The sequence below is a fragment of the Lampetra planeri genome, chromosome 22, assembly GCF_965212315.1.
Source record: "Lampetra planeri chromosome 22, kcLamPlan1.2.h2, whole genome shotgun sequence".
NCBI lineage: Eukaryota > Metazoa > Chordata > Hyperoartia > Petromyzontiformes > Petromyzontidae > Lampetra > Lampetra planeri.
Window position 1 is genome coordinate 12,806,836 of NC_136128.1, and position 283,014 is coordinate 13,089,849.

At 54.0% G+C, this 283,014-nt stretch overlaps 9 protein-coding genes and 2 long non-coding RNA genes across 17 annotated transcripts; 6 read left to right on the forward strand and 5 right to left on the reverse strand.

Annotated features, from left to right (window-relative positions):
• Window positions 1-3,674: 3,674 nt before the first annotated feature.
• On the reverse strand, window positions 3,675-12,759 carry C22H6orf58 (chromosome 22 C6orf58 homolog). Its single transcript, XM_078604521.1, has 6 exons — window positions 12,450-12,759; window positions 10,058-10,147; window positions 7,748-7,935; window positions 6,482-6,594; window positions 5,476-5,714; window positions 3,675-4,413 (listed from the first exon to the last, which is right to left on the reverse strand). Exons 1-6 carry the CDS (start codon window positions 12,757-12,759, stop codon window positions 4,211-4,213), a joined length of 1,143 nt encoding a protein of 380 aa, XP_078460647.1. The 3' UTR covers window positions 3,675-4,210.
• An 11,887-nt stretch (window positions 12,760-24,646) lies between these two features.
• Window positions 24,647-28,421, forward strand: KIAA0408 (KIAA0408 ortholog). The gene is made up of 5 exons (XM_078604601.1): window positions 24,647-24,664; window positions 24,757-25,059; window positions 25,555-25,896; window positions 26,301-26,380; window positions 26,839-28,421. Exons 1-5 carry the CDS (start codon window positions 24,647-24,649, stop codon window positions 28,349-28,351), a joined length of 2,256 nt encoding a protein of 751 aa, XP_078460727.1. The 3' UTR covers window positions 28,352-28,421.
• A 3,851-nt stretch (window positions 28,422-32,272) lies between these two features.
• Window positions 32,273-51,136, reverse strand: LOC144725067 (acetyl-coenzyme A synthetase, cytoplasmic-like). 2 transcript variants are annotated; one of them, XM_078604523.1, is made up of 18 exons: window positions 50,927-51,136; window positions 50,154-50,380; window positions 48,465-48,556; window positions 44,003-44,106; window positions 43,439-43,511; window positions 40,413-40,488; window positions 39,667-39,748; window positions 38,981-39,118; window positions 38,441-38,611; window positions 37,690-37,823; window positions 37,055-37,187; window positions 36,178-36,234; window positions 35,907-35,987; window positions 35,691-35,799; window positions 35,333-35,401; window positions 34,543-34,719; window positions 33,573-33,647; window positions 32,273-33,378 (listed from the first exon to the last, which is right to left on the reverse strand). In XM_078604523.1, exons 1-18 carry the CDS (start codon window positions 51,134-51,136, stop codon window positions 33,251-33,253), a joined length of 2,136 nt encoding a protein of 711 aa, XP_078460649.1. In that variant the 3' UTR covers window positions 32,273-33,250. The 2 variants fall into 2 exon arrangements, with proteins under 2 accessions (XP_078460649.1, XP_078460648.1); XM_078604522.1 differs by having other exon boundaries at window positions 50,154-50,352; window positions 50,927-51,059.
• A 3,491-nt stretch (window positions 51,137-54,627) lies between these two features.
• Window positions 54,628-93,788, reverse strand: CD109 (CD109 molecule). Of its 2 annotated transcripts, XM_078604524.1 has the most exons (35): window positions 93,421-93,788; window positions 93,065-93,180; window positions 89,917-89,984; window positions 88,416-88,582; window positions 81,636-81,664; window positions 77,209-77,442; window positions 76,299-76,424; window positions 75,104-75,143; window positions 74,731-74,818; window positions 74,448-74,559; window positions 73,426-73,540; window positions 72,851-72,960; window positions 71,677-71,871; window positions 70,756-70,857; window positions 69,562-69,624; window positions 68,625-68,801; window positions 68,287-68,439; window positions 67,551-67,676; window positions 66,918-66,987; window positions 66,301-66,445; window positions 65,726-65,840; window positions 65,329-65,442; window positions 64,567-64,785; window positions 63,790-63,931; window positions 63,082-63,258; window positions 62,635-62,716; window positions 61,874-62,105; window positions 60,982-61,156; window positions 59,981-60,174; window positions 59,614-59,769; window positions 58,676-58,741; window positions 58,236-58,369; window positions 57,617-57,761; window positions 56,775-56,877; window positions 54,628-56,308 (listed from the first exon to the last, which is right to left on the reverse strand). In XM_078604524.1, exons 1-35 carry the CDS (start codon window positions 93,488-93,490, stop codon window positions 56,127-56,129), a joined length of 4,542 nt encoding a protein of 1,513 aa, XP_078460650.1. In that variant the 5' UTR covers window positions 93,491-93,788; the 3' UTR covers window positions 54,628-56,126. The 2 variants fall into 2 exon arrangements, with proteins under 2 accessions (XP_078460650.1, XP_078460652.1); XM_078604526.1 differs by lacking the exon at window positions 93,421-93,788 and having other exon boundaries at window positions 93,058-93,164.
• Window positions 93,789-97,379: 3,591 nt separating this feature from the next.
• LOC144725069 (CD109 antigen-like) lies at window positions 97,380-127,062 on the reverse strand. The gene is made up of 34 exons (XM_078604527.1): window positions 126,949-127,062; window positions 124,617-124,672; window positions 123,825-123,979; window positions 123,281-123,309; window positions 122,401-122,634; window positions 121,967-122,092; window positions 121,505-121,544; window positions 119,654-119,741; window positions 119,220-119,304; window positions 118,409-118,541; window positions 116,700-116,806; window positions 115,857-116,084; window positions 115,122-115,223; window positions 114,683-114,745; window positions 113,925-114,101; window positions 112,982-113,131; window positions 111,202-111,255; window positions 110,607-110,652; window positions 109,890-109,986; window positions 108,802-108,919; window positions 108,194-108,310; window positions 107,490-107,705; window positions 106,570-106,705; window positions 105,914-106,090; window positions 104,442-104,523; window positions 103,707-103,929; window positions 102,939-103,110; window positions 102,414-102,607; window positions 102,029-102,181; window positions 101,198-101,263; window positions 100,678-100,829; window positions 99,530-99,677; window positions 98,735-98,837; window positions 97,380-98,141 (listed from the first exon to the last, which is right to left on the reverse strand). The coding sequence occupies exons 2-34, from the start codon at window positions 124,661-124,663 to the stop codon at window positions 97,945-97,947; spliced, it is 4,215 nt and encodes a 1,404-aa protein (XP_078460653.1). The 5' UTR covers window positions 124,664-124,672; window positions 126,949-127,062; the 3' UTR covers window positions 97,380-97,944.
• Window positions 127,063-134,078: 7,016 nt separating this feature from the next.
• On the forward strand, window positions 134,079-141,820 carry LOC144725070 (uncharacterized). The gene is made up of 3 exons (XR_013586611.1): window positions 134,079-137,389; window positions 138,630-138,704; window positions 140,606-141,820. It is a non-coding gene; the product is annotated as an uncharacterized LOC144725070 (long non-coding RNA).
• Window positions 141,821-150,398: 8,578 nt separating this feature from the next.
• On the forward strand, window positions 150,399-158,667 carry LOC144725071 (protein L-Myc-like). Its single transcript, XM_078604528.1, has 3 exons — window positions 150,399-150,824; window positions 152,535-153,216; window positions 156,888-158,667. Exons 2-3 carry the CDS (start codon window positions 152,544-152,546, stop codon window positions 157,529-157,531), a joined length of 1,317 nt encoding a protein of 438 aa, XP_078460654.1. The 5' UTR covers window positions 150,399-150,824; window positions 152,535-152,543; the 3' UTR covers window positions 157,532-158,667.
• Window positions 158,668-162,140: 3,473 nt separating this feature from the next.
• On the forward strand, window positions 162,141-217,964 carry TRIT1 (tRNA isopentenyltransferase 1). 4 transcript variants are annotated; one of them, XM_078604530.1, is made up of 12 exons: window positions 162,210-162,342; window positions 189,829-190,001; window positions 199,094-199,233; window positions 200,508-200,607; window positions 201,178-201,341; window positions 203,949-204,091; window positions 205,762-205,873; window positions 209,451-209,563; window positions 212,800-212,877; window positions 215,676-215,785; window positions 216,165-216,282; window positions 217,101-217,964. In XM_078604530.1, exons 2-12 carry the CDS (start codon window positions 189,987-189,989, stop codon window positions 217,232-217,234), a joined length of 1,227 nt encoding a protein of 408 aa, XP_078460656.1. In that variant the 5' UTR covers window positions 162,210-162,342; window positions 189,829-189,986; the 3' UTR covers window positions 217,235-217,964. The 4 variants fall into 4 exon arrangements, with proteins under 4 accessions (XP_078460655.1, XP_078460658.1, XP_078460656.1 ...); XM_078604529.1 differs by lacking the exon at window positions 189,829-190,001 and having other exon boundaries at window positions 162,141-162,342; XM_078604531.1 differs by lacking the exons at window positions 162,210-162,342; window positions 189,829-190,001 and adding an exon at window positions 193,329-194,061.
• Window positions 217,965-227,376: 9,412 nt separating this feature from the next.
• Window positions 227,377-232,820, reverse strand: LOC144725073 (uncharacterized). Its single transcript, XR_013586612.1, has 3 exons — window positions 231,919-232,820; window positions 230,057-230,143; window positions 227,377-229,861 (listed from the first exon to the last, which is right to left on the reverse strand). It is a non-coding gene; the product is annotated as an uncharacterized LOC144725073 (long non-coding RNA).
• A 700-nt stretch (window positions 232,821-233,520) lies between these two features.
• NBAS (NBAS subunit of NRZ tethering complex) lies at window positions 233,521-272,085 on the forward strand. 2 transcript variants are annotated; one of them, XM_078604534.1, is made up of 52 exons: window positions 233,521-233,643; window positions 240,132-240,201; window positions 240,293-240,329; window positions 240,431-240,511; window positions 240,989-241,036; window positions 242,134-242,177; window positions 243,108-243,241; window positions 243,865-243,998; window positions 244,123-244,221; window positions 244,400-244,538; window positions 244,673-244,744; window positions 245,282-245,410; window positions 245,689-245,752; window positions 246,348-246,541; window positions 246,894-247,166; window positions 247,972-248,097; window positions 248,214-248,362; window positions 249,086-249,220; window positions 250,212-250,290; window positions 250,621-250,725; window positions 251,104-251,240; window positions 251,834-251,920; window positions 252,140-252,293; window positions 252,584-252,769; window positions 253,345-253,521; window positions 254,282-254,415; window positions 254,923-254,985; window positions 255,373-255,495; window positions 255,614-255,716; window positions 256,325-256,560; window positions 256,854-256,966; window positions 257,601-257,714; window positions 258,309-258,422; window positions 258,729-258,886; window positions 258,973-259,041; window positions 259,292-259,447; window positions 259,958-260,068; window positions 260,510-260,630; window positions 260,998-261,074; window positions 261,551-261,685; window positions 262,086-262,330; window positions 262,802-262,912; window positions 263,240-263,490; window positions 263,873-264,186; window positions 264,722-264,982; window positions 265,331-265,533; window positions 266,294-266,389; window positions 266,769-266,964; window positions 267,377-267,516; window positions 267,939-268,086; window positions 270,452-270,583; window positions 271,369-272,085. In XM_078604534.1, the coding sequence occupies exons 1-52, from the start codon at window positions 233,521-233,523 to the stop codon at window positions 271,648-271,650; spliced, it is 7,182 nt and encodes a 2,393-aa protein (XP_078460660.1). In that variant the 3' UTR covers window positions 271,651-272,085. The 2 variants fall into 2 exon arrangements, with proteins under 2 accessions (XP_078460660.1, XP_078460661.1); XM_078604535.1 differs by lacking the exon at window positions 259,292-259,447 and having other exon boundaries at window positions 233,532-233,643.
• Window positions 272,086-274,736: 2,651 nt separating this feature from the next.
• Window positions 274,737-277,155, forward strand: LOC144725076 (protein LRATD2-like). The gene has a single exon (XM_078604539.1). It carries the CDS (start codon window positions 275,062-275,064, stop codon window positions 276,043-276,045), a length of 984 nt encoding a protein of 327 aa, XP_078460665.1. The 5' UTR covers window positions 274,737-275,061; the 3' UTR covers window positions 276,046-277,155.
• Window positions 277,156-283,014: the final 5,859 nt, after the last annotated feature.

The window sequence follows — 283,014 nt, forward strand, 5'->3', positions numbered from 1 at the left end:
AGGGGGGGGGGGGGGGAGTGACGCCGTGGCGCTGCGCCCTGCGGCTGTCCCATCCATTGTGCTCGAGCGGCCCGAGTCAGCAGCGAGATGAGGAAGCGCTCGACCCGACCTCTCGCGCGCGACTGCCCGACTCGGCCCAGTAAAGCGCGCTCGTCCCAGCGGTCGCACCAAGGACACAATCTCTCGCCTCGACCAGCAGGCGGTCACTTCACGTCGGGATTTTGCAAGTACAGAGGCGCCACTTGGGAGGAGTGATTGGACATTGGGCTGTAGCGGTCAGTCAGTCGCAAGTTCGGGTGACCGGGTGTTTCAGACGTGAAATGATCAACAGGACCCGGAGCTGACAGAGAGGGAGGGCCCCTGCCTATACACACATTGTGGCAGTACCCCAGCATCGGTTGAATCCATCTAGACTGCTGATGAGAATTAATGTCGATTCCAGTCCTTGTTTATTAACTTCTAGAAGTTCACTAGCATCGGACCAAACCGATCCAGAGTTTCCTTGCGTTAAATCCATGCTGCTGAAATGATCTACTCACAAAAGGCCATGTGGTTGATGGGATGTGTAAAAAAAACCTGTATAGTTTACGTAAAGGGCCAGATATGCGAATAAGCCGTCTTGTCTGCTTATTCGATTTAAACAGAAGATGTAAGGATGAAAAACGCATCCATATCCATTGCTTCTGTAACGTGTTCCGACGCGCGCGTGTGCTCTGTTTTTATTGTATCATCACGCACGTTACCTGCTGTCTGCTATGACATGATTCGGAAACATGGACATTACCACAGACAATGGAAAGTGCACAAATAATAGGGAGTGTGCAACAACTGCAAAGCATGTAAGACAGCCAGTGAGCGGCGAGAGCCGAGGATGACAGTGAGAGACAGAAAGAGGAACCCAGATGAGAGAGGATACGCACGGTGCTCGGTCGACTATTACATCGGCGGATTGTGAGTGATGGCTACGGCTTGCCGAGGCCTTCATCCAGCAGCGGATCGAACATTACTGATTATGATCATTTTATGATGTCCGCCGTTTGGGTGCAGTGCGTAAACATTGGGCCGCAGTGGTTCGTCAGGTGTGGGTGTCTGCTGCTGAACGACAGGGCAAACGTGTGTCTGCTTTCGTCTACTGTAAACTCCTACAGCCCTTTGACAATCCACTATCGGTCATGGGGGCTGTTTGACCACACTTCATCAGTACGCTGGTCAGTGTTGGGTTGGTGAAGGCAGGGCGCATAGAAGTACGGTACAGCTATGGGGTTTCCTGCACTGCCCCCTGCTGTGCACGATGGAGCCGGGAGGTCACCGATCCACTCGGCACTGCTGAGCGAGGTCTCGCGATCGCCTCCTGCGGCATTCCGGCTACTTTGGCCTATCCTAAAATAAATATTTGGTGTTAATATCAGCGCATTAAAATGTCAATTTAACTCACCTCGGCAGATATGCAATACAAAATAATTTAAAAATGCATCGATGAAATTATTGTTAAAAATAACATCATAATATATACATACATATTTGTTTTCTGAAAAGCAAAAAATAAATCAATAATACTGATCGGCTCATCGCTCACGATAATAAATAAGGGCCGAAGGAGCTTGCCACGGACGCAGAAATGGCACGCGCAGTAACGAGGCCGTTATAATTATTAGACTTCACCTGGGCTAACAGGCGAGTCTCGTCCCCCACAGGGGAGGAGCGTGCGTGCGGCAGGTTGTGCTCGCAGGTTCCCCGAGCTAATGGTGCGTGACCGGCGCATAAATAGCCAATCTGAAGTCATTAATGAGCCCCGTGCAAAGCAAACAGAGCAGCGAAATTGGCCGACTAATTAGCCGTCCTCCCTATTACCACCCCCTAATTGCTTGTTGGGAAAGTTTTTAGAGATGTCGTTTTGTTAAAGGTAATCTTGGTGGCGCCCTTTGAGCGCTCGTTTCAAGGTCTCTCGTTGCCGACCGAAGACGGAGATCGTTTGAAGTTGTGGACGTTCGTCTCGGGAGCGGTTTCGCTCATTCACCTTCACGAGCCGCTCACGACACGCACAGCGCCCGCTTTGCCCATCCGCTGCTGGATGAGGGCCTCCCGCACGCATCAATGGCCGTGAGGAATATGTTGGCCAAACTTCACCACCGCTAGGCTGGTGAAGTTAACTCTGGGATGGGAGTAGTTGGATGTTGCTGCTCTGCTCTCTACTGCCCACAATGCCCACTACACCCGACTTGTGGGCACCCATCCGAGCACAATCCAGGCTCAACGCCGCTTAACTTCCGAGATCTGATTCCCTGCCCGCATCGTCCAAAAAATGTGCGAGTCCATCATCGCCGTGTCGAGATAAAGGCGCAGCCCTGAAATTGGCCGCTCACGCCACTGCTGGCAGAAGGGCCTCCACTAAATGGAACCCTGGAGAGACCCTCTATAGAGGGTAGTTTTGGCCTACTCTTCCACGCCGGCCAGACTTATTGGAGGAGTCGGCAGTACCCACACTTCACCCCGCCGCTCGCGGGTCGCGCGCGGTGGGGTGGGGGTTTTAGGAAAACGTGGCGAGCGGTGTGTCCGCCCTCGAGGTGCTTGAAGGTTGACACAACAATAAAGCACACGGAGCGGGTGACCTTCACTCGCCCTCGGCCAGTGGGCCAACCAAACCAAAACAGGAGAGCCGTGTGCGTAGGCACGGATGCTGTAACGCTTCACAGCACGCGTCTGTCCCCAGAGTATTTAACGAGCGATCGTAACGACGGGAGCGGTCGGCTCACAGGAGGCGAGACTGCCGCCCAGAGGCCGCGGCGAGACGACGGCGCCCGGGAAGTCTCTGCCGGGGTACCGCAGCGATCAATTTGGCCGTTCTCCTCCTGGGTCAGTCGCTAACATCAACATAACTTGACTCGAAAGTTCCGTTCATATTGAATCATCGGAACCAGAGTTATATTGTAACCGCCACCGTCCCCCGTAAAACACACGCACAGACGGACGGAGCCGATGCATAAAAGCTTTCTACTTTTAGCCATCACGTGACCCATTATACGACCACCCTATGACCCGTGGAGTCACCGTGGTGCGTCCCACCGAGCGTGACCTCCTCCGCCATGGGGGTCACGGGGGGCTTTGTCGCTTGCCACCGCAGCGATGGTTGGGCCCATTACCGGAGCGCTCTTAAATTACGATGCCGTTAAGAGGTTAACACATCTGCGACGTTACAGCTCTTTGCTTAAGAGTTGTCGCTAAGCATCAATGTCAATGAATGCAGCAGGTTTACTCGCAAGGAGCCGTGACGAATGGCTTAATAGAGCGTTGGTGAACAGTTCACGGCAGCAGGAGGACTGCCCCCTCTAGTGGACTTCAAGGCCGGCCACGCTCACAACCTCGCAATGCCGAAGACGCCAGTGTCGCACTGCAGGTGATGCTACGCAGCTCTCCGATTTGTTTCCGGGTTGTACCGCGTGTTGCACGCAACGATGTTCGACGTTTCACACCACGTCCTGGGATCTTCATGAGATATTCAGTTCCTGCAGAAGTTCATCCGCAATGCGCAGCGGAACGTCGGACTTGGTTCACGCGGTACAACCCGATAACTGATCGGACGGAAGGCTGCTTCCCAGTCCTGTGTATCGTCTCATCGGCATCCCTCGTGCACGCAACACAAGCACGGCAAGCAACGCGACAGTATATCTGTCCACGTGACCATGTGTATGATCGTTTATTACTCATTCATTCTTCGTGAATCAATATGTATGAGAGACAATCGTAAAGGTAAAGGTGCAGCCCTGAAATGTACTGCCCACGCCACTCCTGTGGGAAGGCCCTCCAATATAGGAAGCTCTAGAGAGCAGTTCGGCCTACTCTTCCACGCTGGCCGTGCATCTAAGAATAGCTGGAAGTACCAACACCTTACCCCTCTACACGCGACCTGCCGATCAACTATGGTGTACTCAGACTGCTGAGTGGACAGAGTTCAGGTTACTAAATGTGTATAATCCTTTATCACGAATCATTTCTTAAAGGGACGTGAATGGACACGTGGTGGGTGAGAGATTGTAATTGTGCGTTCTGATTTAATACAATTTGCCACTCAAGGACAAGATCAGCCTAGCGGTGTTTTTAATTCGCTTCGATTAATGTCCGCACTATAGAGAGCGGGCACGTGCTTTAACATTTTTGAATTTCCTCCTCTCGTCCAAATATATTCATTCCCTTCGCAGTAAATCGTCCGACTCTATGGGCGAGGTCGCGCGGGGGAGCAAGGCGCGCGGTGGCCGCGCAGAGCAGAAAACACGACGCTGCTTGCCACGCTCAGCACCAGATCCGGCAGTGCGTGGACTTCGTCGTCAGCCAGGAGTTTCTCCACAGCATCGAGGACCACTTGGCGGTCCTCCTTCCTGCACACGACGTCACGAAACACCTTGTCCAAGAGGCCACCTGCGAAGCGCCAAGGCAGGGATTAGCCTCGGTTTTCGTGCACGCCACTCACACGGCAGCAACTCAACACACGAGTGAGTGGAGTTGGCCAACGATTTTGAGCAATTGTTGGCACCCGGTCTGGCTGCTTTCCCACGTGACTGTGGTTTCCCATGCCTCCGTGAAGAATACCTGCACATTATAAACTCTATAGAGTGTTGAGATGCAATTGGCACTAATATCGGGGGGGGGGGTTATTTTCATTGGGAGGAAACCAGAAAACCCAGAGTAAACCCATGCAGAACAGGGGGAGACCATACAAACTCCACACAGAGAGAGAGACGCGTGAGTCTACACCGTAGAATTATCCCCCATTGCCAGGAAGGATTACGGTAATTTAATGCAATTGAACACAGTATAATTCTGTCTCACGCATGGCTATGAAGAATTACTACCCGGTCATTCGATGCTGATGCGATCTAAAACGCCACCAACTGGTTGTGGCGTTGGTTCGCATGAGGTATCAGTGTGGCGTCCCACCTAAAATAACTTAAACATGTTTATATTCTGGTAAATAAAAATGTTAAAAGAGCCACCCTTTTCGTTTGTACACCTTTAAACACCAGCCAGCAGCCAGTATAATAATAATTTACTCATCCAGGAAAGCCACACTGAGTTGTATGACTCTCTTTCAAGAGGGTCGTGCTTCATTGGGTTTTTTTGTTTAAGACGTTTTCAGCAAATTCATGATGAGTGTTATTATAAATGTGGGAGGAAATCGGAGCACCCGGAGAAAACCCACGCGCACGAGGGGAGCAAATCACTATCCCCGTACGGATGGACACAGATGGCGATTAGTCAACTTGTTGCACCGTCTTCTACTGGCGCGCCAGCATATGGCCCCTCCACGACCTCCACGTGAAGGGAGTTTCACGAGGTCTGTGAGATCCCCCAGGCACCCGCTTCCACAGCACCGGACGACGGGTCACGTGCAGCACAGCCACGACCAGCACCCAGCACGCATACCGCAGCGGGGCCTGGCCGTGTCACCGACCGGGCTACGCCGTCGGCAGTGCGACGTACCGACGAGGTCGTTGGCCCACCGCAGTCGACTGAAGGCCTGCAGGGCCCGGTTGGCCTGCGGGCTGAGGTCGGCCACGTCGGGGGGAGAGTCGCCGACTCGGAGGACCCGGGGGGGCAACAGCGTCTGGAAGCGGCGAGTCGCCTCCTGGTTTGTGGGAAATTGCAGTGCTGCCACGAACGCCACCATGGCGGCCCAGTCCTGGCCAAACGTGGCCTCCGGTCCTGGCAGGAAGGCCAGCCTGAAAGGAGATTTGTTCACAGATATTCTAGAGCTACCCATGCCAGTAACCTTCATCACCTGCACGGTGTGGTTAGGCCCTGATCCAGCAGTGGATTTACAAAAGGCCGTGTATGTCAAATGTCATATTTCAGACCCCAGTTGCCACTGCTGTTAGCCATGGCCAGGAATCGAACAACAACAAGCTGCCAGGTCCATAGTGCAGTGCGCCACCTCACCCCACACACATGCACACACCACACCCCACACACATGCACACAACACACCCCACACACCCCACACACATGCACACACCACACCACACACATGCACACAACACACCCCACACACATGCACACATTACACCCCACACACACCACACCCCACACACATGCACACACCACACCTGTACGGCGGGAAGCGGCCCTGCGTGGTGCAGTGGGTAGCACATCGTGCTATTAACCCAGCGACCTGAGTTCGATTTTAGGTCATGGCTAAGACCAGTGTCACGTGATATTTTAACCGGGTCTCCCACCCTTCACCAGCCTGACCAGCGGGGTGAGGTATGGTCCAACAACCTCAATGAACGATACGGTGCTGGGAAGTCGTTATCCAGCAGTGGAGTGGCATGGGTTGTGAATAACCCACTCCCCAAAACAAGTTAATTGCAATGGCACTTTAACCTGGAGAAAATGGATGAAACTATTTAAACATCCACTCTGACGACCAATGCGAGAGCCACAATTCGTCAATGCTTTAAAACGGGTAAATTGAACCTGTCACAAGCACCTGGAGGAGAACCGGGGGAGAGCTGCCTCCAGCGACGCCTGGTGGGCGCTCCAGAGGTAGCGCAGAATCTCCTCCGCGTTGGTCCGCTCGGGCTTGTCGGAGCTGTTCACGTACTGGGGCGGGAGGTTCACACGCCGCCCGTGAACAACGCCGCCGCTGCTGCTGCTGCTGCTCGGTGCAGGCCGCCCAGCCGCGGTGAGGCCGCGGTGGGGGGGGGGCTGGCGGCTCGTCAGGACCAACGCCCAGCCCAGGATTAGGGCCTCCCCGTAGTCATCGCGCAGTGCGCGAGACGTTCGTGACTTTTGAAAGTATGGGTTTTTTTATTCAAAACGCGCGGGTTTTTTTCACCTTTAGGGAGAGCGACAGAGAGTGATTCAAAGGCGTGGGAACCCACAGACAAGTAACCGGCACCAACAATTTCCCGAGCTCTGCGGTCCAATATTGCGATGTTTGGTCAACTCCATGTGGGAGGGAACCGGAGTACACGGAGAAAGATCCACGGGGAGAACATGGGAAGTCCAAATATCGAGGCGTCAGTCAAGGTTGGAGTCGAACCTACAAGCAAATGCGTTCCAGGCAAGGGAGATAAGATATTCGTCACTGCGGCACTCCACTCAATCCCGATGAAGATTGAACGCAGATGCAAATGAATCCACTTGCTGTACTGCCATCATACTCTGGCAAACCAGGAAATGACAAACCAATGTACTTGATTACACATCTTGATGTGAAGCTTTCGTGACTGCAGGAATCCATAATCTTTGGTTCTTTCGGTAAAGTCACGTAGGTAGAAAAATAATATTTCACGATGTTTCGATCGCCACACAAGCGGTCGTCCTCAGGCGGAAACAATAATCCAGCAGTGGAACTGCTGAATCAGGAAGACCACAGCGAGATAGCTGTTACAACAAGAGGTTGTATATGTTGGCGAAGGGCAAGCAGGCGGGGTCTGAGCTGAAAAGGAATTCCATCCCCGCACGCAAGCACGTCAGTTGTGTTAATGGGGGAGATGAGGGAGATTAGGAAGCTCATTTCAGGGTGATGATGACGGTGTCAGGGTGATCATGACGAGGCCAGGGTGATGATGACGAGGCCAGGGTGATGATGACGAGGTCAGGGTGATGATGACGGTGTCAGGGTGATGATGACGAGGTCAGGGTGATGATGATGAGGTCAGGGTGATGATGACGAGGTCAGGGTGATGATCACGAGGTCAGGGTGATGATAACGAGGCCACGATGCCGCAGAGACAGCGGCGGTGGTCACCTCAAAGAAGTCCTTCCAGGCGGCCATGGCAGCCGGGGCGGCCAGGGAGCAGGAGGCCGCGCTGGTGCAGTATTCCTCGGGCCACTCGCCCGCTTGGGCCACTCTGGGCCGCGCCGCTCGCCCCTCCCCAAACAGGCCCGCGTCCGCCGCAGCCAGGTAGGGAAGCACCGACAGGTAATAGTTCATACCTAGCGTCGTCACGAGCCATGGTCAGTCCACTGCTGGATGAAGGCCTCCTCAAGCCACCGACACCTCTCACGACCCTGCGATGTACTAATTATACCCCGTGCACAACAGTGGTAATTTAGTTGACAAAACCAGCGACGGGAACATCTGTCAGTGAAGTTCAGGTTTGTTTTAGCCAAAGATGAATGGACGCGCAGTGCGCCCTCCGCTGCGCCACCGCTCCCCACATGCATTCACGCACACACCTGGCGTTTCAAAGCGCACGCATGTACTTTTAATTTCCGAGAGAAGGTACACAAACGACGCATGTGTGCGTTTGAAATCCTCCAGTCAATAAGTAACTCAAAATAAGCGGTTTCATCACCCGCACAGTGCATTCATTGGCAAGGACCACATAACTGAGAATTCGATGATCTCATTAGACGTCGGAAGCTCAGCAGGCTGGAGCCTGGCCGGTGCTTGAATGCCAGTGACCTTTGTCAATGGGGCTCGCAGGGTTCGGCTGTGGGCAAGAGGTCAGAGCGGTGGAATCTGCACGGACTGCGCCTGCTCCCCACACCAACCTGCACTGACCCGCGGCGGTGAAGTATCGTCAAATAACCCCCCAGCATGAGGGGGGGCAATCCAGCAGTGGGCTGTACCTGTGCGCAAAGTCAAAGATGCCCCGTATAGCCTTAACAGGCTGTTGGGGCAAGTGCTGTTAGCGAGCACCTATAAGGGCCGGCACGGCACACGAGGAGGTGGGTGGCCAACACCACGCCCGGTCGCCTTTGTCTCCCTAGTGGCGATGTTTACACATCGCACCAGGTACTCATTTGAGGCTGAGTCGACGTAGGAGAGGCCCAGGACGGGTTCAGATAATCGTCACTGGTCATAATACTGGTAGGAACAACGTTTAACCTACTCGCGCCGGCTTGTGCCCGCCCTCACAGTCGGGCATATTTGCGGAATACACCACGCCGCCGTTGACCCTGACCATTGACCGAGCAACCCAACGTTCCTACCAGCTCCCTCCGCAGGAATGTGTTAAGACTAGTTAGAGAATCAATAGAAATTGAGAAGAATTCAAATAATCTCAACCTCTGTGATAGCTACAGACTCAGCGCAACCTGGAAGCGTATTATTAAGTAATACACAACACACATTGCAATTCCTTACAGATGAGTCACATGCTCAGTGGCTGATTAGTGATCTATTACATAATTGCATTCACCCCCACCCCCGCCTCTGCCTCTGATCTCAAATTGTGATGGGGTTCAACAACGATGACGTCATCCTGCACTATTTAAGACCGGAAACAGGTGGATGGCTTCGCTATTCTCGCAAATCGCCTGAAGATGCTGGATGTGATTTCCAGCGAAACATCTTGTAAATGTTGTGGATTCACTCTTCAACACACCGGTGGGCTAAAGTAGTGAACTATTTGTCTTTTATACTCTTTGGTTCTTTCGGTAAAGTCAACAGTTCCACTGCTGGATTATGTTTCCGTCTGAGGACGGCCACTTTACTGATTGGCCGTGTCGGGTGGTGGAGGGTTGCGACATAAATAACGCGATCTAACCCACAAACCTTTATTATGAATAATACTGCTCGCGAAAGCCTGCTACGTGTTAAACTGAATTGTCACTGGTGTTGGTGGCCGTGAGTGAGAATCAAATCCGGGTCGCCAGGTTCGTAGCGCAGCGCGCTAACCGCTACGCAATCGCTCACCACACACAGGCTCGCACACACTCGCTCACACACTCACACGGACACTCACACAGACACACACAGACGCCCTCACACACTCGCACACAGACACATTCGCACACACGCACTCACACAGACACACTCGCACAGACACACAAACACACACGCACTCGCGCACACACACAGACACCAGAGGTGTGGACTCGAGTCATGTGACTTGGACTCGAGTCAGACTCGAGTCATGAATTTGATGACTTGCGACTCGACTTGGACTTGCATAACAATGACTTTGTCCCACCTCTGACAGACACACACTCGCACACACACGCACTCGCACAGACACACTCGCCCAGACACACAAACACACGCACGCGGCCTGGGGTCGACGTCGCATCCCTGTGCCTCTCGAGTCGCACGTCCACGCGTCGTCCTTACTTCCCCACCAGCTGCGCGGGGAGATGCAGGGTCCTGGGGCCCCCGTGCGGCTGCAGGAGACGGTGGCGTTCAGGGGGTCCTCCAGGCGGCCTGCCGATCGACCACGAGCGAGTTAGCGAGTTAGCGAGCGAGTTAGCGAGCGGGCGCACCGGGACGGGGTCATTGTAATCCCACAAAGTTCGCGAGCAGTCGCACCGGACTCAAGTTTCCAGAGTGCTGCTCAGTCGGGTAGCCGAGTGCTGCTCAGTCGGGTAGCTGAGTGCTACCAATATAGGTAGCTGAGTGAATGCAGATTCAGTTTTCTGCTGTGCAGGTTTTTTGGCTTTTCGGGTCGTACCGCGCATGCTGGTTCGGCACGATGTCCGACGTTTTATTGCACTTTCTGAGAGCCTGTAAAGGAACCCCGAGGAACCCCGGTGCTCTCGTTACAATCGTGATGGCGGTGATGCCGTTCCGGCACGGTGGGTGGTGGTGGTTGGTGGGTGGTGGTGGTGCCCACACCCGTGCCTACTGCACCGGCAGCAGCAGCAGCAGCTACTGCTGCTGCTACTGCTGCTGCTGGCCGCGTCTCGCGTCACGGCGAGACGCGCCGAGCTCGGCGAGCGCCGCAGCGGCCGGGCGAGGCACGAGGCGCCACCGCCGTCGTCTCACTCGCAGCTGTCCACGTGAACGCGGCGCGAGTCGCCACGACAGACGAGGACGTTCTCTCTGCTTCTCTCTCGCTCTGTGTGCTTCTACGAGCTTACACGCGGCCACGGCCCCTCTTGTCAGTCCACTGCTGCATGAGGAGCCTAGCGACGCCGTGTGGCTAGAGGGGGGTGATCCGACCATACTTCACGCTGGTCACCGGTTGAGAGGACGGGGCTGTGGTGGTCCTTGGCAACTCAAGGCTCCAGTTATGGTCGGATGACAACTTCCGTCTTGGGGATTCCCTGCGAAAGCGAATGGTCTGGCAGTGGCTTTAACATCGGTGCCTGTGCACATAGAATCCCATAGACTGACATAGAGACCCATATACAGTCCTCACAAAGACCCATAGGCTCGCATGGAGACCTCCCAACTCGCACACTCGCACAGGGAGTGCGCCGAGCAACTGGAATGCGCTGGCGTGGCTCGATCAGCACTTCCCGCAGCCCACGCAGCGTCCCCGGGGGCCTCGTCGAGGTGGAGCTCGTCAGCGCCGAGGCGTCGTTTGGTGCACGCGGTCCTTGTTCCAGTGGCAAGTCCACGTGCTGCGTCACTTGAGTCTAGAACACCGGGAGGCAGGGGTCGAAGTCGAACCCCTGAACCCAGGGGTCGAAGTCGAACCCCTCAACCCAGGGGTCGAAGTCGAACCCCTCAACCCAGAGGTCAAAGTCGAACCCCTGAACCCAGGGGTCGAAGTCGAAACCCTGAACCCAGGGGTCGAAGTCGAACCCCTGAACCCAGGGGTCAAAGTCGAACCCCTGAACCCAGGGGTCGAAGTCGAACCCCTGAACCCAGGGGTCGAAGTCGAACCCCTCAACCCAGGGGTCGAAGTCGAACCCCTGAACCCAGGGGTCGAAGTCGAACCCCTCAACCCAGGGGTCGGCGACCTGCGGCTCCGGAGCCGCTCGCGGCTCTATAAGGAACTGCCTCGTGACGTCATTCACATTGCATTGCGGCTCGAGACATATTGAGGTTATTACCGAATTGGAAAAAAATGCCAGACTGTTATTTTGGTTGGCAACCCCTGCCCCAACAGGGGCCACGAGCTGCCAATTGGCACCGCCCTGCCCCCTCTCACCCGGCCCATGGACTCTCGAGATGGAGCCAGCAGCGCCACGTCCATGGGGGGGGGGGGGGGGGTGCCGCTCTGCGTGGATGCGAGCAAAGTTCCCGCGAGGGTGAATTTGACCCCGCGCAGCGTCGCCGTCACAGCGCCTCGCCTCCGGCAGCAGCGACCGCACGAGCCGCGTGTCCACATCCTGCACGCGCCCTCGCGTCTCACGAGGTCCCCGCCGCTCACAGAGGGCGCTCGAGTGGTTCATTGTCGCGCGCAGACCGTGGCCACGCTGCTGTCCCCACAGTGGTCGGGCAGCAGGGCTTGTCCACATTCATGATAATGATAATCGTCGGGGCTTTTTCATTTGTCGGCATGCCGGCAAACCTCATCTCGCAACGCCGCACGCGGAGGTGAGCCCCGGAGGCACAAGGCGGCAGTAGAGGCAATGATGGCCGAGCTGTGCTGACGATTCCTAACGGGAACAAACCCGGTGTGCAGAGGTCTCCTTGTCCTGCTGCTGCTGCTGTCCAAATTAACACGGCCACAATTGTGGCTCTTTTATATTGGTGGTGGTCTGAAACACGGCTGTGTGCGTTCACCACTCGGTGCGCGATGCCACCACCACTGCCTGCTCCTCCTGCTCCTCACCTGATGCCATCTGCCAGCCGTGCTGCATGGCGAGGCCCCACAGCGGGTTCCCCGTGTTGTTGGGCCCCAGCGCCTCCGTGTGGGGCGCCGTGCGAGCGAGCAGAGCCTTGTACATGGCCATGCGGTGCAGGTAGCTCCAGGGGTCCAGCTCGACCTGCGGCGTCGACGCCGGCCCCTCGCGCCACAGCTCCGGCACGAGAGGCCACAGCGGCGGCAGCCCCGCGACTGCCGAGCCGGGGCCCTCTTCGGCCACCACCGCCGCCGCCCACGGCAACATCGCTGCGAGCAGAAGCCGCGTGGCCGCCCTCATGGTCGGCCGGTGCGCTGGTTGGGTCTGCGAGCGGCGCGGCAGGAAGGTGGTGGTGGTGGTGGTGGTGGAGAGGCGTTGTTCTTGGCTCCGAGCGCCGTTTGGCAGCGCTAGGTGGGGGGTCTCGCGTTGCTCGCTCTGGGGACCGGCTGCGACTCCTCCTCTCCGCCGCACAATCGCTCCACTGTAGTCGCCCGGCTCGCCAGGGCTCCACACGCGGCCCCTGGACTCGGCCGCAGTTTCGCGTCGTCCTATGTTGGGCAAAACGGCGACACACAAAGTGTCGCATGCACGGCGGGATCACGCATGGGCCCCCAACAGCCGCGCGCAACTGCTCACCGTCACGCAGCCAGACACGTTAACCTCGCGTGTTAACCCCGTGTGTTAACCTCACACGTGTTAACCCCGCGTGTTAACCTCACGCGTGTTAACCCCGCGTGTTAACCCCACGCGTGACGAGTACTCATCGGGTATCATTGCAGCGTCGTGTCGCCATCGTTGGGGCTCGCGCAGTGCCAACAACCCAAGTTGGGATCGCGTCTCCCTGCGCCTGGTCGCTTGCGCAGCGGCCGCACGGACAGTGGAGCACTTCTGGGCTCCATTCCACAGCGGCCGTGCCACTGTTCTTCTACGCCGGAGCGTCCAGAGGGCTGCGTCCCCCCACTGATCAAGACGATGTGCCCCCCCCTTATAGATCTTAATATTGACTGGGTTACAAACATGCTTTGCAATGACTGCTCACACACACACGCGCGTACTGCTGGAATAACCTTTTGATGTTTTTGTGCAAAATGGATCAATTAGTCCAATTAGACACACAGATCGTTCTGTTGAGCGTTTAACATTCGTATAAAGTTTAACAAAGACGAAGATCCCCCGTATAGCCTTAACAGACTGTAGGGGCAAGTGCTGTTAGCGAGCACCTATGAAGGCCGGAACGGTACACGAGGAGGTGGGTGGCCAGCACCACGCCCGACCGCCTTTGTCTCCCCAGTGGCGATGTTTACACACCGCACCAGGTACTCATTTGAGGCTGAGTCTACCTAGGGGAGGCCCATGCCCGGTTCAGATAATCGTCACCGGTGTTGGCCGTGAGCGGGAATCGAACCCAGGTTGCCGGGTTCATAGTGCAGCGCGCTAACCGCTGCCCCACCGCTCCCCAGCAGCACTCGGCAGCGACAACCTCCCCAACACGTGGGCCCCACGCGTCGCTCGTCCTTCAGACTTGTTTGGGTGGAATCAGAATGCTGAATGACGGAGATGATGGATCGATAATAACGGAGATCCAACAGCTGCACACCCCGTTGGTGCGAGCGAGATGAGGTGCCTGGCTGACGCACGATCTCGTCGCATCTCAGAAGCTAAGCAGGTTCGAGACCGGATAGTGCTTGGGTAGGTGGCCGCCATGCACAGCACAGCTGTTATCGGCTTCTGCAGAGATGTGGTATGGGCCGCAGAAAAAGTGGCGCAAAATGTATTGTTTTGTACTTTATACTCCAACACACACTGATCAGCATGGTGAAGTATCGTCAATCACCTCCACGGCCAACGCGGCAATGGGGAGGACTTCATCCAGCTGTGGATTGACCATGGCTGCTGATGATGAAATGGAGAGGCACAAGAACGGACACACACACACGAGCTGTCTGCTAAGTAATTGGTGGCTGGCAGGAGTGTAGATGACATCAGCTCGGGGTGCAGCTATTCCTGGGGGCTGTTGACCGGGAAGGGGATAGGAGAGGAGGCGTGGGAGGGGGCCGAGGTATTGGCAACACGACTCGGACGGACCGTGGCTGGGGATTAGATTGGCGCAAGCGATCTGACACCGCGAAGGCCGTCGTCTTTAGGCGTCGGAACCCGGCCAAAAGTGGCTGCCCCATTGCAAGGAACCCGAGCCAGCTGGGAGAAGAGAACGGATGTCAAGGGAAGCGTAATGAGGTAACGGGACACAATGCAGGCTGCTGCTGAGTGTTGTGCATACACACAAACATGCCTCAAACATGCCACAAATATGCACACACATTCGTGCTAACGGTATGTGCAGGTACTGTCACTTCGAGTTGTATTAATTAGCTCTACTCTGTGTAGAGAACGTGATGTCACTCTTCCACGATGGCTAGATGAGGTTGGAAGACCCACATTGTACCCCACCACACGGGACCTGCGTTATGTATGCATTGTCAAAAGGCAACTTTTGTCGCTATTCAGTATTTCCATGCTGGTGTGGGTTTGCTTCAGAATGCTGTTCCTCCGTTGAAGGAGCGCAGACTGCGGTGGTTCTACTTCATGGTTCACAGATTGGGATGCATGTCCACAATTGCGCTCCTGTGGCTGGTGTCTTTAACTACCCATTCATGGAGGAGATGTGCCAACTCGGCCTGTTGATGTTCTGATGCGGTTCATGCTTGCACCTTCAGTGTATTCAAGGAAGAATGCCAAAGCCAGGAGATGCGATGATGTTTGGGTCTCGAATGTTGCGTTTATTCTGGACGGCCGCATTGTTGCACTGTGTTTGCCCGCGGCGTTCTTGAATAAGGATGTGTTCACAGAAATGCTGTGGCCTCTAAAAGTGGCGCTGCCGTTCTAAAAATGGGCGAGACATCGCATAGCCAGGGACATCGGATCGGAGCTGAACGCTGCTCCCACTCATCGCCGGTGTTCACTCCATCTCCGTGTTTTCCTGCACAGCGAATGGGGCATTTTTCTAAACAAATGAAAATAGTGTCCCTAAAATTAAACGCAATTAGTAAATAAAACAACACACTAGAGGATGTGGCAAACCCCCAGCGCGTCCTTGGTTCAAGGTGGTGGTGGTGGAGACACAGTGGATGTTAGACGAATGTTAATCGCCGAGCACAATGAGTGATGAGACGGGGTCCGCGCGTATCGTGCATTCTCCTCTGGCTTCCCACCCCCTGCGGGCATGAGACGAGGGATGGCTGCCAATGGCGTGAAATATTCCACCAACATTTTCGACTGGCCTGTAAATTTAGAACGCGCATAAAACAGGTGTTATCAGCTGCTGCGTGGCTTCGTCGTCAACAGATACGATACACGGTTGTACTGCACTGCTATGCTTCCACGTCCTATGATCCCCCTCCACCGTCTTCACCAAACCCTACTGGCCAACGTGGTGAAGTATGGTCAAACAGCCCCCATGGGGAGGAGCGGGTGGGTAAGAGGGTTGTGCCGGTGCATTTACATAAACACAACAAAGACCACCCCGTGTAGCCTTCACTGACTGTTGGGGCAAGTGCTGTTAGCGAGCACCTATGAAGGCCGGCACGGCACATCGCAGTGTTCGCATTCCTCGCCGTCCTCCTGGAGAGCCTACGCAGCAGAAGGTCTCTGGCTTCGAGCTCATGCCCTGAAGCTTCTGGGCCACAACCCCTGAGCCTCATCCACCGCACAAAACATGTGGAGACTCGACGATGATGCACAGATGGAAAGTGAATAAATAATAAACTCTCCGGTCAAAGTGTGCGGCGACTGCAGTCACCACCCAGAACAGAGCCACGGGACGCACAGCGACTCCGTGTCCGACTCGATAGTGCGTAGCAGGAGGAAGCGTCACCACGGCGATTCACCACTCCACTACTCCCGATGCAATCGTCTGGCTCCAGCAGCTCAATGTAAAATGGTAGCCCTTCCTCTGCATCAACATAAGCCATACGAAGAAGACGGAGATCTATAGATTAACGCTGCGACCGATAGACCAACATGGACACCCATAGATTCACACGTAGACATATTTATTCAAATACAGAACCACACTCGCAAAGAGACTCATAAACTCACATAGATCTGTACAAAGGTGGCACCACCGGAGCGATGCGCCACTCCCGCAACTCCCGATGCAATCGTCTGGCTCCAGCAGCTCACTCCAGCAGCTCACTCCAGCAGCTCACTCCAGCAGCTCACTCACTCCAGCAGCTCACTCATTCCAGCAGCTCACTCCAGCAGCTCACTTCAGCAGCTCACTCCAGCGGCTCACTCCAGCAGCTCACTCCACTCCAGCAGCTCACTCCAGCAGCTCACTTCAGCAGCTCACTCCAGCGGCTCACTCCAGCAGCTCACTCCACTCCAGCAGCTCACTCCAGCGGCTCACTCCAGCAGCTCACTCCAGCAGCTCACTCCAGCGGCTCACTCCAGCAGCTCACTCCAGCAGCTCACTCACTCCAGCGGCTCACTCCAGCAGCTCACTTCAGCAGCTCACTCCAGCAGCTCACTCACTCCAGCGGCTCACTCCAGCAGCTCACTCCAGCAGCTCACTCCAGCAGCTCACTCCATCAGCTCACTCCATCAGCTAACTCCACTCCAGCAGCTCACTCCAGCAGCTCACTCCACTCCAGCAGCTCACTCCAGCAGCTCACTCCAGCAGCTCACTCCAGCAGCTCACTCCACTCCAGCAGCTCACTCCAGCGGCTCACTCCAGCAGCTCACTCCAGCAGCTCACTCCAGCAGCTCACTCCCGCAGCTCACTCCACTCCAGCAGCTCACTCCATCAGCTCACTCCAGCAGCTCACTCCATCAGCTCACTCCAGCGGCTCACTCCAGCGGCTCACTCCAGCAGCTCACTCCATCAGCTCACTCCAGCAGCTCACTCCATCAGCTCACTCCAGCAGCTCACTCCAGCGGCTCACTCCAGCAGCTCACTCCAGCGGCTCACTCCAGCGGCTCACTCCAGCAGCTCACTCCAGCAGCTCACTGCAGCGGCTCACTCCACTCCAGCAGCTCACTCCAGCAGCTCACTCCAGCAGCTCACTCCACTCCAGCAGCTCACTCCAGCAGCTCACTCCAGCAGCTCACTCCAGCGGCTCACTCCAGCGGCTCACTCCAGCGGCTCACTCCACTCCATCAGCTCACTCCAGCAGCTCACTCCAGCAGCTCACTCCAGCAGCTCACTCCAGCAGCTCACTCACTCCAGCAGCTCACTCCAGCAGCTCTCTCCAGCGGCTCACTCCAGCGGCTCACTCCAGCAGCTCACTCCAGCAGCTCACTCCAGCAGCTCACTCCAATCCAGCAGCTCACTCCAGCAGCTCACTCCAGCGGCTCACTCCAGCAGCTCACTCCAGCAGCTCACTCCAGCAGCTCACTCCAATCCAGCAGCTCACTCCATCAGCTCACTCCAGCAGCTCACTCCAGCAGCTCACTCCAGCAGCTCACTCCAGCGGCTCACTCCAGCAGCTCTCCATCAGCTCACTCCATCAGCTCACTGCAGCAGCTCACTCCAGCAGCTCACTCCATCAGCTCACTCCAGCAGCTCACTCCAGCAGCTCACTCCAGCAGCTCACTCCAGCAGCTCTCTCCAGCAGCTCACTCCAGCGGCTCACTCCAGCAGCTCACTCCATCAGCTCTCTCCATCAGCTCACTCCACTCCAGCAGCTCACTCCAGCAGCTCACTCCATCAGCTCTCTCCATCAGCTCACTCCACTCCAGCAGCTCACTCCAGCAGCTCACTCCAGCAGCTCACTCCAGCAGCTCACTCCAGCAGCTCACTCCAGCAGCTCACTCCAGCAGCTCACTCCAGCAGCTCACTCCACTCCAGCGGCTCACTCCAGCAGCTCACTCCAGCAGCTCACTCCAGCGGCTCACTCCAGCGGCTCACTCCAGCGGCTCACTCCAGCAGCTCACTCCAGCAGCTCACTCACTCCAGCGGCTCACTCCAGCAGCTCACTCACTCCAGCAGCTCACTCCAGCAGCTCACTCCAGCAGCTCACTCCAGCAGCTCACTCCAGCAGCTCACTCACTCCAGCAGCTCACTCCAGCAGCTCACTCCAGCAGCTCACTCCAGCAGCTCACTCACTCCAGCAGCTCACTCCAGCAGCTCACTCACTCCAGCGGCTCACTGTCAAGTGATCGCTGCTGCTCCACATCAGCTATGAAAGAAGAAGAAGCAGCGTTCTCAAGTAATGCTTTTCGGCGTTTAGCCTCCTCCGTCGGTGGTAAATGCGCCTCTATATTTACACACTCGCATCTCCTGCAGGCCGCGTGCACGTGGACACATTAAGGCGACGTTAGTGCGGCTCACGTTCCACGCGGCCACTCGGAGGGCCCAACGCCTTCACCACCCCACGATGACCAGCGTGGTGAAGTATGGTCAAACGACTCGCCCCCCACGTCCGACACGGCGTGGGACGACTTCATCCAGCAGTGGATTGACGAAAAGCTGTAAGACTCGTCATCATTGTCATTCGAGATGGGATGATTGGACAATGCAGTCGATTGATTTAACAATAATTACAATCGACTGCTTCAAATCACCAAGCCACGCCCATCACGCCCCGTCCAGCGGCACACCTAGGAAGAGAGGCGAGGATGTTTGTTCCCCACCTACGTCCATGCTATCAGATGAGTCGAGAACTGATCGAACCGATAATCGGTAGAGTAACCACCAAGGACGGGTGTATGGCAGTAAATCTGAAACTTGCAAGCAAAACGCAGACCGCGACGTGATATTCATTGCATCAATTCGTGTGCAATTTGTAAAGGCGCGGTGACACAGACGTATTACACGTAAAGTTTATAATCCCTTGTTGATCACGACGTTCTTTTTACTTCGATGTCTCAACAGCGTCACGGAGATCACGTGACGTAAGGGTTCTGCCTTTGTCGTGAGGGTTGTGAGTTGACGCCGAGGGGGGGGGAGGAGGCGCCTCGCCCCCCCATGTAGAATGACGTCACCTTATGATTATTAATGAGGGGGGCTGTTCGATGGAATGACGTCACCTGCTCATGATTATTAATGAGGGGGGGGCGGTGCTCCATGTGGAGTGACGTCACCTGCTCATGAATATTAATGAGGGGGCTGGTCGATGTGGAGTGACGCCACGAGCGTTCAGGACATTCCTGGGTGATGATAGTATGATCGCAAATCCTCAAATGGAGACTTTATTTTTCCTCAACGATTGGACGAGAAATTTGAACCCATAATCGGTAGGTAATATTCGATTACTTAAATCATTGGATATCCCGGCTCTATTTTCTATGCACAGGTCATGGAAACAGCGGCAAAGTCGTCTCTCTCTACCCCCTACAACTGGGCCAGACCACTACCCAGTTGGGTTCTCGCTATCTTTAGTCTCGCTAATTCGCTCCCACGTGGCATCCTACCCGTGCCACACACACTCACACTACCCCCCATGCACACACACACACACACTACCCCCCATGCATGCATGCACACACACACACACTACCAATCATGCACACACTCACCACCACCCCCATGCGCACACACACACAATACCCCCATGCACACACACACACTACCCCCATGCAAACATACACACACACTACCCACATGCACACACACACTACCCCTCATGCACACACACACACTACCCCCCATGCACACACACACACACTACCCCCATGCACACACACCTCCCCCATGCGCGCACTCACACTCGCCGTCCCCGCGCGCCTGGTGACATTACGGCTCCAGCACCACCGCGCGTTGCCTCCTCCTCCTCCCCGTCCCGGGGGAGAACGTTGTTATAGACGCACGGCCTCGTCGCGACTTTCCGTCAACTTCACGTCGAGTATCGGTGCTCTCAGACCGTCGCAGAGCTTTTCCGCTCGACCTTCACTCGTCCCGTGCGAGATTTAAAAACAAAGAGACGGCGCTCTTCTTTAAACGTCTATTTTGGTAGCCAGGTTCACGGGCCCAGGTCACGGGCAGCCGTCATCTGGATGCCACATCGCGACGACGCGCGGTAGCCGCCTCTCCTGGGACTTCTGCTGGACTCGGCACACGCGGCGAGATCTCGAAGCCCAAGACGAGATCCAGCCGGAGATGCGCAGGTTCTCTTGCCGAAGACCTCGAGAAGCATGCGCGAGACGTCCAAACCGCGGCGTGGGTCGGCAGTTTGCGCGAGGAGCGCGTGACCCAGATGATGTTATCGTCATGGAGCAGTCCGGCTGGAAGCGAGGTGGAGGAGATGGCTCAGCGTTGTGGGGCCGTGCGCCCGAGGGCTTTTGACGTGAAGGAGCGATGCGGAGCCAGGCCGCTGCTGGGGCTGAGGGAGCGCAGTCGGAGCCCCCTGAATGTCACGGCGGAGAGCCACCACGCCGCAGGGAGGCCAGACTGGACGCAGGGCCATGCGACTTCATCGAAGTGCGGAGCTCACAAGCCCGGCGGGAGCGTCCAGGAGATCTGCCACCACCACCTGTGCTTGCGCAAGAGGTTTGAGGAGCTGAAGCAGCGCTACGAGCAAGAGAAGCTGCTGTGGGTGAAGGAGAAGGAGGTCCTCTTGCGGGAGGTGGCCGAGATACACGTGAGCACATGGAGCCACGTGGCCGCGCACGACGCCGCGTCTTGCGATGTCCGAGTTGGGTTCTGGTGCGTGGCGCGTCCCGCCCTCGCAGTCGTGGCCACGCTTGAAGGAGCCGTCGGTGGTGGTGATGGGCCCCGCCTCTCCGGCCACAAATTCTCATCCCCCTCGCTCTCAGTACTCGCCTCCTTCTCGAATTCGGATGTAATGTTCTACTTGTGGCACGGAAATGATCAACACCGTTAAAATGGAAAGCTCTCCGTCTCTCACAAACAACGATTCAAATTTGGCTCATTCGAAAATTGCGCCACAAACTTCTCTATCGGGATTCTACTGCACGCATGGAGACGATTATCGCCCCCTACTGGCAGACGAATGCCCCAGGTCTGTCTTGCAAATTAGACTATCGCGGTCACTTGAAGGAGATTGCAATGGAAAATAAATTGGCTTTCAGAAAAATCAGTGTAGCAGTCAGCACACTGGATTAGCAGTGCAGAGGTCGCCGAATCGATTCGATCTCCCTGCGCGGCAGCTGGAACGATGGTGGCACGTTCCTTAAAGCCTCCCCAAATGCCTCTGTCCACCCAGCCGTGTGCCTGGGCTCACCACAGCCAATGGATCTGCAGGTCGCGTGTGGTGGGGTAAAGTGTGGGTACTTTCACCCCTTACAAGACGTCGGGTCAACGCGGTGTTTTGCAGAAGCCGCGTGCTTTTTAATGCTCTCATGTTCACATAGCAACGTTACAACTTGGGTGATGCTTTAGCGTAAGCAGAGAGGGAGTGTTTTAATGTTCTCTCCGTAGATCACTACTGACGAAGTTCACTTCACAACCGCATAACCATGAATCCTGATTTACCGGAAATGTTTTTTTTTACATTAAAACAACGTTCCCGCTCTGACCAAATCGGCCGCAATGCGCATATCTTCCTATCTCGGAAGCTAAGCAAAGTTGCGCATGGATAGTGCTTGGATGGGGGCGTCACCACCATGCATAACATGTGCTATAGGACTGTGGGGCTACGTGAAGAGCAGCAGAGGGCAGTGGCAGCAAAGTGCATTGCACTGTACTTCTATGCGTCCATGTCTATGCTCGCCATCTTTCAATCCGCACCGAAACGCATGGGCTTGGAAAGTTACTCGTCTAAGCAGTGGAATGAATGAGGGATGTACCTATTGTTTTATTTCGCCTGTTTACCCAGGAATGCCTCGCCGAGTCTCAGTATTATTTGTCAATGAGCTGGGGAGGCATGTTGTTGCTGCTGCTGCTGTGTGTGTGATCCCAATTGAGTAATTTGCAGGTGATTTTTCAGCACTGGGATGTTTGTCTCCCACCAGTCACACCGTGTGTGTGTGTGTATTCACGTGAGTGTGTGTGAAGTCACGTGTGTGTGTGAATTCACGTGTGTGTGTGAATTCACGTGTGTGTGTGTGAAGTCACGTGTGTGTGTGAATTCACGTGTGTGTGTGAATTCACGTGTGTGTGTGTGTGTGAATTCACGTGTGTGTGTGTGAAGGCACGTGTGTGTGTGTGTGTGTGAATTCACGTGTGTGTGTGTAAAGGCACGTGTGTGTGTGTGAATTCACGTGTGTGTGTGTGAAGGCACGTGTGTGTGTGTGTGTGTGAATTCACGTGTGTGTGTGTGAAGGCACGTGTGTGTGTGTGTGTGAATTCACGTGTGTGTGTGTGAAGGCACGTGTGTGTGTGTGTGTGAATTCACGTGTGTGTGTGTGAAGACACGTGTGTGTGTGTGTGTGTGTGAATTCACGTGTGTGTGTGTGAAGGCACGTGTGTGTGTGTGTGTGTGTGAATTCACGTGTGTGTGTGTGAAGGCACGTGTGTGTGTGTGTGTGAATTCACGTGTGTGTGTGTGAAGGCACGTGTGTGTGTGTGTGTGAATTCACGTGTGTGTGTTGTGACCACCCAGCACGCACACGTGCCGCCACGGTCCAGCGTTGCCATTGATTCATGCACTTCGTCCTCCAGATTCAACAAAGGTGTTAAGTTGGTGAAAAACGAACACACGCCGTCAAGGGAATGACCAGTCGCATCACGATCCATTTAAAGATCCGTCTCGGGACACCGCTGCAACATTAACTTCAAGCTGAACAGGAACAATCACCTTTGTCACGCTTTCCCCATCGTCATCTCACACTGCCTCGCGATGTAAACCCCCTGCACGTTTCGTCGTCGATTTCATCGCTCCATCTCCGTGGTGCGCGGCTCCTATCGGGCACGCCCCTGCCGCTGGCTGCCGCGAATCTCAGCCACCGCTCCATCGCCCCTCCTGTTGGTGTCCTGCCCACAGTCACTGGGTCCAATCTTGACTCCTGCTCCACGTGTCTCCACGAGGAAGCATCTCTCATTGCTGTGACACCTTCGTGTTCAGTGTCAGTGTTTATGTTCCATGCTCCACAGCAGGCAATCTGCACTCGTGGCTACACGTGTGCTTGCTTTTCAACATTCCAATTTTGCTGAAAAACGAAGTCAATGGGCACACAGTATTTGGCCACGTGATGCCTTCATATGATTGGCTCTGTCGAGTAGCTGAACATTGGCGTGATACCAACACGACGCAACCGAAATGTAACTATGACTCACAACATCGGTCGTGATAGCCTACGTACACAATTAACATGCACACCTACATTGTGTAACAGTCAACGTGAGATCATATAATTCGGGCAGGATCGTGACGGGAGGTTGTTAGCGACATGCCCGGCCATCAACCAGCCGCTGGCGCACGGCGACACGGCCGGGGCAGTCGAGCGGCGCAGCCGGGGGACCTCGTCGCCCCGCGTCGCCGTCGTTTCACCGACCCGGCCGGCTGCCTGTGCCGTCCGCGGTGGCGCAGGCCGTGGAGAACCGGCGGCTGCTGCTGGAGCTGAGGCAGCAGCTGGAGGAGCTGCGGCTGGACCTCAGGGGCGCGGAGCAGCGCAGGGGGGAGCTGAGCGGACGCTACCACTCCGACAAGACCGCCTGGGACGCGGAGCGCGCCGAGCTGAGGGGCCGCCTCACGCAGGCGAGTGACCGCCACCGTGAGCCACGAGGGACGCGAGACAAAGATCCCCTGCGTAGCCTCGACAGACTGTCGGGGCAAGTGCCGTTAGCGAGCACCTACGGAGGTCGGCACGGCACAAGAGGGAATGGCTGGCCAGCAACACGCCCTCGTGGTGATGTTTACAAACCACACCAAGTTCTGTACTCATTTTAACCTGAGTCGACCTAGGGGAGGCCCGGGACCGGTACAGATAACCGGTGCAGATTATTTTCACTGGTGTTGGCCGTGAGCGGGAATCGAACTAGAGCTGCCGGGTTCGTAGAGCAAATTGTATTTATCCAGGGGCAGGGAGTCGGCAGTGCGGATTGCTGGGGGAAGCGAGTTCCACACCATGTGGGCAGCAGTGGAGAATGAGCGACCTTCCACTGAGCAAAGGTTGACCAGAGACTTTGACAGAAAGCCTTGGTGTCTAGAGCGGAGAGTTTGTGTGGACGGAGAAGAGTAAGGTGAGATGTAGGCAGGAGCCAGTCCATGCAGCATCTTGAAGATGGTGAGTGCAATCTTGAAATAGATTCTGGACTGGGAGTGAGTGGAGGGATGCGAGTATTGGGCTGATGTGGCCTCATTCGGGGGTGTGGGCGATGAGCGTGGCAGTCACGATGTCCTCCCCTTCCTATCCCCCACTCCACCTCCATCCCTCCGTCTCCTCCGAACGGGCGCGCAGCTGGAGGCGCGCACCGACTCCCCGCTGGCGGACGGGGCCTGCGGCGCCAAGGAGAGGGACGGCCCCGAGCGGCCGCCCTCCCAGCTCGAGCGCGACGAGCAGCGGCGCCTGTTGGCCGACACGCACGGCGCCGCCCTCGACCTGCGGCGCCAGCTGCAGGGCAGCGAGAGGCGCTGGGAGCGCGAGCGGCGCGACCTGGCGGAGCGTCTGGAGCGCGAGCGGCGCGACTGGCAGCTGCAGCTGCGCCGCATGCAGCGCCGCGTCGAGCAGGCACGACGACCCGCGCCCACTGGCGTCGACAGGGTTTGGCATTTCTTGGGTCATTGTTGTTATCGATCAGTAACTCCCCACCGCCGGGTAAAGGCATCCCCCATTCTCTCCCATTGCTTCCTTTCCCTAGCCTCTCCTGTCCAATCGTGACCTCAGACTTCTGTGATGCCATCTCGCCGCTTTATTATTGTTCAATATTTTACACTTTGTTTGTCCAGGACGCGCTACTTGGCAGGAGGCTTCTGCCAGATTTCTGCAGTAGGGAGCGATGTTGCTATGTCCAATCCCAGTTTAATATGTTGCAGGTCAGCAATGGGACGTTTGGCCAATGCCAGTTACGCTGCACATTTAACTTTTTGTAACATGGCCACCTCTGCCTGGCCATCAACAAGCTGCAAGGTCCCGCCAGGCGTCCAGTAAAGCTCTCCCCTGCTCGGGCTGCACCTTCCTCTGCAAGAGGACGACCATTGCATCCCCTGGGCACGGGTGGCGAACTTCTCTCTTCCCACACCCTCCGTGCCTCCGCAGCTGCAGAGAGACATCCGTCTCCGAGACAGCGGCTTCGGAGACAGCTTCTCACCGAGCCGGCCAGACCCCCCGGCCAAGTCCCCGCTGGAGGACGTCCCAGAAGCGGAGGCGGGCGACGAGTCCACGTCGGGCCGCCCCCCGCGAGGGCGCGAGGTCGCCGCGGGCGCCTCGGGCACGGCGCCGGGGACGCCGGGCGCCAGGGAGCGAGAGGCCGAGGCGCTGCTCGATGCGCTGGTGTCCGACGTGCTCAGGGACCTGGAGGCGACGGCGCCTGCGGAAGAAGACGACGCCGCGAGGGGGGGCGACGAGGGAGAGGGGGCGAGGAGCTCGTGCCTGAACGAGGTGACGACGCGCGCACGCTCGGTGGTGAACTCTCAACGGACGTTAACACGATGTAATCATTTGGCTGATTACATTGTGTATTTACAAAATGGTTGTACTTGTACACGACAGGAAAAAGTAATCGCAGGCTACGTGTGTACAAATACAAGTACACACGTAGCAGGTTATAATTTTGGACCGTGTAGGTTTTTAGAGTATTTAGTGGGGCAGGCGTGGTGGCCACTCCTCAGACACTGTGAACTGAGCGCGTAGGCCTGTGGACGTCGAGTGCGGCGGCTCGTGGGGGGCTCGAGCGTGGGCGTCACTGCCAACGCAATCCCGCCGTTGGGTCATTTAGATCCTGGCGTCGTTTTCAAAGCCGAGAACCAACACGAGACGCGGGCGGTGTCGTGTCGGCCATGCAGGCGCTGTGCGAGATCACGAGGGTGAGCCAGGAGCTGTGCGGCTACCAGGACGAGGTGCGCAGGAAGGCCCGACCACCACGGTACTTCCCTCAGCTCACCACGCGGCTCGCCCACTCGGGTCAGGCCACATTAACTCATGATCCACGCAGCATCACTGCTCAGAAACTACCGTCTTTGCGGTTATTAACTCAATTGGCCGTGGTCTTTACTCTCCTGGATGAAGACCCCTGGATGTGGGCTCTCCAATGCGTTTTCGGGTTGTCCCATGTACTGTTCAGCACGATATCCGATGTTTCACCCCATGGGCCGGTAGTGTTGCTAAGCCACACACGGTACGACCCGTGAACACATTGGAGATCAAACTTCTCAACCTTGTTCAATTTGTGAAACGTGTTATACTCACATCGATTAACAACTTTGACCATGCTGTTTGTTGCTGACAGCATGACAATTTGGACCTTTAGACTCTCTGTCAGAAATTGTCTTTAAAATAATAAGAATATACATAATTCCCATCACCCTTTTCTTCTTTCCCCAGACCCAAATCTGCGACTGCGACCTTGGAGCAGGGATCCTGCGAGGGCTCCTGGCAGCCGGCCAGGGCCCAATCCACCGCGTCGCTGCTCCACTTGCCCAGCGCCAGCAGCAAGCGGCGCCCCAGCGAGACCAACAAACGACGCAACAACTGGTGCAACTCGCTCGACCTCGACAGCATCGCCGAGTCGCCCCCCATGCCGGGAACGGGGGAGCCGCGCCACCTCCGGGTTGGAGCGCCCCCCGTGCCGCCCAGGACGACCTCATGGCCCCCGTCGCCCAGCGACAACTCCTCCTCCTCGGGTGACCTGGCGACGACGTTTGGCGGCGCCGAGCCAGACGGTCTATCGGGAAAGTGTGGCCCGGTCCGAGCAAGCGCACCAGCCATTTCCCAGAATGCCACGGTGCCGCCGGTGAATGAGCTCAACGGTCCGCGCGTTCGGTGGTCGTGCGACCTGAGCAAGATCCAACAGGCCGAGCTGGAGGCGAGCTTCGGCACGGAGGCCCGAGCGGCCTCGCGGCCGCCGGCCATTTCCGCCGGCGCAGAAGGGCGGCGAACGGTAAGCGAGACGCGGGTCTCGGACACGCGCAGCGCCGCTCTGACGGAGTTTGGCGGCGACGCGGCATTCCGGAGGATGGTCGCGGAGCACAAGTCGGCTATCGTCAATGCGCGGCGCGCCGCGGCGAACCCGACACGTGGCGCATTCGCCGGCGCGGCCTCGCGTGAGGAGAGCGATGACGCCGCTGGTCCCACTGCCAAAGAGCGTGGCGACATCACGACGGCGGTGGCGTGGAGCACGCGCAGAGGCGAGGGCGAGGGCACATCGTCAGGAGCGGCATGGCACGGTGGCGTCGGCGGGAGTAGAAACACGTACGTAAAGATCATAGACTTCTCCAAGTTCTACCGAAGCGGCGACGGGAAGAAGAGTGCCGGAGCGACGGCTTCTCCCAAGGGCAACCGGGGGCAGAGCTTGCCGGAACTCTTCAGCGCCTCCTGCAAGCAGCGGCTCTTGAGCCTCCAGCAGAAGAACAAGGCCAGGAGCGAGACGAACGCGGATTGGCACGCGCACCCCCGGAACAGCTTACGCCACGTGGCCGGGGACGTCGCGCTGTTCCAGCGCGGGACCCCGACGAGCGGAGGCGCCGTGTCGTTGCCTGGGCAACTGGAGGGCGGCGTGCGACTCGCGGGTCGCGCGACCTCGCCGGGCGACGGCGGAAGGGCCGGGCGGGCCACGGCACGGCCGCGGGCGGCGGAGTCCCGTTCCAACTTCGGCGTCATTCGGAGGATCCTGGGCAGCGCGCCGGATGGCGTGGCCTGGGTGTGCGGGGCGGAGGGAGAACCAGGCGGCGAGCGGGAGCCAGCGAAGCCGATCGCGGTGGGGAAGCAGCCGGGCCCCGCAAACCGGGCGCCCGTCCCTGATAGCCACGGCGAGCAGCGGTGGCAGCGGTGGCAGCTGGCGGCGCCCGGCACAGCTCAGCCCCTGGCAAGGACCCACCCACAGCTCACCGTGATATGAATCACACGCGTCCTGTAGCACCACGAAAAAAAATGTCAAAAGAGAGTTTCCTGCTGCTCAAATCAGCATTCGGGCATCGGTTCTCATTTTCCATTTATAGCCCTGAGCCAATGGTGGAAATTCCACATTCTAATGGTGGGGGCGAGGCAATCCATAAGAGAGCCACTGTTGACTTCCACATGAAGTGCTACTCATGTGAGCTTCTGCCAGCCATCTTGTTGGGAGTCGTGAGAGTCAGGTGGCTCAAAATAACCTCTAGCCATTTGCAATCCCCCAACGGATGAAGGTCTGCCCACGCCACTTGACCAGACTTCATCACCCTGGTCGGCGAGATTTAGTGAAGGTGAGGAGCATGGAGTACAACTGCTCTCGGCTGCCCAAAATGCAGCATGGTGATCGCCCATTCAGGTGCTATCCAGGTGATCCAGTAGAAGAAATCTTAATACATTTCTCGTTGCTTAAACCATGACACGAATAAATCTTGACTTAAAGCTTTCGTGACTGCAGGAATTCATATTCTTTGGGTTTTTCGGTAAAGTCACTTAGATAGAAAAAATAATAAAAATATCACGACGTTTCGATCGCAACACAAGCAATCGTCATCAGAAGAAAAAAGAGGGGGAAAGCTGCTGAGACAGCCTGCTTCTAAAGGTTTTAAATGGGTGTCGCCCAAGGGTCATAAACGAAGTGGGCGGGGCTATTGATGTTAAAGTGAGAAATTTGCATGTGAATGTAAGATCGGAGAGCTACCTCCACGACGAGGGCATGGAGGTGGCCATTGTACTAAGAGATGAGCAAGTCAATGTAAGATCGCAGCGCCACCGCCACCTCGAGGACACGAGCAACGGCGCCTGTGTAGTGTGAGACATTTAACCTGTTAATGTAAAATCAGAGATTAACATGTCAATGTATCTTGACACGACTGTTACTTCAGTTGGCATGTCCCCGAGGCGATACGACGACGCGATTACGACGATGCTAACGCCGTCTCTCCCTTCCCCGTGCCGGCTCCCCCCGCAGACATCCGTGGCGGTCACGTACCCGGCGCCGTCGCTCGAGTCGAACTTCCCCCGGCCGGCGCGCCCGTGCCGCCAGCGGCCCCCATCTCGCTGGGCTCCGCGCCCCGTGTCGGCGCCGCCCGGTCCGGACGCGGCGCAGCCCGGCGATCCACAGGCCCCGGCGGTCCCGGCGGCCCCGGGGCCACCGCACCGGATAGACGACCCTCTGCTCGTCCTGGAGATCCTCCTGGAGGACAGCAGCCAGGTGTGGCGCTCGCACCGGTGACGAAGCGTTTACGTCCACCGACGGTGAACGAGTGGTGAACGAGTGGTGAACGAGTGGTGAACGAGTGGCCACGTGGGTGGAATCGCTCGCTCGCTCGCTCGCTCGCGCTGTGAGGTGCCCGACGGCGCCGCGTCGGCGTCCTCGCGTTCGGCGCAAGATTTCCCCAACGCCGCCACGGTCACTCCACGCCGGCAGCGGTGCACAAACGACAAACAACTCAACGTTGTCGTTGGTACAGGACGAATATAATGGGTGACGTTGCGGGAAATGGCCCTTTGTGATGGCACATAGCAGACCACACACTTTTCCTGTGAAGGCCAACAGTGTTATTGACCAACGTGTTGTGATTGTTTGTGAACCACAAAGTTGCCACCATGTGCAGAACACCAATCCGCAGATGGATAATGCTCTTTTGTATGAACACTGATTTGTTACCGAAATCACTTGCACACAAATCTCTCGTATGTTTTAAGATTAAAAAATAAAACGTCACTTTCTCCAAGGCTGAAGAGCACTCGTCCTTTTTTTTTAAGCTTCACAAATCCATGCTGAGATGTTTAACAGCGTCATTTAAACGGCTCTTAAAAAGTTCGGATTTAGTCTCTAAATTAACTGTGTAATTGGTGTTAATGGTAAATAGCAATTAGCGGTCTTGGCGCTGCAACGAGTGAACAATTAGCGGGGTTTTTTTCCCGTTCGGCCCAGCGCTGTCCCGTCCCCACCCCCAACCGACATCGCCGAGACGCGAGAACGAACGTGGCGGAAGAGTCACGCGAGCGGTCCGCGCCGGTTGGCAGCAGCCCCGGTGCAAGGGGTGGCACGGCCCCCAACCCCTGGGGCCCTCCTCGCCGCGTCTGGGAAGTCGCGAGCGGTTCACGCGGGACGGCCACCGCGGCCACCGGCACGGCTTTGCGGACCCCTTGTCCCCGAGCGTCCGCCACCGCCCCCGGGCACAACGCCCACGTCGCCCGCGCCGCCTCGGCGAACCCCACGGGCGCCCAGCAGCAGCGACGGCAGCTGCTGGGTGCAGCCTCTCGAGACGGGAATGTGAAGCAGCGACGCCGCCTCGACGCCTCTCCTCTCACGCAGCCACCGCAGTGCGAGCACCAAAACCAGCCCACAGCCACCTCGGCCCACGCTGCGGTGCGTGGGCCGAGGTGGCTTTGTTGGCACGCGCCAACAAAGCCCACAAAGCGCTCTCTTTGTTCATCACGGCCGCCCAGCACAGGGCCCAAAGGCACCAAATGCCAAGGGGCCAGCAGTTGTGGTAGACGAGTTCACACGACTATTGCATTCAGAAAAGTTGCGTAAGATTTTGGAAAATAGACGATGAGATGGAATTCCAAAGTGGTGCGAGGGATGGAGCAGGAGCGGTGTGACGTGCAGTGTGGCGAGTGCGTCAGTTGTTGTGGTCTACCGTGTGGTGAGTGAGTGGTGTGTGGTTGTGGCCTGCAGGGTTGGTGGTTGTACACGTTGAGATGAATTCAACAACAGCCCGATAGTCCTCGACATGAGAGGAGGGATCGGTGAAGTTCACCTGGACCAGTCATCGTGGTAATTGTGAGAGAAGAGCGAGTGAGCGAGTGACCGGGTAAAGTGGCGAGTGCCCGGCACTGGGATCGTGCGGCACGCGCGCGGAGTGACGCGCGGACACCGTTTCCACATCGGCGTCGATTCCACTCTCGCGCCGCGGCGCTTTTGTCGCGAGCTCCCAGCGACGCATAAAGCCGGGGTCACATTCTCCCCCCCACCCCGCGGTGGAAACGATCCCCTCGGGGGGGGGGGGTGGTGGTGGTGGCCGTGGCCAAAGTAGAAGCGACAGAGTTAGCCCAGTGCTGCCGGCTAAATTGAGGGCGACATCGCGGCCACTAAAATAGGGGCCCCCCGTCTGTTCCCTCCGGCATCGAGACTAAACTGGGTGGTGGAGGCGTGATGTCTCGCGTGCACCGGTTCCACGCCACCTCCCCATCCAAATCTGCCACTCTTCCAAACACTTAAATGGGAGTACTGTTTACGGTTGGCGATCGTCGCCCCCTCCTGCGTGACCTTGGCAGGACCCTCCTGGCAAGAGTCGTGAGCCTCGGTGGGGCTTTCCTGGGTCGAGTGCGATGAGAATCACGACGTTTGTTCGATCCTCCCACCTTGTCCGACGATTAACATCGACTGTGTCGTGCGCCCCTCTGACCCCCTGACCCCCTGACCCTGGCCCACCGGAGGTCAGCCGCCGCAGGGCGCGAGCCGCAGCGCCGGCCGTGCCTCTCGCCGTGCCTCTCCCCGTGCCTCTCCCCTCTCTGTCTCTCTGTCTCTCTCTCTGTCTCTCTCTCTGTCTCTCTCTCTGTCTCTCTCTCTGTCTCTCTCTGTCTCTATCGCAGAGCCGCCACCCAGGAACAAGAGTAGCACATGCAGTGCAACCATCCCGAGCAACATTCGGTGTCAAATATAAACTCCGGACCAGCGCTCCGATGGGTTCTCTGGTTATACGGCTCCGTCTCGTTCGGCACGACGTTCCGTCGTCTCGCTCCGAATAAAAAGCTCCCAGTGCGGCGATCGAAACGTCGGACTTGACGTCGAGCACCGCGCGGCACGACCCGAAACACCGTCGCAGCGCTCCGCAGCAGCACAACCGCAAAAAAACCGTCAGGTTCTCATCGAGATCGTTTATTCAATTGTTTTCACGCCGGGTCATGCTGCGGATGCCCTTTGGGTGGCTTCAGTTTCAGTGACGCCGCCGGCATGGACGTGGTGAAGTCGCGCGCTGAGCTCCACCACTGTGGCACGAGGACTCCACCCCGCTCGTCCAGGAAGCGCTACTGCTGCTGCTGCCGCTGCTGCCGCCGCTGCCGCTTGCTCCAACTTCCTTTCCCACCCCGTACTCCGGCTTTCCGCGTTCGCCGGACTCTCACACTCCACGTCCCAGACTATCTCTGTGATCTGTGTGTCTCTGTGTATCTCTGTGTGTCTCTGTGTGTCTCTGTGTTCTCTGTGTGTCTCTGTGCTCTGTGTGTCTCTGTGTGTCTCTGTGTGTCTCCGTGCGTCTCTGTGTGTCTCTCTGTGTGTCTCTGTGTGTCTCTGTGTGTCGCTGTGTTCTCTGTGTGTCTCTGTGCTCTGTGTGTCTCTGTGTGTCTCTGTGTGTCTCCGTGCGTCTCTGTGTGTCTCTCTGTGTGTCTCTGTGTGTCTCTGTGTGTCGCTGTGTTCTCTGTGTGTCTCTGTGCTCTGTGTGTCTCTGTGTGTCTCTGTGTGTCTCCGTGCGTCTCTGTGTGTCTCTCTGTGTGTCTCTGTGTGTCTCTGTGTGTCGCTGTGCTCTGTGTGTCTCTCTGTGTGTCTCTGTGTGTCTCTGGGCGGTGTCTCTGTGTGTCTCTGTGTGTCTCTGTGTGTTTCTGTGTGTTTCTGTGCTCTGTGTCGCTCTGTGTGTCTCTGTGCTCTGTGTGTCTCTGTGTCTCTCTGTGTGTCTCTGTGCTGTGTCTCTCCGTGTGTCTCTGTGTGTCTCTGTGTGTGTCTCTGTGTGTATCTGTGTGTCTCTGTGAGTCTCTGTGCTCTGTGTGTCTCTGTGTCTCTGTGTGTCTGTGTCTCTCTGTGTGTCTCTGTGTGTCTCTGTGTGGTGTCTCCACGCTGGCTCTAGTGGCCGTTGACGCAGCGCGAGCTGTAGAGCAGCTGCACCACCGCTGGGTCCGCCAACGTCGACAAATCCCCAAAGTCCGAGTCGTCCTGCGCGATCTTGCGCAGCAAACGTCTCATGATCTTCCCTGTGGGGAAGATTTATTCAACGGGGGAGGGAGGGGGAGGTGGGGAGGGGTCAACGCTCAAACTCGTCTCGAGCCGAAATAATCCAGCGGTGCCTTTTGTTGCAGCTTGTCGACGAGAGCCGAGAACGAGGGGGGAGACGCGAGGTGCACGCGCACTCGAGTCAGCGGGAGAGACGTTTCCCGCCGCGCGTTACCTGAGCGCGTTTTCGGCAGCGACGGCGCGCTCTGGATGAAGTCGGGCGTGGCGATCGGACCGATTCTTTCTCTCACTGCAACACAAACGCGGCGGTCAGACGCTCGCTCGGGCGACACTGCCATGTGGACGTGACGACGTTCCCAAGCGGGCCCAGCGTGACGACGCCTCCAGCAACAGCGGAGACCATCGATCTCGCTGCCATCTCGCTCAACTCTCCATCCCTCTCCGTCTCCCTCCGTCTCTCTCATCTCTCTCCCTCTGGTCTCCATCTCTATTTATATCGTCTCGCTTTCTCTCTCTCTTCCGATTTGTATCCCAACGCCACCTTGTGGCGGCCGGGTTTCAGCCGTGATCCCAGATTTGAGATGAGACGGGAACCCAGGCCATCAGCGCTGCCGCGACCACGTCACACCATTTGCGTTTTGACGCAGCCAAACGTAAACAAGGCTGACTGCCGATGAGACCCAGATTGCCGAAACCCATCCAGAGTATGCGAGCTTAAACACATTCCGTTTGATAATACAGGACTGGAAAGCGAATTGGTCAAGGGATTTCAAAAATTGGTATTTACACGTGGAGACGCAGAGTGGAGCTGCGTCTGTATCGGCTTTATTTCGACTGTTTTCAGCGATGGGAGGAAACCAGAGAGCCCATGCGGAGCGTGGAAAACAAACAAACTCCACACGGAAAGGCACCCGAGTTGGGAATGGAACCCAGGCGCTTCTTGTCACTGCGTTCCTCTCGAGCTCCCTGTGAGTGGCTCTTAGCGGAGTCAGCGTCTCTCTCGGGGAGGGGAGGGTTTGTCGTGCTCCCCCGACGACGACGACGACACCGTGCACGCGTGCCGGAGCGGGTGACCAGGGCGAACAAGTGACTGTCGGTCGTGCGACGTCACCCACGTGTTGACATCTAATTACGAACCAACCGGACTCAGGGTCGGCGGGTGGGGGGGTCGGTGGGTGGGGCACCTCGCTTCTTGAGCTCGGCGGCGAGGCTCGGGTTGAGCTCCAGGCCGCGGTTGAGCGTCACGAAGCAGTAGAGGCTCTCGCCCTTGAGCGCGTGCGGACGCCCCACCACGGCCGCCTCGGCCACGGCGCCGTGGGACAGCAGCGCCGACTCCACCTCCGCCGTGCTCAGCAGGTGGCCTGGGAGGGCACGGGGCACGCTCAACGGGGGGGGGGGCGGGGGGCCGACGTGCGATCCCGAGGGGTCGTCCGGGGCACGAGATGAAGCTTCCAGTCGGAGCGATCGCCCGGCCGTGGCGATCGCTCCGCAGCTGCGATCAAGCGGCTACTGGGTGGAGGTCTCCCCAGACAATTGCCATCGATCGACGGCCCGCAGAAGTGGACACCGTAGAGTTGCCTCTGAGATCGCTTCCAAGTGGCCACCGGTCCACGCAGTAAAGGGCGGCACGTTCGCGCCTGCCCCGCGATAGAGGCTCATGCCGGCAAAAGCCACATCTTAATTTTGGAATTCAGCTCTGGCCTCTGAGCCACGGGACCACCTCCTCTGGGAAGTGTTTTCTTTGTTTAGGAAGCTCGAGAGCAGCCCGGCTCGTATCTGAGAGGCGACTCGCCGAGCGTTTTTAACTTTCGTCAAAACAACCGCTCACGCCGAAACTCCTCGCGGCTAACGTAGTGAGCGGCCGTGCGATGTCCGAGCCGCAGGGAGAACGCTGAGGAGGCGCCCGCCGGAGCGAGGAGCTCAGCCGATCGTTTGCAGCGGAAGGTAACGGCGACCACGACTCGGCACGCTCACCGGACACGTTCAACATGTCGTCTGTGCGGCCAGTGATCCAGTAATATCCGTCTTTATCCCTCCTGCAGCCTGCAATCCACACACAAAGACAAAGATCCCACGCAAAACCTTAACAAACCCGTTGGGGCAAGTGCGAGCACCTACGAAGTCCTGCACGGCACATCGAGGGGGTGGGTGGCCAGCACCGCGTCTCTTCAGCGCCGATGTTCACGCACAGCGAGAGGGACTCATTGGAAGGCCGAGGGGATGCGCAGGACCGATTCCGATGTTTGCCACTCGTATCGGCCGCGGTGCGGAACCCAAATCGGAGCGGCGGGTTTTTGTATCGCGGCGCGCCGTCGACGGCCGCGTCACGCACCGTCCCCCGTCGCGTAGTAGCCGGGGAACTTCCCGAAGTACGTCGCCTCCAGCCGCTCGTGGTCGCCGAACAGCGTGCGCAGGATCCCGGGCCACGGCCGCTTGAACACCTGCGGGGAGACGCACGCGCGCGCTGTGTGTCCGCCGCCACCGCCGGACGAACGCCCGCCCGCCCCGCGCGGCCGGCGCCTCGTCGCGCCGACGGGGGTCGCCTCACCAGGAAGCCCTCGGCCTCGCCCGCCAGCTCCTCCCCGCGCTCGTCCAGGATCGCCGGCTCCACGCCGAAGAACGGCAGCGTCTGGACGGGACGCGGACGCCGCCGGGACACGGCGGCGTCGTCGCAGGGTAGCGGAGGGCACGGGAAGGGGGTGGGGAGCGGAGGGGACAGAGGCGGGGGGCGGAGATGAAGCGCGAGCGTCGTGACGCGACGTCGCGACCGCGGTGATGCGGGTGCCGTGTCCGCGCGTCGCCGTCCCCGCGATGCTCACCGCGGAGCCCGGCTTGAGTGGCGTGGCGCCCGGGAGCGGCGTCAGCACGTGCCCTCCCTGCAGACGCACGCAGGGGACGTCCGGTCAGGAGAGGGATTCCAAGGGATTCGATTTTACAGAGATGCAGCGTTGACATCGGCCTCGTGCGCAGGATCGTGGCATCGCGAGGCCGCGAGAGACGGCAGTGGATTTGGGAGGCCTTCATCCAGCGGCGGATCGATCGCAGCTGCTGTCAAGGGTGATGACGGCGGTGGCGGGTCACGCGCCGCAGTGCCACGGGGCCGTGGCGGAGGCGTCTCGACCGGCCGTGCGACGGTGTAACCGGCACCGTCGCCACCGACAGCAACTTTGAGACGGAGTTTTAAATCCCTATTGCTGAGCAGAGGCTCAAAACGCCACGCGGTCAGCACCAAACAGCACTGTTAGAGTTGTAATTGGTAACAGTTCACCCGGGTTTTTCAATTGAGCAATGTTACTGTAAAGGGCTGGGAGAGAGGCGACGAAGGGAGGACGGAATTCCACAGTGCAGCAGTGCAAGGGAAGAAGCAGCAAGAGCAGTGTGGTGACCTGCAGTGTGGTGAGTGGGTGGTGAGTGGGTGGGTGGTGAGTGAGTGAGTGGTGAGTGAGTGAGTAAGTGGTGAGTGGGTGGGTGATGAGTGGGTGGTGAGTGGGTGGTGAGTGGGTGGTGAGTGAGTGGTGAGTGGGTGGGGGAGTGAGTAAGTAGTTGTGACCTGCAGTGTGGTGAGTGAATGGCTGAATGGTGAGTGGGTGGTGAGTGAGTGGTGAGTGGGTGGTGAGTGAATGGCTGAGTGGTGAGTGGGTGGTGAGTGAGTGGTGAATGGGTGGTGGCTGAGTGAGTGCGGCGGCGCGAGCGTACGGTCTCCGTCTGCCAGAACGTGTCGACGATGGGGCAGCGGCCGCCTCCGACGACGCCGTGGAGCCAGCGCCAGGCCTCGGGGTTGATGGGCTCCCCGACGGTGCCCAGCACTCGCAGGGAGCTGCGGCTGTGTCTGTCTCGCGAGAGAGGCGGGGTGGGGGTGGGGGGCCGCTCCGAAAACCACCTCGCGCAGTGACACGGCGCTGAGGAGAGGGCGGAGAGTGCTCGGTGATGTGCCCAAGGAACGCCGCCGCCGCGGAGACGGAGTGACGAAATCAGGCCGTGTGCAGGTGCCGGTAGATTGGAACGTCGCAAGAGCGCTAGTGAGGACTTCGCACAAGATTAGGGTTATGGTGAGCGGAGAGGGTTATGAGGTGAGGTTAGGAGATAGCGTTAGAAGGATTCGGTGAATCCTTGAGAATTCTGGATATTTTTGGGGAATTGCTTGAAAGTGCTGCAAGGAAAATCGTAAAATCAACAACTTTCCGCACAAGGTTGAAAGTGGCGCTGCTAACAAGATCATGGTTGTGGCGATGGTGATGACGATGATGGATGATGATGATTATAACGAAGATGATGATGCAGGAAATGGATGCTGCTGCTGCTGCCAATGGCGGCGACGGAGCGCGACCCACTTGAGCACAAAGGCGTCTCCGTGCTTCATGAGGAGCCGGATGGCGGTGGGCGCCGTGTAGAATTTGCTCACCGCGTACTTCTCTACCGTCTGCCAGAACCGCCCCGCGTCCGGGAACGTCGGGATGCCTTCGAACTGCAGGGCAACACGGCGGCGGCGCTCGCGTTAATCTCCGCCGCATCCCCGACACACCGACCCGGGCCCAACCCGCTGAGCGTCGATGCATGATGAACTTCTTTCGCACCGTATGTAGCCAACCATGGCTCATCAGGGGTGCGAACTGAGGCTTCGTGAGATCAGCTGTGCGTTCTGGCCGATCTTGTCACAAGCACGGCACGTGCACACGAGGTCCCCCTCTGGCCGTGCGGACAGCCGGGGCAGTTTCCGTTAGCGAGCACCTCTTAAAGGTTGTGGAGCGGCGCACGAGGGGCTGGTGTGACCAGCACCACGCCCGGCCGCCTTTGTCTCCCTAAATGCTGCTATTATAACACCACGGTTATTACTTAGTCGACCTTGGGGAGGTTCAGGACCGGTTCTGATTTGTGCGCTAACTGCCGTGCCACCGACGTAGCGGCGCCAGCGTAACTTCCTCCGCAACTAAAAGCACCGCCTGGCATCTCGCAAGGCGGTGCTTTTAGTCTCGTTCAGGGGACCCCCGGTGGCAGCTGTCCCTGTGCGACGCTAGGCGAATGCAGCGCCGTCTCGAGCAAAGGACCAATGAAGCGGGAGGGCAGGGAGGTGGGGAGTCGAACCAGCACGCTCGTGACGCCGTTGGCCAGGGGTCCGTAGACGATGTAGGAGTGGCCGGTGATCCAGCCGATGTCGGCCGTGCACCAGTACACGTCCTGCGGCCGAATGTCGAACACGAGCTTGTGCGTGGTGGCCACGAAGAGCAGGTAGCCCGCGGTGGTGTGGAGCACCCCCTGCGGAAGACGTCGCGACGACGTCACCGGGATCCTTACGGTTCGAGGACACGCTTCCAACCGGCGCAAGCAATATTTAACCAGCGTAGCAGCGCAGGAAGACGCACCAATTCGACCCGCAGAAACGGATATCGCTGAGCTACCCCTGAGACCCCTTCAAGTGACCTCTGTTCCACACAGCAGGAGCAGCACTTGCCAACAGGGCTCAACAATGCCCAGCGGCCAGCAACAAAAGCACGATTGAAGGTTTAATCGATAAGAGTTCACCGGTTTCTTGAATTAAGCAAGCAAATAAGACATTGAGGAAGCTGCGTGACCGCGACGTGTGGGCCCGAGTTTCACCGCGAAACCCGGCGCGTGGGGCACCACCTTGGGCTTGCCGGTGGAGCCGCTGGTGTAGAGGACGAAGAGCGGGTCTTCGGCGTCGCACCACGCGGGCTCGCACGCGGCGCTCACCCCGCGCATCAGCTCGTGCCACCAGCTGTCCCGTCCGCTCGTCCACGGCACCTGGGTGAGGCAGCACGGAACCCCGCGCCCCGTCACGATCGCCCGTCGTCTTCCTCGCCCCGTTAGTTCGTCGGTGAAGGAGGCGGCGGCTGTTGAACTGCCGCGCTGGCCCCTCATTGTCTACGCGCTCAAACCCCGGTCGATTTCAATTGACGCGCGTCCGATTTACGCATCCGCAAGATCACCTTCCCCCTCCTGCTTTAGGCGCAGCCAGAGTGAATTCGCTGTAACCATGACGACTCTACGCTCACTGGTCACGGCATTCATTTTCCAGCACATTGCCGGAGCGCGAGGCTATCACGTAGGGTGTGACGTCCGCAGTCGTTGCGCAGAAGGAGGCGACGTTGCCATGTGGCTTTACCCAAATTCGGCCATTTACGAGTACAGGTGGTATTCTGTTGAACTTGGACGATGATGCCAACACGAGATCGGGGTTGATGCACCCGCAACATCAACCGGGGTGGTAGCGACGCGAAGTCTGCCGCCGCGTGTGTGGAGCGTGGCGTGAGCGTGAGCACGTCGGCGGCCCAGCGGGGCGGCGAGCTCACCACGGGGGCCTCGCTCGCCACTCCGCTCTGCTGCTCGCCGAGCCTCCTCACCACGATGCAGTGCTCCACCTTCACGTCGTCCCTGCGAGCCCACAGAGAGACGCCGACTCCGCTTAAAGCCACTAACATGGAGCCCACAGAGGGACCCAGTGACAAGAAGATCCTGGGTTCGATTCCCAACTCGGGAGCCTTGCGGTGTGGAATCTGCACGCTCTCCTCCTGCTCTGCATGGGTTCTCTGGCTTCCTCCCACAGCTCACATACAGTGTGACATCCCAATGTGTGACATCCCAATGTTAACAATTATCCTGCAAATTTCTGAAAACTTGGCAGGAGCCAGTCGAAAGAGAGCCTTGAGACGCAGTAAGGTTTTTCCGGGTAAAGAAACACACATTAATTAATAAATAAGCACACGGGAGCCCTCGGTTCTGGTGATGCCGCGGCGGCGGAGCCAACCGTGACCCAGCGAGGTTCACCGGCGGTGGCGGCACGGAGCGCCGAGAGCCCCAAGTAGGTGCCGGATCCACGGATGACGTATCGGGCGCGTCGGATAACATCTCAAATTCACATATGAACAAATATAGCGAGCTAATTCACATAAAAAAGCTCATTCATATCTCGCCTCCACATTGCCTGCATCTCTCTCATCCAGTTCCGTCCGCCACTCGTCTACGCTGGGCTCATCTCACGCCACCTCTCCTCTGCCTGTCATGGGAGCAGCGTCAGAGCGCCGCACGCGCCACTCACTCCTCCGCGTTCTTCTTCAAGGCCTCGTCTACGATCTCTTTCAGGTTGATCGACTTGTCCCCGCGCTGGAATCCATCTGGATGCACGCACACACACACACATGCAAAGATCCCTCGTATAGCCGCGAACAGACGCTTTGGGCAAGTGCTGTTAGCGAGCACCTATGAAGGCCGGCACGGTACACGAGGAGGTGGGTGGCCAGCACCACGCTCGGCTGCTTTTGTCTCCCCGGTGCTGATGTTTTGCACTGCGTCAGGTACTGTACTCCCTTAAAGGCTGAGTCAACCTAGAGGAGGCCCAAGACAGGTTTAGGTATTTGTCATAAGCGGGAGTCGCGGGTCACCTTGGTTCTCATCGCGGCATGCTAATCACTGCGCCACCACTCCCCACACACACACACACAACAACCGCCATTCGCCACTAAGTGGCGGTGTCGTCACCACGACGCTTGTGCCAGGCTACGTGTACTTTAAGGCCACGTGAAGTATCCAACGCCCGCTGGCAGGAGGTCACGGGCAGAGGCGTAGCTAGGGGGGGGCAGGGGGGTACATCTGTCCCCGGGCGCCAAGGTAAAGGGGCGCCAAAATGAGGCTTACAATGTTACATTATAACTTATTGCGGCGGGCGCGGCAGCCCGAAACTGCTGCACAAATCTACACCTCAACCTAAAAGTTTATATATCCCGCCACACACAGCCTACATGTCATGTAATTACATTTTGGTACGCGCGCCTATTAAGAACTTACATGGAAGAACGTCCCAAACAACAGACAGGCGCAGTCTTTCAGCCTTAGTCACTGGCCTGTTTTTTGGTGGCAGAAACTACGACGGCCTGAAACACGCTGGAGTGCACGATCAGAAGCTGTTAAAGCTATCTATGAAGGACTGGATGAACTAGTAGGGCTGTTAGACAAATTATCGGAGGACGTAACTATGATGCCTCAAACCAGAAGTGATGCAGAACAGTTACAGGCATGCGTATTAAATTTTAACTTAATAGTTTTATTACATTTCTGGAATGTCATTCTTGGAAAAATTGATCGTGTTCAGAAGCGGTTACAGGATCCTACTATGAATTTCAAGGAAGCAGCAACTGATCTTTAATCTTTGGAGCATGCATTTGTCAAGCTTCGTGATGATTTGAGCCAAGTTGCTGTAGAAAACGCCAAAACAAGATGCACAGCCTGGGGGATCGATGTGGACAGAAGAAGATGCCAGGAGAACTGGCAAGAGATGCAGGACTTTCAGCAGAAGAAGAAATTGTGCGCGTTATGAAGAGCGTATTTTATCGACTTCAACTGGAGATGTCAACACGGTTTTTACGACTAAAAGACCTGAACACAAAATTTGGATTTCTGCTGGACGTCAAAACTCTTCTATCCGACACAGATGTCGATGCAATTCGTCGAAATTGCACAGATTTTGGAAATGTCTATTACATCGACATCAATGGCCACGAACTTTTCACAGAAATTGGAGATTGCAAAATGCTGCTCAGTAACCGGAATGAAGTTCTACCAGAAACCCCTTTGGATCTTCTTGTTTTTATTGTGTTTTATGGAGACGACATATTTCCGAATTTGCGAATTTCACTGCAAATGTTATTAACATTAGTAGTTTCAATTGCAAGCTGTGAGCGGTCGTTCAGCTTCAATGGGATAAGATCGTGTCAGCGATCTTGCTCTTCTTAGCGTTGAAAGAGAAACATTGGAAAAAACAGATTTTGATTACGTGATTGACCAGTTTGCGACAGTGAAATCAAGAAAAAATGTTCTTTTGTAGAATGTCAACCAGTCTACGACAGTGACTGAGTGAGCCATGTAATATAATTTCTATAAATTTGCTTCTTTAAATACAATGTTTCATTAAAATTTAAATTGTTATTCCTTATTCGATGTAATAGGAAAATGTGATTAAACGGGAGGGGCGCCAATTTTATAGTTTGTCCCCGGGCGCAAAATATCCTAGCTACGCCTCTGGTCACGGGACAGACCCAGGTGCCATGGGTTGACTTGAGCTAACTGGCCGATGCACCATACACCACACATGCACACACACACGTACACACGCACACATCCGACGATGCACATTCGCCAATGATGGCCTTGGAGCTCATCACTCGCGACGCCACGGGGGAGTCTCCTTGCTCGTTTCGTGATCTCAGCAGGCCCAGCAGCAGCAGCAGCAGCGGCGGTGGCAGCAGCAGCAGCGGCAGCGCCGCCGCTGCCGCCTGGCCCACCGCATCGTAGTTCTTGGCTCCCCGCGGCAAACGCTGCTGGAGCCGTTCTGCGTGCGCTCATCAAAACCTCTCCGTTTCCGTTCCTCGTTTTAATTCTCGCAGCAGTCTCTGGGCAACCGCTCACCACCCTGGGCGCGTGCTAATTACCGGAAAACTCGCGAAGGCGAGAAGCCAGAGTGGATGAATTGCATTTCCACCGCCCGAAGGTCGGGTCGGAGTTACGAGGGCGCGCGAGCGCGAGTATAAATACCCCCGCGGGAATCCACGAGACGTCGGCCAGAGCGAGCGGATCACTCGGGCACCTGTCGCCCTGATCGTGTTGACGCAGAGCGGCCGCCTCCTGTCATCTTACAAACAGGGCCCCGGGGTGGGGGGGGGGAGCGCAGGGCCTCTGCTCCGTGACCCCCCCGGTCGCAGCCTCGGCCCTCCCGCCGGGCGCGTGCCGGCGACGCCGGGCGAGGCGACGTCCGGCACGCGGTGGCCGGGCGGCAGAGCGAGCGGCTCGAGGTCGCGAGGTCGCGAGGTCACGAGGTCGCGAGCGGCTCGAGGTCGCAAGGTCGCGAGGTCACATCCTGGTTGGGGGGTAGACTCAGCCCGTCATCATCTCTCCAGGGACAATGATATGAATACCACGTTGTGAGGAAATCAGCACTGGTCGTCCTACGGACAGACCAGCCCCTGCCATAGGCACGAGGAATTTCCACCACCGGCTCAGGACATCCCTTTGAGCGGCATCTCTACGCCGTGCGTGCGACGTGCGAGTGGAGCCGTGGGCCCGGGGACTCACCGGCCGTGATCAGGAGGCGGCACTGCGAGTCCGCGATGCGGTCGTGGAGAGCGTCCGCGGAGAACCCCGCGAACTTCGCACAGACGACACGGAAACCCAAAACAGAGACATCGTCGTCTGTCGCTCGCTAGAGCGCACGTCCACCGCATGGCCCTCTCACACACGGTGTCACCACTGCACCCGCCGTGGCCCAGCGAGTGGTGTGTGAGTGGTGTGTGAGTGTGGTGAGTGTGGTGAGTGAGTGTGGTGAGTGAGTGTGGTGAGTGAGTGTGGTGAGTGAGTGTGGTGAGTGTGGTGAGTGAGTGTGGTGAGTGAGTGCGGTGAGTGTGGTGAGTGAGTGTGGTGAGTGTGGTGAGTGTGGTGAGGGAGTGAGTGAGTGTGGTGAGTGTGGTGAGTGAATGTGGTGAGTGTGGTGAGTGAGTGAGTGTGGTGAGTGAGTGTGTTGAGTGTGGTGAGTGTGGTGAGTGAGTGTGGAGAGTGTGGTAAGTGAGTGTGGTGAGTGTGGTGAGTGAGTGTGGTGAGTGAGTGTGGTGAGTGGCCGTGGCGATGGGTGGGATAACAAACCACGACGGAGTGCACGGCGCCCAGCCTGGCGCAGGCGAGCATGGCCACCACCAACTCCAGCACCATGGGGAGGTACACGGCCACTCGGTCGCCCTTCCGCACGCCTGGAGCAGCGCACAGCAGTGGAACAGCGCACAGCAGTGGAACAGCGCACAACAGTGGAACAGCGCACAACAGTGGAACAGCGCACAACAGTGGAACAGCGCACAGCAGTGGAACAGCGCACAACAGTGGAACAGCGCACAGCAGTGGAACAGCGCACAACAGTGGAACAGCGCACAGCAGTGGAACAGCGCACAGCAGTGGAGCAGCGCACAACAGTGGAACAGCGCACAGCAGTGGAACAGCGCACATCAGTGGAACAGCGCACAGCAGTGGAGCAGCGCACAGCAGTGGAACAGCGCACATCAGTGGAACAGCGCACAGCAGTGGAACAGCGCACATCAGTGGAACAGCACACATCAGTGGAACAGCGCACATCAGTGGAACAGCGCACAGCAGTGGAACAGCACACATCAGTGGAACAGCACACATCAGTGGAACAGCGCACAGCAGTGGAGCAGCGCACATCAGTGGAACAGCGCACAGCAGTGGAACAGCGCACAGCAGTGGAACAGCGCACAGCAGTGGAACAGCGCACAGCAGTGGAACAGCGCACATCAGTGGAACAGCACACATCAGTGGAACAGCGCACAGCAGTGGAGCAGCGCACATCAGTGGAACAGCGCACAGCAGTGGAACAGCGCACATCAGTGGAACAGCACACATCAGTGGAGCAGCGCACATCAGTGGAACAGCGCACAGCAGTGGAGCAGCGCACATCAGTGGAACAGCGCACAGCAGTGGAACAGCGCACATCAGTGGAACAGCGCACAGCAGTGGAGCAGCGCACATCAGTGGAACAGCGCACAGCAGTGGAGCAGCGCACATCAGTGGAACAGCACACATCAGTGGAACAGCACACATCAGTGGAACAGCGCACAGCAGTGGAGCAGCGCACATCAGTGGAGCAGCGCACAGCAGTGGAGCAGCGCACAGCAGTGGAGCAGCGCACAGCAGTGGAGCAGCGCACAGCAGTGGAACAGCGCACAGCAGTGGAGCAGCGCACAGCAGTGGAACAGCGCACAGCAGTGGAGCAGCGCACAGCAGTGGAGCAGCGCACATCAGTGGAGCAGCGAACATCAGTGGAGCAGCGCACAGCAGTGGAACAGCGCACAGCAGTGAAGCAGCGCACAGCAGTGGAGCAGCGCACATCAGTGGAGCAGCGCACAGCAGTGGAGCAGCGCACAGCAGTGGAGCAGCGCACAGCAGTGGAGCAGCGCACATCAGTGGAGCAGCGCACAGCAGTGGAGCAGCGCACAGCAGTGGAGCAGCGCACAGCAGTGGAGCAGCGCACAGCAGTGGAACAGCGCACAGCAGTGGAAAAGCGCACAGCAGTGGAACAGCGCACAGCAGTGGAACAGCGCACAGCAGTGGAACAGCGCACAGCAGTGGAACAGCGCACAGCAGTGGAGCAGCGCACATCAGTGGAGCAGCGCACATCAGTGGAGCAGCGCACAGCAGTGGAGCAGCGCACAGCAGTGGAGCAGCGCACATCAGTGGAGCAGCGCACATCAGTGGAGCAGCGCACAGCAGTGGAACAGCGCACAGCAGTGGAGCAGCGCACATCAGTGGAGCAGCGCACAGCAGTGGAACAGCGCACATCAGTGGAGCAGCGCACATCAGTGGAGCAGCGCACATCAGTGGAGCAGCGCACATCAGTGGAGCAGCACACATCAGTGGAGCAGCGCACATCAGTGGAACAGCACACATCAGTGGAGCAGCGCACATCAGTGGAACAGCGCACAGCAGTGGAGCAGCGCACATCAGTGGAACAGCGCACAGCAGTGGAACAGCGCACATCAGTGGAACAGCGCACAGCAGTGGAGCAGCGCACATCAGTGGAACAGCGCACAGCAGTGGAGCAGCGCACATCAGTGGAACAGCGCACATCAGTGGAACAGCGCACAGCAATGGAACAGCGCACATCAGTGGAACAGCACACATCAGTGGAACAGCGCACATCAGTGGAACAGCGCACAGCAGTGGAACAGCACACATCAGTGGAACAGCACACATCAGTGGAACAGCGCACAGCAGTGGAGCAGCGCACATCAGTGGAACAGCGCACAGCAGTGGAACAGCGCACAGCAGTGGAACAGCGCACAGCAGTGGAACAGCGCACAGCAGTGGAACAGCGCACATCAGTGGAACAGCACACATCAGTGGAACAGCGCACAGCAGTGGAGCAGCGCACATCAGTGGAACAGCGCACAGCAGTGGAACAGCGCACATCAGTGGAACAGCACACATCAGTGGAGCAGCGCACATCAGTGGAACAGCGCACAGCAGTGGAGCAGCGCACATCAGTGGAACAGCGCACAGCAGTGGAACAGCGCACATCAGTGGAACAGCGCACAGCAGTGGAGCAGCGCACATCAGTGGAACAGCGCACAGCAGTGGAGCAGCGCACATCAGTGGAACAGCACACATCAGTGGAACAGCACACATCAGTGGAACAGCGCACAGCAGTGGAGCAGCGCACATCAGTGGAGCAGCGCACAGCAGTGGAGCAGCGCACAGCAGTGGAGCAGCGCACAGCAGTGGAGCAGCGCACAGCAGTGGAACAGCGCACAGCAGTGGAGCAGCGCACAGCAGTGGAACAGCGCACAGCAGTGGAGCAGCGCACAGCAGTGGAGCAGCGCACATCAGTGGAGCAGCGCACATCAGTGGAGCAGCGCACAGCAGTGGAACAGCGCACAGCAGTGAAGCAGCGCACAGCAGTGGAGCAGCGCACATCAGTGGAGCAGCGCACAGCAGTGGAGCAGCGCACAGCAGTGGAGCAGCGCACAGCAGTGGAGCAGCGCACATCAGTGGAGCAGCGCACAGCAGTGGAACAGCGCACAGCAGTGGAGCAGCGCACAGCAGTGGAGCAGCGCACAGCAGTGGAACAGCGCACAGCAGTGGAACAGCGCACAGCAGTGGAACAGCGCACAGCAGTGGAACAGCGCACAGCAGTGGAACAGCGCACAGCAGTGGAACAGCGCACAGCAGTGGAGCAGCGCACATCAGTGGAGCAGCGCACATCAGTGGAGCAGCTCACAGCAGTGGAGCAGCGCACAGCAGTGGAGCAGCGCACATCAGTGGAGCAGCGCACATCAGTGGAGCAGCGCACAGCAGTGGAACAGCGCACAGCAGTGGAGCAGCGCACATCAGTGGAGCAGCGCACAGCAGTGGAACAGCGCACATCAGTGGAGCAGCGCACATCAGTGGAGCAGCGCACATCAGTGGAGCAGCGCACATCAGTGGAGCAGCACACATCAGTGGAGCAGCGCACATCAGTGGAGCAGCGCACATCAGTGGAGCAGCACACATCAGTGGAACAGCGCACAGCAGTGGAGCAGCGCACATCAGTGGAGCAGCGCACAGCAGTGGAACAGCGCACATCAGTGGAGCAGCGCACATCAGTGGAGCAGCGCACAGCAGTGGAGCAGCGCACATCAGTGGAGCAGCGCACATCAGTGGAGCAGCGCACATCAGTGGAGCAGCACACATCAGTGGAGCAGCGCACATCAGTGGAGCAGCGCACATCAGTGGAGCAGCGCACATCAGTGGAGCAGCGCACATCAGTGGAGCAGCGCACATCAGTGGAGCAGCGCACATCAGTGGAGCAGCACACATCAGTGGAGCAGCGCACATCAGTGGAGCAGCGCACATCAGTGGAGCAGCGCACATCAGTGGAGCAGCGCACATCAGTGGAGCAGCGCACAGCAGTGGAACAGCGCACAGCAGTGGAGCAGCGCACATCAGTGGAGCAGCGCACAGCAGTGGAACAGCGCACATCAGTGGAACAGCGCACATCAGTGGAGCAGCGCACATCAGTGGAGCAGCGCACATCAGTGGAGCAGCGCACAGCAGTGGAACAGCGCACATCAGTGGAGCAGCGCACATCAGTGGAGCAGCGCACAGCAGTGGAACAGCGCACATCAGTGGAGCAGCGCACAGCAGTGGAGCAGCGCACATCAGTGGAGCAGCGCACATCAGTGGAGCAGCGCACATCAGTGGAACAGCGCACAGCAGTGGAGCAGCGCACATCAGTGGAGCAGCGCACATCAGTGGAACAGCGCACAGCAGTGGAGCAGCGCACATCAGTGGAGCAGCGCACATCAGTGGAGCAGCGCACAGCAGTGGAACAGCGCACATCAGTGGAGCAGCGCACAGCAGTGGAGCACTGGCACGCGATACCGCTCACCGCAGCGGCACGCTCCGTATAAACACCGTCTCGTAGCAGCGCACCCTTCACCAGAGCACCGAGAGTTGCTCTCCATTGACCCAAACGAAGTCATCGATCAATGCCGCAGTGCGGTGCGAGAGCTGCGATGCCGAAATGAACAAATCGAGGAGCGCCGCTCCGACAGGTTACCTTTGGCAAGTAGGACGTTGGAAAACTTGCAGACCTCGGCGAGGAGTTCGGCGTAGGTGATCTGTGAACTCTCATCAGGGCGATTGCCTTCCCTGAAAGACACGCGCGGAGCTTCGAGTGGGCCTCGAGTCGGCCCCGTGCTCAGTCAGCGAGGCCACGAGCAGTGCCGGATTATTATCCCAGTAGCACGTGTAGCAGCTGTGTAACTACGTGTAGCAGCTGCTACACGTGTAGCAGCTGCTACACGTAGTTACACATATAGTAGCTACACGTGTAGTAGCTACATATGTAGTAGCTACGGGCCCCGCACTTTCAAGGGCCCCGCGCTAAATGCTTTCAAGCTATCAATTCCGGTTCAGTGATTCTGCACTTGCTCTATTACCATAGTACTATACTGCCTTCAACTTTTATGAACGGCTGGGCGTTTAAGGTTATCGATTTGTCGTATTATCTGGCTGTATAGCAAATGCAAAAATACAATTACTTTACTGTGCAAGTAAAACAATTGTGTTTTAATATTCATGGTATTTATTTATTTAGGGCCCCTTTATAACAACAAATGCTCCAGGCCCCGCACTCGCGTCATCCGGCACTGGCCGCGAGATCGGCGCTGCCAAGCCCGACGCGGCCCTAAAACGCCGCCATTCCACGCAGCGCGGCATGACGTGCCGGCCGGCTCCTCACTCCACGTGCCGCTGGGAACTTCTCTCCCAAACTGAATTCGTACGAATACTCAAGAAGCGCCCCGGCACATGGAGCGAAGCGTCGGACGCTGTGCCGAACATCACGCGGCACGACCTGGAAACGCATCGTAGAGCTGGGCACCGCAACTACTTACTGGACGGTTTGCACCTCAGGCGACACATGCTACTCGTGTCCACCACGAGCAGTGTCCACCCCAGGCAGACTCTAACCGTAGGCAGTGTCCACCGCGGGGAGAACTCTTGGTGTCGCTATTAGACAAACTACTGATGTATTGTCATGCTCGGTGAAAGCTCCACATCACGTTGGGGCCTTTGCCTCTTCCTACCAACCAATATTCGAGGTTAAACGCCCCACGGGGTGCCCCAGTTTGAAAAGCTGCCGCGGCGACCTCGCTGTCGCCTTCGTATCGAGATCCCATCGAGACCTGGAGCCGACGGCGCCGTGTCTGGGAGGGACATCAATTGTAGCGACAGCAGCTGGCAAGGCTGGGGTACAAAGAGGATCCGTTTGGCTGGCAACGCTGCTGAAGGTTAAAATGAACAACAATAAACAGGTAAACAGGAGGTCGCGACTGCGGGCCCACGTGGGCAGTGCGGGACCAACCACCGCACCACGACGCGCCGTGAGCTTCACTCGCAGTGGACATTAACCCCCCCCCCCCACCCCTGATGTCACTCGCAAGAGTTGGCCATCGTGTACCGGTGTCAGGGGCCCGCTGAAATTTGCCTTATTCTAAAACCGCGCCGCAAATCGCTCAATTATACTCACGGCAGCAGCAGCAGTATCAATCATGGCCCTCTACTGCCAGCACACTCATGCCCCAGGGCTCACCCCTTGCAACTGAGACTCTAGCCCCGGCCTCTTGACTTCTCTCTCACCTCGTTCAACAGAACGGCACCGACGGAACAACACAAACATCGACATCGCCCTGCGCCGTGCCGAGAACGCGACGTCCGGGCGACCTCGGGCGGTGCGTCCGCGTACCAGTAGAAGGCCACGCGGTCCCCGAGTCCCTTCTGCAGCACGTTCCTGTCCAGGAGGTTGTAGCAGACGTTCGTCAGCCCCCCGGCGAACCACTCGACGAACACGCGGCCGCGCCGCACGTCGAAGTTGTAGCTGAGGACGTCCTCCTGCGGCGGCCATCGCTCCCAGTGGAACTCCCTCGCGATCTCCTTCCAAAACTCTGGCGCAGACGGTGAGCAAATCACCACCTTCAGCAGGCGGTGGGGAGTCATCGTCCGCGATACAGCATCAAGCGCATAATAATAGGTGTTACCCTTTCTGGCAATAAAACAATTGCGTTAAGATGTCAAAACACCAAACTGAAACCTTGTGCAAGAAATCTTGTCTGCATTAACCACATAGACTTGTGGTGAACATGCAAACAAAACTAAAAATACGCTCTGGTAGTATATGATGCATTGTCTTTGAAACTGATTGGTCCACACCAGAGGCAGCTTGAGGGTGAGTGGGTGAGCGAGGGTGAGTGGGTCGGTGAGCGAGGGTGAGTGGGTGGGTGAGCGAGGGTGAGTGGGTGGGTGAGCGAGGGTGAGTGGGTGGGTGAGCGAGCGAGGGTGAGTGGGTGGGTGAGCGAGGGTGGGTGGGTGAGCGAGGGTGAGTGGGTGGGTGAGTGGGTGGGTGAGCGAGGGTGAGTGGGTGGGTGAGCGAGGGTGGGTGGGTGTGTGAGGGTGAGTGGGTGGGTGAGCGAGGGTGAGTGGGTGGGTGGGTGAGCGGCTCGCCGTCGTCCAGTCCGTTACCTCCCGCACTCGGCTGTTGGATGGACCTCGCGTACATCTCGGCGTAGTGCCCCAGGCTGCGCACGTGGGCGCCTCGAGACAGCTCGGTGGGGGGGGGGCACCACCTCGTCCGGGTCCATGGTCTGTGTGTGATGGGGGGGGGGCACCACCTCGTCCGGGTCCATGGTCTGTGTGTGATGGGGGGGGGGGCACCACCTCGTCCGGGTCCATGGTCTGTGTGTGATGGGGGGGGGGCACCACCTCGTCCGGGTCCATGGTCTGTGTGTGATGGGGGGGGCACCACCACCGGGGAGAGCAGCACGAGGAGGATCACCGCGAGACGCGCCACGCGGTCGCTAATAACCGGCAGCACCTCCTCGGTCCCCCCACCCCGCTACGGGGGCACGGGGGGTGGGGGGGTATGTGGGGTTATGGCGAGTGGCCACTGGGGTAGCCCTCCACGGCGTCACGCGGTTGGTATCGCGCGCGTGGCGCCACCAGTCAACGATCAAGCCCCCCCCCAACTCGGTAATCATTAGCGCGCCCTGCCAATAACGAGCAGGAGGGCAGCTGCGATCGGACGAGATGTGCAACCAACCCGCCCACCGCGCCCTGCCCGCAGATTTTCGCACACGCACACACACACACACGCGCACATACATGCACACACACACGCGCACATACATGCGCACACATGCGCACACACGCACACACACATACACGCGCGCACACATACATGCGCACATGCGCACGCGCGCATGCGCACACACAAACGCACATATATGCGCACACACACACACGCGCACACGCACGCAGTGTAAATATCGCAGGTCGAGCAGCGCTGGGCTCTTTGCAGTGGTTGTGAACTTACTGGTGGAGGGGGGGGGGGTCCCTCAGAGGTCAGAGTGCTGAGCTGGCCCCGCTGAGGTCCTGGCTTCGCATCTGGAGTTCAGCCACTGCCTGCTCTCTGTGACGACACTGCTGCCTTCTCAGCGCGGTCACCACCAGTGACTCAGTTTCACGTCGAGCTTCCTCGACTCTCACAGATGCGCAGCCTCACGTCGAGACCCACTGGCTGGGACTGCAACTCTTGCTTAGACTTCGAGACTCATGCCTACCGGAACATAGACCTGCATTCATGACAAACATCCCTCGTGTAGCCTTTAACAGACCGCTGGGGCAAGTGCTGTTCGCGATCGCCTATGAAGGCCGTCACACGACGGAAGGGAACGTGGCTAACACCACATTCAGCTGCCCTTGTGTCCCGAGCGCTGATGTCTACACGACCCAGGTACTCATTGCAAGCCGAGTCGACCTAGGAAAGTCCCAGGACCGGAGCAGATATTCGCCAATGATATTGGTCGTGAGGGTGAAATGAGACTCGGCTCACGAAGCCACCGCTCCCCACTGAGACTTCTACGGGCTACCGGAGACTCAGAGGTGGAGTTGTGATTAACTCGGGTTCAAGGCTTGTGGTGGGTCAACCAGGACTGCAAAAAACAAACATCACGTTAAAATGTGTTCTGCACTTAATTCCAGCGGTGAAAGTGTAAGAGATCCGTGTGACCGTCATTCGATGAACAATACTCTCATTGCAGAGCGCGTGGCAAAGTGCTCCGCCCTTACCCTGTGGACCAGAGGCCATTTTAAAGGGGTCTCAGAAGTAGATATATGGTATCCGCTTCTGTGGACCACTCTCCAATACGAGATCCAAATAGGAATCGTTCTTTGACACAACACAGACAGTACAATTGGGAATACACGGATACATTTTTGACAAACATTGGGAAGTATAAAAATGTATTAATGTAAGAAATAACGATTTTGCAGTGGTTGCACTGTGAGCTAAATGAGTAAGTGACAAGTGTTGTTTGTGCGCAAGATGTGGGCCGACATTGAAAGCAGATGTTCAAACAAGCGCACACGTTGCGACATCACATCGCTACGTAACGCGATCTCCGCACGGACACAGCGAGTCGCAGCAGCGAGCCTCTCTGCGCGTAGACATTCACACGTGGGTAGAGTTGTCACAACACCGGCTCGTTGTTCCATCGTCAGCCTGTTGCACACACACAAACACACGTGCCCAGGCGTCTTCAGCCGTGGCAGGTGGCTCCAGCTTGAGGAGGTTGCAAAGTCTGCCTCGCGGTTTTCACAGCCTCGGGTGTCGCGAGCAGATGAATTAACTCATCGAGAGAATAGTGGCACTGGCAATCGGGTTCGTCATCACTCACGAAGAGACCAATAGGACTCGCACATGCACCAATACGACTCGGCACTCTCGTACAGAGGTCCCCAGACTTGCGCAGAGCCCCACCGAGAACGTGAAATGTGGCTTCATCGTGAGCGCTTCCTCCAGGAGACGGGCACACGCTGCTTGCCAGGAGAAACGTTCTGGTGGAGGGCAGCACTGGCACGGAATCATCGCCACCATCACAACGCGGCCCATATTCCTCGAGACTCATGGACTCAGAGACCCCAGCCATGGTGTGTCTACACCACCACAAGTTACCTCGCTTAGAATTATCCACGAGTTCTACCTGCGTGTTACACCCCCCGCCCCCCGCCCTCGCCGAGACTGGGAACCCCTGAGGTGGAGCTTTACGCTGGAGCTCTGGGTTGGGGGATCGAGTCAGTTTCCACGAAGATGTCGACACGGGTTCGGTGTGGGCCATGGCGCAGACTCCGCTTGGATCCTCGCTGTGCGCGAGGCAGGCCACGCGCTTTGGCCCAGCCCTGGGGAGCCACGCGGCACAGCGAGCGCGGCGTTCTGGAGATGCCCTCCGGACAGCAGCAGCAGCAAGACGTTTCAAAGTGCAGCGACCCACTTTAGACGGGAACACAGCAGCTCCTTGTCTTATCTTATCGCGATGTATATACAGTAGGCCCGTTACCATCCACCAGTGTAAATACACTGGTGGATGGTAAAGGCGCTCTCCATGTCTTTCACCATACTTCGCTACGCTGGTCAGGGCCGTGTTGAAGCGTTTGCCACCGAGGTGAACCATGGCCGGGAGTTGAACTCGGGTCACCGTGCACCAACCACTGCGCCCCCTCTCTTCCTCGTGGGATTTAATTCACAAAAACAAACTTTTGGCCCAATTGCACCATCGGTGGGAACAGAGTACAGTGCAAGAATGCGATTTGCTGTACTGTACCGACCTCTGCTGCCCAGCAGAGCCCCATCGCGTCAGCATGGTCAGGTGCAGCTGCGCAATGGCTCGCTAATAGCACTGCTGGTGGAAGGGCCGCCACTAGCAGGAGCTCTACAGAGCCGTTGTAGGGCGCATCAGGTCGACTTTGTTATGCTGGCCAGACGTGTTGGAAGGAGGTGAGAGTGCCCAAAGTCAACCCCACCACACGTGACCCGCTGCTCGGATGATCGGCTGGACGGAGGGACAGAGAGGAGGGGTTTAAGAAACCTTCCCCCACCGTTCCGACTGCCGCGATGGGAGATCGACCGGAGCCGACGGCGCGGTGGGTCGCGGCTCGAGCGAGCAGATCCCGCGGCGCGCTGGGTCGCGGCGGTGACTGCGACGCGTGGCGACGCGACCCATTCTAGCAGCAACGCCGACCCCAGTCGATGCATTTTTCTCTGGCAAATATGAAATACAGTACTCGTGTTTTGGGTCTTTAGGAGTGGCGTCGAGAGGGGGGGGGCGATCACCCAGGGGGGGTAGTTTGTGTGCAGCACCCACACAGACAGAGAATGTGAATCACGGTCGTTTCAAATAAATTTATTGACGTCCAGTGCACAGTCCCAGCTCTCCGTGTAAAAACGACAATAAAAGTGGAGAGAATAACGCGAGGAATTTGTCAAAAAACGTACAACTCCAAAGGTGCTTGGAGACGAGAAGTCGCCACAAACAACCCTTGCTCACTAACCCACGCGTGCTCAGAGCTAGAATTCTCCGTGTTTGTTACTAAGAGGCTGAGAATACCCAGTATCTGACAATCGTAACAATTCTGTGAAGATTAAAAACGCAACGGACTCTGCAGCCCAAAGCGAGGGTACATTCAGGAATCGTTTGCGGCGATGAGCGGAGAGGGGACGACACCCAGAGAGGGAACATTCACCGCGGTGCTGCCCGCACACAAACTCATCACGTGCTACCGTGCAGCAGCATTGCTCTGGCAAGAAAAAATGCAGAGGTCTAAAACATTATTTTATTTATGAAATCGAGACTCAGAAGGGCTACCCAACACCGCCACAGAAGTGTCTATACAACATGCATTTATCATGTACAGGGATCCACTGTTTAGATAGCGGGCTCTTGCCAATAACTTCTGGCACCCCAGCGGCATTTGTTTGACAAGTGCGGCCTGCTGATGAGACCCAGGTGGTCAAACGGTCTGGAGTGTGCTCGCCAAAATAAATTGCTGCTGGATAATATTGAATGAACGTTTCACGGTTTCACGTGAATGGGTTGGCCAACACGCACCTTACGGAGGGCCGTGGCGGCACTCAGCGGAAGCAAAAGCCAAGCAAAGCTTCGGGCCCCCAAGGAGGTCAAGAGCCTTGGAGTCACGCAAATAGAGATGCACTAAGCTTGACACATACAGATGACAACTAAATGACTCATCATCATTATCTCGAACTTGTATGGAGCCTGGTAATTAACACATTTCTATGTTCTCACTGAATCCGTGTCTTTCGTCACACCAGGAGTGTTGAAGTTGGAAGTGGGGGAGGGGGAGGGGTCACCTACCCCCTCCAATATAATTTCTGCCAGTACCACCACAGACGTGCTGGGGCCAACAGCTCGTCCAGTAAAGCCGGACAGGCAGCACAAAGGCGGCAGCGCCAGTCACAGGACACTCAACACCGGCATCACGAAATCAGAACGCCAAAACCCACAGCAACAAAAAAACACAGCGGACATCGTCAACACGCACACAGTCGCCACGCAGATGTGGGGGAGGGGGAACCGACCGATCACTCGACAATGTAAAACTTCTGAGAGACAGCCGCATGGCTTGCTCCCCGGGCCCAGGTGCCAAGCACCTCTTACGCTCACCACTCGCTCGCAAACCGCCCGGAAAGTCTCGTACAAAATTGTGGGGAAACGAGGACCCCACGCGCGGACCGGCACGGCGAGCACGCGGCAAAGCACAGCGGCGTTCGGCTCCCCACGGACCGAGCGGAGCAGGCCACGCGGTCCCCCCCCTCCGTCGCCGTCAGCTGGCGGGCAGCGCCAGCGCGAGGGGGAGGAGGAGGGCGCTAGTCCAGGAGGAAGACGGAGAACAGGACGGCGAGGAGGGAGGCGGCGGAGAGGGCGGCAGTGCGGGCGCCGCCGCCGCCCGCCAGCTTCTCGTTGCAGCGCTTGCAGTTGGCGCCGCACAGCTCGCACACGGAGACGGACGCCAGGTAGCCGGAGGAGTAGGAGCGCTCGGTCCTCCGCCCTGCACGGCGCACAGAGAACCCCCCCGTGTAGGCGGAGGAGGAGGAGGCGCTCCCACCGTAGTGTGGGTGCTGTTCTAAAGAAGGGGCTACTCAGACCGGCACGGCGCACAAGGAGTGGTGTGGCCGGCACCACCCCCGGCTGGCAAACCGCCAGTTGCCACGGCTGGGTTTGTAGGAGGGTACAAAAAGCTGTGCCGCCGAATGCAGCGAGGACACCGCGACCGTGGGTGGCCACGTTCGAGTACACGGAGGAGGAACAAAGGGAGACCATGGGTGAGGGGGACCGATGTCGTTCAGAGTGACGTTGAACAAGTGCGAGTATCTGAAGCAACAGCTGGGAGAGAAGAGAAAGATGGAGGGACTTCTTCTTGGTGCCGTCGCCGTTCTCTAACTGCTGGGGAGGTTCGTGGGGACCGAGTGGGTACCGCTGGAATATGTCGATGCGCGAGCTCGATGGAAACTCACGTGGCTCGTAGTAGTCGGTGATGGACACCTGCGCCTCCTGCGCACTGCCGACCGTCTGCACGCGAGTGCTCCGGATGGTGACGCACACGGACGTCCCGTTCAGCTGCAGTGGGAACGCAAAAACAGGAGCATCGGGTCAGACGCGCACGGACGCACAGCAGACAAGCAGCTCAGAAAATCACACACCAGACAAAGCCGGCCATTGGCACGAGGCGCAGTACACATACGAGATGACTCACGTCTACAACTGACAGCACAGAGGTGTAGAATGTCACAACACAAGACAGTTCAGTTCGTGACAAAGATCCCCCGTATAGCCTTAACAGACTGCTGGGGCAAGTGCCGTCAGCGAGCACCTACGGTGCCGGAGGGGGTGAGTGGCCAGCACCACGCCCGGCCGTCTTGGACCCCACCCAGTGCTGATGTTCAAACTGCACCAGCTACATAATTCATATGAAGGCCGAGTTAACCCATGGGAGACCCAGGACCGGCTTGGATATGCGTTGCCGATATTAGCCGTGAATGGGCATCTAACGGGGTCCATAGCAGCGTGCCATGCACACGGCAGTGCCGATTTCTTAAACAGCGGTGTACATACTTGCCAGTAACGTGCACCTCTTAAATCGTGACAAATGCCACCAAGTCTCTGGACGCCTCTCCAAGATGAACCTGAACTGGGATATTTCTACAATTTTGCGTCAGATTTAAAAACACCTCTCGACTCTCGTGATTACAACTTTGAGAGAGCCGTGTGTTGCTGGCCACCTCACACTTGGGGGCTTCTGGGCCGTGCACAGCGAGAGGGTTTACACAACAGCGGAAGCGGGCGGCGTCCCCCTCACCGAGTCCAGGTAGAGGGTCACTTTGCCTCCATCCACCTCCACACGCTTCACCGCCTGGGGCTTGGGGAAGTCGGAGTCGGCCACGAACCCGCTCAGCATGTTCACCTGCAGCAGAGCCATGCCGCTGCTGCCTGCTCCAGTCCAGCTGCGGAGTTGGGGGGGGGGGGGGGGAGTCACGGCGAGGCGGTTGTCAGGAAGCTGGGACAGCTTCACGCAGGACGAGGTCGTGGGGTGTTTGCCCTATAACAGTTACGAGTGCATGGGTTTTGTTTTAGCCATGGGAGCAAACCAGAGAGCCTGGTGGAAACCCATGCAGCACAGGGGGAGAACTTACAAGCTTACAAACTCCGCACAGCAAGGCGCCCGAGTTGGGAATGGAACCCGGGCGCTTCTTGCTGCAGAACACAAACGTTCCCACTGCGCTGCCACCCTGCTGCTGTCAGGCCACCCAGGCACCCCAGGGGGAGAGTGCGAGTCGCTGTTGGGACGAAGGAGCTCGCTTGCGGAGCGACCGCTCTGCATTGCCCATCAGCCCGTGGGTCGGCGCTGCAAGCCAGGCGCGCAAACCCCGGCCCAGGGGGGATGCCCCCGCCACCTCGGCCTAACCGCCAGGCCTTACCGGACACACACGGTGACATCCACGTTGTTCAGGTCCAGGATGTGGGGGTCGATGGTCAGCTCGAAGGCGTCAGTCTGGTCGACCGAGCGTTTAGCACGACCGCCGGACATCTTGAGATTGTAAAACACGTTCAGCTGCGACACGACAGAGCAACGATGGTCAGAACTTCCCCCGCGCAGGGTTCTCGCACTCGCGCTGTGCGACTCTCCACACGCGTCATCCGGTTGTACCGGGGCTGAGGTTTTTTACGCGCCGTGCACGGACCACGTTTAATTAACTTCGTGAAGAAACTCCCGGCAAACAAAAAAAAAACTTGCAAGTATTTTCTGAAAACAGAGGTCAAAAGTATTCCCGTACGACAAATAGAAAAATAAGTTGTGGAGTGAAGACCATCATCGCAATAGTCAAGCGAGAGAAACGTCACGCGTTCACCACCGTACCTGCGCAACAGCAAAGCCGGCGCCCGTTGCAGAGAGGGCTACGTTGATCTCTGGCGAAACCGGGATCTGAAATAAAAAGCAGGATTTTAAAACCAAAGCAACGCGCGGAAAGATTCTGCATCCTACGAGAGTGCACAGAGATTCGCAGTTCCATACTGGCAAGCAGGCCGCCCTGGTCACTACTGCGTGTGCATTAACCGTCAAATACGCGCTGTGGGATTCCCAGTGAACGTCCAAAGAGTCGGCCATATTGTGCCGTGTCATCGTCCAAATAAAAAATAACAAAAATTAGGCCTCGCGTAAAGTGTGGAAGGCTAGCATGGCAGATTGCTGGTCAGACCCAGGTGCTATGAGTTAATGGACAAGGGATGTCAGATTCACCAGATGGGCTCCTCACTGTGGCACATGAAGCACATGTGTTGTGACTGAGTCACTAAGAGTAGGAGGCACTCTGTTTATAAACACGGCCTGACAGTAACACTTAGTAACTAAAGTTCCCAGTCAAGAGAGCTGGTAGACTGCCTGACTGGCGTGAGCTGCAGATCCCCTTCCCTGCCAGCAGCCAGCGCTATGCTGCTACGTGACCGATTCTATGTCACTACACATTCAAAGAAAATGACAGAGACCTCCCTGCACAGCCTTAACAGACTGTTGGGGCAAGTGCTGTTCACTAGTAGTACCTATGCTAGGCCGGCATGAGGGGCTGAGTGGGCCAGCACCACGTCCGGCCGCCTTTGTCTCCCTAGGGGCAATGTCTATTAAAATCGCACCAGATACTCATTTGAGACCAAATCGACCTCGGGGAGACCCATGACCGGATCAGTTAATCGTGACCGGTGCATTGGCCGCTAGTGAGAATTGAACTCGGGGGTAGCCGAGTTGGTAGTGTGGAGCGCCGACCGCTGCGGCACCGCTCCCCAGCCTCCGCACGCCTTCACCTCTGCTCGCTGCAGGACCAGGGCGTTGGCCGAGTTGACGGTGAACGACAGCGGCCCTGTGAGCAGTTTGGAGGTGGCCCGGACCTGCAGGTCGGAGCGACTCCCGGTCGTGCGGGCGGCAAACTCGGAGAGGGCTTGCAGGCCTACCACCGTGTCCTGGCGAGAACAAAACCAAAATCCACATCAACATTATTAACGTGAAAATGCCGTTCAAGAACAGCCCGGCACGCATCCGATATTAAGTCGCCCGTGGAAACGCAGCGTAGATGTCACGTAAATGTGTCGCATCGTATAGAGGTGTGCCTCTTTATTATCTGTGGGAGGAATGTACAATGAATAGTGGCATACACAGGTGTGCATCTCTTACCTGTGTGGAGGAGTATCCTCCCAGGTGGTTCCGCTGCTGACTCAGCCACTTCATGATGGGAATCCCTTCGGTGACATTGCCCTGGTGCAAGTAAGCGAGCAGCGCGTACGACGTCATCTCGATGTCGGCCGAGCGAGGCTGCCACATCTCCTCGAACTCGCTGGACATGGGAGCCGTCCAGAACTTGACCTCACCTGGGGTCACGCACGCGGCAAAGAACGGACATTGCCACAAGTCCGCGAGCCACAGTTTCACTCGCGCAAACGTAGAATGCACTCAGCACGTCCTGGCAATATCACAACCGCCCCGTCCCATGCTGGAAGTGACCACAACGTATGGGGTGGATGCATCTACGATGCCCAGGTGAATCTCGCTGACCCTCCGACTTTCTCCTTAACAGCCGATTGAATGTTGGGTAGCAATGGTTCCGTATTGTGTACAGCAGCGGTGTTCGGAGATGGATTTAGTGTCGTGTTGAGAATTAGTCAATAACTATTGACCATGTAAGATTAGTAAACCAATCACATTTACTGCATACATAATCAACGCTCGTCAACTCTATATATGAAAGTCTAAAAAGAGAAATCTGAAATTGGGAATAAAAATGTCCAAAACTCATCTCTATGCATTTACAAACGTGTTCCCATCTATGGTGGTAAAGTCACATTCATCAATAACACTGCCCAAAAAGAAAATGTATACAAGAGTGCGTTTTTATAAAATGTTTTGGGCAATGGGCTTTCTTCAAAGGACATAGACAGAGAAGTCGCGTTTCAAGTTGACTTGGGATCCCAGGCTGCCAGTAGGGGGCGATCATTGCAAAGTGGGAGTAAATTGACAGGGAAATGCAAGTAACAGTCGGAGACCCACGTGGCAGGAGCGACACGGCTACAGCGGCAAAACAAATCTGCGCGCTTCGTCAGCGCCGGCTCAAAGCGGTGAGCGCCGTCACAACTCGCGAGACAACGGTCCCCCGGGGTCGCGCCGGCGAGCGGCCGTGCCTGTGGTGGCGGCGCGGCTGTTGAGGGCCTGCAGCGCGGCGGGGGCGGCCATGCTGTTGGCGAGCGAGAGCGCGTAGGCGGTGAGCGCCAGCGTGTGGTTTGCCGCGATGCCGGCCCTCAGGCTCGTCTCCAGGAAGCGCACGCTGGCCGACACGTCGCTCTGCGGCTGCGAGGCCTGCGCTCGGCGGAAAGGGGACGGGCGAGAGGAGCGACGGCTTCGTTCTAAAGACGTCGAGGCGGAGTGCCCCCCCAGAGGGTCGCTCGACGACATCACGCGCTCACCACTGCGTGAAGGAGTGCGGGGAGTCATGTGTGTTTTTTTTTATTAAATCCCATCTCGCACACAATTAGTCGGTTGCGAGTGATGGGGTCAAGTGTGGATACACCACCAACACCTTCTAACAGAGCCACCCAGTGCGCAGGAGTCGGTGGCAATGCCCTCTCTAGAGGGGCGCGAGAGCTCCCTCTCGTAGCGGAGGCACTTCTGCCAACAGTTGTCCAGGCAAGGAATGGCAGAGTGGCATATATTTTGGTTTAACACGTCGGCTTTCGCGACCAATATCATCCACAAAACAGGTTTTTTGGATTAGACCGCATGAATAGCACACAAGTGTTGTCACCACATCTACCCCTCTATTTAAGGAACAAAACAGGAGGATTTCTCCACAAACCTGGCTGTAGCCTGATGAAGCTAGTTGTAATTACTGGTGAAACGTCGTACTCAGATTGTAAATGTTGTGGCTTTGCGGTACTAGTAACGAAATGGCACGTACTGTTTAGTTGAAAAAACCCGCCACTCTGCGCCGACTACAAGTGGCAACAACAACAACAACAACTCGGAGACACGGCGGCGCACAAAGCGGGGGACGCTGCGCTCTCCCGGCGCGCGTACCATGTGGGAGGGCTGCTCCAGCAGGGCCACGAGGGCGTAGGCCGTGAGGCTGAGCGGGCCCGACGAGCCGCCCTGCATGTCGACGTGGATGACGCGGCCCGGCTCGGCAAACACCCCCGTGCTGCTGTCGAGCTGGGACATCAGCCAGTCGTGCGTCTGGGCCACCACAACGGGGTCGATGAAGACGTGCGGCAGCGCCTGCAGGAAGCAGCGCAGCACGAACGCGGACAGCCTGCGCGCACCACACCGCACGCCGCCCAAACGTCAACACGACCGACGTGGCAGCTCGGCAAGAAAGAAGACGACGACGTTGCGGGTAAAGTCCTTGAACCGGAGGATGGAGCGGTGCCGGTGGGTCAAAGCAAAGCCAAAGCGTAGGAGCCCAAGGCAGCTCAAGGGGCTCCGAATTCATCAACAAACAAACAAAAAAGAGCACGAAACTAAAATCAGCTCAATTCAATTCCTCATGAACCTAAAATGCAAGTTAACTAAAAGGCAATCGACATCTTTAATGTTCATTCTAATCTCTAGCTCTAATCTCACATCTCTATTTTGTGGACATCTCACTGGGAGTGTATAAATACAAAAACAAGTTTTGCTGAAGTGCCACGGTTTTAAACGAGGGAAAAAAAAGAAGGAAAAAAATCCCCAATTCTTCCGGACCCTGGGTCCACAGTCTGAAAGCAGTGGCGGGAGCGGCCAAGTCAAACCGGGCCTCCTCACCGAGGGTCGGGGGACAAGGTGCGTCCGGAGGAACTCACCACGTGCTGCCGGAAGCGTCTTCGTTCCCAAAGGCACTGAAGGAGCCGTCCGACCTCTGGTAGGTCAGCTCCCGCTGGTAACCTGCAGGGAGAGACGCCCGTGTCACGCGGGCCGAGTTGGCGTGTCCAACACCGCGCACGGGAACACAAAGAAGAGTGGAGCCCAACGTCGCGACCGTGGCCACCGGTCTCAAACCGCGGGCACCGTGGCAGCAACGCCGCCGCCCGTTTCGATCATTCGACCCCGGCGTTTCAGACATTCTCGCACGAGGCCGCTCCTGAAGCCGTCTGCCAGCTCAAACCCCCCTCGACGTGAACAGACAAACGTCGCCGATTGACTCCCCCGCCACAAAGTGGTCGAGGACGTCGGCCCGCAACCACACCCACGCAAGGCCCGTCACGGCTCCATTCGGCAATCGAATGTCCGCGCGCGCGGCGATCGCGCACCGGTGTTCATGAAGGAGAGCGCCCTCTGCTTGATCTCCCCTCCGCCCTGGCCCGTGGCCGTCAGGTACTTGATGACGTAGATGTTGGGAGCGAAGTTGATCATGTTCTGTTCCCCGCAGCCGTACGGCATCTGCACCAGGCGCTCCAACCCCGAGATGGACGGACCCATGATGTCGCCTGCAATCGTGCGGCAACGAGAACGGTCACGGCCCGGTCGTGGCGTCTCTGGAGCGCTTAACAAGCGAAAAGACACTTGCGTCTCATCAAGCATTTAAAAAGAGCACCCCCAGGGGCAGCTGTCCTTGTGGGCACAATGCGAGTGGCCTGCAAACGGTAATAGCGTGCCAGCAGCGAGCGATAATTACCCCGTGTAATCCCAATTTGAACAATTTATCTTAATGCTGCGACAGCATTAGACACGATCTCTTTACTGGTGGATAAGAAGGCCTCCCACATCGCAAGTCGTCGCCATCCCACGATCTTGAGATGGACCTGGATTAGGCAAATCACGGCAGAAATTAATGCTGCCAACACAAATGAGAGCCACATTAGGTTACAGTTTTTTTTTTTATCACACTGCGATTATTGATCAGCGCGTATTTGGGTGGCATCAACGGCGAAGGCAGGGACGGTGTGCAGTGGCGGAGGCAGGGGCAGTGGAGGCAGGGGCGGTGAGCGATGGAGGCAGGGGCGGTGAGCGTGGCGCACCGATGACGGTGAGCGTAGCCCTCTGGCTGCCCTCGACCACGCCGCTCGGGAAAGTGAACGCCAGCGAGCCCTGGGTGACGGCGTCGCCGCCCGAGCGCTGCAGCAGCAGCGTCTTCGAGAACGAGCGCTCCACCCCTTCCGCCTGTGGCGCAGACGCACAAAGACAAAGCCCCCGTACAGCCTTAACAGACGTTTGGGGCAAGTGATGTTAAGCGAACAAATTTAAAAGTCCGGTACGGCACATGGGGACGTGGGTAACCGGCACCAAAACAGGCCACCTTTGTCTCCCCAGTGGCCATGTTTACACGCCAGGTACTCATTGGAGGCCAAATCGACCAAGGGGAGGCCCAGCATCGATACAGATAAAGCGACACTTTTGTTGGCGATGAGCGGGAATCAAACTCGGGTCGCACAATGCGCTAACCGCTGTGCCACGGCTCCCTGCCCACAAAGACAAAGACACCCCCCGTGTAGCCTAAACAGACTGTTGGGGCAAGTGCAGTTAGCAAGCACCTATGAAGGCCGGCACGGCACACGAGGGCGTGAGTGGCCAGCACCACGCCCGGCCGCTTTTGTCTCCCCAGTGGCGATGTTTACACACCGCACCAGGTACTCATAAGGCTGAGTCGACCTAGGGGAAGGCCCAGCACCGGTATTCGTCACCGTGGTGTTGGCCCTGAACGGGAATCGAACCCGGGTTCGTAGCGCGGCGCGCTAACCGCTACACCACCGCTCCCTGCCCACACACACTGAACACACCACCCCACCCCCGCGCACCTTGACGAGGAGCTGCTGCGTCACGGCATCGGCGGCGGTGGCGGCGCGAGCGTGCACGGTGATGGGCACGAGGCCGAGCAGCGCCGGCGACACGGGGAAGGAGACCGTGGCGGCGTCCTGGCTGCGCACGGTCACCAGCTGCTCGTTGGGGATGGCGCCCACCTCGTTGGTGTCCACGAGGACCACGTACGCATCGCTCGGGTCAAGGGTCACACGCACCTGGGGTCGGCGTGACACGCATTGTCAAAGTCAAAGTTGAAAAGTACATAATAATAGGGTTTCCCCCTTTTTTCTGGCAAAAAAACTGAAACCTTTTTACGAGGATTCATGTCTGCATTAACCACAATACTTGCAGTCAAAATGCAAACAAAAAACACACTGTGATAATATATGCATTGTCTTTGAAACTGATTGGTCCACACCAGGGACGGCTTCCTTTTGAGCCTCGACCCAATTGGTGCTCGGCCAAAAGGCGTCCTCTAGAAAAAAGGGGAAAACCCTATTATTATATTTTGGTACTGGCAAAGGAGGTCTAATGATGTTAACACGAACAAATATTATTTTAATTTAGCCCACAGCAGATACAAGTAGCGACGTCATGGTTTCTGTCTACCAGATTACCCACAGAATTCATTACAGTGGCACATTTAAACCATAATTATTAATTAACTTTATTATATAATTGTTATGAAGCAGCATCTACGTGGAATGGGGGTGAACACATGGGGAGGGAGGGAGGGAGGGAGGGTTGAAAGGCGGCACCTGCAGGTCCGTGTCCAGGTAGTTGAACACCAGGGCCTGCACGACGAATTGCTCCCCACGCACCACCGAGTACGGCAGGTTCAGCGACACGAAGAACGGCTGGAACGCGCGCAGCTGCAACGGGAACGCACGCAGAGAGTCACGCGCGGCGCCAACGGCACCACGGTCGCACCCCCCGAACGACTCGGGAGCGCGCCGGGCGCATCGGCGCGGGGACGCTCGCCAAGGCGGCGGGACGCTCGCGCGCACACGCCACGAGCACGCCGGAATCACGAGTCGCGCGAGACGCGCGAGACGCACGAGACGCACGAGACGCACGAGACGCACGAGACGCACGAGACGCACGAGACGCACGAGACGCACGAGACGCACGAGACGCACGAGACGCGCGCCTCACCTGGGCAGTGTCGGCCACACCGAGCCCCAAGCTGCTCGAGACCGAGAAGGCCGAGGCGACCCAAGAGGTGATGGAGTCGGGCACCGTGGCTGTGAACGTCTTTGACCGATTGTTGCTGTCAAAAGAGAGCGAGAGTCACACACGTTGCACACGCGTTGCACACGCGTTGCACACGCGTTGCACACGCACGTCGCCTGGATTGGAAGTCAAAGTGCCGAGCTGGCACCGATGAGATCCTCCGTTCAACCCCAGGCCTCAAGTCGCCAGCGATTAAATACAAGTTTTCCAAAACCAGGTCGGTTTTTGGTCTCAGCCCGATCTCAAAATTACTAAACAAAAACCCATCTCTTGATTTTCATTCTGCGCTCAATTCCATCTCTGAAAATTCAAGAGCGGTTTGATCGTGACGTGACGAATTTCACACTCGTATCCGAAGCACTTTCCCACCCGCCCTGCATATGGGGACCAGAGGTCACTAAAATAGAATCTGGGTTGTTCGGTGATAACCACTTCCACGGGCTGTTCTCACACGAATGGGGATTCACTGCCGAGGAGAAATCCAGGACTGGGCTCACCCCGTCTCGCCGTCGGCCCAGATCCACGTCTCAGGGAAGAGCGTCCGGACTCTCTCCGCCGCGGCGGCACCAGCGCCTGCGGCGGCACCAGCGGCCGCGGCGACAGGCACCATGTTCATTATGTCGCCACCCAGTGGGTGGAATTCTGCGAGGAGGGAGAGCAGAGGCAGCAGGCAGAGGCGCGGCGCTCGCGACAAAACACGTGGTGGGCACCGCCGGTCGTGTCAGACCGAGCAGAAGCGCAGTCGCCGTGGAGGTCCGCACGCCCCCGGGTGTAGGGTGCCCACTCCGCTTCGCAACGCCCGTCAGCAGGCATGCACGCTCAATGTACACGTACACACCACGCACACCGCACCCAGTCGGCACGCAAACACACGGTCAACACCACCGGCGCATACGTATACGTTAACAGTCGGCAACCGCTTGCACAAACGCGTATGCGACGCATGACGCATGCTACCCCGGCCACGAGGCTTGCATTTACTCCCCAGGGATGTCAGAGCAGAACGATCGGCAGCCCGTCGCCTGCGTCGGGCACGGCGGTAAGCGCGACGCCGAGGGGACGGCCGCGCGGCGTCAATCCGCCGTGGTTCGCGAGGCCCGAGCGCCACTCTCACCTTCTTTGTAATAGATGAAGATGTCGGAGTGGTGCACGTAGGCATCGGTCAGAACCACGAGGCCGGCTTCCTGTAAACAGCGAACACGCGGTCAGGGCCCCACGCACGTCGTGCAGCTGCAGCTTCAAACAGCCGCGAGGCCCAGCGGCAGAGCGAGCGACTCGCAATCGCAACGTTGCCAGGTCACGGCCTAGAAATGGACCACTCTCCCCTGCCATTGCAACGTTGAATTTCTACCACTGGCTCAAGGCTGTAAAATGGGAGATGAAAACCAATTAGTAAATTCTCATTTGATCAAGAAACCACCTTGACTCACTCCACAGGGGAGTACAATCAACCAGTAGGGGGAAATATTGCCGCACTGTTTACCTAAGTAATAAATTTGCGAATAATTTTACATATTTGGCACATTGGACCGCGGCGCTGGCACGCAATGGCCAACTCTTTTGCATCATCTCCCTCAGCGCGTAATTCGTGGCTACCGTCCCAGCAGTCTAAACCAGGGTGGCCGCCGGTAGCCCAACGGCAAGCCGCCCTTAGCGAGCGCCCGGCCGCACCGCACCCCTGCTGGCGCGGGATCCACGACCGAGGGCGGGAGGAGGAAGAGGAGCCGCGGGCGGGCGCTGGGCTTACGGTGAATGTGGACAGCGAGTCGGAGGGGTTGGGCAGCCAGAAGAGCGGCATGAAGCGGCCCCAGGGGGCGGCATCGAGCGGCCCCCCACGGCTGCTGCTTGCCATGGCCGACACGGCAGATGTCACCTGCACAGCGGCGAGAGATCAGACAGGCCGTGACGGCGGCAGCATTGCGGCAGCATTGCCAAGTCAGACCCTTGAGTTACTTGTCGGGGATGTTCGGTCAACTCCTATTGTCCGGGGTAAAACGGGGTTGGGGGTGTCGCTCAGATAAAACAAAAACACGAATAATCCACGAGTACCGCTAGATGAGGAGGTAGTGATATTTACAGCTTGCCAGGTTTTAGAATTTGGAAGATATAGAACGTGTTGTTATCTGGTTTAATTGATTCTTAAAGGAATCAGATTACTTGTCGACGCGTGTGTGGTCACATGGGAGCCGTACGCCAAGAGTGTATTTATTTCTCATCACAAACGCAGTTAACGAGCATTAGCATCAACCGGGAGAACCAAAAAACCGCAACTCAATCACAGCATCCACAAATAAAGCGTACAGGGTGAGCAAAGCATTTGGAAAACACACCGGAGCCAAACGCGTTCACAACCAGCTTTACCAGTGAATGATTCATGCATCAGTCCCCAGGCAAATGAGCGTCCTGCCACAATAGGGGCCGACTGTGACGGCGCATAGACAGAGCCACCGACAAAGCCACCGACGGAGCGCGCAGCGGCTCACCGAGTCAGCCGTGATGTCGTTCCCGGTCTTGAGGAGCAGAACGCTCTTGTCCACCACCAACACGCCGACGAAGGCCTGGGCATCGGACGTCGACACCTTCAGAGACACCGAGCTGGCTGGGGTCGATGTCTCCGCGGTCCAGTTGAGCACCACCTGACAGAAACGACGATCATCGTCATCGCTCAAATTGTTTTGGGTTAGACCGCACGTAGCAATCTGGCCAAATCGGTGCAGACCAGAGGTTCCCTGCCCCTATTGACGAGCGATTCATGGGCTGCACTGCAGGGCCACACAAATCCACACCTCAAGCTCCATCACCCTCCCCCCGCCCCGATCACCTTGTTCTCAAAAATCCCGTTGACGTTGAACGTGACGGAGGCGGGCACGACCTCGCCGTCGTCGCGTACGTAGTGCACCACCACGTGCGCGCTGGGCGCCCACGCGCTCGTCGGCACCAGCTGGAAGGTGTTAGAGTTCACCTTGCCCGTCGCCACTACATTCCCGCGGGAAACCACCTGGCGATAAAAAAACACAACCACACCGACCAAACATCAAACTCTCCGAGGAATTTCCAGGGCCGTGCCACGTGGCGTCGTTCGGCACGACATCCGACGTTTCGCTCAATGTGCCGGGACCTTCTTCAGAAACAGAATCTCAATTCTTGAACATTATTCAAACTCCCAACAACACAGAGACACAGCTGTAGAAATATGGCCATATATTTGAGTCTGAAATTGTGGTCTCAAGCATGGCTGCGTACTTGGAGGGATTAATGATTATCCAAACTCACCTCTGACCCCTGTTCAACCGGAAAACAAAAGCTTCAAACGTTACGATTGACTTTTGGCCCCTGTGGAGGCACCAGTAAATAAGCCTCAATGTCCTCGAAATTTCCTAGGTGCTGTTTTCTCGTGACATGTGATCCATTGGGGGCGGGCGTGAGATGCGATTTTCAAAAGGGCCGCCCCTCCCTACTGTGTGCACGTTATTACACGGAAGAGGTGCAGTTTCAATGCCATGCTCCCCGCCACCAAGACACTTGCTTGCGGGTTACAGAAGCCACGCTCGCGAGCACTCACAATATGCAGCAGGAGCCTGAATCACAGAGCCGAAATATAATTCTGCACCCGGCACAACCAAATCCAGAATACCTCTCGCAATGGCTGCTACGTGCCACCCACAAGCCGGACAACATTCCGGTTGAGTGAAGAAAGAGAATAAAATATTTGGACAAATGCATGACGCATCGCTGAAAGCGACGTCGGGGCTCCGTACCTGGTAAAAAAACTCCTCCACGTGCTCTGTGCTGGTCACAGAAAACTGCAGGGGCTCTCCAGCCTGGAACGAGATGCGCACACGCCCACGTTTACACCACGTGCGACCCCACGCATTCGGCAAGTTAGGAGAACACTTGCGCACATGCGCGGATCGCGCCACGCTCCGAGCAAGTATTTCAGCGGCAGTGTGGAAGCCGGCGAGGTAGCCGTTAGAGCAACACGCGTTTGCTCCAGGCGCTCCCCACTTTTACGACAAAGCGCATTCCTGTAAACCCCGTCATAAAATCGGACCCCATTTTCACATAGACTGTAGAAACGGCGTAAACAATTGCCAATGTGTTTCTCCTTTTAATCAGCCATATTGAGCGGGGCTTAATAGGTGAAAAGCCACAAAAACACTTGAGAATAACAAAAGCTCCATGCCAAGTCACACATCGGAAACCCAGACCGACTCTGTTCAAATGTGTTCGGAGTCGTGTCAGAAGATGCGTCGTAAATCAATCCACGCTGGCATTAAATAAACATCCGTAAAATTGCACCATCGTAAACCAGAGACCCGGTATATTTGCAGAGTCTGCTTTGGGGTTGTCGCCCCAAGTCTGAGCAAGGCTTTGGTCAACGTGGCTGACGTTCAACAAGACAACTCCCTCATAGCAGCACAACCTCACACCGAACCTTCTTCCGTCTTGGACCATCGTTACGAGTGGCTGTTATGGACCGATAAACAGACAGACAACACAATGCATTCAACGCTTGCTTGTAAAGCATTAAAAACACAACCTGCCATTGGTCGACCGATGCTTTTGGGTAGAGCAGCGGTCAGCAGGTTGCGATCCCAGCAACCCAATTCCTCGCCACGGCTAACATCAGTAGCGAGCGATATCCAAACCATTCCGAGCCTCCACTTGACCAGCATGGTCAAATATGGTCGAACCACCCCCATGAATAAGTGTTGAGATGCCTTGATGCTGCAGTGGATTTAACTTCATTCATATTATTTTATTTGTTTAGCCATGCAAGCTTTACAAAGCCTCATGACTGTTTCAAGAGGGCCCTGCCAAGTTTTTGCAGGAGTGTGCAATGATTGCTATCCGTCTATAGTTGCGTGCATACGGGGACATCAACCTCCGTCTGGCCTGGAAAACACAAAAACGTGGCCCAGATCGACGAGAACGAGCACCCGGATTTGCACCTGCGCTTTGGAGTTTGCCGACGAGAGCTGAATGGACTCCCCCGACCTGGTGCTGCTCTCCTTGTTCAGGTACAGATCGTTTCCCTGCTGCTTGTAGACGACCTGGCGAGAGAAGCCGTCGTGAGCGCGAGCACCGGCAGCCGCGTCGCCCACACGGCGCCGAGCGAAACCGACGCCCCTACGACGTCTGAAAATCCTCCAGCAATTTAGCAGCTCCAGCTCTTCTGATGAGACCGCGAAGACTGAAACTGGTCTGAAGTTTTGAAGGTTGTAAAAAATGCAGATGCGAAGGCGCAGCCCTACAATTGTCTGCTGGTGGAAGCGCCTCCCCTAGAGGGAGCGCTGGGCATCGGCGACAAAGCCAGATCTACAGACGACAGTTGGAGGGCGCACAAGAAAGTTGCTATTCAAGTTGCCAGATTGGTCGAGTAATCCAATGAGCACTCCATTAACTTAACACTTTTAAGGAGCAAAAGTCATTCCCAGAAGGTCACGCTAATAATGGGTTTGTAAAAAACAAATGCACGTGTTCATGTGGGGGGACAGATACGGGCCAAATGAGAAGGGTCTGCTTATTCACTTTGTTTCTTACATTCCCATACCGACGCTTACAATTATTTGTGTTACTTAAAATCAGAAGGCGCAGCTTTAGATGCCACCAAACTGCTCAAGCCACAAGCAGAATGATCCACACCAACTCCAGGGGTTGGCAAAACATTCCAATTATATAACCGAAAAGCGTAGTCAATTGGTAGGCACCAGCTCCGGCGGCCTTCCCGACTGTCTGTGGTTTCCCACGCCTCGGAATCATTCTAGAGGAATTGAAAAGCTCAGGGAGCTCAGACCTCAACCAAGGGTCACGCCCGCCGGCCCTTCTCCCAGGCCGGAGAACCCGGCCGCTAGCTAGCGGGCAGCGCTCACGTTCACGTGGACGGAACCAGCGTCGGGCAACACCGAGAAGTGCACGGCCACGACGCCGCTGGCGGTGACGTTGTAGTTCTGCTTCCAGCTCGACAGCAGCGCCGACGACTGGTTGGTCTGCGACACCTGCACCAGCAGCGGTGACTCCAGGTCCTTGGGCAGCAGCGGAGAGTCGTCTGGCAGGGACAGGTGAACCTGGATCCAAGCGCAGGCGCACGCAGACGACAATCTCCCATGCCGGTCGAACGATGGTCCGGCACCGAATTATTAAGTCCGCTCATCGTCACCACTTAATATTTACACCGCACCTCCCATGCTGTTCAGAGGCGCCCTGGGGTAGGGGGGACCCCCAGTGGCAGCTATCCGTATGAGGCACAAGGGAAACATGGAAAAATGGCCCAGCAGGTTGACATTAGGGCTGCCCATAGGGGGTGATGTTGCTTTGTGGTTTTACCATTTACATCATTTGCAAGTAAAATTCACCAAATTGGCCTAAGCTTTTTAAAACAATGTCATAGGATCATCAACGTTCACTGGAGGAGATGGCGTGGCAGTCACCTCGTCATTTATTTATTTTTGAATCGCACATTAATTGTCCGAAATCTTAACAAAATAAAAACCCAATGAATGTAGGACCTTCCTGAAAAAAATAAACCTCCAACTCATTGTGGCTCTGCTAGATAAATAAGTAAATTATGATTATTTGGGTCTTTCAGTAAAGTCACGTAAATAGGTTCAAATTAATAAAAAATAAAATAAACCAAGACGTTTTGATCACAACACAAGCGATCGGCATCAGGAGGACGATCGCTTGTGTTGTGATCAAAACATCGTAGTTTTTTTTACTATTTTATTTTTATTAATTTTAACCTATCTACGAGACTTTACCGAAAGACCCAAAGAATATGAATTCGTGCAGTCACGAAAGCTTTAAGTCAAGATTGAAGTACATTATTATTAAATTCCTATTCGTATTATTACTACAGGAATCAAACTCCTCTCGCTGGGTTCGTTGCACAGTGCGCCAACGCGCTAACCACTGCACCACAACGCCCCGCACACGCGCACGTCAATGCAGGTTCACCACCAGGTACACCGCCGGACCCAGAGGGTGCCGAGCGCGCTTCAGGGAGAGCCGTGTGCGACCGGGGGGCGGGGGGGCTGCGCTCCTCACGTAGGCCGTGTAGTTGAGGCCGGCCTTGAAGGAGACCGGCGAGTTGACGAACTTCACGTCGACGCGGAACTCGGGCGTTTTCACCGTGCCCCCTCCGCTCTGCGTGATGCCTGCACACCCACGGTGGCCGGGGGGGGAAGCATTGAAGGGCGTCGCGGTCCCGGCGATGCCACGGCACAAGGTGCACGGGGAACCGTTTCGTTCGTTTTTGCAAAAAGCAGCGATCACTATCAGGTCGGTATCCGCGGGCCTGATGGTGATTCCCAAGTCAACTACTGCTCCACTTCCGACTTCCCTGTCACCGTTGTCTCATTTCCCGTTCTCTATTACAACACCATCAATAGTGCCCTTTGCAGCTGGCCATTTTCCATGGTTGGCCTTGTGGCCAGAAAAAGAAAAAAAGTAAAAATGCTCTCAAATTCGGGGTCGTCACCGACCGCGCCAGCGAGTCCGTCCGACAGCAACGTGCGGCCCAGCCTGGCATCACCATCATCACTATCCGTGATCGACCCACGGTGGGATCAAAGTCTCCCAAAAATGAAAACGGGGAAGAAGAGGAGGAGGAAGACACCCACCGGTCAGCAGCTCCGTGACGTGGGCCTCGATGGTGTAGGTGTCGGGCACAAGGCTTTCGGCGACGAGTGCCTTCACCTCGTCCGAGGAGAACGCGAAGCTGGCGTTCCCATCCAGCTGGGATCACAACAAAAAGGAGGAAAAACCACACACGTGCGCGGAATCCGTGAGCAAACATCCCAACGTGCTCGAGTGTCAAACCGATAACGCGAGGGGCGGCCGCGATTGGACAGCGCCTCTGCCGAGGAGGAGGGAGCGGGTTGGGGGGGCGGCAGTGCTTTGATAAACGTGGCCAGTGCTCGAGGCCAAGTCCATGAGAGCAATGCAACTTCATCCTACACTTTCAGTCCTCTCGGTTCATCTTTGCGAAAAACGTGGCGACCCCCATTTACAGACAGACTCCACTAAGGCAAAAACGCTTGGAACCTTCATTGAAAAGCATTAAAAAAAACTGACACCTTTGCGGTCGCATCACTAATATGCAGACAAAGATGGAAAAACCTCCATGAAGCCTTACAGTCCATACAGGCAAGGTGCTGTTAGCGAGCACCTATCAAGGCCAGGATGACACACAAGAGGGTGGTGTTGCCGGCACCACATGCGGCTGCCCTGGTCTTCCCAGTGCTGATGTTTACACTGCATCAGGTGCTCATTCAAGGCCGAGTCAACGTAGGGGGTGGATACCCAGGACTGACTCCGATATTGCTCGCCACTGTTATCCGTCCGTGGACAGAAATCAAACTCTTGTCGCCAGGGCCGTGGCGCGGTGCAGTGACTGCACCGCAGACCGGGGCAGAAGCACCACACCAGCCGCCATTCGCCACTAAGAGGCGGCTACGTCAGCGCTGCTACCAAGCTAGAGGGCCGCTTGGGAGGCAGCGTGAAATGCCAAGAGGCTCGCACTGGCAGGTGACGACGAGACACACCCAAGTGTTAAAGGTTGACTGGGCGAGTTGACCGGTAGATGCATCCCTCGTGCACACATTACGCGTCCGCACCCACACCAGAGTTCATGTTTTGTCACCTTCAAGTTCCTAATGGTGAGGTTCAAGCTCGGCTGCCACCCCCAGGGCGACGAATTCCCAACAATGAGGGTGACGGTTGCATTTCCTCGCACCATCTTGCCGTACGTGTACCTTCGGGGAACATGAACGCGCACACACACACACACGCGTGTCCACATGTGCCCTCTGCACACCAGCTTAACTCTTGTGAATCGAGACTTTTTGCCCGGCCTAACATAGCCAACATCGCCAGGACACTGCGCGATTGCAGAGGAAGGACCGGGTGCGTGCGTGCCCTCTCACTTGGCCACGACAGTCCCAGAAACCCCTTGGCCGTCCTCCCTGGCCACGAACGACGGCAGCTCGAGAAGCACCTCGAACTTGGGCAGCACTGCAGTCGCACCCAGACGGGACGAGGTGGAGGAGAACATGGGGCAAGGTGGGGTTGGGGAGGGGTGGTGGAGAGGCTCAAATCAGAAAAATCACTCCTTTGCTGCTCCATCCCGGACACCGGCTCTCCGGGCACAGCACGCAACGTTACGCCAACGCACGCGACTGGCAGTTACCGCGATGAAGCCAGAGCCCCACCACAGCAGCACACCACCACCACCATCACCGCAGCAGTGCCACACCACCAACAACAACTCCCAGCACCACCACCATGTCCCTCACTCACCGTACTCCGCCACGGTGAAGGGCTGCTCTTTGTCCACCCCCTGCAGCAGAAGAGACACCGTTACTACCGCGCAGCACTTGGCAATGTAAAGGTTTGGCATCAGTTCCAGCCACAGTGATCTCATTAGCATAGTGTTATAAACTTAATTCAGAAACACGCCACGCAAAAACACAACCCAATTCACTTCAGGTCACATGCTCACCATGGTCAGTCGCCTCCTCGTTGCTACTGGCATGGTTACTGTTCAACCACCACACTGCAGGTCACAACAACACACCCCACCCGCCACACTTCTCTCTCTGCATCTTACTTCTCACTGCTCTTCACTTTGGAAAGGCTTCCCATCACCTCCTCTCCCAAAGCACTTCAAGCTTGCGCAATTTCAACAAAAAAGTTAACTGTTATTTATTACAACTTTGGAAGTGCTGCTTGTTGCTGGCTGTTTTAAGATTCAGGCCTGTGCTCAGCAACTAATTTATTAAATTTTATTCAAGTAATCGATTTTGTTTGTATAATCTCCCATCATTTACCCCGAGGTGCCAACCTACGGCCTCCACGAATTCACTTCACGGGGCCCGCAGGCGCACGAGGCCTACCACTTTCAAAACTTCCACAAACAACAACGAACCGTCACTGCGAGCATCTCAGCTGCACTGCTCACGTACCGGGGAGGGAATGTTTGCCACCTGGAGACAGCACCGATATAGCCAGGGTGTCAGCAGTACAGTACATAGAGCAGCAGCCCAGGAAGTGCAGTACAGAGAGCAGCTCGCGAATCATGAGATTTCAAATTCTGGTTGGGGGACGACTCAGCCCATCATCCCTCCAGGGTCTATAAGACAAATACTACTGTAGGGAAATCAACGGTGCCATATGAATCTGAAGTTGATCAGTGGCTCATGGCTGAAAATAGATGGGCACCAATGCCTCAATGATCATCCAAACCAAAAATCACTGATATTGACAATGACACCATTTATAACTCGCATTGACTTGTATTGACAGTCACTTCTGTCAATACAATAGGCCCTTGCAGTGACAGTGTGGGCCTGGCAAAAGAGTGATTGAAGTCCCACTGCCCCCCCCCCCCCCTTCCTCCCACATGGATTTGTCCAGATCCCTCGCATCGGCATGTGAATCACGGCCATCCCACCGCCAAGCGGGGGTGGGCAAGGGCACGGTGCTTGTCCCTCACCTCGCCGTGCACAATGATCTTCCACTGCCCCAGCAGGGGCTGGTCGGACACCGGGAAGTCCGCGCTCACCACACCGCTGGCAGAAGTCAGGCCACGCCACTGCTGCACCCGGTTGCTCACTGGGTCCTGCGTGGGAGGTGAGCACAGGGTGGCGGCACGGGCAGGGTGGCGGCACTCAGAGAGCGGCACGGCAGAGGGACGCCCGAGAGAAGTAGAGCACCACACGGGTGGTGGCACCGGGCACTCCACATCAGGTTCAGGACCGGAGTAATTTACCCTCCAAATGTTGACACCGTGAGAGCGAAGTGGTTTTCCAGCGGATAAAAAAGCACCACAGTAGTTTTGGAAACACCACACAATCTTTAATGCTGACTTATAGGGCGAAAATTAAGATTGACTTATAGGGCGTGCACGATTTACTGTTTGCGCTTGTTTTTTCCTTAGTTTGACCGGGGCAAGGGCAAGGCAAACATTCTATCAGGGACGATGCTCGCTGCGTTTCTCAAATAGAGCCGTTCTCAACGAGGCCGACACATTGGCCTATTTTTTACTCTCTGGTTCTTTTGGTAAAGTTACGTAAATAGAAAAAATAATAAAAGAAAACACGACGTTTCGATCGCAACACAAGCGTCTATCTTGAGGATTCCTGCAGTCACGAAAGCTTTAAATCAAGACTGGCCGACTTTTCTTCTGCGAATAGCATCACAGACCTTTAACGTCCACCGCGAGGCCGACTGTGCGTAGTATTTTTTAGGGGCAATTAACCGCGCTGCGGCGTTAACCAGGAGGGTCCACCAAGATTCGAACTGCATATCCCTGCAATAAGCTCCCGTCGTGCGGCAGGGCTACATGTCGAGCGAGCGAGCAGTAGCAGGGCTGCACCTTCAACTTCCCCCGGTCCCCACCACACCTGAATCTCGATGTCGTAGGCACCGCCGAGGTGAGGCCGCAGACTAGAGTCCACGGAGAACGCGCGGAAGTGCACCGTCTGCCCCGGCTTGTAGACGGCCTTGTCCGTCTGCACGAAGAGCAGCAGCGCTCGGCTGTCGAAGATCAGCGTGGAACTGTTGACGAAGAGGAGCCCCGAGGAGTCGACTCCGTGGACCTGCAGCTCGTAGGACCCCGGGCTGGCCGTGAGAGGCAGCTACGGCGAGAGAACGAGCGAGCGAGCGGCCACGGCGGAGAGCGTCACACACGGGAACTCCCCCCCCCCCCCCTCCAATGTTGACCCCTGCACCAGGGCCCATGCCAACCCCTCTACACCGCTCGCTACTGGTGCCCAACGAACAGTGCGGGATGCCGGGATGAAGCCATGAAATGCACACGGCGAGACCTGCGGCCAACGGTTGAGAAAGCGATGCGCAGAAACGCTGCGCAAGTCGAGATTCTGGAAAGGAATCCAGACGAGTCGAGGTAAGTCCCCACACCGTGCCACATTCAGGGTACAACTATTCACCCCCTACCACAGCAATGCTAGCAAGTCTCACGGTTCAATTCATTTGAACAATGTGGTGAATTTTAACACCTCTACTGGGTGCAGGGGAGAAGTAAAACGTATCACAAGCGTGGGATAATAAAGCCGTCAAAATCCTACTATTCAATGCAAGCATCGTGATCTGAACAGCTATTTATTTTTAATCATGATGAATACAAGCATCATTCAGGTTTCTACACGAAATAAACATTATTTTGAGCTTCATGCAAACATTCAGCTCAGGTGTTTTATCCCAGGACCTCGTCCTGCGCTCTAGAATTCGTGTCAAAGAGGTTGGGATTTTTTTATGTAAACCAGCTGTCAATCACAGCCAGCAGACATTGCAATAATACAACGGCAAAAACACACTTCTTGCCTGCAGGTTTATTCACATGTTCCATCTCAACTCGACAGAATCGTGGGAGTGTCCGGGCTCGCGCCCTGCCCAGCGGCGTTCGCAATGTGCCGGCAGCCCATCCCGGGCGCGCGGCATTAGGCGTGGTCGCGCGGTCAACGCCGATGAATTTAGAGCTCACGCATCACCACCAGCACCATCATCACCACCACCAACACCACCATCACCAAGCGCCACCATCACCGCAGGGCTCCCTCGGCACCGAGAGCTCCGCACGGTGACCTGCCCGAGCGCCGGCCCGCAGCGTCAAATGGCCAGCGACAAGCAGCGTCGTTAAAGAGGTAGCGTATACGCTTAGAGAATTGAGACAAAGTTATTCTAAAAACTTTGGGGAACGGAGAGACGACGGGAGGAGGGAATTCCCAAGCGGAGCAGTGCGAGGGAGGCGATTGAAAGAGAAGTGCGGTGAGCCTGCGGCGTGTTGCCCGAATGCCATCTGGATGAGATGAGTGTCCGCAACAGACCGAGTCCTCCACATGGGTGGAAGAGGGGATGCAATGATTTAACTCCAGGGGATCGGCAGCCATCGTAGTCGCGATGGAAGGGCGATACGGAGGTGACGACTGACCGCCGGGCGAGCAAGCGATTCTATCGATCCACTGCTGGATGAGGGCCTCCCCAAGCCGCGCGGGTCGTGGGAGGCATTACAGACCGCACGCGAATTAAAACAAACAACAGAGGCCGCCTGGGCTAATTACAGGAGGCCGCCGTTTCTGGTCACACGCACGGCGGCAGGAGCAGCTGCCCCTCGGTGAACTCCCAAGACGCACGCAGCACCCCCCACCCAGGCAAGAACCGACTCTCACACGAGGCCGTGCGTATGTGGATAGCTATGTTTAAACACGCAGGCTGTGGGTGGATAGCTACGCGTGTGGGTGGGGGAGAAACGGCGCTTGGGACCCCAGCATTAGAAACCCTCTCGTGGCTAACAGTGGCAAATAACTGAACTGGTTCTGGCGCTCCCCTAGGTCCACTAGGCCATATGTACGATGTGTGAAGATGAGCACTGGAGAGAAATAACATGGCCGGGCGTAGCAACGTCCACACACTCATAGGGTGGGGCAGCTTCTTGCGTTGGTTGAGGGGAAAACATTTTTGGACCGTGAGCAATCGAGTTGTTAGCAGCTCGCCGCGAGACAGAGAGAGAACGCCTACAACAACAACAACAACGATGGCTGTAGCGCCGTGGCCAAGGGAGGCTTTGGCGGGCATCAGGCAGGAGGCTGCCAGACACCAACCGATGACGACTCGGGGCATTTCTATTCGATGACTCCACGCTTTTAGTCGCAGCCAGGAATGGGCGGGTGAGCGAGCGGGGACGGCGAGCAGGAGGAGAAGAGAGGGGTCAACGGCACGAGCGTCGATGGTGGCAGCTGCCACAGCCTGGCAATGCGATGCCGACAGAGCGCCCCCCGCTGTGCTGCGGTGCCCGGCAGAGGGAGGTTTACTCCGGGGGAAGCGTCGAGTGAAAAACACGACCCACAGCGGGTTGTCGTTCCTTTTGCAAGCGTCTCACGAACCCAACTGCGACGGATTAACGCACAACGGGCTGAGGTTCAAAAACAACATAGTCCTACCTGCGATGACACGTATCAGAAACATGGACACTGAACAATAAAATGTAACATGCGTGTGAGAAATAAAGTGGGAGGGAGATGCCGGCTTTAGAGTTGCGGCTACACGAAGCGACGCGTGGATCGGGGAGCAGAACGTGGCGAGCGGGATAGCTCGAGCGGCCGTGGCCGTGGGCAGCACACGACACAGCTCGAAGCGGGGACGGCCGACGGGCAAAGAGAGAACGGAACAAACGGAGAGCACTTCCAAAACTGGATATGGGAAGCAATTAAAATCAGCGTTAGTCACGCGGCAACATCGTAGAGAGAGGATGGCTAATTGAGGGCACCCTCGTGCAAGCAGTGGATGGACCACGGCCATCGACAATGCGACGTCTTGGGTTTTGAAGGCGGCTCTGTACGGGTGCGGTGATGTGGACCGCGGAGACGCGCTCCCCCACCCCACAGCACAGGACACGTACAGGACACGTACAGACGAGGCCCCTTGCACGGGGGCCCCTAATAGCGGGGGTGGGGCGGGAGGTTTCCGTACAAAGGGGCCCTGCCCCTGCCAAGGCGTTTGGGCAGAATCACCGAGGGGTTGCGCTCATTACCAGCGCAAGGCAACAGATATTTATAACCCCAAAGGCTCTTTCGTCTTCCCACCCTCCTGGTGCTGTGCGCCCCCCCCCCCGCCCCCCTGATGTACCCATCCTCGCAAGCCAAGGCAGCAGCACCCACTCCATTAAGAACATACAACAACAATCTCCAGACGCCGGTCGGAGAGTACTTCCCGTCTACACCGAAGTCCGGCCGCCAAGAGAGAGGAAGCCCCGTGGCAGACTCCTGCAGCTCACATCTGTCAATTCGAGTGGTGGCCGTAAAAGAAAGAATATCGGGAACGTTTCGGGCAATGGCCCTTCATCGTGCATTGCCAGATGCGTTTGAGTTGTCTCTAAGCTGCCACTGTCATTTGTCTCCACTGCCGGCCGCCACCACTTCTACCGACGCTCCTGGCCCAAGCCGCCCGCTTCTCCTTCAGGGTCAGCGCGACGTGCGACCTTGCGAAGGTTCGAATCCACGCAGCCCGCTCCTCCGTGCCATCCTTGGGACTGATTGTGAACGCCATTGTACCCATCCATGCGTCAGGTGGTCGTGTACAAACATTTATAACTTTTGGCAGTTCAGGTTCCCAAAACCACTCATACCGGCTCTATCGTTTTTAATTCGCAAGGCCACTTTGCGGATCCTGCTTTGTGGTCAAGCAGCCCTCCACGCCCCGTCTGCCTGCCCAGGCCTGTGTTTTGTCACAAGGGGCACCGGGGAAACTCCTTCCCTAGCACAGATCAACACTACAAGCCAGCGGTGATGAACGTGGCAATTTATAATGGGTGGGGGCGCATCGCACGCCTGCGGCAGGCAGCGTCAGCCGTGCTGCGAAACACCCGAGTGGGAGGAGGCCGGGTGGCTCGGAGCGCAGAGCTCACGCCACCAAGATTCTGGCTTCAATTCCACTGCCTGCGATTGAACCAGGCTCGAGTGCAAGGGAGTTCGGTCTCAGCCCGGTCATGAATGGGTCACACAAAACCAACCACATTTAAATAATTCGGGTTTGGAACTTAATTTAGTAAAAATTCCAGCACCGAGAATTAAATATTGGTTTGACGGTGAGGCAACAAACATTCCTCTCTTATCGGCAGAGCATTTGGGGGAGTGCTGCCCTCTACCAAGTGGATCAAAGGTCACTTGAAGGGATCTCAGAAAAAGCAAATTTCTGCGATATCCACGTTTGGCGGCCACTCCATCACGGAGGGTTGCTCCGCTTTACGGATTTTTAAGGTTATATTCCACACAGTCACGGGGCATGGAGAGTAGCAGCAGTAGACAATACGCACCGCAGGAAGGACGAGGGCAGTCGTGGTGCCTGAAAAAAAACAAGCACAAAAACCCAATTAAAACTAAAATATGCACAATTATGTTGCATTAAACAGGGTATCTGCCCCCCCCCCTCTTGCAATGACATCCGGCACCACAGCAGCATTTGCTTACCCACCGCCCCTGGCCTGTTGTTTCAAACTTCTTGGTCTCACCAGCAGTCGGGTTTGTTAAAAAAACACACCGTTTGACACGTCCGAAAAGCAAACAGGCCGAGAACTAAAAATTACTTTTTGGTTTGGTGCACACACACACACGCACCACAGGAGCGCACACATTTCAAACGCCAAATGCAGGTAGGTACCCGTGCTCCAAAACAAAAACCACTGCCGCAAGGCGCTCCCACGGCATCGCGACGCATGCACGGTCACCGCATCGCGGGTGGCATCGGCGCAGGGGTCTCCGCTAACGCTCGTCACCCACGTGCGTACCCGTCGTCACCCACGTGCGTACCCGTCGTCACCCACGTGCGTAGCAGTCGTCACCCACGTGCGTACCCGTCGTCACCCACGTGCGCACCCGTCGTCACCCACGTGCGCACCCGTCGTCACCCACGTGCGTACCCGTCGTCACCCACGTGCGCACCCGTCGTCACCCACGTGCGCACCAGTCGTCACCCACGTGCGCAGCAGTCGTCACCCACGTGCGTACCCGTCGTCACCCACGTGCGTAGCAGTCGTCACCCACGTGCGTACCCGTCGTCACCCACGTGCGTAGCAGTCGTCACCCACGTGCGCACCAGTCGTCACCCACGTGCGTACCAGTCGTCACCCACGTGCGTAGCCGTCGTCACCCACGTGCGTAGCCGTCGTCACCCACGTGCGTACCCGTCGTCACCCACGTGCGTACCAGTCGTCACCCACGTGCGTACCAGTCGTCACCCACGTGCGTACCAGTCGTCACCCACGTGCGTACCAGTCGTCACCCACGTGCGTACCCGTCGTCACCCACGTGCGTAGCCGTCGTCACCCACGTGCGTACCAGTCGTCACCCACGTGCGCACCAGTCGTCACCCACGTGCGCACCAGTCGTCACCCACGTGCTTAGCCGTCGTCACCCACGTGCGTACCCGTCGTCACCCACGTGCGTACCAGTCGTCACCCACGTGCGTACCAGTCGTCACCCACGTGCGTACCAGTCGTCACCCACGTGCGTACCCGTCGTCACCCACGTGCGTACCAGTCGTCACCCACGTGCGTAGCCGTCGTCACCCACGTGCGTACCAGTCGTCACCCACGTGCGCACCAGTCGTCACCCACGTGCGTACCAGTCGTCACCCACGTGCGTAGCCGTCGTCACCCACGTGCGCACCAGTCGTCACCCACGTGCGTACCCGTCGTCACCCACGTGCGCACCAGTCGTCACCCACGTGCGTACCAGTCGTCACCCACGTGCGCACCCGTCGTCACCCACGTGCGTACCCGTCGTCACCCACGTGCGTACCAGTCGTCACCCACGTGCGTAGCCGTCGTCACCCACGTGCGCAACAGTCGTCACCCACGTGCGTACCCGTCGTCACCCACGTGCGCAACAGTCGTCACCCACGTGCGTAGCCGTCGTCACCCACGTGCGTACCAGTCGTCACCCACGTGCGTAGAAGTCGTCACCCACGTGCGCACCAGTCGTCACCCACGTGCGTAGCCGTCGTCACCCACGTGCGTACCAGTCGTCACCCACGTGCGTAGCCGTCGGTGGGCGTCATTGCTCGTGGGCGTGTCAAGAGCCGCGTGTGTTTTGGCGAGTGTGGCGAGAGGTGGACACGGGCGTGTCGCGTACGCAACTCCATAAAAATCGACAAGCCGCGATATAAACGGACACGCGTAGTCATAGTCCTATTAAGAGGCCTGTGCACAGAATAAAAATATCAGCCATGGTGATGAGCCTAACATTCTTAAACAAGCACGAACCAATTTCATTGATTCACATTGCAACAATGTAACATTGTCAATTATGAGCAACAGCACCAGTGATGCACAAGGCCGCCGCTCCCATGCCGGTCGCCTGTCACCACAAGCCTCAATTGGCCACAGCGGTGTGAATCCGCGTGGCCAGCGTAGAATTTCTCACGATGCTACGATAAGAAAAAGGTGCAGCCCCACAAATCATCCGCTCAACGCCACTTGCGTCTTCACGACAGACTTGTGCCGTGAGAATGGCATGAACGCCAAAATGTAGCAATCGCTTTCGGCCTCTGGGCGCCCAAGGGGGTAATTGCCGCCCGCTTGTGGTTTGGGACGTGCGGAGGGGGCAGCCTTGGGTGGAGCCACGTACACGGGCTTCGCCCTGAGGTGGCAAGCCGAATATTAATATCACGGCAGCCTGCGTCACTGAGAGCCCTTTGACGAAAATATTTGATAAATCACACAGTTCATTAGGCGGGGGGCGAGTTTATACACAGGGCAAAAACAAACTTGAGATGACGCCACCAGCACCACCCGTGCAAGCGTCACCACCTCTATTAGAATCTGACAGCATCACCTCTGTACTTGTTGCACCCCTGCAACGATCCATTATGGCCAGAACAACGACTCCGGGATTGAACACCAACGTGCAAATAAGCAGGACTCATTCCACTTTCTTACACAAAGTTATCCAAATCATGCCATCAGGGTCTCACGTCACGAGACAAAGAATCCATTCAGATCTCTCGCAGAACAGTGCACCCTTGGTGTTAGCAAACGGCCCATGGAAGTGGATATTACAGAACTACCTCCGTGACCCCTTCAAAGTGACCTGTTATCCACAAGAGGGGTATTGTACCCTCCCACGTGGCCTGCTATAGGAGATGTTTCTGCATGGTAGCCAATCCAATTCTCAGCTGCGAATTTAGCCACAGTGACAATTCAACTTCAATATGGAGGTTATTATTGTATAGTCATTGGTGAACTGGCCCGAGACCCATCAACCTCGTACACTTGAGAACCCAGTTTCAGCACGGACAGCTGAAGCCTGGACTCGAACCCAGGTGGCCAGCGGTGCCGGCTCCGCGCCACCCTCACAAGCCGGGCGCTCACCAAGCATGAGAATTTCAAAATGGCGCTCGTGCCAGGACTCAGTCCTCCCAGGGGATGGGGAGGGGGTGGAGGCCACAAACAAACTCTGGCATCGGTGCAACCCTACAGCTCAACTCGCAAATATGAAAAAAAATAATTGAGCAATTACAAAATCTGGGATAATAGAAACAATTGTGCAACGTGAAAAAGATTTTGAAGAAAGTTAATTGTTTAAAAGAAAAGTAATGCCAAATTATTACGGTATAGAGACACGACACCGGGACGCCTCAATCCAGCAGTGGATTGATGAAGTAGCCGTTTGTCATCAGGTAGGTAGGAGGCATTCCAAAACACAAGTTGTGTACAGCTGTTCACGAGCAGAGGCTCGTGTCCTGCGCGATGACACAGCCCTGTTCCGAGTGCAGTTCGGCACCACAGGCAGTGCCAACAATGCGCACAAAGGGGATTAAAAACAAAAACACAGGACAACTAGGTCGGTCGGATGCACTGCATGTATGTAAGAATTTGCCGATGGCCTGTACTGGAGTAAACATGAGAGAGGTTCCATTATTTCCACGTTGACCAGATATGTTGGAATAGGTGGTGGAGGAAATTTAAGAAACACGCCGTGTTGTTCAACTGCAACGCCAAGGAGATGCAATCGAACCGGCCACCCCCTGGATTCAAAGTCCAGCGCACAGACTGTTACACCACGCCAGAGTTCTACTCGCATAACACACGTTGCTTACTGTGCGTAGGGTACAAGCTAGGAAGGCACAGTGTGGAGTGAGCGCTGCCTGTCCCGGATCGCCCTGAAAACGAAAACCTGCCAGACGAAGGAGCAAGCACCCTAAGGGTAGAGATCGTCAATTGGGATGGGAGGGATCAAACATTCCCATGCCAATCTCCATCCTGGGCGGACTGCATTTGTACGGGCGACCACACACGAGCGGGCACACCGCTCCGGGCGCATGAGTAACTGGACACTCATCTTGCAGCGGCAGCGCCGACGGGTTTTGAGTTTCCCCGGCGTGGCACAAAGGAGCAGAGCCGCAACACTCGCAATTATGATCTTGCGAACCGGCGACCCCATCCTTCCACCGTAGCAGAGGCAGCCAACCGTGTGTCTCGCGAGCTGCCGAACAGAGGGCGAGCTCCAGCCATCGACGCCAGAAATTACACACAGACTTGTAGTGCATCTTCACAAGACGGGCGTTTGCGTCGTTGACAGTCGTCATCAGCCATGGTAGAACCAATGCTGGACGATTGCCTCCCCAAGCCACCACCACAACCCTGTCATGTTATTGTCCTTTCAGCTACTGCACCCTTGCAAATTTCATCGCTCTAGCACCCCAAGAAGGACAGTCACATATTCACTTTAAGATGTTTTTTGTTCGTGTTTTTATTTTTTGTTTGTTGCGGTTGCACCCGATTCAAAAGCCGAATGGCTCACAGGGCTATACCTAACAAATGAACTTGAACTTGAATCTTGGGCACGTTCCATTCTTAGTGGCTATTCTGCAATTCCTGGCCAAATCTGCGATTATACCCTTCTAGCAACAAATGGTGCCCGAGCTCACTCCGAGCGAGCTCACTCCGAGCGAGCTCACTCCGACTTGAGCTCAGAGTGAGCTCGCTCGTTCTTCCTCGCTCTGAACAGGACAGCGAGTGAACAGCGCAGTGGCACGTTACAAGTTGAAATTATTATTGGGAGTCGTACAGTGAAACGCAAGATTGTGAAAGTCTAAGAACAGCGGAGAGCGTTGTGCGAGTGTTTACGCGCAGCGCTCGGTGCCCGTAACGGCAGCCTTGACACACGCGCCGCATTTCTCCTTTAGACCCCCCACCACCACCACCCCACCACCCCACCACCACCCCTCAAACCAAAACCACAGCTCTCGCCGCGTCACGGGAAGATGAAGAACCAACAATCCTGACGGTCGACATTACACAGATGCTTTCAAAATATTTTTGCCTGCAGAAAACTAAGAAATGTGGACAGGTGGACAAACTGGCACACCAGAGCGGTGGGTCCCAGCCTGTGGCCAGCAGAGTCCCTCCAATGGGCTCGTGCAGCCTCCCAAGGTCCGGATCTGCGAGGCTTCCCCAGGTAACATGCACGAGGATGATGTCTCCTCACGCCGCGTCAGTCGTGGGGATCATTTCGAGCATATTTCACCACGCTGGTCAGCGCGAGTTGGTCGTACAGAGCATTGTTCGGAACGACGGCCGACGCGTCGCTCCCCGTGCTGGGAGCTTCTTCAGGAGCGAGTTTCCAAATTAGATTTGTTTTAACATCGCGGCCAATGGGAGCACCTCTCGTGATCACACGAACCCATTACATCACATGACACGTGAGCATATTATACGTTGTAGTGTCATTGAAGCGACTCGCTGCATCAAGTTTCCTCTCACAGCAACCTCTGTTAAGTAAACAAGGTTGTTTGCGGCTTGCGGTGAAGAGCCAAATCAAGTCGTGCATCTGCTCGCGGCTGCCTCTTTTGTTATCTCGCCACACCTAACAAATACCCATTATGTCGCCCATAAACAGCCGCGGGCCATTTCTGGTTAAACCGTGCCAACATTCATAGTCCCTTCAAAGCGCCTCGCCCACACGCCCCGGGTTTTAAAAACTCAACCGGCAATGCCCCAACGCGGACGCACCAGCATAGTCATCGAGTGTGCAGGCGGTGCAACTGCACCAGGGCACACGGGACGGAGGGGCCCAGAAGGTGCCGAGCTAGGAACAGAGGGGACAAATGTTCCAGTGGGCATCGTTCATCCTTCGCAGCGGGGCCCGTGGCGAGCGCGCCACTCCACCAGTGCCACCCGAGGCGAGGCAGGCGGCGCCACGAACATGCCATGGGACTCGCGGCTCCACGGGCACCCACGAGCCGGGGGCCAGCGGCATGCGCTTGCCCTCCAGCGCTTTGAGGGGGCAAGGGTTGGGGGGGTGGGTCACGGAGAGACTTGGTAGCCACCAAGCTTGCGAGGCGACCAGGACGTGGCAGTACAGGAAGTGGGTTTGTGCGGACCCATTTGGGTGGCGTCATCTCGTGCGTCGGTTCTTGAGGGGCACCGGTTTCAGCTCCTACGCCGAAAAATCATCTGGCCAAACTTTCCATGCAGGTCTCGCCTTAAAAAAACAGCATCTTTGAAATAAAGATTCTGATTCACAGCAAAGCTTAGCAATTACCATGTATGGTCTTCCTCCATGCACTGCGGTCTCTAATAAAGCGAGCAGATTATCTCCGTCTGCCTACTCAGACGCGCTAACGTCGTGCCGTCATCGCCGCGCGTCGGCCTTGTGGTGGGTGGCAGCCATAGCAACAAACATGGTTGGGAAGTATTTTTCACGAACGAAATTTGGCCAACAAGACGACCCCTGCTTGGGCGGATTCATGGTGAAGGCTGACGAAGCGTCGCAGGCTGCCGCGGTGAGAGAGGACATTCCCCGCTCGCCGAAGCCAAACACCGACGGCACGCAGCTTGCTGCGCCAACCCCTACCCCCAATTCAGCAAAAATAATATCTGGTTCTCAACGGCATCTGACCTGGTTTTAATTAAACAGTTTCATTAACGACGAACCCGTAAGGGAATAACGAGCCCTCTGGGCGGTACGATAGGTCACGAGGAGCCTCGCACAGCGCTTAGAATCTTGACACTGAGCAGCAACGAACCACAAGACGACGGCATAGAGCCCCCAGACAGGACGGCAACGAGCCTTGGAGGGCCACAGCTGCTAACCTCTGGGGAGCACGGCCTGCTTCCTTAGGACCTCTTTGCCGTCGGCGGTGACGTTGGCCACTACAGTGACGTCCCCTTTGCCGCCGCCGCCGTTCAGGAGGGAGATGCTCAAGGCGAGGCCCTGCCCGGGCCGGATGGTCGAGGGCGCCGTGATAAAGAACGTGGCACTGCGGGGAGGGAGGGAGGTCACATTTACACGTGGGCTCGATGATGCACGGTCGCTCGCATAGCCTGCACATTTTATTTTGGAAGAGTCGAACGTTGTCCACTTCTTACCTATAAAAGTATTTTTTGTCTGTGTCTGTCTGTGTGTGGACGCCTATCCTTGTAACGCTTTTGACTGTCAAACTGTTGGGTCTACGTTTTAACAAAGTACACAGATACAACAAACCAAGCCCCCGGATGAAAACTCGCTATTTGTTTTTGCCCTTGGTCCAATTATATGTAAGCTAAGAAAAGTCACACTTTGTCACAATGTACGCTGATCAAGCACGCATCTGCGCATGCGCGGAAACACCGAATCGCAGTTGCCCCTAGCAAAGCAAACGAGCTCGCTGATGGGAGGGAGGTTCTAATTCGTGTAAAAAATGCCAAAAATATAAACATCAACGACAGTTACTGCTGCACAACCACATGCTGTGGTAAATCCTGAACAGTGTGATGTCCGCCCCACCCCAATGTGTGCAGTTACTACTATGGAGGCAGTAGATACTACGATAGTCAGTAGATACTATTACAGTCAGTAGATACTACTATAGTCAGTAGATACTATTACAGTCAGTAGATACGACTGCAGAGCCAATAGAGACTACTTTAGAGCCAGTAGATACTACTGACTATTGTATGTAGGGTGTGTCGGTACATATGCCTACAAAATAAAAAATTGGTGGGGGGAGGGGGTAAAACAATTTTTTGAGGGGGGAGGGGTTGACAATTAATGGAAACCTTTTAGATCAACTATTTGCCCCCCACTTTCTATAACTTCTTACTTCTGAAAGGCTAAATTTCGATTTAAAGCTTTCGTGACTGCAGGGATTCATCTTCTTGGTTCTTTCGGTAAAGTCACGTAGAAGGGAAGTAATAAAATATTCCCTTCTACGTGACTTTACCGAAAGAACCAAGAATTCTGAAAGGCTCTTATAATTTTGTTGACGGACAAATGGGCAGACAAACAGAACGCCCGGCATTCACGATATCTTAGTATTTGTGGATATGTTATGTTTTTTAAGAGAAGAAAAGTTTTCCATCATAGAGGTTTTGGGGTAGATCACGTAAACCCAAAACCTCTATTATGGATGATATTGGTGGCGAAAGCCGACGTGTTCATAATACAAGTTTTGAAATATATTTTCCCCCAGGTAAAGCCGGGTACTTCCTGCTAGTGGTCTATAAATGTGGCACGAGTGGCACAAACTTTCGGAAGGAAAATAGTTTGTAAATAAGTGCGTGGAGGGGCAGGGGGTTAGTTTAGGGGTCACATCAAGGGTCAAGGGTTACGTACTTTGACGCGTGGCTGGGCTCCAGGAGGGCCAGCAAGACGACGACGACGAGAGCGACCTTCATGGTTTTCTGCGGGCAGAGCACACGGCAGCGAGTTTACGAGCACCGTTTGGTATTTACGACGACGTGACCACAGCCGTCATCGGCAACTTCCCCGGTCTCTTCCTCGTCGTCGTCATCGTCAAAAGGCGTCTTCTGTTCCACAACAAACCACAGCAGGGTTGCTGCGCGCAGATGCTGGCACAGGCCAGAATGTCCAGGCCCGCCTTGAAGGAATCCACATCACTTGCAAGCTCACAGTTAAGAATAAAATCAACAATGAGAATTCCACTGCATACTGTTTAGGGTGGGAGAGTTGTATAAACAAGGGTAAAGGTGCAGACCTGCAATTGCTACTGCTGGCAGAAGGAGCTCCACTAGCGAGAGGTCAATAGAGCCGCTCTGGAGGGAAATCGGTCCCCGCTGCCACACAGGCCATGCGCGTCTTGGGGAAGGGGTGGGGAAGATTGAATACACCTTGCCGAGCGTTTCAATTGCTGCGTCGGGAGATAGAATAAAACCGGCGAACTGCCGATTGCAAGGATATTTCCGTCACCAATTGCGTTCAAAAACCACGACTCGGAAACCAGGATTGGCACGGAAAATGAACGCCGATTCACAGACTCCAAGAACAGACGGGGCAAGAGAATAGACAATCGCCACCGATGATTACCTCCACTCAGAATAGGACAGTGTGCATCAAGAATGCAGACAGGTCACTCGAACGAAGTGCAGCACAGCTCAGTTTAAAGCCTACATCTGCGCAGCCCTACAATGTCCAGCTCACGCCACTGCTGGCAGAAGAGCCTCCACTGTTCGCCTCGCGATGAGGGTATCCTGGCCAGGCGTCTTGGAAGAGGTGAGAGTTCCCACACTTTACCCCACCACACACCGCCTGCCAATTGACACCGTTGTTCAGATGTATACTGCTCGCGAAGCAGAGGGAGGGGTTGGGGCGTTTAAGGACACACGCTCCATTGTCTCAACTGCCGCCCCGGGAGATCGAGTCGACTTCTGGATTGCAAGTCCAGTGCGCTTGCCGCTGGGCACCAAACGTCCAGCAACGTCTCCTGGTCAAGCCTCGATGATTGCGACGATCGCTGGGGAATTGTCCCCCGATAAAACACGACCGTGATGTGCGGTCGATGCGCTGCTAGACGCGAGCCGTTTCGCGTGCTATTGCAGGGACCCTCTGTCTCGTGAGAACACCACCACCACCAACCACCACCACCAACCACCACCACCAACCACCACCACCAACCACCAACCACCAGTAGCTTGCTATTGCAGGGACACTCTCTGTCTCGTGAGAACACCACCACCACCACAGCCACCAGGAGTCTATCCAGTGGCAGCGTTGTTGTTGGGAAGAGTTTGGCCAGACGCGTCATGCGAAAGCGGCGTGTGGAGAGAAGCGAGCCTGCTGCGTGCACTCACTACTCACCAGCCAGTCAGCTACTCACCACTCACCAGCCACTCACCACTCACCAGCCAGTCAGCTACTCACCACTCACCAGCCAGTCAGCTACTCACCACTCACCAGCCAGTCAGCTACTCACCACTCACCAGCCAGTCAGCTACTCACCACTCACCAGCCAGTCAGCTACTCACCACTCACCAGCCAGTCAGCCACTCACCACTCACCAGCCAGTCAGCTACTCACCACTCACCAGCCACTCACCACTCACCAGCCAGTCAGCTACTCACCACTCACCAGCCAGTCAGCTACTCACCACTCACCAGCCAGTCAGCTACTCACCACTCACCAGCCAGTCAGCTACTCACCACTCACCAGCCAGTCAGCTACTCACCACTCACCAGCCAGTCAGCTACTCAACACTCACCAGCCAGTCAGCTACTCACCACTCACCAGCCAGTCAGCTACTCACCACTCACCAGCCAGTCAGCTACTCACCACTCACCAGCCAGTCAGCTACTCACCACTCACCAGCCAGTCAGCTACTCACCACTCACCAGCCAGTCAGCTACTCACCACTCACCAGCCAGTCAGCTACTCACCACTCACCAGCCAGTCAGCTACTCACCACTCACCAGCCAGTCAGCTACTCACCACTCACCAGCCAGTCAGCCACTCACCACTCACCAGCCAGTCAGCTACTCACCACTCACCAGCCAGTCAGCTACTCACCACTCACCAGCCAGTCAGCTACTCACCACTCACCAGCCAGTCAGCTACTCACCACTCACCAGCCAGTCAGCTACTCACCACTCACCAGCCAGTCAGCCACTCACCACTCACCAGCCAGTCAGCTACTCACCACTCACCAGCCAGTCAGCTACTCACCACTCACCAGCCAGTCAGCTACTCACCACTCACCAGCCAGTCAGCTACTCACCACTCACCAGCCAGTCAGCTACTCACCACTCACCAGCCAGTCAGCCACTCACCACTCACCAGCCAGTCAGCTACTCACCACTCACCAGCCAGTCAGCTACTCACCACTCACCAGCCAGTCAGCTACTCACCACTCACCAGCCAGTCAGCCACTCACCACTCACCAGCCAGTCAGCTACTCACCACTCACCAGCCAGTCAGCTACTCACCACTCACCAGCCAGTCAGCTACTCACCACTCACCAGCCAGTCAGCTACTCACCACTCACCAGCCAGTCAGCTACTCACCACTCACCAGCCAGTCAGCTACTCACCACTCACCAGCCAGTCAGCTACTCACCACTCACCAGCCAGTCAGCTACTCACCACTCACCAGCCACTCACCAGCCAGTCAGCTACTCACCACTCACCAGCCAGTCAGCTACTCACCACTCACCAGCCAGTCAGCTACTCACCACTCACCAGCCAGTCAGCTACTCACCACTCACCAGCCAGTCAGCTACTCACCACTCACCAGCCAGTCAGCTACTCACCACTCACCAGCCAGTCAGCTACTCACCACTCACCAGCCAGTCAGCTACTCACCACTCACCAGCCAGTCAGCTACTCACCACTCACCAGCCAGTCAGCTACTCACCACTCACCAGCCACTCACCAGCCAGTCAGCTACTCACCACTCACCAGCCACTCACCAGCCAGTCAGCTACTCACCACTCACCAGCCACTCACCAGCCAGTCAGCTACTCACCACTCACCCCTGTTGCGAGGAGGCGACGCTGCTGCTGCTGCAAGTCCCTGACTAAGTGGCCGCCGCTGCTGCTGCTGCTCTTCACTGCGAGCTTGTGAGGAGGGTGGCGCCAACGCGACTCGCCTATGAAGGAGGAGGAAGGGGAGGCTGAGACGCCCACTCAGCCGGAGCGGAACTCCCCCCCCCCCCGGGCGTGTGTGGGGGGGGTTGTGTGGGGGGGGGGGGGTTGTGTGGGGGGGGGGGGTTGTGTGGGGGGGGGGGTTGTGTGGGGGGGGGGGGTTGTGTGGGGGGGGGGGTTGTGTGGGGGGGGGGTGTGTGGGGGGGGAGTGTGTGCGGGGGAATGTGCAGCGCCACACCGATTACCATCATTAGGGGAAAGAACGGTGATCCAATCTCCAACCCCCAGGAGCAGGTTTGCAGATTTGCTGAGCATTTCTGTGAGGGCCTGGGGGAGGGTAAAACCCTCAGCCAGGAAAACATCGTGGCACAAAGTGGGGATGACCCTGCTGAGGCTGCGGTGCCTCAAATATTGGAGGAGGAAGTCACCCCCTGTGAGTGGCTGGCTGAGGTGCCATCTGTTGAGGAAGTACTGAAGGCGATCCGGAGTCTAAGACTAGGAAAGGCACCCGGCAGAGATGATCTCCCAAGCGAAATGCGGAGGGAGGGTGGCGTTTGTGCACAGACTGCCCTATATGACATCATAACAACAGTCTGGACCACTGGACGGGTTCCGCAGGATTGGAAGGATGCCCTGGTGGTCCCTCTCTTTAAGAAGGCACAGGTGGTGCATCAGCCAGTCGTCTCAGTCAGTCGACCTCTGGCATCTGATTATGTCCCGTGACCTCCTGCCAGCGGGCGTTCGACACTTCACGTGGCCTCAAGGTGCACATGGCCTGGCACAAGCGTCGTGGTGACGTCACCGCCACTTAGTGGCAAATGGCGGTTGTTGGGGTGTGTGTGGAGGGTGTGTGGGGGAGAGTGGGAGAGTGTGGGGGGGAGTGGGAGAGTGTGCGGGGTGTGTGGAGGGGTGTGTGGGGGGGGGGTGTGGGGGAGGAGTGGGAGAGTGTGCGGGGTGTGTGGAGGGGTGTGTGGAGGGGTGTGTGGGGGGGGGTGTGGGGGGGAGTGGGAGAGTGTGCGGGGTGTGTGGGGGGGAGTGGGAGAGTGTGCGGGGTGTGTGGAGGGGTGTGTGGAGGGGTGTGTGGGGGGGGGGGGGTGTGGGGGGGGGAGTGGGAGAGTGTGCGGGGTGTGTGGGGGGGAGTGGGAGAGTGTGCGGGGTGTGTGGAGGGGTGTGTGGAGGGGTGTGTGGGGGGGTGTGTGGGGGGGGAGTGGGAGAGTGTGCGGGGTGTGTGGAGGGGTGTGTGGAGGGGTGTGTGGGGGGGGAGTGGGAGAGTGTGCGGGGTGTGTGGAGGGGTGTGTGGAGGGGTGTGTTGGGGGGGGGGGTGTGGGGGAGGAGTGGGAGAGTGTGCGGGGTGTGTGGGGGGGAGTGGGAGAGTGTGCGGGGTGTGTGGAGGGGTGTGTGGAGGGGTGTGTGGGGGGGGGTGTGGGGGGGGAGTGGGAGAGTGTGCGGGGTGTGTGGGGCGGAGTGGGAGAGTGTGGGGGGGGGGGGAGTGTGGGGGGGGAGTGGGAGAGTGTGCGGGGTGTGTGCGCGTCAGTCAGCACCACCACCTCTGCCTGCGTCGCGTCACGTGCACGTCAATCAACATCCCAATCACCAATTATCGTCATCACCACGCCCGTCGCCATGGGGAACGTGGTCATCATCAGAATCATCACTGGGGTTCGGAGAGGTTGTTGAAGGGTGAGGACTCAATTTATTCTGCGAGTTATTAAGCTCCGACTGCAATGGAATGCGCAGACCCATCACTTCACTCGATATTTGCCGGCTAAAGCCCACGGGAGCTGTGCGCTCTTTTGTCAGAGGTGAACCTGCCTCCTTCCTACCAGGTGCGAGCGATAATATCCCCTCGGCATCGCGGCGCGTATAACTCATGAACGACCAATCATCACCACCACCAGCGGCTGCAACGACAGCTGCTGGCAGGGAGCGAGTGGCCAGGTTTCCTGTTGGGCGGGTATTTCATTAAAAGACGTCGCCAACCCACACTGCCCAGCGTGGTGAAGCATGGCCCAGCGACATCCCATGGCCGGCACTGCCAGGGTCCTGCTACGACTGTGGGGTGTCTGGTCAAATCCACAGATTAGAGATTTTCGGTTCCTGTGGTAGGGGGGGGGGGATACGGTAACAATCCACCAAGCATAGGAGGGGTGACGCTGAAAGCTCCGCACAGACAGATTTAACAATTCTCTCTGGTTCTTTCGGTGAAGTCACGTAGATAGAAAAAATAATAAAAGAAAACACGACGTTTCGGTCGCAACACAAGCGTCCGTCTTCAGGTGAGAAAATGATTTGCTGTGGTGGCTTTATATAGGCACGTGAGGGGTGGGAAAGGGGGGGGGAAGGAGTGTTGTCGAGTCGTGGCTGTCGGAGTTCACGGGGGAGAGAGGGGGTTGTGGCGTGTAGGGACGGGTGGGCTGGAGAAATTAGCAGGTAAAGGAGCTCGAATTAGTAATCTGACGACGACAACCGGGTGGGCGAGTGAAAATCACAGCAGTTAAAACTTGGCGCGGTTTATCTCGTCATTCCAATGATTGCTCAATCTGAATCCATCTTCTCGATTAAAGTTTTGTCTGTGTTTGTATATCTGGATGGCTTCATGGACCAATCTCTGATGGTGGCCCGAGGGTTTGCAGAGCACCTTGGTCTCGGAGAACACGATGTCACCGCGTGTGCCCACAGCGTTGAAAGAATAATCCGCCACCGCCGAGGTGTTGGATCTGCCGTGTTTCAAATCCGCTTTGTGTTCGCGAACCCGGTCTGAGACACGTCGCTTCGTGTCACCAATGTGATTGCTGCCGCAGACACAACTCAGCTGATAGACACCAGGACATTGCATGTCTGGAATCGCATCCTTCACCGATGGGATCAAATCACGGATTGTGTGTACTATATTGAACCGAACTTGGATCTTGTGTTTGTTAAAGATTTTGGCAATCCTTTTGGTAACCCCTGCTATGTATGGTAAGGTGATGGTTTTGATTGAGTCCTCAGATGGTTCTCTACCGATGGTTGGGGATGCAGCTTTGCGGATTGTGCGGTCACAATATCCATTCCTCCTGAGAGCCTGGCATACGTGTTCAAGCTCACTGGCTCGGTGGTGCTGGTCGGAGATGCAACGGGCCCTATGGTGTAGTGTTTTGATGAGGGAATTCTTTTGTCTGGATGGTGGTGGGAGTCAAGCTTTAGATAGGAATCCGTGTGGGTGGCTTTCCTATAGACAGCGTCCCAACTTGCCATTAGTAGTTTACGAGGCACGAACACACAAACACGCATCGTGGGAGCATTCCTGCTGCTGAAACGCAGTTGCATTTAAACGGCTCTGAAGAAGCTTACAGCGCGTGCAGCAAAACGTCAGACACCGTGCCGAACCGCACGCGGTGGCACAACCCGAAAACTCGCGCAGCGATGGAAGCGGCTCGTGCGCAGGGCTGAGACCTCACGACTTTCATAAAACCTCCACCCAGCAGCAGATCGCTCATGGTCGACGGTGAATTAAAACGAGATATTGTTTTCCAGAAGCACAGCACACCTGCCCAAACCATGCCACACTCCGAATGGGGGTGGTGTGCACCAGTGGGAAGCAGTGACGTGCGGTGAGGTCAATGGCTGGGGAGGCACTGGCTCGTGTCTGAGCCAGATTCACACACCGAGGGGGGCGTGTCCTCACTGAGGGGCGTGTCCTCACGGAGGGGGCGTGTTAGACGCGTCCCCCTCAGTGAGGCAGATGTGATAGCTGCCTCCCCTGGTGCTTTTTAATTGCAGTTTCATGACGAGACCAGCGAGCCTCAATATCTTTATACACATACGTGAAATAAGTTACCTGGAGTATGGAAGGCGAGGACATGAAATGAAGGGGTCTACAAACATTACATTGGTGACATACTGAGATAGTAACAGGCACACGCTTAATTCAGTTATTGAGGGGTTGCACAATCAGAGGGGAGGCTGAGCTCGTCGCTGCCTCACCTCTAGTCTCTTCCTGTATTTGACTATAAAAATGATTGGAATCATACAAAAATGACATTTATAACACAGATCAGTGGAAAAATCTTAATATTTCTTTTATTTGATTTTTTTTTACTTTTCGTAACAGCTGTTTTCATTGGAGTATGCCGGGTGAGGCTCTGCCTCCCTGACGGCACGTCCCTGGTGTGCACGCTCCCCACCCAACACGGATCCAGCAGAACAACAGAGCGGCATCGCATCAAATCAAAATCCTTTATTTACACAAAGCAACAGGGCCACGGTTCATCACAACCACACAGCAGACGTTTGTAAGAATAACTTTCGCGTGGTACACAGCCAACCACAGATGTGGGATTTGGTCCTTAATTAATGTACAGCAATGTGGGATGCCTGTTGGTATGAATGACGCTAGATGAAATGGGGCCCCTTTGACCTTCGCAGCCGATTTGTACTTCTCCCTCCCTCTCTCTCTCACCAGCACTTGTGATAAGAGGTAAAGGCACAGCCCTGCACGCCCAGAAGCTGGAGGGAGCCTTGCTGGAGGTGTTTGTCCAGCTATTCCAAGCTGGGCAGAAGCTTCAGTCAATGTGGGGGTACCCACACTTTACCACCCCACCACACACAACCTGCCAATTGCCTAACTAGTAACTTGCTGTACAACTTAAGATGGCAAAGAAAATAGCAAAACAATAAGATTAGAGAACGTTAAAATATCACGATCAAGTTATGATGACTTTTATTAAAAACGCAGTCACCGAGCAACGGTCGCCCCAAGGGCCAAACGGTGGAGCGGCCGTCGACGTTCAGAGGCCGAGCCAGGCCTGGCCGAGGGCCGCGAGCGCGACCACCCACACCACGGCGGCGGGGGGCAGTGGCACGGCCGCAGAAACCCCGCCGCCTTTCACGTTGCTCTTGCACCTGGCGCAGTCGGGGCCGCACAGCGAGCACGTCCCGAGCATGGAGAGCGGCGCCGACGAGTACACCTGCTCCACCCGGCGCCCTGGGGGGGGGGGGGGCGACACGGGGAGCGGCGCGGCGTGAGCGGGGACGGCGCCGGCGGGGGTGGGGAGGCACGGATTCCCGTGCCAGTCGGCGACGCCGTGGAAGGGAGAGCAAATGGGATTGTGCCGGGACGCGTCGCTCCGAGGAACGACGGCACGGCGGTCGAGAATTCACTATGGAGTGGCGGTCGAAGGTGAGAATGTGTCCCTGAGAGGGCGTTCACCACGGAGACGGAGCGATTACATCGGATCGTGTGCAAGTGCCGGGTGGCTTTGGGAGGCCATCATAATCCAGCAGTGGATGGATCGTGGCCAATGACGACGTTCAATTGTCATTGCGTTTCAAGTCTCGAGACTTTTTTGGAGGGTGCTGCTGAACGTTAAATCATAAGAGAGTAATCTGCAGGTTCATTTTCAGCATTGGGATGTTTGTCCAAGTCGGAGAACCCAGAGGATACCCATGCAGGACTGGGGAGAACATTTCCACCTTGCGCAGAAAAGGCACCCGAGTCAGGAATGAAACCCAGTCCACGCTTGCGGTGAGGCATGAGTGCGTTAGCCTTGTGCTACCCGCCAGGGTGTATGCACTCACTTGGTTCGTAGTAATCGCTGATGGCAACAGATCCCTCCTTGGCTTTGGCTACGAAGGCCACTCGGTAATGTGGGATGAACACGCACGTCTGGCTGGCCGTCAGCTGAAAACGCAACCAGAAACACCCTGCATAAACATCCAATGTAAAGAAAATCACTGTTTTTTTCTTTGCTCAAACTCTAAAGAGTACAATATATTAATTGCCTCAAGCTTGTGCACTGCGTTCTAATGTCGCAACCACATCGCGGCAGCTGTGCTGGACAAATGCAAGCAAGAGAGGGTTCGCGATTGAACACGTGCATTGCGATTGGCCGGGTGGCCCAGCGGTAGAGCGAGCGGCTCGCAATCGAAACTCTGCGAGTTCAATTGCAGGGAAGTCGATAACCACGTTGTACTATGGATAGACTCGCCCTCTCCATAGGAATTGGGAATTTCCACCGCTGGCTCGTGGATGTAAACAGGAGATGATTGGTGGGACACGTGTAGAAGCTTTAAAAACAGGATGTTGTTATCTATATAATTTATCCCGATCGTTTCGGTGGGGAGGGGGGGAAGAGAATCTATGAATGCATCACGCCGAAACATCTGCATGTACGGCTCTCCGACGGGCTTCCCTTGGTTCCTGAAGAAGCTCCCTGCGCGCGTAGCAAAACGTCGGACATCGCGCCGAGCAAAGACATGCGTCATGGCCGGAAAAACAGCGGAGAGCTGCACAGCAGCACGACCGTGACCTCCTGCCGCTCCTCGCGCAACCAGGGTCACACACGCCACGCGTTCCGCGTGCTCGTAACGTACTTTCTCCAAGTAGAGGTAGAGCTTCCCCGGAGATTCCTCCACCAGCTTGAGGTTACTGATCATCACTATCAGGTCCTTGGCCGCCACGAAGCCACTGAGCAGGTTCACCTCCATGAGCACCATGCCGGACTCGCCCTCGCCCTTCCAGCTGGTGTGGGGACACGGGGTCATGGCGGTGAGGGGACACGCACGGTAAACCCAGCACCGCGAGGTGGCGCAGCTCAAGAACGACTGCCGACCCGGACGAGCACCGCACGCGCCATCACAGCCGCGTTGCAAACCTCGCTCGCTTCTGGAAGGCTCGTAATTTTAAATCAAAAGTTGGAAATGCATCTCAATCCCATAGACACGTGCATGCGATCAGATTTGTTGTGTGGAGCTGTGGTATAGCAGTTGGCGAGCAGAGCTGTATTACTGCTCGCAGCAAACATCGATGACGATTATCTAAACAGGTCCCGGTCCTGGGCCTCCCCTAGGTTGGCTCGGCCTCACGAATACCTGGTGCGGTGTAAACTTCGCCACTCGGGAGACAAAGGTGGCTGTGCATGGTGCTGGCCACCCATCTCGTGTTCTGTGCAGGCCTTTATAAAGAGCTTCGCTAACAGCACTCGCCCCAGCAGTTCGTTAAGGTTACATGGGGGATGTTTATAGCGCAGATTTGTATAGATTTATGGACACTGGGTACAAGATCGAGGTGCATATTTACAGAGCATCTCATAATTCATAGGATATGGTAGCACTTGCCCACCTGGCACGTCCAAGCCAAGCCAGCGTGTGGCTCTCATGGTACGGGGTGGGTTTACCACGGATCATTTTCCAAGCCGGTCCAGAACCAAACCTCAGACACCTAAAATGTGGCCTGAGGCAAAGCAGAGCAACGACTTTCCGTCGCACGTTGAACGTACATATGTACGGAGAGCATATTTCCCACCGTACGTAGGCAACCATGCTAAAATCGGAGGTGAACGCGTGACACGGACGTCACACGTTCATTGCGTCCGACGTCAGCGGCACGGCTAGACTCCCACTGGGTGCCTCCCTCGGCCATTCCAGCTCCACGTGGCATCGTTCGGCTGTGCAGCGGAAAAAAGATGAAAGCTGCCCTCCTCCCCCCCATCTGCCCGCCCGCGCGCACGTGGAGCCCATACCTCGTGCACACCTTCAGCTGCATCATCTCCCCGATGGAGCCGTTGGCATGCCTGTCGTTGAGCTCCACCATCAGCTCGAAGCTTGGGACGGGAGCCGCGGCGCGGGCGCTGCGCCGAGCCACCGCAGGGTACACGTTGTAGAATACGTTCAGCTGCGGAGAGAGCACGGTCGCGCCGGGTGGACTATGAGCGATGCGCACGCGCGTAAGCTCGCGGTTGTTGGCCCGAGGGGGGGCCACCGAAGACGAATCGTTTTTGGCGCCAGTTTGACTGTGCCCCCCCATCCCCTAAACTGTGACAAGCCCTTAGTTTCCCCCCCAGCCGCCCGTGCTGTCAACTCCTTGCCCCTGTTCAAGTCCAGGCTCAAGGCCTCGCCTCTATTTCTTGACCATCTCCCTCTAAAACATTTACACGTCCCCTCGATCTTCATCCAGGAAACACGCGTCCACCGATTCCGTACGGCGTCTTGAGCTACCGTTCGTTTAGGCGCGAGCTTAACCCATGTCATGCCGTCTCGTACCTGCGCGATGATACTGGCAGAACCATTCGTGGACAGCGTCACGTTCATGTTGGGTCTTGGGGGAATCTAGTGAAAAATATAACAAAGGAATTAGAGACGTTTGTAACCTAAACCGGCTTTGTGAAGGAAGAAGAATTAGAGAATTCCAGACTGACACCGCTGCTCAGTGTGTAGCTGTTTTTGCAACACAAATAAAAAATATAATTATTCATCATTTCATCTTTTTCCACCAACGTCATCCCAATTGTGCAATTAGCGACGTATCACGAGAAAAAGAATCCTCTCGGATCTCTCGCAGAGCAGTGCGGCCCTTCGTGTTGGATCACGACCCGTGGAAGCGCACATCGAAGAGCTACTGATATTCCCTCGAGTGCCGTCTGGTCCACACACAGTAGGGGGCAGCATTCACACGCCTGCCACGCCCATGGCATGAACGGCGGATGGATATTTATAACTTTCAGAGCTGGAATTTAGCCAAATTAAGTGCAGAACCACAGAATAGACTCCCACAGACTCACACATTTATCCTGTGATACGGTGGGGAGTTGATCAACAGCTTTGATATATCCATGTCGAGGTTAGTGAATGGACCAGTCGATGGCTTCAGGGGCAGCCCAGTGAATATCCGAGATGCTGCCCGTGAATGATCAGAGCAGGCAATGGCGTTGCTGCTACATGGTCCACGGTTTAATACAGAGACTTAGACCACCGCAGACTCGCAGAGACCCACAGACTTAAAAGACCCAGGCGGGGCAGTGGCGGTTGTGCCATCGCACAGGGGGAAATCTCCGCCGCGTCTGCAGAGCGAGGGCACTGCGGCACCGCGCACACCTCAATGCTGTGTCTCTCCGTGACGCTCGTGCCAGTGAGGTTAAAGGTGTGCGGGACGCCCAGGCCCGGCGCCGACACCGTCACCACGCCGGACGCCTGCCTCGACGATGCCACCGTGAACTCCGACAGGGCCTGCAGCGCCACGACCGTGTCCTGGAAGAGACGCGACGATCAACGTGAGCAGAGCCTATAATCGATCCTTGCGCAATATTTTCCAGAAGTGGCGATACGAGCACCGTGGGCACCGTGCGATGGAAGACACCGCCAACTTTGTTCTGGCACGACAAACATCACGGTGGATTTGTGTTTGCGCGATCCTCCCTTCTAAAAAGCAAAGTCGATTCTGCCGATGGTGGAGCCTGTAAGCACAGAGTACGGCCCTCACCTGCGTGGAGGAGTATCCTCCCAGGTGGTTCCGCTGCTGACTCAGCCACTTCATGATGGGAATTCCTTCGGTGACCTTGCCCTGGTGCAGGTGAGCGAGCAGCGCGTACGCCGTGGCCTCAATGGTGACGGCCGACGGCTGCCACGAGTACTGCAGCTGACCCGAAGTCGTGTCCTCCCAAAACTTGAGGCCATCTGCCAGAACATACGGGCCGAGTCGGCACAACTCCATCGCGACGCTCTCCAACAAACAAAAGTCGGTCACGACTTCCGTCGAGTATCAGGCAACCTAGCGCACCGAGGTTGGAAACTGTTGGAAATATTCCCCTCTCGCACCCAATTGAGTGACACACAAATTGAATGTGTGGGCCCGTTCCGAGTGCTAGGCCTCACGTGGCCACGGGCCATTTGCAGCCAAGTCACAGGGCCGCGTGAAATGAAGTCGCGGGCCGCAGCTTCCCCACCCCTGGTTTTAAACGTCGCGTGTCCCGCGGGAGCCGGCAAGGGAACCGCCCCAGGGCCTCACCTCTTTCGGTAGCGCGCGCGTTGAGCAGCGCCAGCGCCGCGCCGGCATTGCTGCTTTTGGCAAGCGCCAGGGCGTACGCGGTGAGCGCCAGGGGAAGGTTCGCCGCTGCGCCGCCCCCGGTGACATTCGCCTCCAGGAATTGAACGGCGCTCGCGTACGTGGCCGGGTTGGCCTGCCACGTGGACACGCGCAGGAAGAAAAAAACGACAATGTCAGCAGCGACGCCCGATCAATGTCAAATCCAAAACAGACGAGCGCTTTGTACGAGCGCTCGAACTGCCACCGCCGCCATGGTCAAGGCGAATTTCCAAATCGTGATTGTAAATTGTAGAGGGAAGTCTGTCAAGCACAACTTAACTTCACAGTCGATTGATTGTTTGGTTAGGTTGCATTGGTAATGATCCGGCCAAATTTCTGTTGCATTACCCTCCACCACCCGACACAGTCAAGCAAATAAAAATTGTTACGCGGCATACAAGCGTCTAACAATTCGCCAGTTACTAAAATCAACTCCACCACCGCCGAGTTTAGCAGCGCCCAGACGCATGACGTTTCGCTTGAAACTGCCTCAAAACAGCTCGGGGAAAGGTTTTCTGAAAGAACTTTAAAAACTCAATTAAGGATCACTCACATTTGGCTGCGAAATCTACCTGCGTGTGCAGTTCACAAATTCACTTAACGAGCAAGCGAGAGCCCGACCAGGACACATCTATTTTATGAGTGAGCGACGCGTGCGGGCCCCGCTCCCCGGGTCAGTGCGCCATGTACCGTGGGGTCCTCCAGGAAGGCGAGCAGCGTGTAGGCCGTGAGACTGAGGGGCCCGGCGGAGCCGCCCTGCAGCTCTTTGTGGATGACGTTGCCACGCTCCACGAACTCCCCAGATGGCTGCAAGGCGCCCAGCAGGAAGGCGCGGGCCCGAGAGACCACCTGCTCGTCCACCGAGATGTAGCGCCGGGCCTGCATGAAACTCCGCAGGACGAACGCCGTGAGCCTGCGCAGGCGGGATGAGGCGGAGGGGGAGAGGTGGCGCAGAGACGGAGCGAGCGCCGGTTTAAACAGCGACGACGTTCTGGGATGGCGGCGAGGTGCGTGGCCACCGGGGGAGTAGCGATTCGACGCCCCGGTGGCACCTCAATGAACCGAAGCGCAAGGCCATGGATGCAATAATAAAAAAATATTTTTACATTCTGGTGAATATAGCGGCCTCTAGTGGCTGCGTGGGGTCATTTGAACCAATACAAATGTACAGCGCCTTGGGTCAATCCATCGCTGGGTGAAGGCACCTCACGCCGTGTGGAGCGCGGAGGTATCTGTGGCCGGAAATGGGGTTTGTTTGCCCAGTGGGCCAACCACTGCCCCATCACTCCGCGTACGGATCGAGAGGGGCGGTTCTGAGTCGCACAATTCGCCGCGCGTTTCGCCAGCTTGGAGAATTGACGCGAGCGCCGCTCCACCCCTAGGGTCCCGTGGTGCGGTCGGGCGCCTGCGCACGCCACCACTTGCCATGTGCTGCCCACGCGGTCCCTGTTTCCAAAGGCGCTGAAGGACCCATCGGTCCTCGCGTAGGTGAGCTCACGCTGGTAGCCTACAAGAACAAAGACAAAGAACCCCACCATTTAGCAGCAGCAGCCTTTGAGGAAATACTGTTAAGGCCTATGAAGGCCCGCATGGCACACGAGGGGGTGGGTGGCCAGTACCACGTGCGGCTGCCTTTATCTCCCCAGTGCCGATACTCACACACCGCACCAGCTACTCATTTGAGACCGGGTCAGCCTAGGATAGGCATAGGAGCTGTTGCCTGAGGAGGTTACTCAGGTTACCGGGTTCGTAGGGCAGCACCCTAACCGCTGCACCACCGCTCTCCACACTAACATATACCGGTCAGTTAGCCAGCACATGACCACCGACGTTTCTCTATATGTGGCCCTTATGAATCAAAATATCGGTTGCGAAAACATCCATGTTAGCATCATGGAACTTGACAAACTAGATTCATGTCTGCATCACACCTTCAGTGAAAGGATCCCCCAAGGGATGGCACACTCTGCAACGTAATTATGATTGGCGATCCTGCACTCACTGACTTCACTCGTCACTTGCTCGCCAGCGGTCAGTCACCTCCTTGTCACTCTTCTATTGCTACTGCTACCATGGTTACTGCTCCCGTGAGCTTCACTGCACCCATGTTGAGGACTCTCTCCCAGATTTACAGGCTGGTTTCATCCGCACTGTTCAACCACCACGCTGCAGGTCAGAACACTCTCGTCCATTGCAACTCTGACAGTGCTGTTTGTGGGTCGCTACTTGGCGTTTTGGGCCTTCTGTCCTTTGCTCAGGATACTTCTGTCCTTTGCTCAGGATACAGTGATGTTAATAAATGATAAGAAGAAGAACGGTGTACTTGGCGTTTTGGGCCTTCTGTCCTTTGCTCAGGATACTTCTGTCCTTTGCTCAGGATACAGTGATGTTAATAAATGATAAGAAGAAGAACGGTGTACTCTGTTCACTGGCTAAATCACGTAGCACAGGCGATGCGCTCGCAACGTCGACGGACGCTCTTCTCGCGACGGATCTGGCGTAAAACTCCTGGCAGAGGAGCCAGGCCACGGGGCCACACACGGCAGAGGGGGTTGGCGCACATTGCGCAGGGAGCCTGTGCCTCCATGCGGGGAGCATTCCTGCCTCGACGCCATCGGTGAGCGGTCGGTCGTCGCGGATTGCGTCAAATACGACGACTCGGCGACGGTCGGAGGGCACCGCTCGCCAGCTGGCTCCTGGCGAGCCGCATTGGGTTTCACAGCTGATGGTGATTGCTTGTGTTGCAGTCGAAACGTCGTGAAAAATTTTATTGTTTTATATTTTTATTATTATTATTTTTCTTCTACGTGACTTTACTGAAAAAAACAAGAATATGACCCCCACCCCCCACCCCCCCCCCGTCTTGTCTCACGATCCCCACGCCGCCCGCCTGTCACCTGACGTCATGTAGTCCTGCGACTTCTCCCGGACGGAGATCGTGATCTGCATCGTGAGCTCCAGGTAGATGCGGATGTAGATCCCGGGAGCTAAGTAGATCATGGTCTGCTCGCCGCAGCCGCACGGCATTTGCAGCAGGTTCTCGAGTCCGATTATCGACGGCCCCATGATGCTGGCTGGGGAGGAAGAAGGCGAGTCAGAATGGGAGACGATGCCGTACCCGCACACGTGCGACTACGGGCCGCCATCATCGAGGCGGCCGGGAGTCGTGTGGAAGGGTTAAGGAGAGGGGTGCGGAACCTTTTCCCGACCGAGCGCCTCACAGAACTTCTCGGATAAGTTTGGTGGCCCACCACATTTACACGCCGTGCATTTGGATTACGCGCGTTCTTGTTCGCCACCGGGCATTGGTCCATTGTGGACAGAATCGATAAATGCAAAGTAACACAACTTCCATTTGTATAGCAGCATCTAAAACGCAACCGCGTCTCCACATGCTTCACCAGAGAAAAAACATTTGGTGCCATGGACATGAACAAAGACAACGGGAGCAGAAGTCGAGAAGGAGTGAATTACCCCCAAGGAACAAAGAAAAGCAGAATCTTTTGCGCTTCAGAAGACATGCACACGCCCCCCCACGCCCGCCCGCCCTCACTGTAGATGTAGATGATGGCGGTGCCGCTGCCGCTCACGAAGTTGGACGGGAAGACGAAGAGGAAGTTGAAGGTGGCATTGGTGGGCGACAGAATGATCATCACGCTCTGCGAGTGAGTCTGTGGGAATCCGGCGAACTGCGGAGACCAACGAGACCCAACCCCCCCCCACCATCGCGAGTCATGAATGGAATCGTGGCTCCCCATATCGCGACGATCCAATCGATCGGGATCGGGGGAGCGTCAATGCAACTCGTAACGTGCCACCACTTATCCGCTCGCGTAGAGAGAGAGGACAACTCTGAGGCGCGAGGATGAACCACAGACGAGCCGGAAGGCAGCAGCTACGCGGTGAACCGGCACTAACAACATTGCCCAAGCTCTGCAGTCCCCGATATGTTAAATTGTTTTCCGCCAATTAAAGAGCATTCACATATGGGAGGAAACCGGAGCACCCAGAGAAAACCCACCGGTGCACGGGGGCAACCCTCCATCCCATACAGATGGAACGAATGAGGTCCACATTTTTCCTCGACTGCATTTTCCTTGAGAGCAAAGGTAGGGTGCCTCCATAACACCTATGGGAAGGGAGCTTCCACCAACCCTCGCCTCCTCCGCAGTGCTGGTTACAGGCCACGTGCATAGCCACCACCACCCGACTCTCATCATCAGCAACACCACTCAAAACGTTAATCGATACTATGAGCCACTAGGCACCAGCTGCTCAGCGGGTGAGAGGAAGGGTGGTGCGAAAACGTGCGATGATGCGAGATGGCGCACTTTGGGATGGCATGTCATGGCAATTTTTTTTCCGTTGACACGTGGTGCCTTTCTGGCACAAATCTGCCACCCAAACTGATGATGCGTGCCGGCAAGCGGCTCACGGCTCGCGATGATGACGGCGGTGTCCACGCCAGCTCACCTTCACGACGACGTGCGCCGTCACGGTGTAGTTGATGCCCTGGTAGGAGACGACCACGGTGAAGGAGACCTCGCCCACGGCGAGCAGCGACACGGCGAACGACGCGGTCCTGAACTCGCCAGCGGGCACCACGAGGCCGCGCTGGTTGGCGACGGTGCCGGCCGACGGGAAGAGCACGGTGAAGTTGGCCTCGCTCTCCTGCAGCGTCGCCACGACCTGCGGAGGAGGTGATCGACCGAGCTCCAGGTTAGGGAGAGTGAGCGCACGATCTGCACCGGGCCTCTGGTGTCAATCTACTGCTGGATGAGGGCCTCCCCCCACCACGCTGTTCAGTGCCGATCGGTGAAGGCGGGGAGCACAAGGGTGGCAGCGTAGTAGTGCACCACAACTGAAGCATTTGTTGCACTGGTCCCACCACGTAGCATGTTGCCATGCAAGGTCATCACTCACCCAAACAAAATCCGCTTAGCTTTCAAGATCTGGCGAGACTGGACACGGGTGCTTTGGTTGAGTCATTTGAACTTTAAATTTTACACTATTTTATCGTTAGAGGTTCTGGGGTGGCATAGGCCCTGCTGCATGAAGTTTAAACAAGGCCCTCGCTGGCAACACCACCCACGACTGCAAGGAGGATGCATTCCCCTCCCCCCAACACTACCCCCTTGCACACCCCCCCCCCCCCCCACTTCGTCACGTTACGTTACCGTGGCCGCCCCCGTCTCTTGGTTGTTGAAGACGGTGGCCACCACGATGAACTCCTCTCCCAGAATGGCGACTTTCGGAACGTTCATGGAGATGTGCAACGGCGAAAACACCTTCAGCTACAACAACAACATCATCATCATCGTCAACAATGTATCGCACGCCCTCTTCCACAAACGCGTCGGTCGTTGCACGACGCCAAGTTGCAGAGACGATGCTTCAAGCCTCGCCTAGTACGTGCAACGTGGGGGTCACATGACACGCGCGCAAGGCATGATGGGAGTTGTCCACGTGAGCGGCGAACTCCGCCTTGCGCCGCACCCTCCACGGCGGGTGCTCTCCCGCCTTCTACGCAAACGGAGCGAGAGGAGCGACCCCAACACGACTGCGGCACACGGCGACGAGTGGCAGATCGCTTCGTACGCCCCCGCAGTCTCTCCGCGCGAGTCTCTGGGTCTCGAGGCGTGGGTGGTTCACGCGCGCCATCCCACGGAGGCAGCGGCAAGACGTCTCGATTTGTAGCGGAGGTACTCAATCCATACCCGTACGGAAGAAGCGGCAGCAGCTGTGTGCGAGCACAGCTTTGTGGGTAGGCGAGAGGTTGCTGTACCTGGGTGCCGGTCTTTGCCAGGCCGAGGCCACTGGTATTGGACATGGACAGGGCGTAGCCCTGCCACACTCTGCTGATTCCCGGGACGGTATCTGTGAACGTGCTCCTCCTGTTAGGTCTGGACACAAGAGGGGCGGGGGCGGGGGGGTGCAGTCTCAAGTCAGCACCAAGGGCGTCCATCCACGGACGAGTCTTTCTGCGACGTTTTCACTCGGGACATCGATGATCCCCTCCCTCTACGATTCCACTGCTAAAATGAGTGGCCATAATATGGGTTATGAATCTATCATCACAGATGATGATGATGATGCCCGGGCGGTGGTGGACTACGCAAACTTTGTGAAACTCTTTATACGTGGGCTTCGAGGAGGGGCCATACCCTGGCTTTCCAGGAGAAAGCGGGAGAGCAAATGTGGACTCCACCCATTCCATGGGATAGAGTGTTGCCCCCTCGCACGCATGGCTTTTCCATTTCTCACCAACATGTAATTGCTAATTAATTGTCTGATAACACCTCTATAATCGGGGACCACAAAGCTTTGGAGGGAATTTTGTGCTGGCTCATCCTGGATGCTACCTTCCCACTCATTTGTGCTTCCTCCTCACGCTTGCGAGTCCTTTTCAGTCCACAAGAGTGAGCAGATACCGTGCGGTGCATTACAAGGCAAAATAATAACTCTTATCCTCATCAGCCAGGATCCATCCACTGTTGGATGAAGTCCTCCCCTGCCTTAGTGCACCGGAGTCTCTAATCGTGTTGATAAACTTTCTCTGTCTGCATCTCGAGACTTTTTTCTTAGCCGCTCATCACCATCGCGGCTAAAATAAGAAAGCACTCCAATGGTGAACAGGAAGCTTTGTTGATGAATATTCCATCCAAGATAACTGTAATGACAGGATAACGTTGCAGTAGCAACTTACCCCTGTTGAAACCCAGGAAAAACACGATAGAACCGTTAATGCCCGAATCTTGGGCATAAAAAAAAACAATCGGTGAGAGTGAAAGAGCCTCTTCAGCCAAGGCGGTGACATCACCGCCCCCTCCCTCATTGTCTCCCACCCTCCACGATGCTCTGTTAAGGACTTACCCCAGAATGCCCGTCTGCCACAACCAAAACTCCGAGTTGTAGACCTGAACGTCCGGTGGAGGTGCCACCACCATGTCTGCTGCACGACTTTCAACGCCTGCAGGGGGGGAAGACGACGAGGTCACGAGACAAGGTCGTTGTTCGCCCACCCAACTCCACGTGTCTCGGTGGGCTGTCTCCCGTCTCACGAAGGCCATCTGTCCATCTACGCCTCTGTATGCAAGGTCTCTACGTAAGTCTATGCTTTCCTATGGAAGTTTCTGGGTCTCTGTAAGCCTACGAATCTCTGTATAGGCCTATGGGTATGGGCTCAGAGCCTGGGATAGAAGAGAGCCCAGCCAGCACCACAGGAGCCAGACTACAGCCACCTGTGATTAAAACCGGGCTCTTTAGGGCAGCGAGTTGATGGTCTCAGGCTGTTCACAAATGACTGCACACAAAAAAACAGGTCTGAGAATTATACAACTCAGTTTGACCATCGTGCGATAAACGTTACTCTTATTTTGTAGAGCAAACAAAAGCAAAGCAATCTTGTGAAGATTACGACAGCAAGCAGAGCTCTCACCACAACTCTCCACTCATTTCTCAGAACCGGGTTGCATTTGTTCAAGACGAGTCCATTTTTCGTCCAATTTTCTCTTAAACGGACATTTAACAGAAGCCGGTGGCGCAGAGAAGAAACGGTTGAGGCAGCCGCCCCACGGCCACGTCACTCACCCCAGTCCCGCAGGTCCCCGTCCGAGAGGTATTCCAGGCCGGCCGCCTGTGGGGAGACGGCGGCAACACAAACGGTCAACGGTCATCGTCCCCATCCCATCGCTCGTCGATCAGTGCCGAGGTGAAGCGTCTGTCGCCCTGTGCATGCAATCCAGAGGTCGCCGCTTCGATTCCATCTCTCTGCACGGTAGCTGAAACGACGGGGCGAGGTCTTTGAATCCCCCACTGTCGACCCACACGAGGGAGCTCCCGAGAGCTCGATCTGGAGGGCGCTTGGCCTACTCTTCCATGCTGGCCGGACGTCTCTCGGAAAGACGCGGGAGCACCCACACTTAACCCCACCACATTCCCACGTACACCGATGGGTGGAGAGAGGCGGCGGGGGTGTGCGAATTACGGAGCCTGGCACCTCGGCGTTTCCACCGCGGGGTGTGCGGTGCTGGGCAATGAAACCTCAAGCGGTTGATCGGTGTCCCCTATAATGATGCGCCCCCTCCGAATTGTGATTGCAGCATTGCCCAGCCGGAGGGGCGGGGCGGCGAGAGGCCGGGAGAGGCAACCCGCGAGCAGAGGCGGTCTTGTGGAGCGGCCTTACCTTGAACTTGACCTGCAGCCAGCCTTGAAAGTCAGAGTCCAGCTGATTGATAACCTGATGGCAGGAGCAGAAGACAACACAAAAGTAGATGTTTCGTCACCAAATTATGCATTTGTAAACACAACCATTTGGCAACACGTTTTCTTTTCCAGGCAGTATTATTGACTAAGCGTGTAGAATGTGTGTATTATTAAAGAAATCAAACAAAGCGCACTCATGGACATCGTGCGCGCTCATCCTCGGTGGGGGTGTACGATTCGTGACACGGCGCTGGCTTCTGAGCGGCGCGACGGGACAGCGCAAGACGTAGCGGCGCCAGCTCATCTAGCACCGTCCCGTAGCACCGTCTCGTAGCGACACCAACTCGCTATGGGACGGCGTGAGACATAGCGACGCCAACTTGCTATGGGACAGCGTGAGACGTAGCGACGCCAGCTCGCTACGGGATGGCGTGAGACGTAGCGACGCCAGCTCACTATGGGACGGCGTGAGACGTAGCGACGCCAGCTCGCTATGGGACGGCGTGAGACGTAGCGACGCCAGCTCGCTATGGGACGGCGTGAGACGTAGCGACGCCAGCTCGCTATGGGACGGCGTGAGACGTAGCGACGCCAGCTCACTATGGGACGGCGTGAGACGTAGCGACGCCAGCTCGCTATGGGATGGCGTGAGACGTAGCGACGCCAGCTCGCTATGGGACGGCGTGAGACGTAGCGACGCCAGCTCGCTATGGGATGGCGTGAGACGTAGCGACGCCAGCTCGCTACGGGACGGCGTGAGACGTAGCGACACCAGCTCGCTATGGGACGGCGTGAGACGTAGCGACGCCAGCTCGTGACGGCGTCACCGGGAGAGGCGGCCAGGCACGTGCATGGTGTGTGACATCACCTTCGCCGAAAAAGGGGTTATCCATTATCTCAGATTTAACATATCGTACAAGCAAATGCACTCCGATTCATTTGCCCGGTCTTTTGAGCGATAGAATGTTGCGCTAATAATGTAAGTATTAGTAGAACAACTTGAGAGTATATATATGCGGACGGAGGGAGTGAACGCATTCGCACTTTCATCCTTTTCTTTGGAAGGTTTTCAAATGTGAAACTCAGGTGTGCACACAGCCCCTGGGAGCCTCTGCTCCCATGGCTCTATCACACCACAACAGACCGCAGTCTCAACCACAAGCAGCAACAAAACAATGCCTAACGACATGCCGTTCAAATTATCTTCGCTCGTTGAATTTTGTCTGGCGCAACTTTTTCAGCTAAAGGTCAGAAAGGATGGCGGGAGCTTGACCCAAGGGCATGCCACAAATTACTCAACTGGGACTCAACGTAGTAATTATTGCCTCCTACTGGCAGACTAATGCCCCAGGAACCTCTTGTAAATGAGACTCATCCTGGTCTCTTGAGTTCTTAGCTGTTTCAAGTTAACTTGAAGTACTACTTGCCATTTGGCAGAGGACTAAACAAGAAGAGCCACCTCTTAAATAAATGTGACCGAAGATCAAAGTATGTAAGAAGCAGAGAGAGGTGCATGCTTGATATTACGTGGAGAGATATGAATTTGTGAAAACGTCCGGCCAAAAGCGTTGCTCGAAATGACAATGGCCGATGACCAAGACTAACGACCGAGCAGCAGTCGGAGGAGGGAACGCCCAAGAGGACATCCACCGTAGGAACGGAGCGATGAAAGAGTCTCGTGCGCAAGCGCTAGATGGATTACTTATGGCAATGGCTTGGGAAGGCCTTCAGCCAACAGTGGATGGATGACGATTGCTCACCGTATTCTCCATGTCCAAGTTACTTGCCCTTCCGTCAGCGGAGTACGGGGACACGGCAACGCTCACAAACGACCCGGGGTCAGAGGCCCTCGCCTCCAGGCTCACATTATCTCCAGGCATAGCCGTGGCCCTGCTCCAGGTCACGTTCACCTGTCAGAAGAGCACAAACACGTTCACGGCGCCACACATCCACCAGCACCGCCACCACCGCCGACACCCCTGGCTCTTCACCAAAGTCAAAAAGATAAAGCTGTCAAATATCAACCAAGACAGCCGAGCATCTGTCAGCCTCTGCCTTCGTCAGCACCGCCTACTTATGTATAGCCACGCCTACTCGGCCACAAGCTCCACGCACACAGGGAGCGGCCTTCTCAATCCTTCGAGTTTGTTCCACCTACTGCCCAGAGGCCCTGCCCACCCATCAGCTCCACCCACGGATAGCGCCCTTTTCCTGCATCACCAGTTGAGCAGGAGGCCAGGAAATGTTAAAACAGGGACAAAACAATCAAACAACTCAAAAATATCAGGATGAAAAATAAAACAGACTTTTCGAAACTACCGGGACTGTCCTAGGTGAACCGGGACTTTTTGTAGCTTTAGCCACACGCTCAAGACACCACAACTGCTGTACAGGAAGACGGTCACTCAATAAACACACGTGATGCCACTCTCGGTCACTTCCATTTGGCCGATATAAATGCGATAGCTTTGGTCATAAACGGTTCATCGAACCGACGTGCGTCACCACTTCCAACGCGCGCAAACCTCGCACTCGAAATTCCGAACCAGTAAACGAGGACAATGCGTCATAAAACATCCCTCCCCTCTATCGTTCCCGCCACGCCTCTCCTTGTAGCGAGAATCGTCAAAAACCGTGAGAGCCGCACGGCCCGACCGCAACGTGAGGGGGAGGGACGCCTGTCATCGCCACGCTCGCACTCACCTCGTTGAGGAGGTAACCCAGCACTGGCAGCGAGACCATGTTGTTGACGATGAGGTTGCTGCTCTCTGCGTAGTACGCGATAACGTGGGCCATGGGGCCCCAGGCCCGTGTCGGCGTCAGCAAGAACCGCGGCATGGCCGCCGTGCCAGCCTCCACCAGTTGGCCCCTCGACACCACCTGGCACGCGGGGACGTCCGCCACTCGGCAAATGAGCGCTACGTTCACAACGCGCGCTCCCGGAGACGTAAGCCAGGTGCCGCTGCTCTACGCCAAAGTCCTCTCTTCCGTGCAAGGCAAAAGCAAGGCGTGCGCACGCAGCAGCGTCCAAGCGCAAGTACTACGTCTCAAGGCACCGTCCAGAACCCATGAGCCTCGTTCTTTATACAGCGAGAGAATAGGGGGGGGGGGGGGCGATCAGAAATAGGCAGAGGAGGTCTGGAGCCTGGACTGGAACGGGGGCAGGGAGTCAACAGCACAGACGGCTGGGGGAAGGGAGTTGCTGAGAATTGGCAGGAGAGGAGAACCAGTGACCTCCCACTGTGCGAAGGTTGTTCCGAGGTCTTCAACAAGTGCGTGAAGGGGAGTAGACTGAGATGAGAGAGGCAATAGAGTATGGAGGGGAGCAGAGGGAGACATATAGGATGCACACAGAGATCCATGCACAGGCCTGTAGACTTGCACAGCGACACATCGGACTCCCTGCCCCTGCTCTAGCTGGTGCCTTCTGTGGTAATGGCCGTGTTGGGCGCAAGCGTTACCTGGTAGGACACCTCTGTGATGATATCCAGAGTTTCCACCGTGAAGGCAACCGGCATCCCAACCTGGAGACACGGCACACACCCACCCTGCAGTTACAGGGGACGCCACCCAAGCCAGAGCAGCACCTGGCTCCCGGCATCGCACCGGTTCAACCCAGCGGCAGGAGCACCACAGAGCCCGCGTCGGTTTTGATGGCCCAGCCAGGACACTGCTGAAATGACAGCCCCCTCCCTCAGGCACAACCCCCACCCCCCCCACCTATTTTACATATCCACACCCACTCGGGCACTAGCCCCACCAATACAGGGAGTGGCCCGACGCTGGCTCTGCCCACTACTTGGGTTGCCCCACCTTTCACCTGTATTGCGAGTCGGGCATGAGGCTGCACTGCGTGGAACATAGGGCACCGTGTGGTACCGCGTGGCAGGAGGTTCTCACCCTGGCGACGGACTGATTGGCGGTGATATCCAAGCTGTGGCCGAGATGGGAATTCCTGTCCATATGCACCCAATGACAAAATTTGACCTCTCCAAATCGAGCCTAGTCACGCACAGACACGGAGACATATGAACACACAGACATCGCGCCGTTAGTAGCAGCAGCAGCAGCAGCGGCGTCCGGGCTGGGTTTGCCCCCTGAGATACAAAAAGAGCGGGACATTGCGAGAAGATCTCACAGCACTGCGTGTAAGCGGGTTGAGCCTGAATTGGGCCCGTTGGCCAGCATGTGTACCAAGACCGGCGCGCAGTGAAATCCGTTGCTGTTCTGCACTCCCCGCACCTTCATCCTCATCCACACTCCAATGCACCACCACACTGCAACAACTCACTCACGCAACCACCACACTGCAGGTCGCCACAACTCACTCACGCAACCACCACACTGCAGGTCGCCTCACTCCTCTCCCTCGGCTTCTTCCCCCTCGCACCGCTCCACTTTGGAATTCCCACCCATCGTCAAGCCTCCAAAATAATCTCGCTCAATCAGAAAATAGCGTTACACTATTTATCTAAGATTACGTTTATTCAAGTGCTCTTTGTTGCCGTCCACTTAGCATGTGGGGCCTTTGGCTCCGCGCTCGGTGACGAGCCGGGTCCCGCACCTGCAGGGAGAATGCTTGGCAGGGCGACGTTCGAGTGAAACGTGGGAGAAGACGGAACCCATGGGTTTTACCTGCACGAGGAGCATGATGGAGTCGCGAGACGTCGGTACGTCCACAGAAACGACGCCGCTGGCAGGGACCGTGTAATTTCTTTGAGTTTTTTGGTCGTTCAAAGATTGGTTGAGAAACTGGCACCCATCAATAGGCTCAAATGTGGAGGCCTGAATTACCGTCACCATGAGCTTTGTGCCTAGATCCTGGGCCGTGAGTGGCTGGCCATCTGCAAGAGATACACCGATCTGGAAAACACCGGACATTTGTCATGCACTGTGACTGTGGTCCTAAAGCAATCAGCGCCTCTTTTTTCCATATATACACGCCATGTACGCTTGTCAACAACAACAACAAATGTATGGGACCGAGTTACACAGTCAAGGGGTGAGCCCCCTGTGTGGGAATCCCAAGTCTGGGAAGCCAAATGGAGAAGCTAACGAGGGGGTGTCACAAGACAGAGGGAGAATGACAGGAGGGGAGATCACGTGATACGGAGAAGGGCGTGGGGTATATCCGGTTAGATTCACTAAATGGGGAAAAGGATGGGATTGAGAGCCAATCAACAAAGGGGAACCAAGTCTCTAAATCTCTGACCTGGACCCAGCTTGGTAAAAAATTGGAGGTCGAACGCTGCCCTCCAAACCCAGAACTAACACCAATGGATGTCACACATTGGGGACCAGGCTAAGAAGGTCAACTCACTACTTGTGAGAAGCTGGTTTAACAACACAGGTAACAGAACTCTCTAATTGAGCCCAGCTTCACGGGGGAGTTAGCTTTATGGATCTGGTCTAGTATCAGCCCTCTGATCGACCGACCACCTAAAAAAAATAAGTAAAAATATTTTGTCATGCACTTACTTCACTGTGGTAATGAAGACCCGGCTTGAAAAGCGAGCCGTCCAAATTGGTGAGATGCACTCTATGTTGTACAAGGCGGATTCCGTCTGTGCGGACGACTGTCCTGGCTTAGGAGCCACAAACAAAGTGAACAGGAAGAGGAGTCAATCACAACGACAAAATAAATTAATACATTACATTTATAAAACACCTTTCTACAAAGTGCTCAGATGCTGTAAATCACAAAAATATAATCGGCCAAGGAGAGGAAAAGACTAAAAAACAGCGAGAGAAGCTGGTTTAGCGCAGCGAAGGTGAAAGCAAGCAATGATGTCGAGGCTGGACTTCAACACAGCCCCCGCCAGAGAAACGCAAGCAGCGCACGGCTGCCTGGGCGCCGCACAGCCCCAAGCAGCACCCCAGGCAGTGGGTAGCGTCACAGACATGCAGCACAACAGAAGAAGGTACGGACACCCATCATGCAGAATCGTCGTCAAAGAACAAAGCCTTTGGGAAGGCCACGCACATGGGGGGTCAATGACTCGGTGTGATAAACTCGGTCCACTTTTTAGAAGCTCATCAGGTCAGAGTGAGAAACTTAATCTCGACAGGAACGAGTCACCCGTGAACAACAGCTTCATAGATAAATCAGATTCCCGCAGGCTAAACAAAGATTCTGCAGGAGGCACCTGGGCCGCACCCATTCGATTGCACGGCTCCAGACAGCCCCTCGGGATCAGGAGTTATGCCCTTACTCTCTCATGGTAGTCAGATGTTTTAGAAGATCTACACTTTACCACACCACACGTGGCATGTGGCCTGCCCCCTAACTGCGGTGTACCTATTTATACTCATGAATGGAAGTAGGTGGAGGGTTTTTTTTTTTTAGCAACATGCCAAATGTTTTACTGCCGTGCCGGGAGATCAAACGGAACCGGTGAGAGGTGACGTGTGCCACCAGGGCACCAGAAGTTGTATGTTGTACGCCGTGTGTTTGGTGTTAGTCGTGCGAGTGTTGTATGTTGTGCGCCGTGTGTTTCGTGTTAGTCGTGCGAGTGTTGTATGTTGTACGCCGTGTGCTTGGTGTTAGTCGTGTGAGTGTTGTATGTTGTGTACCGTGTGTTTGGTGTTAGTCGTGTGAGTGTTGTATGTTGTACGCCGTGTGTTTGGTGTTAGTCGTGCGAGTGTTGTATGTTGTACGCCGGGTGTTTGGTGTTAGTCGTGTGAGTGTTGTATGTTGTACGCCGTGTGTTTGGTGTTAGTCGTGTGAGTGTTGTATGTTGTACGCCGTGTGTTTGGTGTTAGTCGTGTGAGTGTTGTATGTTGTACGCCGTGTGTTTGGTGTTCGTCTTGCAAGTGTTGTATGTTGTGTACCGTGTGTTTGGTGTTAGTAAGGAGTGTGCGTCATGTTGCGTTCAAGTTATTGTGTTCGTGTAAAAGAGGTCCACACGTCCTTCCTTGGGAGTGCTTTGTGCCAGCAAAGTATACGACGGCACACTAGGCGTGCGCTCTTTGCGAGACGACGTTCCGGCCCACGTCTACTCTTCAGTCGTTCCCACAAGAGCATTACACCCAAGTAAATTAGCACGGTTGGCTATGTACAGTGCGAGAGTACAACATACATATCTTTCCAGATGAGGGTCCCAAAAGATGAGGGGAAACGCATGGGTCAGGGGTCAGAGGTCAGGGGTCAGGTTTGAATCGCGTTGAACAACAGGCCCCGGCCCTACCTGTCTGGTCATCCTTGACCTCAACGGTGACATCCAATTCTCTACGACCCTCCTGATTCCACGGATAATTGTTGAGCAGGGTCAGGATGTCATTACGTCTGATGGTGAAGTTTGTCGTTCCAGAAATCTGCAACTAAAAACGTCGTGTTATCGGGAATCCTAAAACATCATGTGGTTCCCCTCACCCCCCTGTCCCCCGCCTGTAAACTCGATAGCCACGCCACTGAATACCACAGTGATTTAGGGGAAGGGTTGGGGGATCATGATCGGGTTGCAACCTATCCAGGTTTGATGCAGACAGTTCAGGCAGCAGGAATTAGTTTGTACCAAGATCCGGTACTCTTGTTGTATTGAAATTTATCACAGTCAAGCGTTGATTGAGATGTCTCTCCAGGTTTGGTCAGTGGGATGGGTGGCAATCCTTGATCAAGCACATTTGTGAACTTTACAACCTCACTGGGCTAACTCCACACGTGTGTTTCAACTTCATTTCAAAATATTTGACTGTGCCAGCGTTCCCGATGACTCCGAGTAGAGTTCCCGAGGCAGGGAGCCGCACAACTCAGTTTTACTTCAAATTATAGGAAACACCAAGAGTTCACTCACGGATCTCAAAGTGCGGAGCACAAATATGTCAATGGTTTCTGTAAATATAAAGGTGCAATACAGAGTCGAGCCTTGAAATTACTTCAAAAAAAATTTAAATATTGAACTTAACAGGAAGCCAGTGCAGCGATTCAACATATGGACAAGCACATACCACAGACAGAGCGCGCAGATGTACACGGTGCAAACGTGACGTGTCACATACCGTTACGTTCATCCTGATGGGTGCTTCTATGAAAACCGTGCCGACGGTGACTTGTGCGATGCCTTGCCAAGGCCGACCTCGGCTCCTGCACGCGACAGCTACTTTTAGAATGAACGCAGTGGTGCGACCTTACAGAACATATGGGGCTACGACACAGCCAGCGTGTCGCAAAATCCGCACAAATGTTACAAGTTAAAGAGGATGCCTAGCGACGCGTACTGCTCACGTCTGGCCGTGCGCCCAGCTCTGGCTCCCATTGCAGTGTGTGTACGGGGAACAACCGCGACGCTCATCACCTCGTGGTTACAATTGCTGCATCGTGTCCAGCCCCCTCTGACCCCCCACCCTCCAACCCCAGTCCTAGACCTCCTCTAGGATGACTCGGCCTCAAATGAGAACCTGGTGCGGGGTGTAAAATCAGCACTCGCCCTCACCTTGCAGTTATCGTCACAGAAGCATCATCGCTGCCATCGAGGGAGAAGTAGCTGGGGAGCTCGACGATCAACTCGTTGGTGCTGTGAGCTGCTCGGTGGACAAAGGTGGGGGGGGGGGGATGACACCGCGGCTGAGAGCTCCATGATCGCTCCCAAATGCGGGCGGCAGCTGGCAAGTTCGACTCTGGTCCGCCTGGAGTGGTCAACTGGGTCGGTTGCCACCGCGACAGACACACGCTTCGCAAGCGGTTCACAATCACGATTCGGAATTACATCGCGCGTGCACATGCGAACGTGGTGGTGGTCGTGGTACGAATGCCGCAGGTTTGTCACGAAAGGGGCGACGGTGATCGAGCGTTGCTGTTGCTCTCGAACAGTGGTGGCCATTACGTGTATCGCAAAAGATGTTGTCGTGGATCTCAGGACCAATCATAGCAAACAATGACATCCATCAAAAGCACACAGCAATGGTTCACGGCAAATAAAAATCAGAGACCTCAGAACGGATTCATTAAAAACAGAACTATCTCTACCAATCGATGGCGCTAGTACTTGTTACATGACACGGGTATAATCCTCGGCTTTGGAACCTAAATCGTTTGACTCTTAACATAGGTTTGCAGTTCAAGTCCAGCCGGTAGCACTGGTTAATACTGTGGATGTATTCACCTTAGAAAGCTACGTGCAGTCTGCTTCACAATGGACATTGAGGACCACTGATATGCAAAGAAGAATAGATGATTGTGCGCCCGCATCATGGTCCACATTTGTCAAATTTATCCGCAAAATTGGGATTACACATTGTGAAACACAGCAGTGTGATGATCGCCTTGCACTATACAGTCCCTCCAGAAAAACGCGGAGTTTTTTGGTGATTGTTGCGGGCAAAAATCGTTGATTATGCGGCACGTTTTCTTAAAAAATGCGATGGAATATGCGGGATATTTATGCAATTTTATGCGATTAAATTGCGGGAACTTGCAAAAATTGCGGGAACTTGCAAAAACTGCGGTTTGATGAAAAAGAGAAAAAAAAGTGATTCCCCCAACACCCTATTCACTAGGCTACTACTTTAATGTAAAGAGTCATTTCTTATTACTTCCTATGATAAGCAAGCATACTACATCACAGAAAGTGCTGGGAATATTTAAGTTCTCATCTTGTTTTATTTCAGACCTTAACAAACAGATGGCTCAAACTTACAAAACATTGAGTCGAACAAGTTCTGTAGCTTTACAAAATGAATATGCTACAACTTCTGTAAAAATGACTAAATAAAATATTAAAAAATAAAATGTGTGCTTCCTGTTTTACAGAGGTAGCTATGCAAAATAATTTGCCTCCACTGTCATGTAACACACTGGGGAACTGCTTAGCGCGGTCTTTTGCGCTTATGTTTGTTGGCAAATGAGAAAGATTTGCGGGCTTCATCATGGTTTCATTGGCATCGCGGGGTTTGCAGCTTTTCAATGATGTCGCGTAATGAGTGACGTCACTTCATAACGTTCCCATGGCAACAGGGGAAATGACTGCGCTTGTGTGAAGTAAACGCAACATTTTTCAACTTTCTGCTAAGATATATGTGACTTTTTGCAACGAAAATGCGTGGATTATGAAATCATGCAAGCCCGCATATTTTGCGCGCGGAAATCTGCAATTTATGCGGCGAAAGTGCGGCGTATTTGAAAAAACGCGCCCCCCGCATAAATATGCGGACTTTGGCTGATTTTGCGTGAAATCTTGCGATCGCATAATCGCGTTTTTCTGGAGGGACTGACTATAAGAATGGAGCAAACACCAAAACGCACTCCCGATTTGATTTGAGTTGAGTGAACTGCGATCAGCACTTACCGTTGTTGTTAACTGTGAACTGGACATCAGTCTGGAACCTCTACACACAGACAAAAACAACAAAAACGGCGTCACACAACATCGTCTTTAAATCTATTCAAGCAAACCACGCTGCACCCTCGTGAACTTTCTGAAGTGCGATCCGCTCATCGCACTATCAACCCAGGAGGCGAGAACGCTGCCATCGGATGGATCACCACCGTTACAAAGACAAAGCGTCATCTGCGCAAGTCTCCACTCGTTCACCGCACGCGACGACAGCGGCCCGGCTCCACCTCTGCAGTGGAGAAATAACCCAAAGGCTCCTGAGCAGTGCTAGACTGGCTCAGCACGACTCGATTGTGCAATGGAAAAATAAGTTATTAGCATTGGGACAACCTCGTCATTAGCAGCGCACATATGTGCTGCCCCCTCCCCCACTGCTATTCCACTGACCGTGCCACCCCCACCCCTGACACTCGCCTCGGCCTGCACGTGTATTCTCCATTGGTCTTCTTTCGCCTGCACGGACAGAGGGAAGCGCAGGGAGATGGCGCCGTTCTTTGCTTGCACGTCCTTCCACGACTGCACCAGCAACATCACTGGGTTCTGCAAAGAAAAAGATCCCCCGTATAGCCTTAACAGACTTTTAGGGCTGTTAACGAGCACCTACGAAGGCCGGCACGGCACACGAGGGGTCTGTGTGGCTAGCTCCACACCTTGCCTCCTTTCTCTCCCCAGTGGTCAGGCTCATACCCAGCGCCAGGTATTCATTTAAGGTCGAGTTGACTTAGGGGAGGCCCTTGGCCGGTTAGGACATTCGTCACCAATGTGAGTGTTGAACAACAATCAAACTCCGCTCCCTGGGTTCGTAGCGCGGCGCGCACACATGCAGACGCACACTCAGGTGCACGTACCCACACGGAGACGTTGAAAGAACCGTGGTAGGGCAAGAGGTTCCAGTGGAAGCCGATCACTTGGAAGTGCACCACGTCGCCCGGCGCGTAGACCAGGCGCTCCAACTGCACCAAGATGCCTACGTCCCGTGGGGCCACATGGCCGCGCAGCCGCGTGAAGAAAAGCTCGCCGCCGTCGGCCTTGCCTGTGACGGTTATGTCGTAGTCTCTGGTGTTACCTGTCAGGATCTCGGCCTGCGCAAGCGAGAACGCACGGAGGGGTCACGGGAAGCAGCAGGGGGCCCTCGTGCGTGCTGCGCAACCGCGCGACGTCGATAGCGGCCATGTCATTAGAACCTCCTCCGTCTCTCTTCTTCCCGTCTCTCCTCCTCCATCTCTCAGTGGAGCTCCTGCAGCGGCCACGTGACTCCTCCTTCAGATACAATTTTCAAAAGCAGCCCCAACCTGCTATTTAAGCTTCCTCTTTATTTGTTTAAGGTGTGGCCACAAGAGACCAAAATAGGAGTCTCATTTGCAAGCGTGACCTGGATCACCACAATGACAAAAGCAGTAAAGTAAAAACAAATATAGCAATGATGCCAAACAGACTTCAGCGCAAGAACAACCGCATTACAGAAGAAAATTGAAAACGGTGCCCAAACACAAATATTTCAGACGAAACATGGCAGTCTCAAGGTGCACAGCCTCACGATGTGGCTGACCCAGGGCACATCGGGGCATCTCGTAAGTAGTTCTGAGGATTGTTTTTTTTGTTTGTCCTGAGCGAGGAGGGCAAGAGGCCCATCGTTGGTCACGCTCCGAGGAGAACATCCCGCCGTGGTCCCCCCAAGGACCACGTCTCACGCTCTCGAGGAGGGTGGAATGTGAAGAGAAAACTCACCTCACTGAAGGTCACCGTTCTGGTTGAACCTGAGGAGACAAATCGCCACGTTACTCCCTGCACCACTGGAATGTGCGCAATCAATAAAGGAAGAGTTCCACACACAGCTTACATATTTTACGTATTTTACGTATTTTTTATATACCGTCTTGTCTAAAGTGCAATGTTTAGGAGCATCGTAAATGGTCTGCAAGCATTAGGGAAACAAACAGGGCTCACAGATGCTGCTGTTGTTAATGCCAATGAAATCGAGTGCAATTGGGTAGCACTCCCCAAGAGAACAGCTGGCGAGAGATGAGAGAGGAAACGAATTCCGTTGGAGCAGAGACCAAGAGTAGGGAGGAGAAGCAGAAAAAAAAGAGGGGATTGGGAAGATATTTGGGGAGGCCTTCACCCCGGTGGTGGGGAGTTACCAGCCACCCACCTCGACCTGTTCCGCGTGGCAGGCGCGGTGTGAATAATGCCCCACGACCACGGTGCACGTGTCGCTGGAGGGTTTGCGTGCCAGGGTCGCCCGCCGATGAGGGGTCAGGCAGTCGCTTACCCACGCGCAGGCCGCTAAGCTCCTTGCGGGTGCCGTTGGGCTGAAGCTGCAGGGTCACGTCCGCTTGGGTCTGGCTGCCGTTGATCCGCAGCAGGGAGACGGCCATCGTGAAGTCGCCGCTGCTCCACTTGCGCGGGTAGGTGACGAGGTATGTGCTGGCGGGGACGGGCGCAATTGGCAGAGTTCGCGAGCGGCGATTAACGCACGGATTTATACTCCTCAACCACAGGTGGATCTCGATGCTTCAAGAGGGGTAGTCGCCCCACATTTGTCAACGGTTTTAAAACAGGCCCCTGCATTAACAACAATAATACAAACACAGCCAATCTATTTTCTCTGGTAAATCTCAAGAGTGGAATGCGCTCCCACTCCATATTCACCAAATTAAATCCCTTCCACTATTTTTGTCCCAATTTTAAGAAAATGTTTACTGCAGCATTTCATTGAGTTGACATTGGTTTGGGTGTGCTCTGGGTCTTGCGAGGGACAATATATATTTGCACCATTGTCTTTTACAGCGTTGTGATACGCAGTCGCGTTAACGATGCTATATTAAAATTAATTCTTATTAATTATATTTTGGGGTCTCAGGGGGCGGCAATTGCTTCCCCCCCCACTCCCCCAGCTTGGATCTGCCACAGACTTCAATGATCAGGTCACAGGTTAAAGGGTCGCCTCCCATCCGTGCCTTGGCAATGCCGACAAGTTTGCATGCACTGGCAAGAGGAGGAGTAGATGAGGAGTGAGGTGTGGATGACGAGATGGTGTGAGGTGACGAGGTGGAGGTCTCACCCATTGGCCACGGCGACCGAAAGCGTCAGCAGGAAGAAGAGACGCATCTCGAGTGCCTAGATCGACAACACGGAGACGGACACGGAGTGAGACGCGACACACAGGGAGAGACGACAAAGACTCCCCGCATATCCTTAATCGACTGTTGGGACAAGTGCTGTTAGCGAGCCGGCACGGCACACGAGGGGGTGGGGGGCCAGCACCACGCCCGGCCGCCTTTGTCTCCCTAGTGGTGATATTCACGCTCCACACCAGGTACGCATTTGAGGCAGTCGACCTAGTGGAGGCCCAGGACCAGTTCAAATATTCGCCACTGTCGTTGGTCGTGAGCAGGAATCGAACTCGGGTCGCCGGGTTCGTAGCGCAGCACGCTACCCACTCCGCCACCACCTCCCACTCGAGACAGACACGCGCCCACAGCCCCTCCCTTCCATCACCAACTCCATCCCATTTCCCAACGTCCCTACCCATGGCGAACGTCCATAAATGACGTCACGCGATTTTGGCCGATTTTTGACCCCCCTCGTCACACGGCGTCACAAAAAGTCAGGACCCCCCCCCCCCTCAAATATGACGTCACAAAGCTCTGCCCCCCCCCCAAAACTATATTTCATTTTGAAAATAAAACTTGCTTCAAATCGCTTTAAACTATTGTCATTGTAGTGCGTATTTAATGTGGCGTTGCACTCTGATGTAGGAGAAAATATTAAAAAGGAGGCGTTGGAAAGCTGAAATTTTGCATAAAATTTACTTGAAAATATTCAACGTCTAACTAAAACTGCAGATGTTCAGAATATTATATTGAAATTCTCTTATAATTATAAAATATTAAAAGTAATTATAACTATACAAAAATACTTGAAACTTTGTAGTAGAACGAAGAAAAATGGAGAGTACAATTATAACAATCACATATTCATTTCACGGAATGAAAAGCCCCAGTAGAATCATTACAATAGATAAGTTTAATAATCATTAAAACATTTTACAAAATTTATGCTTCTCCATTCTCCCATGGAGAAGCAAAATGCTCCTTCATGGAATAAATAAAAGGTGACCTTAGTAAATGTAAATAATCAAATCTTTAATGAAAATTAATCAAAATTAGTGTTGTTATAACAATTATATTTAATTAATATGTATTTAAAGTTGCGCATTTTGATGCGACGCCACATTTCTCAAATGTCTGACCCCCCCCCCCCCTCGGTGCGTGACGTCATTTATGGACGGCCCCCATCCATTACTCACCCGTCGTTGAACACTCATTGTCACTTTCATCATCGTCTATGTCACACATCACCACATCTATGTACTAACACCCCTCCCATCGACGCATCTCACCACACTGTCCTGCTGCAGACAGAGCTCATCGTTGTGCAGCGCCTTGGCCAAGGCACTGTATACATTAAAATAAGAGGAGACTTGTACAAATACATAGATCTACAGACGGAGACACACACAGACGCATCTCCGATGAACACGGTTGACTACGTAATGTGCGAAAGAAGTTCAACTTACGTAATGAGATGGATGTACAAAGGCGGACGATCTCGCTCACACACAAGAGACACCAATACGCACAGACCGAGTAGGCACGCCGGCACGGGCAGAGCGACGCAGGGAAAGGCGCAGTGCGGTCTGTCGAGCGCCTGGGCTCTCACCGCTCCTCTGCCTCGACAGCCATCGCTCGTCAGTAAAAACTGTTCATTACCAGGATGTTCTTTTCGAGTTTCTATATCTCATCACGTGATAGCGGCACAAAATAACCATCTCCAGAGCACAATCTTCACCGGTAAGGTTTTCACACGCGCGCGCGCGCAAAGCACAATCAATAATAATTCATCTCTCTCGCTGAAGTCTAACTTGACAGTCTCTCCGCAGACGGGCTGGCCACTGTGACCACGCTCGATCCGTGCCACACATTCCACGCGCAAGGCGACTTGGCACCGACTTTAGCCGCATTCCCATCCTCGCGAGAGGTCCTTGCCGTGCAACGAATTTGGCAGAAAACGCCCCGAGATTCTCCCCTCCTCCTCCACCTCCTCCAGCAACAATGGAACAAATCGTTGACCGTACTTCACCACGCTGGTCAGGGCATGGTTGGTGAAGGGGGGAAGGCAAATAGAGACTCGAGAGCGTAGAAGCACAGTACAACAATGATATTGCTTCACTGCCCGCTTGCGCAACCAGATAGCATCCCATCCCAGAAGCCACCTCTACCACCTGTTACTTGTTGTGCCCTTCCAACCGCTGCTTAGCTTCCGAGATCGGGCGTATTCAGGCTTCGTCTCCCCGTAGCACCACCACCCGCTTCATCAGCGACTTATCTCACCGCGGAGCCTTCAGGGGAACGGTTGGAGCCTCTGTCCTGGCTGAGTCCTTGCGGAGCAAGCAGAGCTGTGGACAGATGCGCGCCTCGCGGTGTGCAAAGGTGAACTCGCCTCCCGCTGTTTCCTGTTTATATAGAGCGGCGGTGGTGGCTCGGGGGGTGGGAGAATTTAAACGGGCAGCCAGTCCAGGTCTGTTACGTCACGTAACAGGGTGAGGTGGGGGGTTGCGCAATCTCCCGTCGTAAAATTTTCTCTGCTTTGCCTCTTTTCCAAAAGCCAACGCCCCTTGGTAGCTGTTGTAAACCAGTTACCTCGCCTTCTTGCAATTAATTGTCGCATGCACAGAGATGGCAGCGCCAGCCATCGGCAACCCAAGCAAGAGCTGAGGTCCCCCAAGTGGATCAAGGGGTGCCCAGATTCGTGTCAAAATAAGGCGCCAAATTTCAGCTCTCCTTCAAATACTTATAATATGTAAAGCTGATCGTTCTCATCGTTCTAATAACATTGTTAAATTCACTCATTAAATTAATCTAGTAACTATTTTTTCCACGTAACTGATAGGTATATACAACAAGCTCCAAACATTCGTGAATAGCAGCACGTGTGATATCTAATTAAACGACTTATGTGGCAATGATGATGCTTTGGCAGTGGTGCACAAGCCCAATGAACAAACTCAACACGTCCCGTGCCAATAAAAGAAAAACAAATATAGAATAGGCGACGTTTCGGGCAATGGCCCTTCTTCGTAGCACGTGAATAGAGAGGCTGGTAGAGATACCAAAGGTATGAAAGGAGTTGGAGAATGCGCTTGTTTAGACCATGGGGTCTGAAGTGATTTACATTTTAATGTTTCCAGACTTCCGGTTTTTAAATTGCCATATGAAGTTACCTATTTACTAGTTAACTTGTATATGGTTAATAGGCTGTTAATATGTATGAAAATGTAAAACACTTAACGGGGAAATACTTTAAAATATACAAATTATCAGGCATGTAAACAATTGTACTCGCCAACTCGATAAGTTAGCAAGCCTGTCCACACATGTGCAGTCATGTTGACGCGCACAGATTACCGCCTGCGTGAGGCCCATCCACGAGCTCCCACCACCACCACCACAGCTCACGCAGCTCACGCGAGGTGACGAGGAGCATCGTGGTCATTCACAAGCACTCAACGCATTCATCAAGAACACTGACAGTAAAGGAAATATAAACAAATTAAATAGGGTTAACAATAGGGTTATTTCATTTATTTTAACACTGGCATTAGAACATTTTAATTGTTTATGATTTCAATTAATATTCTATTTCTTCCAATGTTTAATATAAATGTGTTCTCCTTCCCTTACAGGTGACATTTAAAAATGGAAAGTAAATTGCCTAAAGATCAATGTGTTCACTTAGTATGTATGTATGGTGAAGCGGGCAGCTGTAATCTTAAAAAGTCCTAAATTAATTTCAAAAATGCATGCATTCATGTCAATTGGTAGTCGGTTTGAACATTTGTTGAAATAAATTATATAACCCTATGTGATTTGTTAAAATAAATATAATAACCCTATGTGTCTTGACTTTTATTCCACCCTGTATATATATAAATCTATCATCAGCAGCTGTGGGGAGAAATGGAGGGGGTGAGAATTGAGAGCCCTACCCAGCCCAGTTGTGACGACAGCGGACAACAGTGGTGGTGGTGATGGTTGGGTAATAGTACATCATCTCTCTTTTCAAGGTTTTCCATTTTCATAGTACCATTGCCCGAAGCATCGCCTATTACATGTATATTTGTTCCTTTTGGGAATGTTTTCTTGGCGAATGCTGCATTGAATTTTAATTTTATTTGATAGTGTAGTTGTGCTACCTGCACACTCTATAGCTTCGCGACTGATGAGCATGGCCACGATGGCGAGGACGATCTGACCGTGGCCTTGACAGCGTGGTAAACACATATCCTCTGCGGTATCACTCAACCTCAGTTCCCCTTTGGTCAGCGCTTCCGATTGCAGAACGCGCGGTGCCCCATCGCAATCCGGACATGATTTGAATATTCTGAACATATCGGCGAGCCCTGCTCAACCCATCATCCTGGTACCACATTGTGCGAGACCATCTACCGTTGTCCTTCAGCGGTTCCCTCTTGTATTGCCACACAGGGTAAAACCTATTCTTATTTTTCAGCAGAGCGCTGCTCAGCCGCACCCATTGTTGTACTGTACGCTCTATGGCCCCGCGTCGATGCTCCCCACCTTCACCAACCCCGCGTGCTGAAGTACGGTCACGTAAACCCCCTCCCCACACAACGGCAATGATGTGGGGAAGCCCTTATTCAGCAGTGGTCAGTCAAAGAGGTCTGTAAATAGTATGAGGCAAAGTTCTAATTCACTCCGTTAAAAATGAAACGCGAATATGTTATCCATAAGAGTTTTTTGGGGTTAGATCGCCTAAATAAGAACGTGTAGTTAAACCCGCAAACACCCGACACAGTCAATGAGCAAGGTCTGTCACGTGAACAGAACTTGCCAAGTCGTTGCCCATCGAGCACTCCGGTGTGCATTTATGCGATCTAACCAAAAAACATCGATTATGGATGATATTGGTCGTGAGAGCTTATGTATTAAACGAATATGTGAGTCCAACGACCTGTTGGTCTTCTGAACCGATGCATATTTTCCAGCAGAATGTGTTGAAGCAGTCAATCCCTACGTTGGTCTCGATTTCTCTGAGCCTCGTCAGCAGAGTGTGGTCATGTCTGCAGTAACCAACACACGTGAGTGGGACTAAAATTTGTCACGAGAAAGGTCATATGTATTTGCTCTACGCCTTTCGATTAATTGTCATCACCAGGCATGATCAATCCGCTACTAGATAAAGACTGACCCCAACCCGTCACCATTTTACACGGTCCCGCGATGTAACAAGTCACCTGCACGCGACCCAACTTCGTCGCTCCGTCTCTCACTGTGCACGTCCTCTGTGGTGCGTTCCCGTCTCTTGCTGCCCCTTCTTTTATTCTCACCGACCCGGCTAACAATCTAGCGGCGCGTTCTGCCCGTGCTCAGATCCTTCGCTTAACCGTCGATATTATTTACGTTTGTAACCTCATGAAACATATGTTCTCTATTTCACGTTGTTGTTCTTTCTTTCTCTCAATGCTATCTCAGGCATTCGCCCCTTTGTGCTCTGTTGTGCTCTTGTACAGCATGTGTTCCAGCTCTTGTCCGTGTTTCTGATCCAGGTACCATGACAGGTAATATGCATTCATTACAGCTGTCATGAGACTGGTGGAATACTCGTGATTTAAAGAGACGGATGCCCTCTCCTAAACTAACACCACACTATTCTATTTACCAGAAAAAGCCCACAGAGCTTTTAAATATTTTCTGAGGCGACCTGGCCACACATGTTAGTTCATCGAAGTGGCATATCACGTGGAAATTTATATTTGTAGCCAACTAAACTAAACGCGTTTTCCTAAATGTAAACAGTAGAGGGGGGGGGGGCATCCACACATCCACCACGGGGAGAGATCATGTCGACTCAAAATATTCCACACGCATCGACAGGGTCCTGAATGTTCGTTACCAGGCCATGAGAAATAACATCTCCACGTCACCGGGGCTGATACGTTATTTTTTAAGTGTCGTAAACATCCGTTCCGTCAACTCCCTGTGCCAAGAACATTGGCAAGATTTGCATATTGCGCAAAAGCACCGCATTGGGAAGTTCGGTGATGCGTGACGGGGAGGGGCGCGTGACGGGGAGGGGCGCCTGCGCCTCGGGGGGGGCTTAAGGCGGCAGCCTCACCCCGGACGCTAACCTGGCCGTGCCAGCTCCCTAGTGGGAGCAGATGTTGTCTGGTGAGGATGGCGAGGGTCTGGTGAGTGTCTGGTGGGAATCTTGTGGGTGTTTGGTGAGGCTGCTGTCTCCTGGTGAGGCTGGTGAGTGGTCGAACCAGTGGGGTGGGATTGGAGGCTGGGCACCGCCCGCGTGTGTCAAGACCGCTGTACAACATCCAACCAGCACGATTCCTTGGTTTGGAGTTTTGCCCCTGGGCTATGGATTAAATACATGTTTATTACAGTTACGTGGAGCATTTTTATCAGAGTACATTTACTCAGACATGATTTATCCACCGCTGGATGCAGTGCCGGATTAAGCTAGTGCAGTGCTTGTAGCATATGTTATAAAGGGGCCCTAATTTTTTTTTAAACATGAATATTAAAACACAATTGTTTTACTTGCATAGTAAAGTAATTGTATTTTTGCATTTGCTATACAGCCAGATAATACGACAAATCGCTAACCTTAAACACCCAGTCGTTCATAAAAGTTGAAGGCAGTATAGTACTATGGTAATAGAGCAAGTGCAGAATCACTAAACCTGAATTGATAGCTGAAAGCATTTAGCGCGAGGCCCTTAAAAGTGCGGGACCCGTAGCTACTATATATGTAGCTACTACATATGTGTAGCTGCTACACTACACATGTGTAGTAGCTACTACACGTGTAGTAGCTACTACACATGGAGTAGCTACTACACATGGAGTAGCTACTACACATGGAGTAGCTACTACACATGGAGTAGCTACTACACATGGTGTAGTAGCTACTGTTGCTACTGGGATAATAATCCGGCACTGGCTGGATGAACACTTCCCCAAACTGCTGCGACGCCCTCACGGTAACGCCACGCATTACCTCTCCACCCGATGGATAATGGTCAAGGGCGCCTCTCACGGTGAATTCTACACTAATACAGTCAACACATGCACAGGGATCGGTGGTGAGCGAACTGCAACAGAAGCCCAACGACCCGAGTTGGATATCCAGCCACGGCTAACACCGCTCTCCTCACCCACTCGCCCCTCTCCACGATCCCGCACTGACCCGCTTGGTGAAGTATGGTCAAATAATACGCCCCCCTCTGCCCCACGACGCTTTTGCGTTCGTGGAAATGCATTTTGAGAATATCACCAAAAGACTCAGATATAGTCTGAACATATTTTGGAACTGGTGCCGTTCGCGATCACCTGTGAAGGCCGGAACGGTCGCCGTGAGGGTGGGTGGCCAGAACCAGCCCCGACCGCCTTTGTCTTTCTAGTGGGGATGTTTACACACCACGCCAGGTACTCATTTGAGGCTGAGTCTAACTAAGGGAGGCCCGCATCGGTTCTATAATAATCGTGACCAGTGTTGTCCGTGAGCGGGAATCGAATTCGGGTGGCCGAGTTCGTAACGTGCGCAGCGCGCTAACCGCTGCACCACCGCTCCGCCCTCTGCACCAGCGCAATGAGCTCATCACAACCAGCGGGCACCGATTGTCCAACAGCCCCTCCCCCCTCCTAACCCCCATACCCCCTTCCCTATCCCCCCCCCCCCTCCACAGCGCGCGCTCGAACTTCCCGCGCTTGTTCGTCGCGCGACCCCCCCATTCCACCCCCCATATCCCCCCCCCATCCCCCCCATACCCCCCCCATTCCCTCCCCTTCCCCCGCCCCCCCCCCATTCCCCCGCCCCCCCCCATTCCCCCCCCTTGCACCCGCCACACAACAGGGTGGTGCTGCTGCTGCTGTTGCGTAATTCGTGAGGTAATTTTATTACTGCGACGTGTAATGAAGATTTGTTTTTGAGTATTTGTTAGGTACTTTTGTGTGTGAGGAGTTTAAGGGTATTTTATTTGGTCATAAACTACTGTTGGGTGTTTTTTTAGAGCGTTTTGAATATTGTGAGGTGTTTACTTCGTGTCTCCTGTGTGTTTATGAGGTAAGTTTATGTTGGGTTTTTATTATAAGGTATTGTTTTGTGTATTGTTGAGGTATACTTTTATGTTGCGTGTATTTGTCTTGTGCCTTTGTGCATGTATGTATGTGTGTTTGCAGTTTTATTATATTATCCTATTCTGGGAGTGTTCACGAGGTAATGTGATGTTTGTCGTGTTTTGTGCAGTTTTCACGATGTTTAAGCGTTTAAAACCATAAATCACAGCGCAGGGTGCTCCAGATGTCTTGTGACCCCCAATTAATCGGCTGCAAACTTCTTTCTTTTGCACATTGATTTGTGTTCACACTTATTGGTACACACGAAACATTACGTTTTAGATAATCAAATGGGGTCACAAGACATCTGGAACACCTTGTTAAGTCGTACTCTGATGTGCATTACCTCTGAATAACCTCACGATTGAACATCACCGCTAATTATCTCCGCCACAGTAATTGTTCATCATTATTAATCATCACCGACATTAATTAATGACCATTAGTGACGCCACTGGCAGGCGAGATGAAGTCCACAGGATGTGATTAACTCCAGACAAGGCTAATAATGGTGATGTAACTCCTCGTCGTCGTTATATTCTTTGGGTCTTTCGGTAAAGCCACGTAGATAGAAAAATCATCAAAATCACGGCGTTTCGATTGCACCTGAAGACGATTGCTTGTGTTGCGATCGAAACGTCGATATTTTCATCATTTGTATATCTACGTGGCTTTACCGAAAGACCCAAAGAATATGAATTCCTGCAATCACGAAAACTTTAAGTCAAGAATCATCGTTATATTTGTGTATAGTTGTATACCAAAGCGACTGATGCATCCATCCAGAGTATTGATTATGGATGCAGTAAACTAATTTGTACACTGCAGGTAAAGTCCATAGACTTATGCTAATTGATAATTTACACTCCTGGATGAAGGCCCTCCTACACCGTGCTGGTAATGGGGATTGTTTGCCAACACTCACGTATAAGATACTGTAAATCATGTCTATTGTGTATGCAGTATAGTGCAGGTATATGCCATATATGATCGAATTTATGCTTTAGAATTTGGTAGTTGAAAATAAGCATCGACTAAGTGCGCAGCCTTTAATAATTATCTAGTTCCATGCTTACGTAATTAGTTTTCTGTGAACTGAAGCCCCGCTGCTATGTGAATGTGGGATTGTGACCACTTGCTCCGGGCTACTGATATAGATGAGCACGGCTTGTTTGAGCAGGAGTGACCACGTTCACGTGAAATGGCATTTGAGTGCGTATGAATTGCAGTCATAGATTGAGGCAATGAGATAGAGTATCACAGGACTGCGATTTCTTTAAAAAATTATTTATTTCCCTCACTTGCAGAATGGACAAAGAAGACGACTTTGTCATCCACACGGAGCGTAAAAGACAAAGACTGGAGATTGCAACCGATGGCAATGGTTGCTGTGATGTGACCTGCAGAACACATTCACACGTCTCCAGCCTTCCAAAAGCTGAACCCCCCAAAGACTCTAAGACAGATGCAATGTGTGACGCAGTTAAAACTACAAATTTTATGGGTAAAATAGGTGATGCTGTGAAACTGTGCAAGCACGTGACTGAAGAACCTCGTGACGCTGTCAAGTTCTGGCCTGGCCGCAGCACTGCACCTATGCCTGAAGACACCAGGCAAATGTTGCACATTTGCAATATAATTTATAAGCACTATATAGAGGCAAGCGGAGAGAAACGTTTACAAGACAACAAGGGCACACAGTCTAGTCACATCATTTGGAACCTACCTGAAACAAATGAGTTTCCAGAAGTGAAATGTAAAATAGAAGCAGTGCATGATGAAACACAAACAAAATACGAGGGTCAGATCGATGCATCTACTGAAAGTATCATAAACAGTAACTTCACACAGGGTGGTGGAAATGGTTTACAACTTTCTGAAAAAGGAAACGATAATGCAAAAGACAACATGTTTTCCAGTAAACAAGAAACTGGTAATGTAAATATTGCTGACGAAAATTACAGCAAAAGTTGTTGCCTGCCTGACAGCGCAGATATTTGTACAGCATCACAGGAGCCAAGGGCACCCACAATTTCACCACAAGACCGTATTTCTACATCATCTGTTAATATGGAAACCAACACAGTTACCAATGGGCCAAACCAGAACCAAAGTGGCAAGGAAGCCCAAATAAATGGACTTGATCGTGTCAACAAAACACATCAAGTGGATGATGAAAAAGTGTGCAAACAGCTACATGATACATCTGCTGATGCTGCTGCAATCAGTTCAGTTAGCTTATTTATGTCTAAAACACATATGGGTATTACCGATATACCGAAAATAATTGATATTAAATACACAAAAGACCAAAACAAGCCTATTCAAGAACTTGGACAGCTTAAAGTGGAATTGCCATCAAATCTAAGTGAACGATACTGCAGTCAAGATAACATATTTATTCCATCATGTAGCGTGACTCGTGTTCCAATTCTCACTCTAAATTTTGAGAAAAAAAATGCTCATCCATCAAACACTGTGGAGCAAGAAAACATCTTGGTCACCAGCAAAGACCCTGATGTAACTACTTCAAACAATAACAGCAACTCACTCTCTGAAAGCATTGATGATATAAGTGTGGCTGAACAAAATGATATCAACTTAAAACCCATCACAACAGACCTCTGTAAAGATGTCAATATCGACGAAGCTCATGAAGATGTGGACTGCAGTGTGAGTTCCGGTTATTCAACAGGCAACATTTATGTGGGTAAAACATCACCATACCTGGTTAATGAAAACAACATACGATGTGACTTTGTGAATAAAAATGCATTAATAAATAATACGTCAAGTTTTTACCGTAGCACTAAGTTAAACGGCGGATGTATCAATGCAAATGTAAACCCATGGCATCTCGTAGGTGACCACTTCGTCATGCACAACGCGGAAGATTTAAACTCAGATTTTTTATTTGCACAGGATTCCAACAAAGCAGCTATATGTGCTGAAGATTGTGAAGGAGAGATCTGCCATGAGTCCAACCACGCTAAATTACTCACTCTGAGTAATACGGATCTTAACAATGTGAGTGTGACGCAAATTGCCCAGAACAAGAGTGTTGCTATCCAAAGTTGTAAGTGTTTACCTGACTTAAACTTAAAAAGCATATGCAGTTCCTGTGTAAAAAATGTCCCTCCTTTGAGTGATCAAAGTAAACTTTACAAAGTAGATCCTGAAGATATGACTTCATGTCAAGTGGTATGTGTGAAAGATAAATTAGATATATCTTGCGCAATAAAATTCAGAGATGTGGATGATAGGAACACAACTGGAGGACAAAGAGAAATGCACATTGAAGGGTTAACATCGGGTACAAACACTCACACGTTTTTGGAAACCAAAGAAGCAGTACATGAACAAGAAGGCGGGAGCACAAGATACGATTTTATGAAACGCAACGATCACAGCAAAAACATTGTCTTATCCGGTGCAGATAGAAATGAAACGGATCCAATTAATCGTGCAAAATATGTTGATTATTTAAACCAAGAGCTTCATGAAGTATATTTAGTCCAAAAACAAAATCCCACAAAGAGTAGCATTTCAGATGGAGAAATCGAACCCAGTGATGTGAATGAGGTTTACAGTGATCCTATCGGCAATACAGAAGTGAACACACATACATCAGATTTAAAATTGAAAAACAAGAACATTAAAATAATTGGGTTTGACAATTTGTGTTTGTCATATCAACTTGATGACAATTTTATAGATGAATCCTGTATTTATGACTACAACACTAAAATAATAAACGATTATGCTTTCACAAGGCATACAGATATTACCAAACTGTCAATAAATTATACGAATAACAACATATTTTCAACTGGCAGTATCATTAGAGGGAGTGACTCGGAGGCAAAAGGCATGACAGAACCTGGCTTACAGCATACACCACACGCAAGAACCGATTGTATACAGTTACACCCCGATGATTCATTAGAAGTGAGGGAAGCGTTTATTTTGGACACGAATGAAGAAATTACACGGATTTTTCCATACCATAATTCTCCTTTGGAAACTCCCAGCGCACCAATAAATGATGCAGCATCAAACCATGAACAGATTGTACCAAGCTATGATTCGGAGTGTTCAGAAACTCTTTGTGCACCAGCAAACAATGCAGAGTCGAATCAATATTCACCAATAAACACGCTTTTTATTAACCCTGATACAAAAGAATGCATTAATGAAAATGGAAAAAATGACAAGTGCAACAATACCTTAAGAATGGACCCTCCCATTATAAAAGACATGTTACCAATAGATGAATGCGATCATCTGGGCAAAACACAACCGTGCTATCAGTATAAGAAATTATTTAATATTGTCATTGAAGAGCTGAAACACTTTCATGAAGCGAACAATGAAATGCAGCGCAATGAATCCGAGCAAGCATCCGCAGCAACCACAGAAGATGCATCTTTTATTGATACCACTCGTAGTTACTCAATAACAGCAGAGTGCAGCCGTGTGCAACAGCCAGAAGCCACCCTGCCAGACGTGGAGCATTTTGGCTTGGACAGGAAACCCAGAGCCACCGTTTCTACAGTGTCACCGCTGACATGTGATCTGTCCGGACAGGAAGATGATGCAAGTAATGTGTTCTCTCCTATCAAAGGTGAATGGTTTTTACTCTTTATAGCAAGTAAGTGAGACTGTGAATGTTTCCAACATAGTTGACTACTGATTGTAATCAGTATCATTTATTGACAACACAACTGTCTGTCATTGTATTAACATAATGTATTGTATGTGATGGGGTTGGAGGGTACTAGAGTGTTTAACGCACAGCACTTTGAACTCTGTGTCTCAAGTGATCCTGACCATGGCTAGCATGAGCGGTGAATGATATCTTAAACCATTTCCGGGACTCCTTCACTAAACTGACGAGTGATGGTGAAGCATAGTCAAACAAGCCCCATAACTGACACGATATGATGAGGCTTTCATCCAGCAGTGGAGTGGCTAAAGAATATACATTTTTTTGGAACATGCGCAGATGATCTTTGAGACACACCTTAAAATAACCAAAACATTTCGCCCTTATGTAATGGAAACATTAAAACATCTTTGTAAAAAATTGTACAAAAGATTACATTTACCAACGTATGCTTTGCCAACGTATTTGAGCATGAACAATGGTGACAGTTAAATGTTCCTCTGGCAGGAGCCATATAATAATTTATTATTTTAACAATATAAATAAGCTGCTGCATATTCAACTGCAGCTAATCTTGATACCATTCCTGCAACTATTGCCCTTAAATAATCATCAGCAACATATTTTGCAGTGGATGATAATTTTAGGTAAACTTTTAAATTAATTCACACTAAATGGTGATCTGAGATGTTTTGTATCAGTGTTATTAATGTGCACTAAAAGTATACATTTTCTCAGTTTTTTTAAATGAAAATTATAGGGTTAGGTGGGAATGGTGGCAAAGTGAATGGTTAGTATACACTGTGCATTGAACACAGTGACCTAAGTTTTATTGTTTGCCATGGTTAACACCAGTGACGAGGAATATCTGAACAAGTCCTGGGTTTCCCCCCTTCTACAGCCTGCACTGACAAGTATGGTAAAGTATGGTCAAACGGCAATGGATTGACAAGGGGCTGTGAGTTGGCATTACTATTTTATAATTGGCATAAACTACCACCACAAACCTGACAGGCTTAGCGGCGGTTGCTGTGTGGACTTGCAGGTAATCATAGACTATAGGTATGCTTTTCAGAAGCAATGACGTGGATTTTCTACCAAGAACAGTGTGGATGAGGTTTAATGTAAAACTCATCATTGCCATTTTACATATACAATTTTGTCACAAACTCAATATGTTTCATTTGCTTTTGTCAAGGAGACCACCAATGGAAATCAGCATATTCCTTTACATCACCTGCATATGATGATCATCAACAGCCTTTGTGTACAGGTACGAACCAAATTTGTCAGTACACTTTATAAAGTTACTATTAAAATGGTGTAATCTATGACCAAATCACCTGAAATGCACCCGATCATGCCAGATCTCGTAAGCTAATTATGGTTGAGCCTGGATGGTATTGGGAAAGATGACCACAATGTGCATGAATAACACTTGCTCTCCTGTATGGCTGGCATAGAGGAGAGCATAGCAAAAGTAGTGTGTTGTATAACCTTCCGTGTCTATGCCCCTACTTTCACAAACCACACTGAAACAGCGTGGTGAAGTATGGTCAAATAACCACTATGACTCGCACAGCGAGGGGAGCACCTCGTCCAGCATTTAATCGACAAAATGCCTCTACATTTGCAAAACAATGTAAATGAAAGTAAATCAGAATCTTTACTTAAACTAGAGGAATCTGACGAGCTATGAAGGTCTTTTTTCATCCATAAGAGGTTTTTTGGGTTAGATCGCGTAAATATATAAATGTGTCGTTAAAACCCGCCACCACCCGACACAGCCAACTAGTAAGGGTTGTCATGTAAACAGAACATGCCAATTCGTCACAAGTGCAGCACACCGGTGTGTTGGAGAGCCAAGCCACAACATTTACAATCTGAGTACGACGTTTCGCCAGTAATTGCAACTAGTTTTATCAGGCGACAGACAGATTTGTGGAGAAGTCTTCCTGTTTCGTTTCTTATATAGAGGCGTAGATGTGGTGACCACACTGCTGTGCTCTTGCGCAAAGTGGGGGGGGATCAGTAAACCCAAGTTTTTCGGTTTACTAATCAATCAGTAAACTCAAGCATTTTAAGCACTCCGTTTGTTGAATGATGTTGTTTCTGATATCTATAACAGGTGAAGGGAATGAAACTGGATTTTTGTTGAAAGAAAGAACATGATCTTCGTTTTTGAGTGATTTATGAGCAATTTTAATGTTGACGTTTGCTATTGAATTAAGTTGAAATCGTGTTGGAGATTCTGTTTGACTTACCCGATACGAGCATGACAGTGTCATCAGCAAGTTCTAAGCGATTTACGATTAGCCCTAGATTAATTAAATATAAGGAGACCAGAATTGGACTGAGCACAGAACCTTGCGGAACACCTTTTGTTATTTTAATATTTGTGGACGAGATGTTTTCACTGTGTACCTTTTGAGCACGGTTTGAAAGGTAACTCTTTTGACAAGTCCAGGAATAGTGCATGGCAGTAGTGGGCTTAATCTAGGTCACTGAAGAGAAAACTTAATACATCCATCATTGCTTTCTTCCCGCGCACCCCTGATTAGCATGGTTGGTGATGTACGGTGTGAACGAAGGTCAACATATACATACATTGCTGTGATAGCGCAGTAATCCCCATGAAAACCAGACTGTCTACTATGTAAGCGATTATGACTTTTTAGGTATCAGTTCATTTGTGATTCAATAATTTTTTCGAATATTTTAGTAAATGGTAAAATAATAGAGATTGGTCTGTAAAATAATTGTTAGGGTCTTCTTTGGAGCCATTTTTATATACTGGACAAATAAGACCAGATTTCCACTCTAGTGGAAATGTACCTTCGGTAAGTGAGAAGTTGAAAATGTGAGGGATTTTATATGAAATCTGCCACAGCCGCAAGTGCAAATATCAATGTTCAAGTATCACTGTTCAAAATTACTTGTACACAAAATTCCACATTGATGATCGGTTCATTGAATGTTGAAGCTGTGTGGTCATTTAAAAATTGCCCGTGAGACCGCCTCTCCTCTGGAAACCATTCAGGTCAATGAAAATCTTGGGGAACACCATACTGGGAAACATGGTTCAGCAGAGTGCTCATACTGTACTACTACGTGCAGCTGCTAGATCACTTACCCATTGCTGTTTATTAATTTTGCAATATTCTTTTAACACAGGAACTTTGCCAAAAGAAGATGTACCGGTGAATAGAGTTGCTCCGCTAAACACTTGCACTGGACTCCGCCGACTAGGCTTATCCAAATACGCAAAAGTAAAACGGCTGCATCCATACCTCAACTAATATTATTCTCTACTTTACACTCTCTTTAGTGGCTCTAGACCCAGATTTATATTTTCTGCATTCCATATATTGTGAGTGACCAGCAGACCTGTTTTCAAATGCTCTTTCTGTGTGAAGTTGTGGACATTCTCGGTCAGATCATTTTCTCCCATAAGCTAGAATTGAACAGCATTTACTGGATGTACAAGTACAAGTAGCAAAATGTGCTTGTGAAATTAAAAACACATTTTCATTAGACATAAGTAATGTGGATACAGTATAGTGTGGAAATAATGATCTCTTTATTTCTTGTTGCATTATCTTGAAGCGTTAATCCATATATTCATATACTTCTCATGATGTCGTTTTGTGGTGTTTTATTCATGTTACACTTATCCCATTATTATTTAAATAATTAATCCTTTAACATGCTATTTTACCTTGGAGAGCCTTACTGAGTTTCATGACTTTTTCAGGAGGGTCGTGCCATATCTTCGCAACAATGGTGAATAATTTGCGTACATTTTAAAATTGTGACAAATTTAGACCATTAACCATACTAAAATGTTTTTTTTACTATATCGACTAAATATAAATGTGTCGTTTAATGTACATTGTGATGACATCACCTTTACTTTAACCCAAAAACACCATTGTTATGGATAATATTCGTCGCGAAAGCCTACGTGTTAGACCATTAAGCTGACACACAATAGCCTACTCTTGTGAATTAATGACATCACTAAATTTTTTACATCCACTGTGAAGCAGACGACATGTCGTACGGTATATTTATGGCTTATATGCCCACAATATTAATCAGGGAGGCCACTGGATTCAAACCGTAAAACCTCCACAACAAGCGGTGAATACGCTCCCGCTGGGCCATCTCACCGTCCACGTATTAGATCTCAATGTATGTATTATGTTGACTTATTTTCGCACCGTACGAAGCCAACCGTGCTAATCGGAGGTGTGGTGGAAGGTCAACAGTTAGGACATATGTCAATTTTGATCTGTTGTACCATGTTTTGGACCTTGTTACAATATTTTAATATACCATTTGTTACATTTTTTTGGAAAATTACAAAATAAAATGCTTTAAATGTTTCCCCTCTGCATTCCCTGTGCTAAATACATTATTACGAAATAATTATAAGAACACAAATCATTTTTCCTGGTCTTGGTGTTTTTATCCATTTTATTGATTTTTCAAACCCTTTTAGTGACATATATTGAGTCACTACGGCGCTTAGCGTCAGCTCTTGAGAATAGAGAGGAACTACGCGTGTTATCGCCTCTCTCTGGCACCAGGGTGTGTATGCCATGGAAGGGGCCCCTAGGGGGCATGGTTCCGGTAACGGGCAGAGAGAGGGCTTGCCAGGACATGGGTGAACCCGAGAGGGCACGTGACCAGGACAGGGTAGCGAGGGGGGCCCGAGGGGGGCGAACGGGACACGTGACATGCAGCCGAGAACCTTCTGGTCGGATCAAGAAGGGGGCGTGGCCGTGGGCGGAGCCAGGCCACGCTCAGGCGCATATAAGGGAGCTCTGAAAAAAAAAATCCATTCTGACCACAAGTATTGTGGTTAATGCAGACATGATTCCTTGTAAAAAAGTTTCAGTTTTGTTGCCATAAAAAAGGGGATAACCCTATTCTTATCTAATGGAAGCTGATGGGTAGGGGGCCGTCCATGAATGACGTCACGCGATTTTGGACGATTTTTGACCCCCCCCCTCGTCACACGGCGTCACAAAAAGTCAGACCCCCCCCCTCAAATATGACGTCACAAAGCTCTGCCCCCCCCCCAAAAAAAATAAAACATGCTTTTCAAATCACTTTAAACTATTGTCATTGTAGTGCGTATTTAATGTGCCGCTGCACTCTGATGTAGGATAAAACATTTATTAAAAAGTCTATTTTATTAAGTAGAACGTGTTGTTTATATTTATTTAAAGTTGCGCAATTTTACGTGACGTCACATTTCTAAACCCCCCCCCCCCTCGTCACACATCGTCACAAATGTCTGACCCCCCCCCCTAGGTGCGTGACGTCATTTATGGACGGCCCCGAGCCTTCAGGGTAAAACACTTCCCGCTCGTCTCACTACTCCCCTCTACGCACTAAGACCTGCTGCTGATACCCCCAGTCCTCAGTGGAAGGTCGATCATTCTCCTTTTCTGCCCCAATGATTTGGAACTCCATTTCCCCAGCAGTCTGTACTGTTGACGCCCTACCCCTATCCAAGTCCTTCCATGTTTGCAAATAGTCCTTTAACGCTGGTTTGTGTGTCCAGGTTTTGGAACACGTGTTTATCCATTTGGATCTAGATAACTTATTGCATCACGAGAACGCGAGGGATGGTGATGACTTGGGCAGTCCTTCATCCAACAATAGAAATAGCATGGCGGTTTATCTTATCTTAACATCATTTATATAGCGCCTTGACCAAGGCGTGTTACAGATAATTAAGAATGATACATATGAATGTAATGGTGGAGATGAGGTCAAGAAAATAGGTGAGAGGAAGTAATGGGCGAATATGATGCGTGAATTAGGTAAAATACAAATTGATGAAAGCAAATGATGATCATGAAAGAATGGTTTTAATGAATGAGTGGTAGCAATATAATGAGATTATGAAGAGGCCGCGGGTACGGTAGTGCTTATAAGGGGGATCTTAAGGGATTATTTGGTGAGCTAGAAAAAAAAGTGAGTTTTGACGGAGCGGAAACGAGTGAGCAAAGATGACTGCTTAATGTGGAGGGGAAGTTTGTTCCAGTGAAGGGGGTAAGAATAGAGAAAGCGAAAGCGTAGGTTGAGCAGAAGCAAGAGGAGGAACATAGAGAGAGGACAAAGATTGAGAACGTAGAGGGCGAGAAGGGACATAGAAGGTTATTAGAGTGGTAAGATATGGTGGGGCAATACCATGAAGGGATTTGCAGACCAGGGTGGAGATTTTGAACAGGTAACGGTAGTACACGGAGCCAATGTACTGTAGTTGAGCGAGGAGAGTCGAGGTCTGAGAATTGTCGGGAAGGCTGAATATGATACGTGCAGAGGTGTTTTGGATTTGTTGAAGGGGGGCAAAATAGTAAATGGAAAGACCAAGCATAAGAGTTCAGACGATTATGGATAAGGGAATGGATGAGGAGTTTTGCAGCAGAGGTAGAAGTAAGCGGTCGGATTTTTCAAGTGTTAAACAAGTGAATCCGGCAAGCGTGGGTCGTGGCGGAAAAGTGATTGGTCAAGGGAGAGGGGAAGAGCTGCTGCTGCTGCTGATTATTTACTACTTTGATGAGCCAAGAATGTCTGTGTCCCGCGCGTGACGTCACTCCACGTCGATCAGCCCCCCTCATTAATAATCATGAACAGGTTACGTCCTCCACATGGACCCCGCCCCCTCATACATAATCATGAGCCGGTGACGTCACTCCACATGGAGAACCCCCTCATTAATAATCATGAGCAGGTGACGTCACTCCACATCGAACAGCCCCCCTCATTAATAATCATTATAAGGTGAAGTCCTCGAAATCGACCCCCTATCCATAATAATTAACGGCTGACGTCACTCCACATGGGGGGCGAGGCGCCTCCTCCCCCCTCCTCGGCGTCACTTACAACCCTCACGACAAAGGCAGAACCCTCACGTCACGCCATCTCCGTGACGCTGTTGAGACATCGAAGTAAAAAGGACGTCTGATCAACAAGGGAGGTTATAACCTTTAAATGAAATACGTCTGTGTCACCGCGGCCTTACAAATTGCACACGAATGTATATATCACGTCGCGGTCTGCTTTTCGCTTGCAAGTTTTAGATTTACTACAATACACCCGTCCTTGGACGGGCAAAATGATAGTTTTTATTGAATGTGCATATGATGAACTAATGGTTACAATTATTACCCTAAATATTACCTATATCCATTCAATGCAATGCAACAGAAAGGAACATGACCTAATCCATCTGTGTTATCTCGTGCAATCGTATCACACGTGGCAACCAATGCCAAAATAATTAGGCCAACCCTTTCTGCATTTTTGAGTCTAAAAACAATTTGCACGCGGTGGCCACAAGGGGTCACGCGCATCGCGTCTGCCAGAACATACAACACACTGAGATGAGAGGGAGGGAGAGGTAGGTGAGTGCCTGGGAGGTAATATGGGGGGAGGTAGGAGAGTGAGACGAGAGGTAGGAGTGGCAGTGTATTGGGGTAGTGGCGTGGCCTGGCGTGAGCGTGTTCACAGATTGTCGCAGATGTTCACGGGTCGATTTACGGCAGCCGCCCTGGTTATTATTGCGGGTGTAATGTGTTCACCAGACCATATTGTGTTCACCATACCATACGCGGACGTCCAAGATCCCGTGTCATAATTCGCAAGCGTAGGCCATTGCGTGCCGGCGAAATGATCCAAAGTTTTAAAATTTGTAAAGTTACCGGCAAATTCTGAATTGTGATGACACGATATCATCGCCCCCTACTGCGCCAACTTGACAGGACCCTCCTGAAAAAGAGTCGTGAGACTGCTTGAGGCTTTTCTCGGTTAACTGATCCTTATGGCGGAACTCCGGGGTACCCAATAATACAAAATGGGCGAGGCAATTAAAGATTTTATTTCTGGGACACTATTTTTTCCAGGGGTGTACTTAACTCCGCGACTGGGGTACCAATCAATCCAAAATCAGTGCTACTCCGCGATGTCGAAACGCATCGAGGAGGATTGCGCTGAAACCCTGAACGCTCGTACGCACCGTAGTGGTGCATCATCGTGTACAGCTCGTCGAGATAAGTCGATTGCCGCATCGCCGACCATCAACAGAGTAAAAATGACTGCATCACGGAGTGCTATGGTGCTCTGGTACCCCGGGGTACCGCCAAAAGGTTAAACTCGCGTAGTAATAAAACAAATGTCGCCACACGATGCTCGCTGCAGTCTTGTGCTGTAACACGGTGTGGCAGTGTTGGGTAATAAATGTCCCAGACGATAACTATTTTATAAGCGAGCCGTGCCTCGTCGTTTTTTGATGTTTTTAATTAAGGACTGCGCTATAATTACACTCATCATCAGCCATGATCTAGCCACTACTGGAGGAACGCTTCCCCAAACAACCACCACACCGCGGTCCTGCGATGCAACAATCCGTGGAACACCAGACGAATAGACGATGTCACGTGTTACCCATCCCTCCATCTCCACGTAGGACCTCACGGGTGCATTATCTCCTTTGGCTGCCACTCTGTGGTTAGCCTTGATCACGGGCCATCACCATCTTGATTCATTATCCCTTCCCGCCAGGATGTGTAATTAGAGTTCCAGAGGGAATATAAGTGGTTCCTGTGCGTCCGAGTCTCGTATTCACACATTCATGGCAAGGGCTGTTCTTGAAAAAGTGATATTGATTTGTTAGGTATGGTAGCTCTGACATAAGCCGACCCCGTCAGTGCCGGCAAGGATTGCAGCAGTGTGACATCACGATTGCCTGTGTCTGGGTGGGTTTGGTAGGTTGCCGGTTACAATATGATGCAGGGTGACCCATTTATAGATGCCCCACTGCTTTCTGATGGCTGCTGTGACTTTCTTCCCATTCGCTATAATATACACGCCTAAATAACATTTAAAGGCCTTTTGCAAATCCACTGGTGAATGAGGGCCTCCCCACGTCGCGAGGGGCATGGGAATATTTGACCAGACTTCACCACGCTGACATACTTCACACTTTTTAATAGGTTGGAAGAGACATGATCCCCTGTCTCCTTGACCTGGTCCCCCACGGCTTCTTTCCTCCTACCTTCCTGCCACTACTTAATGCCGCGAGTCGTTGAGCCTCATCAGGTGAGTGATGGCAATGGAAATGTTATATATTTGGTCCTATCAGCGAGCATTCTGTGTGTGTGATCCATGCTATGGTCAGGGGCGCTATATTTACAATAGCGTGCCATATCACACTATACGGGCTGTATAACCCTGGTGTATTTACTTCTGGTGCGGCTGGGGTTGATGGTAAAATCCAGGTCATGCGGTGTGGGGTATGTGTTGAATGTCACGCAATCAGGTGGGTGATATAGATATGATTACAAAAAACGGTTGCGCTGGGTGGGACTTGTTCAGCATGGGGGAGGGTCGATTGCCGAAGCAGGTACCTGAATGGTCGATATGATTGTGGCGATCTAGGGAAAGAGTAGACCTCAGGCCAGATGGTGGTTGTATGCCGTCAGGGCAAATCTGTGGGTCTCTGCGTGAATCTATTTGTCTATGTGTAAGCCTGTGGTTCTATACTCCCCGCCTTCCCCAACCCGCACTGACCATCATGGTGAAGTATGGTTAAATAACCCCCACGACTCGCTCGGTGTGGGGAGGCCCCTCGTCCAGCAATGGTTTTACAAAACGAGCTGTGCGCTGTTGCTAAGTGAAAGCCAGCAAGACGTAAAGGTGCGGCCCTGCAACTGTAGAGGGGAAGTTTCGCCTTCTCATTCACACTCGCCAGACATCTCAGAAGAGGTGGGAGTACCCAACTTTACCCCATGACACATGACCTGGCGATCTACTAACTGTGGTGAACCCATTCATACTGCTGGATGGAGAGAGGTAGGGGGATTAAGATACACGCGAGATTTGAACATATTGAGCTATTGAATCACTCTCGTTCGTCTCCGATCTGCTGCACTTGGAAAGCGGAATTCCATTGAGTAAGAAAAACAAACTGTCTGTTTTGTCATTATTATTCATGTAAATTATCTCACCCGCAAATGTAACGCTAGATTCCGGTATGGAGCATTGCGAAACGTGGTCTTGTACCAGATTAATCTACAAACACGCAGGTCCCACCTCTGGCAGCTCAATAAAAGCTGCACAGTGTGCAGGTGTGTGCAGGGTGTGTACACAGGTGTGTGCACGTCATGACCTTGCCGTGAAGACCCCACGTGGGGGCTGCCTTACCCCGAGCGTGAACACCTGAGCCAGTGAGACGTTTACCTGTTTCAACAGAGAAACGATTTCCTCTGGACTTTACGAGCCTCCCTACCAATTGCCCCGTTTGCCATTGGTTCGTTGTTGTGTATTAACGTTATCTCCGCCGTTTACATGGCCCTGTAAATGTTGAACTTTGACTGGGTCCAGCTGCTGGTCATAGTGTGGGTTGAGGGCGCGCCGGGTAAATGACACGGGTAATTTGTTTTGATGGATTTAATGAGGATCGATGTACGTATTTTGGTCACATTTGATCAGCTTTGTGGCAGTGATGTTGATATATTTGGGACGTAGGTGGGGGGGGGGGGTGTTTGGGGGGCGGGTGGGGCAAGCATCCATGGGGGCCTATGTTGAGTATCACTTTGATATTGTTCTTGTTCTATGCTTGCTAGGTAACTGGCTAAACGAGATTTTCCATGTAACAAATAAACATTGAATTGAGTCAAAGACAAGGGATTCATATCTGATCAACCTTGCAGCCACAGAGCCGTAGCGAGAGTTATACTGGATGTGGTGAGGCGGATGCATAAATATTTCCTGGGTCGCTGACCCAGACAGACCCAGCTGAAATCAAGCTCTGGTTGTAGCAAAAGTGGGCTCGTCAGAGAGGCCACTTTTAGGTTGGAATACACGCCGCGAATATAGGCAAAAACATTACATGTCACCGGAGTAATGTGATTTTGATACGAATTATAAATGTAATGAAATAACATTTTAAATTTACATGTAATTTAAATAATCATGATCCAGCCCATCTCTGCATGATATGGGTTTCTCCCTCTTTCCCTCCTGCCCACTGCCTCATGAGTTCCTCCACCCGGGAAACTGCAGGTATTGATACGGCTGGAGGAGAGACACTGGTTCCACGGCATCAGAACGAGTGCGTACGGAGGGAGGGAGATTGTATTTGTCTGTGTGATAGGACAGCATATTGGCTCAGAAGTCGGGAGCGATGGAATCATCTCGCGTGCGGGTGCTAAGAGCGTTGCATAATTAAGACCGAGAGAGATGGTAGTGGTTTGTGCAAACATTCACCTAGCAGTGGATAAATCGTGGCTGATGATTATGGGTCATCATCTGAGCCACAACTGAGATTGCGTGAAGAAAGCACCACACAGAGTACACTTTAAAAGGGGAGTCGGACGAGGCAGCACGCTTGCGTCAATATCATCCACAGCGACAATAGATGTTTTCGGAAAATGGAATGGGTGGTGAGTAGGACATGGACATAACATGTTCATGTTACACGGGTTATGACCCAGTACCGGTGCAGGGTACAGGTGAGCATTGGTGAAGGTCGAGAATGGTCCCTTTTTTGTCAAAGTAATAGTCTTGGGGACTCCCTTCCCCCGGGAATCCGTGCTGTCGACTCATTTGGCCTATTCACGTCCATGTTCAAGACCTTCCCCTTCTCCCCTGCGTATGACTGACTTCCCCTTTCTATAAAAAAAAAACTCTACACCCATTGTTTCTGTGCAGCGTCTTGAAATGCATCGACATACGCACCTGCCTTCGTAAACCCGCAATGACCAGCGTGGTGAAGTATGGTAAAAAAACTCTCACTGCCTGCAAGACATGGGGAGGCCGTCATGCGACAGTGGATTGACAAGAGGGCTTTACGTGCAGATGCGACATTGGGCCGTAATGCATTGAGATACAGAAAAAAAGAACACACGGATTAGAGGACATACGCAATGCTAACTTATTCAGCGAGTTCTACACCTGCATATGTTAATGACTGAGAGTGGCTTGGGCAAAACACGTCACGGCTAGAAGAAGGGCTGATGCCCAATAGTCAAGACTAACTTTGGCACCTCAGGAACGCAACGCGTCCGAGAAGTTCCACCATACCGAGGAGACGGAACGATTAAATCAGCTCGTGTGCAATTATTAGTGGATTTGGCAAAGCTGATGACGGTGGTGATTCACATGCATCGACTTATGGCACCACATTCGTCGTACGCGTTGTGAACTTCAGTTCATCCGATAAGCGGAGTCGAGCCGTGCAACAGCCGATGTCGCTGCCCTCAGCGATCGCTCGCTCATCACTCTCGCTCCTGGGCAGTCTCCACGTAAGGGGAAGCGGGTTATATCCCTTCCTCACTGACTTCCTTCCTCCATTCATTCATCAGTCATGATCAGTACACTGCTGGATGAAAGCCTCCCCAAGCCAGCGATGTTATTAATCCACCTAACATCTGCATACGAACTGAATTCATCGCTCAATCTCCTCAGTTGACACCCTTTTCACAAACTCGCACTGACTAGGGTGGTGGAGTATGGTTAACCCCCAAGATTTACGCACCTAAATCATTCATTCAAGTATCCAATTAGCCAGCTTCACTTTCCATTCATTCATTCGCTATTACTGCTCGGGTCGGTGCAAGGGTCACCAGCGTGAACTAAAAACCATCATGAGACTGTCGACGTTGTGCGGCCCACATCAGAGATGCGTAAAAATGTATACAGTGCTAATAATTTAATATATAATACAGTGCGCAGGACGCGTAAAGTGTACACGTATTAGCAAAAAAAATTTGGCGGGAAAAATGCGGCGCAGCAGCCACGCCGCATGGCCCCCACCCACCACGAGACACGTAATGTTAATGCACCCCGGCGGGCTCAGCCAATCAGGCGGCCGAACTTGCCGTCACGAGGTCGCTCGGCCCCAAGGGGGCGTGGCGCCATGTGTTTTTTTTGGCGGGTACTTATAGAGAGTGGCGTGGGAGACTGCGCGTCTCGCTCCACCAGGCTGTAGCGCATCGCTTACGCCGGTACCTGGAGCTCCGAGTCTCCACCCAGCTACACCGGGGTTCAACAGGGTTCCACCAGGGTCCTTTCGCGCTCCTCTAGGGGTCCACCAGAGCTGCACCGCGGCGCTTTGTCGAGGTCATAACCCGGACTTTGCATCCGGCTCCACCGGGGTCCTCCAGAGCTCCACCGGGGTCCTCCAGAGCTCCACCGGGGTCCTCCTGAGCTCCACCGGGGTCCACCAGAGCTCCACCGGGGTCCACCAGAGCTCCACCGCTGCTGCTGCGGCTGTTCGGACACTGAACCCGTCACACGTCCACTCCTCCTCCACACCTCCTTCTGCTCTGAACGCCACCAGCCGGACAATCAATCAGCTGCTCACCCTCACCAGGTGAGCGGGACGCGCGAGTGTGTGCGGGGGAGAGGCAGGGATGGAGAGCGGCAGTCGCCTTGATTGATTGCGGGGTGGTGGTGGTGGCGGGGTGATGGTGGTGGCGGGGGGGTGGTGGTGGTGGTGTGGGGCGCGGATTGCCCGCGGCAGGGCGCGGTCGCCATGTCTCGGACGCCGTCTAAATGAGACTCGCTTAGCTAATTGCTAATAGCTAATTGCTCATTGGGCTGGCGGACCGCTCGTCCACACAGCTGGCCGACCAGCAGTTGTATTAATGAGCGGGTTTTAATTAACGGCGCAGGAAGCGGAGAGGGAAGGAAGAGGAAGGAGGAGGAGGAAGCGCTGCGCCTGCTGGGGGCGGGGGGGGTGGCGGCCTTCGCCGGGTCCCGGCACGGCACGCCCCTCCTCCTCCTCCAGCAGCGTGCAGCGCCGATGATAGCTGCGCTGAGCAGTGGATAGAGCGTGTGTCTGTGTGTATGTCTGTGTGTGTGTGAAGAGAGTCTGTGTGTGTGTGTGAAGAGAGTCTGTGTGTGTGTGTGAAGAGAGTCTGTGTGTGTGTGTGTGAAGAGAATCTGTGTGTGTGTGAAGAGAATCTGTGTGTCTGTCTGTGTGTGTGAAGAGAGTCTGTGTGTCTGTCTGTGTGTGTGAAGAGAGTCTGTGTGTGTTTGTGTGGGAAGAGAGTCTGTGTGTGTGAAGATTGTCTGTGTGTGAAGAGAGTCTGTGTGTGTCTATGTGTGTGAAGAGAGTCTGTGTGTGTCTATGTGTGTGAAGAGAGTCTGTGTGTGTGTGAAGATTGTCTGTGTGTGTGTGTAAAGAGAGTCTGTGTGTGTGTGAAGATTGTCTGTGTGTGTGTGTAAAGAGAGTCTGTGTGTGTGCGTGTGTGAAGAGAGTCTGTGTGCGTGTGTGAAGAGAGTCTGTGTGTGTGTGTGAAGAGAGTCTGTGTGTGTCTATGTGTGTGTGTGAAGAGAGTCTGTGTGTGTGTGTGAAGAGAGTCTGTGTGTGTCTATGTGTGTGTGTGAAGAGAGTCTGAGTGTGTCTGTCTGTGTGTGTGAAGATAGTCTGTGTGTGTGAAGATAGTCTGTGTGTGTCTATGTGTGTGAATATAGTATGTGTGTGTCTGTCTGTGTGTGTGAAGATGGTCTGTGTGTGTCTATGTGTGTGAAGAGAGTCTGTGTGTGTATATGTGTGTGAAGAGAGTCTGTGTGTCTGTCTGTGTGTGTGTGTGAAGATAGTCTGTGTGTGTGTGTGTGAAGATTGTCTATGTGTGTGTGTGAAGAGAGTCTGTGTGTCTGTGTGGTGTACACGACTCGGCATGCACCCCGCGCACGTTCATGCGGCAACCGCAGCGCTGATGAGACACGCGGGCCCGATGGTGGACACGGCCACAGTGCTGCTGCACGCACAGGGAGCCGCAGGCACAGGGAGCCGCACGCACAGGGAGCCGCACGCACAGTGCTGCTGCACGCACAGGGGGCGTGCTGGACAGACACACACGGGCTGGGAGCAGGAGACGGATATTGCCAAGCGCCTTGGGGTGTGCGAGGTGCGACTGTCACGCACGAGGGTTTCTTTCCTCGATGTGTCCCGGTCAGGAATCGACCGGGGTACTTGAGCCAGAGGACACTGCTGGTTCTTGGTGATAAAGATGATGATGACGATGAGGGATGGATCGTGATGATGACGGTGCCTGTTATCTGTTCGCTGACACAGGTGTTGGGGATGTTTGGCACGATGGCCTCTGAGAACTGCAGCACACGCGACTACGCCATGCTGGACTCGCACCAGCTCTTCTTCTACTCGGAGGAGCTCGAGGATGGAAGCTTCTACCAGTCCACTGCTCCCAGCGAGGACATCTGGAAGAAGTTCGAGCTGCTGCCGACTCCTCCGCTGTCGCCGGGACGCCTCGAACTCGACTGCCTTCTCTCGCGCGACGGCTGGGACCCGGGGCCCGAAATCTTCTTGCCGAGCGCCAAGACCCTCGACCTGCTCGTGTCGGGCCTGCTGACCGATCGGGCCGTGAGCGAGAGCTTCTTCTGCGATGCCCTGGAGGAGGAGGAGACCGTCATCAAGCAGGACTGCATGTGGAGCGGCTTCAACGCTCACGAGAAGCTCGAGAAGATGATGGGCCAGCGCATGGGCCAGCGCGTGGCTCTTCTGCGCGGGGGCTACGTGGCGCCACCGTCTCCCGGCGATAGCCCAGGGGGGCAGTCGAGGAGGCTGAGCGAGAGCAGCAGCAGTAGCAGCAGTAGCAGCAGCAGCAGCAGCGGCAGCGGTTCGGATAGCGACTCGGAGCTGGACTACGGCTCCACGGAGGGCAGAGGCACGCATGGCCTGGACCTGCAGCCCAGATTCTCCCCGCGGACCGCGGGACTCGAGACGCCGAGCGATTCCGGTAAGGAGCGAGTAGAGATGAGAGATGTTTCTGTGCTGCAAGGGAGGAGGGGTGGGGGGGGCGTGGTGAAATATTACAAGGTAAAGGTGCGGACCTGCAACCGCTTGCTCGTGCCACTGCTAGCGGAAGGGTCTATACTCGAGGGAGCTCGCGAGAGGCCCGCTCTCTTTCACGCTGGCCTGACGTCTTGGAAGGAGCTGTAAGTCCCCACGCTTTACCCCATTGTACGCAACCTTCCGACTGCGTAACTGTCGTGTCACCCAGTGATATTGCTGAGTGGACAGGAGCGGCAGTCGGCGCTTTAAGAAACTTGCACAATTTGGAAAGTGTGGTGTGACTATACGATTACTCGTGGTGGTGGTAATCGAGGAGATGATGATGAATGATGCCCGGCTATTCTGGGCACCACGTTGAACGGCGGACGCCGGCTGGGGTGTCGCTCGCTGCCCGGAGACTCATTGGCTGCTGGCCAGACCTCGTCGGCGTGACATGATTTGTATGTTCTGCATGTACAGCCGCTGGTGCGGGTAATTGAGTTAAGCGAGTGTGATTCAGGGGAAAGTATGACGACGTGGCAGCTTGCGCGTGATTACTCGTGGTGGTTTGAATCGCCGTCACGATCAGCCGTGATCTCGACCCGTCGCTGAATGAAGGCCTCCCCAAAGCCGTTGTCATACCTCCCTGTCCCACGATGCAATAACCCATCACCTCGCTGCTGCACAAGCCAATCTCTTTGCTCCATCTCCGTGATGACCGACGCTCCTCGGTCGCTTTCTTTCATTTGGCTGCCACTGGAGTCGGTGTCGAGATGTTTTTTCTCGCCCATCCCTTCCAGCGGCGTGCCCTGCCCGGCAAGCCCACTTCACTTTTCTTTACGCTCGTCATTGGTGGCTATAATTAGGATCTGGTAGCGGGCGTTAACCGGGCCACCGATGCTGGTAGTGCGGCGGTGACGGGGAGGGTTCGAGACGCGCATTGCGAGGTGGTGGACGTGGCAGTAACGCGATGCCGCTGCTGCTGCCGCTGCCACACGTGTACCGGCCACTGTACTCTGATGAAAGGGGGGGCAGCCAATGCCCTCTCCCTCCCTCCTCCCTCTCTGTCACGCTCTCGCGTGTGGCCGCCTACACCGCGGGCCGCGAGTCGCCGCTCCCGGCCCCGTCCGTGGCGGATAAGTCGGCGGCTCTGCAGCGCCGCGGCAGCACGACGAGGGCGTTGGGGACTTTGCACCGTCGGCAGATTTAGCAGAGGGCACTCGAAGGCCTCTTCCGGTGTCGTTGACGAGCGCGCGGTGGTGCCCGTCATCGTAGCGGCTGACATGTCGGCGCTTTGACACGGAGTGTAAACGTCTCTTCCTTAGACACACACACAGATGTGTCCTTGGACACACGCGCATGTGCGCAAGGCTTGGTGGCTTTGTGATCGTCATGACATGCGGACAGGTGACAAACAAATTGCAAGAGATTGTTAAAGTGCTCTCAAGAAAGGTAGGTGGACTGGGCAGGACCGTTGCTCGAGGCGATCATTTCTGGGGGGCGAGAATGACAACGGAATAGCAGCCAGAGGCGGGAACGCGCACGAAAAAGCGCCCCACCGCAGAGATTCGGCACTAAAATCGGATCGTTTTGCGGGTTCTGGGTGGGCTGTGACCCCGCAGGACCGTGAGAGTTGGCGATGCCTTGGGAGGCGGGGGGCTTTCATACAAAATGGGACTGGTTAGATTTGGCAGTAACGATGTGCGCCTGCTCCATCGGTTTCATTTCTCCAGACGGCGCAGAAGAGGGCCTTGCTTGAAGGGCGTGGCCTAGCGATGCCGCCCGCCCGCCCCAGTGAAAGTGGCAGTCGTTGCCGGCAGGTCGCGGCCGAAAGGGGCGTTCGGAAAAGTCGCCGCGTCCCCTTTAAGATGTTGATGCCGTTTTGTAGGTCAGCGGCGGCGGCGGTGGGTGGGGGGCGGTGGGGCGGTTGCGGCGGCTTGCATCATGCGCAGGGTGCAGACTGCAGCCCGAGCTGGGGGGGAGGGGCTGGCGGGGAGGGGGAGTCGTCTGCGGCCCCTCCCCGCACACACACACACGCGTGCACACACGCGCACACACGCGTGCACACGCGAGGCTGTTCGCAGCTGCGACGGACCTGGGGATGGAGCTGTAGAAATCTGCGGGAATCCCATCCATTCATTCCGGCCGCGCGGTATCGCGCTCACAAAGGGAACGCGCACGGCGATGACGACGACGACGACATCGTCGCCGCGCCTTCCGTGCTTTTGTCGATCCACTGCTGTTCGAGGGCCTCCCCGCGTTGCGGTGTGCGGTTCAGGAAAGTTCATTCGATCATATGTAACGCTGGCCGCTGCGGGTTGCTGAATGCAGGGGAGCATAGACGTGGGACCGTAGTGCAGCACAACCATGGAATCTTTCAGTCCGCACTTACCTAGCGCACGGGAAGCAGTCCCGATAACGGTGCTTGCTGCGTGGTGGCCCCGTGTCCCAAATCAGGGCCTCCTTTCAATCAATCTCTAACCACGCCAAGTGGACTCACTAGCAGCGCAGCAACACACGTGTCAGTTCATTTGGTAAACGTCAGCGGCTGTATCGTGGAGGGCGTATGAGGGAGGAGGATGTGAGAGTGTAAATTTAGAGAAGCGCACTTTTTGTTCCGGGCTGTCGAGAGTGGACCGCGCTGTCACCTTGCTCGCTCATGCGAGTTGGCGGCCACCCTGCCAGTGGCAGCCTCCGGCGGTGGTAGCTGCTGTTACAGCGTCGCCAACTGCACACGGGCTCGGAGTTGATTTTAGTCCCCTGTGTCAATAAACCCATACCACCCCCATTGTGACCGTGTCGCCCACGCTGGTGACCACAGCCCGCCCGGCGGGAGCCGGTGCACGGGTTCGCCACCCTTCCCGGCGTCGTTCCAGGACCCGTGGAGCGCCATCGCACCAACGCCCTTGCTTTGACGTCAGCTGCACGCGCGGAGCCTGTGATGTCAGCTGCAGGGGTTTTTTTAACTCTTGCGGCGATAACCCCGGGGCCGTGAGATGAACCGGCAAATGTAACAGCATCACAAAGACAATCCGTCGTAATTCTTTGGGAAATGTCAGCTTATTGAAATTGCGCTTCAGAGTGAGACGGGGTTTAGTGTAATTAAAGTAAACGCGTCACGTTTTGCTTGGGTCCTGCGACTTGTGGTTTTTGTCCAACCCACGCGAGGGATTTAACGATTCTCGCTACGAGTAGACGTGACGGGAACGAGAGAGGCGAGGGATGTTTTTTATGCATTGTCCACGTTTATTCGTTCGAAATATTGAGCACGAGGTTTGCGCGCGATGGAAGTGGTGACGCTTGTCGGTTTGAACCTTTTTGTGAAAAGTTTGCGAGCAAAGCTATCGCATTTCTGTCGGCCAAATGGCAGTGACCTGAGGGTGGCAGCACGTGTGTTTATTCAGCGTGGCCGGTGGCTAGCGGCTGTGTCTGTCGATCCTGTGATGAAAGCTACTGAGCAGCTTTCCAGGACCTTCTCAGTGGCAGTCTTTCCCAGTATCGCAAAGTATCTGTGAACATCAAGATTTTGTCTCCGGCTTAAAATGTTCTCACCACGTGTCCCAGACGTTTGGCAGTTTTAGTCATAACGTCGCACACGCGTTCCCCGCTGACCCCCCCGTGTTTCCGTTTGAACAGAAGAAGAGGAGATCGACGTGGTGACGGTGGAGAAGAGACCGGCGGTGACGCCGGGCGACGCAGGTGCCATCTCCGCGAGCAGCAACACCAACACGGCAGGCGTGCGCCTGCAGTCCGAACCGTGCGACCACGCGCTCAAGCGCTGCCATTTCCCCATCCACCAGCAGCACAACTATGCCGCGCCCTCCCCTCCCAGCCCGCCGCCCACCAAGCGCTGGAGGACCGAGGCCGCCGCGACGGCGGTGGCCGTGCGCGGCGCGGCGCGCGGAGAGCCGACGCGGCTCCCCGCACTCGCCCGGTACGGCGGCGCTGGCGGCAGCGGCAATGGCGGGGCGGGGGGGCGGCTGACTAGCAGCGGAAACAGCACGAGCAGCTCCGATTCGGAGGAGAGCGAGCGGCGGCGCACGCACAATATCCTGGAGAGGCAGAGGCGCGACGGGCTGCGCTCCAGCTTCCTCGGGCTGCGTGACGTCATCCCGGAGCTGTCTAGGAACGACAAGGCGGCCAAGGTGATGATTTTGCGCAAGGCCGGCGAGTACGCCAAACGGCTCGTGGCCGAGGAGCACCGGCTGCTGTTGGAGAAGCGACAGGCGGAGGCGAGGCAGCACCAGCTGCTTAGAAAGATCGAATCGCTCAAGCGCTAAATCCCGTCCGTCCGTTCGCCACCGCTACCGAAACATTATTTGCTCTCTTGGGAAGCATGGGAAGCGCTCGCGCCGCCATCCTCCAGTGTGGAATTGCACGTTGTGGGCCACAGAGAACCGCGCCATTCCACCATCTTCATCGTGGATCCCCGCACCATCCCCGTACAGTTTCTGGCTCTTAACATAAATGCAATGCCCCCCCCCCCCACTTGTACATTTTCCCGCTGCGCTGCAGCAGACTGGACAGTTTGTTTTCCTGTGTACGCGGTCGCTTCAGGTGTCCGTCAGGACTGTAGTTAGTCACAGCTGGCAGCTCAGAGCCAGCCCTGAAAGTCCGGGTGTGACGTCGGGGTAAGTCCGGTGCCAGTGCGGGTCTTGCCGCTTGCACAGGGGGTATGCGGCACCCCCCTCCCCTCCACCTCTCCACCCACCCACCCTCTCCACCCCTCCACCCACCTACCCATGCCGTGGACCACTATGCGGGTCGTCGTCAAGGCCGCGCTGGCTCGGGAGAGAGAGAGCGCCAATCGGCAGAGGAAGAGACTTAACTCCTGCACAACTGCTGACACTTTATTTCTCAAATTTGCATAACAGAATTAACTGATGATGGCCGTGTTCAGTGCTGAGCAAATCTATAATAATGGTGATGACGACGATGACTCTACCAGAATATAGCCATTGTGTGTAAAACTTGGGGCTTGACATTTCAAAGTAAACAATTGTTGCCTTTTTTTGGATGGATTGAATATTGCATAATTTTAAATATTGAATTACTTTAAATATTTAAAGCTATTTGTGTTTTATTGTCGTTCTAGTCGAATGTGTCACTGCCTGGTTCTAACAATGAGTACTTTTTAAAGATTAATGAAATACCATTTCGCGTTAAAAAAATTCCTGTTTCACAATTCAGGGTTTTAAGATTATTTTTCATATTTTATACGAAAAATGCTTAAAAATGCAACTGCATCTGGATGTGGTTTGTTTTGTGTGTTTTTTAGATCGTTGCGTTTGTGTCTGGTTGGAAGTTAATTTTTTCTAATTAATTTGCTCTCGCTGTTCTTGACAGTCGATTCTTTTTTCATGAGCACTTTATTTTATTTCCCATAGAACAAAATAAAAGTGACTTGAGTTCGGAACCCACGCGAGTCCCGGTGTGTCTGCGCGAGTCCCGGTGTGTCTGTGCAACCCGTCGCGCGCGCACACGCACACGCGTCACATTGCACATCGGTTTGCCACCTCCTTGAGGTCCGAAAGAAACTGGGACGTGTGACGGCAAAGCAAGATATCTCGTCATTCCAAAAGAGGGGGGGGGGGGGCGGCGTTGCTGCACGGAATGGAACGGGTCTCCAGCCGCGCCTTGTTATACAACTGACAAAACCCGGGACTTGTAATGTCCGGGGGTGACTTCCTAGTACAGCAGCTAACTCCACAGCATGATGAACCTGGGAAAAGCGGGGCAGGTGGCAACCCTACATTGCACTATTCCTTACAGGTAGTGCGGTGGGTTATTTATGTATTTATCATGGTTACTGAGCACAAGCCGAAAGGCCCAAGAAGGCAAGCGGCCAGCAACAAGTAACTATTAAAGATCAAGAGTTAATGCGTTGCTTGAAATGAGCAAAGTTGCAAACACTTGTGAAAAGTGGCGATAGGAGGGGATTCCAAAGTGGCTCCGTTCGAGGAAAGAAACCGGGTGAGTGGTGTGACCTGCTGTCTGGCGAGTGGGTGCATCGGTGAGTGTGTTGTGACTTGCAGTGTGGTGGTTGAACAGTTGGGTAGACCCAGTACTCAACATTGGTGGAGGGAATGAGTGCTTGAATGTAACTCGTAGTTACAGCAGTGATAAGGTGGCTGCCTGCCGGCGACAAGTGAAAAAACATGAACCCAGTGGTTGTTGAAGACTTAAAATGGTGAAACCGGTTGATGCACCTCAGCCTGGTCTCGCCCCGGACTTCACATTGTTAGGCCACTTCAAAAGATCCGCTCGCATTTTTTGCGGTTGTCAAGGTGTGAATGAAAAGCACCCAAGTGTCAATGTGGAGTGACACCTGCTGTTGCCTGCCTGCGGGGTGAAGCCAGGTAAAGGTGTGTGTGTGTCCCGGAATAGAGTGGCACGCCCACGAACATCCGTGACCATCGTGGACACATGCAACGTCACTTTGGAAGCGATGGCGTTGCGCTGGGAAATTTGACAAATAATTGGAGCGCTGTACAGTTAAAGCGCCTATCCGTGTGCGGGTTGTCTGCGTCCAAGGTTCACCGTGCTCGCCAAGATGCATTCTTTTTGCGCGCCAGGTGAATTATTAGCTGCTCCGCATTCGTCGAGGGTCGCTGACTGCCCACTTGAGCGCAAACATCTGCGAGTAAACTGATTAAGGAGCAATCGGAACACGACACCGCAGCCCCCAACCTCTCCAGCCTCCCCCAGTTGCAGCCGTTGTGGGGTTTTATTTAGTTCGTTCTGATTGGGTCTCGCTCCGTTTCATGGATTTTTTTGAAGTAAGGGGTCGTCCATAAATGACGTCACGCACCTAGGGGGGGGGTCAGATATTTGTGACGATGTGTGACGAGGGGGGGGGTTGAGAAATGTGACGTCACATCAAACTGCGCAACTTTAAATAAATATAGACAACACGTTCTACTTAATTAAATAGACTTTTTAATAAATGTGTTCTCCTACAACATCAGATTGCAGCGCCACATTAAATACGCACTACAATGACAATAGTTTAAAGCGATTTGAAGCATGTATTATCTCTTTTGGGGGGGGGGCAGAGCATTGTGACGTCATATTTGAGGGGGGGTCTGACTTTTTGTGACACCGTGTGACTAGGGGGGGGGTCAAAAATCGTCCAAAATCGCGTGACGTCATTTATGGACGACCCCTAAGTCACCTGCAGCGTGATCCGTTATCGGGACGATGCAGGCTAAATAAACAAGTGCATCTGTGGCTGTGACGGGACTTCAGGACACAGGCCGACACAGGCCGACGGCGAATGAAGTCATCAAGGGCAAGAAGCCAGGGCCATGGTTTTGTCTGCAAACCTGAGTCCACACTAACGTGTGGTAAACTGCGGTTACACGACTTGTGAGCGTTTTGATGAAGTGTACTCATTATTGCAGATGTACCAGCAACATCAGGAGGAATAAGATACCACACTGCATCATGGCTAAACACGATGCAATTCATCAGTAAAATTAGTATAATTTTAGTATCAATACAAAGTCGTTTATGGATTTAATTGTTTGTATGGGCTTGTAGCTAAATATCTTTAATCTTAGAAACATTAGGATCAAATTTGTATTGGGGTTGATCCCCAGGTGTTATTCACTCAATATCTGTGGCCTCTCTTACCTCTGCTATCTAGAAGGGAGAGTGCCCAAACACTCACCCATTATACAACATCTCCCCTACAGGGCAGTGCAGCATCACCACAAACAAGGTTTGACAATGAGGAATTTAAGAATGAAACAGAAGGATTTCTCCACAAATCAGGCTGTCGCCTAATGATGCTAGTTGCAATTACTGGCGAAACGTCAAACTCAAATTGTAAATGTTATGGCTTTGCTCTGCAACACACCGGTGTAGTGCTGTACTCGTCACGAGTTGGCATGTTCTGTTTACGGGACAAACATCATTAATTGCCCGTGTTGGGTGGTGGTGGGTTTAATGACACGTTTATATTTACGCGATCTAACTAAATAAAATCCCTCTATTATGGATAATATTATTATTAAACAGAGAATAAGAAACGCCACACATCGTGTTCGTGATAATGTCACGGCGCGTGGCACGGCGCGTGGCACGACGGCCGTCTGCCAGGAGGAGGAGGCTGTGTGCTCGTTAGCGTCAGCGAGCCGCCGCCGCGTTGGGGTCAAGCTGACACCGCTCGGGAGGCTCCGTGACCTCTCCACGTCGCGACAGACACCACCAGGCTGGGCCACTCCCAGAGGCAGGCGACGGCACGGATTCCAATCATCCAGAGAACCGTTCAATATCGTCATCAGCAACGAGCAATTCACTGATGGATGAAAGTCTCCCCAATCTGTTGCCATCTCTCACACTCGTGGTGTCGTCGTCCACCTAAGCATCTGCACGTGAGCAGAGTTCGTCGTTCCGTCTCCTGAGTGTGGATGTACTGCTCTCAAAGCGGTACACTCGTTGGCCGCTACTCCGTCACCACCCAGAACAGAGCCACGGGGCACACAACGACTCCGTGTCTGACTCACAAATACGTCGTAGGAGGAGGCGTCATCACAGCCACACACCACTCCACGACTCCCGATGCAATTATCTGGCTCAACAACCTCCGTATAAAATTACAGTTATTGCTCTTTCTCAACATCAGCCAAACAAAGAATACAACGATATTCAGATGATGAACACGGAAACCCATAGACTCGCACAGAGACAATTCGACTCAGGCAAATATCGATTGATTCACATATCACACAGATAACGGGAGTCTCATACGAAGAAGATCTATTTTGGAGGAGGCATCATCAACAGCGATACACCGCCACTTCTGACCCAATTATCTGGCTCACCAAGCCACACCACGCTGACCCCACGGTGACCCAACGTGGGGTCGATCAATCGGCTCCTGCTCAGTGTGGAGGCGGTCACCGCGGTCACGTGCTCGGCGCGCGGATCACGTGGGGCGGAGGCTGCAATGACGGCCGCCGTGGCAGGGCCCGGGCGCCTCCCTCTCCTCGTCATTCTGGGCGCCACGGGGACCGGCAAGTCGAAGCTCGCCATCGAAATGGCGAGGAGGTTCGGCGGGGAGGTCATCAGCGCCGACTCCATGCAGGTAGCACGCGTCCTGACGACCACAGCGTTCACCGCTGCCGTGGAGTTACCCCGCCCCCCACCCCGAAGCCGAGACCGCACCGGTCTCGCCTGGAAATTTAGCCGCGGCCCTAGGCTAGGCCTCCCGCGTGGTAGGGGGAGGGGGGGTATTCGTGTCTCTGTGTATAGCACGTGTTGACAGTCCACTGCTGGATGACGGCTACCCATGCCGCTGTGGTCGTGGGTCGACTACTCATACGGCCTGTTTTAGTGCTTCGTGGTCGCCCACGGAATCCATAGCCAGGCTGTAACCTACTTGGCTTCCCAAGGCTGACGGGGTCGGGCGCATTCCGGGTGATACGGTCATGGACAGGGGTTGCCATCCTAAATAATAAGAATAGACATTTTTTTTCGAGTAAGCCGCCGTTGCATTTGAACACGAGACGGCCCTTGATATATAACATCACGAAGCAGTCCTTAAAGAGCCGTAGGTTATCTCCCCCAGGCATTGGCGGCATTCCCGTCGGAATTCGCTTGATGTGTCCTGCCACAAGAACAACAGCTACAGCCAACAAGGCGACAGCCCTTTTGGCAATCCACTGCTGAATGGGGGCTACCCCACGCAGTGCGTGCGGGTCGTGTGAAATAATTTGACGCTTGCCATTGCGTGCTGGTGACGACAGGGCAGCAGAGGCGCCGGAGCGTAGAAGTGCAGTCCAACGATGTTTTTTATATCCGCAGACCCCTTTACTGGGTCTGAGTGTCAGCTGGATGAGCTGAAGACACGTTAGGTGAAGTTCAACAGCAAGTGGCGAAGTGTCGTTTTGTACTCATTGGTCAGAAAGCGGAAGGGGTTTGGGCAGACCACATCGTGGCTAGAGAGGATTATGGACGATAAGCACCAAATGAGAGAACGCGTCTAAGAGGACGACCACCGCGGAGATGGAGCGATGAGAATTAGTCAATGTGCGTGAGTGAGATGGATGGTAGCAGCACAGTACCGTGCTAGATGGTGACGGCCTTTATCTAGCAGTGGATACACAATCGCTGATGACTGCGATAATCAATTTACATCCTCGAGTGATTCGTCGTTATAAGCGAAAGCATCTTGATGATGGTTATTGATGACGAGCTGTTTGCTGATAATGTATAGACTCAAGTGGTGAGTAGTACCAGTAAGTGGCGAGGTGTCGTCTTGCGTGTCGTGATGAGGTGATGTTGCCCTGTTCAGTGCTGAAGTGTATTCTCATGTTCATTGACGATTAATTTCATTCTTGATTTGAATTTCATCTTTGATGTGATCTATAACGATGAATTTTTCACCTCGTTCATTGATAATGAGATGGCGCCTCGTGTCGAGGAGTGATTGAGGTGCACACGCTTGTTCATTGGTGATGAGCTGCTGGTCTAGTTGGAGATAGTCTGATACATGTACGAGGCCCTTTGGCCATCATGCCTCATGTAGCATTTGTGAAAGCTGTTCTTTTTTTTCGCCACAGATTACAGGAAATGTTGAGATAGCTTTCGTTGCCCAGCAACAGCTAAGCACTCTAATTCACATAATGCAACACACAGGCTATTGAAAATAAACCATAAAATCCATCCGGTGCGCCTCGCCATCGCCTGCTCTTTCACGTCCATTGTTTAAAATGTAGAGATATAAACAATACGTGTCAGCCCCTGTTATTAGAAATGTTGAATATGACGTCGTTGACCTTAATGCTATACTTGAGCGGTGGGTGCATGTTTCTTTCCTCGTGGTGACTTCAGTATGGCCAGAAATCTCATTTGCGCGCACTTATCAGCCCAGATAAAGCCTTGTAAAAAAATCTTGATTTAAAGATTTAATAAAAAATGTCAAGTGCACGATCTGATGTTTGCCAGAATCCCCTGCTACGTGTATCTTATGAAAAATGAAAGTGTTATGTTTTTGAAAGACGATTGCTAACGTGATGCCGTTCAAGAATGTAATTGGATGCAAATCAAGCATACTCAGTTAAAATATATTTGCCTTTTTGGTTCTTTCGGTAAAGTCACGTAGAAAGAAAAATAAATTAAATAATAGCATACGACGTTTCGATTGCAACACAAGCAATCATCATCAGCTACGAATGAAAGATAAAACAAACCTAGTAGAAATATAATGCAATACAACACAACAAACCTAAGAATATGAATACAACACAGAGAGTCGGCTAACATAAGTCAACACTCTACCTGGTTGATTACGTTCTTCCAAAGATTGCTAAATTTGAGAGAGAGACAAAACACAGACACGGAGACACATAGACAGACACACAAGCAGAGAGATATAACACAGAGACACACAGAGAGAGACATTTACATAGGCACACAGAGAAACAACGCCACTGTGTCGAGGCCTTAAATATATTTGCCTGTCAAACTAACCACTCTTACATCCAGTATGTTTATTGTCCTTGAAACAGGTTTTTAGAAAAAAAACTGTACTTTTGTTGAGATGAGGTGTGAGATTGTGCCACCGTGACACAGGTGTATTCAAATAGGGATTCAATGAACTGTTTTGGCAGTGGCATACAGGCACGAATCAAAACTACTCCGTTCCTTTGTCATGCATGCATTAGCTAATGAAAACTGCCCGTATGTCAATTACAAATCCGTACATGTGTCAACTTTCTTTAAAATTTTCATGAGTTTTCAATGTCACAAGGCAAAGTCTGTGGTCTATAACTACAAGCCAGTCAATCTGTCCTCTCTCCCACATCGGTAGGAGGGCCATTCCCTTCAGTATTGTCCTTTTCGAATGATAACATTGGTGAGCTTGTTTTGATTTGGACATGTTCGTACATGCATATGTATAACTCTTTTGCCAATCCATTGCTGGATGAGGGCCGCCTCATGCCCTGCTGACAGGTCTTATGGAGGTTGTTATTTCACTATTAGCACATTAATCAGCGCGGATTGGTGAAGGCGGGTAGCATAGACGTCAGAACATAGTACAGTACCACATTGAATGTTGCTACTTTGCCCCCTGCTCACAACTTAGCCCCATAGCAGCCTGCAACACCTGTTCTTATTTTCCAAGATCATAGTGGCATAAAGAAGTGACTTGGGTAATAGCAGCAATTACTTCTGCTAATAAAAGACGGAGGTTTTGGTGGTGGCAGAGCCGCCATTGGCATTGGTGGCTGTGGCATCATCGCTACCTCACTCGCAGCCACCTGGATATGCGTCGTCTCGGTGGAGCCTGGGAAGAGGTGCACCCCACACCAGCAGGGTTGTTATGAGTGGGCCTCAGCGTGAGAGTATTTTGACCCGATATAAATTTGGTGAAGGAATCTGAATGCTAAATATTATTTGAACTCTGGGGTCCAAATTATGGTCTAGCAATGTAGATTCCCCCCCTCCCCTCCCCATGGAAAATGTACCCCTCCTGGGTTGGATACCATATAGGCTTAAGCTATGGTTAAGGTTACCTTTGGGTTAGGGTGTTTACTGAAGGATTCTTAAAAAAGTAATCTATGTTGGCTTGTGTCTACATTCCTGGTGTGTATGTTGAACTTTTTTAGCACCGTACATAGCCAACCGTGTTAATCGGAGGTGGATCGGCAACGTTTTATGTGTATATTGAGGACATAATGTCATTCAAGACCCATGGTGGAGGCTTGCTGGATGTGGTATTCCCCGGGGCGGTATTGGATCATGTGATCCATGATCTGGCTCTGGTGACGGCGGTCACATCTTACGAAGTAATATTATCATTATTTCACACAGGAATTATAGGCTAATTCCCAGCATCATCACAGTTATTAGAAAAGAAGAGTGACCCAAACTAGCCGAGGGGAGTTTTGACTCCGAGGTCATATATCCATGGGGGTCACAATACGGTGTCGTAAACGCGTTTACCGTGGTTAGGAGTCTGTGCGTGCACAACAGCCTTGAGCCGCGTGTTCGTGGCTTTATCGGATGTAATTTCCCTCTTGCCCCGAAGCGCAGAGATAAGCGGCGAGTGTAAACAAGCGCTGTACTTTCACACGATCTCAGCTGACGCGGTACAAGGTTTCACCACCCCCCCCCCTCTGACAATACACACCAATTGATGTTTTCTTATGAAATCGGCGCACACTTGTAAACAGGATACACCTCCACGTACACCCGCTCTGCGAATTTGCGTCGTACACAATGAAAGGAAATATTACCTGCGGATGCAACATTAGACGTTCATTAGGTACTTAGTCATTTGGCTGATAGCCGTTGCTGCTGCCATAAAAAGCGAACGACTGTGCATGTTGATTGTTGTGCTGTGTCCCAGACGTGGTCAGTAAGTTGGGTGATTGGCCCACTCCGACCAGCAGCCTGGCTTCAACAATCCAGCAGTGACCCAGAGGATGAGATCGAATTTTAGTTAAAAGTTACATTGAAGAGCGTAGGTAATGGTACATGTTTTATAATGACTGTTTTTGAAATGCAGCTACCTGTACATCTAGTATCTAATGCTGCAACGAGCGAAGCTGCTTGCCGTCTCGCCATCAGCTGTGTACACGCGCCATTATTGATCTGTGCGTCCCTGTGTGTAGCAGGCATTTAACGATTTAACAATTAACCCCCTCGCCCCCACGAGTTGTCTTTTAGGGTCAGAATTTTAGACTAATTCGTAGTGTCTCGTTTGTATCGACTGTCTCCTTTGTTCTAACTTGTAGCCTCCTTAGATCAATTAGCCTAGAGAAAAATTGTGTGTATAATATGCATAATACATTGTAAATAATCAGTTCTTACACAAACGATTCAGTGCATGTATCGTGGTTGTAAGAGTCAATTACAATAGATGATTTACATGCCTTCAAGCTCCAAGTTTACTTTGCTTAACCAGGTGTTTAACTCTTACCTGGTCAAGAGACCAGGATAGAATCTCTCGCAATAATTTACCTTTGCCAATTACGTCACGGGATATGTGACGTACACTGTGAAGCGGGCGGTGCATACTCTTATCGTGGTTATTACACCCTCGACAATAATCTGGCCGGCCGCTGGATTAGAACCATGAACCTCTAGGCTGTGTCACCGCCATGCGGGAGGAGCAAGAGGCAGAGTCTGTCCACTGCAAGAGGTGGATTGACGGAGGAAAGGAGCAGCTCAAACATATGCTTACTAAATTAACTAATTCACGAGTTCGATATCATTTAACGCATTTGGCAATGCTGCCATGGTGTACCGGTTAGCACTCTTACAATCCAGAGGTCACCAGTTCGATCTCACTGCAGTTGAAACTGATTTTTCCCACTGCTTAACACCCAGGGGTATTAGTGAGTATACCACAGTTAAGGTTATAGGCAGGTCACGCGTCGTAGAGTAAAGTGTGGGTACTACTCGCACCTCGACAAACAAGTCTAACCAGCAAAGAAGAATATCACAAAAATACCATCTCGAGCTCCCCCAGCAGTGGCATGAGTAGGAGATTACAGGGCAGCACCTTTATGTATGTGTGTTGAACTTCCTTCGCACCGTACGCAGCCAACCGTGCTAATCGGAGGTGTATTCTGCCCAGACATTTGGAGACATTTATCTGAATGTGTCCGCGTTCTTCCATGGATTATGTATTACACAAGGTCGTGGCTCAGCCGGGAGCCACCGGGGGCTCTGGGTGCTCCTGCCAGCACCGTGACTCACATGGGTTGTGGAGGTAGCGCCAGCCAGCCTTCTTGCCCACAAGCGGTCATCGGTGATTCACAGCAAATAGGATTGTGAGTGCCGCCGTCATGGTTTAGTCACCATGAGTGAGCGAGCCTGCGATTTAGCAAAAGTCTTACGAATCACAGGTCGGCCCTGCTGCTCCGCACTGTAGTAAATTAGCTGGCTGAGTCAACGGCCATGGAATGCGGTGTTCTGGGAAGCTGTGGTGGTGATGCACATCCCCCTCCCCATACCATCAGAGACAAAGATCCCCCCTATAGCCTTAACAGACTTGTGGGGAAAGTGCTGTTAGCGAGCACCTATGAAGGTACCACGCCCGACCGTTTTTTTTGCTCCTGAGCGGCAATGTTTATGCACCACACTACGTTTGAGGCTGAGTCGACCTAGGGGAAGCCCAGGAATGGTTCAGATAATCCACACTGGTGTTGGCCGTGAGTGAAAATCGAACGTGGGTTTCCGTGTTCGCAGCGCGGTGCGATAACTGATACCCAACAGCTCCCCATACCATACACTCGCACATACAGACGTTTACGCGAGATTGGCACTCTTTACAATCCCCATTAATGCAGCGCTAATCTGGGATGAACAAAGAGCCAGGTCAGAAATGAGTAATGCTGTCATTCCTCTGCCGTGTGAGAGCAAGAAATCGTTCTGAAAGCATGCAGTGAGAAGTATCCGCTCCCCTTTTGTCAAGAGCTGCAGTCACGATGATGATGACGATTCTATCAGTCAGTATCATTTGTATAATGCCAGGAGAGTCAATAGGTGTCATTATGACTAATAAGATAAGTGCGTTTGGGAAAGACCTATCACTATAAGGGATGAAGACCAGTGATTAAACCTGGTGATGGAATAACAGCCTTAGCAAAAATAAAACACTCGCTGGAAGATGACGACTGTGGAGATGGAGTGATGAGATCAGCTCATCCGCAGGAGTGAGATGGATTGTGGCATCACACGGCCATGAGCGATGGTGACAGCTGGGGCAGATCTCCATCCAGCAGTGGATGGACCATAGCTAATACTAAGTCGATCGGTACCTGGGACAATTGTCCTGGGTTGTCTTCCATGCATTTGAATCCCCTTTGGCTCCCACTCCATAATTTGACTGAACCACCAGCTCATTGTCTTTGCGAGTGACTGTCCAACTCAAGCGTAATGCCCTTAGCAGTCGATGTGATGCCTCTTTTTATTTGTATGTGCAATCTTATCTCATGTGTTCTTCATTCTGTCTGCCAGTGCACTTTCCCTCCATGCCTTTTTGCACACTTTTCAATGTTTTTCCATTTTCATTCCAGTTCGCGTACTCCATTACAAAATAACAAGACCGGCCCTTTCATTGTTTGGGTGGCATCTTCTAAACCTTTGATTAATATGCTCTGTGATGGCAGGTGAACAATTCCCCATTGTTAATCTTCACTGGGTTAAACACGTGTTTGGTGTTTGCTAGGCATGAACTATAAAAGCACAACTACGATCTATTTCCTGCTGTGGCAGTGGGGCGGGGGGTGCGCACACAAGCATTATTCAAACCGTGCAGAGGAAGGTTCGCTTGCCTGGTGGGTGGTTTTTCCCCCAACAAGGTGCCGGCAACAAAAATATAGATTTCCACTTTACGTTTCCGTGTATGCGACCTGCACGACTTGCAGCATCGTGCCCGGAGGGTGCCTGCCTTCCTTTGTCTCAACGGAAATGAATCTGCCATCCTGTAGGAGCGCTTGGTCAGGGCTGTTTTTGACGTCTTGGCCAGGAGCTGTGCTTTTCCTCGATCACCAAGGGGACTGGGGCTGGGGATCCCGGCACGCTTAGTGACCACCGGCGCTGCTTTTTGCTGCCGCCATGATAATTGCGCCGGTCTCCGCAGCTGCCAGCGTTCGTCATCGCCTTTTTCATATTGAATAAGTCCACGTATCCGGCAGGCCGCCCTTGTTACTGTGGCAGGCGAATAAACGTTAAAATATTACGCGCTGTCTGCATCACGATGGACGTTAAAGATCCCGTGACGTTTAACAAAGAGTAGGAAAATTTGTACCTCTGTCATTGTGCAGATTTACCAAATGTGAAAAATTACTTGCAAATTACTTAATTGGGAAATGTGCCTATCATCGCCCCCTACTGCAAAATCTCTGCAGAACTCTCCTGAAAAAGAGTTAAGACTTGGTGAGGCCGCCCTGGGTAAACAATTGGAACAATTTACATGGAGCCCATTGGTTAATCCACTGCTGGATGAAGGCCTCCTTGCGCCATGTCGGTCACTGGGTTTGTTTGATTGTACACTGGTCACCAAGCTAGTCAGTGAGGGTTGGTGAAGTGGCAGGCTCCAGGACCAGTTCGGATCTCACTCATCACTGATGTTAGTTGTGGCTAGGCATCAAACTCTATTCGCCGGTGAAATGTGAGAATCGCTCATTTTAAAACGTTCTGTAACTTGCATGAATTGGCCGTGTACAAAAATTGGTACCACTGGACTTGTTCTGCCTTTGGTGGTACTGACTCGTGAAATATCTGCAAGGACTTATGCAGTGAAATGTCAGGGACTTTTTGAGTTGCTTTTCCAGTTTTGTTCCATTTGGTAAAAGCACACATAGAAGCATGGAAGGATGGATGCATGCGAGTATGTATGTTTAATTTCGTTTGCACCGTACTCGGAGCCAATTGTGCTAATCGCAGCTGTGAGATACTTGGAATTGCATTGAGATACAGAACAGGAACACGCGAAGTCAAGAATATACACACGTCTGAGGTATCATTAAGACTCAAGAACGTGGGTTGACATGGGCAGGAAACGTCGCTGGAAGGGGATGATGGCCGGTGGTGGAGGCTTACAGCCGAGTGGCAGCCAAGGAAGGGAACGCGACCAACAGAGACATTCACAGTGTGGGCAGCTGCGTGTTCAATTCGGCGAACCATGAGAAGTAGCAGCGGCTTCGGGGCAGCCTTAATCCAGCAGTGGATTTATCCTGGCTGATGATGATGATAATGAGTGGCGTGGCACGCTGGGAACCTCTGCCGGCGCCGTGGCTCATGCCGTCGGCTCCACCTGCGTGGGCAACCGCTCCCCGTGCCGGCCCAAGCACCGAGGCATGTTGTTATGTGGTCTACACAGGCGTGTCTCGCTTAACGGGCGTTCTTTCTACAAGAATTAGCTATATCGAGTAATTTGTATTTTAGACCAATTTGTTCGCAAAATGAGCAAATGTTCTCTTAAAGAGCGGAGACCAATCGATCGAATGCGTTGTGGCAGCAGGGGGCGCAAAGCAGGCCCGCAATTTGTTCACCGGTTGTGCTGCGCTGCGTGCGCTGCGTGTGATTCGTGGTGTGCGGGGAGAGGGGCCTCGTGCTGGCACAAATGGGTGGGGAGAGAGGGGTGGTAGAGGTGGGGGGGTAGGCGGCACTAATTAATTGCAGACGCTGAGGACAGGTACGTGCAAGCGCTGTGGTTCTTAATGTGTAGTAAGTGAGAATAGGTTTCCCCCTTTTTTCTGGCAACAAAACAGGTGTTAAGATGTTAAAACACCAAACTGAAACCTTTTACAAGGAACCATGTCTGCATTAACCACGATACTTGTGGTCAGAATGCAAACAAAAAACATACTCTGATAATAAATGCATTGTCTTTGAAACTAATTGGTCCACACCAGAGACAGCTTTCTTTTGAGTCTCAAAACGGTGTTAGACCAGAATACGCCAGAAGGCAATGCATCTATTATCAGAGTAAGTGTTACGTTTGATGTTTTATCACTCTTTTAAAATTATAATTTGTATTTCACAGGTTAAAAAAGTTGTTTAAGAGTGAAAAAGGTTGAGGCTGAAACGTAACCCGACTTTTAACATGTGAGTCCATGGGAAAACAATGATCGTTTAACGAATTTTCTCATAACATATCTCGCTTGTTTAGCGAGACACGTTTATTTACATATTCTTATTTTTGTTTCTCTTGATCTGCGGAATTCTCCTTCAAGGCATGCAGGATATGGAGGTTTGGTTTTCAATTGCCTCAGTGGTCAACTGAGCTTGCACATTTCGCAGCTGTTACAAAATTGTTGTTGGGGTAATACACCCAGGCTGACTAGTGTTGCCGCACATACGAACCTAACGCAGTGCAAATTAGGTTATTTTTACTTGGGTTCACAGTGTGTCGTCCCCAGGTGGCCCCATGAGACCCCGATACAGGCCCCTAAACTCGGTACCAATGTGCCCATTGCCCTCTTCAAAGCCCGCGTACACTGCATTCTGTGGTTATTACTGCAGGCAACGGCATCTACTCGACATCTGGTTCTGGAAGGAGAGTTAAGTCGGTCTCGTTATCGATTCTGCTGCGAACTCAGCTTTGGCCGCAACGTTCCTGAGAGGTGTTTGTCTGCGTGCTGCGCAGACGTGCCCCATCTCTCTGGCGGCCCAGACCGATATGCGGTAGCGCCACGCTTAGTTTGGAAGCAGTCGCGGGTGTAATCTTGCATGCCCAACGGCTCGGCACCTGGCGATGCGAGGGTTCTCCGTCATAGACTCGTGAGTCATCTCACCAAAGTTGACTGCTTGGATACATTGGAGCTATTATTCCAAGTGGCATGGGCCTCATGCTCCACTTTTACTCTCGTGATCATCACCGTCAGCTGTTGTCTCGCCACGACTGGATGAAGGGCTCCCCACGCTATCTCCCTCAATCACCGTAATGCGATGCGACAATCCATCCTGCACACGAGTGGATTATATCACTCCATCTCCGCAATGATTGTCCATTGGGATGCGTTCCGTCCGTTAGCTACCATTCTGCCACCAGTCTTGATCATCAGCCTGCTGAGTAATGTGCTCTACCGAAGCCCATTTACTTTCTTTATTGTCAATATGAAGACTGATTTTAGTTTGTTCCCTGATCCATGTGTTCCTTTTTCTGGCTCTCAGTGTAATTCCAATCTTGCATCTATCCACGCTTGTTTATAAACTTATTAGTTTATATGTTTTCCTTGTCATGTGCATATTTCTGATCCATAAGCGATAGCTGGCAGTCACTGGTTGCAGCCCAACGTTATTCTAACCTCAACCACCATTGAAACTTAAGTGCTGTCGGATGATACGTGGAGTAATTTAGCGATTAGCAGTAACTGTTTACATGATTCTAGGGTTAAAGAAAGCCAATTAAGGAGGATTTTTATGGTGTTATGTGCAGACATGCAGTGAAGACAGACATGGCGGTATAATTGCGTGTGTTTTGTACAGGCTAGTGTCCATCCGTGTGTGTGTGCGTTCAGCAGCCTATGTGTATGTGGGCATTTGTTCCGTTAGGGGCTCACGCCAAGTTTATTAAGGGCTTACGCCGAACCAAAACCCCCTAGCCTATAACTCCCCAGGGGACAGGGGACTGTGATCCCTACAACCCCGGCTAACTCGGCTCTCCTCCCTGCCCTGGGCCAGGACTACCTCAACCTCGGCTGGTCGGGCGGAGTAGCCTCCCCTAGCCCCGTGTGCGGATTTCCTACCCCGGGTCTCCACTCCTACCCCCGACGAACCCCGGTTACGTCCCGAAGAGGTGGGGCCTTAACATCAGCCCCACCAAAACTAAGCACCTGCCTGGATATTTTGTACCATCGAACACTTCACCCCCACAACTTCCAAGTGGTGATGTGGCAGTTGTGGAGAGAGTGGAGAGTTCCCCATACCTAGGCAGTGTGCTCATGACCGGCTCCGGTTTGACAGCAGAGGTCTCACTCCGAATCAGTCGAGCGACAATATCTTTTCATCGGTTGCGTAACGCTGTATGGAAGCTATCTAGTCGTCGCTCCACATGAAGCTTCGGGTCTTCTCGGCCACAGTCATTCCCTCCCTTCTCTACGCTTGCGAAAAATGGACCCCCCCTAATTGAACATCTTCGCCGGTTAGAAACATTTAGGCTGGCCTGCCTACGATCCATCCTCGGTTTAACCAGGCTGGATTGTGTGAGGAGCTCACAAATCCTTGAAAGATCTGGACAAAGTTCCATCGTTGAGCTCTTCCGGCAGGCAAGGCTGCGTTGGCTGGGTCATGTAGCCCGCATGCCCAGCCACCGCATGCCTAAACAGCTTTTGTTTGGCCGGATCGAGGGGGCTAAACGGGCGTGACATGGGCTAGAGAAGAGATGGAGTGATGTGGTACAGGAGGATGTGGAGCTGAGTGGACTTGCCGATGACTGGTACCAGCGGTGTCAAGATTGGCCTCTGTGGAGGAGGCTTGTGAAGGACGCTACTGGGCAGTTGGAGGCAGTCGCCCTCCAACAACAACGGAGGGTGGAGGAGTGATGCTCACAACAACGAGCGGAGCGCCGGGTGGCTAAAGCGCAGTCAGTCGACCCGTGGCACCTGGGTCTGTCCTGTGACCTCGTGCCAGCGGGCGTTCGACACTTCACGTGGCCTCAGCGTGCACATAGCCTGGCACAAGTGTCGTGGTGACGTCACCGCCACTTAGTGGCGAATGGTGGTTGTTGTGTGTATGTGTGGGGAGCGGTAGTGTCGTGATTAGCGTGCTGCCCTATGAACCCAGCGCCTCGGGTTCGATTTCCGCTCACAACCAACATCAGTAACGGAAGTCTGAACTGGTCCTGGGCCTTTCCTGAGTCAACTCAGGCTTAAATGAGTACCTGGTGCAGTGTTTAAAACATCGGCACTGGAGAGACAAACGCGGCTTTGTGTGGTGCTGGCCACCCACCCCCTCGTCTGCTGTGCTGGTCTTCATAGGTGCGCGCTAACAGTATGTGTGCACCTCATACTCAGAAAGTTCAATTCCTGCCCATCGATACCATCGGTGGAGTAATTGTCTGTTCCAGTTCCTGGTCTTCTGAAAGGTCGACAAAGCCTTAAATGATCGTTACCAAGCGTGACTATTCACTCTCTGGCACTCGTCAGCATTGGGGAGTCAAAGGAAGGCAGGTATGGTACTGTCCACACCTCCCCATCATGCCATGCAGGCCTTAATAGGTGCTTGCTGACAGCACTCTCCCAACAGTTTGTGTGGGCTTGAGGGGGATCTTTGTTTTTCTCTTTGACAAATGCAGTCTGCATGGGGCAATAGGGGTGATTTTTAGCCAAGTGCTTATGCTCTGCGTTTTCTCTTGTGACGCTGCAAATGAGAAGGGATTAATAAAACCAAAACATAGAAAAACGTTCGCAGTGATTTTCTACGTGCTGCAGAAAGCGGTGTTTTGGTCAACACCACTTGCATTGTATTTGCTCTTAGCTATGGGAGGAAACTACAGAAGGGAGAAAGTGTAAACTTCACAGAGAAAGGTGCCCGAGTCCGGAATCAAACCCAGTCGTTTCTTGCTGCGAGGCACGAGCGTTACCTCTGCACCACCAACCCTGCCGCCCTAACGCGGAGTGAAACATCAAACGTCGTGCCGAACAGCACGCGGCACAACTTCAAATAGCGAAACGGTACAACTGCGCCAACCTGCGTGGTTGTACGTGTCGCAATCACCCACGGCGTTTATGGCACAGGTGCCGGAGTTGCCTGGGTAGGGAAGTGGGGTGTGTAGGTGTGCGCATGTGACCCTTGGTGCCCCCCGCACGTGCAGGGGTTCACATCTTATCGCTCCCTTGTTAATAAACTCTGGACTCGGCCGGGTCGCTTCTTTCGCACCGTTTGCGTTCTGGGGGCAGCGTAGAACTGGCTGAACCAGACTGAGCTGCTGTGGCAGGTTGATCGATATGCATCCGGGTGGCGGCAGCGGGAAAGTAAATTGTCTTTTTTTGCAGGTTTATTTTCGAACAGAGTGGGGTATTGTGCAAAGTGCTAATTGCACCTAGAGGTGTTTGCTCTCGTAAATAAGTGATCCATTTATTCTCGGTCCTTCCAGGGCGGTGCTGTGTTGTTTTGTTGATGGTATTGTCATATAACCACGTGGAGTAGACCCAAGTCCTCTTGTGCTATCTCTGTCTATATGTTAATTATTCATTGTGATTCGTGGGATTTTATCTCTTTTGTACCCTGAATGGCGATGTGATAACTCAAACTCACAGCTGCACTTTGCCCGTTTGGACGATGGGCCCGTAGTTTATATGGACTCTTGGCAGTGAAGAGCAACAACAGGAAATAAGTGACATTGTGTGAACACAACTGCCTTTAAAAAATATTTCTAAACGGCAAAAGGCACGGATTGTTAAACTGGTCCTCCCATGATGCCTCACATGTCACGTGGCATCACCAGACTTACTGCGTGTGTAACGCAAGCAGCCTTTTATCTCAATAGAGTGAAAGTGATGGCCAAACGAAGTTAGACAGCAGCAAGATAATGTTACAACTCCATACAGGTCTAATTCTTGTTCTTAATCATCAGCACATTGTAACTACGCACATCGATCACGTTGGGGACAGGGTCGTCAGTAAACCAGCTCTAGAGCTGTCTATAAACGATGACGAACTCGTTAGACAGAAAGGTGTGTTGCACGTTGAACGCTGATAGGGATACAGTCATTAACACGTTGGTCCAAGTTGATTCGAGCAGCATTAGTTTCAGCAGCAAACTCTAGACCCCATTTAGACTTTCAGAGTCTCATCAGCAGTGTGGCCTGTTAAACTGATGCCGTGGGGTTGCCCGATGTACGAGGCAAAAAAAGCATTCCATGAACACCATAGGTCCATTTTACCACAGTATAGAAAAATAACGAGAATTTGCCAAGGAAGCCTACAGCCGGTGTGCTTAGTTGTTCGGCTTGGCGCTTGCTACTCGTGTGCGCCCGCAGTGCGGTGGGGCGATTTGTGAGACGCGGTTTAAGGATTTCCTCCGTGCTTATGCGATGTGTCTCAGAGCGTCTCGGTCTCAGCTGTATCCCAGAGGAAACGGATGTGTGGGTTGGAGGTTCACGCTCACAACCACCAGGCAGCTGGTGAGTGGATTGCCCGACGACACGTGTTTCAATTCCAGTAGCCCTCTGCCAGTTTGCACGTTCACAGCCGTGCGCTCCGCGAGACAGGAAGTGAGATAGGCAGTTTTTTCAAATGAATCACGATGGTGAGCAGAGAGTGGATGGGAAGAAGGCCTCGGTACAAAGTGGCATTGGCGGCGAGTCACGCTGTGGCTACCCCCCCCCCCGCCACGTGCCCCGATTGCCATCTGCCTGATTCTGTCGCCAGTTCTTCGAGGGCATTGGGGTGAGAGGCCCTGCCACATCAAGCGCCAGCCGTCGCTGTGGCGGCAACCAAGTCTCCCTGTCGCCCGTTTTAGACACACGGCCGTTGACGTCGCACGTATCTCCTGCCATGGCGCTTTTCAAGGTCTGGAAACCGAGTGACGCCTTTAGGGGTCGTTATGATTTATATATATAAATATGTTATCAATTGTGTCGTAAGCGATGGGGCTTCCATGCAGCTTCGTTTAAGGCACTCTTGTTGTTATTCCCTCGGATGCTTTCCTGTCGAAGAGGCATTGCAAGATCTCCTGGAGCCCAGCTCACACCTCCTATGTGGATAAGGTGTCTGTAACCTCTTTTGGCTTACTGGTTGTGACCGTGCTAGCAGACTCCTGGTCTTTAATTTTCCCCTTTTTTTGAGGCATGTGTAGTCGCCCATCTTTCCAAAGTCCAGCATCCAGGACACATGGGACCCAGCTTGGTATTTTTTGCTCTGTGTGATCTGACACAGATGTTCGCAGCTTACGATGTTGGCAAGCAGGCTAGCAAGTGGGTGGGCTAACAAGTGAGTAAGTGGGTGAGCAAGCGAACGGGCGGGTATGGGAATGAGGTTATGAACTACAAAGTGAGCGAGCAAGGAGGTCAACCAACACGATTGTGGGTCATCGGGTAGGTGGATGGGCAAGCGAGCGGGGAAGCAAGTACGCTGTCTAGCAGGCCAGCAAGCATTGTTGCGTCACCGTACCATTAAATAAGCGAAGTAGATGGAGCCGTGGGTGGCGCGTGGCAGCGGGAGGGCCTCGACCTCACTGGGCGTCCGTGAAGGGGTTTCCCGTAAGCAATCACGCAGCCTCGGCTCCGGCCCTGCCGGGCCCCGCTGGTCGCTGTAGCCTGGTTACATCTTGTCGTATTATTTTGTTTATTTCTGCGTAAAGATGATGTTCATAGAGCTGAGTCAACTGTGCGTGGGTGTCTACGGACAAGCGAGTGAGAAATGGTTGCAATCCTGGCCAAGTTTTCGACTCCCGGGATGCGTTTCCGCAGTGAGCAGTAGCGCTCGTTTAGAGCGTTGATTGTGAGACTCCCGAGGAGGCTGTGTTTGCGATCGGGTTCACTTTGTCTTCCATTCGGCTGATGCAGTTTGTTCACCAGTTTTATGGCCACTCACACACATACAGCCACAGACCTCAGTCTCTCAAGCTTCATTACTGGGGTCGCAGAGGAAGGAAGTAATTGTCTCGGTGAATGTCAGTTTGATCATTTTTTTAATCGGGAGAGACAGGCGGGAGGGTGGGAATGTGGGAGACCCGGAATGTGGGAGAGGCAGGAAAGTTACAGGGTCAGCTCATGGGAGAGTGAGTGAGAGGGTGAGCACGTGGGAAAGTGAGATGGTGAATTCACTGTTGAGTGGGACCGAGTTGGTGGGAGACACAGGAAAGCTGGGTGAGAAAGAGCGAGTGGATCCGCTCATGGGAGAGTGAGAAAGAGCATATATTCTTCGCATGCAGGGCAGAAAGTTTGATGAGCAACATTTATATGTTCATGTCGAGGCTGGTGAGGTGAGCCAGTGGAAGGCGCCAGGAGTAGACATTGATCTCATGATTCGTTACATTTTCACATCGTGCTGTGGCTGTCTCGACTACTACAGCCGGTATGATCCATATAAAGGTACGATCAATGAGAATGTGAGCACGTGGTTGAGCCTGCAGTGGATGCGAGAGCGTGATCGGCGGTCGAACGAGCGAGCGCGCAAGCCCGTGGGCCGCCGTGCCCTCTCTGCGAGGGCGCCGTGCCTTGGCGTCGCGTTCGTGTTTGCTTGTCCTTTTGTTTGTCTCCGTCTGCTCTTGCCTGCGATCTCGCATCGTGGCCTTCACAGCCCGCGACAAACCCATGCTCGTCGACTGTTTGTTTCATGTTGTGCCATTTAAGTCCAGTTCCCTCTGCCCCCGTTGAGCCACGTGCTGCTGGCACGGTCTGATTCTCATCAGCGGCGCTTGAAGAGGACAAATAGTTTTCGTCGAAACGAGAGTTTTGTTGTTGACGGGTTTTGTGTGCGAGGGGGCCTCACCTCCCGTGACCCATGCTGCCAGGATCCAGCTCGGTGTGCCCCTTATTGCCGGCTGCCACACGTTGCCCAAAACGTGTTGATGTGTTTATCGCAGCACTATCAGCGGTCCTGCAGGAAAAACACTTGGTGCTTGCGCCATTCAAACTTGATTTGTTTATGCGCCATTGTTTATGGGGGTGGCCCTTACGCGTGGAGTGATTCAAGCACAGTTTAGCTTTTAAATTGTTTTATTTTCATTTGTTGGCTGTATTATCTAGCTGTGCTGTTTCTAAATGTCGTATTTTGTCTTCGATTACTCCCTTGCCGAGTAGTTATCGCAAGTGCATCTGTGTTCTGGCACCTCTATGTGCTACATTGAAGTCCTAGCTGCATCAATGAATTTTCGCACTCATGGTTCCATGATTCCATGCGTATACGGCGAACATAACAATGCATTTTTATTAAGCGTCATAAACTGCTCGGTTCTATCGTCACGTTGAATTAACGTCACTTGTGTTGACTGAGCGTGCGCGGAAAGTGCTGCCCTCTACCGTGAGAACCAGAGGTTGGTTGAAGGGTTCTCAGTAGTAGTTCTACAAAATGCACTTCTGCAGGCTGTTCTCGAACACAAAGCGTTGCACTGCTCTGCGAGAGATCCGAATGCGTACTTCGGCTCACGATGGCGATCGCACAATTGGGGTAGAAAATTAGAAAGACAATAATATTTTAAAAAACAGAGTCTGGCGGCATATTTTCACCGTGCGGTGCCGTCACGTCTGCCCCAACCCATTGACGGGCCGGCCTTCAGTCCTCCCCCACAGCTCATTAGCCTGCTTATCTTGTCGGCAATTAGCCTTGCGAGTGCTGCTTCCCAGTGCCAGAGGCGTGCGTCATGCGCGTGGCATGCGTTAATGAATTAGGTGATCTGCTTAAGTGTAATAGCTGCGACGACGACATAATAGCAGTGACGACGACGCAGGCCCGCTAAGTGGGACGCCGCTATTTGAAGTCCACGGGAGGCGGATGATTATAAAATGAAAAGAAAAAGCAAACCAACCCCCTGCACTTCCACACAAATTAAAACCCTGGAATGTTGATTTGTGGAGAGCATGTTAACTCTCAATGAACAATACAATGCCCTTTTTGGTTTATATTGCATACAAATCTGACCGCATCTCATGATCACGCTGCACAGAAACAGAGAGAACTTTTATTTAATACACAGGCAGAGGGAAATGGATGATCTTAAGCCTGGACTGGAATGATGGGACAGTCCTCCATGCAGTGCGGATGACCATAGGAAATGTTAATGCTCGCAGCAGCAGAGAATGAGCACAAAAAGGTGATTTCCTGCTCAAATGAGCATGAAAAGATCCGTGTTGATGTGAGGCACGAGTTTTGCCACCCTGCCAGGATATATGACTGACATTCAACATTTTTGTGCCTGATGTTTGTGCGTACAATTTTTTTAAATGCAAAGCAAGAAGAATGGCTGTTCTAGCTCTGTGATGAACTTGCTGGAATTTTGTAACCTGCCTAGACAGGACAGAGCTGACCACCACCTTGCATCGCATTCTGTGCTAAAAGAACTCTGTATATAGGAATAATAATAATATTCGGGTCTCGTGTTCACAATACCAAAACATTTCCTTTTGTTCATAACAATAACAACTTATGCAGGAAGCTCTCACTGAGTCAGGAGGCTGTTTTCAGAAGAGTCCTGCAATGGGACGTCTGACATATTCCTTTTTCAGGAGTTCCGCATTTGGCAGAAAGATAGTAAGCAGAGAAAATAAGTACTGACAAGGGATAACACTCAACGGCTCACGCGAAACATCAAGCTCGCAAGCACCCACTACTTCCTCTGCTGCCATCCCCGATCCAACCTTGACGCCTCGCACCTTTGGGAGTTGTACACATCTCTCAGTGATCTACCAACTCATGCCTCCTATACATTTTCAGCCTGGCCCTCTCTCTCCGTAAAACTTTACCATTATGCAGGTCGCTCCATCGCTTCCCGGCTCCTCCCTCTTCCGGGACTGCCTCATTCGCCGTATTGGCTACCTTGCCGCTGCTCTGAGCAATTACGCAGATCTCAGAGCGAGACCCTAGTTTTTGGCTGCTGTTCCGGTGGCTGTGGTGGCATAGCGGCGTGCCGAGGCCTGGCCCTTGAGAGGCGGTGCCCCCTAAGCCGGACCCGCGGCGTAGGCCGGCCCCTGTCATTAACACCGTGTGAACGGCGCGCGCCGTAATCCGTCAATGCGTTGGGCGCGTGCCTCGCCAGGATTTAATCTGGAAATAAAACGCCGGGCAAGTCCGAGCGGGATCTCTGACCCGACGCGCATTCCACTGCTGCCCGTCCACGTGGCCCATGCACGCGTTCCTGCGACAGCCGAGTTGGTGTGCGTTATACTCCCAGAGATGTTGTCACGTGACATGCAAGGCATTGTGGGAGGACTGATAGAATGGTTACAACCTTGGCTTGTGCTGTCTGCAAATCCCAAGTCGCGCGTATTGGTATTACTATTATTTATTTCCCGGCCACGTAGCTCATCGTTAGAGCAAACGGCTCGCAATCATAAGGGTTGCGAGTTCAAATCCTAGTTGAGTCGTTTATTCAGCGCATTATCCTTCCCTTCAGGGTCGATAAAATACGTACCATTTTGTGGGGGAAGTCCACAATGGATGTCATATAGAGAGACTCGCCCCACCACAGGGAAGCAGAATGTTCCCCACTCGCTTAGGAATATAAACAGGAGATCATCTTGGACTTTGTTTCAAGCCATTTCTGGCTGACAAATCACTCTCCCCATTCACAGAACGTGTTACAATTGCCCGTACACCCCCCCCCCTCGCGCACCAGTCACTCCCTCGTGTCTTTTATTGTGCATTCATTGACAGGCACGTGAAGAGAGCGTGCTTCAGTGAAAGGTACTTGGGCGCTGTTACGTTTTACTGTGAGAATTGCGAAACCTTTACGGCTCCCCGTCACCTGCCCTGCGGTCCGTGATGGGGGTTGTGATGTTGGCCTATTGGCACGCCACAGGTCGCCAGGGGGAGAGCTTTGAGGTGTTATGGGATCTGTTGTATAAAAGCAAAATAAGTTTTGTATACTTCCTCCTCCCCACAAAAACACACGCATTCTCCTCGGATTACCACCTGCTTGCAAACAGAGGGAATGGACGATCAAATGTACTCGTGCTCTTTTGCCGGAATTCATTTACCCGTGACGTGCCCACTCACACCCGTGTGCACGCGATGGTGTGCGTGGGTGCTTTGGCAGCCGGCATCATCCGTGACTGCGCTGCGTGGAGGAATAAGGAAGCTGCCCCTTGATGGTATCTACCCCCTGTGATCAGCTGCCCCCTGCGATCAACTGCCCCGGATGCTCAGTGGCTCATGTGATCAGCTGCCCTGGATGCTCAGTGGCTCATGTGATCAGCTCTCCCATGTACTCAGCCTGCCCCGGGTGTTCTGCTGCCCCCTGAGCAACTGCCCGGAGTACATAATAGAGGTTGTTTTGGGTTAGATAGCGTAAATATATAAATGTGTCGTGAAAACTCGCCACCACCCGACACGTGATCTAACCCAAAAAACCTCTATTATGGATGATATTGGTCGTGAAAGCCTCCTACTAGGTGTTAAACTGCCCTGAGTGCGTAGCTAGCTGCCTCTAGTGATTAGATACCCGGGGTGCTCGGCTGCCCTGACTGCTCCGCTACTCGGGGTGCTGCTCGGCTGCCCCCCTATGATCAACTGCCCTGGCTGCTCCGCTACTCGGCTGTGTCCCCCTGTGATCAACTGCCCTGGGTGCTCGGCTGTGCTGGGTGCTCGGCTGTGCTGGGTGCTCGGCTGTGTCCCTGTGTTTGGCCAAGAGGGGTTGGGTAGCTCTCCTCCTACCAGCGTCTCACAGAGGTGGTGAGGTGGAGGCCACTGGACACCAGTGGTGTAACTCGACAGTGCAACTCGACAGTGCAGGCAGTGCACCTGCATCTGGGCCCATGGCCCAAGGAGCTGGGCTATGAAGAGAGGGAGTGGGAAATCGGACAGTGGCAGCTCCATTTCTCTGCCAGGCCCGTGCCAGCCTCACCGGGCCCTCGCACTGGCGGTGTCTTGCGCAAGAGTTCGTGTGCGGCCGTCTCGAGTCGCGTAACGCGACACATCACCCAACAAAGCCTCGTGATCAGCGTTACCCACAGCTCTGGTGTAGCCAGCGGTAATGCGAGCTCGCAACCACGCGGCGCGCCGGCGTTTCAGGCTGCCTCCAGCTGTTGCATCCATTTGGCAAGATCGCTGCGCCGATCGGTCAACCTGCGCTCCTTGGCATCACCCGGCGAATAGCCGTTTCGGCGCTCCGAACACTCCGCGTCCCCGATCGGCAACGTTGCCCGCTCAATAACGAGAGCCGATTGGCCGGCGCGGTCCTGTCGCACCAGAGCACGAGACAACAGATGCCGTTGTGCAACGCGTCTGCCTCGGCACTCGGTAAGAATATCGCCGACGTAGGCCCCGAAAGGCAGTGGGCGACAACTCGGGAGGACGCGTCGGGGTTTATTTCTGAAGAGGTCACCCGGCCGAACGCTTTGCTCACCAGGCTATTTTTATGGCATCTGAATTCCAGGCGAGCGTCCAGTTGTATTCTAAGATGTTGAAGCGCCGGTGGTCTTTCTAGAAGGACATCAGTCAACAGCCAGAGAGACACAACGTTGGTTGCCTGGGCTAACTCCCTACCTAGACCTTCATGGTTCGTGTATTCCAGTATTTTCTAATTCAAAACAAGGAAGTTGGCTTGAACAGTGGAGGGAGGATCCCCAAAATGTAGAAAGTTTTTGAAGTTGCCTGTTATGGCTGTGTGCCCCAGGTCGTCCTACATGGGTATGAAGCTTTGTCAATAAATAAAGAGGAGATTAGAGCTCGCTTTGAGAAATACCTTTGTGATGTTACAGCAGTAACTGGGTAAACATACAGAACGCACAACGCCGTGATGTCGGAATGAGAGTGCTGCAGCTGAAGTGATCTCACAAACTTAAGTCTACTTTCTCTGTCTAATAAAGGTTTAAACTCACATTGAAGAGCCCAGTATACACAGCATGAGAACTCCTGTGTGAAATAAGATCCATATGATTTCATTTTAGTTGCGCCTGAAATAAATATCGATAGTTTTTTTACTTTTACCAGCATAGTACAAGTACATTTTCCCAGTCGAGTATCTCTGTAAACGATAGCTGTCAGGACTGTTGCTTGGGTGGCTGACTCCAAATGTGTCTGCTGAGATTGGCAGGGCCTCCATGTCCACCACAGCAGCAGTGGAACTCAGTGGCATGCAGTGGCGATGGCAGCAAGGCCGAGAGTGGCACTGCAACATTGCTCGGAGGCCAGCCGCTGCCACTTGAAGCCACCGCCACGTCCCCTTAGCCATCCGCCAGTTGTTGCAGTCACGTCGCCTTTCACTTGTGTGCGGAGGCTGTGCAGCGTAATGTGGTCTTACGATATTAAGATATTCGGGCAGTGCCCTGACCTACCCGTCTGCTTAGGCGCCATGCAAATTGGTCCAAATCCAGTGGTAAAATAGAACAAAAATCACCACACTCGTGAATGCACGTGTTCCTCTTTCTGTCTCTCCGTGCAGCAGTAATGTGCCTGACATCGCAGAGCCAGAGCCCCTGTCAATGCAGATTTCACAACTCTGAGAAATGGCGACAGATTCAGGCGAACAACTATGCTGTACAAGCACTCTATTGCTGTTCTCACTGGAGAGCCTCCAGGATTTAACCTCTACCTCATGACATTAGTCCACGTGAAATTAGATCTGCACAGCTCACAGCAAATCCACCCGCTACGTCCATCACGAGTGGGCATTCCGAGAGAACCCAGGTGGAGGTAACACCGACGAGACGATGGACCACACGGTGATGAACCGCTGTGTGAAGGCTGAGTATTCAACGAGGGCACCGACGCAATCCACCTCGCATCCACTGAAGCCTTTTCCTGACAGGCTACTCATGTACGCATGGACTTATCAGTTGCTGTTCATCCAGCCATGCGCAAGCTGCAGCGCTACATTGTGAACACAGAACGGTGAAGCAAACTTCTGTTGTTCTACACCATTCTCCAACTTCTCCGCTTCCCACCTTCACCAGCCCGCACTACCAGCGTGGTGAAATATGGTCAAACAACCCAATGACACACACGACGTGGGGAGGCCCTCGTCCAGCAGGGGATTGACGAAAGGACTGCACCTGTTCATGCGACGTTTCGCAGCGTTGTCGCACGAGGGGTTGTAATCACGAGTGATGTCACTGCGCGCTCTTGGTCAACCTGGTTTGTCTAAAGCAGGGATGGGGAACGTCCGGCCCGCGAAATCATTTGGTGTGGCCCTGCCAAGGCAACCGCAGGCGGGACTCGAAATTTAATAAATCTAGGAGCAAACCTGGAAAAGCATCATCAATACCAGCTAACATCACACACCTCATCAAAGAGAAGCAGTTCCAGCCATCACATTAGGGGTGAGTTAATTGAGCAAATATAACAGGCAAATTTTGAAGTTGATAATTTTGTATGGCCCGCGAATGATGTTATAAATATCCAAATGGCCCTTGGCAGAAAAAAGGTTCCCCACCCCTGGTCTAAAGGGACCGACCCCCTGCCAGCGAGTCGTGTCCACCGTGGCGGGTAAGCAGTCGCAAGTGAGTGCTCACGACTGCTCGTATAAAGATGCATTGCTTCCCTTCCCGGTTTCCGTGAACGTGGGCCAGCGGCGAAACGTGACGCACTCTTGGTCCACGTGTTCCTGTCTCTCGGTGCGCCCCGTGTCTTCTGCGCTGCCTTCCCGATGTGAACGGGCGACCGATTGTCAGGCGCTGCGTTAGTCCTTACCCCGACCTCGGGCTGGGGCAGCGCTCCCTCAACCCGCCGTGTGCCCATTAGGACTTTCAGAAACCTTTGGTGGGCAACCGCACATTATTTGCCACTAAAGCCGTCTGATCACGCTAGGACTGTACGCATCGACCGTGTGCTGAGAACCACTTGAACTACAACAGGTGACGGAGCGTGCTAAAATTAGAAACTCGGTGTTGTCAGCTTCAAAAATTTCCCCTCTGGTACCCGTGACAGGGTTAATATAATTTGTCGACTGTTTTTAAGTGGTAGGCCTTGTGTGGCTGTAGGTCATATGGAATGAAGTCAAAGGACCAAACTGGTCCATGGGCTATAGGTTCCCCATCCCTGGCCCTAACACTGGCCCTTACTCGAGCTCTAATCCTAACCCCGCGTTGGGCAGAGCGGCTGGGAGGCCAAAGTGTTCGCATGTGTCCTTTTTCGTATTTATTCGTGTGTTTTGACTGAGAGACGCTGGGGTTCAGCCGTTGGTGGGGGTTTGACTCTGCACGGTTGATCTCAGTTAATGGTTATGCTCTCTGCTCGCTCCTTCGAGCCGACAAAAGTTCTTTGAGGAGGATGCTACCAGGGACTGGATTAGGGCAATTGATAGCAGCCGTAGTTGCACTGGAGAGAGTGGCTGTAAAAAATAAACAAACTGCCCCAGGGAAAGAAGCTTTCCTTTGTGTTGAAGCGCTACCGCCCCGACTTTACAGCGGAGCAGCACCATCAGGTGCAGATCGCTGCTTTATCAGATCGCAGCCGTGTTCTGAGGCCATCTCTGTCGTTACGGTTCGTGCGCGGATAAGGGGAGGGCTGAGCGGGCGAGCGCACTGGCCCAGCCCGGCTGCATTCCCCCGTAGCGGGGCCTCATTTGACGAGGGGGCAGAGTGCTCGGGTGTTCCTGCTTCACAGGGTCCCCTCCCCTCCCTCCCCCAACCCCTCCCCCACCTCGGAGAAAGTCTTCCATGAGAAGGGCTGCAGCTGCGAGAAGAGCTTACGTAAGATTGGAATGGCGACCGCGGTGCTAGCTGGCTCACGAACGCAAGGACTCGCAGAGACACGTGCCGCACCAGACAATCCGCAGAATGCCGCTGCCAGACTTCCCGCGCGTCCCCGTGAACAAAACCACATCGCACCCAAACTCCGATCATGCCACCAGCTTCCAGTCCAATCCAGAATCAATTCAAGATGGCACTCACCATTTTCAAGATCCTCCATGGACTCCCTTTTCCCTCTCATCTCACTCTACTCCCCTCCACATGCTCTGCCCTCTTGTCTCACCGTTCCTCTCCACTCGCTCACCTACCTCTCCCCCGTCATCTCGTTCTACTTCTCTCCACGCAATCTCTGCTCCAGCAGTCAATGTCTTCTGTCAGAGCCCCCAGGTAACTTTTACTCAATGGTAGGTGGCTCATCCTTCTCCACTGCCTCTGTAGTCTGGACAAAAAGGGCTGCTGTGCAGGAGCATGCACTGCCTGCCTCATTTGTTCTGTCTGCTTAATTACATTCGCTCGGAGGTTTATTTTGTGTACAATTGACACACATTGTTAAAGGATCCACACACATTCAGCACGTCTACAAGTGTCAGAATCACTTGAAATCGATGAACGATTACACGCTCGCCGACCACCCCCCAGAGACGTCTCCAACGACTTGGGTTCGCGAGCGTCATGGTGGGAGTCGTCGTCTGTGGGCCCCTCTGGGGTGCGCGACATCACAAATGCGTGAGCACCGGGCTCATGGGTTGACGTGACCCGGTTTGAAGGATACAACCTTGAGATTAGCCGTGTTGAGGGTTGTGCGGATTTGTTGCTCACGCGCGCGTCTCCGCGAGGAAGCCGCTGCCCCACCCTGCCCCCCCCCCCTTGTCTCTCACCCCATTCCCCGCGTATTGCACGCCTCTTTGCCACCGAGCCAGACGGGCTCCTCAGTCCGCTGATGCGACACCGGTAGCACAAGCGGCATGAAATTGGGGAGAAAGACGAGCCTAAATTATTGATCCTCTTCATGGGGATAGCTTAGTGGTGGACTCGCAGAGTTGTGGTTCGTCACGTGGGAAGCGCATTTGAACAGATCTGGCCGCTAATCCACGTAAGCATAGGTGGCAGCAGCGTGGGTGTGTGGATGCCTGCCAGGATGCACTTCCTGGCGCACCTGTGCACACCCTGTGGGGGGGGGGGATGGAGGTGGAGGGGAACATCGGTACCGCCCCTCCCGCACGCAACCTTCTCCCCGCACGGGCCCCAGCAGAACATGGCGCTTACGACACAGCGTCCCAGTGCTTGCGCATCTCAGGGTTCTGTACAGACATAGGTAGAGGAAAGAAGGGGGATCCTGATCCTGCACTTGAACAGGACGAGCGAGTCAACAGCACGAATGGCTGGGGGAAGAGAGTTACAGGCTAAGGAGGTAGCAAAGGCGAACGAGTGACCTGCCCCGCTGAGCAAGGATTGGCCGTGGGCTTCAACGGAAGCCCTTTGGTCACTGGAGCGGAAAGTAGTGAGATGAGAGGTGTGAGGCCAGCAGGGGTTGGTGCACTCTTTAAATTGATCCAAGGGTCGATTGGGAGCCAGTCGAGTGGACAGAACATTGGGATGATGAAAGCCTGATTCGTACTTCAGAAGTTTAATTCCAGAGTACTTGCATGGTGAACCACCAGGGCTTGCCGGGGGTTATAGGGGTGGGGTTGGGAGGTGTAGGCTAGGAGATGGCTGTGCTGGGTATAATCCCCTCCGATACGTTGTCTGGGTTTCTCCACGTTCTCTGCTTTCCTCCCAAATACCAGAACCGTGTGATTGGAATTGGGCATGCAGACCAGTATCACAGAACCCTCCTGAAAAAAGAACAACTAATTGTTTTTTGTAATTATAAAGACTCGTGCTATGCGGTGGGCAGCAGAGGGCAGTGCACGTTCCCCGCCTTCACAAAACGGCACCAACCGGCGTGGTGAAATATGGTCAAGAACTCCCCATGACCCGCATGGACTGGCTCAAGCTGTCTGAAATAAGAACCCGGCGCTGCAAGCTGCGTGGTGGATGGTGGCAACTGGAAGTGGCTTTGGTCGCTGATGATGCTGAATAAAGCGCATCGTGGCGGCGCTGACCCCACTAGCCAGGTGCGCTCGGGATTCTCTCGCGCTCGCTCCTCTCTCGAGCTCGCTTGTCCTGGTTTTGCCAGGTTGCTGTCGAACCGCTCACATGCACACCCTAATGATGTGGGCTACAGGCCAGTGGCCAGTTACATCCAACAACCTGAGTGGAATTTGTCATTTGTCTACCATTAATTTATCCGTCAAGTGGATCGGGCAAGGTGGTTACTCTCACCTCTTCTAGGACATCTGGCTAGCGTGGAAGAGGAGGCCAAGAAATGCCTTCAAATCTAGTCGAGGCCATTCTGCCAGCAGTGGTGTGAGCAAGCAATGGCAGGACTTCACCTTTGCCTGTTTACCTTTACTCTTAGTTTGCAAGTTAAATATGAACATGTTCCATGGAAAAAGTGACTTAGAGTTTGTGCAAACAGCCTCGCGTGCATGTTGACAGAACGGCGGGACGCATCGCTGCCTGGGTGATTTTCCTCATTGTCGTTGATGGAGACGTAGGAGGATTTTGCACCAAAAATAAAAAAACAGGAACCTATGGGCTCGGCGTGTTTCATAATCTCCCACTCGAGTCCTCTGAGATCTGGAGCTGGGATGAGACGAGGGTTGTTCGATCCAGCTGGGACGGCCGGTTTTAACGGGATATCGCTGCTCTTCTTCCTCCTCCTGCTTTGCATATCTGGGCTCACGTAGTGGATGTCCCCCCCCCCCACCCAGGGGCTGGTCGTCTCACGAAGGGGCGGTCCCTGGTGCGTGCTGCTCGGCATGGCAACTCGCGATCGACTAACGATTTCCGCGGGCCCGCCACAAATGACCAGGTGTTGAAGAAGAATGGGACCTCGTGATGCTGTCCGTTATCCGGTGCGGAGCCCCGAATGCCCTTATTGCGGGTACGTCTTGAAGATCCTGCATGGCCTCGCCCGTCACACGACCACCCTGTCATCTAGCTCCACTCCTCCCTCATTTCATTCTGCTCTCTTTCATATACACTATTGTATCTCTTCCCTATCATCTCACCCTCCACACACTTTCCTACCTCTCCCCTGTCATTCATTTAATTCCTTCCACGCACTCCGCAACAGCGACCAGAGCATTCCATTGAAGTCCCCAGTCAATCTTCGCTGATTCTCCTCTGCCGTTAACTCCCTGCCGCTGTTTAAGTCCAGGCCTGAGAGCTTCTGTCTGTGAAGTAAATACGCTCACCGAATCTGTGCTGCATCTTGCGAAGTGGTCGCATTACACGCCACTATATTAATCCACTGCGTTGTATTTGAGAGGGTGGAAGTATGGTCAAGTGACCTTTGCAACCATCATGGTGTGGAGAGAGGCCCTCTTACAGGAGTGTATTGACAGTTGGCTGTGAATTATAACTTATTTATATATTTGTCTGTGTGAACGTTACGTACGACGAGCACGTGTGAGCGTGACTGAACTCCCCCACGGCAAGGCCGTGCGAAACTCTACGTGTTGGTGGCAAGGTGCAGGGAAAACATCCCCACAATCGGCCTTGGTTACACAAAACGCTTTAATACGACGGCGGTAGCTGCGGGGGGCTAAATAAAGGCCGCCGAAAGTAATCGCGGCGGTGCGTTTCGGCGCGCACCGCGTGCCATTCTGCACAACTGTCCTCCCCCTTCCCCACCACCGGGGTCTCGCTTCGCCCCGCTGGTGCCGCCCGTGGAATTCCTGTCAGAGGGGGACGAGGGTCTTCTCCGAAATCCGATCCCGAACTTTGAACTCAACCAGGGGCAGCTCCTGCTGGGCGCGGGCGCTTGGCAGCCGGCGTCTGCTTTTAGTCCTGAATCTTGAGCCGAGCGGCAACGTGACACCCACTCGTGCGATATTTGTCGTAGGGGCCTCTTGCGTAACGGCGACCCTGCCATAGTTAATCTTCAAGTCTTGTTCTTGGCCGTGCGGGTCGACGAGACGGTTTGCATAGCTCTCCCACGTATTATCGGGTTGTACTGCATGATGTCCGACGTTTTGCTCCACGTGCTGGGAGCTTCTTCCGGAGCTCCCATCTCATGGAGCGAAACATCGGACGATGAGCCAGAGAACAGCCGTCCATACAGCCCGAACGCACATCGGAGAGGCTATGCAACTGCAAAAACTCTCTCCAGCGGTACAAGGGAGTTAGTGTGTTGAAACCTGGAAGGGAAAACTGCTGCATGAATGTTTTCCCGTGAGAGAAACCTTGACTTGCGATGAACGTGGGCGATGTGGCGCTGACGTGGGAGCGAGAATGCGAAGGCTTCATTGCCGGGAAAGCGGCTGTTTAGTGTTGAGACGCTCCTAGGCGGGGGGGAGGACGTGTCCGGAGCTGATCGTGTTCATTCCTAACGCACCGCAACCGTCCTGTGCCTGGCCTCCTCCACATCCTTGGGCGTGTGAATGAGTTGATTTTCATCATTAATTACTGCCCAACACCCACGCTTCTGGTCTGTAGTGGTCTGATCATGATCATCGGTGAATTGTTTTTTTGGGAAATCTTTGTAGAATATTTATGAGTGTCACTGCATACCCTCTGTTATTATTATGATTACGGTTGTTTACCCAGGAAAGCCTGAGTCTCAAAACTTTGACGAGGGTCCTACAAAATGTTTGCATTGGGAGGTGATGTTTGTTGTGTTAATCCCAATTAAGTTATTTGCGGTGTAATATTTGAAATTTGGAAAACTTGGACCGTAGTGCCGGCACACAATTACCTAATCTTTTTTGAATGGCATCACAGGATCTGCAACATGCATCGTGAAGGAGATGTCACAATAGTATATCGTGGTTGATACACCCGTGCAGTATTGACCAGTGCAGACGCTCGGTTTGCACCGCAGACCTCTGCAACAAGCGGCGAATGCGTTACTGCTGGGACGTGCCATCTCCCCCAGTGCACGCCGGGCTGCCAGCTCGCGCGCTAACCCTATTAATTGCACCATGCCTTCTGGTGTGACTCTGGCTATAAAGAAACCTTTCACCTACTGGCCCGGTAAGTTTTGGGAGAAGAGAAGCGAGACCCGAGAGGGAAGGAGCACGTGGGGGAGAGTGATTGTGCTCAGCGTTGGGCGGTCGTGCGTGCCCGGGCAGCAGCCCGGATCCGGAGCGAGCGGGCAGCGCTCATTCCGGTTTGTCCGGAATTTCTCAACTGTGCGCGTGACTCGAGGTTTCCAAGCGTAGAACGTGCCCAGTCTCCCCGTGAGACGGCGCTGTGTCAGGCCCAGCGCAACCAGGCATGGCAGCTCATGCGGTGGCTCTCGCATCTCGCTTTATTCTCAGTTTTTGCGATCTTTGTTATTCTCCTCGTGCTTAACTTGTTTTTATGTTGCACGTGCTTTCGGCAGAATCCCAAAGCCTGACGTGGTTTTATATAAACAATACTTTTTTTTAAATCACAATTTTGCTCCCCTTTGTTTCAACATTGTTCACAAAAACAATGATCCCTCCAGAAGCCCTTCTTGCCAGCTGAGCCACACCTTATTTCTGGCTCGGCCAGCCCTGGCAGAGGCTCATCGTGCTCATCCTCCCCTCCCTTCCCGAGCCTCCGCTACGTCGTCTGCCAAGATTTCCCCTACTTGCCGGAGTGCAGTCGCCTCTAAAGGGAGTGGTGCCCGGTGCTCGGCGCCGTGCGCTCGTCCGCCAGCACGTCCGCCAACACCGGCCTTGCACTCGCCATGCTACGATCGTTCCATCGTAAAAACGCCGTGCTTCTCTCGGTTTACCGGACGGGGTCGGTCGGCGTGACCGGACGTGGGGGAAAATGGGTTAGTTCTTCCCGGCGGCCGCAGCCTGTGGCATCCCGTCAAGAACGTCACCTGGGGCCGGAGGGACCAACATGCTCGTGCGCGTGGCGGCAGGCCAGGACCCAATGCCGATGCGGAGGCCTCGCTTCCCGCCCTGGCCGGGGATCGTGACACGAGCCACGCGTTATCAAACGGCGCTTTTGCTTCAGCCCTAACACAAAACGCGCCGTGTTTCTGTTTTTTAGTGCGTTCTTGGTTTGGTTTCTTGGCTGGGGGCTCGGCTGAAACTTTGATGGGGGGGAGTGGAGGAGGGCGTTCCCATGGCTGCCATGGCTTCTCATGCCAGGTTCTGTTGTGATAGTGGTGAAATCGTACGTGGGGAATACATTGATTTTCGGAAACGGGTCATTGTCCTTCAGCTCATATTTTGGCCAAAGGAATATATTTTTACAAATTCCTGTGGCCCGATTTCATGTTTTGCAATGACCCGTGCAGTATTAATAAAATTTTAAGTAAACCCTTAATTTCCCAATCAATGTTTAACTCTGAGTAAATTACTGGCTAACTGTCACTAATAATATTTACATTTGAGAGAAATGTTTTTAGTTGAGATAATCCGTTCATGCACTGCCAAACAAGAGTTGTGACCAAGATGGAAGTAGCTCTGGTGGCCTCAAGTTTGCGTGCCAAAATGTCAAGTTGGAGTGCCAGGTGTGGGAGTGCCATTTCACCCACCCCCATGCATTAATACATTCACTCAGTCACTGTAATTAAACAAACGAGTCGGTTAAGAGAGAGCTGGGAACATGGGTACTTTCCCCAGGCATAACCTCAGTCGTTTGAGACTCGCTAAAGGCTACTCTCCCCTATTTATCGGCAGTGAGCTCAGGTGATGGCATCTGACGTAAGTGCCAGAGCGAACAACCTTCTCTGTCCAGACTTGCCGTGCAATAACGAGCCGAGCTCGTTGCCAAAAAAATGAACTGGTTTTGGGCGCGGCGGAACATGCTGTTCAAACGCTGCCATAATGTCGGTTGCATAAAGCTGCCGGGGCTGTCGGGCTTGACAGGTGACGCTCAGGGTGGATTCTCGCGGAGGAGCAGGGAGGGCCGCACGCTCACCGGAGGGGCGACAATGCTGGCACGGGCGTTCCATCCAGCGGTAGTTCCGTTTAGGCATCCATCCTCCCACCCTGGAGCAATTGTCAGCTTTTGTGGTTAGTTCAATTCCAGCGTTGATTCAGTGTGTGTGTCTTGTTTGCATTGTGTTGTTTGTACTACCTGATTTCTCTGAGCTTTGCTGTCTGTATCATTGGTACTGTGTTTGTCTCATGTACGTGAAAATCTCGCATTGTCGGTTTTGTTTTTACGACTCATTTCAGTTGGATCTCTCGTTTGTTTTGTCTTTCTCTTTCCACCTTTCCCATTGCGCGAGTGTAAAAGTCAGTTTTTAACTCATAATCGCTGAATCGTGACAGATGTATTTAAATGTCTTTAAAGCAGTTGGCAGGAGTTGATTGTAAACAGTGCTGAGGAACACCTTGCCGTGTCGGGGAATGTGTGGGCAGCCCAACCGCATACCCGGGTTTCCCTGGCCGACTCTTGAAATGCGACGTGGCTTACTGCAGCCCACAGGCCCAGGGCTCGGCCATCGGGCACCGTAAGGGCCCTGTCACCGTAAGGGCCCTGTCACCGTAAGGGCCCTGTCCCTGCTTTAAAAGCCACCACTGTGCCGCTACCCACGCTGCTTTGCTCGTCAAAGATGGTGGCTGAATAAAGCCAGGAGCGCCGCTTTAAATCCCTCCGAGGGATGTGACAGCGCAGTTGCACCACCAAATGCTAGAAAGTGAAAAGTCAATGATGACGCATTGTACGGTGCATGTGGCGCGCGCAACGCGGGGTGGGGGGGGTTCTGCGGTTCTTTATGAGCGTCGGGCCGCAGGGAGCTTTTCTCCATAGTCGGCGTGAAGAACAGAGGGCCGATCTGCTGTGTGTGAGCAATGCTTACAAGTGTCCACACGACTTCACGACCAATATTGTGTCGAGTTGCGCACAATAGGCTGTTATGACAATGCACCAGGTTGCAATTGTTTTCATGGCATGAACTTAAAAATGCATTTCACACGGTAGTCATCATTAATCAGTTATAATTAAATAGGGATTGTTTGCAATGACAATTTTTGTGTGCGTGGGATCTGCATTAACATGTGTGCCTGTGTTTGTCTTTGTGTATGTTTGTATAAATGAGGAGTGGTGTGGAACAGTGGTGCAGTAGTTGGCGTGCTACAAAACTGTTGACATTTTAATAAAAAAATTACTTAAAACTTTCGTGACTGCAGAAATTAATACTCTTTGGTTCTTTCAGTAAAGTCACGTAGACGTTTCGATCTCAACACAAGCGGTCGACATCAGGCGGAGAGAAAAGGGGGGTTAAGCCTCTTAATGCAACTGTTTATAAAGGTTTAAAATGGGCGTGTTGCGATCGAAACGTCGTTAGTTTTTTTTTTCTTCTATCTACGTGACTTTACCGAAAGAACCAAAGAATATTTTAATTAAAATTGCCGACCACGGCTAACATCAGTGGCAAGTGATAACTGAAGCAGTTCTGGACCTCCTTTAGGTCGACTTGGCTAACCGATACATCACCAATCCACCAAACACCACACGCATGAACACGTGTGCACACCCACACAGCTACACACACTAAGTCGCATACATAGACACGCACACAGTCTCGTCAATTAGCTGAGAGCCCAGCGGATTATGCGTGTGATGCATTCCCGCTCGTTTATGGTGCTGTTGGCACTGTAGTTGTGTGGTCTGCGTGGCTGTACCTGGGTGTGAGCGATGGAAGCACTCCTGAGCTCTCAGGGCTTGACGTGAAGAACAACCACCATCGATGACAATTTAACACGTAGGCTTTCGCGACCAATATTCATAATCAACGTTTTTGGGTTTAGATCGCGTTATTTATAAATGTGTCGTAACCCTCCACCACCCGACACGGCCAATCAGTAAAAAAGTGTCACGTTGACAAAAGACAAATAGTTCACTGCTTTAGCCCACCGGTGTGTTGAAGCGTGAAACCACAACATTTACAATTTGAGTAGCACGACGTTTCGCTGGTAATTGCATCCAGCATCATCGGGCAATTCGCCAGAATGGTGATTGCCCGATGATGCTGGATGCAATTACCAGCGAAACGTCGTACTCAAATTGTAAATGTTGTGGTTTCACGCTTCAACACACCGGTGGGCTAAAGCAGTGAACTATTTGTCTTTTGTCAACGTGACACTTTTTTACTGATTGGCCGTGTCGGGTGGTGGAGGGTTACGACACATTTATAAATAACGCGATCTAAACCCAATAACGTTGATTATGATCGATGACAATGTTAGGGGCTTCATTTCTCACTTAATATTTTATGGATCGCTGGTAGAATGGACCAGAGTAGCCATCTAGCCAAAGTGAGAGGTATTATGGATGTGGTGTGCAGGGCACAGAAATATTTTCCGGGTCACCAAATCAGACACCCGTCTGAAATTCATTCCTTCTGATGAAGAGCATAAAATGTGCGGCAGTTGTACAATCAATATGCATCTTCTTGAACGTCTTGTAAGTTGGCAGAGTGATAGTCAGTAAACGCAAAGTCATTTTGTCACTCCACTGCTGGATTCGGGCTTCCCCATGCCGTGCGGGTCATGGGGATTCTCTAATTTCTGGGGGTTGTGTGACCGTGCTTCACAGCACTGGTCAGTTTGGGATTGTCAAAGAAAGGAGATGAGAGTGGGTACAGAGAAGTACAGTACAATGATAGATTTATTTTTTATACACAGCCATTAAAATCCCATCTTGCAAGGTTGTCACCCATCCAAGCACTATCCAGGTTCAGACCTACTTAGCTTCCAATATCTGATGATCGGGTGCATTCTAGGTTATCGATTAGCCCATTGCCAAAAAATAACCTGAAAAATCAATGGTGGACGTCTCACGAGTGGAGCCGTTCCTGCCATAACAATTGGCAGTCTTCTCAGCCCTCGGCCGATTGCTCGAGTGAGCCTCGGAGCGTATACACTTAAATCTCCCACTTCAGGTAAAAATGCCCCTATTTCATCATTGTCATCAATACAGACAAAGCACCCGGGCGATGACGCTGCATCTTGGCCAATCGATCAAGATGTCAATCTGACAGTGTGACTGTAGCGCCCGTTGCATAATTACAGTAAACCTGCCTTAATTGTTTATTTCTGCTTTGTTGAGACTGAGATATGAGGCGTTCATTGGCATGCGTGAATGAGTGAGTGGGTCCACTCGTAACAACACTGACTGGCGTTCTCACTGCAGTGTGCACATTTGAAGGAACAGGTGATATGTAACTGCTCTACCATTTACAGTAACTTGGCACTTGACGTAATCCCCCTATACAACTCGTACAACAGATAGGTTGGCTACGTACAGTGCGAAAGAAGTTCGACATACGTGTGCGGGTGGCTAGGTGAGCAGTTTAATCTCATTGTTTAAACTGGTGAGGATTAGACGAGTGGCGAATGCTTAGCGAGTGCCATGTGAGCGTTACGTTCGTGTCACATGATCCTTGCAGTCTTTAAAAAGTTGTCACAAAGTTAAGATGCTGCCCATCCCGTGTGCCACCTTAACTTGACACCTGTGCTCCGCTCACCGTGAAAAGCATCCATGGCACGCGACCGCAGTGCTAGGAATCGCCGTGGGGGTACCGTGGCGGGCACAGGGGATCCGTCTGTCTACGTGGGGGCAGGGAACGCCCTGTGGGAGGTGCGTGGATTTGGCGCAGTCGCGACGTTTGAAGTTCCAGCGGGTGGGTCACCATGACCAGACGAATGCCGAACCCTGGAAAAGTTTCCGAGCTCCATCGCTACCCGCTTGGGTTATATTTAAACTACGTTGTCAACCCTAATGTTAGCATGAGACCGTGTTGAAAGTGTGTCAAGTGTATGGATATATAAAGTCCTTACGTGTTATACTCACGCGATCTAACCCAAAAACCTTTATTATGAATAACATTGGTCATTAAATCCTACGTGTTAAACTCCTTAGAATGGTCAAGCAATCTGGTACTTGTGAATAAACCTGTGGCTAAAACCTGGATTCAAACGCACGGTCTCATTGATCTGTCTTCCGAAAACCCACTTTAAGCATAGGCAGCTGTCTGGATTTGAATCTGGGATCTCAGCAGTACAAAAAATGTATAATGATATCTTTTATATAACAATGTTCATGCAAATTGTGTCTCACAGACAAGCTGGGACCACAGACAAGCTGGAAGGTTGCCAGGCAGTGAGCCAGCGCTACCAACAATTTCTCTGCAGTTCATTATATATTAAGTTCTTTTCAGATAATTAGTTAGTGTTTTATTATGCACGTGAGAGGAAACCAGAGCACCCGTAAAAGAACGACACATGCCAAGAGACAACACTCTATCCCATGCAGAAGTGATGGATGATATCGGACTGTATCTTGCTGGCAAGCCAGGGTTATGGCAGCTCCATGCCCGTGGGAAAGGAGTCTTGCAAGACATTTGTCGTTTACGTGATCCACCGACCCTCACTACCTCCACAGTGCTGAGTTCGAGGCGGCGCCACCACCAGCTAAACGCTCGACCTCTGAGCCACCTGGCCACCTCCCTGATTGAGAATGTCACCACAAACTAAAAATCCTTGCTCATCGGTCATTGACGCAATGCAGAGCTCACAATTGTATTTATGTTCAACTTATTTCGCCATACGTAGCCAACCGTCCTAATCGGAGGTACGGGAAATGTATCGCGTGAAGAGACACAGTGGTGGGAAGCTGAGACTCGGTGAGCCTTTTCTCAATAAGCAAAGGGATTCATTTGACGGCCTTAACTTCATAATTTAAAACACAATGTGAATTTTAACCGAAGATGTATTGTCATTTTCAAGTGTTCTTGACCAGTGTTCCTTCTCGGCTAATATTTGGATAAGATGTGCATCAATGGGACGAACCCGCCAAGACTATCCTGGGTACACGAAGGGAATTGTCATTGTTGTTATTACTGATGGCCAAGCCGTGTGTGGCCAGCGTTGACGAGTAGGTCAAATACCCTCTCGAGGGGCTCTGCAGAGCTCTGTGATGGAGGCACATCTGCCAGCAGTGGAAAGGTGTTTGTTGTCTCCCGCACACGCGACCTGCTCCGGGGGGATTCTCTGCTGCCGCCATTAAGTCCCCTTTGCCGGGTTTTGGTCACTGCAGGTTTACCGAGGCCTGGACATCATCACTAACAAGGTGACGGAAGAGGAGCAGAAGATGTGTCCTCACCACATGATCAGCTTCGTGGATCCCCTCGTCACCAACTACACCGTCACCGACTTCCGCAACAAAGCGCTGCCCATCATATCCGTCGTGCCGTACGTCTTAAGCTGCCAAACCTACAGGATTGGCCAGCATGGGTCCAAGTGGTTCCAGAACATCAACTTTTATGAAAATTGGGATTTTGTCCCCAGTTTAAAATGTACAGTCCTTGTGCTTGACTCATAATATGAGCAAAGGGTAGAGAGCTATCTGAGTAGTGGATGAAGCTGACATCGCGTGAGGCTGACATCGCGTGAGGCTGACATCGGGAAGATCCATGAGGCGGCCATTCACAGTGAGGACGGTGCTAGTGGCTGAGTGGGCGTGGCCATGTAGAAGGACGGAGAGAGGGGCTGCCTACACGCCATGCGTCCCATAAGCAGAATATTACCTATAAAAGTAATGTTTTGTCTGTCTGTGCGTCTGTTTGTGGGTCTGTGCGTCTGTGGACGCAACTTGCCAAGGTGCCACCTCGGCCGGCTGGGCAATCTAGGCGAGGCCGGGGGCTCTGCACGGGACTAGGCCTCACAATGACACTTTGTATACTTACTAGATCCTATTCTAGAGTTGGTATATCCTATTATAGAATCGGTAGATACTACTGAATATTCGGTAGATGCTACTGTAGAGTCAGTAGATTCTGCTATAGAGTCAGCAGATACTGATATAGAATTAGTAGTTACGATTATAGTCAGTAGATACTACTATAGATTCAGTAGATACTACTGTAGAGTCAGTAGTTACTGTTATAGAATCGGTAGATACTGATTTCGAATTAGTAGTTATGACTATAGTCAGTAGATACTATAATCCAGTCAGTAGCTACTACTGGGCTCAGGATATACTACTGTACAGTCAGCTACAACTACAGAGTCAGCAGATACGACTATGGAGTCAGTAGATACTACTCACTCTATTGTATGTGGGGTGTGTAGGTGTATATGCCTATGCGGGGATAAAAACATTTTTTGAGAGGGGGTGGGTCGACAATTTTCAGAAACCTTTTAATCACCTATTTACCCCCCACTTTCTATAACTTTTTGGCCTTCTGCAAGCCTCTTATAATTTTGTTGATGGACAAATGGACAAACGGAATTCAGAGCAGATGGTAAGAGGGCAGGTCTTGGAAGTCGCATGCCCGACCCTGCAGCAGCTGCGGGGTCTGATGGAGGGGAGAAAGCGCTGGCGAGGTGCAATGTGGCATCACGGCTTCAGCCGTGATCACCTCCCATTCTTGAAATGCAAAAAAAACGTTCTGTCCTACCTGAGCAAACCGTAACATTTTACAAACAATCAAGACTCCTTGACTCTGCCACATTGAAGGCCTCTTTGCAAAGAGGAAGCTGCCCATCGTGGTGGGAGGAACCAACTACTACATCGAGGCCCTGCTGTGGAAGGTGCTGCTTGACTCGAAGGTAAGGCACTGCACCAGTCGGGCGTGCAGGTGATGGGAACGCACCTGTCTTAAATAAGCATCATTATTTTCAAGTATAATTGTTGCCCAATATGTCACGAATCCAAACTTACTGTTTAGTGTGGGAACGTCCACCAAAGCGCATATCAGAGCTACTGGAGAGATCCCTTCAAGTTACGTCTGGTTGACATACTCGGGGTCAGCACTTTTCCACCTGCCCTGCTACAGAGAGTAATGTTTGTTACATCGATATTTTTAATTCGCAAAGCTGAAATGTAGGCACCTAACAACCGCAGCTGCCACACAGCTGCTGGGGGATTGTTGGAGCATACCTTACCACACTGGTCAGTTCGGGTTGGTGAAGTCGCATGGCGGGAGTGGGGCAGGACTGCGCCACCACTCCACCAATGTAATAAATCATAATTAAAGTTCACCCAGACGCCAGGGATGTTTAGCATGGTCGTCTACGTACGGTGCGAAATAAGTTCAACATACAAGTGCCACGCAGATGTAGCATCGCTCCCGTTTGTTGCGATCACGGTTGTGAGCGGTGCGCCAACCCTTGTTGCAGGTCGACCGAGCCACGGCGGAGGAGGGTGGCAGCGATGGTTGGCGCGAAGACCGGAAGGAGGCTCTGGAGAGGAGCGACCCCACGGAACTCCATCGGATGCTGTCTAAGGTCGACCCCGCCATGGCCGCCCGCATCCACCCCCACGATGTGCGCAAGTTGGCACGGTGCGAGTCTCCCCACGCGCTCCCTCGTGTTGCTCACTGTCCACCCCGGGCCTGCCAACTCGCCGTACTCCACGCGCCCTGGCATAGAAACCTGGCCGGGGCAGTTCCACGGTTCTATTTATGGGTGTTGGCACCCACAAGACTCTTCCTGTTCCTATGCATAAAGAGTTCCCCACGGGCATGGGAACCATGCGCAGAGAGTGCTTTTGAGAAGGGCACAGAGAGCCCACCTTTGCCACCCATCTCCTCTCGGACCCATGACCCACTATTCACATCTTTGTACCCGTGCCGGCGTGCAGAGAGGTCTAGCTGCCTCGTAGAGCGTTTCCTCAGTCGTTGTCAATTACTCTACAGAACTAATTTTGCAGTACATGTCGGACACTTTAAAGGTGTGGGTATTGATTGGTATAATCATAAAGTGTATTTTTACTTGGGTATAGTATATCCTGTAACATAGCGCTGCCATGCTGTGGCAAAGACGTTTGAGTGCCATGTGGACGTGGGTCGCCCACAGGATCCATACCATACGGGTCAGGTACTCAATAGAGGCGAGAAAAAACAACCAGCGCGGTTAAATATGCTCACATTCCCCCCACCGCCCATGACCGACGCACCTAAATCACAGTCCTCAGTCCCGCAGCAGCTCTGGATCGACCAGCCAGGGCATCGGCCAGGCCGGTGAAGGAGCGCAGGGGTGCTGAGAATCACAGTGCACAAACAACCAACCAGGCCTGCAATTGGATAACGCCTTTTTTCACCTCTCTTTGTAAGAGGGAAAATTGCTCACAAAACGCCATGGTGTTGGATGCTCCATCTTCGATTTGTTTCTTCTAGTGCCGGGATGCTGGTGGTGCGTTGTCTTTCAGGCACGTGCCACGTAGTTGGCTTATTGCACGAATTAACCATGTTTTTTAAAATTGCATAATCGCCTTCACCTTGATACGCACACACGTTGTCAGTCATGTGATGCTACACGCTGGACTTTGAGGATGCATCATTTGTCACGTGCCGATGTCCCACGATGATTCCCACTGGGATTTTTTGCAAACAGCGTTGATATTACGGTGCTTTTTCTGGAAGACTTTGCTGTTTTTTCCAGGATTTTTCTGTTGCGCGTAGTCACTTTAAGATGTTTCTTGTTCGTGTTTTTGTTTGTTGCGGTTGCACCCGAGTCAAGAGCCGAATGGCTCACAGGGCTCTCGCTAATACATGAGCTGCACGTTGAAATTGCTGCGTTAAAATTAAATAAATGGCTGATTAATTTTACACTTTTACTTCAGTAGGTCGCGCTCATTTCTTGTTGAACGGTTCTTTGTTAGGGTCCTTGTTCCATATTGCATACATTTTCATTTGTCTTGGCAGCAGACCCTTTATGACTCTTTATCACTCTTAAAAGGCAGACATCCTGGGCATAAAAGTTCATTGTGAGCAGTCATGTCAGGTTCTAAGTAATAAATAAGCAAGCGGGTGAAAATCCATCTGCACGTGAAGTAAATGTATCAGTCCATGTACCTACTGGTCTTCCAGACAGATGACAAGCATGAATTTAAGCAGCGACAAACTAGATGGGTGTCGACCTTCAGGGTCGCATCAGCATCAGGGTGGCCCAGTGATAACATTCATGCCTCGGCAAGAAGCGTCGGGGTTCAATTCCCGACTCGGGCACCTTTCTGTGCGGAGTTTCTAAGTTCTCTTTCTGTGCTGTGCATGGGCTTCCTCTGGGTTTTTTGGTTTCCTCCCATGGATAAAAGAACCCAGTACAATGTAACTGGTATTTGGCCAAACATCACAGCGCTGAGAAATTACTCATTAAAATGGGATTGAATATAGCAACAACAGCCCCTTCTGTTAAAACTTGGGAGGACCCTTCAGCAAAAGGGTATTGAAACTCTGTGAGGCTTTCCTGGGTAAACAAACATAATAATAAAATAATAATCGGCAATCAGGCCTGTTTAAAATCCTTGGTCACTAATATTTGACTCCTACTTGTCTCTTGTGCGCTCACCTGGTTAAACAAAATCAACTTAAAACAAATGCTGCTGCTGCTTCTGTGTTGCGACTGTTATCCGGCAGAGCACTCCACTTAAGCCGTGGGGCCGGTTGTTAATATTTCACCGGTCGTTTTTCCGCTTGGGATGTTTGCACCGTGGCTCTTCCGCTCGTCCAGGGCAGCTCTGCTGACACGTTTTGGGAAATGATTAATATTTTTCATGCAAAGTAGAGCAGCGGTATCACAGAAACAGGAACCAAAAGTGAGAAGGGCACAAATAAGCGTAATAAGATACTCGCCTGGAATGACATTGAGAAGCACAAAGAAACATGTGGATGAGAGATGACACGCAAGTTGGTGACATCATTCAAACTGTTAATAAAAGTGAGCGGGCCAATGGGTCAAGAGTAGTGACTGAGTGGCAGCCTCTAGAGAGTGCAGCGCAGGTGTTGGGTGGATTGTTGCACCGCAAGATCGAGAGAGACGGCAGCGGTTTTAGGAGCTCATCATTCAGCCGTGGATTGGTCGTGGCTGATGATTATGGTGATGAAACCACTGATTCGAACAAAAACATTTTAATTGGACACCCAAGTGACATTGCTCGTGCGATTGTGCAGGAGCCTGCAGGTGTACGAGGAGCTGGGAGTCCCGCACAGTGAGCTGCTGCTCAGACAGCAGCTGGAGGAGGGAGGGGGCCCACTCGGTGGGCCGCTGAGGTTCCCCCTCACCTGCATCCTGTGGCTGCATGCGCAGCAGGATGGTAAGAGGGGAGCACGGGGGGGGGGGGGGGGAGTTGATTTGCTCTGAGATGAGAGGTGCCGAACCAGCATTTCTGAGATCCTGGGTTGAAGGCACAAGCCACAGTCGTGCAACTGTGGCCATGTAACCCAAACTATCCACCACATAGTAAACTGCTGTAGTCTGCGCTCCTTCAACGGAGGAATAGCAGAACTACATAAACTCTCTCCTGAAGCTGTTTTGTGGCTAGCAGACCTCAACGTTGCCATCTAACTTCTTAACATATCGCCATGGACAGGAATAGAATATAATTACCATTAGCAATTCCCTCCTGGCCGCGCAGCGCGGTGCAGAAAGCGTGCGTCCCACGGCCCTTCGGGGATCGCTAATGTGCATAATGATAACAAACAAGTCGAGTGGACGGCGACACCAACTACAAACGGCAGTTTATACCAAGGTACAAATCCTAATTGAAATCGGATTCTCAAGTGCAGTGAGATGTTGGTTGCAACCCGGTCACCAGTGACTTCTATCGAGAACCTTTGACTTTCATAGACTTGGATGGATTTGCAGAGAGCTATAGAATTACAGAGAGACCGATAGACTCGTAGAGATCTCTGATTAAACCAGGTTTTCAGGTGTAGTGAGTTCATCGTTTCAGCCGGCTCACACATGACTGACTGTATGCAAAAAGCGCTTCACAAAAAATGGTTCAGTACTTAACTTGGCTAAATTCCAAGTCTGAGAATTAAACACATTGCTTTTGACTCTTGCGATGAATGTTAATATTGGTGGCATAGCTGGTGGGAAAGTGGGCACTTGGAGGTAGCTCTGTGATATCTGCTTCTGTGGGATGTTGTCAACACGAAGGGCTGCGCTGCTGTTCAAGAGATCTGAATGGACTCTTGATCTCATCATGCGAGGCTGATTGTGCAATCTCGATAATATTGGGGAAAGTGAAAGAAGAATGTTACCAAGAGAAAGAAGCTCCAGGCATCTCTAGCCCCGGGGCCTCCCAGCTGTCCCCAGAAACACCGCCGCTTGTGGAGGACGCCTCCAGCCACGCCTGTGATGGGACCGCCTGTAATCCCGGCTAATTGTCATCGGGGCCTTGCTCTTAAATAAATAATCACCCGCCCTATGGAACAATGATGCTTTAATGAGTAATCGCCCGTGCTAATAGATGCTCGCTTAATCGGTTTTAATTATTGAGTATTACGACGAGACCGCTTTTAATTGGATTGAATTGATGCTGTTATCTTGCGCTCTAATTAAGACAATGTTTCAAGGGTTCAACCATGCCTGCCACATCCCACGAGTATGGACAGAGGGGGAGAGGAGTGAGACGCACCACACACATGCACCTCTCCAAGAGCTATTTGTCCGCATTCGCTCAGCAGCTCAATGCGAGGAGCATCTCAATGCCACGGGTGTGTGTTGGCATGAGTGCCACCCCTAGGTCTACTCAATCTTAAATAAATACCTTCTGTGGTTTAAAAACATCAGAATGAGGGGGCAAAGGAAACCGGGCGTGATGCTGTCCAGCCACCTCTTCGTGTGCCATGCTGGCTGTTATAGGTGCTTGCTAACAGAACTTGCCCAAACAGTTTTTTAAGGCTGTATGGGGAACCTTTGCCTTTGTGTGCTTGTGCACACAAACACACACACATCCCTCGCGGGGTGCTTGGGCAGTGCTCGGAGAACGTCTGGATGCGCGCGTGGAGCAGATGATGTCCCAGGGCCTCTTATCGGAGCTGTCGCTCTTCCACCAGCGCCACAACCAGCAGCGACTCGCCAGTGGCAGGTAGGCCAAGCCCGGGGCACGCGCGTGCACACGCACAGCTCGGTAATCAGAGCCGGCCGGGACGGATGACACCGTGGCTAGGGTTTCCATGATATACTTTTTCATGAAACGATAAAAAGTTAACATTCACGTCTGCAATTTGTTATTCGGGCAGAGGCTTTATACGCATCGTTGCGTTATTGTTTGTGTACACCTTTGTTCATTAACACACAACCTCAAGCAGCCAGCAATAAACTGCACTATCAAACTGATCTCATCGCTCCATCTCCCCGGTGGTCATTCTCTCAGATTCATTCCGTTCCTTGCCTGCCACTCCGTTATTATATTTGACCATTGGCCGCACACTTTTCTTCACGGTCAACTTTTGCTTATGAGTTGGTGGTACAAAACAAGGCTGTGTGCATTATACATGCGGTGTCGTGATGTCACGTGGCATGCAAGGCATGATAGGAGGACTGATGCAGTGGTCACAATCGCACCATTTACTGTGTAGGAATCCCTGTTTGTGTGCGATGCTGTTACTCTTATTCATATCCAGGTTGCACTCACCTTTCTGTCTAATGAGTTCATTATCGAGTGCAAGGGTCAGTCCAGTGCCAATGTTTGTATAATTCTATATCTGCTATTGCATCTTCCACCACTCCATACTCTGTCTCGATAACAATCGTTGCTCCTCCACTCCTCCTCCCCTCTTCCTCCTCGTCACAATCACCATTTTGTTATGAAAGTCAATCCAAAGGAAGCAAAATCTAATTTGCATTTCTTCCCCAGTGAGCAAAGGGGTTGTGCAACACCCGCATAGTAAACTTGGCAGGGGGAGAAGCGTAGGAGGCGTGCGCTGAGTGCGTTACTTGGCCACTGATCCGCGCTGCACCCACATTCCCGCGCCCGTCACGGGGACGCGGCCACCCGGCCCGCGTCTTTACGCGACCACGTGGAGCCGAGCGGGCCGTCTGTGGGCTTCCGCGCCCCACCGCTCCGATTGTTCCCGCCGCCTACGGAAGGTGTCTCAAGCCACGCCGCTGCGGATTCACTGACGACCGGCAGTATCACGGAGGGTCGCTGCCTCTATGGTGCAAAATAAACGAGGACATGTGGCACGAAGAAGAATTTCTCACAATACCAGGATAGGGGATAACTCCTGTACACGTAAATGAATGGTCTCCAGCGGTGCGTTATTGTTACTACGCAACGCAATAAAACTGGGATTTTTGACGTCCTGGGAAGACTGACAGATTTCCTACAATGGTCGCCTCAATGAGAGGATGGTTCTGGGAACCCGGGCGTTGGACCGGTCGAAGATGTTTACACCGCCGAGCGACGATGGCGCCGCTTCTCTACGGCCCCCTCGCGTGCCGTCTGTTTTGTGCACCTTCGGACAAATTGTTTAATTCATTTATATTCCGTAATTGCGATATTTGAATGAGATGTGGGTGGGATGGGGGTTGGTGTGGGGAGTGCGGTGCGTTGGCATGTTTACTCGGTCGCCATGGCAACAGCCGGCCGCATCAGCTTGCCTGTGCAGCGCCAGGCAGGTGCGTGTCAGCCTTGGCAGCAGCTGCTTGGTGCAGCAGCAGGACCAGCAGCAGCATCTTTTATTAATTTATTTCATACCTCACATGGGTGTAAAGCAAGTCCCAGACTGTTGCTAATTCAATCAGCACAAGTGAGGAGAGCACTGGGCACAGGTAGCACAGGTAGCACAGGTAGCAGCACGCATGAAGCTCGAAGCGCAACACGTTTTCTAGACCACCGGTGATAACATTGCATGCACCGGCGCACGCGTTGCACATCGGTGGCTCGGCGGTAGAGCGAGCGGCTCTGAATAGGATGGTTGCGAGTTCCATTCCTGGCTCGGGTTGACTCGGCCCATCATCCCTCCCTCCTGGTGTCGATAAAATTGGAACTACTTTGTGGCGAAGTCAACAGTGGTTGTCCTATGGTTAGACCTGACCCTATCCATAAGTTTGTGGAATTTCCACCGCAAACAGGAGATGAACACCACTGCCTCAATATTAATTTATGCAGGAAACCTGTTTGACTTGAAAAACCAAACCAACGCTTGTGCAGTAAACTAAGTTACATTGAAAACGTCGCTAGCGGCTCGTTGTGACTCGTCGCCTGCCTCGCCCCGAGACCTCGGTGGGAGTCGCGCCAGCCAGCTGCGAGGACGCGGTACCCGTGCACGGCGCGCGACGCTTGCCTCTGGCTTTGCAGCTGTAATAAAAAGGGCTGGTGGCGTCGCTCCGCCACCACGCGTGGCTTCCGCTCGTGAGCTGTGATTGTGCTTGGCCACAGCGTGCGAGCGCCTGTTCCGCTCCGGGGTCGTGGCGGCATCGTGGCGGCGTTGTGAACTCTCTTCCTACATCCCTGCAGCCTTTCCCACAGTGATATTTGCTCTCCTGCAAGCAGTTGCTCTCCTGTACGATTCATAATTGGTTTATTTTTTTATTTGATTGTGTAGGTATCATGCTAATGTTTAACTAAATCTCCACCACCCGACAGAGCCAATGAAATCAGGTTGTCACATCTTAGGGCAAATATCACATTTTATTTGGTTTATCAGGAAAACCGGTGTAATGTTGAAAATCCGAATAAAATATTTGACAACTTTTTTCGAAACAAAGTTTGGCTGGAGATTACGCTGAGCATCATTAGGCGCTAACAAAAGTTCAGCTTTCCTGTGCAGGAGTTCGCTAAAGCGACTGCACTTAAACAAACACAGGTGCTGTTGTAGTTGAGCCTTGGTTGTTGAACTATAGCAGAACAAGGACATCTTGCTCAGGGGAGGTGAGTCACACGCTTCTGAAGCCGCGGTCAGCAAGACTTGTTTTGAAACTGCACACTTTCGCCTGGGTTCACCTCGTGCCACCAGGAAGCGGTGACCGCCGCTTCTCAACAGTCCTCTCCGAGCTGCGCGTGAGCAGTGACCACGCAAAGCAGGAACGTGTGCTCCGCTCGCGCGGCGTCTCTACTCTGCTCGACCGCGTGTGCGCGCTCGAAAATGGTGAAACGTGGAACACGCGTGTAAACCATGCCGCGTGCCACCCAGGCCAAGTGTCACCCACCATGAGCGCATGGTCTCGTGCCTGCCAAGGTTCCCGAGATTTCATTTTTGACCATCATTATCAGCCTTGTTCAGTCTACTGCTGGATGAAGGCCTCTCCAAGCGGCCGTCATCATGAGGAACCCGCGATGTAGTCTGTAATAATCCATGTAGCACCTGCACACGCGTTGATGTCGTCGCTATGTTTTCCGAGTGGGGGTGTTTGATCGCACCTCACCTCACCGAGTGCCCAAATATCACTCGCCACTGACGTTAGCCATAAAGTGAACTCGAACTCGGATCTTCGGGTTTGGAGCACGATTATTGTAGGCCTTATAACGCACGACGTATCGTAACATCGCTGTATCCCAGCCACCCTTGCGCCCACTTGCCCTGCCACTTCCTTTACCGCCACCCCCCCCACCCACCCGGCCCGCTCCCTCCCCCCTCGCTTGGCCGCCGGTTCGTGTCGCGCCACGCGCCTCACTGCGATGTGACCGAGACCGTGATGGCGCCCGCGTGTCCCCGCAGCCACGACTATGAACACGGCCTCTTCCAGTCGATCGGCTTCAAGGAGTTCCACGGATTTCTGACGCGGCCAGCGGAGTGCAGGCCCGAGCAGGAGGCGGTCCTACTGCAGCAAGGTGATCTCCAGCTCTCGCACCTTCCATTGCATTTCGCATCCTTGGGATCAGTTTAAACGAGCATAATAACAACGTGGCGATTGTTAGGTGGAGGAGGGGGAGGGAGGGGAGGGGAGGGAGAGGGGGTGGAGGCAGTGGAGCGACACAGGGATGGGCAGTCCAAGATCGGTGGACCAAGGGGAAGACGGGGGGGGTCCATCTGAGAAACTTTCAGTCTCCTATGTCACCGGGCACGACCGGATGTGGGATGCAGATGCACATCAGCACAAAATCGAGGGAATCGCGGCGTGTTACTGCGGGTGGAGTGGTGGTGCAGTGACCGCCGCGCTGTCTGCCCGTGACGAGTGACACCTGAACCACTTCACCAGCCCGCATTGACCGGCGCGGCGAAGTATGGTCAAACAACTCCCGTGACCAACTTGCCTGGACAGCGCTCGGATGAGTGACCGCCGTGCGTAAAATGAGTGTCGTGGGCTACCGTGAGCTACGTTGTCAAGGCGGCAGTGCGGCAAGATCTATTATTGTACTGTGCTTTGCTTCAACGACTCTGCTCCCCGCCTTCGCCGACTCACATCGGCAAGTGTGGTGGAGTACGACTGACCTGGTGTGATGGATGCCATCGTTTAGAATTTCATTGACAGAGCAGCTGAAAATAAAAATTAGTCATTTTACGATAGCTAAGCAATGCCGTGAATTGCGCAAGAGTCGCGGTGACATCAACGGGGGCAGAAGACTTATCTGGAAATGAGCGGTGACTGCGGATGGATATGGTGAAGCGGAGGGAGGAAGAGGGGGGAGGGAGGGAGGAGTGGGGGAGAGGGGTGCACTCGCTCGAGTTGCTTGGGAGCCACTGACATTTGGAGGCTGCCAGTCCTAGCAGGGTCAAGCTGACTCAGAGCCGGAACATCTGCACGGTGTTCGCATCAACGATGATTTTCCACCCCTGCGACGGCGACTGTGGCGCAGGTCCCAGCAGCCCAACGTTGCAGACTGCGCTGCTCCCGGCGCTCATAAACGGTGACCGTTTATCTCCATTAACCAACAATAAAACGGGAGCCTAAGTGCGCACATGCGTTCACTGAATAAAGTTCATCATCGCTAATGCATTATTGCGTGAACAACAATGCGCATCGTTGCATTGTTATTTACATTACAGGCCTGCAACAGCTCGAGCCACAGTTTGTGAATGAGCCTCCGCTAAAGGGAGCTCTCGGGAGCACCTCTGGAGATGATTTTGGCCTCACGACGTCGCAGGTTCGTGGCGGCTGGGGAGGCCTTGATCTAGCAGTGAAATTATTGAGGTTGATGATGATAGTGGGGACCCATTTACAACTTACTGAGCGTAGCAGGGAGGACAGGAGCTACCAACGGCACGAGGGTTTGATCAAGCAGGAGGTGCGGAGGCGGTGGGGCCGGGTGGCCGATGCCACGCCCGGCCGGGTGCCCCGTGTGGGAAGGCACGTGGGAGGCGTCTCCACCCCAGCGCTCTCTGCGGGCAGCTCGCATGGCTGCCTCGCAGCAGCGCAGTGGGAGCCAGTGGGGCCCAGTGGGAGCCAGTGGGAGCCAGTGGGAGCCAGTGGGAGCCAGTGGGAGCCAGTGGGGCCCAGTGGGGCCCAGTGGGGCCCAGTGGGAGCCTGTGGGAGCCAGTGGGAGCCAGTGGGAGCCAGTGGGAGCCAGTGGGAGCCAGTGGGAGCCAGTGGGAGCCAGTGGGGCCCAGTGGGGCCCAGTGGGAGCCTGTGGGAGCCAGCGGGAGCCAGCGGGAGCCAGTGGGAGCCAGTGGGAGCCAGTGGGAGCGTGCTCGTGCATCACGCAATGGGGGGGGAGGTGCGGATGGCTCCGGGTCAAGGTGGCTGTGAATGTCTTTCCATCGTTAATTAGGAAGGCATATTTTAGGTACAATAAAAGCTTGTGTGGGAATTATTGAGGCAGTGGTTTGTTGCATGCGAGCCCAGTGACCCGGGTTTCATTGCCGGGTGCGGCTAAGATCAGTGGAGGTTATCTGATGTGGTCGTGGGCCTCTCCTGAGTCGGTTCAGCCTTAAATGAGTACCTGGTGCAGTGTGTAAATGTCGGAAATGTGGTGCTGACCACACCGCTTGTTTGTGTGCCGTGCCAGCCTTTGTAGGTACCCGCTGGCCACCAGCTGCCCTGTAGTCTGAAAGGCTGAATGGTGATCTTTGTCGATGCGCCTTTACAATGATTGGTCTCTTGAAAAACCAAGTTGTTGCACGCGTGAGGGAGCTTTCTGGAACGGTTTATGCGGTTGAGCAAAACCATTCTCGCATCGGGATGTGTATCAGATTCACGCCCCAATGTGGTTTTTTTTTGCGAGTGTTGTGGTCTCGGCAGGCAGAAGTGGTTTTATTGCGACACGGGAAAGCTTTCCACATTCTGTTCGTGTGCGATCGAGTTGAGGTTTTTGTAGTCGCTCTCCTCACCCCGCCTCCACCCCACGCTGCACTCGGCCAGAGTCTCGACCTCTGTTAGGAATACAATCGTTTGATTCTTCCCCCCATCGCATAAGCAGAAGTGCCTTGGGGGTTTTCAAATGAGGCAGGGAAATCAGAAATTTCGTTCTGCAGCTTCGCAGTCACAAGTCGTGTCACCGACTCGCGCCGCCTGATGAGAAGAAGGGTGGGGGGGTGCGGTCGCCGCCTTCCGAACCGGCTCGGCTGGCTGTCACGCCGTGATTTGCCTCCTGGCGATTACGTGCAGCCATGGAGACGCTGACCTGGCCCCCACGAGCATCGCCTTGTAATTCTTGGTCACCAGTTTAGACTCCCGTGTTCTGGCCCCCAAGAAAACTTGGAGTCAGCTCTGTCCTGGGCCAAAGGGAAGCTGGCCGCATCCTGTGTGCATGAGAATTAGCCCCATCCTGGGCCCCATCAGCGCTACCTCATCCTGGACTCCAGGTGAATCACGTCTGTGTTAATCTCACGGGAGTCTCCTTCATCCTGGGTCCCAGTGGAATACGCCTCATTGTGGACCCCAACGGAGCTGGCTCTGTCCTGGACTCCCAAGAGCTCCGTCATGGGCCTCGGTGAAGCCAACTCCCTCCTGGGCCCCTTTCAAGCTGCCTCCGTGTTATGCCCCACTCAATCTGGCTGTGTGCTGGGCCCAAAGGAATCGGCCTACGGAGGGAGATTGGCTCAGTGAAAGTGCGAGGTTCCGGCTGGATTGACACTAAGCGTTCTTCCTTCTCTCCCACCCATCACCCCCACCCCCTGTCCCTTGCAGGTGTTGAGGCGCTCAAACTGGCGACACGGCGCTACGCGCGCAAGCAGAACAAGTGGGTGAAGAACCGCTTCCTCAAACGTACGCTGCCTGCACGTTACACGCGGGTGCCCGGGGCGCGAGGACCCCCACCACCGGTTCGGTTACCCCACGCTCGCCGCGGACGTGAGCCGTCAATGGGAATCGAACTCGCGTCGCCGGCTTCTTAGCGTGGTGCGCTATCCACTGCGCCATCACTCTTCTATATATTCTTTTTATGTCCTTACTGTTGTTCAAGTTCACTAAAGGCGGACAAAATATTGTACGTCTTCAGCTCTGTCCTGTGAACGTAAACCATTGCGCGTTTTAGCCCAATTCCCGTTTTTGCGTCGTCTCTATATTTCTGGGCCACCCCCCTGACCCCCCATCCCATAGCCCCAGACAATCGAGAGTTGACGGCACTTCTCGTGATGAGATCTGCTCGTGGCTTAGAGCTGTGCGTTGCTCACAACGACGTCTCCGTGCCGGCGCGACCGAAGGGGCGGTCATAGTTTGTGTGTACGTGTCGCAGGTGGGAGGAGCGCCTGCTGGCCTGGTTCCATCGCTCCTCCTGCCTCCCTCACTGGTTTTGCACCAAGGGAAATAGTAGTGCGACTCGCTTGACCAACCCGCTCTTGTTGAATCAGGACAAAAACTATTCGGAAAGAGGTGTTGACTTACTGGCCACGGTCACTCCGCTATTGAGTTAAGCCCCACACCGCCTGCTGAGTTATGGGTTTTGTTGACTGTACTTCATCATGCCGGTAAGGGAGCCAGGCCCAATTAAGATGTCACTCGCCACTAATTGTGCGAGCCGGAGTTGAGAATCGGGCTCATGTCGACAGGTTAATAGTGTCATGCAGTCATCACTGTTTGACTGCTCCAATTCATTTATCGGATTTAGTTTCTTACAACGTTGCCAGTTTTTACCTGTTTCAAGGGACAGTTCTTTCTTTTATCGATTAAAACGGTTGCTTTAAACCGATTTGTATTAGTCATCATTAGCCATGATTAACCGACTGCTGGATGAAAGCCTACCCAAGCCATCGCCCATGTCCATCTCACAATGCAACAATCTAGCTCCTGCAGACAAGCTGATTTCACCGCTTCGTGGATGTAGTCTCATCCGTGTTCTTGCCTTTGGCTGCCATTCCATCCTTGGCCTCGACCACCGGCCATCATCCGTCCCTTGTAGGGTGACGTGTCCCACCCTAGCCCCCCCTACTTGTCCTTAACAGGCAATGGCGTCTCTCTAACTTGCGTATGTTTTCGGATCCGCACGCCCCTCCTCCTGTCGCTCCGTGTAATTCCAATACGGCAAGGCAGACTTTGATTGGCAGGGATATCGACGTGCCGCCCCCTCGCCTCCGAGTGTGGAGTGCGTTACGGTGCTTTTCAACCTACGGCGTTGCTCAAAATGTTCTCCCGACGTGCGTACGTCGGGGTTTGTCCTGGGCGCCGGGTGCCTGGGGTCGCCTCTGTCTCTCTTCAGATCAGGGGCCTTTGTTACTCTGCAGTAGTTCTTGGTGTGGTTTCAAGTAGGGATTGAATAATTCACGCCCTCCCTCTCCCGGCTATATTATGAATTGCCACGATTCGGGGTGACAATTAAATTCAAGAACCAGCGCAGTGTGTACTGTGCTGTATACTCGTACGGTTTTACAGGAACCCATACATAGATTTACGTGGAGAAATACAACTCCATCGCTTCTTCCTCTAAAGAATAAATACGCCCACCGATCTTCGCACAGTCGCGTTTACGCGCCGTGTGGGTCCGCGTCGCGTAGACACGCACAGTGTCTTGTAGCGCCGCGGAAGGCGAGCGCAAGGGGGCGGGGGACCAGCATCGTCCCGAGACTTCCCCCTGCACGCGTGTCGGTCGCGCTCCGTTGCTCGAACGCGCTGCTGTGTTTACATGTAAACAGTGCCGCGTGTGTTGCCGTGCGGGCGTGTCCACGCGCGCTGCATTCTCGCTCGTCGGTGAGGAGGGTGCCCGCATCCTCGCTGCTGCTGCTGCCATCGCGTGTAGAGAAAGGAGTGCCTCTGTGTTTACATATACACAGTGCCACATGCAAGTTGGCGTGTGTGTGGACCGGTTTCCCCTGCATTACATATGTATAGCAGTGTGTGTACGTGCATACATATCGTGTGTCGAGTACTTGCACGTAAACATGACTTTGGTGTTTTTATGTAAACGTTAGCTGTATGTACACATACCCTTCAGGAAAGTCATCCGTGCGGAGCTCTGAATTATCTCCTCTGGTTTTGTCGGTTTTCTCCGGACGATTTAGTTGATTTTCACAAGCATGGCAGAACCTTTCCGGAAACAATCTTGAGACTTGGTAAAGCTTATATAATAAATAAATTACGTGTTTTTTTTTCTGTTTTACAACCAAGGTCAAAAGAGTGCTCATGCATTAGCTCTGTCTATATGTAGTGCAGGCTCACAATAACTTTGGAAAAGATGACCCGATATCAATTACCTTTTAGTATAAAGTTGCATCGCCATAAAGACTTACCCTGTAGAATGCCAGCCGCATTGATCAAAGGGTTATCTGCCAAAATTTGGCAATGCAAATCCAGCGTGAAACGAATCGGCTGGCAGAGTGACGATATCGCGTGCACGCATCGCCTCCCTGTGACGTCATCGCACGTCGTCTTGTCAACGCGGCTCTGAAGGTAACGTCATTACCGCTCTCGTTTGGAAAGCGTGACAGAGTCCGTGCAAGTGCTCGATTTTTCTTCCTCGTATTTGGATTGCGTCTCCCTCTCGAGCAGAAGCGACCGTTGTTGTTGAGCCCCGTTGCATCACCGACGAGGCCGCTGACCTCGCCCTCTCCTCGCGACCCCCGACCCCGTAGGGCCCGGCCCCGCGGTGCCGCCCGTGTACGGGGTGGACGTAACGGACGTGTCTCGCTGGGAGGACACGGTGCTGGAGCCTGCGCTGCGCATGCTGAGCAGCATCGTGAAGGTCGGCGCCCACGACCTCTCGGACCCCACGACTTGCGCCGTCTTGACGAACGCTGCTCCGCCTGAGGAAAACCCTCGTGGGCATGCGAATGTCTTTTTGTGGTTGCGCGCCACGCTATGAACCCAACATCCCAAGTGCAATTCCTGGCCATGACTCGTGTCAGCGGTGATTATCTGAAGCGGTCATGGGCCTTGCCTTGGTTGAATTAGACTTCAATGAGAACCTGGGGAGACAAAGGTGGCACAGTGCGGTGCTTTTCACACCACCCCTTCGCGCCCCATGCCGGCCTTCATAGGTGCTCGCTAACGGCACTTGCCCCAACAGTCCATTGAGGCTATACAGGGGACCTTTGTGTGTGTGTGCACGCGCGGCGCTGTAGAGTGAGACACCGCCGGTGGAGCCCCTTTGCCGGGAGCCGGTGGAGCCGGGCTCCAAACGACGACGCCACGATTGCTCTGCGTGCGGCCGCGTGGTGATGGGGGACGAGCCGTGGCGAGGTGAGGCACCCCCATCCCCCCCCCCCCCCACATCGTTCCCAACGGCCACTCCGCCCAAACTAACAAGGACGACGACTCGCACGCACAGATTCTGTCACGGCTTCCAACGTGCGTTGGTCGGCGGAAGCACCAATTGGCTGTGATGACGACTCGTTCTGGGCCGCACAGCGAGGTGACGTCACGCGCGTGATCTCACCGCGTTGGTCGACAAGGCTTTTCCCTTTGAGTGCTCTCTTAAATCGCTCGGCTTTGGCCGATTATGGTCACCGTGGCTGGTTTTTTGCGGTGAGTCCCACATCGCTACACAACTCCACTCTTGAGTTTAGGTGATATTGGATCAACTTCTTACAATTTATCGTGCCACCCCTGCCACGACGAACGGACGGAACGGCTCAAAAACCAAAGTCGGACACGGTCGCAGAAGGGCGATTCGTGACGTCACGTCGACATTAAACCACCTGCTCCATTAAACCAACTGCTCCATGTATTCTCTAGGTGCTATCGTGTCTGAAGGTTTAAGACATTGGTGTTGCTTTTGTTGTTTTCTCTCTACCATGTGGCTTGGTGATTTTATCGGTGTGCCCCACGTCAGAAAGTTGAAAGCAGTGTTGTTTTCTCGCTGAATCGTCGCGATACGTGATGTTATCCCTGCGCCACGTTGCAAAGATTAAGACTATATGCTGTTCTTTTATAAACCGGTGGTGCTAATTGATATTATCGGTGCCACGCCAGGGCATTTCTCACGGGTGGCGTCGTTCCTTCTGCACCGCGGTGCTTCGTGACGTTAATGTCCCCCCTCCCCCCCCATCTCTGTCCAGCGCACCTCAAGTCCAAGGGCCACCAGCACCACTTGCGGCGAGAGAGGAACCCTCACGGTGATCGCGGGCGAGCGCACGACAGCGCGGCGACTCCCCCTGTGACGCCGCTCACCGAGGTCACGGCTACCTCCTAGCGCCGACTTCCGCACCACGCCATGCCGCTTCACCGGAGACAAAACCCGAGACGAGTTCACGCGACCACGTGCACCGCTCTCCGTTCCAGACTTGTCGAGGTCTCCTTGACATTTTAGACCGCGTTCACACGGTGTGCCTTTTATTTTGGAGCGCGTTGAAAGCCTTGCGGCCGCGAGAGCCGATTAAATGGTGGTTTTACGATGGGCCTGGCTCGCGACCGCGAAGTTAAGGATGAGCCGAGGTCTTGTAAATGAAACCACACACGGGCACACGTCCCGCACGCTCGGCACGAAGGAATTGAGGAAGCTCGGCGGGTGGAGCCGTACTCCCGCACGGCGCGGGAACGCGGCACGACGGAGTCGCCGACACGGCACTGAGCACCCGGTACAGCCGCCTGCAACGTGGAGCCCCACCCCACCCGGTCCATGCCGTGCCTCGCGAGAGATGTCCGATGCACAGGGTTCACGGGGGCAGGGGGCACGTCACTTGGTGAAGCTTCTGCGGATCTGCTGGGCTCGTTGCTGGAGCTTTGTGCAGTGGGGGTGCTACCGACCAGTGCTTGCTGGAGACCTGTGTTTGTCCTCGGTAGAGATGACGTGATTGCTGTCGACGCCACTCGGGAAGCACGTGCGTGTGAGGAGGGTTACCGTGGAAAAACCTACATTCGTTTTTAACGCCGGCTCCCCGTTATCCCTGCCGGCTAAAAATAAAGCGCCAGTTACATTTTTAGCCATTTGTGGTCGGTGTCGTTATGCTTAGACGGGACGTCCGGCTGGAGGTCGCGGTTGACGGAGGCTGCCGGGTCACTCGAGCAAGACCTGGAGAGGTTGCGGGCGCCGCCCCCTGGGGAGGAAATCCCCACTAATTAGGCCGCTCTGCCAGAAAATCCCCGATTAGTGCACGAGGTGGGAGTGGGGTGTGCTTGGGTGAGACTGCCACCCGGAGCTGGGGGGTGACGTCTGTGTGTGCAGCTGCGTGTGCGGCAGCGTGGTGAGGCTGCGTGGTGGCACTGTGTGCGGCAGCGTGGTGAGGCTGCGTGGTGGCACTGTGTGCGGCAGCGTGGTGAGGCTGCGTGGTGGCACTGTGTGCGGCAGCGTGGTGAGGCTGCGTGCTGAGGCTGCGTGGTGCCACTGTGTGTGATGCTGCGTGGTGAGCGGGAGTGCAGCGGTTCGCGTGCTGCGCTACGAACCCGACGAGCTGAACCGGTGTGGCCTGCTCCTTGTGTCAAATAAGCACCTGGTGCGGTGGACAACAGCACCCCCTCGTGTGCCGGTCTTAATAGGTGCTCGCTAACAGCACTTGTCCCAGCAGTATGAAGGCTGCATCGGGATATTCGTGTGCGACATCACCACCACGCTCACCACACTTGGCACATCAAGCAATATTGCCACACCCTCACCGCATGTTCACTAAACCAACACTCGCCACACCTGCCCTGGAGACTCGCCGCACTCGCCAGACATGGCACACAACGCACATTCACTCCTCACTCAACACGCACCCTCGCCACCCATTCACGAACCTCGCCACTCCCCCCCTCTTGACAGGAACGTCTCCTTACCCCTCGCACAGCACAAGCAGCACGTGGCTGTGGTCCACCAATCGAGACGGGGCTTTGTGCACCAGAGGGTCGTGAAACTCCCAACACCTGCTGGGCTTGTAAGGAGATGGGAGCACAGTACACGGATTCTTGAATCCTTCCGTGCGGAGCTTTAAGTGTTACGCCCACATATGCACGGGGTCCCCGGTGCTGCGGTTCTCTCTGCGGCCGCGTTCGTGGGATTTGAAAAGCGTCCCGGTTCGCATCCACGGCTACCGTCGCACTGGCGACCATTGTGGTGAATTATGGTGAAAGAACTCGGCCGGCATGGGGAGGCCTTCATCCAGCAGTGGATTGACAAAGGGCTGCACGTTACATCCGATACGTCACTCTCAGTCGTGGAATCGGCCCAACATTCCAGTTACGCAGCCTCATTGTGGAGTCGCAGGGCACAGCGATGCTCTCCCGGGCAAATTACATTAACTTATTATCTTAATAAAATTAATTGTACAAACATCCCAATAATGCAGGACCCTCCCGAAAGAGAATCTGCTCGGGTATCGCTCTTGTGCGAATGCAGGGAATAATAAGGCATTGTACTCATCATCATCATAATGGTTACGCTGTCCCCCACCCCGCGTCCTGCGGGCCGTCCGCTCTCCTGGCCGGCCTCGATGGCGTCAGAGAGGGCCGGGCGATTGTGAATGCGTCTCGACGTCTAGACGTCGAGACGCATTCACGTTGAAGGTGTCGGGAAGACAGACGCGGGGTTTCCGTGGAGACCGGCGAAGAATAATAATGCGAGGAAGCAATTTATATATATACTGTATATATATATGCTGTGTATATACGGATTTTGCGAGATTAAATTTTGAAGGAAAAAAGCCCTCGTATCGTGATGGTTATTATAATTCTTATAAATCCGAGCAGGGTCCGCGTGAGTGGCATTTTAAATGTCACGGGAGTGGGACGGCGGCGGGGGCGACGCGGGTCAGGACCCCAGCTCCCCCCCCCACCACCAATCAATACGAAGTGCGTGGAGCGCCGCTAATTGCAGTGGCGTACGGGGGGGGGGTTGGGGAGTCAGCCGAGCGGGCTCGGTGTGGCTCCTCGCGCCGTCCGTGGGGCGGGTGGAGCAGCAGACGGCTGCTGCTGCTGCTTGGGGTTCGAGCACCGCGATCCGATTAGCGAGCTAAATCGTGCCTGTCGACGCAGACTTGGGTTTACGGCCGAATGCTGTGAGGGCCGAGGTGGAGGTGAATACCGGCAGCAGCCACACGCGGCCGGTGTCGAGGCCGGGGCGGGAAGCCGGGTCCGCGGATGTCGTCTACGCTGCGAGGGCCAAGGCCGACGACGGAGACCTGAGGACGAGGCGTCCTCGAGCCTGTGACCGCAACCGCAGAAAGAATAAGGAGAATTGCTCGCTTGGAATCTGGCCGCGCGTGTGGAAGCTGTTGGGCAGATGGCTGGACACCTGCGTTGGGCTCGACCGGGCAGCACCTCAACCCCGGCGCTGGTCTCGAAGCGCCCTCGCAAAGTTGTCGAGGAGGGCCCACGTTGGTCCCGATGCGTCGCGGGTTCCTGCTATTGTGAACTTTGACCACGGGGTGAGAGTCGCTGGCGCGTGGGAGAGGAACGCGGCACTCGCCAGTTCCCATCACCTGGTGGATCTCCCCGTGGTGTTCCCATCACCTGGTGGATCTCCCCGTGGTGTTCCTGTCACCTGGTGGATCTCCCCGTGGTGTTCCCGTCACCTGGTGGATCACCCCGTGGTGTTCCCGTCACCTGGTGGATCACCCCGTGGGGTTCCTGTCACCTGGTGGATCTCCCCGTGGTGTTCCCGTCGCCTGGTGGATCTCCCCGTGGTGTTCCCGTCACCTGGTGGATCTCCCCGTGGTGTCCCCGTCACCTGGTGGATCTCCCCGTGGTGTTCCCGTCGCCTGGTGGATCTCCCCGTGGTGTTCCCGTCACCTGGTGGATCTCCCCGTGGTGTTCCCGTCACCTGGTGGATCTCCCCGTGGTGTTCCTGTTACCTGGTGGATCTCCCCGTGGTGTTCCCGTCACCTGGTGGATCTCCCTGTGGTGTTCCCGTCACCTGGTGGATCTCCCTGTGGTGTTCCCGTCACCTGGTGGATCTCCCTGTGGTGTTCCCGTCACCTGGTGGATCTCCCCGTGGTGTTCCCGTCACCTGGTGGATCTCCCTGTGGTGTTCCCGTCACCTGGTGGATCTCCCCGTGGTGTTCCTGTTACCTGGTGGATCTCCCTGTGGTGTTCCTGTCACCTGGTGGATCTCCCTGTGGTGTTCCCGTCACCTGGTGGATCTCCCTGTGGTGTTCCCGTCACCTGGTGGATCTCCTCGTGGTGTTCCCGTCACCTGGTGGATCTCCCTGTGATGTTCCTGTTACCTGGTGGATCTCCCTGTGGTGTTACCGTCACCTGGTGGATCTCCCCGTGGTGTCCCCGTTACCTGGTGGATCTCCCCGTGGTGTTCCTGTGACCTGGTGGATCTCCCCGTGGTGTTCCCGTCACCTGGTGGATCTCCCTGTGGTGTTCCCGTCACCTGGTGGATCTCCCCGTGGTGTTCCCGTCACCTGCTGGATCTCCCCGTGGTGTTCCCGTCACCTGGTGGATCTCCCCGTGGTGTTCCCATCACCTGGTGGATCTCCCTGTGGTGTTCCCGTCACCTGGTGATCTCCCCGTGGTGTTCCCGTCACCTGGTGGATCTCCCTGTGGTGTTCCCGTCACCTGGTGGATCTCCCTGTGGTGTTCCCGTCACCTGGTGGATCTCCCCGTGGTGTTCCCGTCACCTGGTGGATCTCCCTGTGGTGTTCCCGTCACCTGGTGGATCTCCCCGTGGTGTTCCTGTCACCTGGTGGATCTCCCCGTGGTGTTCCTGTTACCTGGTGGATCTCCCTGTGGTGTTCCTGTTACCTGGTGGATCTCCCTGTGGTGTTACCGTCACCTGGTGGATCTCCCCGTGGTGTCCCCGTTACCTGGTGGATCTCCCCGTGGTGTTCCTGTGACCTGGTGGATCTCCCCGTGGTGTTCCCGTCACCTGGTGGATCTCCCTGTGGTGTTCCCGTCACCTGGTGGATCTCCCCGTGGTGTTCCCGTCACCTGCTGGATCTCCCCGTGGTGTTCCCATCACCTGGTGGATCTCCCTGTGGTGTTCCCGTCACCTGGTGATCTCCCCGTGGTGTTCCCGTCACCTGGTGGATCTCCCGTGGTGTCGAAGCTGCTGTCACGCCACACAGAGTGCATTCGTTGGGCCCCAGGGCCTTGGGCATTTCCACAGAATTCGTGAGAATCCAGAGCCTCGGAAACCGCGGTCGCGTGCTCCCTGCAGCTGAGTTGCCGCTGAGCTCGAACCACTGAGGCCTGAGTTCGAGTCCAGGTGCCAGCCACCTGCGATTAAGTTGGGTTCTCATGGTGTCGCGAGTTGGTCTCAGTGCGGTCGCCAATGTCTGAACAACATCACTTTACGTTTGGTTCTGCACTAAATCCCAGCCCTGAGAATGATCAGTTTGACTGTAACGTGACAAACATTTCCCTCGTGCGGCATTCTTCGGCTCGTGGGGATGCGCGATCGCTGAGTCGGCGGGGACCAGCGACACGCATCCTTGCCATGCCAGGAAGCGGGTCTGCTCGTGGACCCTGCGGGGCCCCCGTGAGTAAGGGGGTCAGAGGGCCAAGCCGAACCCCAACGGCACCCATCCCATCCCAGCCGCGCACAGCTGAGCAGCAGCTGGGGCCGCGACACTGAGTGAGGGGGAGGGGAAAGGGAATTACTGTAGATTGGAGCGGAGAAATGAGAGGAATGAAAGGTTTGAGTGAGAGAGCAGGGAGAGGGTGAGTAGGCGGGGAGTGGGACGGGGGAAGAGAATGTGAGCTGGGAGGGGGTGGGGAGGATGGAGAAGAGAGTGAGACGTGAGAGAGGAAGGAGAGAGCGACAGGGGGAGAATGGGAAAGGAGGACAGTGGGGAGAGGGAGGGGGAGGAAGTGATGATGCTGCTGCTGCAGTCCCCATCTGGTGGGTGGCTTTGATTAAATCACCGCGCGTGTAATCGGTGGAGGGACGTTCATGAGCGCGCATCCTCTACGCGGGATTCCCACTCGGCGATGGAACGGTTCCTTCGTGGCGTGTTCCATCATGCGAGGACGCAGTGGATCAGAAGGCGAATATGATTGGAGTTGGTGCCAGTGGAGTGAATTCCTTTGACTGGAATAGCAGGGAAACTCTCAGCTCTGCAGCCTCCCTCGTGACCTCGTGAATTCACTCCTGATCCTCCCTTCTGTTCCTCACTCCTCCTGCCTCCTGCGCCTCCTCGCAACCTCCCTCCTCCCTCCACCTCCTCGCGCCTGCTCCTTCCATCTCCTCACTCCTCCCTGCACCTCATTACTCCCCCAATCCCCCTCTTCACTACTCCAGGCCCTCCTCCTCGCTTGCACGCACCTCCTGTATGTTGAACTGCTTTCCGTGTGCCACGGTCGGCGTCGTGCTGACGCGGCTGTCTCGGCTGCTGCCCTGGCCTCACCGCCTGTCAGCTCCCCCGTTGATTCACAGACGCGGGTCGCACCGTAACGCCGCGATGCGGTGAGTGCCTTGAGCTCCCTCACACTGCACAGAGACTCGGCGATTGCAATGGACCTGATTGTTCAACTCGCGATGCAATCGTCGATTTATCAACTGAATGGATGGATGGTGGAGCATTGCGCTCTGAACTCCGTGCCCCGAGTTTGATATCCAGCCACGGCTCACATTCGTGGCGAGTGATGAAGCATGGTCACGCAACCGCCATGGTCTACGCGGCATGGGGAGGCCTTCATCCAACAGCAGTGCGACAAAAGGCAGAATTTGTATGTTTTTTTATGTATATGCAAATGAGAAGTCAATATCAACAACACGAGTGAAACGGTAACAGCGCGAGACAGAACCGGTACTCGGATCGAACCCGAGCTGAGGATAGACCACGGGATAAATTCTCACGCACACCATCGCGGTGATTTGAAGAATCGACGCATCGTTATCATAGTCCGCGGCAGTCGTAGGCTGACGTTTCAGGCAATGCCCCTTTTTGAGTTGAGACACGGCGGTGTGTGTGTGTCACGGCGCCCAGGAGCAGGAGCCACCTTGGTGCCTTGGGAGCTGGGGTCTCTCACGGCCAGCTGCTTGTCCTGGCTCAGGCGGAGAGGGATTAGGGCCCGTAACGCCACTCCCCTGATACCCAGGGCCCAGAGTTGAACTCGTGAGCCGGCCCAGCTGCAGTGACACTCCTTGAGTGGGCAGTGGGAACCCCAGCGACGAGAAGAGAAATGCAAGTGAGAGGAGGGGTGGCCGAGTTGCTGTGCTGGGGGTCAAGGTTCGTGCCCGGATCGCAGCGGTCATATCGCTCACGGCGTGAGCCAAAGTACCCGAGGTGACCCGGTGGCTACGAGGTCAGAGCGCGGAGCGGCACCACTGATGCCCTGAGATTGAGTCCAGCTCCAGCCATTGCTTGTGATTTAACCGGATTCTCACGTGTAGCGAGTTGATGAACTCAGCCCGACCATCAACGACTTCTCGACAGACTCGCTTCGAGACCCGTTGCACGGACACGTATCTGCGCCTTTCACACAGACGGAGTTGAGTTCTCCGGTGGAGTGAGTGCAGCAAAGTCGCCGTGTGACCGCACACGAAATATAACAAATTTTATGAATTCCGGCTGAGAATTAAAATGATCGGTGAGCCCGCACGTCAACCCCGCCTTGCGTAGCGGTCGCCCCTCCACGCAAACAATGCGCAGGCTCGGCCCTGCTGCTCGTCAGGGCTCTGACGAGATGGGGCCCGTGCCGGGTGGCTTGGCTCTTCGTGGGCAGTATCTCGGTGGGGGCTGCGGCTATCGTCTCGCCGCACGCTGTCGCGCTCGGGCCGCTTCTCGGAAGCCGTCGCGAATTCCGTGAGAGGCGGCGGCGGCGCGGGGTTATCGGGGGCCGGGCCCGGCTCTCTGACTGACAGCGGCAGTCTCGCGTTCCGTGGAAACGGGGCGCGATGTGGCAAGGCCACGGCGCGATAGGGGCTGCCTGGGCGGTCGCGGTTTGGGAAACGGCAGCCGCGTTGGCCTCTGCGGGCCGGGACGTGGGGCAATCGCCGCGAATGATCGGCCCCAAATTCCCCGTGACCGACAGCGCTCGGTCTGGGGGCCACGGGGCATGGCTGATTACGATGCCACGATTGCTCCATTTGTCGTACTTTCTGCAGTTACCTTCCGACTGTGCTGTCGGTGTCTTGAGAAAACGTCTCGACACGGAGCTCTCGCGGGGATATGCTGCCTGGACCCACGGAAGAGGATATCACAGAAGTAGCTCTGAGAGACCCTTAAAGTGACCTCTGTTCCGCAGAGTAGATGGCAGCACTTTCCCACCAGCTCTGCCATATGAGAGTCATGTCCGTCACGGGACAATCAACCCATTGTATAATTCTCAGGGCTGGAATGCGCTCAAGGTAAGTGCAGAACCAAATTTCACCGGACACTGAGTTGCAGTGTCCTGTGAACGAGTGCAGATTTTAAGGATGAGACACAAACATTTTCCCAGGCAGGGATTAAACATTCGCAACTTCGATTGACCAAGTGACCTTGTCCTTGTGGAAGGAAGCACCTCTATGCAACCGTGAACACAGAGGGGATCGTGTGGGGAGGCACGCCATGGGGGAGGGGCGTTGGGGGTTTTGCTCCTCGCCGCATTTCCACGGCAGTCCACCGACTCTCGATAGCTCCTCTGCGAGTCTGCACAACGGAGAAGTTTCTCGGCCACGTGCGCTCGCCGAGTTGGAGAAACGAGCCGAGCATGGCCACGTGGGAGGCTCGCGTCTCATCGCGCTGGCAGACAGAGTGGGGGGCCCTCTTGGGCAACAAGGCAGTCGCGCTGGCAGACAGAGTGGGGGGCCCGATTAGGCAGTCGCGCTGGTAGACAGAGTGGGGGGCCCTATTGGGCAGCAAGGCAGTCGCGATTTGCGCATTAATCATGGCACGGAATTCAAAAACGCACGCGCGTTTGGTAACTGAAAAAACTTAATGTAGCCAATTTCCCCTGGCGAATGTTTCCCGGAGAGTGAGTCACGGATTCTTTGTTACGAAATGTACACGAGTAATTTAATGTTCAATAAAAAAAAAACAGGCAAAGTTCCCCCGTCGAGTCTTTAACAGGCTGAGGACAAGTTCTTGTTAGCGAGCACCTATGAAGGCCGTCACGGCATACGAGGTGGCTAGCACCACGCCCGGCCGCCTTTATCTCTCCAGTGGCGATGTTTACACGTCGCACCAGTTAGTTATTTGAGGTTGAGTCAACCTAGGGGAGGCCCAGGAACGATTCAGATTATCGCCACTGGTGTTGGTCGTGAGTAGGATTCGTACTCGGGTCGCCGGGTTCGTAGCGCAGCGCGCAAACCATTGCACCACCGCTCGCCGCACTCAACAACGTACACGCACCAGGCCCTCCAGGGAAAGCCGCACGCCACCTCTCCAACCCCAACCAACTCCACGCTGCGAGATGCCAGAGTGGGCAACCCGCTCAGCGGCCCCCGTCCCACCACTCCACAAATTTCCAGCGAGCGGCGTGGCCTCCGTGGGAGCACGCGCGCGGCCACCGACCGAGACGGCCGTGCGGCATGGGCCCCATCCGGGCTCTCATCTCTGTGCCAGCGTGTGGCCGGGGAAGAAAATATTGAAATTCCACGCGCGCCACCCCCCGCGCGTGCCACCCCCCGCGCGTGCCACCCCCACACGTGTCACCTTCACGCGTGTCAAATCCACGTGGACCCGTGCAGCCTCGCTCGGCCGGGGAGGAAAATAACCTGTCAGCCAGCGATGCGACGCGTCGGCGAATATCGGCCACGAGCCGACGAGGGGGTGAGAGGAGGATGGAGGGGGGAAAGCGATTGGCGGATGGAGCTCCAAAGCCGAACCAGCCGCGAGGCCTGGCACCACACTCGTACTCTCCCCCCCTGCTCGTAACAATGGCCGTGAGATGGATTCATCAATGGGCCTCAAGACACCTGTCTGTCAGGAGGGTTCTGCTAACTTGGGATGTTTGGCGAATTGATTGGTAATGCGCGTTCAGCTTGCGGAAAGAAACCGGGTTGCGCGTACTTCCCCCGATGCGTACGAGGGGATGTCACTCAAATCTGCTCCACATCCGCGGGTTCACAACCCACCTGCTGCACTGCCATTCCCTTGGGCACCGCCTCACAGCCCAGCAGCGTTTATGAGTTTCACAAGTCTCGGCGTGATTCACCAACCCTTGCCTCCCAAGCGCCGGGTGGCCAGGCGCGTGCCACCATCGCTACCACGCCCGGTCACATACGGAGCAGTAAGGAACATGTCTGTGACAGGTGACGTCTCACGCAATGGTCTTTCATAGCAGAGGAGGAGGGAGCATGACACGAAGCTTTGCCTCTTAACAACTTTTCTACATACTCTTTGTTTTTTTGGTAAAGTCACGTAAATAAAAAAAGGAAAATAAATGTCATCACGACGTTTCGGAGGCAACACAAGTTTCCGTCTTCATGTGGAACCGTCACAGCAAAATTACTGTATGAAGTGATACAGTATGATACAGTAATTTTGCTGTGACGGTTCCACCTGAAGACGGAAGCTTGTGTTGCCTCCGAAACGTCGTGATTTAATTTATATACATTTTTTACCTACGTGACTACCGAAAACCCAAAGAGTATGGACCCTTGCAGTCACGAAAACTTCAAATCTATAATTAACTTTCCTACAGCGCCGCAAGGTGGTTGACGAACACGATAGCGCAGTTGTGTGCCCCACTGCCAAAGCAATAGCAGCAGTCGCCACATCAGCATTCGTGTGATGATTACGGAGGTGCTGAGCGAGAGTGGCGTGAGGACACGGGGTGGTGTTGTGAGCTGGGACGGGCGCAGGGGAGCGGTGTCGGGACGGGAGGGGAGCTTGGCCCGAGCCGCCTCGTGCCCCAGCGCGGTCGAGCCACCCACGCACTGCGCCTCCAGCGCCGCTCGAGTGGCATAGCCGGAATTCCTGTCTCCTTGGAGATTTCGGGCAAAGTTCGGGGTTATGCAACGGCTGCCGACTGCTGCTGCCGCTGCTGCCCCAGAGTCATTGAGAACTCACCCCTCTTTGCTCATGGCCCCTTCCTCCAGAAATGTAGAGTCCGTCGCAGCGTCCAATCGACACAAATCCCGAGCAGCTCTTGTTGTGGGAACGTCTCTGGGTAGTGACCCAGGGCCAGGTTTCATAAAACCACTCGAGTACTCGAAACCCCTTGGCTCTCTCCTGAGATCAGTAAAGCAACTTCATTGAGGGCATTGCGTTTGCTCCATGGAGCGAGTCGGAGGGCTTCATTTCACACTGAATATGTCCCGGGTCCTCTGGTCGACTTGAGAAGGTGGCACGTGACGAGTGGCCACAGCCATCATTAACAGCCATGTTCAGTCTACTGCTGGATGAAAGCCTCCCCAAGGCTCCGCCATCTCGTACGATCCCGCGATGTCATCCTGATCTACCAGCATCCGCACACGGGCTGATTTCATTGCTCCGTCTCCACGGTGCATGTCCGTCTTGGACACATTCTGGTCCTGCGGCACCACTGACTTAAAGACGAAATAAAATCCAGCAGCTATCGCGGGAGGGATACGGGGCCGTGCGTGTCCAGGGCTGTCCCGCGCGGGTGTGGATGGTGTTCGTGAGGAGGGAGTTCGGCAGTAGATCAATCACTCTCATGGATCACGCAGGGCTTATCAATACCCGCGGTCTTACGAATCATCACATTTAGCCGTACGGAAGCCGACGGCTCTCAAGTCGCAAATTGTCCTCTTTTGCTCTGGTTTGGGTCATTGTCGTGGGGTCAAGGTCACGTGACACTGGCCGTGGCCCCCAGCTCGAGAGGGACGGACACGGCTCAGGCCTTCTTCACGCTGTCTACCAAGTTCCCTTCGTTTCGCCAGCCCGAAGGCTCGTTCAACAGCGACCTGGGTCACCGAAAGGATAAAAGTTAATTACAATTAAGTACAGAAATTACATAAAAATTAATCTTAACAAAAACAAAAACTGTATTGGAAAGAGTAACAAAAAAGACTTTACAACCACTGCCAGGGGCTCCACTGGAAGCCAAGCGGATTCTAGTCCTCGAGTGGGCTTGTGCTGCCGCTGCTTCGACGGGAGTGTGAGTGGCATTGCAGCGCCATCACTGGACTGCCGTCACGACCTGCGTGGCCAGGATTTTAGAATCACTTCTCCCGTTAATGTGTCCCGGGTTAGGGGTCTAGATAGCGTCGGAGGATTATCTACAAAGCTTCTGATTCAGTCGCCTGCAGTCGTGATGTAGAGTCAGTATAACCACAGTGCAGCTCCTCTTCTCAGTACATTGGGAGGGGAACTTCAAGAATTCCTTCTGTCATCTGCCCAGCGACCACCGCGGGCCATTCGCTGGCAGGCCACCCACACTTGCTGGCACTGTGAGGTTTGATTGGCAAGTCGCGCATTCTCTTTACGGGTTCCACCAACCCTCGCCTCCGACGCGCAGCATCGCAAGCGCACGCCGCCACCGTCTCGCCGCACGTCCGCTGAGCTGCCATGTCAAGGGTCCCCAAGGGCAGTGGAGCGACCCAGCCAGTGAGGGAGGCCAGGGGGCGAGGTCAATTGTATTTTGGCTTCTGTAGAAGTGGCGCGGGAGAGACGCGGCCTCTGCTACGTAGGATCGGCTTATCCCACACTCTCGCCGCAACCGCCGCTCATTTGCAGGTTAATGGGGGCGCTTCCCACGCACGCGAAAACAGAGACGCTCCTCGGGTCACGGAAACATCCCCGCAATTAGCGAGGACAGTCGACGCCGAGCCCTGTAATAACTCGCGGCCGCTTCTGTCATTAGCGGCCCCAGACCTGAGCCAGGCGTGAGGAGTCGCGACGGCCGCGTCTGTGGTCCCAGGAAAGGTTTGTCTCGTGGGAGGAGCAGCGAGGTGGGGCAGTGGTGGTGGGGCTGGTCCACTGTGGGGCCCTGATTCCCGATCCACGGTGCGCCGCGGGGAACGCGGTCGATCGGCAACATCCCAGTGGGTCGCCTCCCAGCAGACCTTGGAAGGAAACACACACACACACAGCCACGCGACGTATGTATTTATATCTAGTATATCGTGACGAGAGTCGGTCCATAATAGGAGATGGGGCAGCGATTACATCAATGGTGCTGATTGTTGCTGGCTGCTCAGCATGTTGGGCATATGCTTAGCAATCCGTGATTATGTTGAAGTCGCTTGGTGGATTATTACGTTGCAAGGTCGTGAGAGGTAGCGGCGGACTGGAGAATGAGGCCTTCGTCCAGCAGTGGAATGACCGTGGCTGCTGTTGTTGTTGGTCTAAAATGAGATGGGAACAAAAGTGTGATGTGGCGTGGGTGACAAAATTTCTGTGGTCTCTGGGAAAGATCTCTGCCTCGTGCGTTTCGCTTTCTTCGCCTGAATCCGTGACCATGCGGTGTGGAACATCGAATTGGTTCAAAATCGAAATCGGATCCGATTTTTTGAAGAATAAAAAATCCGGAGTGGATCAAAGTGAGAGATATGACAAAGCGTATGGAGCTGACCCAGTTGTGGTAGCGCGACATCCTGATTCAAGTGATCAAAGACAGATGAAAAATATTTAAAACATATTTTAGCAGGGGAAAAGACACATACATTACGTAAAAGTACATTTTAGCGGAAATCAAAATACGTCATTTAAAAGGAATCTGCGGGCAATAAGCAGAGCTGTGGATTTGCATTGTTAATGATCTGCTCATGTCCCTCTGTCATCTCACGGGAATGTCTTTGCCAACCAACCAGGTGGGTCGAGAGGCACTCCCCACCGCCATCCAGGGATATCACGAGGGTCTCCCTCTTGGCCGGTCCGGATCATGAACCACTCGACGTTGGTGAAACACCAACACAACTTAAACTCCACACGTGTGGATCCCAAAAATTACTTTCGCAGTCCACTGCTGGTGGAAGAATCTCTAGGGAGCCGCTTGAACCGGCTACTTGAACAGAGTGTGTCACACTCGTTAGTGCGGGTTGTTAAAGGCAGGGAGGGGGCATATACTGTATGTGGGAGCATACACGTGCAGTACAACCATGGGGTTTGCTGCACCGCCCTCTGCTGACAAGCGTCGCTACTGCGACAGCTGCCTCCACCAACTTATCCACGTCACACTCGACCCAGTTGTCACTGTGCTCAGCTTCCGATATCGTGCTCACTCCTGGTGAGGTGGTCACAGGTAATCCCGGCATCGCGGTCATGTTCATCAAACTTCAGGTGCTTACTTTGCTGTCCTTCCACCGCGCTCCCGATTATCACGGTTGGCTGTGTACGGCGCGAAAAAAGTTCAACAAACACACTCAAGACGGACGAATCCCCCTGCATGTCAGTGAACCAAGGGCGGTGTTCCCAGTCAACATGCGACGTTGAGCCAACGTTGGCCCATGGCTGGAACCGTTGGAGCAACGTTGGAGCAACGTTCTATGCTTGTTGGGTTTTTGCCAAACGTGTGGAGTTGTTGTCTACTGCCGGGGGGGGGGGTGTCACGATTGTTTTTGTTTCACGAATAATATAAAATTCGTCGTAATGCCATCTCGGTTTGGTCACCGGGCTGACTCCACCGCCGCCGTCTGGAGCGCGGCCTCGGCTCCCGTTGCCCGTGACCCCATCAACACCCTTGGGCAGCAGGAGGGCCCCACTGCGAGTCTCGTGACGGGGGGAGCGTGGAGGGGGGTCAGGTGACGACCACGATACAGTCACCTCGCCGCGTGTTTCCACCACCCCGGGAGAGAGGGAGGGAGACGGGGGCCGTGAAAGTCAAGGTCAACTTGGCAGCTCAGCAGCAGACACGTGTCCCCTCGTGACACGGAGGCGCCACGTGCCACCAGCCACTCGTTGGTTTCTCGCGCCCCACCGCCGGGCGCAGATCATCAGGAGCGCCGCTCGCTTCGCCCTTGAGGCGACGGCGCCTCCTGCTGCCTGGCCCGAGACTCTCCTGTCGCAGAATGTCCCGGCGAGTTGGGATCCGCGATGTGGGCATCTGCCCACCACGGTGGAGGTTGGCGAGTGTGTGAGCCGGTGGATATCAGCCATCCACAGGCTCACACACTGATCATACCTGTCACGCTGCCGGATATCGATCGTGGCGGGCAGTGGCGTCAATGTGCGGTCCACGGCTCGGATGAGAACCTCCCGGGGTCACGGTGCAAGGCCCGTAGGGGTGTTAGACTCTGTACTTCACCACGCTGGTCAACCCTATGGGCAACCCGAAACCTGATCCGCCGCACAAACCATGGCAGATACTGAAACTGAGTGATGATGATGATGCTGATGCACAAATAGAATATCACAAACTCCCCCGTCAGTGTGCGAGACTGTGGTCACCACCCAGAACAGAGCCACGGGACACACAACGACTCAAGTGTCCGACTCACAAATGCGCAGCAGCAGGAGGAGGCGTCACCATGTCCACACACCACTCCCCTACTCCTGATGCAATAGTCTGACCTCAATGTGCAATTACCGCTGTTGCTCTACATCAACATGCGCTTGACGAAGTGCGGTGGAGTCAACATTGCTGAGTTTGCTGCACTGCCACCTGCCGACCACGAAGCCCACAGTATAGAATCGTGATCTTCATTTAGGCAGGAGAAATCCGATGAGCTGTGAAGCTCTTTTTCACAGATATCCAGTCTGGAGGGTCAGCATGTGACAACGAACAGTACGACGAGAAATAGTTCTCGCCAATCGCAGCATTGTCCAGGCTCTGATCTGCCCGCCCCTGACACGCGAGGCGACGAAGCCCCCGTGGGGCCGCTGAGCTCAGCTGGTCAGAGCGTGGTGACGTCAAGGGTTCGATCCCCGTACGGGCCGCATTGTGAGATTGTATTTAATTGTGTAAATTGATTCGTAAACCCAGGAAATAAGCTTTGGGTCTTTCGGTAAAGTCGCGTAGATCGGTTCAAAGAAAATAACCAAAAAAACTACGTTTCGATCGCAACACAACGACCGCTACCTGACTTTGCCTAAAGACCCAAATAATCCCTGCAGTCACGAAAGCTCTAAGTCAAGATTTAACCCAGGAGATGTGAGACCACAGCATCGTCACCCTCCTGACCTCGTCTTGCGTGTTGATTGGGGGTTGAGTGGACATCGGGCACAATACATTTAAAGTCCTGAGACTTTATTTAAGGAGTGTCAAGGGCCAAGGGTTGTCTGGCGCCATCTGTCGGCTGCTCGAGCATTTGCGAGTCGGCGTCAGCCTTGGTCAATCCACTGCTCGATGGAGCATCCTCAAGACACATGTATAAGCACAATGCCGCAATGTGTCACCAATACATTGTTGCATCAGCTCATCGATTAACTGGCGTCTCGCGCATTTATCAATTCGCACGCATAATAATCTATAATTAATTATATTAGTCAGCAAGTTATGAGCGTCATGGGACCTCCTTTTGCCAGTACCAACATATGATAATAGGTTTTCCCCTTTTCTGGGAACAAAACAGCTGTGTTAAGATGTTAAAACACCAAACTGAAACCTTTTACAAGGAATAATTTGTTTAAAAGAGTGAAGGAGCTAGAGGACAGCATTAGAGAAATAGCGCCACAACCCAGCGACGAAACAATCGACAACAATCGATTAAGTAGTCGACATTACGACCCATTCTAAGACGCGTGGCTGTCACGACCACGCGTTTTCGCGTTTGGTAAATCCCTTATGGCCAAGGTGCGTCTCGGCTCCCGTAGGCGCGACAGAGCCGCCAGCATGGAGGCCGGGGAGGACGTCATCCTGTACGACTTGCTCGTCCACGCCGAGTGGCCGCCCGAGAGCGAGCTCGCCGTGAGTGCCCTCGCCCCCTCTCGTACCCCCTCTCGTACCCCCTCGATCCCCTCGGTACCCCTCGCCCCCTCACGGCCCCTCGTCCGTGCTGTCACGCGAGGCGACTCGCTTTCAGGGACGTTTGCAGATCCGCATTTGAGTTCATAGACCGATTAGGCGAGCAGTCTCCGAGCGCGCGCTCTGATTGGTTGGTTCCGTCACGTGGTCGCCTTTAAAGGCCGCGCGCCGTTCGTCTTGACCAATCGTACGCGGCCTCGACCACCTCGGAGCCCAAGGGCGCTGGGAAATGTAAAGAGCGGTTCCTGACACGTCAATAGTGAAGTATGGGGATTGTGAAGTTTGGTGGTGAGTGTGGTGGTGAGTGTGGTGGTGAGTGAGAGGTGAGTGTGGTGGTGAGTGTGGTGGTGAGTGTGGTGGTGAGTGTGGTGGTGAGTGAGAGGTGAGTGTGGTGGTGAGTGTGGTGGTGAGTGTGGTGGTGAGTGTGGTGGTGAGTGAGAGGTGAGTGTGGTGGTGAGTGTGGTGGTGAGTGTGGTGGTGAGTGTGGTGGTGAGTGTGGTGGTGAGTGAGAGGTGAGTGTGGTGGTGAGTGTGGTGGTGAGTGTGGTGGTGAGTGTGGTGGTGAGTGTGGTGGTGAGTGTCGTGGTGAGTGTGGTGGTGAGTGTGGTGGTGAGTGAGTGGTGAGTGTGGTGGTGAGTGTGGTGGTGAGTGTGGTGGTGAGTGAGAGGTGAGTGTGGTGGTGAGTGTGGTGGTGAGTGTGGTGGTGAGTGTGGTGGTGAGTGAGAGGTGAGTGTGGTGGTGAGTGTGGTGGTGAGTGTGGTGGTGAGTGTGGTGGTGAGTGTGGTGGTGAGTGAGAGGTGAGTGTGGTGGTGAGTGTGGTGGTGAGTGTGGTGGTGAGTGTGGTGGTGAGTGTGGTGGTGAGTGTGGTGGTGAGTGAGAGGTGAGTGAGAGGTGAGTGTGGTGGTGAGTGTGGTGGTGAGTGTGGTGGTGAGTGTGGTGGTGAGTGTGGTGGTGAGTGTGGTGGTGAGTGAGAGGTGAGTGTGGTGGTGAGTGTGGTGGTGAGTGTGGTGGTGAGTGTGGTGGTGAGTGTGGTGGTGAGTGAGAGGTGAGTGTGGTGGTGAGTGTGGTGGTGAGTGTGGTGGTGAGTGTGGGTGGTGAGTGTGGTGGTGAGTGAGAGGTGAGTGTGGTGGTGAGTGTGGTGGTGAGTGTGGTGGTGAGTGTGGTGGTGAGTGTGGTGGTGAGTGAGAGGTGAGTGTGGTGGTGAGTGTGGTGGTGAGTGTGGTGGTGAGTGTGGTGGTGAGTGTGGTGGTGAGTGTGGTGGTGAGTGTGGTGGTGAGTGAGAGGTGAGTGTGGTGGTGAGTGTGGTGGTGAGTGTGGTGGTGAGTGTGGTGGTGAGTGTGGTGGTGAGTGTGGTGGTGAGTGTGGTGGTGAGTGTGGTGGTGAGTGAGAGGTGAGTGTGGTGGTGAGTGTGGTGGTGAGTGTGGTGGTGAGTGTGGGTGGTGAGTGTGGTGGTGAGTGTGGTGGTGAGTGTGGTGGTGAGTGTGGTGGTGAGTGTGGTGGTGAGTGAGAGGTGAGTGTGGTGGTGAGTGTGGTGGTGAGTGTGGTGGTGAGTGTGGTGGTGAGTGAGAGGTGAGTGTGGTGGTGAGTGTGGTGGTGAGTGTGGTGGTGAGTGTGGTGGTGAGTGTGGTGGTGAGTGTGGTGGTGAGTGTGGTGGTGAGTGTGGTGGTGAGTGTGGTGGTGAGTGAGAGGGTGAGTGTGGTGGTGAGTGTGGGTGGTGAGTGTGGTGGTGAGTGTGGTGGTGAGTGTGGTGGTGAGTGAGGTGAGTGTGGTGGTGAGTGTGGTGGTGAGTGTGGTGGTGAGTGTGGTGGTGAGTGTGGTGGTGAGTGAGAGGTGAGTGTGGTGGTGAGTGTGGTGGTGAGTGTGGTGGTGAGTGTGGTGGTGAGTGTGGTGGTGAGTGAGGTGGTGAGTGAGAGGTGAGTGTGGTGGTGAGTGTGGTGGTGTGTGTGGTGGTGAGTGTGGTGGTGAGTGAGAGGTGAGTGTGGTGGTGAGTGTGGTGGTGAGTGTGGTGGTGAGTGTGGTGGTGAGTGTGGTGGTGAGTGTGGTGGTGAGTGAGTGTGGTGGTGAGTGAGAGGTGAGTGTGGTGGTGAGTGTGGTGGTGAGTGTTGTGGTGAGTGTGGTGGTGAGTGTGGTGGTGAGTGTGGTGGTGAGTGTGGTGGTGAGTGTGGTGGTGAGTGAGAGGTGAGTGTGGTGGTGAGTGTGGTGGTGAGTGTGGTGGTGAGTGTGGTGGTGAGTGTGGTGGTGAGTGTGGTGGTGAGTGAGAGGTGAGTGTGGTGGTGAGTGTGGTGGTGAGTGTGGTGGTGAGTGTGGTGGTGAGTGTGGTGGTGAGTGAGAGGTGAGTGTGGTGGTGAGTGTGGTGGTGAGTGTGGTGGTGAGTGAGAGGTGAGTGTGGTGGTGAGTGTGGTGGTGAGTGTGGGGGTGAGTGTGGTGGTGAGTGAGAGGTGAGTGTGGTGGTGAGTGTGGTGGTGAGTGTGGTGGTGAGTGTGGTGGTGAGTGAGAGGTGAGTGTGGTGGTGAGTGTGGTGGTGAGTGTGGTGGTGAGTGTGGTGGTGAGTGTGGTGGTGAGTGAGAGGTGAGTGTGGTGGTGAGTGTGGTGGTGAGTGTGGTGGTGAGTGTGGTGGTGAGTGAGAGGTGAGTGTGGTGGTGAGTGTGGTGGTGAGTGTGGTGGTGAGTGTGGTGGTGAGTGTGGTGGTGAGTGTGGTGGTGAGTGAGGTGGTGAGTGTGGTGGTGAGTGAGAGGTGAGTGTGGTGGTGAGTGTGGTGGTGAGTGTGGTGGTGAGTGTGGTGGTGAGTGTGGTGGTGAGTGTGGTGGTGAGTGAGAGGTGAGTGTGGTGGTGAGTGTGGTGGTGAGTGTGGTGGTGAGTGTGGTGGTGAGTGTGGTGGTGAGTGAGTGTGGTGGTGAGTGAGAGGTGAGTGTGGTGGTGAGTGTTGTGGTGAGTGTGGTGGTGAGTGTGGTGGTGAGTGTGGTGGTGAGTGAGTGTGGTGGTGAGTGAGAGGTGAGTGTGGTGGTGAGTGTGGTGGTGAGTGTGGTGGTGAGTGTGGTGGTGAGTGAGAGGTGAGTGTGGTGGTGATTGAGAGGTGACTGTGGTGGTGAGTGAGAGGTGAGTGTGGTGGTGAGTGTGGTGGTGAGTGTTGTGGTGAGTGTTGTGGTGAGTGTGGTGGTGAGTGTGGTGGTGAGTGTGGTGGTGAGTGTGGTGGTGAGTGAGTGTGGTGGTGAGTGAGAAGTGAGTGTGGTGGTGAGTGAGAGGTGAGTGTGGTGGTGAGTGTGGTGGTGAGTGTGGTGGTGAGTGTGGTGGTGAGTGAGAGATGAGTGTGGTGGTGAGTGTGGTGGTGAGTGAGAGATGAGTGTGGTAGTGAGTGTGGTGGTGAGTGAGAGGTGAGTGTGGTGGTGAGTGTGGTGGTAAGTGTGGTGGTGAGCGTGGTGGTGAGTGAGAGGTGAGTGTGGTGGTGAGTGTGGTGGTGATTGAGAGGTGAGTGTGGTGGTGAGTTAGAGGTGAGTGTGGTGGTGAGTGTGGTGGTGAGTGAGAGGTGAGTGTGGTGGTGAGTGTGGTGGTGAGTGTGGTGGTGAGTGTGGTGGTGAGTGAGAAGTGAGTGTGGTGGTGAGTGAGAGGTGAGTGTGGTGGTGAGTGAGAGGTAAGTGTGGTGGTGAGTGTGGTGGTGAGTGAGAGGTGAGTGTGGTGGTGAGTGAGAGGTGAGTGTGGTGGTGAGTGTGGTGGTGAGTGTAGTAGTGAGTGTGGTGGTGAGTGTGGTGGTGAGTGTGGTGGTGGTGAGTGAGAGGTGAGTGTGATGGTGAGTGTGGTGGTGAGTGTGATGGTGAGTGTGGTGGTGAGTGTGGTGGTGAGTGGTGGTGAGTGTGGTGGTGAGTGAGAGGTGAGTGTGGTGGTGAGTGTGGTGGTGAGTGTGGTGGTGAATGAGAGGTGAGTGTGGTGGTGAGTGTGGTGGTGAGTGAGAGGGGAGTGTGGTGGTGAGTGTGGTGGTGAGTGAGAAGTGAGTATGGTGGTGAGTGTGGTGGTGAGTGTGGTGGTGAGTGAGAGGTGAGTGTGGTGGTCAGTGTGGTGGTGAGTGAGAGGTGAGTGTGGTGGTGAGTGAGAGGTGAGTGTGGTGGTGAGTAGGTGGTGAGTGAGTGTGGTGGTGAGTGTGGTGGTGAATGTGGTGGTGAGTGAGAGGTGAGTGTGGTGGTGAGTGAGAGGTGAGTGTGGTGGTGAGTAAGAGGTGAGTGTGGTGGTGAGTGTGGTGGTGAGTGAGAGGTGAGTGAGAGGTGAGTGTGGTGGTGAGTGTGGTGGTGAGTGAGAGGTGAGTGTGATGGTGAGTGAGTGAGAGGTGAGTGTGGTGGTGAGTGTGGTGGTGAGCGTGGTGGTAAGTGAGAGGTGAGTGTGATGGTGAGTGAGTGAGAGGTGAGTGTGGTGGTGAGTGTGGTAGTGAGTGTGGTGGTGAGTGAGAGGTGAGTGTGGTGGTGAGTGTGATGGTGAGTGAGTGAGAGGTGAGTGTGGTGGTGAGTGTGGTGGTGAGTGAGAGGTGAGTGTGGTGGTGAGTGTGGTGGTGAGCGTGGTGGTAAGTGAGAGGTGAGTGTGATGGTGAGTGAGTGAGAGGTGAGTGTGGTGGTGAGTGTGGTAGTGAGTGTGGTGGTGAGTGAGAGGTGAGTGTGGTGGTGAGTGTGATGGTGAGTGAGTGAGAGGTGAGTGTGGTGGTGAGTGTGGTGGTGAGTGTGGTGGTGAGTGAGAGGTGAGTGTGGTGGTGAGTGTGATGGTGAGTGAGTGAGAGGTGAGTGTGGTGGTGAGTGTGGTGGTGAGTGAGTGAGTGAGAGGTGAGTGTGGTGGTGAGTGAGAGGTGAGTGTGGTGGTGAGTGTGGTGGTGAGTGTGGTGGTGAGTGTGGTGGTGAGTGTGGTGGTGAGTGAGAGGTGAGTGTGGTGGTGAGTGTGATGGTGAGTGTGATGGTGAGTGAGTGAGAGGTGAGTGTGGTGGTGAGTGTGGTGGTGAGTGAGTGAGTGAGAGGTGAGTGTGGTGGTGAGTGAGAGGTGAGTGTGGTGGTGAGTGTGATGGTGAGTGAGTGAGAGGTGAGTGAGAGGTGAGTGAGAGGTGAGTGAGAGGTGAGTGAGAGGTGAGTGTGGTCGTGAGTGTGGTGGTGAGTGTGGTGGTGAGTGAGAGGTGAGTGAGGCTCAGCTCGAACTCGTCTCACTCGGCTGTCATGAGACCTCATGCAAAGACCCCACTCGCCGCATACCACCACATTGAGCAGACACGTCACCACCCACCCTCACCACTCCTCACCACACTCACCTCACTTGACTCAACACTGCACGTTCAACCAAACAACACACTCGCCAGACACGCGACTCCACAACTCATTAAACACTCTGCACTCATCACACACCTCACTCGCCACACTCACCTCGCACGACACCAGGCACAACGCCTCAGGCACCGGTCATCTCAGACCACATACGACCTCTCCTCACACTGGCCAAACGCCTCACACCACAATACACACCAAACGCTCACCAAAAACCACTCACCAGGCAACGTACAGTCGTCACCTAAACACCTCACACCACAAAGACACAAATCCACGAATATCCTGAACAGACTTTTGGGGCAAGTGCTGTTATCGAGCACCTGATGGCTCGCGACACACTCCAAACTCAAGAGATCCGTGTCTCAATGCGGTACCATCTGCCTCTAAGTAAATCCCGCGTTATAGCCGTGTTGACAACCGTGTTCTGTTACTAAGCAAATAACAGTGACTCAGTTACAGATGTTTACATTGCATTCATTCGTCACCATCGGTTACAGTTTTCAAGGTTTATGCCAGTTACTTGTTGATTTCCTTCGGCCAAATCACTCGTAATGCGCCCATTGTAATCAGACTGCAGTGGCTTGAGCAGCCTGTTGCTGAGATGGGAGACCCATCTCAGCAACAGGCGATGTTGGCTACTTGCAGGGCTACGTCGCAGACAGCAGAGGGCCGTGCAGCAGGGGCCAGTGGCGCTCGCTGTTCGTGCACCCCACTCTCTGCTCCCGGCCCTCCGCCCAGACCGAGCAGCGTGGTGAAGTGTGGTCACATAACCTCGTCCAGCAGTGGATTGGCGAAAGGGCTGCAGAGCTTCCTGTGGATGTGTCAATGCATCTGTGGCTAATAATACACACGAGATAGAACAAGACAGGAGAAATGGTGCAACAAATGCATCCGTCAATGGACTTAACCCTTTATTGTGTCAATCATCGTGGAAAGATCCCTTGCATGCTCAGATTGTACATCCTGACTGTGATGCTGCCTGCACGTTTCGATACAGTGCGGTCCCGTCCTATTTGCATTCATTTGTATTTTGTTTTTAAATCTTAATCCTCACCGCAAGTGTGCACGTTCAAACGCGAGTGAGCACTGTTTTTCAAAATATAAAAGTTTAAACGTAGCCGCTTCTGTCATTTTCCTTATTCAGCCTCGTGGATCCAGGGACTTGGATATCGCTCACAAAAGCTTCGCGAAGAAGGCAGCCTCGGCTCTTACGGGTACGGCACGACTCGTGCTCGCGAACCCTCACGATACGACACATTCACGGGATTTGGGCATCGAGTGACTTTGTAACATTTCCCTCCACAGCTCCCCTCTGGCTTGTTGTGCAGTACGCCCGCTGCAGGTAAGTTTCAACGCATGCACGGCACCTGCACAAATGAATACTGCGGTTTGTTAACCCCGAGCATCCCGTAACCGTGGCGTCTCCCTGCCCGGTGCCTCCAGCTCCTCCCCATGCTGCTCCTTGCCGCCGGGGCTGGTGCAGCTGCTGAGCCGGCAGGTCAACTGGCAGGTTGTGCTCTCCAGGTGCGTGGGCTGTTGTTATGTTGATCAGGGCACACGCACAACTCAGCGGCGCTAGCAGAGAGAACTTCAACGTCGGTTTTTGTGGTCGTGATTCATAGCTGTCCATTGGGTTTTCGGGTTGTACTGCGTGTGGGTTGGCATGATGTCTGACGTTTCGCTCTATGGGCTGGAAGCTTCTTGAGGAACTGCATAAAGAAGCTCCCAGCACATGGAGCAACATGTTACACATCATGATCACGTCGCTCGGCACCTCCCAAACAGAGGACTTCATCCTGACTTACGGCAGTCAGCTGTGCCTTGTGTGTCTCATGAGCAATGGCAACCAGGCCATTCCTGCCAGCTGAGGATACAGCACCAGTGCCATGTCACCCGTCACCCCGAGTTACCGGTGACATAGCGCTGAGTTAACTAAGTGTGCGAGGCGTTGGGCTTGTGTTGTGTTATTGGAACCTCACGTGTGCTGTATTTTGGCCGCAGCAATGGGAATCTCCTGGCAGTCGTGCAAGACGCGTGCATCGAGATCCGGTGGGTTTCACTGCGTGTGTTGTCTGTCTTTGGTGAGTGGTAGTGCAGCTGTTAGCGCGCTGCGCTACCAACATGGTGACCCGAGTTCCCTTCCCGCTCACGGCCAACACCAGTGACAATCATCTGAATCGATTCTGGACCTCCCGTAGGTCGACTCAGCCTCAAACGAGTACCTGGTGTGATGTGTAAACATCACCACTGGGGAGACTAAGGCGGCCGGGCATGTGTCAGCCTTCATAGGAGCTCGTGAACAGCACATGCCCTAACAATCTGTTAAGACCATACGGGGGATCTTTGTTGTCTGTCCGTGAGTGCTCTTCCCTCCTGTGTTTTCTCCGAGTACTCCTGTTTCCTCCCAAATGTAAAACACTCATTTTCACAAGAGAAACAACGACACATCCCAATGCAGGACCCTTATTATGCCTTAGTTGTTGCTCCGCATACACATCAGCCATACGAAAGAAGAAGATTGTACATCTGTGTTAATGATAATTTTAAATGCCTTCTTTGCTTGTGTAATGAGCAACTTCTGAGACACGTCGAGTAGAAGGTTTCTTTTTTATTAAGAGCACACTGGGCGATACATTGTGTAACGCAGCTACACATAGGCGATCCTTACACGTGGCCCCATCTCCGGCATTATTATGTAATGCAGCCGTGACCGTAATTACCACTCCCGGCCGACAGGTGTCACCCTGTCATGGCACTTGTGTTCATGCTCCTCGTGACTTGTGAACACTTTGCATGGCCAGCGTGAGCAGGTTGATCTTCCACAAGAACCCATGTCGGCCGAATTTATTATCTGGTTATATAAACCTTCATAACCACGATTAAACTTGCTTTGCATATTTTCAAGTCACATTTTAACAATGATGACCTAAATGTGATGAGTTTATTCAACTAAGAAATAAAGCCTTTTTGGCTTGGTGTGTGAATATAATTGTGAAGAGGGCAGATGCCTCAGCATGTTGTGTGAGGTTGGAGCCAGGTCTTGCTGTGAAAGCACTCGAGCAAAAACCCAAGTAATGGGCTCCTGTCATTGTCGCCTCTAAAATATAAACAGACTCGGATACTAAGTCGGTACTCGGTGTGTGCAGGTCGGCAAAGGATGACTTTTCAGCAACGATCGGAAAATGTACAAGTACGTGCGGGGGGACATGCCACACGCTGATGCGTCTGTCTGCACACACTTGCACTCCGGCACGTGTGTGCATTGTGAGCTCTCCATAGCATTGTACTCAGTAGTGGATTGACTCTGCCCAATCTCTACCCTGCCCCGCCCCTCCATGTCTTCCCTCTCCTCCCCTTCCTTTCCCTAACCCCTAATTACCCTTTATCCTGGTCACCCATTCCTCATCCCTTGCATTGCCCTGCCATCAAATTAATAATTTGTTTATACTGTTTTTAAGTTATGTTAAGTGCCTTGATCAAAGGTGTTCTATAAATAGAAAATAAGATGATGATGACTTGAGTTATATAAACATTCACTCCCCTTGAAAAATGATGAATGTTTCATAAATTGAAGTGGCGATTCAATTCAAGAGCAGTTCTGTCTTTATCTGGACCGACTGTGTTGATCTAGAAAGGTAGCTTAGCATGAGCTTGTTGCGATTCAATTCAAGAAGCGATTATTTATTGTCCCATTCTCTCCTCGTCTGCATTTGTGTTGTATATTTCATCGCACAGTCTCGATTGGACAGTTTTGTTTACTTCACCCTAAATTTACAATTTGCAAAAAAACCTCAAAACTGTGTTTTGGGCAGTAGCCCTTCTTCACGCCGCATGGACGCAAGAGAGGTCGAGTGGCCGAGAGCAAACGAGCTGCGTGTCGTGTTCTTACACCATAGGGAGGGGCCTAAGCATCACATCAGAGTTCGGGAATTGGGATGGAAGACGGCTAACATCAGTGGCGACTGATATCTGAATTGGACCTGGGGTCCCCACCCCAAACCAATTGACGACGGCTGCTGCTGCATGGGAAGTCGAAGGCGCTGCACCGTCGCGATGTGATGTGAACGAATGCGCTTTGGCCGTGACCTCGCTCGCGACCCCGTGTGCGTGCCCCTTCTAGTTTCGCGGGACGCGTTCCCGCAGTGGCGCCGCGTGGCGTGGAGCCACGACTGCACACTGCTGGCGATCGCCGAGAGCTCTGGGACCGTGCATGTCTTTGACCTCATGGGCACCCACCTGTTCACCATCTCACAGGTCCGTGCCACCTCTCGCTCCGCCACCGCCTTACCCGTTGCACTGTGCCACACCAGCTGGCACCGGTCATATTGTGACCTCAGTGTCCACAGCAGTGGGCTTTAACATCGTTCTCTACCCGTGCTGTCATAACCTCTGTGCCCCCTGCATGAAAAGAATATTGAGACTCGACGAGACTCTGCTTTGTAATCACCAGATAGTATTATCATCATCGTTATTATTAAACTAGTCTCTACCTCTAAGTTTACCTCCTTCATATCCACGACATTGTATGACCATCACAACCTGCACCGGAGTATAATCACTTCTGTGCCCCCCCTTGTCATTTATTTTCCCAAGCTCTTGTAACCTTGCTCTATTCAAGAGATGTGTTAACTGTTATCTATTCCAACTCAATTAGCGCTGTTGATGTTTTGGGCCTATCAGGCCAGTGCGCAGCAAATGTGTAAAAACATAACCTTAACCAAAACCAATGGCTTGATGGAACGTAGCTCTGTACCCTTGAAGCCATCGCCCTGCTGCCTATCGCAGTGCACTACCCCCGCCATAGCACAGGTAGGTGTAGTTGGTCGTGAACTGCTTGTAGTTGGTTGTGAACGTCTTGAGTGTGGCCGCATTCACAGGCGGCGGGCAGCTCCGGGGACCTGGGCCTGGCGGTGGCAGGGCTCGTCTTCCTGGAGTACACGGCGAGTGCGCAGTGGTCGGCTGAGCTGCTCGTCATCAACTACGCCGGACACCTCACCAGCTACCTCGTTAGGTGAGCCGCCCGCTCGCCCCCTGGGCGCTCCACCCTCTGCACGTAGCTGTTTTGCCCCATGGCGCAGCCATCCCCGTGACTCCGCGGCGAAGGTGACGGCCGTGCCGTGTGTGACCTTTGGCAGCCTCAACACGAACCAGGGCTACCAAGAAAACCACAAGTTCAGCTTCACCCCGCACTACCCCCACGGCATCACGGCGGTGGTGTACCAGCACACGCACAGGTGCGACAGCATGCCTCCGGGGCTACCAGTGACGCACACGAACATACTGCTGGCTGCTGCCTTTGGGGTGGATATACGAGTGGCAGTTCCACGCACACTTGTGTAGCTATTAGTTGCATGATGCATGACGGTTTCCACGTGTGGCCATACCTACCCGTGTACCGCCGCGACGCCGTAGGCTGCTGCTGGTGGGCGGCTGCGAGAGCGGAGATTTCGAGGCTGGCTCGGCGGCAGCGAACGGGCTCACGGCGTGGCGCGTGCTGTCGAGCAGCCCCCACTACAAGCAGGTCACCAGCATCAGCGACGACCTGGGCATGGTGAGCCAACGCTGCTGCCGCCGTACGAGCTTCACTGCCGCCACTCACCCTGTGACCCATTGACCTACGAAGCAACGTTGTGACGTGAAGGTCTGTGCGCGTGAATCGTGCGTGCCGCGTGACGCGTGATGCAGGGCCTGCAACGGAGCCGTCTGCTGACCCGGCTGCCTGGTCTCCCTCGGTGGGGCAGGGTGGGGCGTGACCAGGTAGTCGCTCGCGTGACCTCCGGGGTCCCACTCACACTCACAGGGAGCACCAGTGGTTTGTTATAAGTGCACTGCAAAAAGTGATGGTCATATGGCAGTCATCTGTCATGTTTAATTCTCAGAGCCTAAATAAAATAAATTCAGAACTAAACTTTATACGTTGTGTTTTGCGTGCAACCATTGGTTACTAGACATCAAGTCGCTACGTTTCTCAGTTCGCTTTAATCACAGGTGACTAATCCGAGATTTAAGCCCAGGTTCTCAGCGGCGCTGGCTCAGTGCTCTGACCTGGTCTTAGCCCCCTGAAGCAGCACCGTGACGTGACTCGATTAAATTGGTCAAATGTTGCACGTGGACCTTGGGAATGATGGGACTTCTCGGGGTTAAGTAATGCAACGTGGTTTTCAAAAAATAAACCCGTTTCACACTCCGCGATGTGGATCGCTCATCCCCCTTACACCCAGCTCGCCGCGCTCTCAGCGACCTCTCCATGCTAATCGTGTGTGCGTGCGTTTGTGTGTGCATGCGTGGACACAGGACGGAATCTATAAGCTCTCGCTATCTCCGGATGCATCCGTGCTGGCGGCCGTGCACTTCTCGGGGAAGCTGTCGATCTGGGAGGTCCCATCGCTTAGCCTGAAGCAGGCGTGGAGTCAGGAGCAGCAGGTCAGTCTGCACGTCGCCGCTGGTGGTGCTGGCCACAGGCCTGGCGTGGAAAATCACGTGCGGTTCCGCATTTGCTTTTTCCGGCATCGACAATCTCGTGGTTCCCCGCAAGCCAAGAGAGTCGCGTGGAAACTCGGCGAATGTGACGTCACGTTCGTGAACGCGACGTCACGGTGCTCGCGGGCCCCGGGTGAACCTTGGTCTCCACGGCATGGAGCGGTGAGCCGGTGTTTTCCGGTCGCAGTGTGTAAACGTGGGCCCGCCGTGTGTCGTTCCAGCCCGGGTACGACGAGGTGAATCCACAGTGGGTGACCTCTGTGGACAGGAAGAGGAAGATGAAGGGTGAGCATGCGATGTGGGTGCAGCTGCATCTGTAGCATCCGAAGGGTTCCTTTGCATTAAACAAGAGTCGTGTGTGAGAGTCAGCGAGTGTCCGCACGTGTTCCTGTGAGAATGCGATGATGTGAGTGCTTGCAAACCTAGGTCGGTTTGTGCATTTGATAATGCGAGCACATGTATTTGTGAGTGTGTGAGATTGTTTAAGTGAAACTTTATGAATGTGCTTGTTGTAACACGTGTATTCCCGTGTGTGTGTACCCGTCTGTGTACAAGTATGGGGAGCCGTGGTTCACATACTGCGCTATGATCCTGGTGACTTGAGTTCGATTCTTGGCCATAGCTAATATTCGTCACGGATGATATTTGAAACCGTTTTGGGATTTATTTTGATTGACTCAGCCTAAAATGAGTACCTGTTGTGGTTTACAAAGGCGGCCGGGCGTGGTGCTGGCCACCCACCCCCTCGTGTGTCGTGCCAGCCTTCATAGGTGCTACTCTCGAACAGCACTTGCCCCAACAGCCTTTGTATTTGTGTGAGCCTGTGTAAGTGTGTGTGTGTGTGTGTACCAACGTGAGCATGCGTGTGCTGCCGCTGTAGACAAGTGGTGGCTCTGCTCGCTGGCCGATGTGAACTGGTGGGCGGACGGCGCTCTGATCCTGGCCCGCTGCTCGGGCTCGCTCACCGTCTCGTCGGCGCGCACCCTCAGCAACCTCCTGGGCCCGTCGGCCGAGTGGTTCGAGCCGGCGCCACTCGTCACGGCCGCACACAACGGAGGCTTATTGGCGCTCGAGGTGCAGCTTCCATCCCTAACCCTTCCATCAATACTCACTCTGTTCAGATTATCAACGCAGAAGACATATCGCTGCGCAGTTTTCGAAATGGTGCTGCGTAGCACTTCCTAATGTGTTTTCGAGTTGCGCCCTGTTCTGTTCACTACTTTGTCTGACATTTCGCTCCACGTGCTGGGAGCTTCTTCAGCAGCTTAAATGTGCAGCTCACGTTTCCCTCTCTACGGCTTTACTGGCTGCTCTTGTTCTCCGATGTAGGCCGGCCGATGTTGTTTATTTGCTAACTTAGACACGGCTTCTGCCACTGTTACCTCCACTGCCGATGACGGGAATTCGTGTCCCGTCGCGCCGCCAGTGCGAAGTAAAGCAGGTGTCCCTGAAGAGGCCACGCGCGGACGAGGTGGGGCCGGCGCGCGACGAGGGGGGCGACGAGAGCAACGACGAGGAGGAGGCCGACGGCGAGGCCTCGCTCCTGGGCCGCTCGGGCCGCGTCGTCCGCCGCGGCCTCTACCTCCTCACCGAGTCGGAGCGCTTCGCGCCGCCCCGCAAGCGTCCGCGCAACCTCGTCAAGACGTACCGGCTCGTGAGCCTGCGCTCCACCACGCCGGAGGAGCTCTACCAGCGGAAGGTGGGGGTCGTGCCGCCCGTGCCGCGAGTGCCGTGTGCGCCCAATATCGCCCTGTACTAACGGCAGCGCTGCTCTGCGCAATTCGTGCGGCGTCCGTTCAGCACCGCACGCGACCCCGCACTGCTACAAAATTGAGCAGCAGACGATTTGTCCGCCCCGTGCATCTGTCCAGAGTTTTCTTGTATTGAACCAATGCTGCTGAAATCATGTGCTCCCAGAAGGCCGTGTGGCTCATGAATTGCGTAAAAAATGCTTTTATTTTTATGCGGAAATCTATGAAGGGCAGATGTATGGAAGAGACATTTGGCCTCTTATCTATGTTGTTGTATTCTCGCCGTTAGCACAATCCTACAGGTTACACACATCAACAGCCATTACCACCGACATTACAACATTATGTACAAATATCGCCACATACTACTCCACACCACAGTGCTAAACACAGCTCATGCCACCTACAGCAACACAAAATATTCACATTCCACCGCAGGCCAGAACCGGCATCAACCAAGCAAGTCACCTCGCACCACCAAATCACCACACAGGGCCACAGTGTTGCACACTTACCTACACCGCCTTATACAATTGCACTCATGACCACATCCCACTGCATACCACCCAACACCACACCACCACACGCATGCTGTTCCACACCAGCACACACTATGAAACACTACGCCGCATCAACCGCACCACTACAAGCCATCACCTACCACCACACCAAACCCACACCAACGCACCGCCGCCTCGGAGCCCCTGTGCATGTCTGCTCAACCTCCGGTATCCCCCGTGTCCACGTGCCAAGATTGACAGCGAGGAGTACGGGGAGGCGCTGCTGCTGGCGCAGGCGTACGGGCTGGACACGGACCTGGTTTACCAACGACAGTGGAGGAAGTCCCCGGTCAACATCGCCTCCATCCAGGACTACCTGGTACCTCCACTTGCACCCCCACGGTTGCTCACCCAGCATCACCACTGCTCACCTCACCTCGGTGCCCGAGAAACCGAGACCCTGACAACAGACTCCGTTGTGTGGCCACGCCACAGAGCAAGATCAAGAAGCGCTCGTGGGTTCTGCACGAGTGTCTGGAGCGGCTGGCGGACAGCGTGGATGCCGCCAAGGAGCTGCTGCAATACGGCCTCAAGGGCACCGGCCTGGAGGCCCTGCTGGCCATCGGCCGCGGGGACGACGGAAGGTACGTGCGGACGCTTCTTGAATGTCCGCACATCCCGATTTGCATGGTTGGCTATGTACAGTGCGAGAGAAGTTGAACATATGTACGTACGTCGGCCGCTTGCTCCTCTCTACTCGCTGGCCGGTATGATGATCCTGCAACCTCGCGCAAGAAGGTGCCGTAACGTGCAGCTCATATACCATTGAGCTTCGAGAGGTAAAGAAGCTGAAGTGAAGGTGCCCCAGGAGTACGTGGCGAAAGCTTGAATCATGGAAGGGTAGTGCTCAAGCCGCGGTCCAGCTCGGAAAACCACATGTGGATTACGAGTGGCTGTGAAATCCTACATTGCACACTCTCAGGACTCACTCCTACGGATATGCTCAGTAGGTTTTGTAAGTGACGATTTAGACCACGGGCAGGAAGGTGCATGACCAGCAGCCTCGTTTCGTACGGACCGTGACCACAGGATGCTCGCCACTTTAAGAACGGTCCTGTACCGATACGTATTCAGCACTGAAAGCATCTGCACCGCACGAATCGGGAACTAGTGGAGAATATTTCTGACCTGGCAGCAACACTATGTTTCTAATTTTAGTGCATTCTATCACTCATGTGCATTGATGTGTGGCACACCAGTGGCGTCTGAGAGTCGAATTCGGCCCTCGATAAGCACCAGGTCCCGACTTCTCCTTTCGTAGAGCAGCAGGTAATGGTTATGATTGACCGTGCCTCCCAATGTCGCAGATTCATCGAGGCCGGAGACGTGGACATCGAGGAGTTTCCGTACGAAGACATGAGCCCTGAGGAGGAGCTCGAGAGGAGGACGGAGAAGGAGGAGCAGCGCAGGAAGGAGCTGCAGGAGCTGGTGAACTTCACTAGGTGCGGTTGATCGACCTCCCGTGTTCATTTCGTCTGTAAAATCTGTGATGGAAATTCTCCAACAAAGCATTTTTTTTTTTATCTCAGTCGCCGATGACCATGGGTGAACAAAAATCATCCAGCGCGGCAATAACTGTGACGAGCCGTGACTGTGATGAGATGGAGTTACCGAGTCTGACTGACGATGCAAACTGATCTGAATTAGGGAACATTATTAAAGACTGCAGTGCACCGAGGAAGACCAAATATGGTCATTGGCTGTATATGTGTAGTGAATCACTTCAGCAGTAGGAGGCACTCTCGTTTATTCCAGCCATCACAGGGGATAACTCTATACTTGGTCAGGACAGCCGGCACACTGCCTGACCAACAACGCCGAGGAGGTGAAGACGAAGCACGACGGGTTCCATTCCAGAAAACAGCCCCGACCCAGAGTCGGGGCCTCCCTTTTATCCCTCCAGCGTGGCCGGGCTCCGCCCTCGGCCATGGCTCCTGGAACCTACCAGAAGGGTCTGGGCTTCACCTCACGTGTCCCCTCCGTCACCTTGCCCTACATGCCTTTCTCCGGCCTATCACGTGCCCTGCTGGCAGACCGGGCTGCTACACCCACACATCCCCCTCTCAGCCAGTAACCAGCGCTACACGCCCTAGTGACCCATTCTATGTCACTGCATCTGTATATACACAGATTGACGACATTCACTGATTAGCTGATAATATTGGGGTGGGGGAAACTGCACATCAACGTTTCTCTACCAAAAGAGTTTACGAACGATTGACTGCTTCAGTCGCCAAGACGTAGACTGCAACCAAAAACAATACCCAGACTAAGCTTTGTTGAAAACTCTAGAGCCTGTTGTTGACGATACTGAGACTACGACTGAGATCTAAACCGCTGATGAAGAGAACGCTGCGCTGGTCCTTGCACGCGCTCTCTCACCCCGACGTGAACCCCAAGCCTGACCCTCTCGCCGGCCCTGCGCGGTTCCAGGCTGACGGTGGAGCAGAAAGACTTGTGCCGCAGCCGCCTGCGCCTGCTGACGTACCTGGACCGCCTCGCCACCTACGAGGTACGGGCACCGCCACTTCCCGTCATCGGGGCGAATGGTGACGCTGCCCCTTCTTGGGCCTCTGTGGTGGCTTACCTTGGTCTGCATTTGGCCACCGTTCTGTTTCCCACCTCTAAAAACATACAATGTCATCACTGTTGGCCCAACATCGCAATGTAGCAGGACCCTCCTGAAAAAAGTATTTTGTCTCGGTGTGGCTTTTCAGGGTAAATAAGTATTGTAATTATAATTATTAGGTATCTGTCTCGTGTCCTCATGGCCACATGTTCTGTGTGCCTCGCATTGCCTTTACCATGCCCCCAGCGTTATCTTCTGTCTGATCTCGTACAGGAAATCCTGGGGGGCCCCCACGCAGCAGAGCAGAGGTACAACACCGAGTTCTTCAAGAGCTTCAGGAGCCAGAACCTCGTGCTGTCGGCCAGGAACTACGCTCGGGTAACCAGCTCGCAGTTTGTGTTCCGGCCTCTAATTTGGTGTCCATTGCGGTTGCTGTGGTATATTTTTTCACGATATTAAATCTGTTGTGATGATTATCATCGTGATATCGCTTTTCCATAACATAATGCCTTTGATTTTCATGTTTGTTAAGTGATAACTTTATTTTAAGGAAATAAAACGAGCAAAGTTGATCCTGAATCGAACCGAACCGGCGACATCGGGGTTGCAAGTTCAGTTTGCTCGCCATGACAGCGTGGAAGCTTGCCAACATCATGCGCGATATCCTAGTATTGCCACATCGCAGCAACCTGAGTGGCCAGTGGAAGTGTTGCGGTGATGACGGGAAGGGGGCGCCCACTGCGTGTGGTCGTGCAGGAAAGTGACTGGCAGGCCCTCGAGATCCTCTTCCGCTACCACAGCGAGGACCTGCTCACTCACCGCCTGCCCATCCTCTCCAATTTCCTGGAGACCACGTCGCCTCACGAGTACCGCTACCTGCTGCCCGAGGCCCAGTACGATGCACTTCATGCCAACACGAAGACACGTACGCGTGTCTATACACGAACACAAAGGCAACGGTCACCCATGCAGCCTTAACAGACCGAAGTGTGGTTAGCGAGCGCCTATGAAGGCCGACAAAGCGCACAAAAGGGGTGGTGTGGTGGCGAGCACCATGCCCGGCCGCAGTGCCGATGTTTACACACAGCACCAGGTACTCATTTAAGGCTGAATTGACCTAGGAGAAGTCCAAATAGCGGGGTTTGGTGACATCGTGATCAACCAGAGTGTGGCTTGTCAGGGTTTTCCCACCTTTGCGAGGCAGGAAGTGAGGGCAGCCACAGAAGAAAACAGTCCAATACAATTCTTCGTTGAATAATTCAATTCCTCCACTCATGTGGCAGCTCTTTTATACAGCATCCGAGCAGCACCGCAGAGCCCATAGCCCACCGCAACAGCTACCCACACTCTGTTATGCAACCACATTTGACTCAATACAATTGCACGCTAACCAACACCCACCACACACCACTTTGTATCCCCCAACACCGCTACACGGCACCACCACATCCTGTGTCACATCATCTCGTGCTGTTCCACCACACAGGCAGAACGACAAGGGGGAGCTGGTCGTCGTTCCGCTGCACGAGAGCCGGCACCGGGACACGGACTGGTGCGAGGACCCGCAGTGCAGGTACTAGGACGCGGGACGAAGCGGGGCAAGCGAGGGGACACGGGTAGAGATGGTGCAGGCATGGCGGGGAAGCGGCTGTCATCAGCGCAGCTCCGTTGAAGCCAGCGCTGCCGGCAGCCCGCGACGCACGTCTACGTTCCCGCCGCCTTGTCTGGCGCCACGGGCAAGCGTGCGGGTGGAGCCGCGGGGCGTACGTTGAGGTCTCGATGGTGGCGACAGGAGCGGGGCGGACGTGGGCCGCGTGGACTTGGGCGACTTCCTGTACGAGGAGCAGCCGGAGCTGCGGCGATTCCGCACGCGCGATCCCTCCGTGGCCCTGCTGTCCCAGTGGTACCAGCAGCGAGCGCACGACATTGAGAGCCTCTCCCGCCAGGTGAGGGAGGACACGCGCAAATACACCTTTACTTTACACGCGTGGGAGAGGGGAGAGTGAGCATGTCTGCACAGGTGAAAGGACAGGCAGGTGGGTACAGGTGAGTGGGACCAATTAAGCCTCTGTACAGGTGGGAGGAGAGACCGGGGTTATTATACAAATGGACTTGTACAGGTGAGGGCACAGACAGGTGAATCCGTACAAGTCTGTGTAGATGAGAGGACACAAGAGGTGATGGTGCAGGTAAAGGGATAGAAGGTCGTCACGAGCTGCCTGTGCGCGCGTGCCAGGTGGACAGCGCGCTGTCGCTCGTGCGGCTGGGCCAGGAGAAGCTGGTGCCGGGGCTGGAGCCCCTGCTGGATGACCTGATGCTGCTGGACACGCTGGTGTACGAGGCCAACATCGACCCCACGCTGACCCTGCACGACCTGCAGGCCATGCACAGCCTGGCCCGCCTACGCCTGCTCATGAGCAAGGTGGGCGCTTGCGGGAGGAGCCGGGGCTGTCCGCCAGGGTTTTCTTGCTCCATACTTGAAGCGAGCTCTAGAGTCCTGTTCTTTAGAGAGTATTTGGCCTACTCTTCCACGCTGGCCAAACAACTTTGAAGAGGCAGAAGGACCTACTCTTTAACCAACCACATCAACTAACCCAACATATGGAGTTATGTTCTACGATTAAATTTAGACTTAAAACTTTCGTGACTGCAGGAATTCATATTTTTGGTTCTTTCGTTAAAGTCACGTAGATAGAAAACTAAAATCTAAATTAAAAGCAAAAAACCCACGACGTTTCGATCGCAACACAAGTGGTCTTCTGCTTCCCCTTTTAATTTAGATTGTTGTCTTTCTACTATTAGTATCATTTAGTTGAGCCGTGCACGAGCGAGAGCGTGTGCGCGCGTGTGACGTCGTCTCTTAGTGCAGGTCGCGATATGTCACGAACGTTGCCGATTAAACACTTCCGAGGACAAACGCGCGTCGGAAATTGTTACGAATCCACGTGTGCGTGCGATCTATCTCCTTCCCCGTTTGTGCGTGGGCTCGGGCGCCAGTCCCCAGCGGAGCGGTACGTGCAGGATGCCCTGCGCTGGCTTGTGCCGTTCCTGCAGCGCCTGGAGACGGCTTGCGGCGGTTCTGCGGCGGCACCGCTGCTCCGCGAGTACCTCGTGGGCCTGGCCCAGAGCGACCTCGCGCCTCCGCTGCAGATCTTCCAGCATTCCAAGCCGCAGGCGAGCAGCCCGCACGGGCAGCACGCCACGCGATGCCCCCAGGCGCTCCCGCGGCAGTCCGCGCGCCACCACAGGCTCACAGCAGTGCTGCTGACGTACGCGGCAGGCTCCCTGTAGTTGAACCCTTTACCGCACGCCGATATTCAAAGATAGTCGTACACTTCGTGTAAACAGTTTGCAATTTGATGCAATTGTTGCTGTGAAATGGGTCTGCAGTAAAGTTGTTTAAATGTCGGTAACCGCAGGCAGATGAGCGAGCATGCTGCTGTGTCCGTCCTGGTGGTGATATCATGATGATGGTGACTACGTTCCCAATGGCGGTGTTTTTGATGATGATGATGATGGTGAATGCCTGATGACATCAATTGTAGTGGTGACCTGTGCAGTTATGGTAATTCTCTTAACGTGACAATGGTGATGTTAATGATGGTAATGGTGGCGATTAGGCTGATTATAATTAGGGGGGAGGTAGTGATTACATTGGTAACCACCATTGGTGATGGTTGTGGTGATGATAATGGTGAAATCGGTGCAGCTGAAGATGGTAATAACAAGGATAACAATGAAACGATAATTGCGATGGTAGCCGTGATAGTGGCTATGATGATTGTGATTGTACAATGGGGAGATTGATGATTGCCAAGACGATAGTGACAACAACGATAATGGTGATGACGATGATGATGGTACCTACGGTAATGGCTATGCTCGATGACCATGCTGAGGCTGACGATGTTGGTGATGATGGTGATGTGTGCAGCTTTCCCAGCGCATCATTCCAGACAACGACGAGCTCATGAGGGTCGCCCTGGAGTGCACCTACAGCTGCACGCGCGACGACCAGCTGTCGCTCTGCTACGACATCCTGGAGTGTCTGCCTCAGCGGGGATCTGGGTAACGACACTGCACACTCGCAGCAAGTGCCGTTAAGAAACCTACTGAGGGGCATCACCATGACTACAGCAGCGAATTGGGCCATCCCAAGTCGTCTGGCACAGGGGTGAAGGGAGGGGCAAGGATTCATGATCTGCCGTGATTCTCACGAGAGAGATGGGTCGAGATGTTTCGTGCGTTTGCCCACGTGTCGTGGGGAGCGGTGGCACAGTGGTTAGCACACTACGTCAACGAGCCTGGTGACAAACCCCAGTTCACTTCCCGCTCGGAACCAACACGGGTTACGAATACGCCAATTGGTCCTGGGCATCCCCTAGGTTAACTCAGCCTTAAATGGACACCTGCTATGAAGTGCAAATGTCGCCACTCGGGAGACAATGTCTGCTGTGCATGTTGCTGGCTACCTCCTGCTGCGATGACAGCACTTGCTCCAGCAGTCTGTTATGGCTGCATGGGGATCTGTATCTGCGTGCGTGCGTGTGTATTGATGTGTCTGCCATCCTTCAGGCAAGAAACTGATGTGACTAGGGACCTGCATGACCAAGTAGATGTCATGGAGCAGCACCTGAGGTGAGCGATGCTGACCAAGTCGCAATGAAATCCAACGGAGTGCATGAATCATCAGATTGTTTTTAATGAAATGAGAGACAGATTGTTGTGAATGAGAGACAGATTGTTGTGAATGAGACAGATTGTAGTGAATGATAGACAGATTGTTGTGAATTGTAGTGAATGAGAGACAGATTGTAGTGAATGAGATTGTAGTGAATGAGAGACAGATTGTAGTGAATGAGACACAGATTGTTGTGAATGAGAAACCAGATTGTAGTGAATGAGACAGATTGTGGTGAATGAGAGACAGATTGTGGTGAATGAGACACAGATTGTAGTGAATGAGAGACAGATTGTTGTGCACGAGTCTTGTCGCCAGAGCGAACGAGCTGCCCATGTGTCCAGCGTGGCAGAGATCCTGGAGAAGCACGGCGTGCCGAAGCCCATCAGCTTCGTTCGCGACTCACAGGGCAGTCGCGAGGAGGCGGTGAAACTCCTCACGCGACTCACACGCCAAGCCGGACGCAGGTAACCGCGGCGACGGCCAGCCCGGCAGGATCTGCGCCGCACGGCACACGCCGGCAGTGCCGTTCGCGAAGCGGCCGCGCGGTCGAGACTAGCGAAGTCGCCGTCCCGCTGTGCGTAGGGTTCCGCCGTTGTCGGAGGAGAAGTGGAAGAGCTTGCTGGAGGACATTCTGGAGATGCAGAAGACCGTGTACAAGTGCCTGGACGAGGAGACATGCTACGAGGTGTGTGGCGTCTCCTGCGCTAGCGATGGCCCGCGGTGTAGCGTGGTTGTCAAAGCCACCTTGGGCTCGAGCACGCGCACCAATGTCAGGACTCTCCGTGTGTCGCAAGGCTGCTGGTGCTGCTGCGACCTTTGCTCAGGGAGAGGTCGCTCGTTCTCCTCTCCTGCCCAAATCGTGTGGACCTCCCTTCTCCCAGCCATCTGTGCTGTTGGCCTCCTGCCCCTGTTGAAGGCCAGGCTCAAGACTTTCCTCTTCTCCTAAACCTATGAATGACTGCACGTTTCTGTCTCTGCTATGAAACATGTAGCCACTGTTGCTCTATAGCCTCTTTAGATGCAGTCACATTGAGATGCATACATCCGAATTTAGTTGTATTGACTCGCAGAGAACAGTAGATTCACATAGAGACCCATAGACTCTGCCAGTTCAGGTCCAGACTCAGCACATCAACTTACTTCACTTGAGAACCCAGTGCACTCGCAGGTGGCTGCCTAGACTCAAGCCCAGCATCTCAGTGGTGCCAGCTCACTTCAGATTTTCAGTTGGCATAGTTGAAACGTCGCTTTGCGATGGCACGAGCGGAGGAGAGCATGTGCCCGCGCCCGCAGGTCTTCACCGAGAGCCTGCTGTGCTCGGGCCGGACCGAGACGCTGCAGCTGGCCGCTCGCATGGTGCAGTGTAGCGCCGTGCAGCCGGTGCGGCCTCTCACGGCCGCCGGGCCGGGACGCCTGCAGCCCGGCCAGCGCCTGGCGTACGCCCGCAGCCTGGAGCTGGTGCTGGGCGCCGCACGCGAGTACTTCAACGCCTCCAAGTCGCTGGCGGACGACAGCATGGACGTAGCCAGGTGGGTGGCCGTGACCTCACAAGACCTTGACCACGAGGCCTGCAGCGATTCGCTTGCCGCCGTCTTCTGAGTGATTTGGTGGATTGTTGTAAATTGAGGTCACGTTCAACGATCCTGTTATTTTTGTCTCGTTTTTATGTTTTTATTTATATTAGGTGATCAGCTGTGGCACTAGCCACACCTCCCCCTCGTGTGCTGTGTTGGCTTTTATAGATGCTGGCTAACAATACTTGCCCCACCTGTCTCTTAAAGCTATGGGGGGGGGGGGGTTGTCTTTGTCTGTGTGTGTGTAGGGAGTGTCTGAAGCTGATCACGGACGCACCCCCCAGAGTGCAGGAGGAGCTGGATCTCATGTCGGCGCTTGCACTGCTGGAAGAGTTTAAGTTGGAGATGCTGCCCCTGGAGGGTAGGATGAGAGTGCTGGACATGCAGTGTGGTGGTCACATGATATGCATGGCATGATGAGAGTAGTGCCTTCCTTCATGTGTTGTTAAATCTCCCTGGAGGGTGAGAGAGCAGTGTAAAATCGGTTGCTTCCTCCTTCCCATCACCACCACCATCGTCGTGACTACCACCAGCATCATTGGTACCACCGCCAACATCTTTATCACCATTGCAATCATCGTCACCACCACCATTGTTGCCGCCACTGTTATCGTCATTACACCCACCACTGTCTCTACCACAATCATCTTCATGATTACACCACCACAACGTCTATCTTTTCTCCCAAAGGCTGTCTCTGAGATACCTGATTTCCCGCCCTGCTCTAGTTTCCTCCCCCATCTGAAAATAATCTCAATAATTGACCTCATTCAAATTGCCTTGTTTCTTTAATAGTGATCCTCTGTTTATACAGCATCTTGGGATGCGGTCGCATAGGACGCTGTGTAAGCCGCATTCTGCTGTACATATCCTGCAAGGAATCCGCATTCAGAGGCCACTATCATCGTCACCCCTCGCTCGGCAAGCAGCGCACAAGTGGCATGGCACATGTACAGGCGGCCGCGGCTGTGTAACTCCCTTCCTTGCCCGTGCAGTACGCTTGTGCCAGGACCGGCTGTCCCTCATCAAGAAGGTGATGGAGCAGTCTTCCTGGGCATACAAGTACCCCAGCAAGATGCTGCACCTGGCCAGCTTGCTGCGTGTGGCCGGTACGTCCTCCCAGCTGCCTCGCAGGTCACCCACAGGCTCGCTCCTCACCCCAAGAATCAGAAGGGCGACTTCTGGCCAGTGGTGGTGGAGCCGCGTATGGTTCTGGTGGCTGTCGTCACTGTGGCACCATTATCGTAGCGCCTCCAATTAGCACGGTTGGCTACTCAACTTACTTACGTAGCGTGTGCGAGCAGATGTCACATGTTATTTTGACATCACAGAATCTGTTAATTTAACTGCTAATCTAGATCTCTTCTATTCAGCTCTCTCATCTCATCTCACTATCTGTATCTGTTTCATACAGCTCTCTCATCTACACCTCTCTTAGCGGGACGTAGTTTGGCAGGCCACTGCAGGAGGTGCCGTCACTTGAAGCACCCTGGCTTAAATGGTCAGAGAGGTGCCTCGTCTTTCTCGCACTTCGCTTTTTCATCTCCCGTTCCAGCTCCCTCTCGTTTCACAAGCTCAGCGGCTCCCTTTGGGGTCACCGCTGTGGCCTCCCCTCGCCGTCGGGCTCCGTGTCGGAACGGGCGAGTTTGGTGTTGACGCGGCAACCTGTCGACCGCGTGCTGCCGCGTTCTGTCCGCGTGCAGGCTCGGACCGCACGGAGCGGAGTGGCCAGGTGCTCACGCTGCTGGCGGAGCAGGCGCTGCAGGCGCACGATTACCGATCGACCGCCCGGCTGTGCCACCAGATCATCTCCGAGGGTACCGGACCCACCGCAATGCACGCAGCCCACCCACCTCTTACACAAAAGTTCTCCTACGAACGTCTATAAAAATCGGGGTGGGTGCATAGATTACATTTTTTGTGAGTCGGGATATGTTATTGATTCATAACCAAGCAATAACCCATTGAGAGAACGAGTCTCCTTTTCAAGGTGACTTCAGTCTACAGGTGGCAGTGATATCATCATGCGCTCTGTGCACGCACAAGGAGGCTTTGTGCAGGCGCTGTGCTGCTGCGTGCGGTTACCGCGCCATGGGTACTCATACGGTGCTATGGGTGTGCAGCCTACGGAGGCGGCTGGTCCGTGTGCAGCTCGTTGGCGCAGTGTCACGGAGCGCTCGAGCTCCCCGAGCGTCAGGAGCTGCTGGCGTTCGCGCTCACGCACTGCCCCGCCGACACCATCCAATCCCTGCTGGCGGCCAGCTGCAGCCTGCGAGCTCAGGTCTGTCCCTCCCTCCCTGCCTTGCACCCTCCCCATACCCATGTGTGAGCCTCTAGAATACGGTGCCTGTCTTTAACTCCTCATAGATGCTGTACGAGAGTGTGGATGGGCACGGGGAGACCATGAGGAACAACTCGAGTGAGCAGCACGTCCAGGTGTGGCCGCAGCACCAACACAACAACGCGGGCTGCACTCGCTCTGCTCGCCGCCGTCACTCACTCACACGCACGCACGCACACACGCACACACGCACACACGCCCGCATACACGCCCGCATACACGCCCGCACACACACGCACGAGTCGCCGCGCGTGTACCGTGCGCTGACGACGCGTGCCACGTCCCTTGCGCGTGTGTCATGCGCGTGCCGCCACGTGCTCCCACTCGTCACCACGTCGAATCCAGCTGGAGGAGCTGGACAGGGGAGGCCTCCTGCAGAAGACGTCGGCGCTGACCGCCGGCGTCATCGCGAGCACCACGCACGGCACGCGCGTCGCCCTGCATGCCATCGCCCAGCCGCACCTCTGGGCCAAGTCCCTCTCGTACCTGCGCCCACTGCAGGTGCCCTTGACCCCTATCCCCACCAAGCCCCCGGTCCTGACATGGTCACGTTTAGTCCTCTGCTCAGTGGCAGATCTTTGCCTCAAACTCCCTCCACTTGATCTCATATTGAGTTTTCTCACTCAATTCACTCTACCCACCTTTCTTCATTTAAGACACCAAGCAGCATCTTTCTTTTTCTGCCTCTTTCCCAACTTCCTTCGTTTGAGAAGAACTTCATCGAGCTCTCCAACAACTGAGAATGTTGCCCAATCCACATCCTTTGCCTTTTCTGGATCATTACCCTTCTCTCCCCCTGAACCCGCTCTAGAACATCCTCTTTTCTCTTTCTGTCCATCTCCGTTCGCAAACGTTCACTCCTAACACGGTGACGCGTGGAAAAGACGCTTTGGCCGGCATTCGCGTGAGCTGCCATCCCGTCGTGTGCCCTGCTGCGCGTGCCTCGGTGAGCCGTTGCCGGGGCGCCGTGCGTCCACGCCGTGACCTTGCGTGCCGTCGGTGATTTGGCAGACGGCCGCAGAGAATGACGAGGCTCCCGAGGCCCGGGGCAGGGCGGCCCCAGAGAGACAAGCGTGGCACCCTTTCTACGCCTCGCTGGGTGCGGACGGCGCGGGACACAAGGCAAGCAGGCGCTCGATGGCGGGAACACGTTCACCCGTCTACACCTCCACACAACAAAAGCAACAACGAGATTAGTTTTTTTACAGCACCTGCACCTAAATGCAACTGCATGTCAAGGCACCGTGCAGAAAAAGTGGAAATAATTGTTTTATAAGAGAGAGACAGGAAGCCGTAGACCAAGGAGAAAAGGAAGGTCAACAACGTGGACGTGAACGGAGCCAGGGAGTCAAACTCGTGGATAGCAGGGGAGAAAGGAGTCGTCGGGGTAGACTGCAACACCACGGCACAAGCCCAGGATCAAGCAGCACCACCAAAAACAACAACTCCAAAAAGTGCCAGAGCACTCAAAGATGCACCGGCTCTCGGTGTCCCATCATGCACCATTCCACTTTGGAGAGGACTGTATTGATGCAACGTTTGCACTGGGCGTGCGTGCTGCAGGGAGGGGAGCTCTACCCGGACTGGGCAGTGGCGCCGGTGCGGCAGGCGGAGCTGCACCTGCAGGCCGGGAAGCTGCTGGAGACGAGCGGAGGGGGGCTCCACCCCTTCCCGGCTTCTCAGGGTACGTGCCGCACGCACGATAACGAGGGCCGCACGTCCAGAAAAAGTTTCAAGAGACCAATGCCCATCGCTAGATCAGCACCTCCAGGCAGCTCCTCCGTGCGGCTCGAGACGTCCGCTCCGTGTGCGATCTCACATCTGGTCACAATTTGTATTGTGCACATTTCGGAGCCACGTATCCTGCGCTTCCGATTCGTTTGCCGTATGGTGGCGTTCCTCACTGCGTCTTGCCAACTTGCGCCCTGGGTGTCCCTGTTTCTCTCTGTGTCTCCCTGTGTCCCTCGTGTATCAGTGTGGCCCCCCATGTATCCCACGTCTCCTTGCATCACCTCTCATCACCTCCTGTCTCCTCGTGTCACCGTGCGCAGTCTTGCTGGAATTGGCAAGCGAGACAATGTCCACCGACACAACGCTGGCGCTCGCCTACCTGCTGGCACTGTCCGACGTAAGCACCGACGCTCAGTCGCTTGTGCAGCGAGGGCTTGGAGATTTCTATGAAACCGCAGTAGAGAAACCACCCTCTTTGGAGGCAGAGCAGCCAAATATAATGTTGTGCTGTACCTCTACACTCCCACATCTGTACTTGCTGCCTTCACCAACCCGCACAGAGCAGGTTGGTGAAGTATGATCAAATAACCGTCAGCCGCACAGGCACGGGGAAGCCCCGTCCAGCAGTGGATTGACAAGCGGCTGGCATGTACATGTGGGGAATGTTTACTTGGGGTTTTACGGAGAGTCGGTTCGTGAAGAAGTGACGGGGAGTGTTAAGGGGATGAGGGAGAGTGTTAGGGACCGTGAACGTGGGGTTTCTATGTGATGAAAATGTGATTGTGTCAACGATTATGGGAGCGTTGGAGGGCATGGCAGCCTGAGCGAGGGCCTGTGTGCGTAACGCTCCTGTCGCCCGTCGTGTCCGTGCAGCCCCTGGAAGCGGACGTCTGCTTTGAGAGGCAGAGTGCGACGGCACTGTCGCTGCAGCTTGCGGTCTACTACTACGCGCTGCAGATCCACGTGCGCCTGCAGCCCAGCAGCGGCCGGCCCGACTCAGTCTACTGGGCAAGTCTCGCACCGGGCTCGAGGCTACCCGCTCGCGCATACGCTCACAACAGGCTCAAAACTAGTCGTGCACACACACATCAGGATAGTCACCCTCACAAGTGAAAACCAGGCTCGTCTAATGCACACTGGGACATTCTCAGACGTACATACACACACACACTGAGGCACAGGCTACTCGCACACAAACACCAATAGGTAATGCACAGGGCTGGTAACACACCAGGCTCCACTTACACGTGAGCAGTATACACACTCGCACACGTTAAGCAGAACACACACGTGGCCAGCACGCACACATGCAGACCAAGCATAATGCAATGAACTTTGTCTTCATGAAGATCGAGCTGCCTTGCTGCAGCTGCTAGACGTGAGTGGCTGGCGCTGTGCGTCCCCCCAGGCCGACCCGGGCGAGGTGGTGGCCCGTGCGAGTGAGTGGATGGCGGAGGCAGGAGGCTCGGCGCCGGCTGTGGCCGCGCGCCCCGAGGAGCTGGCCGTGCTGGAGGGGCGGCTGCGCCTCTACGGCGAGCGGCTCGCCGACCTAACGCAGGCGCAGACGTTGCGCAGCCTTGGCGCCGGTGTGGACGTGCAGCGCTTCGCCGTGGACGCCCAGTACAAGCGCGGGACCATCCTCGGCCTAGTCGAGTGCGGCACGCGACGCGGGAGACGCGTTCGGGCGTTCGCACGCACACGGGCCTCTCTGACGGGTCACACTCACGGGTCTCGCACCCGGGTGCGCGTGACGTCTCGTCTGTCGCACTGCGTGTGCGCCATTGTGCGTGGCACCGCATGGCACCCCGCGTGCTGTCTTGGTGTCTCCCCGCATTTGCCGTCTAACATTGTGTACGTGTCGTGTCGTTTTGTGTGTCCCGTCGTGCGTTTTCTGTCTGCTCGTGTTGCGTCTTCTGTCTCCCTTATGCGATGCTGTCATGCTTGACACCATGTGTGGCAACGTGCGTACCATTTTGTCTGTAATGCCGTGCCTTTGCTATCACATGTGATGTCGTGTGTCACCGTGGGTGACATGTCATGCATGTGAGTCGTGTTTGATGTCACGGGTGACGCCGTCCGTACGTGTCGACTAGTGCATGTTGTGCCGTTGTTGTGCTGCCTTAGGACCCTGGACGACGCCACCTACGAGCTGTCCATGTCGCTGGCGCGGCGCTACGAGATGCCGCTGTGGGAGCTCTACATGACGCACCTCGAGTTCCTGTTCACGGATAGCGGGTGAAGCACCAAACACAGCGCCCCATCTCGTTGCGTGCCACAACACCCACGGATGTCTTACAGTGGCTACCCACCCCAGCGTGTATCGCCAATAACATATTTTGAAAAATCAAAATTACTCTAAAATTGTCGTATTTTTCATGTAAAAGTTGTAAATGAAATAGAAATAATTGTGCAATAGGCATTAATAAAAACGTGGCACGGATGTAGAATAGCGATACCACAACTGTGCGTTTCAGTGTCTGCGCCCCACATCGATTGAAACACTCTTGGAGTCCGCGCGCCACCGACTCCCCCACGCTGCTGGCACCCCGTGCGCGTGCCCAGGTTGGCGACGCGGCAGGTGGAGCAGCGCGTGGCGGCGTTGGGGCTCGTGTCGGAGTTGAAGGCCGACCCGGCCGGCGTGCTCGATCACATGACCAAATACGTGTACCCCGGCGTGCCGGGCGGTGACCACGCACGACTGCTCTGCTACTTTGGCCTGCTGGAGAGCTGCGGCTGCGGCGACGACGGCGCCCATCCTGGCAAGCCAGGCGCCCACCTGCAGCTGCTCAAGAAGCTGCGGTCCACCACGCCTGGTCAGTGTCGCGCAAGGCCAAGCGCGGGCCAAGCGGGACGCGGTGTTCCCATGGTGCCTTAAATGATGATATTGCTCACCCGTACGTGACCCAGCGGCGGTGTTCGCTACCGAGTGTGCAGGCGGTTCGACTGAACCTAGCCCATGGACCGGAGGCGCCCAATGTGCCGGGCTATGCAGAGAGAGGGAATGCAGACAGAAAGGGGGGCCCTTTTGGTTGCACCAGAGCACAAACCAAGCAGTACCTCTGACTATGGATTCTAGTCGCATGCCTCCTCCCGGTCTCACCAGCAAAAATATTCGGTGAGAAGATGAAGCCCTGGTGCGCGGCCGCATGTGGCGATCGCTGGCAGTAACTCTTATCCCACTCTGTGCCACACCAGACCTCGACTACAAGAAGCTGATGGACACGAGCGCCAACCCGCTGGACGCGCTGCGGCCCGTGCTCACGTCCCAGAACGTCACCACGGTGGCCAAGCTGGTGCCCAAACTGCCCACGGCGGGCGGGCTGACACAGAGCGCCGTGTTTGCCACGTGGCTGCGCCGGCTGTTCTGGAACGGCACCGGAAAAGATGGCGACGAGGTGGACTGGGGCAGGCGCTACCGCGACTGTGAGCAGCTCCTGGGCAGACTCTCCCCGCCTGACCTGGACGCCTTTCTTCAGGAGGTCACCGTCTCCGCAGACGCCGTCGATCAGGCAAGGCCACTACTCTCGACCCTGTCCCGCTGTGTGTGTTGTTCTCGCCGTGTTTATGTTTGTGGTTCTTTTGGACGGTTACCCTCTCGTTTGAGTCCATTGGTGATGTGTGCAGCATTTGTACCAAGGCTACACTTCGTGACTTACCACTCGGATATGGCCTGTGACCAATATTTATCTGTCACTGCAAGAAAATTAGCTGCACCCCTAGAAGGGGGTATTGTAGACCTGGCAACAACACCATTTCTAATTTTAGCACCGCGCTCAGTTCCTTATGTCACTCCAAGAGCCTCTTCACACACGGTTGACAAGCACGTGGTTTTTGGTGTTGTTATTGCGTTCCACTTCGGTGTGTGTCTTTGGATTTTCAAAGGTATGTTTAAGTCCTATTCAGTCACCTGATGGGAAAGGTTCCCCCCAGCTTGGTGCACGAGCCAGAAGGCGGACGATGAGATAAGCGCAGTGGTCGCTCTGTGTGAGTGCCCCTCGAGCAAGCCCCCGGCCCGTGTCGCCAAGGAGCTGTCCTCCCTTTCAGCTGCCGATCAAGGCGCGGGTGGACACGGCGGAGCGCGCCGCCGCGTTCGTGGAGAAGCTCAAGGGGCGGCCCGCCTCCCGCAAGAAAGGGGGGGGCGGCGGGGGCTCCGTGGGCGATGGCGAGGAGGCGGCGGCGGCAGATGCCGCGTGCGAGGACGGCGCGCGCACGCTGGACGACGTCGTGAGTCGACTGCACGCTGTGCGGAAGCACCTGCAGTCCCTGCGGGACGATGCCATCGCGGCGCTTCGACACAGCGAGCAGGTACGAGATCTCTCTTTCCTGGGCACGCGGTACGGCTGCCGCGATGTAAAGTTACAGTAGCTCAATTTGCTCCTCCTGCGCCCAGTTACATCAGCGCTGAAGTGGTGGCACCTTGGAGCACTTGTATGCAAGTTCATAAGTTTGCCTTTCTCTGCTCGGTTTGCTGCAATAAAACATTTTCGTGACTTAGTATCTTTTTGAATTTGTATCTTGCTATTTTTGTGCTTCACTGCGCTTCCAGGCTTACTCTAGTTGATGCAGGAAAACAAGCGTGTTTAATGGGCAACGTAGCCACGCACGCGTCGGTACATTTGTGTACAATGCACTCACACGTGCTCACCCTCACAGGAGCAAGAGCGCGCCTACGCGCGCGCCTTCGACCTGGCGTGCTCGGAGGAGAAGGCGGTGCTGCAGCTGGCTCTGCGCTTGGCGCTGGACGGGCGGCCGCTGCCCTGCGTGCACGGCGTGCTGCGCGCGGCGCTGGGCGAGCGTCGCGACCGCGTGCGCGACGCCATTCACCGAGCTGTCCTCACAATCGTCGACGCGCTCCAGTAACTGCCACCACCCTCCCTTTGCCACGTCGTACGGCGCCGATGACGTAGTCGGAGGGGCTGCAAGGGGCGAGCCCTCAGTCTTGGTTCCTCGAGACTGCCCCTCAGCCTCAAGGCCGGCTAGAGGTCTCATTCCCTCGGGGCTTGACCTTGGCCTCGGTCCCAGGACTTGGCTGAGAGCTGCGATCCTTAACATGGCTTTGGCCGAGAGCACCAGACCTTGTCTGGCTTTGACTGGTCTCAAACTAAGATGCACCTGGCTTTGGCCCCGGCTTGGCCTCGAATCCAAGGCTGATACAAACTGTCTGCGACAATGTGTACCACGGTCTCTCAGTGCCCTCTCCCAGTTGTCTGTATCAATGTCGCACGTAGCGAGAGTTCTTTACAGGAAACTTTCTTTTTTACCACAAGTCATGGCTACTGTACCAAGTGTGATCTTCTGAGTTGGATCGTGTTTTGAGCGTTGCTTCTCTCAAGCTTTCTCCACCACGCACGACTCCAGGCATCGTCAGGAATTTAAGGAGAAGTTGAAGAGTAGTCAAAGTCAACGTATGTCAAAGAGTCAACGTCTGCAGATACCCGCAGCAGTGCGTGGCGACAACCTGACAGAAACACTCTCGCCGCGCAGCCTAACCAGGAGCACCGCATTCGGAATACAAGCGGCCGAGCCGCCCTACGCGCAAGAGTCACACTTGGGAATTGTGACGGAGAGCGCCATGAGGTCGCGCTGAGCCGCTCACCCGTGCCTCCTTCTCTGCAGGGAGCGGCCGGAGGCCGTGGAGCCGCTGGGCGGGAAGGCGCCGCTGGAGGCGCTGGAGGGGATCGTGTCGGCCGTGCGCTCCCACTCCGAGGACGGGTAAGGCGCCGTGACACAGGGAGCCCATGAGAGCTGCCCCCTGGTATTTTAGGTCGGGCCTGGGAGCCGGTTGGCCCTTCCTCATTTGCGCGTTGGCCAGTTCATCAGAATGCTTCTACGTCAATATGGTGGTTGGCGAGTGAGCCGGTGGACGGCTTCAGGAGTGGCCTGGTGAACTTCTAAAATGCCGTCGGCAAATAATCAAAGTGGGCAGTGGCATTACGATGTTGGCAGTCGCACTGGACTCTTCTAAATTACTGGATGGTTACGTCAGGCAAAGCGATACAACTTGGATAATTCGCCGACTGATAATCGAGAAGTAGCAGTGTGGCTGTCGCCACTAGTTTCTTGATCCCTGCTGGTGTCTCGCTGTGTGCAGGGGGAAGCTGGTGAGCGCCGACAACCTGCTTTCGTGGCTGCGCCCCTTCTGCACCGACGCGGCGCTGCCGGTGCGTCCTCGCGTCGCCGTGCTGCAGATCCTGGAGCAGGCGTTCCGGCTTGGGGACGAGGAGGGCCACCTCCTTGCCTTCTACCGCACGCAGGCCGTGCTGACGGACGCCTGGCCCCACCGGACGGTGAGTGATGTCGCTGTCCCTGCTGGGTTCCGGCTAAGGGACCAGTGGTTCTATTTTGGCAGTGCTGCTGGATGTATTACTGCTATTCTGGTCGGGCTGCTGATCCGATGGTATTCACAATACGTGGCTTCTAGTGCTGGCGGATCACTTATACCCCTTTTCCACTGGCACACCAGAGCTGCACGAGCGTGGCTGGTTTTCCACCGGCTGTTTGTCATACCAAACCGTGAGGACACAGCGTCACCGACATGCATCGCGTGTGACATCAACAGTCTTTCCTTTCACAGTTGAAAAACAGCCTAGCGCCTCCTGAGCTGCGTCAGGCGCTGGCGCAGCTTTGGTCTACGGTGGAAAAGCAGTATCGCTGCTCTTCTGCCATTGTATTGGTGCTGATCGATGGCGTCTGTTGCAGCTGGACATGGCAGAGGTGCGTGACGAGGAGGGGCGGCTGCGTCTCTTTGAGGAGCTGCTCGGCGCCGGCGTGACGCCGCCCCTCGTGACGCACCTCGTGCTGCTGCTGCAGGCCTGGCCGCCGATGTCCGACACCGCACTGTGAGTGGCAGCTCGGCAACCTTGCAACCGTGTTGCTGGGAAACTGCATTCTCAGGCACGACTGAATAGACAACGGACCCACCGAGTTAAATGATTCATCGATTCGGTGATCAAAATCTATATGTATGCTCACGATATGTGCATTGAATCCTGCATGGAAGAATTTGTTTTCATTTATGAAAATGATTTGCACGTAAATTGCAAATAACACCTGGAAAGCACAGTATGTTCAGACAGACAAAGAAAAACACAACTACACTGGGCTGGATTTGCTATTTTATTGTTGGACATTTGGATATGTGCAGCCAAACCAAGAAAGATTTTCACTTTATTTGCAAGCGATTATCTATTTTGGCAAGTAAACTGGAAGTAAACTATGCAGTGCAAATACATCCACGTGTGATGTTGGTTGCTGCGTGCAGAGCAAGCCGTGACGCTTGCCCCTGGCTGCATCTGGCGGCGGCGGTGCTGTCGGCGAGCTCCTCTCCTGCCGGGACAGTCGAGGCCGGTGCCACGGTCCTGGGAATCTCGCGGTCGCTGCGTGGCACGCGGCACGCGCTGCCAACGCCGGTACGGGGCTGGGCTGGGCTGTGCACGGCACGCCACGCGGCGCTTACGGTGCCACCAGCGGCCAATCCTTCACGTCGCCACCAACACTGGGAGTTACAGCTGTGTTGTTGGAAAGTCACCATTGTGAACATAGTACCGGTCCTTCCAGCGTGCCTTGTGTCTCATGTGACATCACCGCACTGCTGTGTTTTAGACCAACTGTAAAGGGTACAAATTGTGGCCGTGTTAATTTAGAGAGCAGCATCAGCGCAAGACAAGGGGATCTATGCACTCTGGGTTTGTCCCTGTTAGGAATCATCAGCACAGTTCGGCCATCATTGCCTCTGCTGCCGCCTTGTGCCTCCGGGGCTCACCTCCGCGTGCTGCGGATGGTGCGGCGTTGTGAGATGAGGTGTGTTGGCATGACAATAAATGAAAAAGCACCGATGATTATCATTATCATCATGGCACCTCCTTTGCCAGTACCAAAATATGAGAATAGATTTTTCCCCTTTTATCTGGCAACAAAACAGGTGTTAAGTTGTTAAAACACCTAACTGAAACCTTTTACAAGGAATCTTGTCTGCATTAACCACAATACTTGTGGTCAAAATGCAAACAAAAAAATACTCTAATATATGCATTGTCTTTGAAACTGATTGGTCCACACCAGAGACAGCTTTCCTCGTCTCAAACGGTGTTAGACCAGAGGACGCCAAAAGGCGTACAGCACAAAGACAACGCACTGTCAGAGTAATGAGAGCTCGGGGTGAGCATCGACATCATGGGACCTCCTTTGCCAGTCCCACTGTGGGGAGAGCGTGGCCACTGCCTGGGGGCGACAATGAACGGCGAGAAAGCCGAGCGCAAGCTGCACACAAATGAGTGTAACAATACACGCATTGGGAGATTAATTTACCCAGGTGGAAATCCCTCCTGGTCCTGGTGTCGGTCTGGCTCACACCCACGTTCAGGTCATAAAGCACAGAGGCATTGTGTCTCTGTGTGTCTATGTTGTGTGTGTCTCTCTCTGTGTCTCTGTGTTGTCTCTCTCTGCTTGTGTGTCTGTCTGTGTGTCTCCATGTCTGTGTTTTGTCTCTCTCTCAAATTTAGTTCTACCTGATGCCGACTGCTTGTGTTGCAATCGAAACGTCGTATTCTATTATTTAATTTATTTTCTTTCTACGTGACTTTACCGAAAGAACCAAAGAGTAGGTCATAAAGCGTTCAAAGATCGACTTGAGAAACTATTTGAGATCTGTTCAGCCTGAATGGCCTGTCATGGGATTGAAGGCTCTTTGCCCTTGTCCGGCATTAGCACGTAGCAGCACAGATCTCACCGTCCATGGTGACAACTTTGAGCCTCTCTGGCCTTGTGTGTGTCTGCCCCCTTGTGTGTCTCCCCCTTGTGTGTGTGTCTCCCCCTTGTGTGTGTGTGCCCCTTCTGTGTGTGTGGCTCCCCCTTGTGTGTGTCTGCCGCTTCTGTGTGTCTCCCCCTTGTGTGTGTGTCTCCCCCTTGTGTGTGTGCGTGCGTCTCCCCCTTGTGTGTGTCTGCCGCTGTGTGTGTGTGTCTCCCCCTTGTGTGTGTGTGCCCCTTGTATGTGTCTGCCGCTGTGTGTGTGTGCGTCTCCCTCTTGTGTGTGTGTTTGCACCTTGTGTGTGTGTGTGTGTCTCCCCCTTGTGTGTGTGCATCTCCCCCTTGTGTGTGTGTGTGTGTCTCCCCCTTGTGTGTGTCTGCCTCTTGTGTGTGTTTGCACCTTGTGTGTGTGCATCTGCCCCTGTGTGTGTCTGCCCCTGTGTGTGTGTGTGCCCCTGTGTGTGTGTGCCCCTGTGTGTGTGTGCCCCTTGTGTGTGTGTGTGTCTCCCCCTTGTGTGTGTGTGTGTGTGTCTCCCCCTTGTGTGTGTGTATGCGTCCCCCCCTTGTGTGTGTGTGTTTGCACCTTGTGTGTGTGTGTGTGCGTCTCCCCCTTGTGTGCGTCTCCCCCTTGTGTGTGTGTGTCTCCCCCTTGTGTGCGTGTTTGCACCTTGTGTGTGTGTGTGTCTGCCCCTTGTGTGTGTGTACCCCTTGTGTGCGTGTTTGCACCTTGTGTGTGTGTGTGTCTGCCCCTTGTGTGTGTGTGCCCCTTGTGTGCGTGTTTGCACCTTTTGTGTGTGTGTGTGTCTGCCCCTTGTGTGTGTGTGCCCCTTGTGTGTGTGTGCCCCTTGTGTGTGTGCCGCTGTGTGTGTGCACCGTGTGTGTGTGCTGCTGTGTGTGTGTGTCTCCCCCTTGTGTGTGTGTGCACCTTGTGTGTGTGTGTGCACCTTGTGTGTGTGTGCACCTTGTGTGTGTGTGTGTCTGCCCCTGTGTGTGTCTGCCTCTTGTGTGTGTGTGTGCACCTGGCTGCAGTGCGTGGAGCAACTGCTGGATCTGCTGCTGGAGCGCTCCCTGTTGCTGCCGGCGCTGAAGCTGGCGCTGGACGGTGGAGATGTGCAGCTGCACGAGCGCGCGATCGGCCTCATTACCACCGCGGTCACTGAGGTGCGCGTGGCTGGCCCAGCCACCCCAGCCTCAAATCATCGGTTATATTAATAACAGCAACATTGATGGCCCAAATCGCAATTATATTGTGATTACTCATTTCTTTAGAACTGCTTCTTGTGTTTAGTTTGTTGTCCTTCCCCCCCTGCAACTCCGATGAGCACAGTTGGCTACGTACGGTACGAAGTTCAACATACATACAATTATTACGAGTTACGCAATTACAACTTTAGCAGATCACGAGTCCGTCTGCACTTGCAAGGCAAGGCCGTTTCACCGTCACGGTCTCCGCGACGTGGTTAAGTTACTCAATCGACCACAAATTGTAATCGGCTAATTTTATTTGTGGTCGATTACATGACCTCCTCTAAACATGGCAGCCATCCTGACATCCTGCTTCCTGAAGGTGGGAAACCCCCTCCAAGCCACACCGAGTGCGACTCAGCTGATGATGGCCATGTTGTCATGAAGCCCCGCCCATCACATCCCATTCAGCGATACACTTGGAAACAAATCTGAGAAAGAAAGTCTCAACCTTTTCCGTGTTACACGATGAGTCGAACAATTAAACCGATAATCGGTAGAGTTATCAATTCCTTAAATAATCTGGTAGCCCAGCTCAAGCGCAACTGCAGACCGGTCAATACTGAGCACCGTGCAGTCATGGACTTTTTTCAGGATGCTTATTTCTGATGTTTTGCCAGTTACGTTTTTTAGTGCGTGTCCTGTGTGTCATGCCATGTGCGCTGTGCAACACTCCACTCCCTCTATTGTGTCCTCCGAAGGTCGACCATTCCAACTGTGACCCCGAGCTGCTCGGCCTGCTGCTGACACAGGGCCTGGCCGTTGCCTGCCTGCCCACCACCCTGTACCCGCACCTGATTGGCCACCTCCTGTCCAACTGGGAGACAGAGAGCTGGGACGTGGAGGAGGTGGCGGCAGAGCTGAAGGCCGCTGGGCATGGGATGGAGGCCGCCTCGCTCGTGATGGCGCACAGACGCACGCCGCCGGCGCTTGGCACATTCAACGCCGCCGCCAGCTTCCTCAAGCAGTGGCTCCAGGGCTGACGACTTCAAGCGGAGCGAGTGATACCCAGACGACTGACGGAGATAGTGATCCCGTGGCAAATGAAGTTGTCAAATCGAAGTTCTTCATGCCAGAGCTCTGGTGGTGTCGCTGTCCTGGTACCAGGAAGCGCAGGGAGCAATGGCGTTGGCTCGCGTGTGACGAGTTAGCTATTATCGAAAAGTGGAGTAATCTAATGTAATGTTAACAGAATTTATAATGAGCCAGCCGTGTGATATGGTCGGCATGTGTTTAATCTTGAATAACATAAATGGATCCAGTGTTAGTTATTTTGTAAAGCGGATGCGCATGTCTATGCGTAAGTACACGTAATGGCATGAAATGTGGACACTTGAAGACAATGTGTAATGTTGGCTGAATCGTGTGCCACTGTTAAAATAAAATATACTGTACGTGTTTATCCGACAGAACAGCAACGTGTGTGGCCGGTGAGTTTTTGTACCAGCCCAGAACACGGGCTTGGGTCGGGCAATTTCATATTTGTTGTCTTTGTGAAATTCTGCTACTGCTCGCATCAGCAGAGCTTATGTGTTGACATCGGCACAAGCCGCGGTGCGGCACACCGCAAAACTCGATTTTCCGCAGGAATAAAGATCACTCGACCGAGTCGCTACAGAGCGTAGGAGCAGCCTCTGCCAGCAGAACCTGCGTCTACAGGGCCCATAGACTCGTGGGGCCTCGGGAAATACGAGAGGTTTGGGCGAGCGACACGCGGCTCCTGTTTGTGTCCGACGTGACGGCTGCGTGAAGATGTGTTGGGCGCGGGGGCCACCTCCTCATGGGTTTGAATCTTACAGCCGATCCGGTGAAAACCCTGGCGTGGCTATGCCCCTTGCGCACGACCTTTTCCCCGATGTCCTGCGGGCTCCGGGCACGCCTGATTAGGCGGGCGATCCCTGGCAAGATGTGCGTCTGTCAGCCCCGGTTAGCGTCCGTGCCAATTGTGCCGCTCGCCACAGAGGTTTGCCCTCCTCCCCCTCCCAACTCAACTCGCCTAAGCCCCCGACCACATGCATTCAAGTGAAGTGGCCAGGATGCAGAAAATCTCTGGGTCAATTCGACCATCCCTCCTGAGCTGATAACATGAGTACCCCTTTGTGAGAAGTCAACACATAGGTTGTCCTCTCGATTATCCGTGTGGATTAACTGTGCTTATGATACAAAGAGGAAAATATCTAAAAGTCGCAATCCACCGTGCCATGGATTATTTGACTGCGACTGCTCCTCCTTGCCCGTGACCTGGTGAGAGATGACTTCAAGAAGCCAAGAAGGACAGATGACAATTTTGTACTTTCACCTCCATTCCATGCAAATGTGGATTTATACCCTCATTTGCAAAGCTTTTGCATAATCTGTATTTGTATTAATCTTGATTTGAAGCTTTCGTGACTGCAGTAATTCATACTCTTTGGTTCTTTCGGTAAAGTCACGTAGGTAGAAAATAAATCACGACGTTTCGGGCGCAACACAAGTGTCCGTCATCAGATGGGGAAGCATTGGTCTGCTGCTGAGGCAGACTTTTATAAGGTTTGAAATGGGTGTAGCCCAAGGATCATAAAGAAGTGGTCGGGGCTAGTGATGTCAATGTAAGAAATTAGTATGTAACCCAACGGGTGCAATCCAAAGGGCATGTGAGTATGAGAGCGCAATCCAAAGGGCATGTGAGCATGGGAGATCTAAGAGAGAGACACAGAGTCGTAAATAACAGCTGACATAGGCAGGTAGGTAGGAACATGTATTTGTATTGTCGGGGTAAATCCCTCCCACTGTTTACCCTGGAGTAATCGAGAGTTGACTATATTGACCTCCGTCATAGCAATGTGGAATGTCTCTTAAGTGGCTCAAGGCCCCATTTCCCAGTTGAACAGAGAGAGGCACGTTTGGGACTGGGTCTCTGAGTGCTGCTATCGCAGGTTAATCCCCAAGTCACTCAGCTGCCACGTCACGAGAGCTCAATCGGTCTCTTCTCCTCGCGCTGTTTCCGGGGCAGCCGTCCTCGCCAATGCGCGCGTCTGTCCGTAGCGGGGGGGACGATATCGCCTAGCGCGTTCCATGCCGACACTCGCACGCGCGCGCGTTGCGTCTTGCCCCCGATGCGAATCTTGCACGGGATTAACCATTTATAGATTTTAAAAAATTATAATTTCGATTCTTCGTTGACATTAGTGCATAACCACAAATAACTCAACGCATTTGCAATTACAGTGTAATGAGAATACGCGATGACTTCATTATAAACTGCGTTGCATTTATATCAAGTGAAATAGCAATGAGGGGTTTCATTGCATCGCTGAGCGATTTGTGAGTCGCGGAGACGGTGTCTGGACAAGAGCCAGAGGCTGTCACACAGCACCGCCGAAGCTTTGCGCACTCGGGACACAGAGACACGGGGGCACCAAGAGGCGCCATCTGCTCTGCCCGGGCACCCCGGGGTCCAGAGAACAACGCAGGCCCTTCGCACACGGCATCTCACAACGCTGGACGGCACACATCGTCTGGAGAATGATCAGAGCCGATAAAGCACACCCATATCGGTCACACCCAACGTAAACACAACATCACAACTCGGGGAATACACCCCCATGTAGAAGAGCACCACACGCGGCATAGAACTATCTCACAGTCCCAGCGTTCCACAGGACACTGGACTCCATCTCATCGCACGGCACTCGAGCAATCCAGGTGCCACGACTTCCCTCCCGCCACGCCAATGAATCCTCCAAATATCCCCTCCCCCTCCTCTCTCCCGCCCCCTCCGTCCCACTCCCTCCCCTCTCGCCACCACGGAGGGGGCCCACGCATTTTTCCGTGACGAGGCGAAACGCGAGACCCGGGCAGCGCTTCCCACTCGCGGCGCTCAGCTGCAGCTGCCGCAGCAGCAGCAGCGCCGCCTCCTCCTCCTCTACACCTGCAGCACGTGGCGGCTTCACCTGCCGGGCGAGAGGAATATTCCTGGCACAGGAGGGGCAAGAGGAGGAGTCTCACCCGGAGGGGCGTGGCCTGACCGGGAGGAGCTTCACCTGGAGGGGAGGGGCTTCACCTGGAGGGGAGGGGCAAGGTGGAGTCTCACCCGGAGGGGCGTGGCTTCACTGGGAGGAGCTTCACCTGGAGGGGAGAGGGGAGAGGCAAGCAGGAGTCGTACCTGGAGGGAGCGCCGCTCCTCCACCATTAGACTATCTCGCCAGTATCTGCCTCGGCTCGCGAAGTTCGTCATTGAGGCGACCCCCCGCTGAGGCGAGACCCTGCCGAGTCGGGGATCCCTCTGGACCCCCTCTCTAACACCAACGGGGGGTGACCGGAGCCGACCTTCGTGCGTCTCCTGCTTCCTCCCGCCACTCCACCTGCGCCGAGCCCCTTTCATCCCCGCAGCTCGAGCTCCGGGCCCGGGAGCCATGGTGATGGGGAACCAGGTGGAGCGGCTCACGCACGCTCACTACCTCGAGGTACCCACGGCGGACGCGGCGAACCACGACGGGGACGGCGTGCCCGGCTCCGCGGTGGCCTACATCTTCACGGACGACGAGGAGGACGAGGGCGACGACGGCAAAGATGGAGGACGAGGCGGAGGAAGGCGAAGTGCGGGAGGAGGTGGCGATGGTGGTAAAAGTCATGGAGGAAAGGGGCCCCCCAAGGCGCGCGGGCGAGCAAGTGGAGGAGAAGAAGAGGAAGAGGAGAGAGGTGGACAATTGAGCACAAACGAGGTGGAGCTGTCCGCCTTCCACATTGACGAGTGCATCCTGAACAAGACCCTGGCGGGGCCACGGAATTCGCGGGGCACCGTGGAGCCGCTGGGAGCCCTGTCCGAACTGCTGCCGCGCTGCCTGCCAGGGGACCTGCTGGAGTTCTCGGCACCGGGCGAGGTGTCCCTGTGGGTGGTGTTCGTGGGAGACGGCTACTGCGTGAGCCTGAGGGATGAGGCGGTGAGGAACGAGACGGTGGAGGCCGCGGGCGGCGGTCGCTCCGTGCGCCTCGTGTCCTCCTGCTACCAGTTTGAGGCTCTGGCCGCGGACGCGATCGTGCGCTGCGCCGTGGAGCAAGTGGGCGCCGCCGGGCAGCTGCTGTGCTGGGCCAACTCGGAGTGCTTCGCCGCCTGGTGCCGCTACGGGAGGCGGCAGTTCAAGAGCGGCAGCGAGCGCCGCAGCGACGGCCGCGGCCCCTACGCCCTGCGCCTTCACCTGCGCGGCGCCGAGAGCCACGCGCTGCAGTTCCACAGCCTGGAGGACCTGGTGCTGGAGAAGCGGAGACTCGAGCGCCTCGGCAGGCAGCGATGCCTCCACGAAATGACGGCCCCCACCAGCACCGCGTCATCCACATCGTCGTCGTCCAACAGCAACAACAACGCCGCAACCATCGCCTCCACGGGCCGTTGGCGGTAGCGGGACGCGCGGTCGGCCCACCCGAGGTGCGAGTGGGGCACCAAGTGGCCGCGGCGTGAGGCGAGGGCTGATGCCGCGTGGATCTCCAGAGATGGGATCGTGAAGGAGCGCGGTGGCCATGGAGCACTGCCCGGATTGTGTGGATCATGAACTCCACGCGGATGGAGACGTTTTTGCGGAGTAGCGGATCGGGGTCGGCTAGCACGACTTGGCGCTCACCCATCTCATTGTACTGTAATACCCTCGACTCGTCTCCATCTATCTCGTCGCGTTGCCACGCCACCTGTTTCCTCACTCCCTCTCACCGCAGCCCTCTCATTCGCTCTCTTTACTCATCCGTCATGACTCCCAGCGCCTCCATCGCAACCATCACCATATCGCCATCTTTCTCCACTCACTCTCTTCTCGTCCCCACTCATCTCCACGCACACTCATCAGCCCACACACCCTCACCTCTCCTCACCACCTTGTACTGAATTTACAACTCACCCCCCTACTCACTCTAAACGTTCTTCCTCACCTCCACTCACCCACCACTCACCCTCATCACCTCCACCTCACCCCCACCTCACCCGTATCATCACTCCATTCACCACTTTTAGCTTCTCACCCCGCAACTCAGGCTCGTCTCGCCGACTGCCCTCGCCACCTTTATCCGCCGTGAAGACGCTGCCGACTCGCCTGGTCCACGTGGCGTCACCTTGAGGAGCCCCGCCAGACTATTCAGCAGCTGCTGCATGCGCCTCGCTCCTTAGAATTCTCACTGCTGTTCGCTTGAGGTGCAAGGTGCCACCGGACGATGCAGGTGCGCCCAGCCAGGCTGTCAATCCCGCACAATCCTGTACCTGGTGCCTCTCTCACCCGCACGTGATGCCTCACCTATACGCAATGTCTCTCACCTGTACGTGATGCCTCACCTGTACGTGATGCCTCACCTGTACGTAATGTCTCTCACCTGTACAGGAATGTGACAGTGATATCAACAACCCACCATCACCAACCCACCATCACCACACAGGATGCAATACAGCCCACACACAAACGCCACCAGCCTTATTCCAGTTTGCTTTGTGAGTTTTAATATTTCAATAAAATTAACAATATACTGTACCTCCTCGCTGTTGCACACTCCTGCAGATGTAGGGAAGCAGTCTTCCACACAGTGATACAGGATGTTCAGGCAGGGCTTATTTTTACACCCGGCATACCACATCGAGTATACCTCGCGATATCCGTGGCTACTATTTATCACGTGTCACCTACTCCAGTCGGCTGGCGACGCATAAACGATTCGGTCAGAAATGCAAGCCCTGTGGCCCAGTGTGATGTAAGTGTCCCCGTTCTTAAAGGGCACCGAGCACACACGTGTGTATTCTACTTCATGGGGCAAAGCTGCTCCCTAAGGGCATGAGCGTGTCCTTAATGAGAGCGTGGCCTCTCCTGTGTAAGGGCATGGCGCTGAATCTCTCGGGCCTGTTGCATGACGTGTATTGCACGAAGCCAGACGAGCAAACCCTGCTGTGCTGGTTGATTGTTCGTCTCTGGTGGCTTGTAACTAGATCGTCGACGAGGCTAAATTCAGGCTGCTTGCAGGACACAAACCCAAGCCTTGGCTGAGACTTTTCGAGAGCGTGGTTGATGGTTGTGGCTTGTTGTCGGGTCTGGATGTGCCTGACGAAAGGTTCGGGGGGGAGGGGTTAAAAGGGGTTCAACTTTACTGGGGCCCCAAACTCCGTAGCCCCCCACCCCCCGCATCAAATTGCATACAATATGAGTTTGTATTTACATTGTGGGGACCCCAAGCCAATGTTTTGTACTTGGGTCGGCCCAACATTTCACTCACGAAACCTGCAGGGTGAGGATGTGATGTCAGTCCTGCTGTCGAGTGTCACCGCTGTGTGGGTCTTGCTGCAGGCAGCGGATTGGCAGATGCTTCTAGCAGCCATGTTAAACAGTTTGCGATTGCTCTAGTGCTGAGCGACCAGCAATGAACCAGCACGTCTTCTCAATTAGGCGGGGTTGTATGAACTCGGGATGGAGGACGATGGCAGGGAGATCTAAAGTTGACGTGTGTGAGAAAATGAGAGAGACGAACTTTATTTCCTGCACCAGCAATGGAGGTTGAGTGCAGTATGAAAGCACTGTAGAGGAAACCGTTAAAACTGGTAGAACAGGCTGTGGACAGGTAACAATGCGTGAAGTTCATGAGAACAGTAATCGCGGTGGTGGTGGAGCGATAAAAGTGCGACATGAGTCGGCTGATATTACGACAGTGGTTGGGGTGACGAGGTGCATGGGGGGAGAAACATGATCAACCGGATAACCGCACTTTTGGGTCTCTGACCGAGATGAGCGCTGGCAGCTCCTGCCAATTGTGGCCGCGGCTCTGCACACGCAAGCGTGCACTTTTAACAGCAGTCGTGAATCGCAGGAGGAAAAACGCGACTTTGTCACTGACATACAAGGTGGTTGGCTTTTCTCCAACGCCGAGGGTGCTGTACAAAAACACCTGCAAGCCATTGGTGAATCAATCCAGCTCAGACATGAGCCGACACAAGCTCATATAGTCTCGCATTTTACTGAACAGATTTGATTGTGCCAGAAATTCCCGATGCGACCTGGAATGGAGTTGCAGAGACAGCGCATCACAACTTTTGGGCTTCGCGTGCCCAAGCCCCCCCCCCCCCCCCATGATCCCTGGGCAAGTGTGGCCACTGCCTCAGGGCCACAATAAACCAACATGCACCGCTCTGTGCATGATGAGAAGATCCACAGACAGAAAGGTAAGCGCAGGATGGAAGCGAACAAGAGTGATAATCCGCGCGGAGGGACGCTGCGCGGTGGAGCGTGAGACACATTGTTGTGTAATCCTGGAATCGTTGAATCATCGCACTTCAGCGAAGCGCTGCGCGGGGAGCTGCCCTCATCCGGGTAAAAAAAATGCAGCTCGCAAGCAGAAAACTCGCCTCTACTCACAAACGCAATCATCCCATTCCTCAAGCCAGTCAGAAGCGGCTTCGGGGCGAGCGGGTAACGGTGAGCAGAGGGGGCCTCGGCGGAACCGGCTGAGCGTGCAACTCAAGGGCCCGGACCGCGGTGCCACCGGCCACGCCGCGTCGGCGGCGCGGGCTGACGCGAGCGAGCGTGAAACTCACCCATGCGGGACTTGGGATCGCGTCGCAAGTTAAATATTTTGTTACGTAATTCCTGACAGAGAAAAGTGGAAAGAATGACGAAATGTGCAGAGGACACCTACGGACTATCTGCCCATGGATCGTGATGATGATGTAATTCCTGGGCCCGTGTCCGATGGCCCACGACCTTCAGCCGAGTCGGTTCTGGCAATCGGCCGTCCAGGTCGGAGTCGCGTGGACGTCGGCTGTACTTTGCGCACGGCAGTGGAGCGCAGTGGCGTGGCGATCGAGTGTGCAGGTGGTGCAACTGCACAGGTGTCCACGGGTGAAGGCTCATGCCAACCACGCGACGCCTCTGCAGCATAGCACACGCCACGAAGATGCCATGATGGCAGTTAATGGCACACCAGCGGTGTCCCGAACAAGAACGTTACGGAAGAGCTGACGCGGAGACAGCCCTGGCTTCTCTCTGCTGCCCCGATGACAGTGGAGACCGCTGTCGACCGCGTCCCAACAACAACACGTGGAGGAAGAAGTTGTGGGATATTTCCTCGATTGATGGAAGATCAAGGACTCCACCAAACTGCGAATGCGATGAGGTGCAAACCATCAGGCGCATCTATTGCCGGCGACTGCCAAACACACGCGCACTCTGGTGCAGCAAGCGGACTTACTCGGCTACCACCCCCGGGTGTCGTGGAATGGCTTCCAACATCCAACACACCACTGCCGCCTGCTGCTTGAACGCCATACACACGGAGTGCGAAAGCTATGGCGAGACGCAGAGAGGAATGGAGAAAGCGACACGAGGACATGTGACGTGGAGAAGGACGCGAAGAATTGTGAAGTGGATGGGGATGGCGTCACGCAGCGTCGAGAGGGCGGCCAGAGCGAGGCAGCCGGCGGTGTGAGCTCCGGGATCAGCAGCACGAGAGCCACTCTGCGGCAAGTCAACAGTGGGGCCAGAACAACAATAATAATCAATACTCATACTCATGCCGGCTCTTACTGAGGCTCAAGACTCATGTTTAGGAAGGTCCTGCATTGTTGATATATTTGACCCTTTCCAGTCATGAGTGAATTCATGTAAAAGAAAACGTCATCACCCGAGGGGGTGATGACGAAGGTGGACATGGTTGTTCTCTGAGTTACGGTCCTGGTTGAGTATTTGCTCCCGTGAGTTGTGGGTTTCCACCGCGGTCGAGGGCGGTCCGGCAGCAGCAGCAGAAACAGGTTAATTCTTGGGTCGGATCTTCGCGAAGTGTCTTGTGTAAGGATATCGCCGGCCCACCACAGTATCTTGCCACCGGCTTGCGACGTGAGTTGCGTTACTTCCTCGCTGCGCTCCTGCCGCTGCTGCGATGACGCAACTCGCGGTTTGTGACACGACGCGGCGCCGAGGTGAATTGGCACCGATCACCGTGCCGCCCTCCCAACGTCCGTGGAGGCGGAAGGAATGCGGGGTCATCGGACTTTGCTTGCTCGACTCGCGGAATCATTAACCCTGGCGTGGAGGAATGCCGAGTGATACAGACGCCCGCTTTGGGGTTTTATCTCCGAGTCAACATATTCAGCGCCTTGGGTCTGGCACGACAGGGATCATTGCCGCCTCTGATGGAATGAGTTTCTTGTCTGCACAGACGGCTGGTGCAGCACTGATATTGAACAGCCTGGCCGATCACCCTGAACCCTCAACATAACCCTCACCCTGGTAGTACACGTCTGCTCTAAAACCCCACGGTCACCAGTGATCATGCTCACCACAAACTCTACTCACCCTTGCCTTCTACTCCTTACCCTAACCACTAACCCTAACCCGCATCATGCTCCTACGCCTCACAACGAAACTCACTGTCACTTCTTACCCCGAACCTTAACACATAACCCTTGACCCTGCTGGCTATATTTAATTAAATACAACTCACCCCGAGTCCTTGTGCTAAGCCTGCCCCTCACCCTTACGACTACGCCTGGCTCACATTCATCACCCTAAGCCAATGTATCATCATATTCCTAACCATACTCCTCACCAATAACTCCACTTACCCTCTCACACTACTCACCTAACCCTCACCCCTCACCAGTGGAATTGCGTGGTTGGTGCACGGCTCCTGGAGCAAGGAATTGGAGTGGCGCTGTCCAATTTCCCCACCACTCCTCCCCCTTGTCTGTCCGTCGACCCGCGCCTCGGCCCCTCCGACCCGTGGGTCTCGGCGCAGTTGCACCGCCTGCGCAGCACTCGATAGCCACGCACAGTCCGATTACTCATTGGAACCACCCCCCGTATGCCTCGCCGTATTCCTCACCCTCACACCCTGTCAACTCTGGTTTAATAATTAATTAGCGCACACCAATTAAGGCGACTGCACGAAAATAACGCTGTGTTTAGTGGGGCCGCACTGTCCCCGTGGGCTGCCGCGCGAAAACACCGCCAGCTCTGAAAAATACCGCAGCAGCCAATTGTATTGCATGAGTGCACGAGGGCTCTTTCCCCTCGACTTAACCCTGTCACCGCCATTCCCCGTTTAAGGTCGTGGTGAAGACGCCAACTGCAGTGCCAATCCCCTGGCCGTGCCCACAGTAATCACGCAATGATGGGCGCCGTCAGCCCACATTTGAATCTGAATTCATTACCCGGAACGCGCCCGGCCTCATCACAGCTCGCAAGCGAAGCGGTGCTGATCCTGGACAGCGCTCGGATGGGCGAGCACGTGCACGCGTCGTCGCAGGGCAGCCGCGGCGCTGCTGCGTTGTGGGTAGCAGTGGGTAGTGCACCCATTGTGCTGTGCTGCTCTTTCCAGGTCTGTGTTCACCACCTTCACCAACCAGCACGGGAAGTTTGTTCCGACGACTGCCAAGACCAGCACGGTGTGGGAAGGCCCTCATCCAGCAGTGGATTGACGAACGGGTCTGGTGGTGAGACTGGTGGTGGGGCTCGTGATTATCATATCAATTAAATGTATGATACATATTGGAATTCTGTAGCGTCTAAATAAATGGAGGTTATTTTTAGAAGAGGTAAAGTGATGTGGCTACAGAACAGAGGGGGAAAGGACACTAGGTTAAGACGGTAAAAGGTTGTGGAGGTCCTTTCATTCAGTTCATTTATTACGTACAGCCCTGTGAGCCAGGCGGCTATTGAATCGGGTGCAACCACAACAAACAAAAACATGAACAAATGATGGTGATACTGATGATGGAGCTGGAAATGATGATGGTGGTGGCAATGCAGATGACCGCGATATAAATGATAGTGGTAGCAATTGTGATTATGATCATAATGATGATTGCTGTGGTGGTGACGGTGACAGTGAAGGTAGTGCTGACGATGGTGGTGAAACTACCATCACGCATCAGCTCCTGCCCCTGCGCTCAAGGGCGCACGCCCGCTCACAGCCAGCGTGGCGAGCTGCCGTGATTTGTGGGATCTGGGCGGTTTTGTTGGCTCAGCGATCTTTGATGAAGCGGAAAGAGAACCTTAGTGAGCACCACTTGATCCCCCGGGCCAGAGCCAAAAAACAATCCTGCAGACGGCTTTGCTCAAATATCCCAACGTGGGACCCTCTTGATCAAGAGGCTTGACACTCAATGAGGCTTGAGCACGTGTCAGGCCTAGCGGGTGCAGTACATGAACACTCACGACCAGGACTTCTTCGCCCACTGACTATTGTCTGGGTTGTCTGTAGACTGCAGTAGGCAGCACGTGAGTAGTCGTAGCCACAGCCGTAGCGAGGAGGTATACTGGATGTGGTGTGCGGACATCTTTCCTGGTGGTTGGTGCACGATACCGTGAACCCCGAGGACCGAATTTGATTCCCGGCCACGACTAACGTCA

What these genes read in the sequence shown, in the direction of transcription:
- NBAS (XM_078604534.1), top strand. Translation starts at nt 233,521, where the DNA reads ATGGCCAAGGTGCGTCTCGGCTCCCGTAGGCGCGACAGAGCCGCCAGC. An exon ending in GACGCGTGCATCGAGATCCG is followed by an intron (nt 241,037 to 242,133) that starts GTGGGTTTCACT and finishes CGGTGTGTGCAG; the next exon opens with GTCGGCAAAGGATGACTTTT. An exon ending in GGCCGCGGGGACGACGGAAG is followed by an intron (nt 248,363 to 249,085) that starts GTACGTGCGGAC and finishes CCAATGTCGCAG; the next exon opens with ATTCATCGAGGCCGGAGACG.
- LOC144725069 (XM_078604527.1), bottom strand. Translation starts at nt 124,663, where the DNA reads ATGCGTCTCTTCTTCCTGCTGACGCTTTCGGTCGCCGTGGCCAATGG. An exon ending in TCACAGAGGTGTCCTACCAG is followed by an intron (nt 114,102 to 114,682) that starts GTAACGCTTGCG and finishes CCCGCGTGCCAG; the next exon opens with GTGGTGTCGAGGGGCCAACT. An exon ending in ACTTGGACATGGAGAATACG is followed by an intron (nt 111,256 to 112,981) that starts GTGAGCAATCGT and finishes TCCTGCCATCAG; the next exon opens with GTTATCAATCAGCTGGACTC.
- LOC144725076 (XM_078604539.1), top strand. Translation starts at nt 275,062, where the DNA reads ATGGTGATGGGGAACCAGGTGGAGCGGCTCACGCACGCTCACTACCTC.
- LOC144725071 (XM_078604528.1), top strand. Translation starts at nt 152,544, where the DNA reads ATGTTTGGCACGATGGCCTCTGAGAACTGCAGCACACGCGACTACGCC. An exon ending in CGAGACGCCGAGCGATTCCG is followed by an intron (nt 153,217 to 156,887) that starts GTAAGGAGCGAG and finishes CCGTTTGAACAG; the next exon opens with AAGAAGAGGAGATCGACGTG.
- LOC144725067 (XM_078604523.1), bottom strand. Translation starts at nt 51,136, where the DNA reads ATGGACCCGGACGAGGTGGTGCCCCCCCCCCCATCACACACAGACCAT. An exon ending in GCTCCACCGGCAAGCCCAAG is followed by an intron (nt 38,612 to 38,980) that starts GTGGTGCCCCAC and finishes CGTCTTCCGCAG; the next exon opens with GGGGTGCTCCACACCACCGC. An exon ending in CGCCGAGCTCAAGAAGCGAG is followed by an intron (nt 33,648 to 34,542) that starts GTGCCCCACCCA and finishes TTTGTGTTGCAG; the next exon opens with TGAGAGAAAGAATCGGTCCG.
- C22H6orf58 (XM_078604521.1), bottom strand. Translation starts at nt 12,759, where the DNA reads ATGAGGGCGGCCACGCGGCTTCTGCTCGCAGCGATGTTGCCGTGGGCG. An exon ending in CCCGCGCAGCTGGTGGGGAA is followed by an intron (nt 7,936 to 10,057) that starts GTAAGGACGACG and finishes TGACGACGCTAG; the next exon opens with GTATGAACTATTACCTGTCG. An exon ending in GTGGGCCAACGACCTCGTCG is followed by an intron (nt 4,414 to 5,475) that starts GTACGTCGCACT and finishes GGCGCTTCGCAG; the next exon opens with GTGGCCTCTTGGACAAGGTG.
- KIAA0408 (XM_078604601.1), top strand. An exon ending in CGCCCACTGGCGTCGACAGG is followed by an intron (nt 25,060 to 25,554) that starts GTTTGGCATTTC and finishes GTGCCTCCGCAG; the next exon opens with CTGCAGAGAGACATCCGTCT. An exon ending in GGAGCTCGTGCCTGAACGAG is followed by an intron (nt 25,897 to 26,300) that starts GTGACGACGCGC and finishes TCGGCCATGCAG; the next exon opens with GCGCTGTGCGAGATCACGAG.
- CD109 (XM_078604524.1), bottom strand. Translation starts at nt 93,490, where the DNA reads ATGCTCAGCAAATCTGCAAACCTGCTCCTGGGGGTTGGAGATTGGATC. An exon ending in AGATCATTGTGCACGGCGAG is followed by an intron (nt 75,144 to 76,298) that starts GTGAGGGACAAG and finishes CTTCTGCTGCAG; the next exon opens with GGGGTGGACAAAGAGCAGCC. An exon ending in TCTGGGACTGTCGTGGCCAA is followed by an intron (nt 74,560 to 74,730) that starts GTGAGAGGGCAC and finishes TGTTCCCCGAAG; the next exon opens with GTACACGTACGGCAAGATGG.
- TRIT1 (XM_078604529.1), top strand. Translation starts at nt 162,205, where the DNA reads ATGACGGCCGCCGTGGCAGGGCCCGGGCGCCTCCCTCTCCTCGTCATT. An exon ending in AGGTGCTGCTTGACTCGAAG is followed by an intron (nt 200,608 to 201,177) that starts GTAAGGCACTGC and finishes CCCTTGTTGCAG; the next exon opens with GTCGACCGAGCCACGGCGGA. An exon ending in TGCTGAGCAGCATCGTGAAG is followed by an intron (nt 215,786 to 216,164) that starts GTCGGCGCCCAC and finishes GCGGCGCTGTAG; the next exon opens with AGTGAGACACCGCCGGTGGA.